At 41.6% G+C, this 288358-nt stretch overlaps 1 protein-coding gene and 1 long non-coding RNA gene across 3 annotated transcripts in view; one reads left to right on the top strand and one right to left on the bottom strand.

Moving 5' to 3' along the window:
- The window catches only part of LOC132405665 (uncharacterized), an 11909-nt gene extending 4235 nt beyond the window's left edge, over positions 1 to 7674 (top strand). Inside the window, exons 2-3 of the long non-coding RNA XR_009515939.1 lie at positions 6362 to 6518; positions 7346 to 7674. This is a non-coding gene — a long non-coding RNA (uncharacterized LOC132405665). The remainder of the gene's footprint in view (positions 1 to 6361; positions 6519 to 7345) is intronic.
- A 54998-nt stretch (positions 7675 to 62672) lies between these two features.
- prkcha (protein kinase C, eta, a) lies at positions 62673 to 283688 on the bottom strand. Of its 2 annotated transcripts, none has more exons than XM_059959974.1 (14): positions 282897 to 283688; positions 212036 to 212099; positions 168078 to 168252; positions 163589 to 163623; positions 160191 to 160273; positions 155605 to 155737; positions 152183 to 152322; positions 148707 to 148853; positions 147045 to 147218; positions 120138 to 120292; positions 84646 to 84784; positions 80586 to 80774; positions 66895 to 67041; positions 62673 to 64752 (listed from the first exon to the last, which is right to left on the bottom strand). In XM_059959974.1, exons 1-14 carry the CDS (start codon positions 283239 to 283241, stop codon positions 64606 to 64608), a joined length of 2073 nt encoding a protein of 690 aa, XP_059815957.1. In that variant the 5' UTR covers positions 283242 to 283688; the 3' UTR covers positions 62673 to 64605. The 2 variants fall into 2 exon arrangements, with proteins under 2 accessions (XP_059815957.1, XP_059815964.1); XM_059959981.1 differs by having other exon boundaries at positions 62674 to 64752; positions 155605 to 155734; positions 282897 to 283687.
- Between the last annotated feature and the right edge of the window lie 4670 nt (positions 283689 to 288358).

The raw sequence follows: 288358 nt of genomic DNA, 5'->3' as shown, positions 1-288358 counted from the left end.
AATAGCAGATGAGATACAATGTTGAGAAATGTGCAGTTGCACATTTTGGAAGAAGAAATAATTGGCAGATTATTACTTAGATGGGGAGAAAATTCAAAAATCGAAAGTGCAAAGGGACTTAGGGGGTCCTCGTGCAGGATACCATAAAGGTTAACCACAAGGTTGGATCGGCAGTAAGGAAAGCAAATGCTACGTTGGCATTCATTTCAAGAGAATAGTGTATAAGAGTAAGGAGGTGTTGATGAGGCTCTATAGGGCACTGGTGAGACCTCACTTGGAATACTGTGAGCAGTTTTGGGCCCCCTATCTTAGAAGGGATGTACTGATGTTGGAGAGGGTTCAGAGAAGATTTACGAGGATGACTTCTGGAATGCAGGGGCTAACAAATGAGGAACGTTTGTCAGCTCTTGGACTATATTCATTAGAGTATAGAAGAATGAGAGGGGATTTCATAAAAACATTTCGAATGTTGAAAGGGTTGGACATAGTAGATGTGGAAAGGCTGTTTCCCTTGGTGGGTGAGTTCAGGACAAGAGGCCACAGCCTTAGAATTAGAGGGTACTCATTTAAAACAAAGATGAGGATAATTTTTTTAGCCAGAGGGTCGTGGATTTATGGAAATTGTTGCCACATACAGCTGTGGAGGCTGGATCATTAAGGGTTTTTAAGGAGGAGATTGATACGTATCCAATTAGTCAGGGTATCAAGGGATATGGGGAAAAAAGTCGGAAATTGGAACTAGATGTGAGAATAGTTTACCTCATGGTGGAGTGGTGGAGAAGACTCGATGGGCCGAATGGCCTACTTCTGCTCTTTTGTCTTGGGATCTCTGAAAGACCCTATTGTGTCCACTTCCACCACTGCTGCCGGCACCCACCACTGTGAGAAAAAATTTTAGATGGCACAATTTGAAATTATTTATAGGAATTATTGACAAAGCAGCAACAGAGACCAGTAAACAGACCTTGTAGCAGTACAACATTGATAAATCAATGGACATGGTGCTACTTAGCTGACTAATCAGCTTTCATAAATTAACTAGCTATCTAAACACAAAAGGTAATTGTCCTTGGGCAGGCTCCCAGCTAAGAGAAGTCCTGACTGTCACCTGTTTTCTTACAAATGGGAGGCTGTGTTGCAAATATTATCAAATCCAAATGAAGTTGGGCAATATTACCAACAGTAGCGTATCACTTCCTAGTGAGTTCAGCACATTCTGTGCACATTTAGAACAGAATGCTACCACCCCCCCGACACTCTCTGAACCCACAGTCACCAGTGCAGATCCAAGGTCGGTCTTCCAGAGAGTGAACATGTAGAAAGCATCTAGCAGGCATGTTTGTAGATATCTTAACCTTGCTTTGCTTCAGGCTGTGAGTCCTTCTGCTTTAAAATCATCCAGATATCCAAGAAAAACAAGGTGACATGTCTTAATAACTATCACTCAGCGGCTCTGACGTTCACCACCGTCAAGTGGTCATGATTCATGTTCAAATTTAATTGTCATTCAATCATACACAAGTACCCATGAATACAGCCAAATGAAACTGTGTTACTCTGGGGTCAAGGTGCAAAACAGTTACACACAAGACACATATAAGATAGCAGGCACACACAAGGTATCAATACAGTCACACAAAGAGTCCAAGACCTGGAGTCCATGAATGTTGCAGAAATTCGTAGCCGTCCACAGTACAACTTGTCTTTTGCTGCAAGAACACTAGGGGGCAGCACCAACTCCAGCTTGGATGCCACACCCTCTCTCTTGGGCGGCTGTAAAGAGGCACCTCTGCAACTTCATCCTCGCTATGACGGAGGGCACACCGTGGAGTTGATGTACATCAGCTCCAACTTCTCAGACACCCTTGACTCCCTGCAATTTGCCTGCAGCTGAAACAAGTCTACGGCGGATACCTTCTCCCTGGCCCTACCCTCATCCCTTGAAGCATCTGGACAACGAAGACAATTGGTTCTGTTGGATTGTGTGGGCCAGCTAATAGAGGTTTTTACGGACATCTTTAATATCTCTTTACAACAGTCCACTGTCCCTGCAGGCTTCAAGGCAGCCACCGTCATTCTGTCGCCCAAGAGAGCAACGGTAAGTGGCAACGACCTCAACAATCATGAAGTGCTTTGAGTGGCTGGTAATGGATTGTATAAACTCCCAGCTTCCAGCTACATTGGACCCTTTCCAGTTCACCTACCTCTCAAACTCGTGCACTGATGAGGCTATAACCTAGCTCTCCAGTTTGTACCGTCCAACCTAGAAAATCATGCCTCATACACTAGGTTGTGGTTTATTAGCTTCAGCTTGGTGTTTTACACAATCATTCCTTCAAGGCTGGTAGGTTAACTAACCTCACTGGGTCTCCACACTCCTCTCTGTAACTGGATCTTGGACTTCTTGACAGAAAGACCCCAGTCAGTCCAGGTTGAGCAACACCTCATGCTCCAACACTCTGAGCACTGGTGCCCCCAGGGCAGTGTGCTCAGTCCACTGTGGTCTCGTGACAGCACTACCACATCCTGCTCAAACTGCATCAAGTTCTTTGATGGTACATCAGTGGTTGGCCTCATCAGCAACAGTGACGGGTTGGCACACAGAGAGGAAGTAGAGAGGCTTGTTAAATGGTGTGAGAGCAACATCCTGAGTCCCAATGTGGACAAGACAAAAGCGATGATCGTGGGCTTCAGGAAGGAGCAGGGTAACTGCTTTCCACTGCACATGGTTTTACCATGGAGAATGGGAAGTGCTCCAAGTCCCTTGGTGTGTACATAATAGAAGGTCTAACCTGGACCCAGTGCTGATGAAGGGTCTCAGCCCAAAACGTCAACTCTACTCTTTTCCACAGATGCTGCCTGGCCTGCTGAGTTCCTCCAGCATTTTGTACGTTGCTTGGATTTCCAGCATCTGCAGATTTTCTCGTGTTTGCGATTGGACCACAACATCTCCTCACTAGTCAAGAAGGCACAGCAGTATCTATATAAGGTGATTAGGCTGTGCAAGGCTTTCTACAGAGCATCAGAGAGTGTCCTGTCTGGCTGCATCATTGTGTGATACAGAAGCTGCAAGGCATTGGACCACAAGACCAGACAAAGGATAGCAAAAACCACTAGGAGGACCACTGGGGTCTCTCTTCCTCCTATTTCTGACATTTACTGGGAGCGTCGTATACGAAGGACCTCCAGAAGCATTGGTGAAGATCCCTACAATACATCCCCGAACTCTTTGACCCACTACCATCAGGAAGGAGCAAGGACTGGAACTGCCATCCTGAGCAATAGCTTCTTCCTCAGGCTGAGAGACTAACGAATTTCTTGCCACCACTGAGGTCTCATCACTAAACAGAGCTGTTTATTGCTTAATCTTCATCTGTGTTGCACGCCACATGCACTTGGACTTATATTTTATTAACTTATTTCTGGTAATGTTTTGTTGTATGTGCTGTGTGAAATTTACAGCATGTTATGTGGGTGCACCGTGGTCCAGAGGAAAGCTTTTTCATTTGGTTGTATACATGTAGTGTCAAATGACAATAAACTTGAAAATTGATTTCAGCTGTGCTTTCAATGCTACGATTCCAAGCAAACACATCACTGAGACCCTGACCGCAGGAATGAATGCTTCCCTCTGCAACTGGGTCCTTGACTTGCTGAGCAACAGTCTGCAATCAGCAACAACACCTCCACCATGATTATTCTAAACACCGGGGTTCCCAAAGGTTGCATCCTCAGCTCCCTTCCCTACTCCCTGTACACTGATGACTGTATGATCCCGATCTAACTCTATCTACAAGTTAGCACGTGATACCACCAGTGTGGGCCACATCTCCAATAACGTTGAACTGGAGCATAGGAAGGAGATCAAGAGCTTAGTGACATGTTGCTTTGACATCAACATTTCCATCAATGTTGACAAAACAGAAAAACTGGACATTTAGAGAGAGGTGGAACACATGTTCCTGCCTGCATCGGGGTGTTGAGGTCGAGAGTTGAGAGCTTTAAGTTCGTAAGTGTAAGCATAACCAAATGCCTGTCTTGATTCAACCTCATTGACACCACAGTCAAGAAAGCTCACCAATGCCTCCATTTTCTCAGGAGGCCAAAGAAATTTGGTATATCCCCATCGACCTTCACCAATATTTATCAATACACCATAGAAAGCATCCAGTCTGAATGCATAACAGCTTAGTACGGCAACTGCTCTGCCTGTGACCACAAGAAACTGCTGAGCTATAGACAAAGCTGAGCAGATCACGGGAACCAGCCACCCTCTATGGACTCTGTTCTCACTACCTCAGTGAAGCAGCCAGCATAATCAAAGACTCCACCCACCCTGGATAGTCTCTCTTCTCTCTCCTCCCATCAGGCAGAAGATACAAAAGCCTGAAAGCACATATCACAGGTCAAGCATGGCTACTCTGCAGTTAGAAGACTATTAAATGGTTCCCTACTTTTGACCTCACCATCTACCTCGTTATGATTTTGCTGTCTACCTGCACTTTCTCTGTAGCTGTTACACTTTATTTTTCACTGTCCTTGCGCTACCTCAATGCAATGTATAATGAATTGATCTGTATGACCTTTTCAATATCCCACTATTGACAAAGGTAAATCAATTCCAAAGCTGTGATTAATTTCCTTGTTCTTAAAATCCAACAATAAAAGTTGCTGGTATGGGACATGGGAACTAGAGGACATGATTTGAGAGTTAGGGGGCAGAAGTTTAAGGGAAACACGAGGGGGTATTTCTTTACTCAAAGAGTGATAGCTGTGTGGAATGAGCTTCCTGTAGAAGTAGTAGAGGCCAGTTCAGTTGTGTCATTTAAGGTAAAATTGGATAGGTATATGGACAGGAAAGGAGTGGAGGGTTATGGGCTGAGTGCGGGTAGGTGGGACTAGGTGAGATTAAGGGTTCGGCACGGACTAGGAGGGCTAAGATGGCCTGTTTCCGTGCTGTGATTGTTATATGGTTATATGGGACAGATTATAGGGAGCGAGAGAAAGACTGAGAAAAATGAAAAAAAAGAGATGTAGGGAAAAAATAGAGAAGGAAAAGCCAAAGAAATAAGAGACCAAAGAAAGAGAAGTGAAAAAGCTGGAGAAAGAAACGAGAAATAACAAAGCAACAAATAAAAGTACTGCAAAGAGAAGAGAAAGAAAAATTAAAAAAAAATGAAAGCACAAAATGAGAATCAAAATGAGTAAAAAGAAAAAGGCTGAATGAAAAAGCAAGCGAAAAGATGTATCAGAAGAAGTGGGTGAAAAAATTGTGGTGATATTGAAAGCCTTGATGTGGACCCCACTCAAGCTTTGACTTAATACTTCCATCAGCAGCTTGCAAAGCTGACCAAAATGAAGACTAATGACTTAACTGTCTACTACAAAATCTCCATTACTCACTTTGTCCCTACCTTTACAAGGCTTACGTAGTTGTATTCTGATTTTTTTTTAATGAGTGTAGCCAACTGCACCCTGAGAGTGAGAAGGGCCAGCCTGTGGTCCTTAAATCCACATTCTGATCAAAGCTGTAACATTGTAGTATGACATGAGATTTCCAACAGCCTCCGTCAATGTAGAGACTGTAAGAACTGAATAGGGGTTACTGTAATTTAATCATGTCTATTCTTCCAGACGTGACCAACCTCTCAAAGTACTTCATCACAGTAGAAGTGAGTGCCACTGGGTGATAGCCATTGAGGCAGCTCACCCTGCTCTTCTTGCGCACTGGCAGGACTGTCACCCTTTTGAAGCAGCTGGGAACCTCCGACTGTAGCAGTGAGAGAATGAAGATGTCCTTGAATACTTTCATTAGCATGGACAATAAATTGACTAACCAACAGAAAGCAGCAAGGTTAAAGGGACACTTTCAGATTAGCATCTGAAACCAAGGATCACTGCTGGGACAGAGGCTGTTTACAATACTTATTAATGTTTCAAAGGAAGGAAACCAATATTGTGGAGCCTATTTTGAGGTTTTGTATTCAGCTCTGACCTTGTGCTAGGCCATGGTGTAGAAACCGCTATGGATTTTTATGGAAGTGAGCTGTTGCTTTAGAGTTGCAGACCAGCAGATCACAATGTACTGTAGTTAGAGAGCTCTGTTGCAATTGTTAGTCACCTGAGTTGAAACAATTGCTGGATTGTAAAGTCATTCTGACAATCTAAAACTGAGGGAAAAAAATCAAAAGCCTGGAAACTTGAAAATGACTGTTAAAGGGGAAAACCAACAACACAGTGTTTGCTGTATCTTTCAGCAGACAGGAAGTATGTGCAATGAATACTGTGATGAATTTAATTTTGTAGGAGAGGACAAGTGAAATTCTGTAACAAAATACACAAAGTTATTTTTTATCCGCAGGGGAAGAAAGTTCCAACTGTCTACCAATATTATGGAGTCAAGACTCTTCATTGAAATTTTTCCAGAACAACCCTTCTCTTTGATGCACCATCAATAACTCACTCTGAGACGTAAAGGCGAGATATCGGCTTTTATTGACTGGAAGAAGGAACAAGCAGTGAGTGACCACCATACTACATCCTGGAGACTGAGAGGCCAGGCTCAGGCCTTGATCGCCTTTATACAGGGGTCTGTGGGAGGAGCCACAGGAGCAGTCAGCAGGGGGAGTGTCCAGACAGGTATATGTAGTTCACCACACTCTTCTTAGGCCTATTGTGGCATGGCCGCCAACAGCAACTTGGCTGAGTCCTCTGTCCTGAGGTGAAGGTTGTTCTGCCCTGTAGTTTCTGCTTTCACTGTGTACATTTATGTGTCTTCTAGATGAAGATTCTTCCTCTCCCAGGGATTAAGTCTTTGGAGCTTCTGTTGACATTCCTGTAGCTCTGGGTTTTTAAAAAATAGAATGGGGTTGCCAGCCGCGTGCTCAACCTCCTCCTTTAGAAGGTAGGCTTGGGATCATCCATGTTGGAGTTAGAACTGCCCTTCAGCTGTTATAATTATTCCAATCTTCCCTAGACCCTCCAAGTTGTTCAGGAGCTTAATCCTTTTCAAAGTGAGGATGGCCTTAAATTGCCATGGTAACACAGCTGTGCCTGGCTTCTGCTGTACCAGAAGCTTTGCACAAGTTAAATTACCTCTGGTAGGGGACAGGGAGGAAGGGGAAAAAATGAAAGAAAATTAAAATAAAAAAAAATTACCTCCCTCCTGTTAATTTCTTCATAATTAGTATTTACCAGAATACTTTGTTTTATAACAATGTAAGGATACAGCTAACATAAAGAACATACATCTGTTGAGAATTATAGCCGAGTCAGAAGCTGTTTCACAGACTGTAAACCTAATTCTTTCAGAAGTGTAAAAATAATCCATTCTTTTGTGATCTAGGGGATGGAGCCTTCACAGTAACCCAGCCAAGGATGGGTCTGCCGTTTCAATGGAACATTTATATCAGTCTCTTCAAACATCATCAACAACTTCCTAGCAGTTTACTGGACTGAACTTTGCTTTTCCAAATAGCATGCCTGTAAGTCACATGTCAATTCTATTCCAAGTTGTGGAAGGAAATGAAGAGAGTCTGTAGAATGCAGACTGTTGCCAAGTCTGAACTTAACTCAAGTCTTTTTAAGCAAATGATCACCATCAAGTGAAATTACCAGCAGCTGGTGGTGAAATGTTGATGATGCAATTAGTTAATAATATGAATATACAAACATCAGTTCTACAAAAAAAATTACTGCAAAAGATCTATGTTGTATTTTAAGAATTGCCAAAGCTGCTTGCTAAAATTTTTAAAAATTCTGACCCCCAAATCTCCCACGTTCATGAACTAAGATGCTTGTCAAGAGTCAGGCAGCTAACCAGTTCCCAGAGGTAGAATGTCAAATCATTATAATGAAGTTGTTATCTTCTAACTTAGTGAGTTTTATGATCAGTGACTGGGTTTCTCAGGCTTCAAAATATCAGCAGAGCCAAGGACATCTTTATACACAAGGTTAATGGCATTAAAGTGTTGCCTGTGCCCTAGAAAGATCAGCCATCCTTCCCCAGCTTCAGATCTCCCTGCAAACTCAACTGTTTAAAATTGCACAGCCAAGTGACAAAGTGACCAAGAGCGATGTTGTGCAGACAGCTCATGAAACTACTTTTACTTCTTCTTCCAAATATGATTTTCCTACTAAGCTGTGTGCAATTGGGTCCTGTGATTTACATTTTGATGGTGTGTTTTTGTGTCGATTGAACAATCTGGCGCATTGCTGTCTCTGAGGGAGCTCGGTGAGGTTGGGAGTGGAGTGTGCAACCTGGTGGCTTGGAAGCGAGGTGGGAGCCCATGATGACTCCATTGCTTCTGTCCGATTGAGGAGTCGAGCAAGGTTGAAGTCAAGGAAGTCGAGAGCAGAGTGGAGGCAGTCTGTCCGTGTTTGACCAGCCATCCTCCCTCTCGCTGGCTGCTGTTGGAGGAAGGTGCAGGAGTCTTGTGTCCATGTTGCAAGGATTGATTGGTGAGGCTCATGGCTGTGGACTCTTTTTGGGGAATTTGAGGTCAATGCTGCATGTTTATCTGGATTCTGGTTTTTTTTTTGCTGTTTTGGAGCTGTTTGATTGGAGCAATTGGTGCAGATTGAGGCACTTTGGCGAAGAATGTCTCTGTGGCCTGCAGTCATCTACTGGCACAAAGCTGAACTAAGCTAAACTCAGTACTCCTGTGGTCCTGGTTAGATGTTTGATATTCTATGTGTTGCGCAATTTTGCTCTTTTTCTGTGCATTCAGTGATGTTTTCTTAGAATCGGCTGCCTGAGGGAGGACAAATCTCAGAGTGCACTCTGTATACAAACTGATAATAAATGTACTTTAAATCTCAATCCACCACTCTTAAAACATTGAGCAGTACAGCGTTCCTCAGGCTTGTTAGCCCACAATGTTATACTGATCTTGATGTCAATTTAAACCATATGTCCTCCTCCTCCTGTGTATAATCCATTTCCCTCCATATTCATGTGTATATTGAGAAAACCCTTAAACTCCACCAGACTGCCTGCTTCCACTATTACACCTGGTAACCCATTCCAGGTGACTATCTCTCTATGAAAATAAACAACTTGACCCTCACTTCACCTTTAAGCTTCTCCTCTAGCATTAAAAGCATGTCCTCTGATGTTTGATGTTTCTACCCCGATGAAAAGATTCTGACCTTATCTGTGCTTCTCATAGCTTTAACATTTTCTGTAATGCCTCCTCTAACCCTTCAAGACTCTAAATGCTCTGAGAAGAACAATCTAAGTTCGTCCAACCTTTTCTTTATCACTCACACTCAGTAATCCAGGCTGCATCCTGGCAAACCTCTTCTGCACCTTCTCCACAGTCTTCCAATAATGGGGGTGACCAGAACTGCAAGCAAGTGTGGCTTGAGTAAAGTTTTAATACCAGCAGCACACCTTCCATACTTCTATACTCAAAACCTCTACCAAAGATTCGGTACGAGCCTCTTATGCCACCACATCCACTTGTAAAGCCATGTGCAGTGAATTATGAACCTGGACCCAAAGGTTCTGATCACTTGGCTGTAATCCTTTTACCTGCATGCATGCAGAGGCTAAAAAACAAAACAAGGCCTCAGAGATAAGGACAACAAAGAGCTGTTTGTGGGAGGGAGAGGAGAAGCTATGGGATTGCTTTGATATGGTGGACTGAGCACTGTTTAAGGACTCAGAGGAGCTGAACCAATACACCACAGCTGTCACACTTAATAAAAATAAACCGTTTGAGATAAGTGTTTCCCATTCAAAGCCTTCCCCAGCCAGAAGCCATGGATGAACCATGAGATCCAACATCTGTTGAGGACCAGTTTAGTGATGGTCAGATCTGGTGATCAAGTACATACCAGAGATCTAAGTACGATCTCTGGAAAACCATCTTATGTTTGTACTGAACATGAATCACTGAAGAATGCTCGTCAGCTGTGGCGGGGCTTGAATGCCATCAGTCCAAAAAAGGGAAACAAGGCAATATAGCCGACAACAAGGCTTTGCCCGATTATGAACTTAATGTCTTTTATGCTTGCTTTGACTGTCCAAACATGGAGGCACCTTCACGAATTCCCACAGACCCCAGTGACCCTGTGATTTCAGTTTGAGGCCAACATGAGAGCATCCTTCATGAGGATGAACCCGCAGAAGCATCTGGCCCAGATGAAAAGTTGGTCGAGTGCTAAAACCCTGTGCTGATCAGCTGGCTGGAGTACTCACGGATATCATTAACCCCTTGCTTTGGCAGTCTGATGTAAACACCTGCTTCAAGCAGACTTCAATTATATTGGTGTCCAAGAAGAGTGTGGTGACTTGCCTCATTGTCTGTCATCCAGTACTTTGAGAGGTTGGTAATAAAGCACATCAACTCCTGCCTGAGGAACAACTTGGATCAATTCCGATTTGTCTACTATCACAACAGATCAAGAGCAGATATTACATCTCATTGGCTCTTCATTCACCCTGGAACATCTGGAGAGTGAAGATGTATACATCAGGATCTCTTCATGGACAGCCACTAGGCACTAATTACCTTCATGCCCTCAAAAATACAGTAATCAATGATTAATAAGCTTCAAGACCTTGGCCTCAATACCTCCTTGTGCAACTGGATTTTCAATTTCCTCACTTGAAAACCCCAGTCAGTACAGAACTGGCAACATCTCCTCCAATCTTCATCAACACAGGTGCACCACAAGGGTGTGTGCATAGCCCCCAGCTCTACCCCCTTTACACGTGGCTGAGGATGCACAAAACTCCAATGTCATATTTAAATTTGCTGATGACACCACCGTTGTTGGCCAAATCAGAAGCTGTGACAAATCAGGAAGAGTGACAATCTGGCTGAACAGTGCCACAACAACTTCTCATTCCATGTCAGTAGACCAAGGAGCTGATTATTGACCTCAGGCGGAGGAAACCAGAGGCTCACGAGTTGGTTCTCATCGGGGATCAGAGGTGCAGAGGGTCAGTAACTTCAAATTCCTCTGTGTCATCACTTCAGAGGATCTGTCCTAGACCCAGCACACAACTGCCATTACAAAGAAAGCACTGCAGTGCCTCTACTTCCTTATAAGTTTGTGAAAATTTGACTTTGATAAACTTCTATAGATGCTGAGTGGCCTAATTCTGCTCCTATGTTTATGGTCTTATGCGTGGTGGAGAATATATTGACTCGTTGTATCATGGCCCAGTATGGAAACATCGATGCCCTTAAACAGAAAAGCCTACCAAAAGTAATGGATATGGTCCAGTCCATCATGGGTAAAGCCCCCCCCCCCACCACTGAGCACATCTACAGAGTGCTGTCACAGGGGATAACTTCACTCAACTTCATTTATTCTATAACTGAACTGTTCCCACAACCTATAGACTCACTTTCAAGAACTCTTCACCTCATGTTCTCAATATTTTTTTGCTTATTTTTATTATTATTATCACCATTTTTTCTTTTTGGATTTTCAGAATTTGTCATCTTTTGTGCATAGACTGTTTGTCCGCCCTGTTGGGAGCAGTATTCTATTTATTCTATTGTATTTCTATATTTACTGTGAATGCCCAACAGAAATGTACCTTAGGGCTGTATATGGTAATATGCAAGTATTTTGATAATAAATTTACCTTGAACTTTGATGATCCATCTGTTCATCAATGCCATTACTTTCTCCTATGTTCTCCTTTCATTTGATATTCCAATGTGCAACACCTCACATTTTCCCCATATTAAACTCCATCTGCCATTTCTCTGCCCATATCTGTAGATGTTCTACATCCCCTCTGTATTCTGGGTAGTTCATTGTGCAGTTCACAATTCCACCAATCTTGGTGTCAGTAGTAGACTTGATATCCATCAAAATCATTGATTTAAATCATGAACAACAGAAATCTCATCACTGATCCTTGCAGAACATCACTGATCATGTTCCTTCAGCCAGAATAACTCCCTTCCAACCTACTCTGTGGCTTCCATGGGCAAGCCAGTTCTGAATCCAAACTCGCACCCTAGATCCTATGCATCTTCTGAATTAACCTACCATGAATACTATTAAGTGGCTTACTGAAATCCATGTAGATAACATCCACAGCTACCCCCTCATCAAGTACCTTTGGTACCTCCTCAAAAAGCATCAATCAAGTTCTTAAGGCACACAAAGACTCCCAAGATCAGTTTCTGGCCCTAGATTCAGATCTACCCATTCTGGGAGTAGTAGTTTGAATCTACCTAGTCATGTGGACTACTTGCTTGAATTTAAAACATGGAGCAGTACACCACAAGAAGAGGCTCTTCAGCCCACAATGTTGTGCCAAATGAACTGGATGAAGCTCAATGAGCTAGTCAAGCACATGGTTGGAAAGCTAACCCTTCAGGCTTGAACCCGACCCCCCCCCCCCCCACTCTAACCCTGGCCAATATTTCAAAGATGCAGCATCATACCATGGTCTACATCCTTGGAGTTTTCATCAATATCCATGCTGAGAGCTCACTATCCAATTCCCTACCAACCACCAGGGAAAAGGTGCAGAAGCCTGAAGTCCCAGGCCATGAGCTTCAGGAACAGCCACCTTCTAAAAACCTCAGGTTCTTGAACCAGCATGCAAAATCCTAATCCTGCCTCAGCAATGGAACACATTTCTGTTGCACTACCATAGACTGACACCTACTTTTATTTGTTGCACTAAAGTCTTGTTTTGCACTGTCTTTTAATTATCTTCACTGGCTGGTGTAATTTGTGTGTGTTCTTATTCTGTGTTGTTTGAATCTGTGTGCCTGTGATGCAGCTGCAAGTTTTTAAATGCTTGTAAACATGATATTAAATTTGATTTGACAATTGCTGTGCTATCAGCTAAGCTCCAAAATTACAGATCGCTTTCTCCTGAAATACTGCAAGTGATAGCTTGCTTCAGTTTAGGAAGAGTCATAGAAAAATATAGCACAGACACAGGCCCTTCAGCCCATCTAGTTTCGGCTGAACTGAGTCTTAGCCCAAAATGTTGAATCTTTATTCCTTTCCATTGATGTTGCCTGACCTGCTAAGTTCCTCCAGCACATGTGTGTTGTTCTCAATTTCCAGCATCTACAGAATTTCATGTTTATGACTTGCTGCAGTTCTGTCTTGTCTCCTTTAAGTGAGTAATTGACTCTTAAATGGGTTGTGGATGCTACATGATACAGATTGATGGTGTAGCCATTATCACCAACTCTTAGCATGAAAAGTGGCAATTATGATTTAACATCTTACTAATCTGAACAGCAGCATTACATCACAACTTTTCTCCCTTAACTATCCTGCTGTAGCGCTAGCATCTTCCCTTGCTTACCAATGTTTACAACAGCACCGATAAGTTAGTTAATATCCTTGCACAAGCTCCGAGTAACAAATGACAAAACCAGGCAGGAATTCCTTATTCTGTGATGAAATTCTTTCAAGAAATTACAGTAATCAGTGTGCAACAGCTGATCCAATGGAAATCTTATCTCTCTTTACCCCTTCTGCTGTGATGACCATCCCACATTAAATCTGCCAAGAATCCAAGGCGGTACAAGGTCAGATGACTAACCAGACCCCATCACCTGACTACATTATGTTTGTAGACAGAAAGTCTTTCTTTTAAGTTTAAACTCCTCTGCCCAACCAATAAAAATCCTTCTTCTGCTTTTGATCTTAAATGGAGTCTTACGCTGCTTGAGCACAAAAGTCTAGCTCTGTTCTTCTCTGAATTACAACTGCAGGCTACCAACTAACAATTACAACTGCCATTTTCAAAATGCCATGGTCATAGTTGAATTACGTTGAAGGTGATTAGATACAAGTTTGGTTGTCGCAATGGATTACTTCTATAAGATTGCTGACACAACTCAGCTGTTGCACTTGTGTTGTTCAGTGGTGCTAACCACAAATCGACATGAAGTGCTTTGTGTGCAGACAGACTCTGCAAGTTGCTATTTCTAAAACCTCTATTAATGACATGGAGAAGCGGAGCCTGCATTTTGCAATGGTATTGCGAATGTTGTAGCTTGGCAGCAAATAAGAACAAAAACAGGTCAGCTTGGTTGAAGGAAAGATCGGGTATCCTTGTGGAGTCAGAATTAGGTGGATTGGGCAAGAATGAATGCAGAGGAACTTAAAATGTTCTACAAAAATAAAAGCAGTTTTCCATCAATATTTGAAGTTGAAATTGTATACAACTTTGGTCCAGCCACATTGAGTATTGTGTGCAGTTCTGATCATTGCATTACAGAAAGGATGTGAATGATTTCAGAGAGGACAAAACTTCACCAGGATTAGAGAGCAAGGAGAGGTTGGACAAACTGGGCATTGATTTCATGAAGTGTCAGAGGCTGGTGGCATCAAAATTATGAGAGACAGAGAGGTTAGATGGTGTCATTTTACCCAAGGGTAGAAATGTTAGATACTAGAGGGCATAGTGTTAAGGTGAGAGGAGGAATGTTTAAAGAATATTTGAAGCATGTGCTTTCTTCCTCTTCAGAGAGTGGTATGGGCCTGAAACCTGCTGCCATGGGAAGTGGTGGAAGCAGGTGAGATACCAAAATCTAAGGGGCAGTTAGATGGGCACATGAACAAATAGGGAAAGGAAGGATATGAATCATGTGCAGACAGATAGGACTAGTTAAATTGGTATCATAGTCAACACAAGTAAGGTGGGCAGAAGGGCCTGTTCCTGTGCTGTAGAGTTCTGTTCTGTCTTCTATATTCATTGCAGCTCTCTAAGTGGCTGATATAATCAGTAGTAGTGGGTGTCTTGAGTATCACAAACCACAGGGCCTTTGGTAGGATCTCTATCTATTTCCAGGATGTGACAATTGATAAGATATGCATTTATTAACCATGCCTACTGTACATAAACTAGCAAAGGTGACTGGGACCTAGCATGGACTGTAGCAGTCCCATCTCTTCAATGCCATTAGCAAACAGATTTTGGGTCTTCACTTGGAGATGATGAAAAGTTAGCAGTATGTTTCCATCTCAGGTTAGAGAACAGCTTGGGAGGGGACGGTGTAGGTGGTTATGTCCTCATGAGCCTGCCTGCTCAACTGGGGATCTGGGGGTTTGGATGATGATGGTGAAGAAGATTTGGCATGTTACAGAAGCACAACAAGTGGATAGAACACGTGTGTTTAATATTTCAGTGATGTTTAAGTAATATATTATTTGATTATTCATGTTGTTTACATATAACCTTGTGGGTTATATATAGAAGTATGTAAATGGTATACAGTACATCATTGCTCACTTAAAGTAAAAACTAAGTTAGACTCACGTTTCAGGATCCCATCTTTGTTGTTCTATTATTTTAATGTTTTGGAGAGTATAAAACATAATAGAGGTGATGAGAAGGTTTTGAATGAACCTGAAACTTAGCGAGATATTTGAGTTTTTTTTTAAAGTGCAGGGAAATGGTTAAGAAGAAAAAAAAAGTGAAACACATTCTTCATCTTTAGACAAAGCATGTTTTCCTCACTAAAGGAAAGACAATCAAGTTTAAAAAAAGGAAGAATTCACATAGGTAAGTACTGGGTGACAATTTTTTTTTAAAAAAGAGCAGAAATGGCTGGCTACAATGGAAAGATTGACATGTTTGATAGCTCAATGGAGAACTGGCTCATGTATACTGAGCAAATTGAACAGCATTTTGAAGCAAATAAAATAGCCAATGAGAAGTGGGTACCAGTTTTGCTGAGTTCTTTGGGTTTAAATGTATATAAGGTGCTTAGAAATTTGACTGCTCCCAAAAAAGAAAGAGCTGAAATTCGATTGGCTGATATTGTGAAAGTAATGAAGGAATGTTTAGAACCAAAACAATTGTTGAGTACAGAACACTTTGTCCTGTTACACCTGTGCCCCAACTCTGAGGGGCAGAAGGGTACAAAGTAGCCCCCTCCTTTTTGAGAATTGCAAGATCGCTATTAAATCAGGTCAGGAGACCCAGGAAATGAGAGAAAGACACGCAGAATCCACAAAGGGGTTTGGAATGTCCTGGCCCCTCAGCGATACAAAGCCATGGGAAACGGCCATTGTCTCTTGGAGACGGAATTGTGTATTGAGTACTGTACTTCATGGAAGCCCTCAGGGAACGATCAGAGGGGGTTGGTTGAGGGATTGCATCATCCCGACCCGATTGACATCTGAGACCCTGTGAGTAAGGATAAAAGAGCGTCTGGGGAACAACCCCTTTAGACGCACCAGGAGAGACGCTAGAAATCCTGTGACAGCATTTAATAGCGACAGCCAGTGGAAGGCCCACGTGTGTCCTTTCCCATTGCCCGGGATTGCGGCCTTACCACAGAAGATGGCTCAGCTCAAGAAGAGATCACCACCGACGACATTTCGAAGGATCGACATCCTAAAAAGGAAAACGGGCAAGTTCCAAAATCTGTCTCTCTTGACTCCAACCAAAGGCTGCAGCCTGAATGAACTAAAGTGACTTTTATATTTCTATTGGGCAACAGAATATCCCCTAGACAACGATAGAGCGATTTCTTATTGATTATTATTATACCCGTGCTTTTAGATTTAGTATTGACGACGTATATTAGCTGTATGTTTGCATTGATATTATTTTTGTGTATTTTTATCAATAAATACTGTTAAAAATAGTACCATCAGACTTCAACAGACCTCTCTATCTTTGCTGGTAAGTGATCCAGTTACGGGGTACGTAACAACTTGGGGTTCTCGTCTCGAGATTTGACAGCAAACTGGGGGGCCAGTGAATCGGGCTTGTAAGTCCAAACTTGGATCTGGTACGCGGGTAGCCAGGCGGGAAACCAGCAAAGATGGACGTGGATAACTTTATAGAAAACCTGACTCTGGAGGCCACCAAATCGGATTTGATAAATATGGCGAAGGGACTAAACCTCGCAGAGGTGAGGTTGTCAATGAAAAAGCGGGAGGTGCGAAGGGCCATAACTCAGTATTATATTGGGAAGAATGTGTTTGCAGCTGAGGTATTGGAAAATATCCCTGAAAAGGTACCAGCTAGTGGGACTGCTCAGTTAGAGTTGGAGAAACTAAGGTTGGAACATGAAATTAAATTAAAGCACCTGGAAGCAGCTGAAAAGGGAAAGGAACGAGCTGAGAGAGAGGACGAAAGGGCCGAAAAACAAAGGGAGCATGAGTTCCAGCTAAAGGAGTTAGAGGTGAAAAAAAGAGCAGGACAGAGCTGAGAAACAAAGAAAGCATGAAATTCAGTTAAAACAGCTGGAAGCAGCTGAGAAAGAGAGGGAGAGAGCCGAGAAGGAGAGAGAGTATGAGGAGGCAGAGAAACAGAGGCAACATGACTTGGAGATGGAGAAGTTAAGGCAAGAATGAAGAGCTCAAGGGCCAGACTGAGAGGAGCGGTTTAATGTTAGTCGGGAGTTGAGGTTAGTACCTCCATTTGAGGAGACGGATGTTGATAGTTATTTCTTGCATTTTGAAAAGGTGGCAGTGAATCAGAAGTGGCCCAGAGATCAGTGGGTGGCGTTGTTACAAAGTGTGTTAAAAGGGAAGGCACAACGGTCATATGCGGCGTTGTCTGTGGAGGAGGAAGAGGCGGAGAATTATGCCAAAGTAAAAGAGGCCATTCTCCAGTCTTACGAATTGGTACCTGAAGCGTATAGACAAAAGTTCAGAAATTTAAAGAAAGGGTGGAATCAGACATATACTGAGTTTGCCTATGAGAAGGGTGTGCTCTTGGATTGTTGGTGTACAGCAGAAATAGTGGAAGAGGATTTTTGGTGTCTCAGGGAGTTAATTCTGATTGAGGAATTTAAAGGTTGTGTTTCAGAGGATATCCGGATGTACTTGAATGAGAAGCCGAATAAGTCCATCTCCAAATTTGCTAGGTTTGCAGATGAATATGCCCTAACCCACAAGACAAAGTTTTCCTCGAATAAAAGCTCCCAGAGAGACAGTGGGAACAATAGAGAAAGCCCGCCGGCTGAGGCAGAGGTCCCGCCGGGAGCTAGTGGTAAGATTGAGGGGGAGAGGCAAGACGGCCAGAGATTTCCGGGCTTGACCTGTTTTAGTTGTGGAAAGGGGGGACATATTGCATCTAGGTGTTTTGCTCCGAGGAAGGAGACAGGAAAAGGGAAAGCAGCCGTCCCTATAGGATGTGCCGTGGTAATCAGTAAATCGACAAGAGAGCCCCGGGTAGACAGAGTATGAAAAGGGTCTGAGACTTATATGTCAAATGGAACCGTGTCTGTGAGAGGGAGACCCACCAGTTCCCGTGCGGATCTGGAGAGACACGGGCAGGAAGGTACTGATTAGCAGGAAGGTACTGGATTTTAGTCGCAAGACGGGAATGGTAGCTGTGAAAGAAATAGGAAAGGAGACGGAAACGGTGCCCTTGCATAGGATCATTATGAATTGTGAGCTGGTATCTGGACCAGTTGAAATGGGGGTGCGATCAGAATTCCCGAGAACTGACGTGGACATCCTTCTGTGTAATGATTTAGCCGGTGGTAGGGTTTGGTCAGCAATGACGCTGACGAGACAGCCAGTGGAGGTCCCGCCCCTAGATTCCAAGATCTATCCCGCATGCGCGATCACTCGCAGCATGTCGAGAAAGGCAGCTGAGAAAGGGAGCAGTTTAAATCCAGCCAGTATCGATTTGCCTGAGTCGTTTTTACCAATCCTGTACCATGAGGGTTTAGAGGGTAGTAAAACGAAGAGTAGTAAAGTGAAAGAGAGTAAGGGAGAGGAGGTAGACCTGCCCTTAGCGAGGAGAAAAGTTCTAGAGGCACGAAATAAAGATGAGAAACAGATAGAGCTGTTAAAAGGTCCAGAGTTGGACATGGATATTCTGTCTGGTTTGGCAGAACTGCTTGAAGAAGTTGAAAATTCTAAAGGTGTTCCCGATAATGAAATGAGGGTAGTCCTAGATGAAAAGGATGCTGAAAAGGACCTTGAAGAAGTCTGCTGTGTTGGCAGATGAGGTTGTTTCAGCCTGCGGGGTTGAGTTTACTCTGGAAGGGAGTTGCCCAGAGAGTAGCTGGGAGGATCAGGGGAATTTAGAATTTGAACAGTGTACGGGTATTGAAAGCCTGAAAGAGGCAAATGTCCCGTTTGAGTGTGTCCAAGATGTGGATGCACGTGGTACTGAACCTAGTAATGGAGCTCAGAAAAAGTCTGAGGTATTTGATTCAGTTGAAAAGGAATGCAGTCCTTGTGGGTCAGATGGACTTGGTTCAGTGAAGAAAGGGTTAACCTTGGTAATAGTGGGAAGTGAGAGTTCCCAGGTGTTTGTGCTCGAAGGTGTGTTAAAAGTTAGTGAGGAGATCAAAGGTGGTGAGGTGAATATTATTATTGAAGGAAAAGGGAAATGTGTAGTTCCCAAATTGAATGAAGAAAATTTAAAGGCTGGACTGATATCAGAAGCAACAACCAGGCTACAGAGACAATGACTTGGTACCACCAAGCCTGTGAATCAATTACAGGTTGAGTTGGAAGGTAAAGGGGCCCCACACGCTATTGTTATTCCAGAGTGTGGTGTGAAACCGCAGAATTTGAAATGCTGTTTGAGCAAAGAGGGATTGTTGGCATTGAGACCTAATAGCCTGAAGGGTCCCGAAGAGAAAAATAGCACCTTGCATAAAATTAAAGAACTGTGTGGAAATTCAGAAAATGGTCTAAGTTTGGAACACATTGTTGATAAAATAACTCCTATGAAAGGAGCGGGCAAAAGCCTATTTCGCCAGGGTGCACAAGCTCACCACGAGGGACTTAACTGGAAAAGAGGTGAGGGTTTATGGGATGCCATTTTTAAATAGCAGAAGCTGGTTTTAAGGGATTTCGACAAAGCATGTGAATAATAAAGACAACTCTTTAGTTTTTGTTTGCTAAAGAAAATAAGAAATAAAAAAATAGGTGGTTATTAAATTGGAGTCTGATGCTACAAGACTTTAGTGAGGTACAAGATGTTAAGGTATTAAAGGAAGTGACAATGTAATCATTAACTGTTTAGATGCTGAATTGAATGTATAACTGTATTACTCTGTAGAGAAAAAAAACTTTTGTATTGTGTTAGATTCTAAAATCCTGTAAGACTCTGTATTACTTCTTTTTACCGATGGTAAAAATGCGTTGAAGAAAGGGGGTGTTACGCCTGTGCCCCAACTCTGTACAAAGTAGCCCCCTCCTTTTTGAGAATCGCAAGATCGCTATTAAATCAGGTCAGGAGACCCAGGAAATGAGAGAAGGACACTCAGAATCCACAAAGGGGTTTGGAATGTCCTGGCCCCTCAGCGATACAAAGCCACGGGAAATGGCCATTGTCTCTTGGAGACGGAATTGTGTATTGAGTACTGTACTTCATGGAAGCCCTCAGGGAATGATCAGAGGGGGTTGGTTGAGGGATTGCATCATCCCGACCTGATTGACATCTGAAACCCTGTGAGTCAGGATAAAAGAGGGTCTGGGGAACAACCCCTCTAGACACACCAGGAGAGATGCTAGAAATCCCGTGACAGTGTTTAATAGCGACAGCCGGTGGAAGGCCCACGTGTGTCCTTTCCCGTTGCACGGGATTGTGGCCCTACCATGAAGGATGGCTTAGCTAAAGAAGAGATCACCACCAACGAAATTTCGAAGGATCAACATCCTAAAAAGGAAAACGGGCAAGTTCCAAAATCTGTCTCTCTTGACTCCAACCAAAAGCTGCAGCCTGAATGAACTAAAGTGACTTTTATATTTCCACCGGACAATACATTAACCCCTAGACAATGATAGAGCTATTTCTTATTGATTATTATTATACCCGCGCTTTTAGATTTAGTATTGACGATGTATATTAGCTGTATGTTTGCATTGATATTATTTTTGTGTATTTTTATCAATACTGTTAAAAATAGTACCATCAGACTTCAACGGACCTCTCTATCTTTGCTGGTAAGTGTCCCAGTTATGGGGTACGTAACAGTTTCATAAGTGGAATCAAAAAGAAGGGGAGTCCATTTCATCTTACGTGGCTGAATTGAAGAGATTGTCTCAGTACTGTCAGTTTGGTAATGGGCTTAAAGGTGCTCTGGAAGATCATTTGGTTTGTGAACTCTTACAAGAAAACATTCAAAAAATGGCTCCTAACTGAAGAACAACTGACATTTAAAAGAGCAGTTGAAATAGCTGCATCAATGGAAACAGCAGACAAAGACTCAATTGAGTTGCAGTCAGGAATGAAAGGGAGCTTGAACAAAACTGTGATGTTGAGACAAAGGCCTGCCTGGCTGAACAAATTGTATTACCTTTGTGGCAGGGGCTCACATACCCCAGTTCAATGCAGGTATAAAAGTCGAACTTGCAGAAAATTCAATAAAGTAGGACACATATAAAGAGCATGTTGGGCAGACAAAAATTAATAGACCGCAGTTTCAAAAAGAGCAGGCTGTGAATGAAAATTCTGATAATGATGAGAGTGACACAGAGCTGAGATTTTTAATATGAAAACCAACCATGGACAAGCAATATGGCTTACCACAGAAGTGAATGGCAAATTGATTAAAATGGAATTGCACTATGGCTTGGCTGTTTCAATCATTCTACAAAATTAGTTTAAACAGCATTCCAATGATTCTAAATTGAAGCCTGCAGATACTCAAGAACTTATACTGGAGAAATGATAACTCCAGTGGAAATGACATTTATAAAAGTAAAATATAATAACCAACAAAGCCTCATTAAGCTTGGTTATCACAAAAAGATAATGGCCAACATTGTTGGGCCTTGATTGGTTGAGACAACTACAACTTGATTGGAGACTCATGCACTATTTGCATAAGTCAAAGCTAATGTAAAAGCAAAAAAGAGGGAATACAATAAAGCAAAAACTAGCAAGAAGATAGAGGATTGGCAAGCTTTTAAAAATCTACAGAGTGTAACTAAGAGAATCATAAGGCGGGAAAAGATGAAATATGAAAACGGGCTTGCAAGCTAGATAGTAAAATCTATTTCAAACAAGTAAGAAAAATAAGACACGATAGTGGTTATAGGACTGTTAAAAAAATTAGGCCAGATAAATAATACTGGGGGCCAAGGAGATGGCTGATGAACTAAGTGAGTATTTTGCATCAGTCTTCACTGTGGAAGACACCAGCAGTGGGTCAGATGTTGAAGGGTGTGAGGGAAGAGAAGTGAGTGTAGTTACTATTACAAGGGAGAAGGTGCTGAAAAAGCTGAAAGAACCAAGGGTACATAAGTCACCCGGACCTGATGAACTGCACCCTAGGGTTTTGAAAGAGGTAGTGGTAAAGATTGTGGAGGCATTAGTAATTTTTCAAATATCATTGGACTCTGGCACGGTGCCAGAGGACTAGAAAATTGCAGATGCCACTCCACTCTTTTAGAAAGGAGGAAGGCAGCAGAAAGGAAATTATAGACCAGTTAGCCTGACCTCAGTAGGTTGGGAAGATGTTAGAGTCAATTGTTAATGATGAGGTTATGGAATAATTGGTGACACAGGACAAGATAGGAGAAAGCCAGCATGATTTCCTTAAGGGAAGATCTTGCCTGATGACCCTGTTGGAATTCTTTGAGGAGATTACAAGTAGGGTAGATAAAGGGATGCAGTGGATGTTTTATATTTGGACTTTCAGAAGGCCTTTGACAAAGTTCTACACGAGGCTGCTTACAAAGTTAAGAGCCCATGGTATTACAGGAAAGTTACTAACATGGTTAGATCATTGGCTAATTGGTAGGAGGCAGCAAATGGGAATAAAAGGGTCCTTTTCTGGTTGGCTACCAATGAATAGTAGTGTTCTGCAGCGGTTGGTGTGGGACTGTTTCTTTTTCTGTTGTATATCAATGACTTAATGATGGACTAGATAGCTTTGTTGCGAAGTTTGCAGATGATACAAAGATTGGTGGAGGAGCTGCGGAAGGACAGATAAGAATGGGCAAGAATGTGGTTAATGAAATACAATGTTGGAAAATGCATGGTCATGCACTTTGGTATAGAAATAAATATGCAGATTGTCTTCTAAATAAGAGAATGAAGAATCTGAGATGCAAAGCGACTTGGGAGTCCTTGTGCAGAACACCTTAAAGGTTAACTTGCAGGTCGAGTTAGTGATGAGGAAGGCAAATGCCATGTTAGCATTCATTTCAAGAGGTCGAGAATACAAGAGCAAGGATGTGATGCTGAGGCTTTATAAGGCACTGGTGAGGCCTCACCTTGAGTATAGGGAACAGTTTTGGGCACAGTTTTGGGAACAGTTTCTTATCTAAGAAAAGATGTGCTGGCATTGGAGAGGGTTCAGAGCAGGTTCATAAGGATGACTTCTGGAATGAAAGGGTTATCATATGATAAGAGTTTGATCACTCTGGTTTATACTCACTGGAATTTAGAAGGATGGGGGGTAGAGAGCTCTCATTGAAACTTTTGAATGTTGAAAGGCCTAGACAGAGTTGATGTGAAAAGGATGTTCCCCATGGTGGGGGAGTCTAGGACAAGAAGGGCATCCATTTAAAACAGAGATGCTGAGAAATTTCTTTATCCAGAGGATGGTGAATCTATGGAATTTGTTACCACAGGCAGCTGTGGAGGCCAGGTCATTGGGTGTATTTAAGGCAAAGACTGATAGGTTCTTGATAGGTCACGGCATCTAAGAAAAGCGGAGAAGGATGGTGAGTGGGGCTGAGGAGGGGAGAAAGCATCAGCCAGGTTTAAATGGCAGAACAGACTCAAAGGGCCAAATATCCTAATTCTGCTCCTATGTCTTATCTATGGAAAAAGGTCCTGTGGTCTACTGAGTACCAGCAGGCGTCAACCCCCATTTGTGCTAATCCTATATTAATCCCCACATCCCATGTCAAGACTGTGCAGCTTTGCTGCCTTATAATCATGGATTTGTTTAAAGTTTCACACTATTATTAGTTCCAAAAGAATGTGTCCTGAAAATAGGTCAGTTGCAACAGCAGACAGGCACAGACGAGAGCAGCCAAAGGCAAACCACAGCTCTGAACAGACCTTTCACTGTACAGCCGGCAGTGCGGCAGCACACTGCAAACAAGAGAACAAATCAGAGTGTTTTCTATTGTGAGCAATGGAACAAGCATGTACCAGCGCAGCTTCCAAACTAACAATCACACGTCAGCTTAGGGGAAGTTTGCTCTTTTAAAGTATTGTGTCCACTACACAGAAAAAATTGTATTATCATGTGCTCCAGCCAACTTGCATGATTCGCAGAGAAAAAAAAAGGTCTGACGAGTACTCTACAATTTGAAGGGAAACTTGGCATAATGATTGACTTCTGGCTGGTTCAGCTCCTGGAGCCAATTTCAGCCACTGTTCCAACTTCCTTACACATATCGTTGCATCTGAGTTGTATGTACTGAATGCCCTTTCCACTTCATTTATTATTGCACTTCACTCCCAAATCTACAAAATTTAATTTTGCTTTTAATTCCCTTGGAGATTTTGTTACAGGTAAAAGCACAAGAATTTTCTCACTTGCGCATGGAGAAACTTTAATTCTCATATGAGTGGAGAGATGGAGAGGTTGTGAGGCAGCAGGCTGAAATGGGGAAAGCCATCATGGATGTGTGGAACTTGTTGACTGAAACAGCAAGGCATTTAAATGTGAAAGTTATGCACACTCCTGCTCCTGCTCCTGGGCTGCCAAATGCACTGGGTGAGCAGGAATTGGGCTCAGCAGCACCTAATTCTCTGGGTGCTGGAAGAGCTTCGAAATGGCTCACCCAACATGATCAGATGCACCGTCGCTTCAAAAGTTCACAGATATGGTGCAACAGGTACATTTTGCCAACTGCCAAGGCCCATATGTCAGTAAGATGCGTCAGTCATTCCACCCTTTGTGCAGAGTTCAGACTGATGAAAGCTCTCTGTCTGAAACGTAGACCATTTGTTCCTCTCCATACATGGTGCCAGACCTGTGGAAGGAACTCCGGTTAGGCTGCATCGATGGAGGGAGCTGCAGAATGTCTTGTGTTCAGACTGCATTAGCATCAGAAGTGAAAGCAAAATTGGATATTGCATTTTAAGAGACTGGCCAAGTGTGACAGATTTAGTAAAAGTTTTCAGCTGCTTCATTTAACATCTGCTGGAAGCAGGTAGAAGAAATAGATCATGATGGTCTGCAGTATTTTGATAGTTGTGTGGCCAACTGGGTTTAATGCCCTAGCATTCCTGAGGATACCTCAAGCAGCAGGAAATGTCCTTCATAGCACTAAACCTAAGGTTTCAATACTAGAATCATGGGTTCCCAAACTTTATTATACAGACCAATACTATTAGGCAATGGATGTAGGACTTCTTGTCTCCAAGATACACACTTCACTTTCTCCTTAGGTTTGAGCAAATGAGAAGTAGCCACATGGGACGGCTCATGATGCTGGAAGGAGGAGGAGATGACTTGATTCTCAGGAGAAGGGAGTGTCTTGGCTTTTCCTCCAACCATTGTAGAAAGGTGCTGAAAAGAGTCAGCAGTATGGTAGTGTAGTGGTTTGCACAATTGATTTACAGTGGTCACTGATCAGGGTTCAGTTCCTCCACTGTTTGTACCTTCTCCCTGTGATGACGAGGGTTTCCTCTCGGTGCACCAGCTTTCTCCCACATTCCAAAGACCCATGGTCAGGTTTAGGATTAGTAAGTTGTAGGCATGTTACGTTGGCACTGGAAGCCTCATCTACTGTGACAAATAAAGCCAACTTTCAATCTATCAACAGGTACCTTATTCAAGGAAGTATACAAAGGCATCTTTACAGTTGATTTCCTTCCAACTACTGTTTTGTGGATCCTCCTGTGTTTACAACACTATAAGCAGTTAGCTACAGGAAACAATCCTTAAAAAAAAAAATGGCAGCATTAGTAGAAGCAATTATTGTCCATGACACACTATGGCAAATGACAAAGGACATGTCTCTCCTTAGACAAAAAAAAGGAGGTGAAAGATCATTAAAGTCAGCTATCTAGATTCCATGTATTTGACTTTGAGACAAGAATCTAAAGACTATCCATTTTGATATGTTCCTAATTGGCTCAGTTTTCCCAGGGCCTATAATTAAGATGTGCTGCTTTGAGTATGCAATTTTTGACAGTTCGCCCTCCAATATATACACTTCAGCTTCAGTAAATGAATCCCAACATTGAAATGGCACTTTCCCTATAGGAACTGCGTATGGTTTGTGTGAAGTAATCACATCCTTCTATCATATCTGGTGTCAGGACGATGTGGGCTTATTTCTCAACAGATCTCCAAATCTCAGTGAGGATAGGCCTGACTCCTCTATTATAACCATGTGCCTATTGCCTGCATCTTTGTAGACAGCTTCCAATGGCCCTTTCCTTAAAATACAGACGTGTTTGCTTTTCTGACATTAGGAACTTCTGACATTGGGAATGGAGTTACAGTTCATCAGTTTACAAAAGCACTGAGCACCTTTCCTTGGCGTCGTGCATTAAGGCTCTTTTAAGATAGTCAAGAGTTTGAATGTGATGGCTTAACCTTCTTCTTGGCTCTTTGCTTACCCTGATAGTGCCTTCCTTTCCAGTTTGTTTGAAAGTGTGGTGATATCATCCTTTGATAGCCTCAGATATAACAGCTGTGACTGATAGTCAATTACCTGTCATCATTTCTGGTAAATCACTCTAAGTCTGCAAAGGGCCATTGATAAATGGATGTTTTCAATGGCTAAAAGCCTACCTCACAAAGAATTTGAAAAGGAGAGTCAACTGACAACAGGCAAGTTTTAAAATCAAGATGAAATACATCAACTTGGTTAGTTTGAAGAAGGATATCTGTAACTCCTGTATGCCTGCACCTGGTCCCCGAGCTCCCTATTATCTTTGACTAGTAGATGCTGCCTGACACACTGCAAAGATGACATTCAATCACTGATGTGAGGAATGAATATATTTTTAATCACATTATTCCTTTTAACTTAGGATCAATTGCACTTCTGCCTTTGATTATTAGGTTACCATGTGTACCCAGATCATCTCTCGTGTGGAGAAATGGTCTGAGATAGACTCATCATTATGCAGTCCCTTTCCATTCCCATATGAATCATCCCTTTCGGCACAACAGCACATCATCTTCAAAATATCATCTGCAAATCCAAAATAAAAGCATCTGATCAAGACAACATCTGGGGCAAGGTGAGAAAACATTTCAGGCAAATGCATAGTCATATAATCTTATCTGTCAATTTCCTGCATCTGTAGTTGATAGGATGAAGTACAGCATGCCACTCCGATAGCCTCAAGTCTGATATCCTGGTCATTGGCATTCTTGCTACATGGACATCTTTGTTCAGGCAATGCTGAATCTTTCCATTCTAGGGAGTCTGAATTTTTGTAACACATTTGATGCACCATAGAGGAGGAGAACAGCATTTATCTCAAGTACTTCCTGATCATTTTATACTTTTACAGTTCTGCAGTGTTCACAATGCATTACCATGTCCACTGAAAATAGGCTTGAGCAATTCTCCCACATGATCCAAGAATCTTTTTCACGCATCTACTTGAAATGCTACAACGTGATCTATATTTCTTGGCTGTGCTTTATCACTTGCTCCAAAGCATCTGATCAAACTGCCCTCACAAGACAAAAGAGCAGAAGTAGGCCATTCGGCCCATCAATCTCAGCCCATATCTATGTCACATCTTGCTCAGGTAAGACAGAGCCTTGCTTAGGTAATTAAACTCAACAGCAATGATTCCCAAAAGGGTCAGTTAAATGCCTAAAGGGGGCATTAGGAGAAATAGAAGTTGTCGGGGGGGGGGGTGTTCAAGATTCTTTGGGTGGGGGTGTACGCGGCATCCTAACCTGAGGCATGAGACCTGACCAACCATCAGTAGAGCAGGCATTTCCAAAAATTAAAAAAAAAGTGGGGCAACACACACAAAATGCTAGTGGAACGCAGCAGGCCAGGCATCTATAGGGAGAAGCGCTGTCGACGTTTCAGGCCGAGACCCTTCGTCAGGACTAACTGAGTGCTGCTTGAATTACCAGCATCTGCAGATTTCCTCGTGTTTGCCAAAAAACTGAGGCAGTGGAACACAGAAAGATCCATAGCTTTACAAGCAGTGAGCACTCATCATCACAATGCATCTGACACACGGCAATCTCATCCGAGTTTACCAACCAAACAGACATTAATGGGGGGGGGGGTGCATAAATTAGCAACAGTTCTCCTTGACTTATGGCATGGAACAAGTTCATGCAACTTAACAATTGGTAAGTCAAGTACACCCTCTCAACTTTCTCTTCATTTCTACAGAAAACATGTCTTGCAACGATACAGTGATGGCCAGAAGCAAATGGTGAAATAGAGCCGATCAGTGAACTTGCCAACCCCAAGGATTCCTCTTGAGGTGTTCAAAGCAACCTTGGCTTCATGTGTGGTCAAGAACCATCCTTGGAGATTAAGAGACCTTAAGCGATTGGTCGATCGTGTGAACTGGAGTAGTAAAGAAGTGGCTTGCTTAACATTAGCTCTATCCTGACTAACATTCAGATTCCAGTCTGAATCCTTGTCAACATAATTTTTGCTGCTGTGATTGTCTTCATCTTTGCCTCACCATTCCTTTGCATGCTGTTACCGTCATTATTTCCATGTCAACTCACTGCCATTGTCAATATCCAATAGGCATTCCCAGTTTGTGTTAATTTTTAATATTTTAATTTAGCCCCATTTATGATGGATAAATATGGACTGCGCGATCTCTACGAGTCTGGAGGTGGTGAAACATCGAGCTCTAATCCTGCTAAGAAGCAGAATCGAGGCAGCCAAGGAGCAGGATTATTATTTGTAATACTGTACTGTCTTATGAAGCCATGCAACCATCAATATTGCAGGAACCCTTCCATAAAAAGACACTCTGAAAAGGCTACTTCTTGTATTACTCAGTTCCAGAAGATGAAAGAAGCATTTGATACACATTACATTCAAGACATTTGCCAAGAAAGCTAAAAATGACCTTGACAGTGGTTTCATCGGTAACATTGCCAAAATGATAGCAAAGTGTGGAAAATCTCATACAATTAGTGAAAGATTAATAATGTCTGCTGTGTCAGAAATGCTCACCACTGTTCTCAAAATGGATACCAGTATTTTAAAATCAATCCCTGTGAGCAATAACTCTGGAGCTTGTTGTATGACAAGATGCTGAAGACATTGAGTATAGACGATGCACAGAGATACAAAAAACAGAATTTGGGATACAGCTGGAAGAGTCAACTGTGCAAGACAATGAGGCAGTACTAATGGCATATCAATGATTTACCAAGAATGGACAAGTTTATGAAGAGATTCTCTTTGTAAAAAGATAAAAACAAATATCAAAGGAGAATCAATCTATGATGAGATCGGAATGTATATTGAGGATACAAGTATTCAAATTAGGTTTCTTGTGTAACAGATGAAGCACCATATATGACAGGTTGCCATGCTGGTTTGGTGACAATTATGAAAAAAGAAATTCCAAGTCTGTTTGCAATCCACTGTGTAATTCATTGTCAACATCTCCCAGCCAAAAACCTCAGCCATCAACTTTTTCCATGCATGACTCTTGTAATGTCTGCTGTCAAAAATATTAAAGCTCAAAAGTTGAATAGCAGAATTTTTCACCAGTTATGCCAAGATAATGATGAAGAGTTTGAATATTTGCTTCTTCACACTGAGGTGTGTTGGCTGTCAAACCCCTGCTGTTTAAAACATTTCTTTGAGCAAAAATTCAACGACAGTCTCAAAAAGATCAAAGTCGACAAGAGCTTAGGAAACAAGATTGAACTTCTATGTGGAGTTGTGGTTAACCTAGCCGATCCGTATGACAAAATGAACATTTTAAACATGAAACTGCAGGATGAGAGTTTCAGGCAAAAAATACAGTGTCCACTTTTATTGGAAATACATAAGCAAAACATTGGGAGAAGAATGTTCTTAGATTCCTTGCATGGAATGTATGGCACTCTCTTTCACAGACTGATTTGCAAGAGTACTGTTTATACTTGCAGTCACTGAAGAAGCATTTTCAGAATTGATTCAATGATTTGAGCAATCTGGAAATTCCAGACTGGGTAATTAACTCATTTCTTTGCAAGGTGGAAAAACAGGAAGAGAGCTTGCAAGAAGAAATTATCAAAATTCAGAATGACGAAGAAGTAAAAATGCTTTTCAAAAATGTTGGCTTTAGGTAGTTATATGGCTATACTGTCATAGAAAGTTTCCTGGTCTTTGGAGGAGAGTCAAACTGCTCTTCATTGCATCTGCAACCTCCTACCTTGTTGAAAGAGGCTTCAGTGCAGTGAACCACACATACACAATAACAGAAATAGCTTGGGCATTGTTACATGTGGGGTCTTGAGGCTCTTGCTGTTACAACTTGAAACTCTTGCTAAAAACCATCAAGCTCAAGGACCACATTGATATCGAAGTTGCTGTACAGTGCACAGGTACTGTGTAAGCTAGGCTTAAAGACAAATAAAAAGTTAAAGCAGTATAATTTTTCTCATGTTAGTATATAGTAGACATGTTTTTACACAATGGTGCCACCAAAAAGTATTTTGTACCTAAGGGGGGCATTAGCAAGTATGAAGGTGCTTTAGGGGGCATTTGGCTAAAAAGGTTTGGAAACGCTGATCTAGAAAATGATCACCCTTTTGCCCTTTTCTTCATTGCTTTGACTTTAGCTGGATCTGGGTTCAGATTTTCTATCTATTAGATATTTTTAATTGCAGCTTTCAACCACCTTTCAATGCATCTGTTCAGTATGTGCTTGCTCCCAGTCCTGGCCAAGCTCTGCCTCATCTCCTATTTACCCTTCTCCAAAGGCAAAACTGTCATTAATGTTAGTCTTCACTCCTCTCCGATCTTCAAGACAACCTTTGGCCTGCAATGAACTTCATCTAGAGCTATAGCATGTTGATTTGCACAGTATCTACCCAATGGTATTGTAAAAGAAATTGAATTAAGCTCTCCTCCTCAAACCCTACATGCTAGAACACATTCTTTACATCTAAGCATTCGATGGAAAAACTGAACTGAGTAAACCAAACATATCAATACTTCAAATCAGCAAAACTGCAGTTATCTTCTAATAATCTTAGCTCTGTTAAGAAAACATTTTGCTCCACACCCAATTACAGTTAACTAGTTCATTTTCAGCTGTGTTTGTAATTTGTACTATATCTTCCCTGCTCTTACATTCCATGCTCTGCTTGATAAAGGGAATTATCTTGTATGTCTTATCTACTTATTCAGCTCCTTTCAGGGAAGCAAATATGCACATCAAGGACCCCTGTTCCTCAGTGCTTCCTAGGATGTTGTGTACTGAATGTCCTAATCATTAGTTTTTCCAAAATTCATCACTTCATGTTTTTCAGGATTAATCTGCCCACTTTACCAATCATGAATATTATCCTGTAGTCAAAGGTTAACCTTCTCACTGCAAAAATTAAAAAACTTTCATAGCATCTGTGAACCTGTTGGTCATACTTTCTGTCCTTATATCCAGATTGTTAATGTGTAGAACAAACATCAAGGTCATTGATCAATGAAATACATTGTGGTCATAGGCTTCCAATTGCAAGAAGAATCACTGAACATCATTCTTTGCCTCGAATCACCAAGCTAATTTCCACTCCAATTTGTCAAACTGTTCTTCAATCTATAAACTCTATTTGGACTAGTCTTCCATGTGAGCTCATGTCAAGTTTCTTGCTGAACTGTATATGCATCACCTACACTGTTCATATCAACACAATCAGCTCTTTGATTCCCCTTGTATATTGACTATCCTTGATGAATTTTTAGTTGTAACAAGGATTAACCCTGTCCCTCAATTGTTTCCAATAAATTCCCTACCACAATTATGAATAGATTTGAATTACACTGCTTGCTGTCCCTCAACACCCATCCACTTTTCATCTTAATGGAACTATGAATCTGTACCTGAAAATTAAGTCTCATTATCTTTCTATAATAGATTGCAGAAAGCCGACAGGTTAAACTAGTAAAGTGTTGTATTAATTGCACGAAATTAGAGAGATGCTGAATTTTCTTTTCACTAAGAGGGTTGTTACAGGAGAAAAGCTTAAGAACATGTCCAAGCCTCAGGAGCTCAGAGGATGAGATGTGACCTTATTGAAACATTAGATTCAATAAGGTGACTTGACATGGTGAGGATCGTTCCCCAAATGGAGAAGGTTCAGTTCTGGAGAATAACATCAGGATGAGAGGCAATCCACCAAAGACCAATGAAAATCAATTTATTTTCTCAGAAAGCCGTTAATATGAGTGACTAATTATCTTCAAGGCGGTTTAACATTTTGGATGACGGTGAAGATAAGGGTTACAATGTTGGGAAGAAAGAGGCCAAAAGTCAGAAGAATCATAATCTTGTTGAGTGATGGGGTAGATTCCAGGGACTGTCTGGCCACTCCTACTCATTCATTCTCTCCTTAGGGCTCCACATCCTGGTTCAGTGAACTGTAGAATGAGTCACTCTTTGACGTGGCTAAGGGACTGGAGGGAAGTGCTTTTTTTCCCATTCTTGGTTTATGACATTAAGAAATGCCATAAAAGGAAATCATATTAAAAAGCATTTCAAGGTACAATTATGTTGTCCAAGTAATATTATAGTTTGATTCTTCTGTTGGAAAACCAAACTGAGTCAATATTTGAAGAACAAAGTTATTTTGAGCTTTGCACAGCAGTGGCTTCTCTTGGCCACTTGACAGACAAATTTAAAAAGAACCTTCTCTGTATAACATCACCATAAGCATTACCCCGACAGTGAAAACAGACGAGAAAAGGCTATCCAGCCTCCACAAAAACCACAAAGTCTTTGGGGGGTGGCAAGAGAAATAGGAGAGTCTTTATGGATTGAAGAACAGCAAAAAAAAAGACTTAATCCATTGTCAAATAAGACGGAGAAAAATTGAGACTGCTCATCAGTCAGATGTGGATTTCAAAACCCAAGATGCTCTAACCTCTCAGGAACTTGTCAGTGCTTAAACCTATAGAGCATGTGAGATGAGAACTGCTTTTGCCTTGGGCAGGTAGGGTGGGAATATTTGGGTGCAAGGCCCACACATTCCTTCTCCGCCCCTGAAATATTAAGTACACTACACTCCTCCCTGTTTAGCTATAAACTCCAACTCAACCCTGGAAAGAATTCCTTCAGCCTCCATGTGATCTAGCTCATTGGCTACTTTATCACAGATGGTACAAGGAACCAGACAGTCTTTGTAAAACTTGGATGTAGCACTTTCATTTAACACCATTTTACCCTTGAAATGTTAGAGTTTTTCAATGCCATCCTTGAACACGGTTGTGGCATCATCCATTACCTTTCTTAACTTGCTTTCAGTTGACTATTAAAAGGGAATGTGGATAGATCTCCAATCAAGTTGCAGTTGTCTCAACTAGTCACAGCCCCACATTGCTGGTCCTCCTGGTTTTACCAAAGACAAGCCCAAGGAGGCTTGTTGGTTGTTGTATTTCACTGTTATGAATGTCATTCCCACAGTTCTTTACTCCAGTACAAATTCTTAGTTGGATATCTACAGGCTTCAGTTTAGTATCTGAAATGCTGTTCAAACTCATTTTGTGGAGTTACTGAAGCCACTGAGCCAGTGTCCAATTACATTTTAATTAATATGCCATTCATTTCTGGTGTAAGCCATATTGCTTGTCTATTATTAGGTTTTGCAATGTAAATCTCAAAGCTACACGGTCCTCTGTCACTCTCATCATTATCAGATTTTTCATCCACAGATGCAGATTAGTGCTCTTTTTGAAGCTGCAACTTGACTTTTTAAATAATTTTCTCTTTCCTGTGCTGTCCATTTATTTTTGTCTGCCCAACATTCTCTTTGTAGGTGTCCCAATTTGTTGCATTTATTGCAAGTTTTGACTCTAAACCTGCATTAGTCTCATATATGTGAGCCCCTGCCAGAACAGGAACGCAGTTTTTTTTGGCCAGACAGGTTTTCTTTTTAGAATTTGCAATTTTGTCTATGTTCATTTTTATTTCTGACTACTATCCAATTGTGTTTCTGTTCATTGATACAGGAATTTCAACTGCTCTTTTAAATGTGAGTTATGGTTCAGTTAGGAGCCATTTTTGAGTGCTTCTTGTAAGTTTCCACAAACTAAATGATCTCTCAGTGCATCATTAAGCCCATTACTGAGCTGACAATAGGGTCATAGAAAAATAGAGCATAGAAACAGGCCTTTCAGCCCACCTAGTCCATTCCAACCATTTAAATTGCTTATTCCCATTGATCTGCACTGGGACCATAGCTCTCCATAACACTACCATCCATGTACCTACACAACCTGCTCTTAAACATTGAAATTGAGCTTGCATGCACCTCTTCTGCTCACAGCTCGTTCCACATTCTCATGACCCTCTGAGTGAAGAAACTTTTCCTCGTTCTCCTTAAACTTTTCATCTTTCACACTTAACCCATGACCTCTTGTAGTAGACCCATCGAACTTCAGAGGAAAACAGCATGCTTTCATTTCCCTCATAATTTTGTATACCCCTGTTAAATCTCCACTCAATCTTCTATGTTCCAAGGAATAAAGTCATAACATATTCAATCTTTCCTTTTAACTCAGGTCCTCCAACATCCTTGCAAATTTACTTAGTATTCTTTCAACCTTATTCATATCTTTGTTGCAGGTAGGTGACCAAAACAGCATATGATACGCCAAATAAGGCTTCACCAATGTCTTATACAAGTTCAACATAACGATCCATCTCCTGTACTAAATGCTTTGATTTATGAAGGCCAATGTGCCAAAAGCTTTCTTTACAACCCTATCCACCTGCCAGTTTCAATGATTAACGACTTGTATTCCTATATTCCTTTGCTCTACTGCAATCCTCACTGTGTAAGGCCTGCCATAGTTGGTTCTTCTGAAGGACAACACCTTACACTTGTCTGTATTGAAATCTGCCTGCCTTTTTTCAGCGTATTTTTCCAGCTGGTACAGATCCCTCTGCTACACGCTCCCAATCCTGGTGTCATCCACGAATTTGCTGATCCAGTTAACCACATTATCATCCAGATTATTGTTATAGATGACAAACAACTATGGACCCAGTACCAATTGCTGCGGCTCTCTGCTAGTGACGGCCCTCCAGTCACAGAGGCAACCATCCACAACCACTCTCTGGCTTCACCATCAAAGCCAATGTCTAATCCAAACTGCTACCTCATCTTGAATGCCAAATTACTCAACCTTCCTGACCAACCTCCCATGTGAGACCTTGTTGAAGGCCTTGTAGACAACAATAATAGACAATAGGTGCAGGAGTAGGCCATTCAGCTCTTCTAGCCAGCATTGCCATTCACTGTGATCATGGCTGATCATCCACAATCGGTACCCCGTTCCTGCCCTCTCCCCATATCCCTTGACCCCGCTATCTATAAGAGCTCTATCTAACTCTCTCTTGAATGCATCCAGAGACTTGGCCTCCACTGCCTTCTGGGGCAGAGCATTCCACATATCCACCACTCTCTGGGTGAAAAAGTTTTTCCATATCTCTGATCTAAATAGCCTAACCCTTATTCTTAAACTGTGGCCTCTAGTTCTGGACTCACCCATCAGCGGGAACATGCATCCTGCCTCCAGCATGTCCAATCCCTTAATAATCTTATATGTTTCAATCAGATCCCCTCTCATCTTTCTAACATCCACTGCCTTTGCCTTCATCATCTTTCCTGGTAACTTACTCAAAAAATTGTCAGATTGATTAGACCTTATCTACCACCTGCCAAGCCATGCCAACTACCCATCATCAGTCCATGTCTGTACAAATACTCACATATCCAGTTCATAAGACCACAGACCATAAGATATAGGAACAGAATTAGGCCATTTGACCCATTGAAACTTCACGGCCATTTTATCATGGCTGATCCATTCCTCTCTCAGCCTTAAACTCCTCCGTACCCCTTCATGCCCTGATTATTCAAGAATATATCAATCTCTGCCATAAATATACCCAATGACTTGGCCTCCACAGCCAACCATGGCATTGAATCCACAAATCACCACTCTCTGGCTAAAGAAATTCCTTCTCAACTCCATTCTATGCACGTCCCTCTATTCTGAGGCTATGTCTTCTGGTCTTGGACTCCCCCACCATAAGAAGCATCCTCTCCACATCCACACTATTGAGGCCTTTCAACATTCGAGAGGTTTCAATGAGATCCCCCCTCATTCTTTTGAATTCCGGTGAGTACAGGCCTGTAGCCATCAAACGCTTCTCATAGAAAAAGAATTTCAAACCTGGAACAACTTTCATGAACCTCTTTTGAGCTCCCTCCAATGTCACACATCTTTTCCTAGATAAGAGGTCAAACATTGCTAATAATACTCCTACTGAGGCTTCAGCAGTGCTTTATAAACCCTCAAAATTGCGACCTTGCTTTTATATTCTCATTCTCTTGAAATTAATAGTAGCATCACAGTTGCCTTCCTCACCACTGCTCAATGTACAAATTAACCATCGGGAATCCTGCATGAGAACTCCCAGTTAACTCTTCACCTCAGATTTCTGAATTTTCTCTCCATTTAGAACGTGATCTATGCATTGATATTTTCTACCAAAGTGCATGACCATACACTTTCTGAAACTGTATTCCATCTGCCATCTCTTTGCCCATCCAAGTCCTTCTGTAGCCTCTCTGATTCCTCAAAACTATTTACCCCTCCACCTATCTTCGTACCATCTACAAACTTAGCCACAAAACTTCAATTCCATCATACAAATCACTGACATATAATGTTTAAAAAAAAACAGTCCCAACACAGACACTGTGCAACACCACTAGTCACTGGCAGCCAGCCAGAAAAGGCTCCCTTTATTCCCAGTCTTTGCCTCCTGCCAATTAGCCACTGCTCTATCCATGCTAGAATCTCTCCTGTAATACCATGGGCTCATAGCCTGTTAAACAGCCTCATGTGTGGCGCCTCGTCAAAGGCCTTCTGAAAATCCAAGTACATATCATCCATCGATCTTCCCTTGTCTATACTGCTTAGTATTTCTTCAAAGAATTCCACAGATCTGTCAGGCAAGATTTTCTTTTAAGGAAACAATGCTATCTTATCATGTGCCTCCAAGTACTTAAGACTACGTCCTTAACAAATGACTCCAACATCTTCCCAACCACAGAGGTCAGAGTAACTATTCTATAATTTCTCTTTTCTGCCTCTCTCTTCTTGAAGAGTTGAGTGATATTTGCAATTTTCCAGTCCTCTGGAACCATGTCAGCGTCCATTGATTCTCGAAAGATCATTGTGAAAGCCTCCACAATCTCTTCAGCTGCCCCTCTTCAGAACCATGGGACATAGACCATCTGGTCCAATTAACATATCTACCTTTAGATCTTTCAGTTTCCAAAGAACCTCCTCCCTATTAATGGTAACTACATATGCTTCTGCCCCCTGACACACTCGAACTTCCAGCATGCTGCTAGTGTCTTCTACAGTGAAGACTGATTCAAAATGCTTATTCAGTTTGTCTGCCATTTCCTTGTTCACTCTTGCTACCAGCACCATTTTCCAGCAGTCTGATATCTACTCTCACCTCATTTTTACAGTGCATTTGCAGAAAATTTTGGTATCCTCTTTAGTGTTATCAGTTAGCTTACCTTTGTATTCTATCTTCACTTTCTTAGTGACTTATTTTAAGTTGCCTTCTGTTGTTTGTTAAAAGCTTCCCAATTCTCTTACTTCCCACTGAGTCTTTCTCTATAATATGCCCTCTCTTTGGATTTTAAGTTGGCTTTGACTTCCCTTGTCAGCCATGGTTATGTCATCCTGCCTTTTGAATACTTCTTCTTTGGAATTCAACTATCCTGCACCTTCAGAATTGTTCCCAGAAATTCCAGTTATTGCAGCTCTGCTGTCATGGATTTTGGCCAGCTCCTCTCTCTGTAATCCCCTTTACTCCACTGCAGATACCGACACATCTAACTTTAGCTTTGCCTTCTCAAATTGGAGAATGAATTCTATCATCTTATGATCACTAGTCCCCAAGTGTCCCTTTACTTCAAGCTCTCGAATCAATTCCAATTCATTGCACCACACCCAGTCCAGAATTGCTGGGCTCAACCACGAGTTGCTCTAAAAGTCCATCTCATCGCCATTCTTGGGATCAGCATCAAGGTGATTTTCCCAATACGCCTACATATTGAAATCCCCATGGCGATCATAACATTGTCCTTTTGACATCCATTTTCTATCTCCTGTGTAATTTGAAGACCACATCTTTACTACTGTTTGAAGTTCTGTTGACTACTCCTATCAGGGTCTTTTCACTTTTACAGTTTCTATGCTCTACCCACAGTGATTCTAAACCTTCCAATCCTATGTCACCACTATCTACTGATATGATTTCATTTTTACCTGCAGAGCCACCCCACCTCCTCAGCCTACCTGCCTGTCCTTTTGATACAACACATATCCTTGGACATTAAGCTCCCAGCTATAATCTTCTTTCACCTACAATTCACTGATATCCACAATATCATACATGAAAATCTGCAACTGTGCTACAAGTTCACCTACCTTATTCCATAAACTGTGCACATTCAAACATAACACCTCCAGTCCTGTATTCATCACCCTTTTCAATTTTGTTCCCATTTTACATTGCAACATATCCCTTACACAACAATTTTGCCCAGTCATCAGCCCCTCCTTGCTAGCATCTCACTACATACTGTTTCTGTTTGTGAACCAACTACCTCCACAGCACCATCACAAAAGAGGGACACCTCTTGCTCTGTACCCTGTTTAGGGTCCAAAAAGTTGATTCTGCTTTGCCTCATTTCACTCACCTTTGTGTCTAGCTCCTGAATAAATGCAAAAGCAAAAAATCCATTGAAGTCTCCCATGCATTGATTACCATTGTGAGCTTCCAGAGGAAGAAGTTTGTCCCTTGCAATCCTTTTGCTCCTAATATATCTGTTGAACTCCTTAGGATTCTCCTTCACCTTGTCTGCTGGGCAACCTCATGCCTTTGTTTGTTAAGTGTTCTCATGCATTTCTTATAATCCATAAACACTTTATTTGTTCCTACCTGCCTATACCTGCTACGCACCTCCTTTTCTTTTAACCAAGGCCTCAATAAAGCTTGTAAACTAAGTTACTTAAACCTGTTTATCTTGACCTTCTATTCTGAAAGGCACATACAAGCTTTATTGAGGCCTTGGTTAAAAGAAAAGGAGGTGCGTAGCAGGTATAGGCAGGTAGGAACAAATAAAGTGTTTATGGATTATAAGAAATGCATGAGAACACTTAACAAACAAAGGCATGAGGTTGCCCAGCAGACAAGGTGAAGGAGAATCCTAAGGAGTTCAACAGATATATTAGGAGCAAAAGGATTACAAGGGACAAACTTCTTCCTCTGAAAGCTCACAATGGTAAAATTTAACTTTTGAAAGCCTTCCATTTAACAAATGAAGAAAACAGCCTATCCCAATCCACACTTTCCAGGTACTTTCTGATCCCATATAAATTGGCCTTTCTCCAATTTAGAATCTCAACCCACGGAATGGACCTATCTTTTTCCATATTTTCTTTGAAACTAATGGTATTATGATCACCCTATGCAAACTTCTGTCACCGAGCCGGTCTTCTCATTCCCTAACAGAAGATTGAGTATCACACACTCTCCCCCCTTGGGACCTCTATATACTGATTAAAGAAACATTCTTGAACACATTTGACAAACTCTATCCCATCTTGTCCTTTTAAAATGTGGGAGTCCCAGTCAATATGTGAAAAGTTAAAATGACCTATTATAGCAACCTTATGTTTCTCACACAAGTCTGCAGTCTGCTTACAGATTTGTTGCTCTAAATCCAGCTGGTTTTTGGGTGGTCTATAATATATCCCATTAATGTGGTCATACCTTTCTTATTTCTCAGCTTGCCATAAAGCCTCACTAGAAGAATTCTCCAGTCTGTCCTGACATTTTCCTTGACTAGTAACACCACCTCTCCTTTAATCCCTCCTGCTTTTTCTCCTCTAAAAGAACAAAGCCCAGAATACTGAGCTGCCAATCCTGCCCCTTCTGCAAGCAAGTCTCACTAATGGTAACAATACCATAATTCCAGGTGTTGATCCATGCCCTGAGCTCATCTGCTTTTCTTACAATACTTCTTGAATTGAAATATCTGCAGCTCAGGACATTAGTCACGCCATGCTGAACCTTTTCATTCCTGACTTTGTCTGAGGTCTTAACAACATCTTTCTCCTCAACCACACCACTATCTGTAATGGGACTCTGGTTCACATCCCCCTGCAGTTCTACAAACGAGTAGTTTTAAACACCATTTCCCCCCCACCCCTGTGCAGCACTAGCAAGCCTTCCCACTAGGATATCAGTACCCCTCCAGCTGAGGTGCAAATCATTTCTTCTGTGCAGGTCCCACCTGAGAGAATCCAATCATCCAAAAAAATCTGACACCAGCCCTCCTTAGCTATGTGTTAAGCTGAATGATCTTCCCATTTCTGGCATCACTAGCACATGGCATGGGTAGCAATCCTGAAATCACAACCTTAAAGGTCCTGACCTTTAACTTAGCATCTAACTCCCTGAACTCACTTTGCAGAACCTTGTCACTCTTCTAACCTATATATGGTATTGGTACCTACAGTACAAGGACCATGTCCTCAGGCTGCTCACCCTTCCATTTCAGAATGCCAAGAACTCAATCCAAGATGTCCTGGACTGACACACAAGTACTAACATACCATCTAGGAATCTCGTTCAAGAAACAATGCTCAGACAATATCTTTAATTCAGCAAGTAAACTGCAGTGGACTTCCTTTTCTATTGAATTAGCTCAGGAGACTGAAGCATTTTGCAATCAACAATGGTTTTGGTTCTAAGTGTTCCTGTAATACATGCACAAAATCAGCAAAGCTCAGTTCAGCTGGTGTGGTTGGAGCAGTTAAACTTCAAAGCAAACTGTATGCATTTCTACCTGTTGGTTTTCTTTGGCCATTTCATTTGCTTCAAAATACTGCTTAATTCATTCAGTATACATCATCCAGTTCCGATATAGTTGGCCTTTTCTACTTAAAAAAAATCATTATCACCAGTACTTACTGTTTATGAACCCATAACCATTCTCAGTGTGTTAATTTAGTCTGTTTGTTGCCTTTTAAAAAAATAACTCAAACGCCCCTCGCTCCTGCAGAAGAAAAAATTTCTGTGCTTCAATGGGTAGGTCATCATCTCGGGTTCATTTTAAAACTTCCTTGTCACCACTTATGTTTTATAATTCCAGAAACTACTCAGAAGAAAAACACAAGAGCCTGGATACATTTTGTCTACTTAGTTTTTCTTTAATAAGACATATGGTGATGTAGCAACATATGTTATTCACATACATCTCACATACAACTCATATGGAATTAGGTAAAGAAAGAATGTTTAATCAAACAATATTACTCAAATATTACTGAAATGTGGTACAGTAGGTGATCGCCTCCCCATCCTCACAACCAGTACCTACATCTTTTTCCCTCTAGTTCCCCACAACCTTTCCTTTATTCCATGGTCTAGTGTCTTAACAGATTATTTCTTTTTCAGTCCTTTGCCTTTCCCCTTATTATCTCTCAGCTTCAGTTTCATTCTTACTTCCTGCCCTCCCTCACATTCCTGCTTCCCCGACCACCCCCCCCCCCCATTCGCACCTGGATTCTCCTAGCACCCACTGACTACTGGTCTTTCCCTCCCCTTTTATTCTGGCTTCTGTCCTCATCCTTTCCAGTCCCAATGAAGTGTATTGGCCTAAAACTAAAGACAGTTGATTACCCTCCGTAGATACAGATTGACCTACTGACATCCTTCAGCATTTCGTAACATCTGCAACAATCTGGATCAGATAGACCATTAAACACAGGAAGAGAAATAGGCCATTTGGCCAATCAGGTCTGCTCTGCCATTCTTTCATGGCTGATTTATTATCCCTCTCAACCCCATTCTACTGTCTTCAACCCATAAACTGACACCCTTACTAATCAAGAACCTATCAACTTCCACTGTCAACATACCCAATGAGTTAGCCTCCACAGCCATCTGTGGCAATAAATTTCACTGATTTATCACTCTGCAACTAAAGAAATTCCTCTACAAAGCTTTGTAATTCACCAGCAGTAATGAAAAATGTTACCCCTTGTAAACTACTGGAATCACAAGTGCTCCTTCAATGACAACATGTTGGCAACCATATGGTACTTTCAATCACTGCTTTCCTCTGACATTATTTCCTTTGATGGATTCCATTTCATTAAAATCAGTACTGGCCAGGAATCCTGTTATAAGGCTGTAATTAGGCTGCAGGAATCATATGACATTAAGTAACTAGTAGTTTTTACCTGTGGTTTATTTCATCATTTTATATCCACCAGGCTTTTAATTCATTGCAACCATTTGACCTTCAATATTTAGTTTTAATATTGTCCTCAACTTTCAATCTTTTCTACCACACTTCAACTATGTCAGTCAATCACAGCTAAAAGTAGAACAGCTGTCTGATCTACTACAATTCAGAAATAGAGTCAGAGTGGTAGAGCACAGAAACAGGCACTTCACCCCATGCCAAACTATCGTTTCGCCTAGTCCCTTTGCCTTGCACCTGGACGTTAGTCCTCCATACCTCTCCCGTCCATGTAGTTATCCAACTGTCTCTGAAATGTTGAAATTAAACCTGCATCCACCACTTCCATTGGCAGCTTATTCCACTCTCACCACCCTTTCAGTGAAGCTGCCCCTTGGGTTGCCCTTATACATTTCATCTTTCACCCTTAACCTATGATCTCTATTTCTAGTCTCTCTCAACCTCAGTGGGAACAAAGCCTGCTTGCATTTATTCTATATAGAATATATCCCTCATAATTTTTCATGTTTTATTTGTATAAAATGTTTTATTCTTATATATGGCCTCAATTTAGTTTCAATTTCAACGTATTTTTTCTTTTGCATAAAGCCATTCTAGCTTTTAGTCTGACAACATGAATTGAAAGAAATGTTATTTAAAATGTTCACAAGGTCAAACGCACTGAGGCTGTGAGAAAAACAGAGAATTCATGGTTTGATATTTCCACTTCATTCTGTGTGAACTGCCTTGGCCCCACAGGCATGATGAATATTGAAACAAAAGGGGAGATTTGCCAGTTTGCCTGATCATCCTGTGCCAGGAGATAGAGAAAAAACTGAATCAATATCAACACATACAAGATGCTGGAAGAACTTAGCGAGTCAGGCAACATCTTTGGTGGAAAATGAACAGTCAAAGCTTCAGATTGAGACTCTTGAAAGACAATAAACTTGAATTTGAACTGCATCAAGACTACTTAAGCTCTTGGCCCAAAATATAGTTGGCTTCATCTTGGATACTAGCCTACAAAGTACCCAGGACATCTTCAAGGAGCGGTGTCTCAGAAAGGCAGCGTCAATTAATTATCAAGGACTTCCAGCACCCAGGGCATGCCCTTTTCTCACTGTTACCATCAGGTAGGAGGTACAGAAGCCTGAAGACACACACTCAGTGATTCAGGAACAGCTTCTTCCCCTCTGCCATCTGATTCCTAAATGGACATTGAACATTAACACTACCTCACTTTTTTAATATATATTGTTTCTGTTTTTTGCACAATTTTTAATCTATTCAATATACATATACTGTAATTGATTTTCTTATTTTTTTATTATTTTTTTGTCTTCTCTATTTTATATTGCATTGAACAGCTGCTGCTAAGTTGACAAATTTCACGTCACATGCCGGAGATAATAATCCTGATTCTGATTCTTTGCAGAGTACCTGTGTTTCAGCCCGCAGGGGAGCATTCTGTTGCCTGTCATTTCCATTGTTGCTCACATTCTCAAAAGTTTGCCTGTGACCTCTTTTACTGTTGTAAATGATACTCAAAGCAAACTAAGAACAAAATCTCATCTTCTGTCTGGGTTGTGTTCCAGTGTTCTGGAGTCAATAGTCAAATTCTACAACTTCAGGTTGTAGAATATTCTGAACTCATTTTCTCTGCAATATTAGATGAACACAGACAACATGCTGGAGGAACTCAAGATATCTGACCACATCAATGAAGGGGAGTGAACTGTTTGCATTTCAGACCAAGAGCTTAAGCAGTCTTGATGTTGTTCAAGTTTATCATCTTTCAAGAGATACAACCTGAAGCTTCGACTGCTCATTTTCCACCATAGATGCTGCCTGACCTGCTAAGTTCTTCCAGCATTTTTATATGTGTTGATATTGATTCAGCTTTTCCTCTCTCCACTGTCACCGCATGATCTGCAGAGCATTTCTCACTGTTTCATATAGTTTTTCCTCTATACTCGCTTTGTAACTGTCCTCCTTGTCTCGCTATCTTCATTTTTTCCTTTCCCTCCACCCCCCACTGTTCACTGAATGGCCCCATTAATCCATCATCCAACTGATCTCCATAGCAACCCACGCCTCACCATTGATACTATCCATCTCTTCCCCACCTTTGAAACCCAAAACCAACATCTTTATTCTTCTAGTAATGCCCCCCCACCCACTTCACCATCCTCCATTCCCATTTCCCTCTCACCTTAGCTCCTTACCAACCTATTGCCTCCCTCCCTCTAGTGCTCCTCTTCCTTTTCGTTCTTCCATGGCCTTCTGCCTTCTCCTATCAGGTTGCCTCTTCTCCAGCCCTGTATCTCTTTCACCAATCATCTTTCTGATCTTTACTTTACCCCTCCCCCCAACCTATCACCTTGTGGTTCTATCTTGCCTCCCCCCACCTCACTTTCTTACACTGACTCCTCATCTTTTTATCGCAGTCCTGATGAAGGGTCTTGGCTCAACATATCAACTGTCCTATTTTCCATAGATGCTGTCTGGCCTGCTGAGTTCCTCCAGCATTTTGTGTGTGTTGCTTATATTTATTCATTCCTACTTCTGACAAAGGAACTTCAACCTTAAACATTTGGCTCTGTTTCTCTTTCCATAGATACTGTCTGACATGTTATGTTTCTCCAGCATTTTGTGTCTTATTTAAGATTTCTAACTCCTGTAGTTTTATGGATTTCCATGCCAGCCATATCTTCATAGTGCCAAAACTGGAATATAGTGTGAGTGCAAATATAAACTCATTGTCCTATTAGTCCACAATACCAGAACAGTATATTCAACCAAAGGAAGAGGCAGTGAGAGAGAAAAAAAGATCATAGATACAAGTTAATTGAGGAGTTTGTTAGAGCATATTCTGGACTTAAGATGCATAGCAAAACATTAACTTCAGCCACCAAACTTCAGATCTGAATGTGGACTGTAGATTAAATTTAAAATGCAGTTCTGGGATATGAGTTTCTAAGGGCTGTGAACCACAATTAATTGGAAGACCATACAATGCTGATTTAAAATTCATCTGGTGTCTATAGTGTGGATATGAAGAAGGAGATATGAAAGTTATATGTAATTCAAAGGAAAACATTGTAGATACATCGTAAATATAGAATTGCCCTTTAACCTTTAGCATATAAAATGTCATTATAATGTTCAGCCGAGCTGGCCTCTTCCTCCAAAAGGGTCTCTGTATGATGCCTGCTGTGTTTCATTTTGTCCAGTAAAGAGACTACTTCATATCAACCAGCTACTTCTCTCTGGTGACAATGTTCACACAACAGAGTTTATCTAATCAAACAAAGCCCAGGCGCTTATTGAGCCATCAACTTTGTGCCATCTCAAATAGGATGTTTGACCATTTTACAAGTGTGTATGGTTTAGATAAGAAATTCCTTTCAAATTTGGATTGCAGCCTGACTAACTTCATGGTGGCAAATTCTGGATGACCACGCTCTTTAACAGAGCTGGTTTGTCATTCTATACCTACTCCAGTCAGGGCCCTTTCCATAATCTTTGGAGCCAGACTATGTTCTGTTTTCAGTGCTTGGAATCTGGCAGACAATAATTCCCACTGGTTAAAGTGTCTCTGATGCACATTAGTCCTTCACATATAAATCAATTAACCCTGAGATCTAGCTACAGAGATAATGACAACAGCAATGTAGCACATTATGATCTAAAACAAATCCTTAACTAATGTCATAAAACACTGCACAGGAAATGAAACTTAATAATTTCATAAGGAGATTCTATGATAAGAGAGATATGTTTTAAATATGTATAACAGTATGAGGTAGAGGGTCAAGGGTCAACACCCAGTCTTGAGGGTGTTTACTGATATGGCATCATGGTAGGTTTTCTAAAATTTACATGGAGAGTGCTTTAAAATACTAGCCATTATTTTTGCTTATTGTGGACTTATCTTCCAGTACAGACATTGAATTACAAGCAGACATAATGAACTACAGAGCCAAAACCGAGCAAAGACATATTCTTGAAGTGAATTTATAACTATACAATTATCAGTGGCTTTTCCATTCTATACCAGATCAGGTTCTGACATCATCAGTTTGCAGGGGTTATGGGTCCAATAGCATCTTACCCAAATACCCATTATTCACAGTCTACAGAGTAAATAATATCAAGCTAGTCTGCATCTTTCCCTCAACCTGAATCAGTTACATGTGCTTGAACCCTTCACATCTCCATGACCACTGATCTACCACCACCACCAGACTGCATCTCATGATCGGAGAGGGACTGCCTCTTATGAGTGTGCTGTCCCAGCTCCACAACCACTTCTTAAATCTGTACAGGCAGTGAACGGAGGGATATAGACCGTGGGCAGGAAAATGGCATTAGGTTGGCATGAACATTGTGGACGAAAGAACTTGTTCCTCTGCTGTTACATGTTCTGTTTAAGGACTTTTACTTTAACGCATCTATTTCTTTCTTATTTTAATCAGTAGGTTTTTCCTCTTCTAAGATCCCTTCTGGTTTGCATAGGAATACAGGGAAAGTTAAAAAAAACCCTCCTTATTTACCCAGATGTTATTTGGAACAAATATTTCTCAGTCTATATGGCTAGTTTAGCCTTAGAGCAGGACTAAATAGTAAAAAAAATCTGAGAAAAGGCATAAATACTGACTTTTCACTGTTTTAGCCCTCTGATTTACTATGGGAAGATACCAATTTTAAGAAGAATTACATTCATAAAATTTCTTCAAAAGATACATATAGAGAATCTTTACTTTGACAAATATATCAAGTTATTTAAAATAATGATTTAAGCATTTCAGGCATCTTAATCCAAAGAGTAAAACCCTATCTTATCAGCTCTCAATAGGATTACGTCCACAAATAAAGGCAGCCACAGGATATTCAATGAACTGACCTGGTTTAAAAAATCTCTTGGACGTGTAGAGAGGTCTGTCCAAGGTGATCTAGCTCCCATCATTCACTGGTTAGCATTCCAAACTGTTTACTCCTCACAAAATACAACTACATTTAATTGCTGCAATCCAATTAACAAACTGTGACTTGTACAAATATTGTGTTGCACAAATAGAGAGGGGAAAATAACCACAAATTACACTTTAGTGCAAATTAGTAACTGCCAGGGGGTTTAAATCCCTGATCAGAACTGTATTGATTACAACTGTTCATTCTAGGGAATTAAGGATAATTAAGAGGGATAAAAGACTCTCCTAATTCTCAAGTGTGACATTGATGGAGTGTGAGGGTGTAATTAAAGTCAACTACAAAGCACCACGATTGATATTATTCATTGGTGCTCACACCTTATACTACCCCTTCAAAGCAAAGTATCAAGGCCCTCCAACTAACCAAACAACAGGAAGACACTATTTTCTCCACCCCTACAATACAATACTCTTTGAAGTGTAGACACTTTCATGTGATGGCATCCGTTAGTCTCACGAGACCATGGATTTGCACCTGGTTCCAGGGTGCAGGCCTGGGCAAGGTTGTATGGAAGACTGGCGGTTGCCCATGCAGCAAGTCTCCCCTCTCCATGCCACCGATGTTGTCCAAGGGAAGGGCAAGGGCCGATACAGCTTGGCACCAGTGATGTCACAGTTGCCAGAGCGAGGTTGAAGTCAGACTGCCTTAGGGACTCCAGTTCCAGATTTGTCCAGGGTTTACCCCCGAAGCCTTTCCCATGAGTGGGTATGGCCACAAGGCAGCCGAGGTTTGAAATCAGAGTTTTCCCTCTCTCAGATGGACTGCCTTCCCAGGCTGATGAGCTCCAGCTACCCGAAGCACTGGTTTCAAGGCACCAGGACCCACATTCGCCCCTTCTCCTGTCAGTGGAAACAGTTCCACTGGGCTTAGCGGCTAAGCCACACAAGAAGGCCAGGAGTTGGACTTGGTTGTCAGAGGCTATTTGAGGCACATGTCATGAGGAGCACTTTTAGATAGTGGGAGCTTGTCCCCACTACCACTCCTCGGCTTGACAACCCTGGAATCAGACACTACCATAAATCAATAGCTTCAGGAGACGAGGTGTGAAGAGCAAGATTGAGGAGAGAATAATGTAGGTGATACCCTGTAATTGTCCAACATGAGACCATGTTAAAATACAGTGCGTTACTGTGATAACCTTGGCTGATTTCTACTCTCTACTTTCTTCTGACAAAACTTCAAAAGGTGTGTAAAAAAACACAAGGAAATCCAAAGAAACATATGCAAAACGCTGGAGGAATTCAGCAGGGCAGGCAGTATCTATGGAAATGAATGAACGTTTGATGTTTCAGTGCAGATCCTTCTTCAGGACCGAAATGAAAGGGGAAAGTCACCAGAATAAGATATATGTCGCATCCTCGGTTTTTCTGCTTCCCTGTTAGGCACGAGACAAAAAGGACGTTAGCTTTTCTTTGTTGGCTTTTCTATACTGATGAACCAAAACAGTTGTCTGAAGCCTATTGTTGGGATGGGGATTGGGATGGCTGCTTCTTCCTCTCTGCAGGTAATGCACAAACTGTTCTGTTCATTAGTCTGTGACAATGAAAGTGGTGAGCATCTACATAGGTACTTGGTGGACGTATTTCAGTGAAGAGCTTTCTTCTGTGCTGTCTGACTCCTTAACTCTTCTCTCCCTGCTGTAATGCATTCATAATTTAATGACTTTTATTCACTACAACTGAGACAGCAGCCAATTTCATCTAACTTTGACCGATACGTTTATCAATCTTTCACTGTACCCGTGAAGGTTGCAGAGAAGAATTGTAACTTGGCAAGTCCTCACCTTTATGAGTGAAATGAAAGAGCAAATTTGAAGGAAATTTCAAAAATTGGAAGTGTTGTTTTCAAAGAGAACTAACCCATTGAATGTCCTATTCTGAAAACTGTTTGTGTCTTAATACCTGAGTGGAGTTAATATCCCTGGAGATAAGTGAGACCGTGATTAAAGTCAATGACAAAGAACTACTTGTGCAGTGGTTGTTTAATCCTTAGTGAAGTTTTCAGGAAACTGATTTGAAGAGCACCTTAAGGTGTGAATCAATATGTAAATATCCACTCTTATTTGTCATTTAAAATCAGAGAACACACCCAAGAGTTTGTTACAGGGATTATTGCATAACAGTCAGGATAGTGTTTGCTATCCCAGGCCCTTTGAGACACATAGCAATGTTCCTTATATTTGCATCTCTAAGATAGCTGGATCTGATGCTAAGAAATGAGGTGGGCCCAAGGAGTTATGAAAGGAGTGGAAGAATAGTGATCATACAGAGGAGGAGGACATTTAGTATAAATTGGCATCAAGATCAGCACAACATCGTGAAACAAATGGCTCATCCAATGCTGCAAAGTTATATGTTCCGTATCTAAGTATCTGTGGGAGATAATTTATGAAAGCACATTGGCCTTCATAAATCAAAGCATTGAGTACAGGAGATGGGATAAGATATTGAAGTTGTCTAAGATGTTGGTGAGGTCTAACTTGAAGCATTGTGTGTAGTTTAGGTCTCCTACCTACAGGAAAGCTGTAAATAAGGTTGAAAGAGTTTAGAGAAAACTTACAAGGATGTTGTCATGATTGCGGGACCTGAGTTATAAGGAAAGACTGAATAGGTTAGGATTTTATTGCTTGGACTGTAGAAGACTGAGGGGAGATTTGATAGACATATACAAAATTATGGAGGGCATAGATAGGGTAAATGCAAGCAGGCTTTGTTCACTGAGGTTGGATGGGACTACAACCAGAGGTCATGGGTTAAGGGTGAAAGTTGGAAAGATTAAGCAGAACATCAGGGTAAACTTCTTCACTCCGAGGGTCATGAGAGTTTGTAATGAGCTGCCAGCATACGTGGTGAATGTGGGCTCAATTTCAACATTTAATAGAAGTTTGGATAGGTAAATGGACTGCAGGGCTATGGAGGGCTCTGGTCCCAGTGCTGGTCGATGGGAGTAGGCAGTTTAAATGGTACATCACAGACTAGATGGGCTGAAGAGCCTGTTTTTGTGCTGTACTTCTCTATGACTCCATAACTCTAACTTTTAGGTTAGTATGAAAATTGTATCATAAACTTTGAATGACAGTGGAGAAGAACATGAGAGACATTCTAAACTAGAAGAAGGTTAACTTCAGTGGAATGGGAAGGAATTCTTCAAAACAGCACCAGGTTAAATGTAATAAGCCGAGACATGAGCTGAAGAAAATATGACCAGGAATAAGAGACTATGGGTCAATGAGAAAACAGTGGCTTGGAACACGAATGGACCCCAAAAATCTTCTACTGGCACGTGAGCAGTAAGCGTGTTGTAAAAGCACGTGAGTCCACTCAGCAGCACAAATGACAAAATGAACTCATTTTGTGCTTTATGACTCCATGACTTCCTGCTACTCTGCAGAGGGTGTTACTTTGTGGCCTTCTCCAGTATAATTGCGAAAAGAAATCAGGGAATTGGCAAGATCTGTGGGCATTTGCAAATCATTCTGAGTATAAACTGCTCTAAAACATTAATTTGTTGCTTGAGGAATGATCTAATTGAGTAATAAATTATAAATTATTACCAATTATAAACTGATAATTATTTTTATGTTTGTCAGCTGTGATCCCCTCAGAATCTAAATTTATAGAGGTTTACCTTTACTTTTTAAAATTAAAGGTTTATGAGATTTCAGTTTCTCTCTTGATCCTACATGCGACTTAGAAATTTGTATTTAGTGGTCCATAAAATATTTAAAATCAAATATACTTTCTACCCTGGTTTGATATCTATTCAAATTTCTCCACATGGTCGGCTGCTAAATGAGTTCATTGTTTTCAAGTCGGTAGAGTGCTTTTGGTGTGGGAACACTGTTCCATCTGTGAACAACACTAGGGCATACAACACATTTGCCTTTGTCTCTGAATCTAGACAAGCAATTTTTTCCACATGACTGGTGGAGCAGTGCTGCTTTCTGAAGGTGTGAGAGGGATAATTAAATAAGGTGTATTTGCCTGTCATCACCACAATTCTCAGATCGAATTTCAGGCCTGATGTCAAAATCAAGACTCCAAAGGAATGTGCTTATGATGCAATCTGTACCCCTCCCTATCTGTGTATATATTACACATAGTCCTGTGACTGTTCTCGTTGTGTTGAAATCAAGGCCAACCTCTCAGTATCTTACAATATTGATGTTTATTATCTAAGCAACAACTTGTAAAGCCAAAACAATAGAGGCTCAGGCAATCAGAAATAAAAGTAGCAACTGTATAAATTATGACAAGATATTATCCATGGAAAAGAAACAGATAAGATTTTAGATTGAAGACTTTTCATTTTCTCTCTGTGCGGATGCCGTCTGGTTTTTGGAACATTTCCATCTTATTCTGCGTTTAAGAAGAAATTTGGACAGAAGCTTTCATGAGTCAAAAAAAAAGCTACAGAAGATTTCACAGGAGCAATTTCAAGTAAACATAGACACTGAACCAAAGGGCTTAAATGTGCAATGGCTTAAATGAAAAAAAATGTTTGAGAGGAAATAAAGGGTTCAGAAATGGCTGTGATTGGAATGAATAGAAACACATTAATAAAAACAGAGTGAAGAACAAGAGAGCCAAACATATAGGTACGTACATGTCCCTGCACGTATAAAGGGACTTCTCCAAGGATTGGCACCTTGTTGTGGTGGAGAGGCTTGTGAGATTCTGAGATTTCAAGAGTGATGCTGTCTGGAGTTTAGCCAACTGGTACTTAGCGCCTGCAGGGTCGCCATGGTGATAAGGTCAAGGGGGAGGTTCCAGGCAAAGAAGGGATCCAAGCAAAACCTCAGTGGTGGAGCTGGCAGACAACGACAGTGGAGGTGGAGCAAGGCTGCAGCAGTGAAGGGTCTTCACTTGACTTGAGTTCCATGCCACTGGACCCCAAACCTCGATCTGTCAACGACTGTGCAGCGGCTGCCCGTGCGTCAGCCTCCCCACTTCAAATGAAGTCAGGCACAGGTATTCTCTGTTAAGGAAATCCACTACAACATTCTGGATTAAGTCCCATGGCGATCAGCAAGTGGCAAAGGTGGCAGGATTATGAGGTCTGCAAGATGTGGATCCTGGATCAGTCTCTACAGTAGTGGTCGCCAATCCGTCGATCGCGATCGACTGGTCGATCTTTGAGACTTTCCCAGTAGATCCTGAAAAAAATACACAAATACTGTTGAGAGATTGTTTCCGGGTTGCGGGGTTTTATTTCTATTCTTTCTGCCCAGTGCACATGCGTGTAGCTCCCCCGCACTACACAGTGTACTTCAGTGGTCCCCAACCACTGGGCCACGAGGAAACAATATGATTTAGCGATATGAAATGACATGAGTCAGCTGCACCTTTCCTCATTCCCTGTCACGCCCATTGTTCAACTTGAAAGCACGCGAGGTTATCAGCGGCCTAAAAGCAGTGACACCCTCGCGCCAGGGATCACTGGTTGGCCTCGGGTAACCGGCCAGCAGGAACTTAGTGCCGTTGCTACAGGCCTAGAACCTGTTTAGCACACTGAATGTTCGTGGAGAACCCGGTGCTAAAATAATCGCAGACGACCTAATCCAGGCTCAGGGTTTCGTAAGTAGCAGAGCAGCTACCTTGCTGCGATCTACTGAAACAAACTTTTGTTGGCCGATGGATCCTACAAGGGGGGGTAGGGGCGGGCCCGCACCCTGTTGCACTCCTCGCTGGGTCAGTCGCTCTCTCTGGATTGCGACTGCCACGGCCCTGGCACGGGGACCTCCGGCCTTTACCTTGTCCTCTCACCCCACCCACGACCAGCCGCACCTGGCCAAGGCGTGTGGCGGCCAGCGGGCAGGAGGCTGGAGTTCGGGCCTGGAGGCTGTCTAATGAGGCAATGAAGCCCTCAAAACTGCTTCAGTACCTTGAGTCCTAGCAACCTGCACTTAAAGACAAACCCACTGAGTTTTGTAAGTGGAAAAACCATGAGCAAGCTAGACAGAAGCTAAGTGCCGAGAACTAAATTGCAGAATAGATTGGACATAAGGAACCTGCTTCGAGTATCGCTGTATACCGGTTGTGTTTACCTCCCCCACCCCCCCGCCCCCGTTGGCTGGTCCGCAAAAGTATCGTCAATATTAAACCGCTCCTCGGTGCAAAAAATGGTGTGTACCCCCTGGTGCTTATACATTATTTCTACTTCAGGGTTGTGGGGTTTTACTTCCGGCCTTTTCTGCCCTGGTGCGCATGCATGTAACTAATCGATCTGGGGTCGATCTTGCCTTTCACTAAGGCCGAGGTAAGGGATCTTGGGCTTAAAAAGGTTGGTGACCACTACTCTACAGACACCTGAAAACTCTCCAACAGTCAAGGGAACATCATATGCGGCTCGAGTGATTTGTATTATTTTATTTAAAGTTGTAACGTGGACCGGGCTCTTCTGGCCCACAATACAGCTCCACACAGCAACCCACCTATTTAACCCTAGCCTAACCACAGGACTATTTACAATTACCAATTAACCTACTAAACGGTATGTTTTTGGAATGTGGGAGGAAACCAGAGCACCCGGAGGAAACCCACGCACTTGTGAGAATGACATACGAACTTCTTACAGATGGTGTTATAATTGAATTCTGAACTCCGATGCCAACAGCTGTAATAGTGATGTATTAACCACTACGTGACTGTGACACAGAGACACACCACTAGCCAATGGGATGCAGAGCAATATGAGTGGTTGAGGTACATGAAAAGGCCCAGAGCTCAAGAGGGCTACGTTGGACCGAGCACAGGTGCTTGGCGAAGTTGTTGCCTAGTGTAGCCACATTGAGAGCACGCAATGCTGCAGACAAAGTTCGGGATGTGCAAGTGAATCTCCATCTCACTTGGAAGGGCTGTTCAGGTTCCTGGATGGTGGTGAGGGAGGAGGTGTAGAGACGTGTGATACCTTCTACAGTTGTAGGAAAAATTGCCTGAAGGTGGGGGTGGTTGACAGGAAAAGAGGGATGAGGGAAGGAGGGAGTCAAGGAGAGTGTGATCCCTACAAAAAAGCAAAATTGGGGAGGGGTTGATGTGAATGGTGGTGGGATTAGGTAGTAGCTGGTGGAAATAGTGAAGAACGATGTGCTGGGTGTGGAGATGGTGGGGGAAAGATAAAGACCAAGGGGGTCAAGCTGCTTTGCCTGGGGAGCTTTGCTACGAGCAGAAGTGCTGAAAACGGAGGAGAAATGGATGAGGGAGCCACATTACTGGATCTCTATAGCCCCGGATACTTCCATTGAATTTTGTGTGGCTTTAGCGTCCAAGCCTAAAGATCTTCACTCTTAGCTGATAATAACACAGGTGGAACACAGTTCCTCCAAGTTTCCTTATCGGCTGTCCATTTCTCATAAATCCGTGGCACAGTGATGTGAAGGTCAGTGCATCTGCTCTAGTAAGTCGAGTTGATTCTGTATGGGGTTTGTCTGTTCTCCCTGTGGCAGTGTGAGTTTCCTCCTCATGCTCTCGTTTCCTCCCATAACCCAAAGGTAGGTTGTTCATGGGTTAATTGGTTACTCTAGGTGGGTGGCAGGAGAATCGGAGGAAAGAGGAGGAGTTACAGGGAAATCCATCTGGAGAGTGGGAATGATGGGATTGATCTGAGGGCTGGTATATCCTCAAGGGGCTGAATAGCCTCCCTTTTACACTGTAATAAAAAAATGAAAAATATTAAGTTTTGGGGAAGCTTGATTGGCAGTGCACCATGACACAATCCCACAGAAGGTAGAGGGCCTGTCAAGTACCTCAGAGTCTTAAACAGTGGTGAGTGGCATGGAGACTTTACAAGGTTAGGGATCTGGCTTCAGACTACATCAGGCTCTGATTCTGTAGCTCTGGGGTCTTCTCGTGGTTATTATTTTATTATTATTATTAACTATATTATTATTATTTACTATATTATTTTACAATCTGATCCAGTACATGTTTTGAAATTCCCTCATCCTCCCCTCTTCTTCTATTCTCCACTCTGGCCTCTTACCTCTTCTTACCTGACTATCACTTCCCTCTGACTCCCCTCCTCTTTCCCTTTCTCCCATGGTCCACTCTCCTCTCCTATCAGATTACTCCCTTTCCAGCCCTTTACCCTTCCTACCCACTTGGCTTCAGCTGTCACCTCTAGCTATCCTTCCCCTTCCCCAGGCTTTCCATTCCAGCATCTTCCCATTTCCTTTCCAGACCTCAAGAAGTGCCTCAGCCTGAAACGTTGACTGTTTATTACTTTCCATTGATGCCTGATCTGCTGAGTTCCCCTCCAGCATTTTGCGTGTGTTGCTTTTGATTTCCAGCATCTGCAGGAATTTTGGTGTTTAAAAATAAAGTGGTCTAACTTGAATAGTCAGTGTCACCTATATAGAGAGATGCAACTTGAATTGAGCTGATTAAAGAAACAAAGCTTCGACCTTGCATAGTGTTGTTTACAGTGTCAGGTTATCATAAAGTGGATTGTAGACAATGAATTCCATATGAAATATAATCAGTCTGTGTTTAGAGTTAAAACAACAATGAATTTATTTACACCATAGCCTTACAATCATCAATGAAGTGATGTCAGTTACACATCTACAACAGAGTTCAGTGAACGATAAGTGTTGGCCAGGGCACCAGAAATATTCATTATAGTCATCGTTAAACATCAGTAAGATCAAAGATCTGATTGTTGACTTCAGAAAGGGTAAACAAGGGAACACACACTAGTCCTCATAGGGAGAACAGAAAGGGAAAGTGTTTCAAATTTCTGTGTGTCAACATTTCTGAGGATCAATTCTGGGCCCAACTTATCAATACAAAGAAGGCAAGACAACAGCTATATTTCATTAGGAACTTGAGGAAATTTGGTATGTCACTATGTCATTGTCTGACTGTCTGGTCTGAGCAGTGGGGGTGGGGAAGAGCTACTTGAGAGGGTCAAAATAAGCTGTAGAGTAGTGGTCACCAACCTTTTTAAGCCCAAGATCCCCTACCTCAGCCTTAGTGAAAAGCAAGATCGACTAGTTACATGCATGCACACCGGGGCAGAAAAGACTGGAAGTAAAACCCCGTAACCTGGAAGCAGAAATAATGTATAAACACCAGGGGTACCCACCTTTTTTTGCTCTGTGGACCTGTTTAATATTGACAATATTCTTGCGGATCGGCCGACGGGGGTGGGGGGGGGGTGTTGGTGTTAAACACAACTGGAATACACCGATACAGGTTCCTCATGTCCAGTCTACTCCGCAATTTCACGACTCTCAGCACTTAGCTTCTGTCCCGCTTGCTCACGTATTTTCCGCTGAAAAATCTCATCGCGTTTGTCTTTAAGTGCAGGGTGCTTGGACTCAAGGTGCCAAAGCCATTTTGAGGGCTTTGTTTCCTCGGACAGCCTCCCGGCCTGAATTGCAGCCTCCGCCCGCCCACCGCCAGACGCCTTGGCCAGGTGCGGCTGGTCGTGGGTGGGGTGAGATGACAAGGTCAGGGCAGGAGGTCCCCGTGTCGGGGCCGCGGCGGTCGCAGTCCGGAGAGAGCGGCCGACTGAGTGAGGAGTGCGACAGGGTGCCCACCCATCCCCCCCGTAGGATCTATCAGCTGACAAAAGTTTGTTTCAGTAGATCGCGGCGCGGTAGCTGCTCTGATACTTACGAAACCCTGAGCCTGAATTAGGTCGTCTGCGATTATTTTAGCACTGGGTTCCCCACGAACATTCGGTGTGCGAAACAGGTTTAGGGGCAGCGCCCATCTGTCCGCGCTCCAGGCCAGTACCAACGGCACTTCCCGCTGGCCGCCCAAGGCCAACCAGTGATCCCTGGTGCGAGGGTGTCACTGCGTTTAGGTGACTGATGACCTCGTGTGGGTTCAAGTTCAACAGTGGGCGTGACAGGGAATGAGGAAAGGTGCAGCTGACTCATTATCGTTTCCTCATGGCCCGGTGGTTGGGGACCACTGAAGTACACTGTGTAGTGCGGGGGAGCTACATGCATGCGCACTGGGCAGAAAGAATGGAGCTAAAACCCCGCAACCCGGAAACAATCTCTCAACAGTATTTGTGTATTTACTTCTCTTTTTTTTTCGGGATCTACTGGGAAAGTCTCAAAGATTGACCAGTCGACCGTGATTGATGGGTTGGCGACCACTCCAGTGTAGAGAGCTGTAAACTTCAGTCAGCTCCATAGTACCCAGGACATCTTCAAGGAGCGATGCCTCAGAAAGGCAGCATCCATCATTAAGGACGCCCATCACCCATGACATGCCCTCTTCTCATCAGGAAGGAGGTACAGGAGACTGAAGGCACACACTCAATGATTCAGGAACAGCTTATTCCCCTCTGCCATCTGATTTCTGAACCCATGAGCACTACCTCACTACTTTAAAAGATCTATTTTTGCACTACTTATTTAGCTAATTCTTTCTCAATTATTCTGTATTGCATTGTACTGCTGCCACAAAGATAACAGATTTCATGACATACAAATGCCTGTGATAATAAACCTGATTCTGATTCTGAACATCAGTATTTTTTTTTGCAACGCTTTTATGCGCACATGATGAAAATTCAGTTCAACACATGAATCTGAGCCAGGCTCTGGTCATGAAGAAGAGGTGCGTGAGGGGAGAATGAGGACACGTGACTTGTCCTGCTGAAGAGGAACAAGCCTCCCACACCACATCTCTTCTCCTTTAGGAAAACGAGGTGCTCACGTGTAGCTTCTCACGGCCCATGCAGGAGAGCAATCTGTGGCTGTTACTTTGTAGAGGACATCTTTCCCTGTGTCCATTCACAGTAATTCTCTGTTCACAGATGGTGTCTCGTTGCTTTAAGAGGACAGCGATCTGTTTGTAAGCAGCTTGATATCTTTATAGAGCATCTCTCAGCTGCAAGAAGTTGTGAAGTGCTCCACGGTAGCACATTGCTCCTCTTTGAGAGCTTCAAGCTGCTCCTGCATGCAAGAAACCAAACCTCTCGCTGAATCAGCATGAGACTGACTGCGTGGAAGTTGCAAGATTTCATGTGGCTTCCACCTGCGCATCCACTATTACCTGGACCAGTAAGGTGTGAATGGATTGTCACTGAAACCTTACAGAGAAGTGGGCATTGCTTTCGAGATGAAGTCACAGTCTCCCAGTTGTCCACACCCTCTTACAAGAGCTTGGCAATGAATACTCAACACTATATGCTATCTCCTACATTCATGCACACAGGCTGACAATGTGCTGATTCCTTGCAGAGTCAGTCTGTGAAATAAGGCTGTGATGTGTCGGGTGTAATAACAAATTGTGGTTGTTAGCTCCATTATTCCTCTCTGCCCAGTGTCTTCTGCCTCTCTACTGACCTTCTTCATGTTTTGTGTTCAGAGAAACACAGTGTGTCCCCACACAAAACAGAAGGGAGATCTATTTGGACCTGTGCCGTAAGCAGTAGAACAGGTGGCAAAAGGTATGTAACACCACTTATCATAGAAAATAGATGCAGTAGTAGGCCATTCAGCCCTTCGAGACTGAAGATGGAGGAATCACAACAAAATATTATTAATATGTGTCAGAGAGTTCTTATATCCTCAGCTTATGAGGTCAGATAAACGTGGTGACCCCATGCTGACGAGCATGTCGTCCTGTGGCTTGATGAGGTGAGATTCACTTGTGAGGATATCCCTCATGTGGGTGGCTTCCCACTTAATAGTCACTTTCTTTGCCCAGCTGGAGTAGGTTACAGACATTGGGCAAATATTTCATTTTGGAGGCTTAATCTCCATATTACACAAGTTGAGGAAGTGGATTGCCATTGGTCGTTTAAGGGCGGAGGGGTGTGGGAGAGGGGGGTGAACATGAGGAAAAATTTGTTTGGTTAAGTTTGTGATTGTGACTGTATATGAGAACAATATTTCATGGGCTATGTAAATCACACACATTGTGAGATTATTCAGTCATAGAAACAGACAGCACAGATGTAGGTCTTTCTGTCCACCATGCTGACTATCAGGTATCCATCTATACTAATCCATTTCCCATTGCTTGGTCTGTAGCCTTGGTGATTCATGCACTGATCCAGATTCGAATGTAATGAGACTATCCCTCTCCATCGCCTTCTCAGAGGGTGCGTCCCATCTTCTGAGTGATAGTTTCACTTAAATTCCCTCTAATCCTCTTACTCTTTGCCTTAAACCAATGTGCTCTGGGTCTAGACACCTTTGCTTTGGGTAGCTTTTCTCTGTATCCATCCCTCTCCAAGTTGCATGGGAAGCCTCCACTCTACCCTCTCCAGTGCATTTATACCCTTATAGTGTGGCAACCTGAATGGCACACAATACTTAAGGAACACAAATAAACAAAGTACCATGGTTTCTATATTCTTTGGACATAATTTCAAGATCGAGGAATGAGATCCCCTTCTGCATTTTAAAGGGTCCATCAATTGAAAGTGACAGGTGTTATGGCTGCTTGTGGTGAGCCTTATTGAAAATGCTGGTTGCCTGACCGTTAGTAGGGTTAGAGGGGCAGGAAGGCCACACATTCTATTTCTTGCCCCACTGTTACCACAAATTTTCGCTAGAAAAATTGTTTCTAAAATATGGTCAGTGTGTGCATTATACCTCCAACACAAACATAGGTGAAAATCAGTGGAGTCGGTTTGGAAACGGTTGGATGCTGGGAAACAGGAGACAGGAAGAATATTAGATCAATTTGGATAGCTGAATCAAGGTGATCTAATGGCTAATTGTATTTACTATTACTCAATGATTTTAGAAAAACTGATTGCTTCAATGGTCCAATAATCTCTCAGAACATTATTTCAAGCATATTTTTGACCATTGGTTTCTTCCTTTCAGTACAAAACCTAAATGCAGTAAATTTCCCTACTTGGGTAGGCAAACCTACAAGTGACTGTATCACACTCATTGCTGAGTCACTCCCTCCCTGTTGAAAGTGATAATTTCTTAGAAAATTATTTTTATCTGTGTTAGTCCTCTTGATAACTGGAACAAATAATGAATTGGGCTCAATTCAGGGGTATTTTAACAAACAACTTTGATGAGATGTTTGAAAAATAAGATTTCTTCTGTAAGAAGTTGTAGCTGAAACTTTGAGATATGGTCTTTTGTTCCACCCATGTTTTCAAAATGAATCTGCTTAACGTCACACAATCTTCACAAGTGCCAATGCCACAGCATTCTTTTGAATCATGGCCAATGCTTCCCATACTGCATTGAATAGTTTATGCTTTCTCCTCTGCCTAATACAATTAATAAAGTGGTCGATAAATAGCCAAGCAAAAAATCCTGGGGTCGGACCACTGATTAATCTCCTTTGTGATATGATGTACACAATTATGAGGGGTATAGATAGGGTAAATGCAAGTTGGCTTTTTCTATTGACATTGGGTGAGACTAGAACTAGAGGTTATGTGTTGAGGGTGAAAGGTGAAATGTTTAAGGGGAATATGAGTGAGAACTTCTTTATCAGAGTGTGGAACGAGCTGCCAGAAACTTCATTTTACCAATTATTTCCTCTGTACCGACTGAATTGTACCCATGATAAAGCAACACCAACACCGATGGATAGGTCATCTCATCCGGATGCTTAACGCATGTCTCCCCAACTAGACCTTTTATCTGAAGGAAGCTCAGCAAGCTCCTGGTGGGCAAAGGAAGCACTTCAGGGATAAATCAAAATCAGCCCAAAGAAATTCAACATTACATCTAAAATCTGGGAAGACATTGCATTCAATAGTATCACCTGGAGGGGATTTGTTCAAGAATGAGCTGTGTTACATGAGAATGACCCCTGCTGTGCCATGGCAGCTGCAGAAGGACAGAATAAACAACCAAGAGACCTGACCACAAACCACAGTCACCATTTACTCTTGCCCACACTAAGCCAGAATATGTGGATCCAGGACCAGCCTCTACATCCACCTGAGGGGAACGTCATACACCATTCGAATAATTCGACTTTGTAAATTTCATAAATTTACAAATTCCCAAAAGGTGGACATGGACTTGATATACTGATTGGATGAATATTCACGTATTATTTCTCTTTACTCACCTTCTTAATAGTGGAAGTGACGTGTTTTTTTTAATAGTGTTAACATTGATGCTAAAATAGTAAACAGGTAAACACAACATTCATCTGCTTCTGTTTCCAAAAACAGAATCTTTATATCTGTATTCAGATATTCAGGGGAGGAACTGGATAGGACAGGGAATTTAAATATTGATGATATGCTTACACTTTAGACTTCTGGACAATAAAACTAACATTTGAGCAATGTAAAATGTGACACACGGCATTTTTGTGTGACTGGGAAGCACCAGGCAACTTCGGTTTGAACTCGGTCGGGTTTCCTTCACATTCTCAAGTCTACCCAATAAGCAATTGATTCCGGGAGTTACCATTGTACCGACCACGTAAGTGGTAGATAGTCTAATGATGGTCTAATGTTAACTCCATCATTATTTAGCTTCACTTAGTAATTTCAAAGTTGAAAATTCAAAAGCCACATTTAATAGTATTCTTCATACTGTTTTAATAAAATTTGAGTGCTTCCAACTCTCGGCTGATTTTGAATTGATTCTGTCTTGCTACCATGCATGCTCAAGTTTTTAGACACCCCAAGGCTTTCCATGCGCCTCTTTGTAACCACATCAGAACCCTGAAAGTAATGGAGCTGATAATCTCCAATGAGTCAGCCCTTCCTGTAAGTACAGGTTCATTTTTCAAAATTGTTTGCACTTTTAATGTACCTAAGTGGACTAAACATGGGAATATCTTGTGGGTAAGGAAAAACATTTCATCCTCAATATTTTTTCTTGGTTGACTTTATACAGTGAGATGACAACATTGTTATTGAGAATAAAATACGGCCACAAATTTAAGTTCTTCTTCCTATCCCAAGTTTGTCTCATGGTATAAATGGGATATTATGAATTGATAATCAACAAAATGTAACCAAATAATCACAAAATTTTTAGAAAAGTTCTTAGTAGGGTAAAGGCAGAACTGGCATCGAATACCCACCTGTAACCGTCCATGTGGAACTGGTCGTGGACTCCCTTGAACTGTTGCAATCATTTTAATGTATAGAGTTGGAGGATTTTGAACCAGTGAAAACTAAGAAATATCTTTGCCATGTCAGGCTTGACTTGGAGTGGAACATGTTGGTGAAGTTCCCATGTGATGCTGCCCTCTTCATTCAATATAGTAGAGATCAGGTCTTGGAATCAATAGAAATAAAAGTCCTATTGTAAGTGAGGAGAATCAACAATATGCCAAGAGGAAGCCTCCTAATTTGCTCATACTTAATATGTAATCTGCCTGTTTGTAAGCAGAAATTAGTATTTATAAAATATTGAACAATTTAATGAACATATACAATGTACAATTGATCTGGCATTAACAATGTAGGCAGTGCAGAGTAAATACAGGCAGGGATCCATCTTCACACCTCTCCCTTTCAGACGTCTACAAATCTCACTTCACAGTGATGCTTTTCCAAAAGTCAAATAGGGATAGGATACAGTGGGACACTAACAATGATGACGGACAGAGGAATCTTTGGGTTCATGTCCATATTGACACAAGGTAGACTGAGGAGAAGGCGTACAGCGTGCCCACCTTCAAAGGTCAGGGCATAGAATATAGAGTTGGGATGTCATGTTGTGATTTTATAAGACTCCAGTTGGACCACACTTGGAGTATGAGTGCTGTTCTGGTCATCACAGCTTAGGAAGGATGTGGTTGTACTGGAGAGCATGCAGAGAAAATTCCCTAGGATGTTGCCTGGACTAGTTATGAGGAGAGACTGGCTGGGCAGTGGTTGTTTTCTCTGGAGTGAAGGACGCTAAGGGGGTGACCTGATAGAGAAATATGAAATTATAAGAAGCAAAGAAAGGGTAGTCAGAAACTTCTTCCAGTCAGAAACAAGAGAGTTTAGCTTTAAGGTGAGAAATAAGGTTTTTAAAGGAAAGAGGGGAAATTTTTTTTACAGAGTGGTTGATATTTAGAAAACGCTTTTTGAGGTAATGGTGGAATTAGATTTTCAGTAGTTACTATGTCACAGGCAGGTTCTTAAATAGGAATGTCTTCGAAGGGTATCAACCTACTGGAGGTAAATAGGATAGAAAATTGGCACGGACACAGTGGACTAAATGCCCATTTAAGTGCTGTACAGCCCTATGACCCTAACCAATGAAATAGTGTTTCATGCCATGATATTTCAGAATCACAGTATCTGATTATATGCATGGCATGGAGCCGTGGCACAGCTGGTGGGACCATTGTCTCAATGTGCCAGATACCTGGGTCCAACCGTGACCTCAGGAGCTGTCTGTGTGGAGTTTGCACATTCTTCCTATGACTGTGTGGGTTTCCTCAAAGATGAGCAAGTTCATAGGTTAATTGGTCACTGTAAATTGCCCCTAGAATGAAATAAGCAGTAAAATCTATGGGGAGTTGAGAAGCTTATGAGGAAATTTTAAAAATAATTGAATTAATGTAGGATTGGTGAAAATGGTGGTTGATGTGGATTTGGTTGGCTAAAAGGTGTCTCCTGAATGGTAGAACTCCAAGAACTGGTGCAGTTTAAACCTTTTAAATACAAAATATGCATTCTTTTTAATATTTATTTGCCAACAGCTATAACTTATATACACAGAACAGTTCATACTTTTCATTCCACAACTAAAATCCTCCACAGTGCATCAAAGTGATGTCTACTTCAAGCTGAATACAATGTAAAACAGTCCGCAAGATATGCCTCCCACCCACCCTTGACCCAATGAATGAACATGGCAGTCTGAAAAGACATCCTTCTATATAACGAAAGAGGGGATTTCTACTGAAAAGAGTCAAATATAGTTTATGGAAGTGTAGAACTGTTTACTATTAGCAAATCTTGGTTTCTGTTGAAAGATACACAGCTAATTAAATACCTAAACAGCTAAGTGCAAATGAAAGATGCATAATTTAATGGTCCATTATAACAATACTTATTTGTAAATGATTGCTTCATGACGCCCTAAGTTCTGATATTCAAATGACTGGTTGGTAGAAAGATAATGGACAGTGATTCAAAGCCACTCAGTTTCACAAAGTTGCACAAACAAAAAAAATCAATATAAACAGCATGCCAGTTCTCGCTTCAGTAACTGTAACGATATTGTCTGTATAAACTTTCTGCCCAACCGTTCCATTTGCTTGAGGTGGGCTCTGCGATGCTGGTACTTGTGAGCTTTCTGGAACTGTTCCCGTGCTGATGAATTCGTACTTCATGCACACACATCTTCAGCAACAAAAGAAAATCCTTTGAATTCATCTTGATTTATCATGCGGACAAGCGCCTCATCAATTGGTGTCAATACAGGCTTCTCTGCAGTGAAGTCTCGATCAAAGTTATTTACGTCCCTGTTTGTTTTCTGACGGGAAAGAGAAATGTGTTATTTTATAAAATGATTGATCTTGACTTGACTTATGTATCATGTATAACTCTCTTTTTGAGGTGGACATTCAAATTTAAGTATCACTGTCATCTGCTTTTGAGTCCAGACTCTCCCCCTTCAGATCCAGATATGCGACTTCAAGTCAGTTCTGTGGTAAACAAATTGGCCATCCCATTAAACTGCCACAGAGGCATCAAGCAAAATGCCCTATGTCCTGTCATCATGACCTATGGTTCACGTGGCACTCAAATGACACATGAATTTGGCTGAAAAGTGATGAGCACGGCCTGAGTCAGTGGTGCAGGCAGATACACTAGTGAAATTTAAGAGACTACTAGACAGGTATATGGAGGAATTTAAGGTGAAGGGTTATATGGGAAGCAGGGTTTAAGGGTCGGTACAACATTGTGGGCCAAAGGGCCTGTACTGTGCTGTATTGTTCTATGTTCTAGCTTTTGCTCCACACACATTTGAGGAAGTGATCATCAGATAGAAAACACGGAACACTTTCCTTATGACATTACCATCTCCAAATTTGCTTTTGGGTCACCATTTACTAGAAATGTAACCAGATCAGCCACACAAGTTCTTTAACAGTAGGTTAGAAGTTAGATATCCTGGACTGAGCGAGTCATTTTACTTCCTCCCATAGTATAATTTGTGTGCGTAACAGCATAATGTGTGTGGCTGGATGAGTTTAGTTCCAACACATCTGAGGGTGGTAATACCATGCAGGACAAAGGCAGCCATAGGATTTACATTGATTTTCTATCTAAAAAGTAACCCTCGTCACCACAATGCAGAAGGTTATAGCACCTACCGCTTACAAAGTGCATGGCAGAAACTAACTTTCTTTTAAAAGTTAACTAACTTTTAAAGAACCCTTCCAATCCTGAGATTCCTGCATCCAGAAGGACAAGGCATGGGATAAGGGGAGGCTACTGCTTGAAGAAGGATACTTCCAACTCAGAAATCTTGCAAGTACACTGACACTCTCTCATTGTCGCTGGGTCAAAATCCTGAAATATCTGACTTTATGGCATTGGTGAAAACCTTTATGGTAGGGACAGCACATGTTTAAGGCTCTGGCTAACTAATACTTTATTAGTGATTATTAGGGATGGCCATTTAAAGATTCAACGTCAGCACTGCACACATCCCACTGACAGAAAATATAAGTTTTTCTGGTGCCATTTTAACATGACATTGACTCACTTAACAAATTTTCTCTAAATCAATTAAAACCTCCAGAAGATGCACATAGACATGATCAATAATGAGCTTTACCCACACAAATTTGAGTATATTTGGCAACAAATGAGCACTGAAAATGCCACAACAGAAGTTCTCCTTCAGGGCGAGTTGAATGGGATGGCCCTGAATGGCATAAAGGGGGAAAATAAACACCTCCAGGTAGAGAAGCAATATTAATAACTCTTGTTAAGGTCTGAGCCAGCCAGGCACACAAGCTCAGCCTTTCATGGCAGGTAGCCTTAGTAACCATGGTTACAAGCTGAATAGATTTTCCCAGGTCTGAAACTTTAAAATCTCTGTACACTGCAATATAAGCTAGACAGATTCCATTGCACCAACAGCCAAATTAAACAAAACTTGCCCTATCTGAAGTGGTTCAGTAAAAGAAAATAATGGCATACTGAAAGCCTGAGCTATATTGTGGAGAGGCAGACTTTGATTTATTGGAACTCATTATATTTGCATCAGTCCCTCCATCTTAGCCAGTCAATATTCTAAAAGCTGTAGCTTTACTGACTGCAAGTGCTTTGTGTTTTCAAAAATCTTGACCTATCATTGTGCAGACACAGAACAGATAAAATAGGATAGGACTATGTCATTTAAAATGCACTCTAGTATGTTTTGTAACATTGACTCAACGGAGGAAATATATGCAGTAAATATTTTGAAACCTGCTGCCAAAACATAACAAATATACCTATGATCATTTCAGTCTAAAGTGCATCCTCTCAGAAAGAGGAGCACTGAAGAAACAGGCAGAGATGTATTATGTTGTTATTGAGCTTGTTCATCCACAACCAAACTTCCAGCATTTTGAAGGTTATTATAAGGGACAAACTTTCTCACTTTAGTAAGAAAACTTACAATCCTGGGTTTAAAAGGCGGCTTGATCTTTCGCTGTTCAAGCATATCCCAATCAATTCCCTGAAAGAAGGAGTGGTCCAAAATGGCTTGCTCTCCACCTTGTGTCGCAACACATCCTAGCCGTTTGGTCGGATTTTTTATCATAAACTGGTGGAAAAAAAAGAACAAAACTGTTACATATTGACTGTATAATGTGGCTAAATTAGAGCATAGCCTAACTTTGCGATTTCCTACCAAGGTGCTCTTGGTTTCTTTTCTGAAGAAAGCAGGCAATACCTGTTGAATGTGATTTGCTCTCCAGTGTCTCAACCAGCAGCTGAACTTGGCACAGACTGACCTTTATTCAATTTGCTCCCTGATTTGAAACACAGAAAGGTCCTAGGTAGCTTGGAAAAGATCTGCATCTCATGATGTGGTGCTCACCACAGATTAGAAGCTCTCTCTATTGTGCCTCCTTTGTGCAGTGAGCAGGTGGATGTGTCTGCACTGAAAGTGGCTTCAGCAGCTTTGGACTGAGGTCTAGGGGAAATCAGACTAGGTTTTTTTTATCACTGATGTATGTTGTGAAATTTATTTGTTTTGTTGCAGCAGTATAGTGCAAGATGTTAAAAATTACTATAAATTACAGTAAAAAAATAAATAAATGGTGCAAAAGAGGAATAAAGAGGCAGTGTTCATGGGTTCCTGGTTGGTTTAGAGGGGAAGAAGCTATTCCTAAAAACATTGACTGTGGGTCTTTGGACTCCTGCGCCTCCTCCCTGATGGTAGTAATGAGAAGAACCATTTGGAGAGGTTCCTCAATGATGGATGTTGCCTTCGTGGGTGCTGCATATCGAAGATGTCCTTAATGATGGTGAGGCTTGTGGCCGAGACAGGGCTGGCTGAGCCCTGCTTATTGGAGCCAGGCAGCGATGCAACCGAGGGCTGAAAACGGGGCTGTTCTCCGTATGCAGCAGTACAGTATGGTGTAACCAAAGTCAGGCAGCAGCAGTATAGGATCTTCGAAGTCACCTCGGGGTGTGAACGAAAAGAGCTTCACTAATATTGGAAATTAATCTCCTGGCAGAAATATAAAACTCTTCCTGCCAGTTGAAATCAGCTGCATGGCTCGCACTGTAAATGGGGCAGGGTCCCAGCCACATGGCAGCTGACTATTAAAGGGGTGTTAATGGTCCATTGCGATATTCTGGCATGCCACATTATGCTTGACCTGTTTCAGATCCACAGAGTACATGATCCTAACTTTAATTTCAAGCAGTGGCCCATGAAGTGAGTTGTACAAATCTATTGAGAGGAGACACTGCCATCATTGGTAAAGTATTTGTACAAAAATGTAAATTAAGTGGCCCAGAAATTAGTTGCCACCTAAACCTAAAGTACAGCAGATATGGTGATCATAGTAGGCATCATCATGTCTTGGAGGTGATTATGGTAGATATAATCATTTCTTACAGTTCTACACACTGTTAATTTATTTGTTTACAGAAAATATATCAGCAATAGTATGTAAAGATTGTGAAATGGTAACATGATCTTGGATTAGTTGGTAAACTACCTGTTTTCCCGTTTATTGACAACCCGTAAAGAATAATGAGCATTTCCACCTGTTTAACTCATCAAACAAGTTATTTCTTTCCACAGCCAATTTTCAAACTCACTCAAGCCAGAAACCAGTTCCAATCTGTTTGTCCAATGACAGTTTAATCTCCTTCAAGTCTGCCAACAAATAATCAAGCTTACACAAAACAAAAACCAGTTCCAACCTGCTCTCCAATGACAGCTTAATATCCTTCAAATGTGCCAACAATCCTAATGACTATGTTCTTTTACAAACTGTCATTTTTATCCTGGAAAGGCATGGATCGGTCAACAACTGATAAGGGGTTCTCTTTAAAAACAAGCATGAACAATCAGGGAACAACACACAGAAAATGCTGGTGGAACACGGCAGGCCACCCTGTTCCCCTTACCTGGATTCACCTATCACCCTCAAGCTTGCATTCCTTCTCCATCTTCTTATTCTGATTCCTTCCACCTTCCTTACTAGCTCCGGAGAAGGGTTTCAGCTGGAAACATTGACAGTTTATTCCAATCCTTGGATGCTGCTGCCAGCGAGTTTGTGCTCCAGCATTTTGTATGTGTTGCTCTGGATCTCCAGCATCTGCAGAGTCTCTTGTGTTTATATGTACTGTATCAGTTCTATGGCTATATTTACGATGGGTGATGATGATGCACTGCAGATAATACTATCTCTTTAATATGTGTTTATGTCCTTAACTGACTCACAAATTAATAGTGGATGTGGTTATTTCCTTAGTCTTAAATGGTTAAGCATTCTAACAATGGTTGAAGTACTTTTGATGGACTCACTTCAATGTTGAAGTGAAAAAGTGAGTAGGGTAATCCAAAATGTTGAGGTTACAGGAATTATTCAAAAATGAAATAGGACAAATGGTGATTAAAAGGTGGAAATGCATTACCTCTATTCATAGTGCTGAACAATCAAATTAATAAAATGGGTGTGTTCATCTTTCTGATTGAATTCAATGGAACTCAGTTTCAGAGGAGAGTTCATTTCTCTTCCTCTCATTGCAAGCTGTGCTGTGGAAGTTCTGCTGGAGGAACTCAGTGAGTCATGCAGCATCTGTGGGAGACCTTTGACCTGAAACGGTGCCAATTCTTTTCTTTACACAGATACTGCTTGACCCACTGAGTTCCTCCAGACGACTGTTTGTTCCTCCAGATTTTCAGCATCTGCAGTCTCTTGTGCTCTTGCACTGTGCTGCAGAAGATGTTTTTAATCCAGGGTCTTTATCTTGGACGCCCGTGTAAAATCAGTGGTTAGGCACACATTCACACACATTTGCATTCGTGCACATGCTTGCATGTGTATGAATACATACAAGTTATGCTGACTTAATTTTCAGTTTAGTCAGCTGTGGGTATGAATATCTTTCCTACATTTATGTACAAGATGAGGCTGCCATTGGCAAGGCAAGCATATATTGCCCATTCTTACAGATCATAAAATGAAGTATATTTAATCATCACATGTCCTCATTTACCTTTTAATAATTCCTGTAACCTCAATTCTTTAGCTGCACCTTACTCACTCATTCTTTTCAGTACTTAAATGCACCCATCAAAAATACTTCAAGTAATCTTAGCCAGCTGTAAGACTAGGGTTTAATTTCTGCCGCTGCCTATGAGGAGTTTGCACATTCTTCCTGTGATCGTGTGAGTTTTCTTCAGCTGCTCAGGTTTCCACCCACAAACCAAAAAAAAGTACAAATTAGGGTTAGTAAGTTCTGAGCATGCTTTGTTGGTGCCGGAATCATGGTGACACTAAGGGGCTGCCCCAGCACATCTCAGACTCTGTGTCGTTGACTCAAACAATGCTGTGTTTCAATGGTCCGATGTGCACATGACAAATAAAGCTAAAACTGATTTCAAGTACCCGTCTCTTTCACATGGCAGGTAGGAATGAACTATCTTAGAGTCATAGAGCCGAGAAACAGACTGTTCAGCCCATCTAGTTCATGCCAAACTATTATTTTGCCTCATTGATCTGCACCTGGGCCTTAGCCCTCCATCCCCTCCCATCTATGTACTTATCTATTAAATGCAACCAAACCACTCTCTCTGGCAGCTCATTCCACACTCTCACCGACCTCTGAGTGAAGCAGTTCCCGTTAAACATTTCACCTTTCATCCTTAACCCATGACCTCTAGTTCTTGTCTCACCCAAACTCAGTGGAAAAAGCCTGCTTGCATTTACCCTATCTAAAGCCCTCATAATCTTGTATACCTCCACCAAATCTCTCTTCATTCACCTGTGCTCCAGAAATAAAGTCCTACTTTATTCTGTTTAACTCTGGGTCTTGCACAGGACAGATCAGGTAAAGGAACCAGATTTCCCTTCCAAAAGTGATGATTTTTCTTATGGTAGCTTTATTGTTGCCATTACTGCACCCTAGTCTAGGAATAAATCGCTATCCATCCAGGATTAGAATATTTTTCCATAAACAACACCACATATTTGCAATTTTAATTTATTAGATTGTTACCATGGAAGCGTAGTGGTTAGCATGACACCATTACAGCTCGGGGTGTTCTGGAGTTCGGAGTTCAATTCTGGTGCCGATTATGTGAGGAGTTTCTTCATGAAATGCCTGGGTTTTCTCCTGGTCCTCCAGTGTCCTCCCACAGTCAAAGACATTCTAGGTAGGTTAAGTGGTCATTGTGATTAGGTTAGGGTCAGTCAGGTTTGTCAGGGGTTGCTGGGGCAGAGTGGCTTGAAGGGCCGATTCGATGCTAATAGTAATGAAACGTAACCTTCCCCTTTGTGAGGATGTGATATGAAATATTCTCTCCAGATCAGTCATGCAAAGTTTGGGACTGCAGTTTAAGCATAATTTATGACCATGTTCCAAGGAACCACTGATACCTACAGGAACCTGTGTGGGTGTAGTACCACTTTGCATAAGGGGAGAAAAGCCAAATCAGTAAATTCTAGAGTAGTGGGGGAAGTGGTGGACATTCTCTTCCAGTGAACACAGTGGGTGACAGAACCACTTGACCATCATGCTACCTAAGGTAGGACAGCCTGTTGAGAATTAACTCCTTAGGCTAAACTTGAATGCAGCCATCAATAACAGAAATATATCTTAACATCTCCAAAACCCTTTAACAGTTAACAACTCTTGTTGCCTTTAAGGAGAAAGAAAAGGAAGAGATCGCAGAAAGAATAAAGTGCCCTTATTTCACGCTATGCCGTTGCATAACTATCCCTAATTTGGCAGTTTAGATTTTTTTTCAGCAGTTTACGGCACAGAGCTAATTATTGCTCTAATCCAATTTAGTTTGTGTTGTTCCTCTCATGTGCAACTGCTGGTTAGGGAATACCAGTCTGTGGCTACAAAATAACTTCGGAAGTGCACATGGGGGAGGGGGGGAAAAGGAAAAGAAACAGGATCTCAGACGGCAGACAAGCTGGTGCTGTCACGTTAATTAAAGGAAGGAGGGCTTCCTGCACCGTCCCTCAAAATGAAGAATTACACAACATTCCAGGGATTATCTCCTGTAGACAGGGCACTTCTGATCGCACTATTTTTATTTTATTCCTTCGTTTGTGACAAATTACTCTGTATCCTCAATTAGCAAACAGAACTCAGCCAAATGAACGCCTTAAACATTTTTTTTTGCATAAGGACTTAGCAAATATCAAAGCTAACCTGGCATGGAAGATCAAGCAATGACAAATTAACCCCAAGGCTATCTCGGGGTGGTTATAATATGATGAAGAAAGAGCGAGAGGGCTGGTGACACCCGCTTCCTATAAATTGAAGGGGAAATAACATGTGATAAAAGTATTGCATAGCTGTGACTCACTGCACTATAAACCAAGTTTCACACCTCAATGCAAACAGACAGGATGCAGGAAAGTCAGATTACGGTGTTCCTGTACGCACATGGATTGTGGCCAGACCGCATAAAACAGAAAAAAATCAGATCTTTGTATCAAGGCAGAAAAGGCCTTAAGCTGGGATGCTGCTGCAATATGACTGAAATTCTCTGCCTCGGCCTCTGCCTGTCAAGCCCAGTATCAGCTCACAAAAACATACTTCTTTCAGCAAGCTTCTTGTTATTTAATGTAATATCCACACCATGACCAGTCACCAATTCTTTGCTGACACAGGAGACTGCAGATATTTAGCACTATTCCAGCAGGGTGCGTCGAAATGCCTTTGCTTCAGAACCATATAAATGTAAGTTGTTATTGTTGACAAAACACTAGAGAGCTCTTTGACATGGCATGTTTGACAGACCTCTTTAAAGACCAGAACAGCTGTTCAGCAAGCAGGAAGTTGCTGAAATTTTTTAAAACTTTTTTTGAAACTGTTTAAATAAAGATGATTAAAAAATAAGGGAAACAAAATCTAATAATATACATTGATAAGTATATATATTTACACACAACCTAATTTTCTTAATGGAGAAGACCTGTGGGTCACTTTGTTTTAAACGAGAAGAGGCTGATTCACAGGCAGGCACCACACAGTTCTTGACATTTCACAGCCAGGGTCCAGCGGCGTGGAATGCAAGACGAGTGGAGACCCTTCCCTGCTGCAGACTTCCTCTGCCTTCACTGCCATTGTGATGAGCCTCCATCTTCTGCCAGCTCCACCACCGAGACCTTGGTGCTTTGTTGTCCATAATTCCACCCTATGACACCCAAAGACACCCTATTATGGGTGTCTTTGTTTTGTAGCTGCCGAATAAGGAGACAAATCTCAAGGTTGTATAAAGTATCCATACTTTGATAAGAAATGCACTTTGAACTTTGAACTATATACTTCTGACATTCTGGACATATATATTCTTTAAGCTGTAAGAGTCTGTTGATGTTTGCTCAAAATTATCCTAAATTTCCAGGTTCTACTCATGAGGCTTTTAAAGATAATTAAAACACCCATGATAATTAGTAGGCAAATGCATTAGCAGGTATAGAGATTCCTGTGCTGCAACGAGCCTCTGGAACAGAAGAATCTGTAAGCACTTCTACTTCCGACTGATTTTGGGGAAGCTCTGTGGAACAGTGAACTTTGGCTGGAACAGGCTGGGCCCAATAACAAGATCAACTGAGGATAAATTAGCTCGTCACCCCATGAAGAATGCACCCCTCCAGGAGGTATCGGAAGACCACATTCACCGTTGAATTTTTCCAGTAACAAAAGGTTACTTTCTGAATACAGAAGCAAACAAAAAAGTCTAAGGTTCAGTTTTATTTTAGTAACTGTACATGATGTAGACATTGCTGGCAAGAAGGGCATTACTTGTCTATCCTAATAACTGCTTTCGGAATCAGGAGCCAATCACATTGGTAGGTCTAAAGTCACACACAGTATAATCTGACTAAAGAATTATGGCAGTCATCACTCCCTGAAGAACAATAGTGAACCAGATAATTTTTGTTTACAAAACCAGTAGTTATGTCTTGCTTATTACATACATTATCTTTCCATTTGTGATTGATTTCACTAATTGAATTTAATTTCCTGAGTAATGTGGTGGGATTTGAACTTAGGTCTCCAGGTCAACAACCAAGACCAGTCCAATAACTTACCCACAGTGCTACTTTCGATAGCAGGTGAATCGTGTTCATTTGGCAATCAGAAACAGAAGGCAAGGGGTGAGAAATTGTTGGGCATTCAATTCCAAAACTGAGTAAACTCATAGCTACCAAAGTGGCTACTTCTTTTGTAGAACAACGCACACAAAAAGATCTACCCAAAATGTTTATTTACCTCCATTGATGCTGCCCGAATTGCTGAGTTCCTTCAGTGTTTTGTGTGTGTTGTTTCAGATTTTTCCAGCATCTACAGAATCATTTGTATAACTTCTTATGTAAAATTGGCTGACAATGCAAGAAGCACACCCGTCTATGTTGTTGCCAACTGACCCTAATTTCCACCCTTCCTTTCCTTCTCAAAATACAGCCGTTTTCCAAATCTTCCTCTGAAAATCTTTCATCAGGTTTCTGTGTGTACCATCAGACCAAAACAGCTCTGACCAACATCACAATGAGCATCTTGTGTGAACAATGAGCCCAAAAGCTGATTATTGACTACATGAGCAGGAAACCAGAAAATCACGAACCAATCTTCTTTAGGGGATCAGAAGTGGAGACGGTCAGTAACTTTAAATTCTCTGTCATTAAATATAAAAATCTTTACTTTTTATTTTAACAGGCACATACAAGCTTCGTACTCTCAGAATTTCTCTTTTGAAGGCTTCCGACTAATTAAGTACGCCTGTCCCGATCCACACTTGCCAGATCCATTCTGATACCATCAGTATTGGCTTATCTCCAATTTAGAATCTGAACCTGCGGACCAGACCTATCCTTTTGCATGTTTACTTTGAAACTAATGGCATTGTGGTCACCAGATGCAAAGTGTTCCCCGACACAAACTTCTGTCATCTGCCCTGATTCATTTTCTAATAGGAGAAGAAGTATCATCCACTCTCTCATTGGAACTTCTACACACTGAAACAGAAAACTTTCCTGAAAGCATTTGACAAACTATATCCCATCTGGACATTTACAGTATGGGAGACCCAGTTAGTATATGGGAAGTTAAAATCACTTACTATATCAATCTTACGTTTCCTGCAACGGTCTGTGACCTCTAAACAGATTTGTTCCTCTAAATCCCGTAGCCTGTTAGGTGGTCTGTGATAAGGCCCATGAATGTGGACATACCTTTCTCATTCCTCAGGTCCACCCATAAAGCCTCCAGTTCTGGATGAGTTCTCCAGTCTGTCCTGACCGTGCAGTGCCATGATATTTTCCTAGACTAGTAATGCCTCCCGCCTCCCTCTCTAATCCCTTCCGCTCTGTCAGGTCTAAAACAATGGAATCTTGGGACACTGAGCTGCCTGTCCTGCCCCTCCTGCAACCACATGTCACTAATGGCTGCAGTATCATAATTCCATGTGTTGGTCCATACCCTGAGCTCATCTGCCTTTCCTACAAAACTTCTGGCATTGAAATATACATAGCTCAGGACACTTGTCACATGATGCTCAAGGTTCCCTAAACCTGTTATCCTTACCTTTTATTCTGACAGGAACATACCAACTCCGTATTCTCAACATTTCACTTTCAAAGGCATCTCACTTATCATGTACACCTTTGCCTGTCCCAATCCACACTTGCCAGATCCTGTCTGATATAATCAAAATTGGCCTCTCTCCAATTTAGAATCTGAACCTGAGGGCCAGACCTATCCTTTTCCATGATTACCTTGAACCTAAATCCATAGCGGCAACACAAACAAATTGGATGGTAGAGGAGGTATAAAGCATAGTTGACTTACCTTCATTGGTTGGGGTTCTAGATATAACATTTGGGAAGCTACGTGCAGTTGTATAAGCCTTTGGTTAGACCACTTTTGGAGTACTGTGTGCAATTCAGGTTGCCACTAAACAGGGAGGATCTGAAGGGTTGGAATCAGTGCAGAAGAGTTTCACAAGGACGTTGCCTGGATTGGTGGGTATTAGTTGCAGGAAGACAATGGACAAACATGTTTTCTCTGGAGTATCAAAGGCTGAGGGACTACCTGATAGAAATTTATAAAAGGCAAAAATAGGGTAGGTAGTCAGAGTCTTTTCCGGGGTGGAAATAACATATACTAATGGGTGTAGCATTAATGTGAAAGTGGGAGGCACCAACCTTCTCTTGATGAGAATGTTTTCTTTGTAACCTTTGCCCAATGGCAAAAACATGTTTACAGTCCTGACATGTAAAGGCAAGTTTTGCACTGTTGTTTGTTGATATCAAGGAATTCTGAAGGGAGTATGTTGTAACATGGTTACTCACAGACATGTAAAGAGCTAACATATGAATCATGAAGGAAGACTGAATTTTGCAATGTTTTTGTAAAGACAGCATTGTCTTCTTATTGAATGTAAGGATTTGTGTGGTGATGTCACAGACACGCAGGATCTGACCACTGCATTAGTACTTTCTCATCCAATTGTCTAAACTTGTACAACAGAGTTTCATTGGAGAGGTTGCTTTGACCTTTTTTCTCTTGATTTAATATGTTATAGTTGTAACATATAATTTGCTGAACCCAACTGAACCAACAGTGATAATAAATCAGGGCTGGAATCTATATGATGTGAAACAGCAAATGTAAATCTTGGCACAATCAGCTTGATTTGTAAAGCACAAGTATTTATCACAAGGAATCATGGGAATCAGTTTGATACAGTCACAGGTTCGACGATCCCATTGACCACTGTGGTAAAGAAGGAAACTCGAAGCAGAAGGTTTGGTCCCGATAATAAAGTTAACAGTCTTTACTTTTCTCTTAGGGCTACTAACATTAGAATTTCAAACATGAGAAAATCTGCAGATGCTGGAAATTCAAGCAACACACACAAAATGCTGGTGGAACAAAGCAGGCCAGGCAGCACCTACAGGAAGAAGTACAGTCAACGTTTCAGGCTGAGACCCTTTGTCAGGACTAACTGAAAGAAGAGATAGTAAGAGATTTGAAAGTGGGACGAGGAGATCCGAAATGATAGGAGAAGACAGGAGGGGGAGGAATGACGCTTAAACCTGGAAAGTTGATTGGCAAAAGGGACACAGAGCTGGAGAAGGGAGAGGATCATGGGACAGGAGCACCAGAGGAAGATGGAGAGCAGGCAAGTTGTTCCTCCAACCTTTTTGTATTGTTTTATGTAGCACCATGGTCCTGAAAAACGTTGTCTCGTTTTTCCTGTGTACTGTACCAGCAGTTATGGTCGAAATGACAGTAAAAAATTACTTGACTTGACTTGAACCTGGGTGTGGCTTCAGCTTTGATCTTACAAATAAATAAAAGGGATTACATACCATGTAATAATATGATGCTAAAGCAGACTAACAATCAATTTCCATCAGCAGTTATGTAAAAATAAAATATAACTAAAATCTCATTGATGTGCACCAGAAACTTACGCCACAAAGACAACTTGTTGCAACCTCATATTATTATTCTGTGCCTCAGAGTGCTTTTGTTAATTTTTAATAACTGAGGGCAGGAGGAGACTTTTGGGCAGATCTGCCATTTAATAAGTTTTTTGCCAATCAGCGACCATATACTCAGTCTTCTATCCTATTCCTTAAGAAGTGCTGAACAAAAAATACATATCTCAGTTTCAAAATTAACAACTCATGGTTTGCTGAAGTGAGATCCACACTTGTACGTCTCAAAGCGAGTGAGAGACTTCTCTAATTTCACTCTTGCAAGGCCTGTCTCACATTTTTAGATTAAATGGACACCCCAATCAATGGAAAACACTTATTTTTCTGCCCTAACCAGCAGCGCTTAAAAATCATGAAAACTTCAATCTAATCACCCTCTAACCTTCTACATCTGGGCAGAACCCTAGCCCATGTAATCTAGTTTACATTCTGGTAAATGCTTCCTGAAGTGTGGTGCTGAGATCCACCGACACAACTCCAATGTCAACTGATGCCTGGATAAATTTAAAACAGAGACTGATGTTTTTTGTTAACCAGTTAGTAAAGAATATGGTAGAACAAAGAGTTTATGAAATTAGTTCACACATCCTATTGAATAGCAGTGCTGGTGAAAGAGTTGTAATGCCTCCCTCAAACCACTTTGATCTTACAAATAAATAAAAGGTATTACATACCATGTAATAATATGATGCTACAGCAGACTGACAATTGCCTCATATTCTACAGCGGATGTCAATAAAGTCTTAAGCTTTGTTTTATTTTTACTCACTTGCAGCTGATGAAGATGACGTAGGTGTGGTCTTGCTGGAGCTTTTATTTCCTCAAATTGTTCTCATTGTATCAATGCTCTTCACTTCTCTTGTAAACATTCAGAGTTCTGTACTGCTCCCCTCTGGACAGCAGCTACTGCCTTAAGAAATTTCTTGTTCCTCTTTGTTTTTGGAACCTCACCCTACAGACCATGCTGGCTATGATGTCTTATGTTAAAGGGCTGTGGTGTGTTTCAATACTGGAACACTTAACTCACTTAACACTTATAACTTGTTTTTAACTGACATGTGGCTGTTGTATTTTACTATTTATTGTTATGTTTATTATTTAGTGTTGCGTTTGTTATGTTATGATTGCACTGCTCCTGGGAAACGTCGTCTCATTCTGCCCTGCAGAGCTGATGTACGGTTAGAATGACAATAAAGTTTTTGAATCTTTTTTTCGAAATCAGTATGATTTAGTAGAACATTACAGTCCCCTGTTCCAAGGCATGACAAACAAACCTTGTGGCATGTCAAAGAGCACAGTGGTTTTTGATGGATTATTAAAATCGTGGTTTCTCTTTGGACCATTGAACATGTTTTTTACATAATAAAATCCCATAGCTACCAACTAATCAAGCTAATCAAGGGACAATTTCAAACCTGCCATGTCAGCTTGGGAATTTTAATGTAGTTGTTTAAGTAAATCTTATCAATGGTCTACAGAGCTGCTTGGTGCAATTAATTAAACTAAAGGACTTACAGCTACACAAACAGCTACCCATAATAAAAGAGCAACAGTGTAATTGCTACCAAAAGATCTACCAACAGACAGGTTAGAAAAAAGACTAATTTCCTGTTGACTTAATGGGTAATGTTCAGCGTGGCAGTTAGCCAATAAAATTATAAAGCATGGATATGCATTTCAGGACGGGTAACTAAATAAAGACTGATATTTCCATTGTATCGATCATGGTTCCAGGATGCTCTTAAACACATTATAGGAGATGAAGCACTTTAGAAGTGTAAGCACTATTGTGGTGTTGAAAATGTAATATCCAAATTCTACACAGATGGCAGTAATTGCCAGTGATGCACTCACTCAAACTTCAAACTCAGAAGTTCCTTCTGTTTTTCTTTCTATTTCTGTGTTTTTTTTTTAAAGAGTAGCATGGTAGTGTAACACTATTACAGTACCAGTGACCCGGGTTCATTTCTGCCACCGTCTGTATGTTCTCTCCATGACTACGTGGGCTTACCTGAGGTTCTCTGGTTTTCTCCCACAGTACAAAGATGTAGTGTAGGTGTTTGTAGGTTAATTGAGCACATGAGTGTAACTGGGTGGTTCAGGCTCATTGGGCTGACTGGGCCTGCTACCCCGCTGGATCTAAATTAATTTCATTTTTCCTGCTGTATCCAGAGATACCGGCCATGTGACAGACGCACCGCCACACCACATGCCAATCAACATTTGGTCCCTCCCAACTAATCAATGCACACCTAAATTATTGGTCACCTTAATTGGATTATCTCGCCCAGCCCCATGCTTTAAAAGGTGAGACTTGCCCTTAGCTAGTCCTCTCTTACAGACCACCACATTGGAGGTAAGTGCATTGATTTATGTTTGGGAAGGTCTATTGTTTGTCCTGGTAAGGGAGCTGCAGCTATCCAAGGTCAAGGGGGATGGCTGTCATAGTGCTTTTCCCTTGTTCTTTGTGTGTTTAACTGTACCCTGTCCCCGCACCACTTCCTGTGTATTGTAGTTGCTTGTGCTGACCTGATTTCCCCTTGTAAATAAATTCCTTATTATTAAAACTGTGTGTGTCCAGGCCTCTACTGTTGAGACTCTAAGAACCAGTTATTTTCCATCACAACACCTACATAAACAACTTCATTAAAAAAGTTTTTTTTTGTGCTCAAATCTTTGGACTGACAAGGTTCTGCAGTGACAATTTTATTAACTGACCCCTGGCTAATGAGTTGATAGCGGTGTAACTGATACCCTTGAATCACAAGTGGAGCAAAGCTGTGGTCTGCATCTCTCTTTGCCTCCAACATCTCCCTCTTCCTCTCTCAAGTGAGCTGGAATAATGATTATTGGCATCTAATAATCTGAGAAACTCCTTCAGCCATCTAAACCCAAGGTAAAATCAATGGCTTCAGCAGAAGAGGGCCACAATGGAAGCTATCTATTCTTCATTATAAAGGTTGATTGCCAAAGATTATGGGACTAACTGATGGAGCCATCTGAGAGGCTAATTGCTTCATTTAAGATTCTGAAGTCATTTCAAGCTCTCGTACTAAATTTTTCCATACTTTCAATCCTAAAGGAATGATTCAGCACTGCAGAAAAGAACCAAAGGCAAATGCCAAGAATTTGGATACAGATTTTAACTTACTGCTTTCAGGATAGCCATTGCGCCTTCACTCAGCCAGACTGGGTAAAGGACCTCATCGTTCAGGATAGATTCGAACAAGTCATCTTCATTTTCGGCTTCAAATGGGGGCTGACCACACAGCATCTCATACAGCAGGACGCCAAGTGCCCACCAGTCCACCGAAGAACCATACTGCAACTCCTGCAAAATCTGCCCAGAGACACAATTCCTGTCAATCCAACCTTGCAAAGTAACTGGAAACCTAAAAAACAGTTGAAGCATTGCAGTCATGTGACAAGGAGTTGTAAGTCTTCAAAACAGAAACTATTGATAAGGATTCTGGAAACTAATATTTTGATTATGAGCTCTACAATATTCCACATGGCTCACTCTGCCTGTGTGTTAGCCGACACAATTTGAGACCACAAACTGTAGTCTGACCTTCGGGGTTCCAGGTTGTAGGCTCAATCACAAATGAAACATTAAGCAACTCAACCTCTTGGTTTGATGGATTTTTGGAGCTGGATTCACAGAAGCCTGCTGAAGGAGAACTATCACTTGTCCCTTTGAACAATTTCAGAACATCTTACTTGAGTGAAACCTGTTTGCAACTCTGCCCAAAGAGCCATACAGATTGACACTGTAAATATGCTAACTGCAACAAACAAAGGAAAAGATCTTTACAAATGCATAAATCAAAAGACCATTCAGATGGAAAGTTTCTTCCCATTAACAGACCTGGCCATATTGATGAATAAATACTTGCCAATTTTATCAATGTACTATAAAAGGCAATATATCTGAACGCATAACAGCTTGGTATGACAACTGCTCTGCATGTGACTGCAAGAAACTGCAGAGGGTTGTGGGCACAGCTCTGGAAATCACACGACCCAGCCTCTAAGCATTCTGTCTATACTTCACTGTGCCTCAGTAAACAAACCAGCATAATTAGAGATCCCACCCACCCTGGAAATTCTCTTCTCCACTTTCCCATTGGGCAGAAGATATTAAAGCCTGAACTCGGGTACAACTGGGCTCAAGAACAGCTTCTATCCTGCTGTAATCAGACTCTTGAATGGACCTCTTTGCTGCAGTCTTGATCTCTCAATCTTCAATGTTCAGCTGTCTAAATGTGTAGCTGGTTTACCAACACAATAGTTTCAGTTGGTAGTTTTGTCAGCTTAGCCAAACTGCTGTGCAGACCAGAACACAGAGATAAGATGGGGAGAGGAGATAAGAAGGTTGGAGCTTCATGAGTCAATGCAACAATAACACAACAACTTTTGTTATTGTTGCAGTGGTGCAAGAAAATGTCCCAAAGGAGCACTGAAAGGAAACTTCAGTACCTCAATACACAAAAGAATACTTGCTTAGGTAAAAGAGCAAAAAAAGTCCTTCAGAGAAGTTGGTTTCAAGAAGCATCTTAAATGCAGAATAGGGTTTAAGGATAGAACCAGAGTTCAGGTCTTCAACAACTAATGGTGTCACCACAAGTGACGGAGTTATCAACACTTGAAAACCCACAAAAGGTCCCAAGTTGGAAGGGATGCTCCTGCTGATATAATGGAGAATGTCAAAATATTAAAAGAGACAGGGAATTGGGTTAGAGGCAGTTAGGATGCCATTTGAAATCAAGAGTGGAAGGTCTGAAGTTGAGGCATTGCTCAAGGGAGAGCCAACCACAGCCAGTCAGAGAATGATGCAAATTGGGATAACATCGGCAGCGTTTTGCTTGAGCTTGTTTATAGAAGGTGGGAGTCCAGTTGGGGCTCTGCCAACTGTTCAAATCTGAAGCTTTGGTTGTATATTCCAACAGTGGGTGAGGTGAGTTAAGATGGTAGGAGAGTCATGCGGTGCTACCAAGGTGGAACAGGGTTGCCGTGTTAATGGTGCAGACGGGTGTTGGAGGCTAACTTCTGGGATCAAAACTTGTGAACAGTTTGCTTTAATTTTAAACAGAACTTGAAAATGCTGGAAAGACTTAGCAGGTCAGGCAGCACATGAGGAACGAGAAACAACATTTCAGGTTCAGGAAGGTCCCAAATCCAAAATATCTTTTTGGTTTCTCATACCACAGATACCGCTTGATTGCATTGATTTTGGTTTCCAATTCCAGACAGGTGTCAGGGGAAAGGATGGATTCAGTGGCTAGGGACAGAGTGTAGTTTGGTCATTGAGGATTTCTGGAGGGACTTGTACCCTGAGAAGCCAAATTTAGTTATGGTTCTCGTCAAAATCCTGTAACACCGAGGCAGAGGAACAAGCATAAAAATAGTGCCCCTTCTTGGAAACCTGGATGCATATTCAATCCAACATTCAGGAATGAAATTCTCTTCTCAAAAACTTAAGATCTAATCCAAAAACATGCTTTCAGTCATTTTAACCTAGATCCGGAGAGAAGAATGTCTAGAAAATGGTTCTTTATAAAACATATAAAGTAGAGCATTGGTTCTAATGGCACAGTTCTTCTCATGCAAGGGTAAAGGTGTGTAAATTTTGGACGAAGTAAATAAATATGCATGAGTTGATCATAATCTGATGATAAAACCAAATAAGGTGGTGTACAAAGAATACTATTACCAGAACTGATAATTTTCACCTCATTTCATCACAATACTGAATGCCTTTATCATGCCTTAATTGATATGAAGCATTTTATGACTCTATCAATATGTAAAGCTTACAGGATCTTCCTACATCTGCACTTGCAATGAATCAGATAAGTGAATTGGCTGCCCTATTTTTACTAGTTGGAGCAGATAGGTTAGGATCAACATTGCAAGATAGTGATATCATTTAAAATGCATAATTATCTCCTGTGGTTGTTTGGAAATACTGGCCTGGAGTTCCTTCAGCGGGGCCAGTCACCTGCATATATTGCTCCCAATCGCACTGCCACAGCGATCTCACGTTCTGGATCAGTGGGGCTAATCTTAATGATTACACTTCAGCAGAAGCAGGACCTCAGGTGATGTAATCAAAGGGTGGGGGGGAGCTGATCAGATTGAACCATACCAATAAACTTCTGAGAAACCCCTGACCAATTCCAAAGCTGCCCCATTAAAGCTCTCCCCATTCAAGATTTCTGAATATTCAAAAACATCTGAGAAATCTCAAAATGAAGTTAGAACTTTAAATATGTGTTTTGTTTAAGAGATCCCCTAAAACACAGAAACATGTTTCAAATGATTTCAAACATTAAGGCAAACATAAACAAGTAAACAAAATTGTATCAGCTTGTTGTTGTTCCTGTACGTTGTAGCAGTATAGGCTAAGTACAGTTGGAAAACAACCAGCAGACCTCGGGCAGCAAGATTAGGTGGAGATCTGAACTTCCTGGCAGTGCTGTGAGTAAATGCCAAGAGTTCTGCAGACTATCAGCCATTATCCTGGTATACACCATGAAAATCGACCACAGTTGGAACGAATTGCTCAAGGCAGCAAAGATACTTTTAAAGATCCATTTATTTCTGGGCCATGATTGACTTACTGGTTTTCATATTTTCCATAGTTACCAAGAATGTGGTTGTGAAACTCATTACTCAGTAGTAGTTCTGGAAATCAGTGTGCAGCTGACTAGTCTAGATCGGGGTGGCCAACCTTTTGCATTCCATGCATCAGTTTCTTCAAGCTCGAGTTCAGATGCGCCATACAACTCTCGTGCCCCCATAATTCTTGTAAAGACATATTAATATAGAACTCGTGCATGAGAAAATTGATGGATGGAATGTAGAAGGTTGGTCACCCCTGCTTTAGATCAACACAGGCTAGGCTTCAGCTCAGACAGTGGTAGAGTTGGTGAAGCCCTTATGATTGGAAAAGGAAACCAATGGTTTATTAATAATTGGAACTTCTCAGTTAAACAGACTAAACTCTGCTAAGAACATTGCATGATGCTTTTTTCCAAAATAGATCACAATGTTGGGCTTACCATAAAACTGTAGGTGGAATGCCGCTCAATATGAGGAACAAATGTTAGGCAGTAGGATTCACCTCTGTGTGGTGGAGGCACATGAGCTTATGTGGACAGCTCATTCATACCCCTGTGAAAATTAGGATGGAGTCTGCCTTTACCCACCTCTGGAGCAATGTAATCAGGTGTGCCGCAGAAGGTCCCTGTTGTGTAATTGCTGTAGATGCCTTCTTTGCACATTCCAAAATCAGCCAACTTGCAGTGTCCCTCAGAATCTAACAGGACATTATCCAGTTTCAAATCTCTGCAACAGAAAACGTTAGACATTGTTTTTGTAATTGTTAAATCAATCATCACAGTTAAACTGAATCTGTGAACCATCAATTTTATTGCACACTGGATGGCAAGTGAAAATGGATAAAGCTGAACCGTTGTAACAATGTAAAGCATCAAAAGACTCAGTAATTAGTTGGCACTGCTCAGACCACTTCATAGAGTACCTTGGCTCCACCCGCAACAAAAGGCGGGATTTCCCAGTGGCCACTCAATTCAATTATTCGACATCTCATTCCCATTTCAACGAGTTGGTCCATGGCCTCTCCTACAGTCACAACGAGGCCACTCTCAGGTTGGAGGAGCAACACGTCATATTCGGTCAGGTCAGCCTTCAACCTCATGGCACGAACATCGATTTTTCTAACTCCCAATAATTTATCCCCATCCCCTTTCTCTCTTTTTCCATCCCCTATTCTGCAACCCCTCTTATCCTCATCTGTCAATCACTTCCCTCTGGTTCCCCTCCTCCTTCCCATTCTCCCATGGTCCACTGTGTTCTATCAGATTCCCTCTTTTCCACCCATCACCTCCTAGCTTCATACTTCATCCACCTTCCCTCTCACCTGGTTTTACCTATCACTTGTCAGTTTGTACTCCTACCCCCTCCTTCCCCACCCCCCACCTTCTTACTCTAGCCTCTTCCTCCTTCCTTTCCAGTCCCAGAGAAGGGTCTCAGCCTGTAACTTTGGCTCTTCATTTTTCTCCTAGGTGCTACCTGACCTGTTGAGTGTTCTATAATAACTTCAGTACAGTATTCATGAGTTCAAAGAGTAAAATAAAAGGATAATGAGTCAGGTTTAGTCTCCTGACTAGTGAGTTTAACACTGATAACCACATGGGTGTATTAATTAAATATTAAAACCTCCAAAGGCAAATGCCATCTAATTAATGCTGGAAACACTCAGTGGATCAGGCAGTATTTGTTGAAATAGAAATCAGATCCAAGACCCTCCAGAAGACTGATTAATCTTCACAGATACTGCCTAATTTGCTGAGAATTTTGCACACTTTCTGTTTTTTAACCTAAAATTTCCAGCCGGCACTCTTGATTTTCCACCACCCAGTAATTCATTTTCAGGTTGGCATGTGAAGAATAACAACTCCAGCAATCTACTAAAAGGCACCTGTTGCCTACAGGGGGAAATGTCAGCATGCTGAAACCAAAGCTCAGTGCTGAGTAAAATCTGCAACCATCCACACCTATGAAGAGGCATATGGGCCAAAGGATGTTGGTGATGTGATCACCTTTATAATAGGTGGCAAGTCTGACCATGGTATCTGCAACAGGGAAGGCCATGTTGGAGTTCTCCTCCATCACCTCCTCCCAGTGGCTGAGGAGCACAACAACACCATGAGGAATATGGAATAGAACCAACCACTTCTTTGAACTTATTAAAGTCTGACTCCATCAACCAGGAGGGACTATAGAACACCACCTATCAGACTGCCACTCAGAAGTCTGTCTCCATTTTACTTCTGCCTTAGGCCACAAAGAGGCACAATAGATCTGATCTCAGTGCAGACACCCTGCATCACTGTCTGCCAACTATGATCTTTCTCACCCTACCTCCCCTCAGTGAAGCTTCTCACAGGATTGGAACTAATCTACAGAGCCGATGGGGAAACATTATATCTTTAAATCCATGCCAAACACAAGGTGCCCCAAACCTTAGTGGTTCAGTTGCAGTACACAGACAGTGCTTGTGAAGTTGAGCTGCAAAGTCATCTCGTTCACGAGATATACAAGGATATTGAGTCAGGTTTTCATTTCCTGACTAGCAGGTGTAACGCTGGTAACCAGACTGGCTTATGCATTTAATTTACAAGATGACATGTCTTGAGCTCAACAAACTCAAGGTCTTTTACCTACCTGTCCTCCAACAATAAAGTTCCACAACGAGACCCCAGGTAAAGTGAAACACTTTCCATTCCCTCTTGTAGGCAACCAAGACATGGAGAAATCCTCCAATTCCAGTGTCCCTCCCCAGGGTGATATGTCCAGTTCTAATTAACACTATGTTGGCTACATTGTTCACACTGCTCACAGGCTTAGAACCACCCAAAACAGTATTCTCCGAGCTCTGTCACAGGAAGGTGATACAAGTTGGGCAAAGGAAAAGATTCAAGGATGTTTTAAGAACGTGAGGTGGGTTTGCGACATCATGCTTAGCATAATGTTATTACAGTGCCAGCTGTAAGATCAGGTTTCAATTCCCAATGCCATCTCTAAGGAGCTTGTATGTTCTCCCTGTGACTGCATGGGTACTCTAGTTTCCACCCCAAATTCCAAAGATTTTGGTTAGGGTTAGTGAGTTTTTGGGCTTGGTATATTGGTACCGAAAGCGTGGTGACATTTCGCAATAGACGTATGTCAAATAAGGCTAATCTTTAAATCCTTAAAAGATCTTTTATCTTTAAAACCCTTCAAGTCAAGTCAGGTCAAGTTGTTTTAATTGTCATTTCAACCATAACTGCTGGTACTCAGTACTCAGTAAAAAATTAAACAATGTTCCTCCAGGACCATAGTGCTCCACTAATGAGACTTGGTTGCAGGAGAGGCAGAACTGGCAGCTCAGTGTTCCAGGATGTGATAATAAAGGGGGAGGAGTGGCATTACTAGTCAGGAAAAATGTCATAGCAATACTCAGTCAGGACAGAGTGAAGAATCTTCCAGTGAGGTTTTATGGGTGGAAATGAGAAATAAGAAGTGTAAGGCCATGTTATCAGGGCTATTTTACAGACCACCTCATGGTCTGGGGTATTTAGAGGAGCAAATTTGAAGAGAGATCGCAGACTGTTGCAAGAAATGTAGGGTTGTTATAGTAAGTGCTTTTAACTTTCCACATATTGACTGGGGTCCCATAATGTGAAAGGGCTGCATGGGAAAGAGTTTTTCAAATGTGTTCAGGAAAGTTTCCTTAATCAGTACATAGAAGAGCCAACTAGACAAAGTGCAATACTAGATTTATTATTGGGGAATGAGACAGGGCAGGTGACAGAAATTTGTAAAGGGGAGCACTTTTATCTAGTGATCAAAATGCGAATGGTTTCAAGGTAATTATAGAAAAGAATGGTTCTGGACGTTTCGATTCAGAGAAAAGAGAATTTTGATTGTATCAGAAAGTATCTGGCAGGTGTAGATTTGGACAGGTTGTTTTCAGCCAAAGGTGTACTTGGTAAGTGGGAGGCCTTCAAAAGTGAAATTTTGAGAGTACTTAGTTGTACGTTCCTGTCAGACTAAAAGGCAAGGATAACAACAGGTTATGGGCCCCATCTGCCAAAAGCAGAACTTCCCAGGACAAAAACATTTTAATTCCGATTGTCATTCTTGTTCTGACATGTCAGTCCATGGCCTCCTCTTGTACTATGATGAGGCCTCCCTCAGGATGGAGGAGCAAAACCTTATCTGGGTCGCCTCCAACCTGCATGAACATCAATTTCTCCTTCCAGTTTAAAAAAAAAATGTTTCCCCCCTCCTCTTTTTCTAATCCCCAATCTGACCTCTTACCTCTTCTCACCTGTTTATCACCTCCCCTGGTGCTCCTCTTCTGTCTGATTTTCCAATGGTCCACTCTCCTCTCCAAGCTTAAACCTTTTCCACTCAACTGGCTTCACCTATTACCTTCCAGCTATCCTCGTTCCCCTCTCCCAACATTTTACTCTGGCATCTTCCCCCTCCCTTTCCAGTCCTGAAGGGCCACAACCTAAAACATGTTCATTTCTATAGATGCTGCCTGACTTGTTGAGTTCCTCCAGCATTTCATGTTTGGGAGCATTGGTTTTCGAAAGGTATTGAGGCCCTTGTTAAGAGAAGGGAGGTGTGTAGCATGTATAGGCAGGGAGGAACAAATGAGGTATTTGAGGAGTATAAGAAATGCAAGAGAACAATTAAGAAGGAAATCATGAGGGCTAAATAAAGGCAATGAGGTTGCTTCAGCAGACAAGTTGAAGAAGAATCCAAAGGACTTCCACAGATGTATTAAGAACAAAGGGATAACAGGGGACAAAATTGGTCCTCCACAAAATTAGAGTTGTAATCTATGCATGGAGTTCAAAGATGGGGAGATCTAAAATGGATGTTTTATATCTGTCTTTACTCAGAAGGCATGCAGAGTCTATGGAAGTCCAGGCAAAGCAGCAGCAAAGTCATGGACTCTGTACAGATTATAGAGGAGGAGATGTTTTGCGGTGCTGAGGCAAATTCAGGTGGGTAAACCCCAGGGTCAGACAAGATATTCCCTCGGACCCTGGGGGAGGTTATTGCAGAAGTTACAGAGCCCTAGCAGAGGTATTTAAAACATTCATAGTCAGAGGAGAGGTACCAGAGGATTGGAGGATATCTAATGTTCCAGTGTTTAAGAAAGGCTCAGGAAATTGTGGGCCAGTGATCTTGACATCAGTAGCGGGAAAGTTATTGGAAAGTATTCTAAAGGATTGGATATATAAGTATTTGGAAAGATGGGGACCTATTAGGAAAAGTCCATATGGTTTTGTGCATGGTAGGCTGAGTCTAACCATTCTTTTGGAGCTTTTTGATGAAGATACCAGGAACGCTGATGAAGGCAAGGCAGTGGATATTGTGCACTCAAGACTTTGGAAAGGCCTTTGACAAGATCCCACATGGGAGTTTGGTCTAGAAGGCTTAGTTTCCTCACATTCAAGATGAGGTAGCTGATTGGATTAGACCTTGATTTCCCAGAAGCCAGAAAGTGGCAGTAGATGGTTGCCTCTCTAACTGGACGATTGTGATCTTTAGTGGGCTGCAGTTTATCGATGCAGGGTACGTTGTTGCTCAGCATCTAGATCAATGATCTGGATGATAATATGGTAAATTGGATCAGCAGATTTGTAGATGACACCAAGATTGGGTGTGTAGTAGAAAGCAAGGAAGACTATAAAAGATTGCAGCGGGATCTGAATCAGCTGGAAAAATGGGTCTGAAAATGGCAGATGGAATTTAATGCAGACAAGTGTGAGGTGTTGCACTTTGGGAGAACCAACCAGGATAGGTGGGCAGAAGGGCATTGAGGAGTGTGATAGAATAGAGGGAAATGGGGATACAGATCTTTAATCCCTTGAAAGTTGCATCACAGTTAGATAGGGTTGTAAAGGAAAACTTTTGGCACATTGACCTTCATAAATCAATGTATTGAGTACAGGAGCTGGGATGTTATGCTGAAATTGTATAAGACTTTTGTGAGGCCTAATTTGGAGCAGTGTGTGCAGTTTTTCTACTGAGGCTGGGAGAGACTACAATGGGAGGTTATGGGGTGAGGGTGAAAGGTGAAGTATATGAGGAACATGAGGGGAACCTTCTCTTCGGGGGGTTTTGAGAGTGTGGATTGAGCCACCAGTGGAAGTGGTGGAAGCAGGTTCTATTTCAACATTTAAGAGAAATTTGGATAGGTTAATGAATGGGAGAGGTATGGAGGGCTAAGGTTGGGGTGCAGGTCAATGGGACTAGTCAGATTAATGGTTCAGCTCTGACTAGATGGGCCAAAGGACCTGTTTCTGTGCTGTAGTTTTCCATGATTCTGTGACTCAATGACTTATACATACCGTCATCATCTTGTCCATCATCATCATATGCTATGTGGTATGATGTAGCCTATCATGGTCTATGTGACTATGATTATTGGCAAATTCTCCAGCAAGTAGTTTGCCATTGCCTTCTTCTGGGCAATGTCTTTACAATATGTGTTATTATGTGTTATGTCCCCCTGCAGGGGGACATAGATAGGCTGAGTGATTGGGCAGACATTTGGCAGATGAAATATAATACTGACAAGTGTGAGGTCTTGCACTTTGGCAGGAAAAATAATAGAGCAAGTTATTATCTAAATGGAGAGAAACTGGAAAGTGCTTCTGTGCAAAGGGATCTGGGGGTCCTGGTGCAGGAAACAAAAAGTTAGTATGCAAGTGCAGCAGGTGGTCAAGAAGGCCAATGGAATGCTGGCTTTTATTGCTAGGGGGATGGAGTATAAGAACAGGGAGGTCTTACTGCAGTTGTACCGGGTATTGGTGAGACCACACCTGGAGTACTGCGTGCAGTTCTGGTGTCCATATTTAAGAAAGGACTGGCTCTCGAGGCAGTGCAGAGAAGGTTCACTAGGTTAATTCCAGGGATGGGTGGGTTGATGTATGATGAGAGGTTGAGTAGATTGGGACTCTACTCATTGGAGTTCCGAAGAATGAGAGGCAATCTTATTGAAACATATAAGATTGTGAAGGGGCTTGATCGGGTGGATGCGGGGAGAATGTTCCCAATGATGGGTGAAACTAGGACTAGGGGGCATAATCTTAAAATAAGGCAATGCCGTTCCAGGACTGAGATGAGGAGAAATTTCTTCACTCAGAGGGTAGTGGGGCTGTGGAATTTACTGCCCCAGATAGCTGTGGAAGCTACTACACTCAATAAATTCAAAATGGAGATAGACATTTTCCTGGATAAAAATGGCATTGGGGGATACGGTGAGCGAGCAGGTAAGTGGACATGAGGCTAGGTTTAGATCAGCCATGTGATCTCCTGGGCCAGTTTTCGATAGCCTGGATGGGTCGGAGAGGAATTTTCCAGATTTTTCACCTCAATTGGCAAATCGTTTTTTTTTCCCCGGGTGATCACATGGGTTTGGGCAGGATGAATAATAAAATAAAATGGGCGGCATGGTGCCCTGTTGATTGGCACTGTTGCCTTGTGGGATTCGGTGATAACTCGAGTTAAGATTGGATCAGCCATGATCTTGTTGAATGGCGGAGCAGGCTTGAGGGGCCGATTGGCCTACTCCTGCTCCTATCTCTTATGTTCTTATGTAATATGTGTGAGCCCAGCCATTATCAATACTCTTCAGAGATTGCATACCGGGCATCAGTGGGCACTCATGATATGCACCAGCTGCTCATACAACCATCCACTTCCTGCTCCCATGGTTTCACGCGTCCCTGATCAGGGGGCTAAGCAGATGCTACACTTTGCCTAAGGGTGACCTGCAGGCTAGCGGAGGGAAGGAGCGTCTTTGCTAGAGGCCTATATCTACCCAGACACCCACATTTCATATTTTAATTTATTTCTGTATTGCACTGTACTGCTGCTGCACAATAACAACAAATGTCATGACCTAATGTAGGCTAGTGATAATAAACCTGATTCTGATTCTGAGTTACCATTCAAGAGCAGGCACTTCCCACATTTGCCGTGATTAGCTACACGCTCCACATGGCTGCTGTGTTTCTTGGGTTTCTCCTACAGAGCTTGGACTTGGAATGTTTATGAATAGCTTCTTTGCATTACCAGTATGTTGGAAATTTGGCTGTGGAACACATAATTACAGTCAAAACTCGTGATTGCAAGCTCATGGAAACCAGCTAGCCTGCGTTCTTGCCAGTCTTGGTTGGAAGATTGAAATGACAGCAGCTTTCCTGTAAAGACTACAAGTCTGACTTTATTCCTGAGTGAATCCGTTTAAAAGGGCATTCATGAATTAGATGGTATTTATTTTTGAAATAAAGGAAACAAGATCCATTTATACTGTGGTTTTTTTCCTCAAGATGTCGGGAAACAAGTTGCAGCCAATCAGTGTACTTACTATTGTGACATAGACACATATGACAGTTTGCAGATTGAAAGACTGAAAGATAACTGAAAGTTGACTGAAAGATCATAGGCCAAAAAATTGTGGCAAAAAGCTCATGTGCACTACATGACACAATTTCACTAAAAATAACTTCCAAAAACTTTTACTATCTCTTCTTTCAGTTAGTCCTGACGAAGGGTCTCGGCCCAAAACGTCAACTGTACTTCTTCCTATAGATGCTGCCTGGCCTGCTGTGTTCCACCAGCATTTTGTGTGTGTTGTTTCAAGAACTTAATTTGAGTTTAAAGTTATCTCTAGTTTTCCTACCAGCTCTTCTTCATATGACGTACACGTGTTATGTGAGCAATGCGCATTATTCATGTGAGCAGCTCTTCACAATGTTTGAGGCTAGCTGTGAAGTTAGGCAATGGGAACTGACTTCAGGCAGCTCCCCTTTAAGCAAAATACATGCCTATTGCAGCATATTCCCCTCAGGGGCCCCCCAGTCCCAAGTACCGTCTTGCGTCAGTCCACAAGGAAAATTGTTTCCATAGCTGAAGGGTCAATAACTGGAATCAACAGATTTCAGGAGACTGGTAAAAGAAGTTCCACAATATGAGATAAACTGTATTCATTAAGTCTTCAGGATTTGGAATGCACTGCCTGGCAGAATCGTGGACACTTTCAACAGCAGCCTGTGAAAGGAAACTTGAGAAATGCTTTAAGAAAAATAACAATTTACCATAAAATTGTTATGGGAAAGAAGCTAGAATCTGGGACCAACAGAACTGGTTTTGAAATATATTATGGGCTGAAGAACTCGTGCGGCACAGTTAAGAAGGGCAATAAGAGCAAGGAGGGAGATGTATCGCAGCACAGCTTTCATGCATCTGAAGCAAATAGAGATATTGTGGTGATAAATGAGGTTTTACCCACAGAGGATTCTGCTGTAAAGGTGTTGTGATTGGGTACATACAGTGAGGAGGAATCACGCCACTCTTAACCAAGTGGAGTTCTGCCAATCTGGGGTGCTAAATTTCTAATCAAAGTGTTACAGGATCAGATGTTGAAATGGTCTGTGATTCCTGGTGAGGTTCCCAGTTTGTTGCCGCATCAAAGGAATCCTAAAATGTAGATTACTACACATTGTAAGCAAGCTTAAGCAAGCACGCTGAGCTCTACTTGAATCATGTTTGACAGAGTTAAACCTTAATCACTCTGTAGAGATCACTGGTTTCTGTAAAGAATTCAGCAACTTGGGATTCATCCAACTCTCTCAATTAATTTATTAAATCTCCTTTACTATAGAATGCTAGATCTTGCACTCAGGGCAGAATTATTTAAAACCTAGAGCTGTGCAAGTTTTCCATTTTCCCACTCATCTGTCAAAATTGAATAGCAGGAAAAGACAGATTTCTACATATTTGAGGAAGAATAAGTGCATTTAAAAAAACAATTTCTGTTGCTAAAGACAATTTCAGTCCTGCCAAAGGGTCTCCGCCTCAAACACTGACCGTACTTTTTTCCATAGATGCTGCCTGGCCTGCTGATCTCCTCCAAAACGTTGTGTGTCTGCTGCTAAAGCATTGCTGGAGCTGCTTGGAGAGTGAATCATTTCTCTCGCAGAACGTCAGGAGAGCTCACTCTAAAAATGAACCCATTTACTAAGCGCAAATGGGTGAAGCAAGTGGAAGCTCAGACTGAAATTTCAACTAAAATTATGCACCAATGTGACAATGTGCTACAAATTCACAGTATTTTGTCTCCTTTCATCCAGGGATCTTCCTATCTGCTCCTAATGCAGGGCCCTCTGGTTCTGTTGGCACCAATTCCCACTGACAGCATTAAACACAATGAAGTTCAGGTGACCTATCTGTCTGCGGACCTGGCCCCTTGGGAAGTGGATTGTTACTACCGAATTCCACTACAACCTGAAGTCATTGTGCAACTTGAGCAGTATTTCAGTCTCACCCATCCAAACTCTGGTGCGAGTGGGAGAAAGCCAGGAAGAAGTCCTTAAGGCCAGGGGCCAAGGAAATTCTCAAATGGAGAAATGAATTGCCAATAGAGGAAAGGTGGCTGCAGAAATAAGTACACACAGTGGTAGACATCCACCGCCTTTTCTCCCAGGGCAGCTATGGCTAATAAAACAGACATAATTTTAATGTAATTGGAGGAAAGTAATTCAGAGGGATAGGTTTTTGACACAGGGAGTGGGGAGTGCTGCCAGAGATGGTGGTAGAGGCAGATACATTAGGGACATTTAAGAGACAGCACATGGTGGAAAGAAAAATGGAGGGCTTGAGGTAAAAGAACTTTCTGCTATTATAGGGACACGGTGTAAGTGAGAGCCCACGGGGAGGTTTGGTATGTTCCATATGATGGTTATACGGCCTGCCTGCCTGCCTGCCAACCTGCACGTGTCAGTCTGCAAGCATCAGTCCACTGCCGCTCGAGGTGGCAATGGTCAATGTAATGGGTAGGAAGTTTTCACAAGTTGATACTATCCAGTTGTGACATGGCATATGCTGCAGGCGTCACGGCAGTATTGGACCATGGTGTGCCTTCAGGGTTTGACAGGGCAGTGGGATACTTTGTGTTGATCTGAGTTGAGATGGTGCCTTTTCAGGGATGTAAACTCACCTCACTTGAATAAACACCATCTTTGAAATCCCACATAAATCTGTTGGTTGCTGGCTGTGATGCTTTGTATATATTAGCTGCTGCCTGGAATAATTTAACTAATAGATCAGAATCGGAATCAAAATTAGGTTTATTATCACTGGCATATGACATGAAATTTGTTAATTTAGCAGCAGCACTTCAATGCAATGCATAATCTAGCAGAGAGAGTGAAAAAATAATAATAAATAAAATAAAACATAACAATAAATAAAGAAGTAAAACAATTATGTATATTGAATAGATCATTTAAAAATGTGCAAAAACAGAAATACTGTATATTAATTAAGTGAGGTAGTGTCCAAAGCTTCAAAGTCCATTCAGGAATCGGATGGCAGAGGGGAAGAAGCTGTTCCTGAATCGCTGAGTGTGTGCCTTCAGGCTTCTGTACCTCCTACCTGATGGTAACAGTGAGAAAAGTGCATGCCCTGGGTGCTGGAGGTCCTTAATAACGGATGCTGCCTTTCTGAGACACCACTCCTTAAAGACGTCCTGGGTACTTTGTAGGTTAGTGCCCAAGATAGAGCTGACTAGATTTACAACCTTCTGCAGCTTTGAGTCCTGTGCAGTAGCCCCTCCATACCAGACAGTGATGCAGCCTATCAGAATACTCTCCATGTTATTTTCATCCTCAAAGAGGAGATCGTGCAGGCCTGGATGCAAGTTGCAGGAGGGATCACTGGAAACACTTCACCTTGGACAACTGGAGGTGGGAAGTTAGTTTCTAGATCACTTAAGATATAGCCAGAACTTTTTTTTTTACCTCTACCTGAAATTTCCTCTAGCAAGTTCCTCTTGATCTTTTATGGAGGTGTGTAAAATCACAAAGGTTTTAGATCAGGCATGGGCAAACTACGGCCCGCGGGCCATATGCGGCCCGTTAAGCTTTTTAATCCGGCCCGCAGAACTTGATGAAATTATATTAATAAACCTTGTTAACGTTTTTTCCCCGCAATTCTGGCGTTTTCCCAATAGATGACGCACTCTATATACATTGACCTTTGTTGAGGTGCAGCATATTACTCCACATTTGCACTTTACTTTGTGACCTTGTGGCGACCCATTTCCTGGCACATCCGAACCGGCTCACAATTAGCCAGCGTTCCGGCTAAGGGAGATAGCCTGCGGGGATTTGCGAGCACAGAGCTCCGCATATTGGCGCGCTGTCACTGTTCTGTCCTTGTGCTGGTCGTTGTTGAGTTTTGGCACAGAACACAATTGAATAAGAAGGAGCAGGACAAGTAGACCTGCATCTCCTACCGTTTTTGAAATAAAGACAGTCAGGAGGAGAGTGATGATGATAATATCTTGAAGGATAACAGAATTTTCAGTGCTTTAAAATAATAACTGTTACTATTAAAAAAAGCTGTATTTTATTCATTTAATTTTCAGTGTTTTAAAAGACATTTCAATAAATAGCTAAATACCATGGGACTTCAAAGACAGATATTTTGTTGCAATGCATTTGTTCATTTTCAATTGAAATTAAAGCACATGTTTTCTACATATCCCATGATATTTTATTTTCTCTTATGAGGTGTATTACCAAAATACTTGTCCATCTGCTCCTGGTCCGGCCCCCCTGTCAAATTTTAGAACCCTTTGTGACCCTCAAGTCAAAAAGTTTGCCCACCCCTGGTTTAGATAGAGTGAAGAACTAGTGAAACAAGCATTAGAAGGCATAAGCTTAAGGTGAGAGGGGAAAGATTTAAAAGGAAATTGAGGGGCAACTATTTTACACAAACAGTGGTATATATGTGGAATGAGCTGGCTGAGGAAGTGGTCAAGATAGGCACAATAACAACTTTTAAAAGACAGTTGGACAGGTACTCAGATAGGAAAAGTTTAAAAGGGCATGAGCCAAGTGCTGGCAAATGGAACTAGCTTGGATGGGGCATCTTAGTTGGGAAGAACCAGCTAGGCCAAAGAGTCTTCTTCCCACACTCTATAACTCTATGAACTTTATGAAGTCGTCCTTGCCTTCAACTGTTCCTGTTCACATTGGTGGCTCAGTGGAAAGCAGGAACTTGAATCACGGACCCAACATGTAATTTCCATCGGCGGATTTTTCCCCGGGAAGGGAAGTAACCATGGCTCCAAAATCTGGATAAACCTGACAGCCCCTTTCAGGTGCTAACGTAATATGTGGCTCCGCTGCTTGGATCTATTTTCCTAGAATGTGTATCTGTTATTCAGCTTTATAGGGGCTACTAATTGGAGATTGACACAATCTGTACACTGTGTGATTATGTGTGCCATCAAGACCTACCCACATACACTCTGGGCAGTGAGGTGCATCATCTGCATGGGGCATCATGTGCTCTGAGCGCTTTAAGGTACAGGTCACACTTCAAAATCAACATTCTACTCAAAATCAATTCAAATAAACACTTTAAAACATGCCTTATGCGATTGAGTTACTAAGATCTCATCCTTTCAAAACACTGCATGTGATTTGGCTTGAGATTGATACTGAGTAAGCCATGATCACTGCTATGGTTGAAAATGCTTACTCCACAAAATGCCATGTTTGGATGGGCAAGAACAATACATTCTGCAAACTTTGAAATGTTCTTATTAAAAAATTCTATTTAATGCTTCACTCAAATCTTTGGGAAAATTTTGAACAGAGCTAAATGTCAACTATGGACGAATCAACGAAATGTATTGAATATAATTGTTCCAGCATTACTTCGGACATTCAAGCTTTTGTCTGAATGAATACTATGGTTAGATTGAGACAACTTAGATTCAATTTATGCTCTACTAACCTTTAGGCATACGAGCCAATTTGGATAATGCTTTTCTCAGCAGCCTAAAAGCTGGGATTTTCTGTAACCTTGATGGACTTTTCCTCTATCTAGACTTCTATTATGCCTCTTGTGAGGAATTCAGGGAAACACAACTTTGTGGTGTGAGGGAGATGAAGTACTATTGGATAGATTGGATATGGATGATGAAGCTGTGCAAGGACCTACTCATTGCAATGTCACTGGTTTAGCAACCCTCCATTTATTTTAACCCATGGACTCGTTGACAAAGCAACCCCCCCCCCCCCATTCCCAAAAGAAGGAAAAAAGCTTCCTTGATTCCACTGTAGGTAACAATTAGTGATAGATGTGTTCAAACTTTGGATAAGATGATGAAGGTGTGCAACTCCCTGAGATTTAAGAGCGTCATGCCAACCACTATAGTATCATAGTGCCCTTTCAGCTGAGTCCCTCACTCAGTTGAGGAACACTTTTCTTTGTGACAGGTATAGCTTTATCAATTAAGACCATTGACCATTGTTGGTGATTTGATTATCTTCCCCCATAACTGTCATATTGGAGCATTTATTTTAGATGACAGCAGCTGCAAGGCCTTACACATATCAGAACGACCTAATTCGACCTCCAGCTAGTCATCCAAGCTGCTTCCGATACTCCAGCCTGCTCTGGCTTGGATCAAATGGGCTTAACTATGCATTCTGTAACTTACAAATCACATTATTACCATGTCAACCTTCACACTGCAAAGAAGATTACTGCTACATAAGAGCTGTCCAACTTCACCAAGGGTAAGCCTGTGACCAGAGAATTCAAATTTCTAAAATACAAACACCAAATTTAGAGAGACTGATTTCATTTACTTCCATAAGATATACTCAGTTGTTTCAACAAAAGTGTAATAAGACCATAGGATGCAGGATCAGAATTAGGCCATTTGGCCCATCGAGTCTGCTCTGCCATTGCATCATGGCTGATCCATTTTCCCTGTCAGCCCCAGTTTCCTGCCTTCTCCCCATATCCTCTCATGCCCTGACTAATCAAGAATTTATCAACCTCTACCTTAAATATACCCAATGACTTGGCCTCCACAGCCGCCTGTGGCAATGAATTCCACAGGTTCATCACTCTCTGGCTGAAGAAATTCTTCCTCATTTCCATTCTAAAAGGACATCCCTCAATTCTGAGGCTATATCCTCTGATCTTAGACTCCCCACCATAGGAAACATCCTCTCTATATCGCTCTATCGAGGAGTCCTGATGAAGGATCTTGGCCTCAAATATCAACTGGTTACTTTTTTTCCATAGATGCTACCTGACCCGTTGAGTTCCTCTAGCATTTTGTGCTTGTTGCTTGGATTTCCAGCATCTGTAGATTTTCGCTTGTTTGCCTTTCAATATTAGAATCAAATTGAATTGACTCTATTACTTACAAGATGTAAAAATCTTTACATAACTTCTCCATCTAAATGTGCAATTTGCAATTTATAGTAATTTGTAATAAATAGTATGTACAACAGGATAGTCAATACAACATAGAAATACAATTGTATCAGCATGAATTAATCAGTCTGATGGCCCGGTGGAAGAAGCTGTCCAGGAGCCTGTGTGTCCTGGCTTTTGTGCTGCAGTACCGTTTCCTGGATGGTAGCAGCTGGAACAGTTTGTGGTTGGTATTCAATAGGTTTCAATGAGGTCACCCCTCATTCTTCTGAATTCCATTAATAAAGGGCACTTATATTTTATATTTTCTTAGATTGCAGAAAGAGGCCCTTCAGCCCTCTGAGTCTATGCCATCTCTCAGAATGTTCTCATCAATAGCATTCTTACACTTCCCAATAACATATTCTCAGATGTTCATCAACTCCTCTGTCACCCAACTATCACTGGGGTAATTTGCAGTAATTAACCAAGCTACTGACAAGCGCATCTTTGGTATGTGGAAGCAAACAAGATTTGGGATGAGGAAGCTAACAGGAGCATGTAGGGAAACCCATATGATCACTCAAACTCCATACAGTCTCACCAAGCTCTTGTGTCTCCATGTTATTGCTCCTTTGTGAAATCTCTTCAAAGTATGCCCATTTTCCTCTGCTCTTTGACAGGAGTTTTGCCAGTCCCTCGCTCTCTGTTGCTCCTCTGTGGTTTCAAGTGCCCTCCTCATCTTTGCCATTTATCATCTTCCTTACTTACCAGATTGCAGAATCTACCCCCCCCCCCCGTTATCTCCATTTATTATCTCTCAGCCTTTGTCTTTGCCTCTCCCTATCTGACGCCATCTGCCAATTATCCCATTCCTCACCTGGTCCCATCTATAATTTGTCGGCTCCTGTCCCTTTTTCCCTCTCACCTCTTTGCACTACCTCCCTCTACACTCTCAATCCTACTGCAGGGTCTCAACCCAAAACCTTGGCCACCACAACATCTCCACAGATGTTGCCTGACTTGCTGAGTTCCTCTAGCAGTTTGCTTTCTGCTCCAGGTTCCTCAATCTGCAGTTGTCTGTGCCAACATTGTATCTGATTGCTGGAACTGTGCAGTAGCACCACTAACTGCTGTCCCACTACTCTTGTACAAGTGGCTTTCTCAGGAAGACCTCTGACAGTGTCACGTAATGCACAGTAATAATGAAAGAGCTGGTCATTGACTCTAGGAAGGGCGGTGACTCATGTACTCTTGTTTACGTCAAGGGTGCTGAAGTAGAAGGGCTTCAAGTTTCTAGGAGTGAACGTTACCAATATCTTGTCTTGGTCCAACCACATGGACATCATGACCAAAGTGTAGAATGCCTCGCTTTCTTGGGAAGTTAAATACATATGGCATGTTCCCATCAAACCTTATCAAGTTAATTTCTGCACCATGGAAAGCAACCTATCTGGGTGCATGGCATGACAGCTTTGCCCCAGACTGCAAGAGTTGTGGACTCAGTTCCTCTCTATGGAACTCCGACTAAGTTAAACAACCAGTATAATCAAAGACATTATGGATATTCTCTCTCTCCCTCCTCCCACTGGGCAGAAGATACAAAGACCTGAAAGCATGTATCACCCAATTCAAGGACAACTTCTACCCTGCTGTTATAAGGCTATTGGATGGTTCCCTGTTAAGATAAAATAGACACTTGACGGCAGAGTCTATCTCATTATCATCTTGCATCTTATCGTCTACCTGCATAGCACTTTCTCTGCAGCTAGTACAACTTATTCTGCATTTTGCTATTATTTTACTTCGTACTACCTCAATGAACACAATAATGAATTGATCTCATAGAGTCAGGGTCACAGAGTAACACAGCGCAGACACAGGCTCCTTGATCCAACCAGTCCATGCCAACCACGATACCTGCCCAGCTAATCCAAGACTCCTGTATTCAGCCCATATCTCTCTAAGTCTCACCCTTCCATATACTTATCGAAGTGCTTCTTAACTGATACTCTTGTAATTGCCTCTGGCAAGTCATTCCACACACTGACCACCCTCTGCATGGAAAAGTTGCCTCAGGTCACTTGCTAAACTTTCCCTCTCACCTTATGTCTATCCCCCCCTAGTTTTCATCTCCCTTACCCTGGGGAGAAGACCTCCCACCATAACTATGTTCTCATAATTTCATGGTAGAAAGACAAGCTTTTCTTTCTTTCTCAGACCTAGACCTTGGGACAAAAACGTCGGGAGAAATTTAGAATCGGACAACCTTTCAACTGAATCATGATCCTTCCCAGGCAAGGAGAAGAAAGAATACTTCCAAATGGAATAATATTCACCGTCCATTTGTGACAGTTTCCAGGTCAAAACATCTGATCTTCAATTCTTCTTCATTCAACAGAATGTCCCAGTTATTTTGCAAGCTGTGTATCTGTATGAACAGCATTCAAGACATGCTTTTCATTGTACCTTGGTACATGTGATAATAATAACCCAATTCCAAATCAAATTCCTTGTGTATGTCTTTACTATACACAGCAAAACTTCTTTCATTGTTATAATAGGCAACGTCTGAATAAATTCACTAAATCAGTGCCAGGACAATCAAGTAAGACCATAAGATGTAAGAGCAAAATGGCCACTTGTCCCATTGAGACTGCTCCACCATTCTATCATGGCTGATTTATTATCCCTCTCAACTCCAATCTACTCCCTTCAAGAACCTCTCAACCTTCGCTTTAAATAAACTCAATGATTTGACCTCCACAGCCATCTGTGACAACGAATTCCACAGATTCATCACCCTCTGGCTAAAGAAATACCCCCTCATCTCTGTTCTAAATAGACATCCCTCTATTCTGAGGCTGTGCCCTCTGGTCTTAGACTCACCCACTCTCAGAAACATTCTAAACACTTCCACCTTGTCTAGGCCTTTTAATATTCAATAGATTTCAATGAGATCCTCTCTCATTCTTTTAAACTCCAGCAAGTACAGGCCCAGAACAATCAAACACTCCTCAGTTATTAATCCTTTCAGTCTTGGAATCATTCTCATGAACCTCCTCTGGACCCTCTCCAATGCTAACCACATCTTAATTTAGATGAGGGGCCAAAAACTGCTCACAATAGTGTGACCAATGCCTTGTAAAGCCTCAACATCACATCCTTGCTCTTATATTCTAGTGCTCTTAAAATGAATGCCAACATTCTTCGATAGTCTTTGATCTGACAGAATAAAACAGCAGCTTATTATATAAAACTGGAATTGAACCAATAATCAGACAGGCCCTGACAAAATCCAACCCAAAAGCCTCAAAGGAATATAATCTAATTTAATTCATGGCACTATTAACTGAACTCCATTCTCTATCTTAATTCACCTTCAATAAACAAGAACAAAAACAGGTTTGAACTTTCTAGTTTTCTATGCATTCCTGGTATCAGACTGAGAATTAATTGCAATGCCTTAACACGCATCATCAAAGGGCAAAGGGCATCATCAAACGGATGAGTTCATATTGGAAACTTAGGATAAAACTTGCAAATATATGATTGAGGAGCAGAAGGCCACTATTGCCACCTTGTTTTTCAATGAAATGGTAGCTGATCTGACTCTAACCTCAATTCACATTCCTGCCTGCTCTTTCTGTTTTCCATATGCTTGCATATTAAGGTTCAATCATCCTTGCCTTAAAATTGTTCAAATTCTCTGCTTCCACTAGCCTTTGAGGAAGAGAGGTCCAATAATTTATGACCCTGAGCAGAAATTAAAATCACCCAATCTTTATCTTGAATGGGTAATTCTATGAATAGTAACCACACCCCTCCCCTGCCATCACACATGAACTCTTCTGCAGGTTAAAAGCATGTTTTCTATACACAGCCTGTGGCGATTTTTCTGGATACACAGATAGATACTGGCAGGGGTCAAAGATTTCCACTGTGCATCAGGAATTGATTATTTCCTACTAACCTACCCCTCCAGCTTTCTTCACAGTCAACACAATATCCATTCATTTAAATGGACTGGAAAATCAGAGGCCAGAGGACCAATTCCGAGATGATTTCAGCCCCAATGAACTCAAGCACCAAACAGAAGTCAAGATGAGGCAGAGGGTTCAAATGGAAAATGCTGGCCTCTCAATTGAACAGGAAGAGTGAAGAAACTTGCAAAATCATTCATAGAAATGTTTAGATGATAGCTTGAGAAACTTGTTCTGGTGACGATAAAGAAATCTTGTATGCGTATGAACAAAGGTAAAAGGAGAAAGTGCCATCCATTCCTTGACAAAATAAAACACTTAAATCCTGAGGAATTCTTTCTCCACAGTAAACTTGTGCATCAAACAGCAAACATGCTTTGTGCATAGCCCACGGCTAGCATATTTAAAATCAGTAGTAATGGAAAGTAACAGCATTAATTCATAATTGCCGTACACTGAAGAGCTACTACTTAACAACTCTCATTTGAGTATTCAACATCATAACTAGTCAGATTTATCACCAGCAAGTGAATAATCTGAATATAACCATGGTGAGTAAACGTGTGAGAAATTTGACAAGAGACGGGGAGAACCGTTGGTAAGGTCACAGAGGAGTCATGTTCTCAATGAATGGTGGAAAAGTTTCAATTGCCAATTAGCTTTCTCCTGTTGTTACGACACAGATTAAAACCAATCATCTAAAGAAGCCATGGGTAAGTGAGCTGTTTCAAATTGGAATGCTCTCTCCGACAACTTTAATCTTCATTTGAAAAGGAGGCACTTGAAGGGCCACATGAGCAGGCAAGCAAGGCTAACTGGTAATTCTTTCAAACAGATAGTACAGGCACGTTTTACATAAGTCTCGTGTGGCACTTTGTCATACAGATTCGACAGAGAATCAGAATCAGAATCAAGTTTATTACCACTGCCATATGTCACAAAATTTGTTACTTTGAGGCAGCAGCACAGTGCGGGACATAACAATTACTATAAGTCACCAAAATAAATGAACAGTGCAAAAGAAAAATAATGAGGTTGTGTAATGGTCCGTTCAGAAATCTGATGGTGGGTGGGAGGTGGGTGTAGGGAAGAAACTGTTTCTAAAACAGCAAGTGTGAGCCTTCAGGCTCCCGTCTCTCCTCCCCAATGGTAGTAACAAGAAGAGGGTGTATACGCATGGATGGTGATGTTCCTTCATGATGGTTGCCAACTTCTTGAAGCACTGTCTCTTGAATAGGTCCTTGATAGTGGAGAGGGTTGTTTCCGTGATGGAGTTGGCTGACTGGACAATCCCCTATGGTTTCTTGTGATCCTGTGCAATGGAGCCTTCACACCAGGCTGTGATGCAGCTCATCAGAATGCTCTCTGCTGTATATCTGAAGACTCTTTGGTCACATACCAAATCGGTTCAAATAAGAAAGCCACTGGTGTGCCTGCTTTGAGTGCATCAATGCATTGGGCCTAAGGTAGATCCTCTGAGATGCTGATGCCCAAGAACTTGAAGCTGCTCAATCTTTCCACCACTGACCCCTCAATGAAGCCTTAAATGTTTCTCCTGACCTCCCCTTTCTGAGGTCCACAATCAGTTCCACGGTCTTGCTGACATTGAATACCAGGCTGCTGTTGTGATGTCACTCAATCAGCCGATCTGCCTCACTTCTGTACACCTCCTTGTTGCCATTAGAGATTCTGCCAGCATCAATGAATGTATAGATTCCATTTGACCTGTGCCTAGTCACATAGACATGAGTGTAGAGAAAGCAGAGCAGTGAGCTAAATATGCATTCTTAAAGTCACCGGTGAGGAGGAAACATTAATACTGATCAGGACTGTCATCCCATGATAAGGAAGTTAAGGATCCAATTGCACACGGAGTTACAAAGGTCTAGGTTTTGAGGTTTGTTCACTGGTACTGACAGTACTGTTGAGCTGTGATCAATAAACAGCAGCATGACATAGGTGCTGCTGTTACCCATATGCACCAAAGCTGAATGGAAAGCCAGTGAAATTGCATCCACCTGTTGTAACAGTAGGCAAATTGCAGTGAGCAAAGGTCCTTGCTCGGCCAGGAATTAATTCTAGCCATGACCAACCTCTCCATTAGAGTAGATGTTCATGTTACCAAGCAACAGCCACTGTGGCAGCTCAACCTGCTCTTTTTAAGCATGTATATGATTGATGAACTTTTAAAATAATTGAGAACCTCCAGCTCGAAGGCATACACTCACTCACACTGGTCCCAATGAAACCTATGACCACCATGGCATATCCACTCAGATCCATAGGTGAATCCCTGAATACCGCCCAGCTCACTGATTGAAAGCAGTCCTGCAAATGCTCCACTACCTGTCTTGATCAAATCTTCAATGCCCTCATCACCGATGCTGTGGTCGTCATCTCTGTCTATATGTCAGGTGATCAAGCTCGCCAAAGTGTGGTCATGAGACGGCACGGTAAGTGGAAGTGTAACAGTGATCAAATGTGTTGGTTACTCTGGTTCTGAACATTAGCATCTATGTCTTATGAACATCAACCAAATGTTCAACCAGACAAAGTCAGTTGCATGGTGCCGTGATAAACATTTGTGGGAGGGATGGGCTGAAGGTGAAGAGTGAAGGTGGGGTAGGGGTATGGGGGCAGTGAGTCAGTCTTTATTCCAAGAGGATTTGGGGGAAACTTTCCAATTTCACTTTTGGATTGAGACATTTTATCATCTGAAGGAAAGAAGTGGAAAATAAGTAATAATTTATGCCAACCAATCACTTTACCCCTATCGTGGTATACAGTAAAAACTCAACTAGTGCTTTAGGAACAGCTTCTTCCCCTCTGACATCTGACTCCTAAATGGACATTGAACCCTTAGACACGACCCCACTTTTTCAATATACTGTATAGTATTTCTATTTTTTTGCATGATTTTAATCTGCTCAATATATGTATACTGTAATTGATTGACTTATTTATTTATTATTATTTTATATATATATTTTTCTTCTATATTATGTATTTGTCAGGGCACTGGAGCAGGGATCCAATTGCAGACCCAGTACTGTGTACACAGTGATATTAATTGAGTAACAAATCCCAATGTGCAAATAAAGTCGGCATCACAGTTCAGGCAGAGATCAAAACATCCAGAGAAATCCAAAAACTAGAATCAGGAAACAAGCAGAGTCAATATTCAGACGGACAGAGCAGAGTACAGATTCAAATCCTGGAAAGGCTCAGTAAAATTCACTGGCACAAACTGGCAACAAGCAGGTGAAAACACAGGACTGAAATACACTAAGCAGAGAGGCAGATGACAGGTGGAGCACAATGAGACACAGGTGGCAGCAAAACAGGTAATAATGAGAAACAGGTGAGAGACGGAGTACTCAGTGATACAGGGGCCAAAGTAGAGCAGGAGCGGGGACAGGAGCACATGGGGCATGAAAACAAACAAGAGCACATGGCAACACAAAACCACAGACTGATGGCTGGGGGAAAACACACAAAAAGACAAAGTTCAACTGGAGGTACTGCCAGTATTGCATTGAACTGCTGCTGCTCAGTTAACAAATTTCACTTCACATGCCAGTGATAATAAACCTGATTCTGATTCTGAAATTCCTGACTATGATGCAGGTAGGCTACAGCTAGGATGAGCCTATATCTAGTATTTTATCGTGCCCTAAAATTGATCTCAGGTGAATCTTGACAAGATAGGAGGAAATTCTGATAGTTTTTCATTTGGATTCCTGTATCAGGAAGTTCGGGGATGTAGACAGGATTTGGGAAGATACATTGCTCTGTCAGAATAATTACCATTGTGTGAGAGTTTGCCATTACTCATTGTCTAAACTCTCACAGAACAAAATATCTCACAGGGTTTTGTCAGACTGTGTGAATTAGACATTCAACTGAATCACTAACTAAACAGAAAAGGAAAATTGCTGAACAAACAAAAATATACGGATATGGACTTAGGAGGTGGAAAGAAGGACTACTTTGCCCCTTTCCTACACTAACCTTCATCCCTTCATTTACTTATCATCTAAAAATTAATGAATCTCAACTGAGCCGCCAGAGGCTTCTTGAGAGAGAAAATTCTAAGCCTACCTCTGGATGAAGAAATATTTTCTTATTTCAGTCCTGAATGGTTAATCCCTTATTCTGAGATTGTGATCCAAAGTTTGTGACACCCCGACTGGGAGAAATATTAACTTTAGACCTACTCTACCAGCTCTTACCTTCTACGCTCAGGTTATGGACCCAATCTGCTTAATCTCTTCTCCGATTATTAACATTCCATTCCACAAATCACACAAAATGCTGGAGGAACTCAGAAGGTCAGGCAGCTTATAACTAAAGATGCTGCTTGACCTACTGAGTTCCTCTAGCATTTTGTGTGTGTTGCTCAAGATTTTCAGCATCTGCAGAATCTCTTGTGTTCCTTAATTCAATATAGTCAATTATGCAGTCCCTCTGTTTCAAATATATCTATCCTTAGGTGGGTAGCTCAGACCTGCACACAAAATTTGAGGTGTGTTCTTCTTAGATGTCTTAATTCTTTAAAAACCATAATACCATAAGATATAAGAGCAGAATTAACCAATCGAATTTGCTCTGTCATTTCATCATGAATGATCCATCTCCATATCCCTTCATGCTCTGACTAATCAAGAATCTATCAACTTCTGCCTCCAATATACCCAATGACTTGGCTTCCACAGCTGCCTGTGGCAACAAATTCCACAGATCCACCACTCTCTGGCTAAAGAAATTCCTCCTCATTTCTATTCTAAATGGATGCCAAATTCTGAGGCTGTGCCATCTGGTCCTAGACTCCCCCACCATAACAAACATCCTTTCCACATCCACTCTTTTGAGGCCTTTCAACATTTGATAGGCTTCAATGAGATCCCTCTCCCAGGTTATTCTTCTGAATTCCAGTGAGTACAGGCCCAGAGCCATCAATTGGTCCTCATATAGTAATCCTTTAATCCCTGGAATCATTCTCGTGAACCTCGTCTGAACCCTCACCAATGTCAGCACATCCTTTCTTCAATAAGGGGTCCAAAACTGGTCACAATACTCCAGCTGAGGCCTTACCAGTACCTTATAAAGCCTCAAAATTACATCCTGGCTTTCATTTTCTAGTCCTCTGGAAATGAATGCTAACATTGCATTTGCCTTTCTCATCACAGACTCAACCTGCAAATTAACCTTTAGAGAATCCTGCACAAGGACTCCCAAGTCCCTTTGTACATCAGATTTTTAAATTTTCTCTCTATTTAGAAAACAATCTACACTTTTACTTCTTCTACCAATGTGCATGACCATACAGTTCTCAAATCTGTATTCCATCTGCCACTTCTCCTACTCTGTCTTAATCCTTCTGCAGTCTCCCTACTTCCTAAAATTACCTGCCCCTCTACCTACCTTTGTATTGTCTGCAACATGGCCACAAAGCCATTGATTACATCATTCAAATTATTAACATATGACATAAAAATAATCAGTCTCAACACAGACCCCTGTGGAACACCACTAGTCACTGGCAGGCAACCAGAAAAGGCCCCTTTATTCCCACTTTTTGCCTCCTGCCAATTAGCCAATGCTCTATCCATGCTCATATCTTTCCTGTAATACTACGGGATCTTCACTTGCTAAGCAGCCTCATGTACGATACCTTGTCAAAGGCCTTCTGAAAATTGAAGTACACAACATCCACTGACTCTCCTTTGTCTATCCTCCTTGTTATTTCTTCAAAGAATTCCAACAGACTTGTCAGGAAATTGTGCTGACTAAGGCCTATTTCATTCTGTGCCTCCAAGTAACCGGAAACCAGATCCTTAATAATCAACTCCAACATCTTCCCAACCACTGAGGTCAAACTAACTGGCCTATAATTTCCTTTCTTCTGCCTCCCTCCCTTCTTGAAAAGGTCATCTTGCAAGGACAACATTTTGTTTGCTTTCCTAATTACTTCTTACACCTGCTTGTTTCAGTGATTTGTGTACAAATACTCCCATTCCTATCTGTGCAGCAACATCATTCCCTCTCTCAACATCGAAAAAATATTTTGCATTTCTAATATTTTGTACTAGAGCAGATTACCTCACATTCTTCACATTGGATTATATTTGCCATCTGCCTGACTGCTCATGTAATCTGCCTAAATGTCCCAAAAACTCTTAGCATTCTCCTCACAATCATACACAAATTTGTATATTTTATATATTATCCCTCTATCTAATATGAACAGCTGCGGTCTAAACTCTAATCACTTTGGCATCCAAAAAGCATCATCTCCAAACCTGAAAATTACCTAGTTGCTTTCTATCAATCCATCAATTCTCAAAATTTTGGTTAACAATATTGTATGGCACATTATTAAAGGCTTTTTGGTGATCCAAATACTCCTTGTTAACTAGTTGAACCTTACCTATTCTATTTGTCACAACCTGAGACAACTCTAACAGATGTACCACACATTCAATAAATCCATGCTTATTCTGCCCAATCCTGTAACTCAATCCGAAATACAAACTTGATGTCACTTCCTTGATAATATCTTTAACATTTTCTTCACTCCTGTTGTCAGAGTAACTGGCCTATAATTCTATATTTATCTCTCACTGCCACACAGACATAAGCTCTTTGGACCACAATGTTTGCCTAATTAAATGAGTAATTTAGTGCATAATTAAACCACTCCCTTCTGTCTTTACAATGAAAATGTTCCCCATACTCTGCACATTCATGTGCCTCTTTGAAACCTCCTAACAACCTATATTAGCATCCACAAACAATGGGATAATACACTGAGTGGGTGTTGTGTTCATTATTGAGGGACAGTGCAGATCGCACTGGAATGCAACATGCAGGATACTCAACTGAAATTTATTGACAATCCTGTGCACCCCTCCCATGTGGGAACGGCTAGCTGAGTGGCATAGGAACAACACTATTAACTACCACTACATCTCCCCTTCTTGGAAAAAGAAGAAAAACTAGGCATGTACTTCTTGTTTCTAGAATTGCATTGAAATTATAGACACTGACATTGAGCGAATCAATTCATTCTACCCTTAGCACATAACTTATGTTCCTTACATAGCCACAAAAAAGAATTACCAACATTATACACAAAATGCTGGTGGAACACAGCAGGCCAGGCAGCATCTACAAGAAGAAGCACTGTCGACGTTTTGGGCCAAGACCTTTCATCAGGACTGCTGCCTGGCCTGCTGCGTTCCACCAGCATTTTGTGTGTGCTGTTTGAATTTCCAGCATCTGCAGATTTCCTCGTGTTTACCAACATTATAACTGTCTTTCTCTTTGTTTTTAATGGTCTCTGTATTCTTCCCTTTTTTCCACCAATTTCTTTATTTTTAAGAACAATCTGATTTTGTGGAATATTTTCAACACTAGAACTCTTTTAAAAAAACACTAAATCTAATGTCGGTCAGTGTAGACTGCATAAACACTCATGTTAGAGGCAAAATTAGAGGCTTATTCTTCCTCTATAGTCACTTGCCCAGAAGTTTTAGACTATGAAGTATATCACTGTGGTGGGAGATGAACGACCTGAGCTGGTATAGGTTACTGGGAGTGTTGGAGTGGATAAAGACTGTTGAACAGGTGCATCCACCTCAGCTAAGTGGTCCTTGTCATGGGGATCAGGCCACTCTATTTGTTTTTCTACCTCTCATGAACTTTGAAGGTGTATAAGAGAATACCCGTTCCAACTAGTTTCATTTTGTGATGTTCTGATCACAAATGATCTTGGTGCATTCTATTCCTTTGATGAATTGGTCTGAAACCCAAATAGCTTCACTACTTCTGAGCAGCAACAAAGATTTAGCTCTGTATCCGAGATCATACATGCTCTTCGTTTTCTCATGCTGTGTTGTCTCAAAATTTCTCACTTTATCTAAGTCCAATAAGGGAACTTGGAGAAGGAAGACCGAACAGACCTGTTCTCAGTCTCCGGCCCCTTGACAGCTCTGATGGACTGTAGCCATTTACAAGAGGTGAGCGGTGATAAGCTAGCAGAGCTTTGTAGGGGTCTTTTTGCCTTCAGTAGGAAACTTAACAGTTTGCACTGCTCTTTCTACTTCTCCATTTGCCTATGGGTACCATGGAGTGCTTGTCTAGTGATTGGATGCACAGTTTCTAGCAAAGGCTTTGAATTCTGAGCAGCAGATCTGTGGAACTTTGTGGGACATAAAATTCTCTGGTATTCAGCGAATACAGCTTTCTGGTGCTCCACTGCTGAGGATGTTGAGGACATCTTCACACCTCAACGTTCTGTGAGTAGTAATCCACAGTGAGAAGATATTTGTCTCTTTTCAGCTGAAAGATGTCCGAGCCTGCAATTTGGTGTGGAAAGTTTGGGAATTTTGTGCTTCGGCATGACTATTGTGCAGTGTTCTGCATGCTTCTCATTACTTTACATAATCACCCAGCCGTGTGCTTAGTAACAGATTGTCTTGCTCTTAGGTGACTTCTTTTGATGCCTTGATATCCTTGCTGGATTTGACTGATGATTTTGGTGTGCACAGAAGCAGAATAATGTCTGGAGCCCTTTAGCAGCAAATCATCTAGAATGGCAAGTGTATCTCCTTCAAGCCAGTGAAGTCTGAGTTCATGACCTCCTTTTGGAGATCCCTGACTTTGCTGCAGATTTGGTCCTTTTTCAACTCAGCATGAATGTGGCCCAGTTTACTCTGTGATGCAGGAGAGCTTTCACATACCTGAGCTTGATAAATGTTGGCACCTTCCATGAGAACAGAGTCAGCTTCTGCCCACTTGCTTTGAAACAGCATCCTTCACGGTGTGTCTGGTGTTGTGAAAGATATGCCCGGGACATGTTCAATGTCATAACAATATTGCATGAGCTTCATTCTGAATCTTCGCAGATGTGGAGATAAGTCATCCAAGAGCTAGAGCTGAAGAGAATGACAAGTTTCAAGCAGGTGCTTAGTGGCTATCAAATAGCAGCTGAAGCGCCCACAAGTCCACATGAGAGCTAGTGTCTCCTTTTCGATTCAGATGTAATGCTGTTCGTTAGGAGACACTGCTCTTGATGCATGTACCTCTGGTTTCCATACACCACTGCAGTATTGCATGAGCACTCCCCCAAGCCAAAGGGAGAAGCATCTGCTGAGATTTTGATTGCTTTGTTCAGATCAAAGGACACCAATTCTGGCGGAGAGATAAGCTCAGCTTTAAGTGATGAGAATGACTTCTCCTGCGGTGCATCCCAGATCCAAATGCTTCACTGAGAGAGGAGGTCACATAGTAGCTTTGTTTTCTCTGCCAAATCTGGAATGAACTTTCCCAGCTGCTTTACCATTCCAAGGAAACAGCAGATCTCTGATACATTCATAGGTTGTTCCATGTTCTGAACCTCTGTCAGTTTGTCTGAATCTGTTTGCACTTCCTCTGAGTACAGTTGGTGGCCTAAGAACTTCACCTTCAACTTTGCAAATTTGCATTTCTTTTTGTTGAGGATGATTCCAGCCTGTTTCAGTTTCTTCAAGGCAGCTTCCTCTCTTTTGTCATGTTCCTCAATTGAGTCTCTGAATTTGAGCATCCCATCCATGAGGCTGACTACTCCTTCCAGTCCCTCCAAAATTTGGTTCATCCACATCTGAAGAAGTTCAGTGGCTGATGAGATGCCAAAAGGGAGTCTCTTCTGAGCTTCTGTGACTCAGGAGCTAAACAGATCTGCCAGAACTATGAATTTGCATCTCGTCTGGTGAAGAACTTTGCTCCATCCAGCATACCCAATGTGTGCTCAACAGAGGGCAGAATAAACTTCTCCTGCCTCACTGCATTATACAACTTTGTTCAAGCAACACAGATCCTCACTGTGCCATCTGGCTTGGGAATAGAAAAAATGCCGGTAAACCAGTCAGTAGGTCCATTCACTCTAGTTATGATGTCAAGCACCTCCATTCTCCCAAGTTCAGCTTTGACTTTGTTTACCAATGTGTCTGGTATATGTCTCTCTGTGGTCAAAGAGTAGAGCATCACTCCTGCCCTAAGTTGAATAAAGTACTCTTCTTTCAGTACCCTGCAGCCTTTGAACAACTTCAGGTACTTCTCCTGCCACAGAAAATTGTTTAGTGAATTCAGCTTTGCAATGAGGTTCAGCTCCTCAATGGTGTTTTGGCCTAGAGTGGTGAGAAGAGATTCTGAACACTCTTTTGACTGTTTCTCATTTTACCAATGGAAGTAAACATTCCTTTCACACTGAGCTTATGTTTCCCTGGCACCATGAGTACTTTTTTTGTTGGGTTTAGCATAATGCCTGTTTTCTTCACCAGTTTTGTGAACAGACATTCAGGAATGGCTGTGACATCTGTCTCTGCGTCCATTTTGAAAGTCACTGCCTCTTTTTGCAGCTGAACCATAGTATGCTGTCTTGTCCATTTGAATCCAGAGCCTCAAGGAAAGCTCTCTCTTCATCTGAATCATGGTCTTCTTTGACCTCCTGAAGAACTGTTTTTGAGGGACACAAGCTTTTATAAAGACCAACTCTGCTACAGTGCTGGAGTTTCACTTCTTTTGTTGGCCAGAGCTCTTTGACGTTCTTGTCTGTTGTTCACTTGTCTGTTCTGTTTGAGCTGAGCTCCACTCTGTCATCCCTTTCTGTGGTATTCGTTTCCATGCCCGAGTTCTGCCTGCTGCTGACGAACACTCTCACTCTGCCTGACCATAGGAATAGCTTTCACTAGTATGAAATTTGCCTGCAGTTGAAGTCTTTCTGACAATTTGGTGTCCCCGTCAACAATCCTGCCTCTAATGAGCTCAGTTCTCAGATTTCCTTATGCACAGTTGTCTAACAGGACAAACAATGCTGTGCTGAAATAAGTTACACTTTTATTTTGCTCCTATTTTCTAGAGTTGAACTTTGCCTTCTCACTTATTACATGCTGCTTTCCTGTGAAATATTCTTTGAATTTGACCTGCACTGTTTAGTACTCCTTTTCTGAGTATCTGTCAGTTCTAATCACTGTGGAAGACTCTAGAGGTAAGGTAGAAGTTTCAGGAGTCAGGGGACATGCAATGTGTGAAGTTATCATAACTAGAGAGAAGGTTCTGGGAAACTGAAAGGTCTGAAGGTAGATAAATCACCTGGACCAAATGATGTACACTCCAGGGTTCTGAAAGAGGTGGGTGAAGAGATCGTGGAGGCACTAGTAATGATCTTTCAAAAATCACAAAATTCTGGAATGGCTCCAGAAGACTAGAAAATTGCAAATGTCACTCCGCTCTTCAAGGAAGGAGAGAGGCTGAGAAAAGAAAACTTAGTCTGACCTCAGTGGTTGGGAAGGTGTTGGAGTTGATTAGTAACGATGAGGTCTCAGTGTACTTGGAGCACATGATAACTTAGACCGTAATCAGCACGGTTCCCTCAAGGAAAAATCTTGGCTGACAAATCTGTTGGAAATAACAATCAGGATAGACAAAGGAGAATCACTTGACATTGGATTTTCAGAAGGCTTCTGACAACGTTGCACACATGAGGCTGCTTAACAAGCTTTGAGCCCATGGTATCACAGGAAAGACTCAAGCATGAATAAACCAGTGGCTGATTGACAGGAGGCAAAGAGTGGAAACAAAGGGAGCCTTTTCTGACTGGCTGCCTGTGACTAGTGGGGTTCCACAATGTTGGGACTGATTCATATCACATTATATGTCAATGATTTCGATGATGGAACTGATGGCTTTGTTGCAACGTTTGCAGATAATATGACGAGTGCTGGAGGGGCAGGGAGTTTTGAGGAAGCACAGAGGCTACAGAAGGACTTAGATGAGGAGAATGGGGAAAGAGATGGCAGATGGAATACAGAGCCAGGAAGTGTATGGTTATACACTTTGGTAAAAGAAATGAAAGGGTTGATGATTTTCTAAATGGAGAGAAAATACAAAAACTGAGGTGTAATGAGACTTGGGAGTCCTTGTACAGGATTCACTAAAGGTTAATTTGCAGGTTGAGTCTGTGGTGAGCATTCAAAATGCAATTTTAGCTTTCATTTCAAGACGACTAGAGTATAAAAGCAAGGATGTAATGTTGAAACTTTAAAAAGCATTGTTGTGGCCCCATTTGGAATATTGTGAATGGGTTTGGGCCCTTTACCTCATAGAGAATGTGCTGAAACTATAGACAGTTCAAAGGAGATTCACAAAAATGATTCCAGGATTGAATGGCTTATCATATGAAGAGCATTTGAGGGCTCTGGGCTTGTACTCACTGGAATTCAGAAGAATGAGGGGTGGCCTCATTGAAACCTATTAAATGGTGAAAGGTCCTGATAGAGCGGATGTGGAGAGGATGTTTCCTTTGGTGGAAGAGTCTAAGACCAGAGAACATAGCCTCAGAATAGAGGGGCGTCCTTTTATAACAGAAATGAGGAGGAATTTCTTTTGGCTGTGAGTGGAATCACAGTTTGTGATTGAGGGATAGTGCAGAGCACACCGGGATGCCAGCATGCAGGATACTAAACTGAACTCTATAGATAATCCTGCTTGTACAATATGTGAGTTCCTCCCATGTGGGTGTGGCTGTCTGATTAACATAGGAATAACACTATTAACTACCAGTACAGTAGCCACTTTATTGGTACATTGTGTACCTAACAAAATGGCCACAGAGTGTTTGTTCATGATCTTCTGGTGCTGTAGCCCATCCACTTCAAGGTTCAAAATGTTGAGCATTCAGAGATGCTCTTCTGCACCCCACTGTTGCAATGTGTAGTTATTAGAATCACTGTCATCTTCCTTTCAGCTTGAGTCAGTCTGGTGTCCTCCTCTGATCTCTCTCTTTAACAAGTCATTCTCGCCCACAGAGCTGCTGCTCACAGGATGTTTTTTTTGTTTTTCTCGCCATTCTCTGCAAACTCTAGAGTTTGCTGTGCATGAAAATCTTAGGAGATCAGTAGTTCCTGAAATACTCAAACTGGGGATGAAAAGAGGAACTCCATCCCTGTTACGGTGGCAGGAAGATGGGGAGAGGGCAGATGTCCAGAAAATGGAAGAGATATGAATGAGTAAAGGCAGTTACCAAGGTAGACGGGAAACTCAATTCTTTGAAGAAGGAGGACTTCTCTGATGTTCTAGAAAGCAAAACCTCATCCTGGATACAGATGTGGCTGAGGCATAGAAACTCAGAAAAGGGAATAGCATTTTTACAGAAGATGGTGTGGGAATAGGTATAGTTAAGACAACCATGGGAATTGGTAGGGTTATTAAAGCTATTGGTAGACACTTTGTCTCTAGAGATGGAGAGAGTTAGAGAAAAGGGAGAGAAGTGTTAAAAATGGACTGTGAATTTAAGAGCAAGGTGGAAGTAGGAGGCAAGTTGATGAAATTGACAACCTCAGACATGGGTGCATGAAGCAGTATCAATGTAGTTGTCAATGTAGTGCAGACGGAAATTCTTCTTGGAGGAAACAGTTTTTCTCTGCTTGGAGATTGGAATTATTCCAAAGTAAGCACTCTCTGAAGCATTCAGAAAGTCATAAAAATTAAAGACTAAAAGTTTTATTAGCTTTTGACAGAGGACGACTGAAGTCATGGAGCCTGCGACAAAAACCATTCACTTGATAAAACTGCTACATCAACTAATGAACTAATTCTCACAACAGGAATAATTGTGTAGTTTTAAAATCATCCTTCCTTTGAATACATGGACTGAGTCTGTCAGTCCAAAAATCCAAATTCAGCAATTGTAATGATGAACATTTGAGGTGATTAAAAATTTCACCAAAAAGTGCACTTGATAAAAATTATTGCTCTCCTGGGGCAAATGGATGCTTTACATAAAAACTTTCTCAGAAACATGAATTTTTAGTCACATATTAGAACATGCTCCAGCAAGGTTTGTCCAAAATCAGAGCTGATTTGTAAAGCAGCCACATTTCCAGAAAGTAGGAGAGAGCCAAGGAATAATTCCTTTTAGGCTATTTCTGTACACTTACAGTAGTTAGAAAGATTGTTTCTTGGACGGGAAGACAACATTTTATTGCATTTCTACAGATGTAACAAGAAGTCTGTATTATTGTTTCATTTACATCATTTCCTTTCCACCCACTATTTCCTCTGGGTCTCAATGATCATCCATGTCACAATTCAACATGTGTCATCCAAAGTGAAAAAACAAGAGAATTGCAAGTTGCACAGGAGGATTGTGATAAAGTGGGTGTCTGAGTGCCAACATTTAGACAGAGAGAGAGAGAGAGAGAGGGAGAAATACAAAAGGTCAAGTTGGAACTGTAAGATGTGGAGAAAAACGATGTGAAGTTATGTTATGGCTGGGTGAAATGATCTCAGAACTGATCAGTATTCAATATTCAATTCTGGCTCAGTCTTGGACTTAATGGCTTTTTCTGTTTGGCCTTTTTCTGTTTATTTCAGAACTGATCCATTCTGACACATGAATTCTCACTTTGTCACTTCTGCTGAAGATCACTGACTTGAGGTGCTATCTCTGTTCCTCTCGCCACAGACACTGTCTAATCTGCTGGGTGGCTTTGAGTCAGATTTCCAGTTTTTGCAGCTTTTTGCCTCAGGCATTTAGTTCTGTCTACTCCTGTCTGTGTATGCTGACCTTTTAGTAACACAAAATATCAATTTTCTGGTCATAACACTTTAAATTTTGAGAGTGCTGCTTGTTTTTATTAATTTTATGTGCATAACATCTATTTTTCTCTTCTCTTGTTGGGACTGTGCCCTGACAACCCTCCCTACCCCAAACAAGTGCAGTCAAAGATGACACCGCATGATGATATCAGATAACTTTACACAGATTGGGCAGAATTTAATCAATTATGACAACTGATACTGATATCAATTAACAGAACACTATATCAAAGGCACAAGGGATTGCACAGATGCTGAAAATCTTGTGTGACACACTCAAAACACTGGCAGAACTTTGCAGATCAGGCAGCATCTATGGAGGGGAATAAAGATGTTGTTTCCATTCCCCCGCCCCCATTTTCTCCCACATGCTGGTGGCCCTCTTATCTCTGCTTTTATCCTGTCCTGTCCTCGTGACTGCCCACCACCCTTCTCCAGTTTCCCCACTCTGTTGCTACTGTCCCCTCCTATCAGATTCTTTTTCAGCTCCTCTCTCAGCTCCTCACATAACTCTCACTCCCCCCCCCCCCACCTTCCTCTTCACCTGCTCTCACCTACCACCGGCCAGTTTGTACCCCTTTCCCTCCCCTCCACCCCCATCTCCTTATTCTGGTTTCTTCCGCCTTCCTTTCCAGTCCTGATGAAGGGGCTCTGCCTGAAACGCTGACTGTTCATTCCTCTCCATTGATGCTGTCCGACTTGCTGAGCTCCTCCACCATATTCTGTGTTGCACTATGTCAATGGAAGTTCTTTGAGAAACATTGTTTTTCCTCCATAGATATTACAATGGTGTCACCAAGCAAAATCATTTGACTTTCTTGTGTTTGCGCATCATCAATTTTAGATGAAATAATTGCTCATCATTTTATTGAAGTCAGAATCAGCAGCAGAAGATAGCAAGTGCCTCAGTTGATAAAGATGCTTCTGAACCAGAACTAGTTCAAGACCTCTGCTGTCTTGAGCTAGCCAGTACCCTTTGCAACCTCCTTGCTCTCCGGTGGGTTTTGGCTTCTTTTTCTCCAGCACATTTATAGGACTGCTCAACATCCGGTGCATTTATTGATAGACTGAGGCAATATGCTCCAGGTGGTTTCAATGCCCCACAAATTTCCAGGAAGCTTCTGAGTACCATCTGTGATCGCTATGTTTAGAGAGTGCATCTCTTTGTATATTGCGCTGAAAGTCAGTTAGTTTGTTACCATTACTGAAAATAGAACACTATTTACAGATAGATCTCACTGGTGTGAAACAGAACACAGCAACGAGAGAACATTAGTAACATTAAATATTTTCACCAGAACAGGCAATTCTTCAGCTCCTGGCTACTGAGCCACATTCATAAAGGTGAACTCATAAATTCACAATATTCCAATTGTTATGTAATTTGCTTGAGCATTTTGAACATCACATGGATCTATGTGCTGAAAGCACTTATCATTTCCAATGCAAATATTTATACATCAGCAGTCACAGCAAAGTGTACTAGTGTTTCCAAGGTAGTAACCAGGTAGGTGATGGTGGTGAGTGTGGTATTTTCTCATTGTTGTTATTTTTAGGACTAGCTCTAGCTGGCTCCAAAGATGTCCCTCTTTAGGTAAATCATGGCTATGGAACTGATTTTCTAAAACACAAACATCTAGTAACTTATTTCATATTTTTAACCAGCCTCCGATATTTCCTGCCAGCTCACAGCCAGAACTGTTACATAACGAGAGAGAGCCTCTTGGCCTGTCTAGGCTGTGTTAATGCACAACTTCTCCTGTCCGGTTCACCAGAAACTAAACCTGCATATCCCTGACTGAAAGAAGATCCAAGCCAATTCCTGTTAGGCTTATCTTATAGCGAATCAGCATCTGGCTTCAGTCTACTCAGGGGCACTTTCAAAACTAGATTGGAGCAGGCAATGTCCGAGCAGGGTGGTACACAACAGCAAGAACAACTTGTTATTTAGAATCTTTAATATTAATTACCATTTGCGAAGTGGAAAAAAAATTAAAGTTCAGTGAATAAGGGAAATGAAAGTCTGTTTTTAGTAACCAATCTCTTTTATGCTTTACACAAATGTTTTTAAAACGGTGATGAAGTGTTGCCAGACTTTCTTCAAAGAGAAAGCAGTCTAGTTTGTATACTTTTAGAAGGTAGTTGATACAATAAAGACGACCTTCATTGCCAATGGAAACCTTTATGCTTCCAATAAAATCTTGCAAGTCAACTCACTCATCTTCTAAGCATAGTACCATAAATTTCAGCCTTACCTGTATATAACTTTCTTATTGTGCAGAAAAATAAGTGCTGAAGTAATTTCAGCAGCGTAGAATTGAGCACGGGGTTCGTCAAATTTCCGCACTTGTTGAATCTGGAACATTAAATCTCCTCCATTTACGTACTCCATCACAAAGAAAAGCCGGTCCTGCAAGGGATAACAAAAAAATCTCAAAATGTGTTGATCGTGGCCCAGTGTGGACAGAAGCGGCAAGCCTCATTTCTGCAAGCTTTGATACCTAAATCCAGGAGGCCACTCCACTGGCAAGGGATCTGAGTTAAACCTACAGGATATGAAAAAGCCTGCATACAGTGGGGGTGCTTCAATTAGTGGAAGATTCTGGGATCCAAGGGCACCGACTCAGAATAAAGGGATGTCCATTTAAAACTGAGATAAGGAGCAATTTCTTCAACCAGCATATCTTAAATCTGTGGAATTTGTTGCCACAGAGAGCTGTGCAGAACAAGTTGTAGGGAGCATTTAAGGCTGTGATTGAAAGATAAGGGGCGTTAAGTGTTATAGGGAGAAGGCAAGCGAATGGGATTGAAAAAAAAAATCAGCCACAATCAAATGAGAGAGCAGACTTGACAGGCCAAATAGGCTAATTCTATTTCTATACCCTATGGTCTTATGGAATTGACAAAATACTCCATAATCAAAGCCACTAGCTTCTGGACAAGATACTAGTGAACTTTTATGTGAGCGATGGGAGAGGGGAAGCTTAACTATTGTTTTCCCACTTTTATTGGATAACACATTGATGTTATCCAAATAGAGCTGCCTGACAGTTTCAATGGCCCCGGCCCAATTTTGGCCTCCCGTGTTGTTTGTGTGCACTTAGCACATTCGCTCTGTGATCGCATGGGCTTCCTTCAGGTACCTCTGGCGTCCCAAAGGTGTGCGTGTTGGTGTCTTAATTGGTCACTGAAAATTGTGCTCAGTGTGTAGGTGAGCGGCAGAATTCAGATAGGGATGATGGGAGGGTAGGAAGAGTGAAATAGGATTATTGTAGGAAATAGCATAAGTATATGCTTGATACAAATGTAACCTTTCAGAGAAACATGGACAGACAGGGGAAGGGGGGTGTACACCACGTGCAGGCTGATGGGATTACTAAAACTACCATAAAGTTCAGCACAGACATAGGCCGAAGGGCCTCCTTCCACACTCTCTATCTCTATTACTCTTATTTTGAAGATGAACAGGGGAGTTATTCTTTATGTTCTGATCAATATTTATCCATCAGCAAATGTCAATATAAGTGACTATTTACTTACTCTTTGACTAATGCTTGTGAAAGTTTATTGTAGTCTCATTAGTTGCCATGCTACATTGCAAGAGTAATTACTTTTCAAACTTTCCTTTATTAAACATGAACTACTTTGGGACTTGCTAAGGCTGCACAAGCACCATTTATAGAAACTGTACCTACAGCTAACAACTGTCCAAAGAACCTGACAAGCAAGTGTGCCAAGCAACTAAAGTTTATAAAGAGTGAGCAAAGTAAGGCCATGGAATAATCTGGCATACAATGCCCAAAAGTGTTGTGGGTGCTGCTTCAAAATTGAAAGGTAGAGGAAGTTTGCAAGGCTGTGGGTCAGGAGCACAGGAATAAGGCTGCTTCGAATGCACCACAGAGGTTCGCACAGATGAGATGGCCTTCTCCTGGGCTATAACAATTCTGTGTGCCGTAGCCATTCTGTGATCTTTTCCTCATCCAATTCTTTGATTCTTTAATTTATGTTAATTTCCTGATGGAGTTTGTCATCCTCTGGTCTGGCACTCTGTGGCGCAGCAACTCATATGGTCCATCATATTTTGAATCTGTAATAATTAACTCGTTCTATGATCTAACATTAACCAAGATCTGTACTAATTAGTACCTAATTAACCTACTAGTGCAACTTTTGCAATCTTAGTCAACAGCAGTTTCAACAGGTGGCAAATCTGACAAACAGAAACTTTGGATTTTGCACTGTTCTTGTAACCAATATGTAACTCCTGGAGAGTTGATACTTAAAAAGTAAGTACCTCTTGCTGAGAGCTCTCTCGCTCAGGGGAAGCTGATCGGGGGAAATTTCTGTGGTCCAGTATTTTTTGTGGTCTGGCACCAGTCGAGTTGTAAATGTACTAGAAATTTGAAATGCACTAACAAGCAAAACTGCATCGATGATCAGAATCAAAGGTGCACCATTCAAGAATGAATCCTCCCTTTTTGCACCCACACAGACTGAACTCACTTTTAGAGTGAGAAAACAGCAATAACTGCAAATTGTATTTTGCAAAATGTTTAACAACCCAAAGTCACCTTGGAAAAGGGATTTTCAGACATTCCTTCTAATGAATCAACACAAAGAACACTGGCAAAGCAACCTTAATATTGAAATTGAGAAAAAATAAAGGAAGAGAAAACTTTAAACTGTCACACTATGTATGATGTATTCTCTTTCATAATTAGAATGGTTCATATTGATAAAATGAGCATGCAAATTTTGACTCTAGTAGTATAATAACATCAAAACATTTTCATATGTGTTTGCATACAGGGAATCATGTTTTGTATTGTAGAGTCATTGAACACTATAACCCAGAAACAGGCTCTTTGGCCCATCTATTCTATGTCAAACCATTGAACTGCCTAGTCCCATCGACCTGCACCCAGATATTAGCTCTCCATACCCCTCCCATCCATGTACCTATCCAAATTCTTCTTAAATGTTGAAATCAAACCCCCATTTGTGCTGGAAGCTCATTCCACATTTTCACCACCTCATGTTCCCCATAAACATTTTACTTTTCAGCTTTAACCCATGACCTCTAGCTCTGGTCTCATCCAACCTCAGTGAAAAAAGCCTGTTTGCATTTACCCTGTTTATACCCCTCATAAATGTGTATACCTCTATCAAATCTCCTCTCAATCTTCTATATTCCAGGGAATAAAGTCCTAACCTATTCAACCATTCAGGTCCTTAATACCAGCAACATCCTTGTAAATTTTCTCTACACACTTTCAAGCTTATTTACATCTTTCCTGTGTTGAGCTGCCAATCCTCCCCCTTCTGCAACCAAGTCTCACTAATGTCTACAATATCGTAATTCCATGTCCTGATCCATGCCCTGAGCTCATTAGTGTTTCCTACAATACTCCGTGCATTGAAATATGTGCAGCTCAGAACATTAGTCCCACCTATTTCAACCTTTCAATCCTGATTTTTCATGTAGGCTTAACAACATCTTTCTCCACAACCACTCCGCTAATGGTTCAGGTGCTATGGTTCCAATCCCCCTTCAACTCTAGTTTAACACCTCCTCTGCCCCTCACCGAGCAGCACTTGCAAACATATGCATTGTATACAGTACTATGCAAAATTCTTAGGCACTCTAGATTTTTATGTGGTTTCAGATGGCGTGGCCTCCACAGAGCCCTGATTTCAACATCATCAAGGCTGTCTGGGATTACCTGGAGAGACAGAAGCAAGTGAGGCAGCCGAAGTCTGCAGAAGAACAGTGACAAAGATGCTTGGAACTCCCTACCAGCTGATTTTGGTGGTCATCACAAATATTGATTTGATTTTGTTTTTCACTGTTTATAGTAATTTTGTTGATATTCAGAAACTTCTCATTTCATTATTTTTGAAAGCATTTTGCTTCATATAATTATATTACACGTGCCTAAGACTTTTGCATAGTACTGTACATACAGTTGACCTGGATGAAGAAATTGAGCAGCACACACAAAATGCTGGAAGAACTCAGCAAGTTAGGCATCATCTATGGCGGAGGAACAAACCATCGACATTTTGGACTGACACCCTTCATCAGGACTGGAAAAGCAGGGAGCAGAAGCCGTAACACAAAGGTAGAGGGGGAGGGGAAGGAGTACAAGTTGGTAGGTGATAGGTGAGACCAGGTGAGGGAACAGGTGAGTGAAAGGAGGAAGGGGGATGAAGTAAAAAGCTGGGAGGTGACAGGTGGAGGAAGTAAAGGGCTGAAGAAGATGGAATCTAGTAAGTGAGGACAGAGGATCATGAAAGGAGGAGGGGAACCAGAAGTGATGGGTAAATGAAAAAAGAAATGGTGAGAGGATAACCAGAATGGGGAATAGAAAAGAGAGAAGGAGGGAGTGGGAGATCTTACTGGATGTTAGAGAAATTGATCTTTGCTCAGCCCTGGAACATCTAAACAACAAAGATGCATACATCAGGATGCTCTTTATTGACTTGGCATTCAGTACTATCATCCTCTCAAAGTTCATCAATAAGCTTCTGGCACGCTCCGATGCAGCAGCCTCTTGGGGGCCAACCAAAACTGTTCCTTTCTTTGTTACAGACAGACATACTTTATTGATCCCGAGGGAAATTGGGTTTCGTTACAGTTGCACCAACCAATAATAGAGTAGAAATATAGCAGAATAAAACCAGAAATAATTAAATGATAATAAGTAAATTATGCCAAGTGGAATTAAGTCCAGGACCAGCCTATTGGCTCAGAGTGTCTGACACTCCGAGGGAGGAGTTATAAAGTTTGATGGCCACAGGCAGGAATGACTTCCTATGACACTCAGTGTTGCATCTGGGTGGAATGAGTCTCTGGCTGAATGTACTCCTGTGTCTAACCAGTACATTGTGGAGTGGTTGGGAGACATTGTCCAAGATGGCATGCAACTTGGACAGCATCCTCTTTTCAGACACTACCGCCTGAAAAGAGGTGTTTTTTAAAGTGTTTTTTTAAGATCACAAGATGGAGCTGGACTCCAAGAGCTGTGGGCTTACCCTATCAGTGAACTGCTCATTGATCGGAAGAGCCAGCTGAGGTGTCCAAGGTGTCGGAGGAGCTAGATTGGGTTTAGATGAGCTCCAATGTCATATTGATGTTTGCTGCCAATGCCTCTGTTGTTGGCCAAATCAAAATTGAAAATCTGGCTGAGTCGTGCCTCATGAACAACCTATCACTTAACATCAGCAAAAACCAAGAGCTCATTATTGACTACAGGAAGAGGAAACTGGAGGTCCATCAGTCCTCAACAGGGGATTAGAGGTAGAGAAAGTCAGTAAATTCCTCAGCAATATCATTTCAAAGGGTCTGTCCAGCAAGTAAGTGCCTCTGAGAAGCTTCTGAAGATGCAGAATGTCGTCTAAAGCTTTGACAAAATCCTTTCAATGCACAGTGGAGAGTAAACTGACTGGTTGCATCACAGCCTGGTATGGAAACACCAATGTCCTTGAATATAAAAGGTTACAAAAGGTAATGGATGTGGCCCAGTGCACTGTGGGTAAACCCTCCCCACCATTGAGCACAACGACACGGAGCATTGTCACAAGATAGCAGCATCCATCTTCTGGGATCCCCACCATCTGGCCCATGCTCTATTTCCACTTCTGCCATCAGGAAGGAGATTCAGGAGCCTTAGGTTCCACACCACCAAGTTCAGGAACAGTTATTATCCTTCGCCCATCAGGCTCCTGAACCAGACTAGATAATTTCACTCACCCCAACACTGAGGCTCCAACTGATTTCTCAACCTTTGGATTCACATTCAAGGGCTCTGCAACTCTTGTTCTCAGTATTATTTATTATTTAGTTATTGATTACTATTATTATTTTGTTTTTCTTTCTGTATTTGCACAATTTCTTACCTTTGTACATTGGTTCATTACCCGTCTTTGTGTGCAGTTTTCCAATGTGTTTGTGTTGCGTTTCTTTGTATTTATAGTGAATGCCCACAAGCAGGGCTGTGTATAGTGACATATATGTACTTTGATAATAAATTTACTTTGAACTTTGAACCTGAATTTGGCCTCATCATGACAGTATAGGAGGCCATGGTGAGGCATGTTAGAATAGGAACAGAAATTGAGTTGCAATTGGTAAATGGGAAATCGAATAGAAGTCAGACTCTAAAACTGCTCTTACTGCGGATACCACAGTTGCAGATTTCAGCTGTTGGATAAAACTTTTGCTGGCAATAACATTCTTCACATGTTTTTAAAAGGGTGCTCATGAAAGGAAGAAATGATTTCGAAAGTTTAACTTTAATTATTCTCCAAGGTCTACCCTGGCCTGCAGCCAAGACCAAATTGAAATAATGTATTTCCATGTAACTAACGCACCATCCAAATAGCTATTCTGTAGAAATTGCACAATTTCTTCCGTATCAACCATGCAGTGTTACTCACTATCTCACATACCGCCTTTTTTTTCTCCCTCTCTCTCTCTCTCTCTCGCACACTAAACATGTCTGTTCTGTTTTCATGGTCTGTAAGAGAGTGAGAGGCAACAGAGAGGCAGAAGTGAAAACGAGAACATGTGCAGATGCTGGAAATCCAAGCAACACACACAAAATGCTGGAAGAACTCAGTGCACCAGGCAGCATCTATGGAGAAGAGTACAGTCAGTGTTTCGGGTCAAGACCCTTCAGCAGGACTAGAGAAAAAAAGGTTGAGGAGTAGATTTAAAAGGTGAGGGGAGAGGAGAGAGAAACTCAAGGTGATAGGTGAAACCAGGAGGGGGAGGGGTGAGGTAAAGATCTGGGAAGTTGATTGGTGAAAGTGATACAGAGCTGGAGAAGGGGGAATCTAATAGGAGAGGACAGAGGGTCATGGAATAAAGAAAAGGGGGAGGAGCACCAGAGGGAGGTGATGGGTGGGTAAGGAGATGAGGTGAGTGAGGAGAAAGGGGATGGGGAATGGTGAGGTGTGGGGGGCGGGCATTTCCGGAAGTTCAAGAAATCAATGTTCATGCCATCAGGTTGGAGGCTAACCCAGGTAGAAATATAAGGTGTTGTTCCTCCAACCCAAGTATGGCCTCATGGTGACAGTGGAGGGGGCCATGGATAGACATATTGGAATGAGAAGTGGAATTAAAATAGGTGGCCACTGGGAGATCCCACTTTTTCTGGTGGACGGAGTGCAGGAGGGAGGCTGCAGAGGGATTGGAATGTTGGGGTCAAGTCAGGTGACATTCAGCAATGGAAAAATGGTGGTCCAGTGACAACCGTAGAGCAAAAGAAAACAAGAAGAGAAGTAGGCCACTCAGCCCTTTAATCCTTCTCTGTCATTCAATACAGCCTCATCTCCACTCCCGTTTCAGTACCCTTAGCCCACATCTCCTTGATCTTTGAAAAAATTACTACTTTCTCTTTAATTGCCACCCTCCTCCAAAACTTACCCTCAGGGATAGAGAACTACAGAGATTCACCACTAACTTCAAGAAGGAGTTTCTACACAATTGTTCTAAATAATCAATCCCAGAAGATTATAACTATATTACCTCATTCAAGACTTGCCCACTAGTGGAAATATCTCAACATCTCTATGCCGTCACCCTCCCTCAGAATCTTTCATTTCAATGATGATCATGGGGTGAGGGATAGGATTACTTGTTAAGTGGTGAATTGTTGATTTAGAAACCACTAAATCAAGGGATGAAATCATGTAATGTTTGTAACTCTTTCTAGTCTGGCATGAGCATATAGGCCTAAGGGCTTCTTTCTTTGTTATATATTTCAACAATTCCATAATTACACAGTTTTCTCAAACATCAAAGTGCTTTCAGCTGTGATTCTTAATTCTTCAGCATTTCTCTTTACCTCCAATAAAACTAATTGCTCCGGAAGCAATGAGATAAGATTGAGTCTATACAAGTCTCCTTTTTTTTAACTAGTGAAGCTCTCAGGTTTTCAAATTGTTCATGTGTCTCCATTAATTAATGAGTCCTGGAAAGAATATTGTACACTTACTGAGATCTTACGATTGTGCAAAAGTGTAAATCATCATGAGGGAAAGGGTGAGACGTGGACGTGCAGCAAGGTACGGATTGAGTAACTCCCTCCGTTGGACATCTGTAAGAGGCAATGTCTCAGGAAGGCCATATCCATCATTAAAGACTCCCACCATCCAGACCATGACCTCTTTTTGAGGCTGTCGTCAGGCAGGAAGTACAGGAGCTGGAAGACCCACATCTCAAGACTCAACGGCAGCTTCTTCCCCACTGCTGTCCCGTTCTTCTGCTCAGAAAAGCTAACACTATCCCAGACTGTTCTTCATTTTCCCTCCCTCAACCTGCACTGATGTTGTAAGGATTACTTTATTCTCTCATTTAAATTATGTATAATTTATGATCACTTATAATTATCATATTTTTAATTTATTGTGATCCTGCTGCAAAAATGTCACAAACTCTGGATAGAGTATGTATGCCTATGACCGTAATTAACTTGAACTTCAAGTTGCTGTTCTTTTCAACTGGGCTTAAGGGATGGCTTAGGGGTGGCTCAGCAACCCCAGGGTGGTTGAGAACAGGAAGCAATGTCAACAGTGGAAAATATGTGTCAAAAAGACCACTTTAAAAAATCTTTTTTTTGTGTGACCTGTGAATCTCTTCTTATTGCTTAGCTTTAAAACCAAGTTAACTGAGCCAAGTTCCTAGCATTAGCCTGTTTGAACTCATACAGGTTAGAACTGTAAATGTACCAATCAAGGTACTCAAGCAGGGCACAAAAACCACACCCAATATTTACTGGGTGGAAGCGTTAAGAAACTGTGCTTATTCTGTGCACTCATCGACCAGAGGACAGTATAGTGGCCCAGCAGGTCGATCCACAGCCCCAGAGCATCAATAATCCAGGTTCAGTCATGGCCTTGCACGCTCTCCATGTGGAAATTGTACATCACCCCTGTGACCACCTCAGTTCCCTACCATATTCCAAAGACCTGCTGGTTATCTGTTAGTTTCCCCTGTAAATTGCCCCGAGTGTGTAGGTGAGTGGTAGAATCTGAGGGGAGCTGATGATATGGAGGGGGGAATTAAAAACAGGATTAATGTAGAATGAACATAATGGGTGTGTAGAATCATTATGGGCCAAAGGGCCTATTAACATGATGCAGGTCTTTCATGACTCTGTGGGAAAACTGCTGGCAATTTGATAGCAACATCAGGTTCCAATGAGTTCCAAAGCAGACCCTTCAGTTATTACACCCCTTCCACCTTACAGGTGGAATTGGTTAAACAGATTAAATACCCCAGGAACGCTCCCCACCCAAGGACAGAGCATCTTCCCAAATTGTACATAAATTACCATCAAAAAGTCCCATGTTGACGAGAAAATGTTCAATGCTAACATTGCCAAATCCAATCTTGATTTTTCAGATCTTCCTTAACCACTCAGGTTGCATTTTGATGAAGAAGCCACCTATATTTCATATGCTACTGGGTTTTGATCACATTAATATCATAAAATACAATTTTATTCAAAAGTTCAAAAGCCCATGCACAGATTAACACTGGCTGGAATAATTATGGCTTCTCAAAAGTTTGTGTGAATACTGTTTAGTTAAACACTCTGCATGTTGTTTGTGGGCCCAGTGAACAGTGGCACACGTACATGGCTAACCCTTCAATTCCTGCACTGATGGTGATGAACCTTTTCTTTGAACCATTGAAGTCCTCGTTCTGAGGTAATCCCATAATGGTTCTGGAAGTACAAAGAAAATGCTGGAGGAACTCAGCAAATCAGGAGGGTCTCAGCCCAAAATGTTTAATTCCCTCTATTGATGCTGTTTGACTTACTCAATTCCTCCAGCATTTTGTGTGTGTTGCTCAAGATTTCCAGCATCTGCAGAATCCCTTGTGCCTGTAGTTTCGGGAAACTGCCCAGCAATGAATATCTAAACTAAGGACTTTTACATTCAATTACAGGCTTGCATAATTCTTGGTCAGAATGGAGAAAAGTATTTTCTTGGGAAGCTGCAGTACCACGGGGACAGCTAGTTAGAGTAAAAACATTACAAAAAAGTAAACTGTGGGGACGCAGAACCAATAATAATACTTACTTCTAGATAAAGAGTTCAAGTGACTGACAGGATTTTGTCACTGATACAGAATGGCAGCCACTGCCAGGATCAGCACATAACCTTTTTAGGCTCTCAGACAGTGTTGTCCAAAACCCTTTAGTTGCTCCTCTCAGACCAACTTTTACCAGCAATGCAATATACATCAGCATGGCACTGGGACACAAGGCCAGTTGTTCAGAAACTAAAGTCAAGCATTGTTGCAAATGCTGTAACAGAAAGGGCTATGACAGAGGATTATTGCTGTTATGCCAAGGTCGTGTTTAACACAGATGATTTCACATTCTCTGCAGACTATGACCCGACCAGCCTCTCTCCACTGAGCACTAAATAATGCAAAGTACACACTCAGGCACTGTTCCTGGCAGATGGCCAGGGGAACTTGATCTCAGTAGTCGTCAAATAATGTCAGGGCCTTACTGCTGGCAAACAGCTTGGCTGTCTGGAGAGTTAAACAAAAGAGCATAGTTTTTCCTTATTTACACAGAAGGACTAACTGATAGAGAGTAAGATGTGGACTGAAAAATTATATTGAGAGGTGCAGTCAGTTCCAATAGTGTAAGCAGCCAACGGAAAAGAAAAGAGCCTGTCTAATCTGTTTACACCCTTAATTATGTATCCTTCCCCTTTTGTAAAAATTCAGTTTCCCATAACCCTGCAATGGGAATGAGAGAAATGTAACTGTCGATGGAGGGCTATTCATCATTCAGGGTAATGAGACAAGCTGAGTCAGTAACACAAAAATTTGTTTATTTAGTGCACATCATTTAGTGATTATGATATCAGTACTAATTGGATTTAAAATGAAGTGGAAATCATATGATATGATTAAAAGTGAACTTTAGTTTGAAAGGCAAACCAAGGTGCTTCAATGTGACTAATAGCTTTGACTTTAATTGGAACAGACAATGGTATCAAATCAGTTTTAGTCTGCTTCACTGCACTTGGCCTCCCGTTAATGTAATCCATGACAATGATCTATCTGTCTGCGCTAATATATTAATGAGGCAGGTAAAACAGCCGAATTGTAGTGCATGCAAAGATGCATTACGTGCATTCAAGCAGCATGAGACATGTTTCATCAGATCTTATTGACTGAATTTCTGACTGCCTCAACCTCACTTTCACCTAATAATCATGGCTCACTCATATTTCCTCTTCCTCAAGCCAGCTCGATAATAATCTTTGGATTTCAATCACAAATTGGTTCTTAGTAGCGTTATCGGCTGAAACTGGATCTACTTCTCCATTTCTGGAAAATGTTGCATGATTCTGGAAATCTGACAAGGCAGTTCTGGCTGTGAATCAGACTGTGTCCCAGACATGCAGGGCCACATGGAAGAAGAACTTTCCTCCCATTGCTCCCTCTGGAGCACAGCGTGGCAACCAGAACCACATTGTCAAGGGAATACCCTTGATCTTTGTTAACCCTAACTCCCCAGTCTTCAGCTTGTCCCTGACTGAAGGACAGACACTGCCATGATCCTTCCAGTGGATGCTCTGCCCCCACACCAACCTCACAATGCCCTGGTGATAGGCCCTGATACCCATATGATGCCCTTCAATATTCCAAGCTGCAACTACTGACACCATTCCTCGTGCTTCCTCTGTAACCAAACCTCCTCCCCACTTGGTGTCCAAACTACAGGTTTGGGCTTTGTCATCACCATCCAAGGTACAAGGTTCTAGACTCCAGGCCCCGCATAGGCTGTCAGCTGTTTTGAACTTGGCCTCCAAAAGGAGTACAGAGCAGTATTTTCTCAATGCTATCAATACGCGGCTGCTTGTCAGTTGCCACTGAAGTCTGCAGTGGAGCTGATGATCATTTGGAAAGTCAGAAGAGATTGCAAATACTGGAATACGGGGCAACAAACAATCTGCTGGATTTATTTATTTATACTTAGAGGTTCAGCGCAGAACAGGCCTTTTGGCCCAGCAGCCCACCTTTTTAATCACCTACCCTAATCACCGGACAATTTACAATGACTGATTAACCTACTCACTGTCTTTGGACTATGGGAGGAAACCAGAGCACCCAGAGGAAACCCACAAGGGGAACGCACATATGTTGCCAGAATTGAACTCTGAACTCCGGAATGCACCAAATTGTCATTGTGTTGTGTGAACCGCGATGCTACTGTGGTGCCCCATCTGGCAGCATCTGAAGGAGTAAAGGAACTGTGGACATTTTGGGTTGAGAAAATTCCTTTCTCTCCATAGAAGCTGTGTGGCCACTGTGTTCCTCCAGCAGTTTATTTTTCAATGATAAGAACTTGCCCATCCAGTTGAGATACTGGAGTACAGTAGAGGTTCTCAGCAGCGCTAATTGCACACATAGAGTTTTATTGTATTTGGAAAACTTCCTTCACAAATTTAAGAGTCTGCAAAGAGCTTATTGAAGAATTGTCACTCTTGTTACGTGGGTTAAAGACTGGCCATCAAACCCCTAAATAAAACAACGGCTGTCAGCATTGCACTAGCATTTTGCAAAGGGACTTCAACCTACATTAGACCCCTTAGTTACTTCAGCAATTTCTCTGACTGGTGTTTCACCCTGGACATCGACAGGGAAATACCTCCCACACGATGAGAGACATAGTTCTCCTGTGGAACAGTACACACCTACCACTGTGATATTCGCCTCTTAGTTACTCACTTTTGACTGGAAAGATAAGAAAAACTACATCCAATTTCCCATGTTCAGGGCTAATGAAATATTATATTTTAGCTGGATGATACTTTTCTAAATACAATGATATAAAAACATGTATGTTGTTCTGTAAAGCACATTTTGTTATGGATACCACTTCACAGTTGGCTGCAAATTCTTTAGAAGTTACATTGAGACTGCCACTCTCCTCTCCTTTCAGATTCTTCCTTCTCCAGCCCTTGACCTTTCCCACCCATCTGGCTTCACCTATCACCTTCCAGTTAGCCTCTTTCCCGTCCCCCACCTTTTTCATTCTGGCATCTTCCCCCTTCCTTCTCAGTCCTGAAGAAGGGCCTCAGCGCAAAATGTTGACTGTTTATTTTTTTCCATAGATGCTACCTGGCCTGCTGAGTTCTATGCATGTTACATTGAGACTGAATCCCTAAAACAATTATTTTCACTTTAAAATCTATTTTGAAGAATATGTCTCTGCCTAAGTTACTCTGAACAACTTGGGACTAGAAAAGAAATGGCTGAATGTTAGTATGTAATTGCAATTTCACTTTTTAATTTTCTGTAAAGGTACACCAAAAATTATTACCGTTCCCCTGTGATTAAGAGACAGTAGACAAAGGAATGACCTAGAGGTTGCAGGCTGCAATTAGAATGTAGATGCCTCACAGAACATGATCAGCTGGTTGATGGTATTTCAAAACATATTTGGATTCAGGGAGCAAACCTGCTTTGTCCTAGTTGACTCATAGAACTGAAGACAGTGCAAGGATGTGGTATATTTCAAATAGATCATCAAACAGTGTAGGTCTGTAGTCTAGTGAAGCTTTCTCTGTGTTGTTTTTACGTAGTTCAGTCTGGCTTTTGTACTGTGTCATGTAACACCATGGTCCTGATAAACGTTGCCTCATTTTTACTATGCACTGTACCAGCAGTTATGGTCTAAATGACAATAAAAGTGACTTGACTTGACTTGAGAAGGAAATGTATAACACTGAAAATACTATTTGGTAGAAAATAATACTTATTTTTTTTAAAAGGACATGATTATTACAAACCTGAATTACAGATAACATTATAAGTTTCTTTCCCCTGGAAGATTATAGTAAAATATGAATTAAATTCTAGATCATTACACTCTGACTGTTGCATGCTTTGAATAAGAGGAATTACTTTTCCCCTCATTTGAGATCAGCAGGAAGAATTTTTAAAGGTGCCTTCCATCACTCAGCTTAAATAGAAAAATTCACAGTTTCAACTGAGGTGAACTTCTTCACATTTGGTTTGATGAGGAAGTACTGGCAGCAACACTGGTTGTACGGGTTTGTTGGTGATCCTGTTTACAATAAATGTTTATGGTTCATTAGGCATTGATTGCATAAATTATCCTTAAGTGACATTGTTTAAAATCTTTCTGAAACAAAGTCACCTGCTCTTCAATTTGTAAATGACTTTTTAAAATTTAAAGATCAATGTATCAACAATAAAAATGTATACCACATATTTCACAATAGATTCCAAGCCGTCATACAGTGCTAGAGTCATTGACTGCAGTGCAGAAACTGGCCCTTCGGCCCATCTAGGCCATGCCGTAACCATTTAAGCTGCCTACTCCCATCAACCTGCACCGGGACCATGGTCCTCCATGTCCCTACAATCCAAGTAACCGTCCTAACTTCTCTTAAACTTTGAAAATGAGCTCACATGCACCACTTGTTGTGGCAGTTCATTCCACACTCTCACAACTGTTTGACCAAAGAAGACTCCCTTCATTTTCCCCTTACGCTTTTCATTTTTCACCCTTACTTATGACCTCCGGGTTGTAGTCCTACCCAATCTCAGTGGAAAAAGCCCAAAGCCCAAATACATTTACCCTTAATTATAACTTGCATATTTTGTATACCTCTATCAAATCTCCTCTCAAACTTCTACATTCTCAGGAATAAAGTCTTCCAGACCCAGCAACATCCTTGTAAATTTTCTCTGTACTCTTTCAGCCTTGTTACATCTTTCCTGTAGGTAGGTGACCAAAACGGCACACAATACTCCAAATTATGCCTCACCAATGTCTTATAGAATTTCAACATAACATCCCATCTCCTGTACTAAATGCTTTGATTTATGAAGGCCAATCTGCCAAAAGCTTTCTTTATGGCCCTAACTACCTATGATGCCACTTTCAACAAATTATGGACCTGTATGCCCTACCAGTCGTTGTGTACCTTGGTTGGTCCTACCAAAGTGCAAAACCTCACACTTGTCTATATTAAATTCCATCTGCCATTTTTCAGCCCATTTTTTATATCATTCGCAAATTTGCTGACCCAGTTAACCGTATTATCATCTAGATTGTTGACATAGATGACAAACAACAAACAATGGACCCAACACTGATCCCTATGGCACACCACTAGTCACAGGCCTCCAGTCATACAGGCAACCATCTACTACTAGTCTTTGGCTTCTCCCACAAAGCCAATACCTAATCCAATTTACTACCTCATTTTGAATGCCAAGCAGCTGAAAGCTCTTGACCAACTTCCTCTGAAAATTCTTTGTGCTGGTAATGCTTTCATTAAACATTATATTTATAGGATTTGTGATTTTTTAATTTCATATCTCTCCTAATTTTAATATATTTCATCTGAGTATATACACCTTATATTATTCCCTAGAATATATCAGTACCACTTAGGTACTTGCATCATAGGGATTCCGTTCTTTAAGTCTGAATGCTTCTTACCAGGCATCCTCAAAATAACAAGCTGCTGAATTTTATGGCTAACCCGTGTTGTTTGTTGGTTATTGCAGTTTGTTTTATTTTAGAAACATAGAAAACCTACAGCACAATACAGGCCCTTCGGCCCACAAAGTTGTGCCGAACACATCCCTACCTTAGAAATTACTAGGCTTACCTATAGCCCTCTATTTTTCTAAGCTCCACGTACCTATCCAAAAGTCTCTTACAAGACCCTATCGTATCCACCTCCACCACTGTTGCCGGCGGCCCATTCCACGCACTCACCACACTGAGTAAAAAACTTACCCCTGATGTCTCCTCTGTACCTACTCCCCAGCACCTTAAACCTGTGTCCTCTTGTGGCAACCATTTTAGCCCTAGAAAAAAGCCGACTATCCACACAATCAATGCCTCAAATTTTCCTGCAACCTTCTCTCCATGTCTGGTCTTGTAGCAGTTGCATCCCTTTTTTTTGCCACAGCCTTCTTTCAAACCCACTCAAACTGAGAATAAGTACAAAAGAATGACCACAGCTGGTTAGGGAAGAGACAAAAGTGTTTCCCTCCAAAACTGAGAAGCAAAGAGGAGGAAGTGAAGAGAATGAATAGGGCATTAGCAACACAATTGTGAGTGACAGATAGGGATAAAGATCTATTTTCTGACTCATTACATAAAACAGTTTATACACCCTGAATTGAAAATGATTTAGAGAACTACTACTATTTTTCTAATAATCACAAAATCTTATCTTTGAACAACATCATGAGCAGCTTTGACAAAGGAGAAGGGAGAGAATGCCCTGCATTTGTAGACCAATGGAAGACCTGATAGAGGACATGGGTTTGAAAAGATTCTAAAGATGGGAGTAATACTCATTGGATCACTGACAGCATTCTACAGAGCGATTAGAAACAGCTGAAGAGATAGTCTGCACAGCAATGTTGCCATGACGTGAGAACCTGAGTTAGAAAGGACCTTCTTCCCCGGAGTGTGGGGAGATCTTCAAGAGGGATACAAAATTCTGAGCGGTGTAGATGTGGTAAATACATGCAGGTTTTAGGTGAGAATTGAGGTCCTAGGTTTAGAAGCAAGGTGAAATATTTAAAGGGAACTTGAAGGGGAACTTCTTCGTTCAGCGTGTGAGTGTGGAATGAGCTGCCAGCGAAAGTAGTGGTTCTGGGTTGAACTGCATAATTGATAAGAAGTTTGGATAGGAACATGGATGAGAGGTGTATGGAGTGCTATGGTCTGGGTGTAGGCAGATGGGGCTTGGCAGGAAGACAGGCTGGCATAGACTAGCTAGGCCAAAGGGTCGATTTTTGTACTGTAGTGCTCCATAATTCTAAGAAGCCAGTATCAGTCATCGCAAACAAAATAGAATACAAAGGTCAGAATACTCCGATAGCTAAAATAAAAATTAATGCCTTGTGATTGTATGACAGTTTATATTTGCAGCTCATAATTCATTTGTAGATTTTGGTTGTTTAGGTTTATCAAATTAACACTACATTATGCTTCAGTTACTGAAACCTATTTTCTTCAAGGAGGCTTTTAAAATCTGAGACACACATTTCAAAACTCCACCATCTTCATCAGGGAGGCTGCCGAGGCATGTCTAGTCCAGTGATATATATACCCCCGTTGCCCGTCCTCCCTGGTTGGTTAGTCCTCGACCGATCAGGTTTCCGCTCTCCACCTTGTTTACAATCGAATTCCAGTTCTTACTTCGAGCGAGACCTTGGTCTTTGTTAAGATTCTTATTGTCTGGTTTCTGGGATTCTGCATGTGTTGAGGGTGTTTCACTGATCAGATACACTTACTGCGGACAGTTCAGCCAGACAGATTGTCCCCTCCCTTTAAGAGTTTCAGGGTAGTCACTAATGGTCACTCAGTTGGTGCCATGAATGCTGGGAGGACAATGAATTCATGGAATGAGTGAATAACACAACGTTGACATCCTTCTCGCATTTCAGCCAGTGGGCTTAGACTAACTGTACAGGCAATTCCTGTATTATGACATAGTTCCGATCCTGAAAGCTGTTCATATCCTGAACTGATCTTGTCGGAAATGAATAAAACCCTTATGTGAGAGCAGATCACAGAAACCGTGATGGGAGAGTGAGCAGGCACAGGGAGAGCAGCTGTCAGCCAGCCTCACAGATGCAGTGAGTGAGAGAGTCAATCTGCTCAGCACCTTGGCTTAGCCAGGCCTTGAATGTTGTGGCTTGGGGTGGGGGGTTGCGTTGGGACAAGAAGGCATGCGGGAATGTCCTCTTCCCACCCGGCTGAAGGTGCTTTCAGCCCTGCAGCACTCAGCAAATCTATCCCCATCCATCCCACATTCCCACGTTCCAATGCACAGGGTGAACATGAGCCCAGCATTCAGAACCCAAGGCAGTCCGTACGTGTCCAAGGTGTTCAAACACAGGACAGAAAACTGCATCAAAAACACTGAAAAACGGTTTCTTTACTCAAAGGAAGACTCAATGCTTTGAGTACACAATGATCATTCGGAACTGGAGTATGCATTAACTGCCAAAACACTGCATTCGTAATCTTCACATCTGCTTGCAGTAACTCTAAAACCAAGTCCTCTCCGTCTCGGATCATTCTTCATCCTCTCTCCCCAACTCTCAGTGTGTGCTGAGAAAGACAATCTGTTATTGTCTTTTCAAGCAGGTCATCTCTAATTTAAATAAACTTATTAAAATCTGTGAGCTACCTTTAATATGTTTGACCGACTTCAGCAGTTTCTCTTGCCTGGCATTCAGAAAATTGCCTTGGGAGCAAAGCAAGAATTAAAAATAGAATGCAGCAGCACATTCAGAGTCCCTGAGGTTTTATTTATGGCCATAATGCACATGTGTAAACACAAATGCACACACACACACACACACACAATATTTAGTGCTACGTGCAAGATTCACATTCTAGCATTGATCAAGTAATCAGACACAAAATCACATTTTCATGTGCAAGTACAGACAGATTTTGTCTCTCTTTACATCTGCCTGTGCAAACATGTTGAAAGGACTTTCCAGTCTGTTTCACATCCATATTTAGAATACTCTGGGATTTGGCCGTCACTTTCAATAAGAATATTCCGCTGTTGTTTGTTTGGGTTACTTTACATTTATGAATGAACAACTTCAAGCATCATTGCATAGCTCCATGCAGAAAAACAAACAATAATAAAAAAGTGAGGAACTAAGCACATTAATATCTTCTTATTTCAAATTAACTGTACATATTTTACTAATTACAGCTCCTCTTTCTCCAATGTTAATGGGAGAGGTTCCAGAGGATTGGAGGGTGTGGATGTTGTTCCTTTATTCAAGAAAGGGAGTAGAGATAGCCCAGGAAATCATAGACCAGTGAGTCTTACTTCAGTGGTTGGTAAATTGATGGAGAAGATCCTGAGAGGCAGGATTTATGAACATTTGGAGAGGCATAGTATGATTAGGAATAGTCAGCATGTCTTTGACAAACACAGGTTGGTGCCTTACGAGCCTGACTGAATTTTTTGAAGATGTGACTAAACACATAGATGAAGGTAGTGTATATGGATTTTAGCAAGGCATTTGATAACGTACCCCATGCAAGGCTTATTGAGAAAGTAAGGAGGCATGGGATCCAAGGGGACATTGCTTTATGGATCCAGAACTGGCTTGCCCACAGAAAGCAAAGAATGGTTGTAGATGGGTCATATTCTGCATGGAGGTCGGTGACCAGTGGTGTGCCTCAGGGATCTGTTCTGGGACCCTTACTCTTCGTGATGTTTATAAATTACCTGGATGAGGAAGTGGAGTGATGGTTAATAAATTTGCTGATGACACAAAGATTGGGAGTGTTGTGGATAGTGTGGAGGGCTGTCAGAGGGACGTTGATAGAATGCAAAACTGGGCTGAGAAGTGGCAGATGACATTCAACCCAGATAAGTATGAGGTGGTTCATTTTGGTAGGTCAAATATGATGGCAGAATATAGCACTAATGGTAAGACTCTTGGCAGTGTGGACAAAGTAGCTGCACAGGTTGACTCTGTGGTTAAGAAGGCGTACGGTGTATTGGCCTTCATCAATCATGGAATTGAATTTAGAAGCTAAAAGGCAATGTTGCAGCTATATAGGACCCTGGTCAGACCCCACTTGGAGTACTGTGCTCTGTTCTGGTCGCCTCACTACAGGAAGGATGTGGAAACCATAGAAAAGGTGCAGAGGAGATTTACAAGGATGTTGCCTGGATTTGGGAGCATGTCTTATGAGGATAGGTTGAGTGAACTTGGCCTTTTCTCCTTGGAGCGATGGAGGATGAGAGGTGACCTGATAGAGGTGTACAAGATAATGAGAGGCATTGATCGTGTGGATAGTCAGAGGCTTTTTCCCAGGGGTGAAATGTTTGCCACAAGAGGACACAGGCTTAAGGTGCTGGGCAGTAGGTACAGAGGAGATGTCAGGGGTAAGTTTTTTACGCAGAGACTCGTGAGTGCGTGAAATGGGCTGCTGGCAACGGTGGTGGAGGCAGATACAATAGGATCTTTTAAGAGACTTTTGGATAGATATCTGGAACTTAGAAAAATAGAGGGCTATGGGTAAGCCTAGTAATTTCTAATGTAGGGACATATTTGGCACAACTTTGTGGGCCGAAGGGCCTGTATTGTGCTGTAGGTTTTCTATGTTTCTATGATTGATCTTTCAATTAAATTAATAAAGATTAGTGCACGTGAGAAGGGAGGGTTTAGAACTACTCACCAATGAATGTTGGGTGGGTGAGAGATAGAATCATGGGTTATACAGCAAGGAAACAGGCCTTTCAGCTCAATGTCCATGGTACTTTCAAGGTTCCATTTGCCTGCATTTGGCCCACATCCCTCTAAATCTTTCCTCCCCGTGAACCTGTCCACATATCTTTGAAAAACTTTATTGCACCCACTTCTTCCACATATAGACAACCACACTTAAACCGGTCCCATTTTTCAGGGGACCTATTTAAAAAGTTAAAACTTACCCTTTTGCTCCTAACATATGCACTTCTCAAGTTCTCCTTTACATTATCTGGGATGGATATCCAAGGCTTCCTGAATTCCTTCCTATGTATACTTTAACGTCCATTACACCCTCAAGGGATTCAACTTGATCCCACCAGACATAATCCTTCATTTCAACACATACAAACAAGCTGGAGGAACTCAGCAGGTCGGGCAGCATTCCTTGAAACTAGCTGTCAACGTTTCGGGCCGAGACCCTTTGTCAGGACTAAAGAAAGAGGGGGCAGGGGCTCTATAAAGAAGGTGGGGGGGGAGGGGGGAAGGTGCCAGGTGAAAAAACAATCAGAGGAAAGATCAAGGGGCTGTGGGAGGGGAAGCAGGGGGGGATAGGCAGGAGAGGTGAAGAAGGAATGTAAGGGGAAAGCACTATGGGTAGTAGAAGAAGACAGAATCATGAGAGAGGTGATAGACAGCTGAAAGAGGAGGCAGAGTGAAAGTGAGATGGGGGGGGGGGTAGAGGGAGGGAATTACACTGTTTGGGTAGTCTCCAGTCCCTTGGTATGAACATCGGATTCTCCAACTTCCGGTAATTCCCTTTCAGATCTGATCATTTACCTATCTCATTAACACAGAGAAAGGTATTCAGAGGCCATCACACTGAGGAGATACAAAACCTTCACACCTTCACTTGACTGATAAGGACATTGTTGACATACAAACAAGCTGGAGGAACTCAGCAGGTCGGGCAGCATCTGTTGAAAGGAGCAGTCAACATTTCGGGCCGAGACCCTTCGTGGGTCCCTGGTCACTGGCCCCCTCCTTTACCCTCTGTTTACCCATGATTGTGTCACCACCCAGAGCTCCGATCTGTTAATTAAATTTGCTGACAATCACTGATTGGCCTTATCTCAAATAATAATGAGGCAGCCTACAGAGAAGAAGTCATCACCCTGACACAGTGGTGTCAAGAAAGCAACCTTTCCCCCAACGTCGCAAAAACAAATGAACTGGTTGTGGACAACAGGAGGAATGGAGACAAACTAGCCCCTATTGACATCAATGGATCTGGGGTTGAGAGGGTGAACAACTCGGCGTACACCTCACCAAAGATCTCACCTGGTCTGTACATACCGGCTGTGTGGTGAAAAAGGCACAACAGCACCTCTTTCACCTCAGACGGTTGAAGAAGTTTGGTGTGGGCCCCCAAATCCTAAGGACTTACTACAGGGGCACAGTTGAGAGCATACTGACTGGCTGCATCACTGCCTGGTATGGGAACTGTACCTCCTTTAATCACAGGGCTTTGTAGAGAGTGGTGCATCTGTATATGTCATCTTCCCACTGCTCAGGACACTTACAGAGACAGGTGCATAAAAAGGGCCCGAAGGATCATCATTTCTGGGTACGAGGTAAGTGTGGACAAGGTTTAGGCTTGCTGCAAGGGACAGACATTCTCAGTTGCTCAAAGGATTCTTTTAGTCATTTGGACTCAGTAAAAACTCATTGTTACTTATTCCACAGGAACTGAGAGATATTGCTGCGGAGAGTACGACAAAGTGAATACATGATAACCCACTCTCCACTACCGTAAGTGTAAAATGGAGAGCAATTGGCATAACTGCTACTCAAGGTGAAAAATGAGGTGCTGGTGACTGAGTCACCTGGGATCCTGGGAGCTTCATTCCAGTGGATCAGATTGACAGACAAGATGTTAATGAAGAGCAGGATATTGTTGCACTCCCCCGATAGTCCCCATTAGGGTGACATAGTGTTTAGTGTTACACTATTACACTGCCTGTTAGCAGTTTGTAAATTCTCCCAAGGACCGTGTAGGTTTCCTCTGGGTGCTCAGGTTTCCTCCCACAGTCCAAAGAGGTACAGGTTAGTAGGTGAGTTGGTCACGTGGATGTAATTAGGTGGTGTAGACTTAGTGGGCAGGAAGGGCCTGTTACTGTGCTGTATTGCTAAATAAATATAAAGAAAACCACAGAAATGTAACCAGAAATGGCAAGCCCGGTCCATTATAGTGCAACAGAATTCTAAATGTGAGAAAAGACTTAACTAATAAAAATTTTTGATATTAAATCTTTACTTTTACAGGAGTGAAGTCTGATTATAGTTGGAGATTTAAAAATGCGTAATTTTTTTTGTGCTGGGTATTTATTTCTGTCTCCCAGCTCTTTACATTGCCCAACTCAGAATGATTTACTTAACATTTCAGTGTATGTTCGAGATTTTATACTTACAGCAATGATGTTTCAAAAAATTAAATGGTCTGAGCTAGGCTCAGATTGGCTGTGTACTTGGATTGTGTTTTAATTTAAAAACACTCAAAAAAAAGACTTTTCCTCCCAACTCAATACAGTGAGCAAGCCAAGTTGTGATAGTGGCTGCCATCCGCTGTTGGATTTGTAGCATTGCATTAGTAAAAATTACACCAAGTCAGGCAAATGCGGCCAATGAAAAAAATCAGAGAAAATATCACAGGTATGGGAAGACAAAGAAGAGGAAGGCTGCTTTTTGTTTGTAGGACTTGTAACTTTACATTAGGAAGGTGGTAGACATATCCAAAAAGTTCACTCCAGAGTGGTAACATCAGTAGTAACAAGCATGCAAAAACAGGAATGCAATGGTCTGATCCACAATGTATAGAAAAGGCAAGACAAATTGAAATAGGAAACAAGGCCTTATATAAAATGATCATATGCAACAAGGTTCCTAGCTGGGGAAGGTTGTGGGGATAATCTCCATAACCTCCCATGGCCTATTAAATGCTCCCAGTGGAATGCATCTGAAATAGTCTCTGACAACTAAGTCCAGCTCCTGACCTTCAAGTGTTGCTTAGCTACTAAGCCTGGCAGAACCAGAGCAAAGGTGGGTTACTGGTGCCTTAAAAGCAGTTGCTTCAGGCAGATGGGCTTGTCAGCTCATCTAGTAGAAGGAAAACTCTGATCTCAAACCTCCACTGCTTTGCAGCCATACCCACTCATGGGGAAGGCCTCGGGAGTAAACTCAGGAAAAATCCAGTGCTGAAGTCCCTAAGGCAGTCCACAGCTGACTGGCAACCCTTGTGCAAAACTGTATTGGTCTCTGCCATTCCTTTGGATTCATCAGCTGCGTGGAATGGTGAGCAGGGAGGAGGGAGAGGCTGCTACATGGGCAAAAGCTTGCTCTCCATATTGTACTGCCTTGACCTACATATCACATAGACAGCTAAGACGCAATGTCCATGGTCAAACCCAACCAACAGAGGGCCTTCTATCCTACATAGAGATTAAACCTGCTGTCTGTCAAAAAGGCAGCCAGAATGTTATGAACTCTCAGGAGCTAGTAGTTCTCATTCCTTCCATTTCAAGGAAGAAGATGAGTCCACCTTAAATGTTTTCTCCTGCATCTTCCAAAGCTCTTTGGTTATGGCAATTATTGCTTTAGATGAGAAAATTGTGCATGACATTCAGTGAACTAAGAAAGGTAAGCACTGTAAATGTAGACAAGTTGGTCTGAAATTAGTAGTGTTGACTACTGAGGGTATGAATCCTAATGGAAGTCCTGAGGTGGATAGGCCAAATCCCATGAGTCTCCAAAGAGGTCAGAAAAATAACAGAATGGAGACAGTCTATGAATATTTTTATTGAAACATACAGAAGCTTTTTATAAGACTGTCTTCAAGACTATGAACTAAAATTTTAGCAGAATTGAAAGCAAATTGGTTTATTACTGTCACATGTACCAATGTACCACAAAAACCTTATCTTGCATACTGTCTGCATAGAACAATTCATTGCAATGGTAAATGTTGCCCTGTTAAAAATGGCTGTGACATAGAGATAATGGTCATCAAGTTGGCAGGATGTGACCTGCGGTATTCTGCAAAAATCTTTTAGGCTTTGTTGCTCGTGAGCAGCTCAGATGAAAGCCAGATATGCATGTTTGTCAATATCTCAAGCTTAAGCAACATTACAAACAGAATGCATGGAAAGATTAGATTAACAGACAAAACAAATGAACTATGGCAAACAGATCCAAAAGTATGATAAAAGACTAGAAAGTGTGGAGCATATGAATCCTTACTTTATCAGGTCCACATAAGAATGAACAAAAATGTAAAGATATACAAATACTTATAACAACTAGAATACAAGGTATCAGAAAATGCTGCAATTACACAAATCCATCTTAAACTAAATCTCAACCACTCAGTAAAGACTATTCAGAAAGGATATCCTGACCTTGGATGAAATACAGTATAGTTCGAAAGTATAAATTCTAAGGGGAGACCAGGGTAGTAAATTCTGGAATTTAACAGGTTAACGAATAGTTTCTAACAAACTGATAGAGTAGTAGAAGAAAAATAACTCCACTGGAAGTGCAATCTCATCGGGGCTACAGACTAAAATTAAAGAGCTAGGACTCTTATTAAGGTTCAAAAACACTTATAAGCTTAAAGACAGAGACTGGAATTCTTTCCCACACATGGCAACTGGTAGTAGATTAATTGACAATTTTAAATCTCACATTTACAAATATTTCAAATCAAAGTTATCAAAGGATACAGAGGTTAGGCTCACATACGGACTACAGTCAGGGATCATCTATAATATCACTGAATGGTACAATAGTCTTGCAAGACTGAATGACTCATATGTGTTTCTAAGATCCTCAATAACAATGGAGGGAATTTCCTCAAAAACACAACTAATCTTCTCCATCCTCAAAGTCAAAAGGAGCAAATGGGGGAAGTCAGTATCAATCAACAGGTTTTAGTGGCTCTGGATATAATGGGACCTCCGTTTTTGAGATATATGTCAATGATTGGATGAAAGATGGGTGGATTAGCAATTTTGTGGATGACACGAAGATTGGTGGAGTTATGGATAGTATTATGGACTATCAAAGAATTCTGCAGAATATAGATCAGTTACGGATATGGGTGGAGAAGCGGAGATGTAGTTTAATCAAGGCAAGAGTGAGGTGTTGCACAGTGGGAGGTCAAATTAAAGGAGAAAGAATAGAGTTAATGATAGACTCCCTCAATAGCATTGAATTTCAGGGGGACCTTAAGGTTCAGTTCCATTGATCACTGAAAGGGCTGTGCAAGTGGATAAGGTGATAACGAAGGCAAAGGGCATGTTTACATTCATTGCTAGGACTCGAATGTAAAAGTTAGGAAGTTATGCCGCAGCCATATAAAACTCAGGCCACACAGAGTATTGTGTGTAGTTCTAGTTGCTGCCATTATAGGAAGGATGTGAAGAGGGTGCAGAAGAGTTTTACCAGAATGATGCCTGGATGAGTGTGTGTGAGCTATGAGAGGTTGGACAAACTTAGGTTGTTCTCCCTAGGGCATTGAAGGCTAAGAAGAGATGTGATAGAAGGTTATAAAATTATGAGAGGTATAGATAGGGAGACAGTCAGAAACTTTCCTTCAAGGTAGAAATGTCAAACGCTAGAGGACATACTTCTAATGTTAGAAGGGTGGAAAGCTTAAAGATGACACGAGTGTCAAGTATTTTTTACACCAAGTGGTAGAACCTGGAATGGTTTACCAGGGGAAGAGTGGAATCAGGCAGTCTGATTGATTTTAAGGGTCTTTTAGACAGACGCATGAATGTGAAGGGAATTGGGGAGATACATGATAGACAGAAGCAGAACAATTAGTATAAATTAGCTTATTGGCGCAACATTTGTGGGCTGGATGGCCTGTCCGGTGCTGTACTGTTCGAAGTAACTCTCAAGATTCTGCAGTGGATGGGCAGATTAGATGCTGAGAGAATTTCCTTTGTGGTAATGCAGAATTAGGGGTCACTGCCCCAGAATGAGGAGACAACCTTCGGAGGTGTGGAAGAAATCCTTGAACCAGTGGAAGATGGATATTTGGAATTCTCTGAACCTGAGAAGTGTAGCAGCTCAATCACTCAGCAGGTTCAAGGAAAAATGGGTTTTTAGTGTATTGGGGCATGGGCAGAGACAGAAAAGTAAAATTGGAAGCAGGATCTATTTAGCATGAACTCATTGAATGCTGTCGCAAGCTCAGACAAATATGTACTTGGCTGCTCCTGCTCCCGTATCAATCCAGGTCCCAAATATTCTTTATTTAAATAATTATGCAAGAATGTTTTTTGTTTTTATCTGTAATTTTGATTTGTTTTTCAGATTTTTAAAAATTATGTTTTAACAGTTTCAGAAAGTTTCTGAGAAACATGTGACAACATTCCCAGTAATTAGCAAGTTTGGAACAGCAGATTCGGTGACCCCCCAGAGCTTACTTGCTTGTATCACTCTGGCTTCCCAACCTATACGGCACTTTGCCACAATAGATGCATCTTCAGGACTGCTGCACCTATGCCGACATTTCCCTCCAAACTCAAGCCAATGCAGAGCCATCAAACTCTCCGTCAGTGAATAAGGTATACGATTCCTCTCAGGTTATCTGTAAAATACTCGCCATCTCTTCCTTCCCATATGCACCTCACCATCTTGCCTGCAGAATCCTAAGTTGTAAATCCCCTACTATCTGGAGACTTTCAAGGGAGACTCGTTCCATTAGGATAGATACAAGAAGTTTCCAGTTGCATAGAATGAGATTCTAAAATGTACACTCTGGTGGTCCACGCTTTGTACTACTGTTTTGTGTCTTGAACTAATTGCAACTGATTGTGCTTACCGGAGTTTGGAAGCAACAGAAGATCTGTGTAAGGTATGGGTGGTTTTTGGCCAGTGACAAGATCCGCTTCTCAGTCATTGTGCACTCCACATCATCATCCTGAAGAATCATGTCTTTCTTCAGTATTTTCACAGCATACACATCTTCCGTCCCTTTGAACTCTGCCAACATTACCTGGTTTTGGAATAACCCAGAACAAAGATGAAAATGTATCAGTTCTCCTGAAGTTCAAAATCAGGTGAGATGTTTCCATTCTGATTTAGCACTGCCATCTTAGAACCATGGGTTGGAAAGATCAGTACTTACAATCTAAGCAAACCCTCTAATTTTGACAAATGGTCTATTTAGGTGCATAGAAAGGCAGCCTGAATCAAAAAGTTTTAAACTTTAGCCTGGTCTTGCAGTTGACCCGTTCCATATAAATGGTCTTTTTCCAAGATCAGTAATTGGAATACTCATTATCGTTTTCCCTTAAAGGGATAAAGCTAGATTAAGATTAGTTTTGTTACACGTACATTGAAACATACAGTGAAATCAAATCAGCAAGGATTGTGCTGGGCAGCCTGCAAGTGTCACCTCCACAGCATGCCCTCAGCTCACTAACCGTAACCCATACGTCTTTGGAACGTGGAAAGAAACCGCAGAATTCAGAGGAAACCCACAAGGTCACGGGGAGAAAAACACCTCACAGACAGCGGCAGGAATCAAACCCCGATCTTACGGCAGGCTGAACTGCTGCTCTGCTGTGCTGCCTCTTACAGACCAAATGCTGCAGGTCAACTGTCACCTTGGCTGAAATCACTGGGCCCTCTCATATACCCATCATTGTGAACCCCCGTGATGCTTTTGCCACTAAATTATACTCCAGGGTAATTTACCGTGGCCAGTTAACCAATTAACATGCCATTGGATGTGTGAGGAAACTGGAGCATTCAGTGAGAGTTCACAGGATCACAGGAAGACCATGCAATCTCCAGATTAGGAGCATGAAGGGTCAGTGAGGCCGCAGCAGGAACTGCCGCACTTCTGCGCCCCTTAAACGCAGCTCAGTGCTGATTAGGGAGGAAATTTATTATCAGTACAGCCCAGATCAATAAACAAATCCAAATACCAAATTTCATCATCTATGGACTTTTATACTCGAAAAGACTACATGATACCCAGCTGGGGGAGGCAAAGAGATACAAGAAAAACTATCTCGGCAGAAAGACTATAAAACTGCCCATTGTTAAATAAATCTCCGTGTTTTGCAATCCTTGGATATGTACATATTTTCTCTTCCCAGTGCCAAAAGTGACATTTTTTTTTAGAAGCTTTACACATCATTCCTGAAGGATTTGTGACAGGAGATAGTGTTTGACCTTTCTTAATCCCAGGTTTAAAATATTATTTTGTATAAGGAGAAAAAGGTCAGATTCACTGGGAATCTGCACACTCCTCTCACATTAGTGCAGGAAAGACAGTCTAATTATTTTATGCATGATAGGCCTGCCCATGAATAATGGAGAATCTACATCTAGGGTTGCAGTCTGCCTGTCATTATCTATCAAATGAAGCTGACAGGAGCTCACTGTGTTGCAGTCTGCTGCACTACACTATGGGCAGTAAAACATATCTCACCTTATGCATTTTTCCTGTTTTTCAATGTAGGGTGTAACTTACCTTCCCGAAGCTGCCTTTTCCTAGAACACTGATGAAGGTGAAATCGCCGATGCTTAGTTTGCGTTGCACTTGCTGGCTTTCCTTGTCGTTGCTGTCGGGCGTCTCATCCGGGGCATGGTCGTCCTTGTGGTTTTTATGATTTTGCCTCTTTTTCAAGTAAAAGAACATGAAGACAATTAATGCAGGATTCAGGAGTGTAACAATTAACACCAGCCAATAAATAACCAGTTTATTATAACAACTGTCCAGAAATTCTCAAGTAACACGCACAAAATGCTGGAGGAACTCAGCGGGTCAGGCTACATCTACGGAGGAAAATGAAGCATCTCGCTTTGGGCTGAGACCGTCCATTAGGGCTAGGAAGGAAGGGTGCAGAAACCAGAATAAGAAGGTGGGGAGAAGCAAGTGAGTACATGCTGGCAGATGATAGGTGAGACTGGGTGAAGGGGAAGATGGGTGAGAGAGGGATGATGATATCAGAAACTGGGAGGTGATTCATTCTGCATGTGCAGTTCTTGATTTCCAGCATCTGCAGAATCTCCTGTGCCCAGAAATTCTCTGTGGGATGTAAGATTTATAGACACAACACTAACAAATATTCTCATTTCAGAGTAACTGCAATTACAAAGAAAGCATGGCATCACCTCTACTCTTCAGAAATTTGTGAAGATTTGGCATGACTTCCAAAACTTTGACAAATGTAAATAGATGTGTGGTGGAGAGTAAATTGACCAGCTGCATAAAAGCCTGGTTTGGAAACACCAATGCCCTTGAATGGAAAATCCTACAAAAGATAATGGGTACAGTCTAGCCCGCCTCCTCACCATTGAGCACATCTACGTGAAACACTGTTGCAAGAGATCAGCATCCATCATAAGGGACACCAATCACTCAGCAGATGCTCTTTTCACACTGCTGCCATCTGAAAAAAGGTGCAGGAGCCCCAGGACTCGCAGCACCAGTTTCAGGAGCAGTTACTGCCCATCAGCCATCAGGCTCTTGAACCAACGGGGATAACTTCACTCAACTTCACTTGCCCCATCACTGAACTGCTTCCACAAGCTACGGACACCCTATCTCATGTTCTCAATATCCATTGCTTGCTTGTTTGTTTATTTATTGTTTATTTTTTTTCGTTCTCTTTGTATTTGCACAGCACAGTTTTTTGTCTTGTGCACATTGGCTGTCCACCTTGTTGGCATGGTCTTTCATTGATCTTTCATTTTGGTTCTTGGATTTATTGAGTACACCTGCAAGAAAACGAATCTCAGGATTGATACAGGGAGAAAATTGACATTTTGATGGCAACTGCTGTAATCTGAGTCAGAATCAAGTTCAATATCACTGATGTTTGTCATGAAGTCTGTTGCTTTGAGGCAGCAGAGCAGTGCAATACATAAAATACTTTAATTTACAATATATTTAATTGAATACGTAGTGAAAAAAGTGAGTAAAAAAAGTAAGGCAGTGTTCATGGAATAGTTCATTGTCCATTCTGATGGCGGATGGAAGAAACTGCTCTTGAAACATTTAAGTGTGATTCTTCAGGCTCCTGTACAGAAGTCATAAAAAGAGAGAAGGTAATGGGAGATGGAGGGCCCTTCATGAAGGATGCTGACTTTTTGCAGAGGTCCTTGGAAAGCCCGCCATCAACAGTGAAGGCCTGATTCCTACAGCAGATGGGATTGTCTAACTCAATAGGGTTTTACCCTAGCTGTCTGATTTGTGTTGTTGGGAAAATAATGTAACTCAACAAAGAAAGCATCAGGACAAACTTATGAAAATTTTCTCTAACCTGAGCCTGGTAATTATGCAATCACGAAAAAGGCAGGCCAGCAACTATAATTCTCTAGGAACGTGAGGAGATTTGGCTTGTCACCAAAGACTCTATAAGTTTTCTGTAAATGTACTGTGGTGATCATTGTGACTGGCGGCATCACTACTTGATATGGAGATTCTAATGCACAGGATCTAAAGAGGCTACAGAAAGCTATAGACTCAACCAACTCCATCAAAGGCCACTCGCCATCAAGGACATCTTCAGAAAGTGGTGCCTCGAGAAAGCAGCCTCCACCACGAAAGATCCTTACTATCTGTGATATGCCCTCTTATTAATACCCATTGGGGAAGAGGTACAGGAGCCTGAAGACCCACACTCAACGTTTTAGGAGTAGCTTCTTCCCCTCTGCCATCAGATTTCTGATGAACCTAAGAAAACTACCTCACTGTTCCTCTCTGCACTGTGTATGTATGTGTATTTCTATTTACTTATTACAGGCAATAGTAATTTGTCAGTCATATGTCAGCGATAATACATCTGATTTTGGTTCTGAACAAGGGATTGGCTAGGAAAACATGGTTCAATTTGGCCTCAATGCTGCTCGACTGATGATCTGATCAGAAGTTGTTATGGGATTTTCTTGGCGAGTGTAACATAAGCTTCCATTGGACAGACAGGCATACTTAGGAGTGAAAGGAGGAAGGATTCCATCTCCAAGTGTGTTGCGATTGTTTAGAAATCCTCCAACTCAGAGATATGTAGATGGAGTCACTGAATATATTCAAGGCAGAGCCAAACAATTAAACCACAAGGGAGGAAAGGAATTTTGAAAGAGCAGGAAAAGTTATTTAAGACTGCTTCTATCATGATCTTATGAAATGACAGACCAAGGTTGAGCACTAACTGTCCTGCTCCCATTACTAACATAAGTGATGATGTACACAGAATAACTATAGTTTTCATACTGACTCAGGAGAATTTAAATACTACAGGAGCAATATTGGCCAGGAATGGAAATCAGAATTAAAATGGTTTAAGAAATACAGATATGTATTTTCAATGCCCATTATCAACAGGCTAAAGCTTTCCAATTAAAACGTTAAGTAGAGTATTAAACTATTTGGATTTCATAGAATCAAAGAAAAAGATAGCACGGAAACAGTCCATCTAGTCCGTGCTGAACCATTCAAACTGCCGAGTCAATTCAACAGTAGAATTCACAGCTAATAGACTAATTTAATGGAGAAGGTAAATGACAAGTGGAATTTAGTCCAAAGACGTAATCATCTGCTGTAGGATAGATGGAGATGAGGGGGATAATTACTGAGGAGCTCATCGAGGAATAAACAGGAAGCACCTTTTTCCTTTAGCAGAGAGATCAAGAATCAAGAGGGCTTTGATGATAATTAGTGGAAAGATGGGTTTCAGAAGTACTGAAACCAACTGGGCTATGAAAGAAAAGTTGACAATTAGGATTTGGCAAATTAGTTCTTTTTTCATCACTATGGACACAATGAAACAATGTGTTATATATTCCCATGATTGTATGAATCTATCTTCAGTATGTCCCACACCCACTCCACTGCTGAGCAGAAACTTTCTGGCGCACAGCTGCTGCTGCCACGTGGGAACGCTCCAGTGTCGGCCATGAACGGATGCTGGTGCAAACCGCACCTGTTCCGAAACACTCCCTTACCGTCTGCCTCCTCTTCAGAGTAGCTATGCTGCCCGCACTGAGCCCCATCTCTGCCAGCTTCCTGGCGAGCTCCACAGAGTTCACCCCACAGCTCGGGGCCACATTGTTCTCGCAGCGAATGTGAATGTTCATTTTGCAAACTGTCAAAAGAAGAAAACACGATTCAGTGTCCAGCGGTGCACACATCCTAACCAGTGCTGTCAGCAACCTGAGGCCGCCAACTGAAAGTAAAAATGACCTTGCAGAATTCTCCACGCCTGGCACATCATTAAGGATAAGGGGGAAGCCTTTTAGGACCAAGATGAGGAAAAACTTCTTCACACAGAGAATGGTGAATCTGTGGAATTCTCTGCCACAGGGAACAGTTGAGGCCGGTTCATTGGCTATATTTAAGAGGAAGTTAGATATGGCCCTTGTGGCTAAAGGGATCAGGGGGTATGGAGAGAAAGCAGGTACAGGGTTCTGAGTTGGATGATCAGCCATGATCATACTGAATGGCAGTGCAGGCTCAAAGGGCTGAATGGCCTACTCCTGCACCTATTTTTTATGTTTCTAGCGCATTCACTTTGAATTCCTGTTGATCGTGTATGCAGTAAACAACACACCCTCTGACTCTCTGCAAAAAAGGTATCAGCAGACTTGACAGAGCAGCTGAGGAACCTTACCCTGAAAGAGTCTCCATTAAACCAATTAAAAAGACCACACTGTGCTCAGCATCTTTACTGAGGGTTGGAGACAGGAGACAAATGACAAGATTTCTGGTATTTATGCAATATTTTTCTTTGTTTCCATTCAATGGAGCTGTGAGATTTTGATTTTTGTAACAGTGGGATTCCGAGACTCAGCTCTTGCGGTGATTCAGTAACTATGACGATAACAGCTGGCTAACAGAAGATAAACACAAGAGATTCTGCAGATGCTAGAAGTCTGAAACAACACACACAGAAAATGCTGAAGACCAGGCAGCACCTGTGGAGGGGAATGAACAGTCGACGTTTTGGGCTGAGACTCTTCATCGGGACTGGTGTGTGTGGCAGTCACTAGCTCTCATCTCTTTGCTCATCAGAAGGGGAGAAAAGCCAGAATGAGAAGGCAGGGAAGAAGCAGCTCCCTCCTCCATCCACTCACCGTCCCCCTCACCTGGCTTCACCTATCACCTTCCAGTTTGTGTTCCTTCCCCTGCTCCACCGGATGAAGGGCCTTGGCCTGAACGATTGACTGTTTATTCCCCTCTATAGATGCTGGCTAACCAAAGGGATTGAATACCTGTTGGATTTGTGGAATGTAACTATGTGAAAAAAAGATGAGGAAAGTTAGATTCATGTAAACATTGCTGCATAAATAAATGCTCTTTGGAGCAGCATCACCTGACTAATATAGCATGAAGCCTGTCGAACCTGCTTCCCCTCTAATGCCCATCAGAATGTGGAGGCAGGCCCTTGGGTGTATGATGTGTTGAACCAATGACTGCGTAGCAAGTGTTCAGCACGGCATTGTTTATATATTCTGACAGGGGCGTGTGCTTGTAATAATAGAAAATGTTTGCTGCTGCCTTCACCTTCATTGGCCATCGAAGTCAAAGGCCTAACATTTCCTCATGTACTGACCATCAATGAACACAGCTGGCTTCTCCTCAATTAGCCTTCTGATTAAGAGAACTAAGCAAAGCATTAGTCAATTACATTTGCTCTTGTGCATTTACAAAGCATTGTCTAAAAGGTACAGTAAAGAAACATTTCAGTGCAATTTTAGTGGATATCCTTGGCCTGTTTAGATATTACTGTGGTCAAGGCATTTGTCTCACCTAATCTTAAACACAAATCACACAATATCCTGCCAGCACATCTGCTCCATCTGCCAGAAACTGAACTTCCCGGTGGCCGAACATTTCAATTCTGATTCCAATTCCCCGTCCATGGGCTCCTCTTGTGCCACAATGAGGTCACCCTCAGGGTGGAAGGGTATATTCCATCTGGGTACCCTTCAACCTGACAATATGAATATCGATTTCTCCTTCCGGTAAAAATATTTCTTCCTCCTTCTCTCTTTTTCTTCTATTCCCCACTCTAGCCCCTTACCTCTTCTCACCTTCCCATCATTTCACCTGGGTCTCCTCCTCCTTCCCTTCCTCCCATGGCCTACTCTCCTCGCCTATCAGACTTCTTCTTCTCCAGCCCTTTACCTTTCCCACCCACCTGGCTTCACCTCTCACCTTCTAGCTAATCGCCCTCCCCCCCCCAACCTTTTCAAACCTTTTCAGTCCTGAAGAAGTGTCTCAGCCCGAAACGTTGACAGTTTGTTCAGTTCTGTGGATGCTGCCTGACCTGCTGAGTTCCTCCAGCATTTTACATAGAAACATAGAAAACCTACAGCACAATACAGGCCCTTCGGCCCACAAAGTTGTGCCAAACATGTCGCTACTTTAGAAATTACTAGACTTACCCATAGCCCTCTATTTTTCTAAGCTCCATGTACCTATCCAAAAGTCTCTTAAAAGACCCTATCGTTTCTGCCTCCACCACTGTTGCCAGCAGCCCATTCCACGCACTCAACACTCTCTGAGTAAAAAATTTACTCCTGACATCTCCTCTGTACCTACTCCCCAGCACCTTAAACCTGTGTCCTCTTGTGGCAACCATTTCAGCCCTGGGAAAAAGCTTCTGACTATCCACATGATCAATGCCTCTCATCATCTTATACACCACTGTCAGGTCACCTTTCATCCTCCGTCACTCCAAGGAGAAAAGGCCAAGTTCACTCAACCTATTCTCATAAGGCATGCTCCCCAATCCAGGCAACATCCTTGTAAATCTCCTCTGCACCCTTTCTATGGCTTCCACATCCTTCCTGTAGTGAGGCAACCAGAACTGAGCACAGTACTCCAAGTGGGGTCTGACCAGGGTCCTATATAGCTGCAACATTGCCTCTCGGCTCCTAAATTCAATTCCACAATTGATGAAGGCCAATACACCGTACGCCTTCTTAACCACGGAGTCAACCTGCGCAGCTGCTTTGAGCGTCCTATGGACTCGGACCATAAGATCTCTCTGATCCTCCACACTGCCAAGAGTCTTACCATTAATACCATATTCTGTCATCATATTTGACCTACCAAAATGAACCACTTCACACTTATCTGGGTTGAAGTCCATTTTGTGTGTGTTGCTTTGGATTTCCAGCATCTGCAGAAACTCTTGTGCTTATGGTTTGTTACATTTCTCCGGTCTCATTACCCTGTTGCCCTCCGCAGCACACTCAGTATTCCATGTGGGTGACAGTCACTGGCTGTCATCATTGTACTCATCCCCAAACACAAGGAGAGATGCATCATGAGGGTCTTCTGCTCACCCCTCTGATAGCTCTCTGCACTAACTCATCTGAGTTCCCTTTCTCCCAGGCGCTGAAGGAGAGGAGCCCATTACCTTTACACTGTTTCCCTTGTCCAATTAGCCCATAGAGCAGAGAGCCACAATGGTCACAGAAAGTGGGTTTCTTGTAGTTGTGGACGTGGAACTGGTGACGCACATTGATGCTGAATCTTTGTTCACATACCTGCTGAATAGAACCATCAATTAGTTAAGAAAGACATATGCAGAGATAAACAAAGACACAATTATTTCCTTTTGGTGCTGTTTGATGTTATTATTTCTCTCAGTTTCCTTACCGTCAAAAGAGCTAACCTTCTAACCATTGGACTCACTCATCTGTGGCTAGAAGTTTCCACCACAGACAAGAAAGAGGCAACATATTGCTGGCGACCATTTCACACTATCTAACAGCAAGCCAGCAAGAAAAGCCCATAGCTTCTCTTGGTCTTCTCTAGCTTACTTACAAATTAGAGCATTGAATGAGCCTGTTCCTCCCCGATCGGCCTCTTCAATCATCTTAAAACATGGCTACTCAAATGAGAAGGAAAGTCAGACAAGAGTTTTGTTCTGCAGTGACAAGGGTCCCACAATGGCAAACACAGTCCCTGTATATACCAGGAGTCTGTAAACAATGCTCTGGGAACTCAGTAAATGGAAGGGTTTAGATATGGATGTTCCTATCTTCTGCCACCAGGGGGCACTTTTGCTTTACAGATCTGACTGTTCCAGTGGCCAGCAAACTGTGGAGTAAGCAAAGCAATGACTGAGGTTCAGAAAGCCGTCAGCCACTCAACCAAAAATAAAGCTGTGACTCCTGGAAAGAATCCAGTTTGTCAAATGTAATTCTTGATGGGGAGAAAATTAGTTTGGTGTGGATTCCTATCTGGTACAGAACATCTGGAACAGCTGTATTGTGTAGCTCGACAGGCAGCATATTTTTAGCTTTCAAATATTACAGGCCATGAATTAAACATGTTGTCAGTTACAGGGTCCATTCTTTCAATGCACATTGACATGTTAGATTGAAATCTGTGCCTGCCTTCTCCACACAGGCATTTCATTAAGTTCAAAGCTGTCAGTGCTGGTCTCCCAAGATTGTGACTAGGTAATTTAACACAGGAACACAAGTAAGTGGGAGAAGCTAACTCCTGGACTCATCAAGGGGAAAGGCCTGACTATAGAGCCCATCGCTCCACATATCTTCACATCCCGGAGAAACATCCCTTTCTGATGTGTCTGTGATGGATATTCGCATCCAGGGCCAGTGGGGCTCCTCTTGTTTTTTGTTAAGCTTAGCTTTCTAAGCACAACAGCTGCCATTTGTAAAGATAAAACAGTTGTAAGTTAAACTTTCAACTATATTCTTTATTTAGCTTTTGGTCATAAACGGGAGCCAGACTTCAATTCTTAAAATGTAAATGGAAATAGTAATGTTTGAAAACACATCTTTACAACAAGCACTCTTTATAGCAGATTTGTTGTTTCATAAAACCTGTCTAAATGCTGAAGGGGTGCAGAATACAACAATGGGTTATTCAATTTGGCTTGTTTCAAACAGACAAAGTTGGCTAAGTTGCTTGGTTGAAGAAAGTTTGCAGACCAGATGGAGACAATCACTTAGCACATCAATAACTGTTCTATTGACAAATAGGAATATTTATGTACTCAGGGAAGTTAGCTACGTAGCATTAATTATGGGTACATAAATCTGTGTCTCCAAGAAGCTTTTAGACTATTTGTTTTAGACTGGAATGATTTCGGGAATAAAAGAGTTAACATATGAGAAAGTTTAATGACTTTGGGCTTGTACTTGCTGGAGTTTAGAAGAATGAGGGTATTTCCTTGAAACCTATAGAATATTAAAATGCCTGTATAAAGCGGATGTGGAGAGGATGTTTCCTATAGTGGGTAATCCTAAGACCAGAGGGTGCAGCCTCAGAATAGAGGGACATCCATTTAGAACTGAGATGACGAGGAATTTCTTTAGCGAGAGGGTGATGAATCTGTGGAATTCACTGCCTTGGACAGCTGTGGAGTCAAAGCCACTGAGTATATTGAAAGCAGAGGTTGATAGGTTGTTGGTTTGTCAGGGCATCAAGGGTTACAGGGAGAAGGCACGAGAATGGGATTGAGAGGAAAAAATAAATCAGCCGTAATGGAACGATGGAGTAGATTCAGTGGGCTGAGTGGCCTAATTCTGATCCTATTTCTTATGGTGGACATAACTTCTTCATCATTCTTCAAAACATGGCAAAGGGATCCATTGTCCTAAAGATGGCATTGCCAATTATATCACTGGGCTTTTCAATCTTTAGAGTCTGACAGGACCTCCAAGTGCAACAGGCAAGCGTACAATCAAGTGAGCCCCAGTTATAATTAATGAAGACCATTGAGTTTATACAGTAACATGTCAGCAAATGTGACAGCTTAGTACAGTTAGGATGGCATATCAGCTCCTGCCTGATGAGTGTTCCAATTTGTCTACCATCTATCAATTTGTCTACCATTTGTCTAAGATGCATACATCAGGATGTTCTCCATTGTCTATAGCTCAGCATTCAACAACACCATCCCTTTGAAACTCATTGCTAAGCTCCAAGACCCAGAACTCGTTAAGTCCCTGTGCAACAGGATCTTCTCTTTTATCACTTGCAGACCCCAGTCAGTTTGGATTGGCAAAACCTCCATAATCACCATCAGTTCAGGTCCACCACAAGGCTGTGCCCTTAGCACTTGCTCTACTCACTTCAAACCAATGAATGCACGGCTAAATACAGTATATAAGTTTGCTGATGACACCACTGAAGTTGGCTGAATCAAAGGTGGTGACTAATTGGCACATATAGGAGGGAGACTGAAAATCTGGCTGAATGGTGTCACAACAACCACCTCTCGCTCAACGTCAGCAAAAGCAAAGAACTGCTTATTGGCTACAAGAGGCAGAAGTCAGAAGTCCACGAGCCAGTCCTCATTAGGGGATTAAAGGTCAGTTACTTTGAATTCCTTGGTGTTATCACAATCAGAGGATTTCTCCTGGGACCATCATAACGAAGGCATGACAGCACCTCTACTTTCTAGAAGCTTGCATAGATACAGCATGTCACTAAAATTTTGATAAGCTTCCATAGGTGCAGAGCAGAGAGTATCCTAACTGCTAGCATCATAGCTTGCTATGGAAACATGAATGCCCAGGAATGGAAATGTCTGTGGAAAATGATGAATATAGCCCAGTCCATCATAGGCAAAGCCACCCCCACCAATGGGCACATTTCCATGGAACACTGCCACAAGAAAGCAGCATCAAGGACGCCAATCATCTAGGCCATGCTCTCTTGTCACTGCTACCATCATCAGGATGTACAGGAGCCTTAGGTTCCACATCACCAGATTCCGGAGCAGCTATTAGCCTAAAACCATCAGGCTCCTGAATCAGTGTGGATAACTTCACTCTCCTCAACTCTGACTGATTCCACAACCTACTCACTCTCTCTCAAGGGCTCTACAACTCCTGTTCCCAGTATTTTTTTTTTGCTCTATTTCTCTTCTTTTTTATGTTGGTTTATCAGTCTTTATGTATAGTTTTTCGCAAATTCTATTGTATTTCTTTATTTTTCAGAAAATGGCTGTAAGAAAACGGATTTCAAGGTTGTACATGGTGACATATACATACTTTGATAATAAATTTACTGTGACCTTGACTTTTAGCTAATTATTTTTATTTCCCACAATGCAGAAGTAATTGCCCACTAAAGGCAAAATCCTATCATTTTGAGCAGGAACTAATTTAGATTGAAATAGAGCAATGTTTCCATTGTGGTGAATTACATGTCTTAAGTAAAAGGATTAGACATGTTCATTTGGAATGGCATAGCAAACCCTTGGCTTATCAGCCTTCTGTTTCCACGAGCAGAGAATTCCACAAATTCACTTCCCTCTGGGTGAAGAAACTTCTCCTTATCTCTTTTCTGAATGTCCTCACTTCGACCTGATTCTAGAGAGCCGAACATTCATCCTATCAAACCCCCTCAGAAAGGTGCACATTAGAATAAAGTATCTAGCAAGGCCAGTATGAATTGCCCACCCTTTGAAATGAGCAATAGTGAGCAGTCCTGATGCAGGATCTCAGCCCAAAACATCAACCATCTCTTTGCCTCCACAGATGCTGTTCCTCCATGTTCCTCCAGCACTTTATTTTTTGCTTCAACTTCCATCATCTGCCATCTCTTATGTCTCCTGTAGGATATTCTAAACCACTTCTTTTTATTTACCTTTCCTTATTTTGTGTTCTAAATTTATTTACACACATGAATTTAACTTTTCCATTGGTGTGGAAGGGTTCAATGTCTCAGTATCAATACTAATGACTTTTGTACATTGCACCACCACATTTAACTCTGCCAATGAGATCACTACATTGTGGACATGCCATGTTGGCACCGATATATGCGGTGACACTTGTGGGCCGGCCTCAGCTCATCCATAGGTTGTTGATGCAAATGACACATTTCACTGTATGTTCTGATGTACATGTGATGAGTCAACAAACCTGAAAATGAATGAATCTACAAATATAGACATACGGACTTTCACCCGCGCCTCACCAAGTTTCACCAAGCACAGAGACTGTGTTCCGCTCATACCTCTCCTTTCTTGTCTTTCTTTATTCTGGGGCATGCTGTGACAATTAGCTGGTGGCAGCGTTTGTGAACCACACATGTGCACACTGTGAAACAAACAGGAACCAGGGTTACCAAAGCAAACTCTTCACTCAAAATGCAAACAAGAGAAAATCTGCAGATGCTGGAAATCTGAGCAACACACACAAAATGCTGGAGGAACTCATCAGGCCAGGCAGCATCTATGGAAAGAGGTACAGTCACCGTAAATGTCGAGTTCCTCCAGCGTTTTGTGAGTGCCACTCAAAATGTAGTCTTCTTTGCTGCATCGATGCTGGTGATTCAAAACGACTAAGCAACTCATCTAAAAGGCTGGATCTGTTCTTGGCTACAACCCAGACTCTTTTGAGTTAGTGGTGGAGGGGAGGTCATTAAACAAACTGTTATCCATTATGGACGATCAGGCATGTCCTCTCCATGACCTACTGAATAAGCAGCGGAGCGCCCTTTCGAACCGACTCATTCAGCACCGCTGTCACAAGGATCCTTACAGAAAATCTTTCCTACCAAATGCAAAAAGCATATACAACATCTGTGTGTGACCGGAGAACACACATCATGGTACAATAGTCCCTGTTTTATTATTTTGTACATTATTATTGCAAATTACTGCATATTGGTAAATTATTATTGTGTTTATTATTAGTTAAGTTTGCACTCTGCTAAGTGTGTTTTTAAATTTTGTTGCTGTAACAAAAGAATTTCCCACTAGGGACCACTAAAGTTATTATTATTATTATTATTATTATTATTATTATTATTATTATTATTATTATTATTATTATTATTATTATTATTATTATTATTATTATTATTATTATTATATACCAAGTGTCCTGTGGGGGTGTGTCTTATTCTGATAATCAAAAGTTGTTTCTGTTGTGATTGGCTAGTTTGGAAGTTGCAGTGCTTTCCCATTGGAGAGATGCCTGATGTCCAGTTTCAAACATCCTGGGTGAATAAAATAGTACGTGGAAAGGGCTTGCTCTCTGCTCTGTGCGCACTTTTAACTATGTATGTTTGTTGCATATTCAGCCTTGTAGTGTCTGTAACTTGGGGGACCTGAATGTTTGGTGGAATTTTTATTGCTTGTAAATATTGTAAATTATTAATATACCTATTCGCAGAGAGTGCTTTCTGTATCAATTGTCAGAGCCACAAACCTGCCTGAACAATTACCATGGAAAAACATTCCCTAAAATATTCCCTCCATTTTTTTTTTATAGCTGTTTGGACCAACCAATGCTTTGACCAGAATTTTTTTTACATGCCCTGAAAACTGTGCAGCATTTTAAATTAACGATATATAAAATAAAATACCAGCTGTGCAGCAATGAAGGCTATGTGAGCGGGGATATTTCAGTTACTGCGTGGCCCCACACCCGCACAGCTTAGTGGGAATGGTAGCAGGGAGTAAAATTCACATATTTTAGCAAACTACATTAGTGCCACATGTTTTTATATTTTTATAGTCTTTATTAAACAAAGCAATGAAATAGTTGATCTCACTAAATACTCTATGAAGGTGTAATGTTTTTAAATTGTCATAGCTTAGCTGAGCAATGCAGAATGAGCATGATGTGAGTTTATGCATTTGGACTTTATGATCAATTACATGTCTATGCTTAAACACCATTGGCATTTAGGAATACAGTTTAGGAATTTAACACGTAAGCAATTTTAGATGAAAAGAGGAATTCATTTAATTAATTGACAGTTGTTCAAATGCAATGCAGATGTTCCTTAACTCTTGAGAGATTCTTCACAATAATTTGTCCCGCTCATTAAGTGGCAGATCCATTTAAAGAATGTTCTTTCGACTTGCTGCTGGAGTTCAGGAATTAGGGAAGCAGCTGGTAAAGTAGACATGAATCCAGATTCCAAATCCACGCTAATCTGGCATGGTCAAATCGGGATTAAAACAGGATTAACAGGTTCTCAGATTTGGCAATAAAGCTGAATGGAAGATCTGCAGTGAAGTAAGATTACTCCCGTGTTTTTCCCACTGCATGGCCATGTGTTCCCAGCTGTGCCTGTTCACAGTAAGGTGGGATATAATTCTATCCCATTAACTGTAACTCTTGTCAGTAGTCTCCTGCATCAGGCACATCTGTCCTGACCAGAGAATTCTCCGAGACAATTTTGTGGAATTGCACTTTGGGAGGTCAAATGTAGGACGGAAGTATACAGCAAATGGCAGGGCTGTTAAGAGCATTAAACTTAGGTTGCAAGTCCATAGCGCCCTGAATGTGACAAGATAAGTAGATAGGGTGGTAAGAAGACACATGGCATGCTTGCATTCATCGGTCAGAATGTGGTATGAAAAAATCAGGAGTCATGCTACACCTATAAGACTTCAATTCTGACACACTTGGAGCATTGCGCGCAGTCCTGGTGACCGACCACATTCGAGGAAGGATGTGGAGGGGCTGCAGAAGCGGTTCACTAAAACATTGCCTGAATTAGATTTAAGGACAGTGGGCAAACTTGGATTGTTTCCTCTCATGTGTTGGAAGCTGACGGGGCAATCTGATAGAAGTACATAAATGATGAGCATCATGGTAGTCAGAAACTTTTTATAGTATAAAATGCTAGAGGTGAGAGGTGGGAAGCTTAAGGAAGATCTATGATGTTATGTTTTATTTCCACAATGAGTGGTAGGTGCCTGGAACACACTCCCGGGGGAGTGACGGAAATAGATACAATTGCAACGTTTAGTGCGATTTAGACAGGCCAGGTGTTGGGCAATTCGGACTGAGTGCAGAGAGATATGCAGTTTAAGTTAACATCATAGTCAGCACTGATGTGGTTCCTGTGCTGTACAGTTCTGTTTTCTATCTGACTTGCTTCCATTTAGGGTCTAAGGTGGCTGAGGCCAATGTGGGAGTTTGCAAACTCCACCACAGTTCAGACAAGTGATGCTCTTTCTGCGATTTATGTTGGACTTCTCAGCGTCACCCTGAAAGTTCCCTCTCCGTTCTGAGTGGTTATAGGCCAAGGACTCTCAGTTAGTGGGAATGTTCCAATGTCTCAAGGAAGTGTCGAGGACATCCTTGTATTATTTCTTTTGTCGATCTAATACATCCTGAGAAAGGGAGTCCTGACGAACGGTGCTGGCCCGAAATGTCGGTGTCTTATTCTTCTCCGTAAACGGTGCCTGACTGCTGAGTTCCTCCAGTTACATTGGATTTCCAGCATGTGCAGAATCTCTTGTGTTTATCATTTACTATGGTTGTAGCATTGTGTACTGGGGTTGTGGGACTGTGCTTTGAGGTGAGTAGGCTGCATTTCTGAGAACTTCCATTGCCTGACCAGGGGCAGTTTAGCACGGTTGGCTCATTAGATTAAAAATGATTGATTACCTTGACACTGGTATCCTTGCTTGCCAAAGATTCCCCTGTGGATTAAACAGAAATAGAAATCACTAGCTAAGTTGGGATGATGGCCATTTGTCAGCCGATTTCCCCTCAATCCTCCACTACACGCACACAGCCAGAGTTTTATCAGCAGCCAGCTACCTCCTGCCAATCACTTTGTCATCTGTCTGCTCACACGTCGATCGTTCTGTATATAAAGGAACAACTCCCGATGTCTGCTGTCTCTTGCTTGCTACATTACCTTCATAGTATGGCAACTTGGTGATCACTGGGCAAGGCACCCCACCCCAAACTAAAGCTGCCGTTTTTAGCCCTCCGAAGGCAAAGGAGATCCATTTTATTAAATGAGCTTAATTTTGAAGTGCTCCTTTGTTTAAAACATTTGCACAGAACTGAATTCTTTTTATTAGTCAAAGCAATTCAGCCACTAAAAGGGTGGATCTGGGGGCGTTTGCTGTCACTCTGGTGGCCCAATCAGTAGAAGGAGCAACACACAGCAAGGAGGTCTCTCACAGACTTTGCGCGCTCGTTTAAAAAGAGAGCTTCACAGGCGTTCGGCGTCATCCCAGTGGTCCAATCAGTGGCAGGAGCAGTGTAGAGAGGAGTAAATAAAAGTACGAAGGGGCAAGTGGAGTGGCAATTGTTGGGAGTGAGCCAGCAGTGAGAGTGGGAGTATCAGGCTTTGGCTCTGGGTAAATTGTCCAGGTAAGTTTCTGTTAGGTTTCCCTTTTAGGGGTAGATGGACTTTGTGTCTTCTTCATGCCAGAAGGTGGAGTCCTGGGAGAGCCAGAGTCTCCCAGGGAACTACAACTGCGTGAAGTGCACGCAGCTGCAGCTCCTTGAAGACCGTGTTACGGATCTGCAGCAGCAAAGGTAGTGTGCTGCCAGACTGTCACAAAGGACAGGCGGAATGATAGGACAAAATTGCAGCCAACAAGACCAGTGCCTTAGGGATGCAGAAAAAGGCCAGCAAATACATTGCATAAAGGGTTATATCTCAATGCATGGAGTATAGAAAATAAGGTGAATAACCTTGTTGCACTTTTACAGATTGTCAGGTATGATGTTGTGGCCATCACTGAATCACGACTGAAGGCTGAATGTAGTTGGGAGCTTCATGTCCAAGGTTACATATTATATTGGAGGGATAGGATAGGAAGGTAGGCAGAGGGGGAGGCGTGGCTCTGCTGGTAAAGAATGGCATCAAATCAGTAGAAAGATGTGACATAGGATCAGAAGATGTTGAATCCTTATGGGTTGAGTTAAGAAACTGCAAGGGTAAAAGGACCCTGATGGTAGCTATATACAGGCCTTCAAACAATAGCTGGGATGTTGACTGCAGATTACAACAGAGAATAGAAAAGGTGTGTCAAAAGGGCAATGTTATGATTGTCATGGGAGATTCTAACATGTAGGTAGATTGGGAAAATCAGGCTGGTAATGGATCACAAAAGAGTGAATTTGTTGAATACCAATGAGATGACTTTTTAGAGCAGCTTGTTGTTGAGCCTACTAGGGGATCAGCTATACTGGATTGGGTGTTATGTAATGAACCTGAGGAGGTTAGGGAGCTTAAGGTAAAGGAACCTTTAGGAGGCAGTGATCACAATATGATTGAATTCCACTTGAAATTTGCTTGGGATGTAGTAGTGTTTCAGTGGAGTAAAGGAAATTACAGTGGTATGAGGGAAGAGTTGGCCAAAGAAAATTGGAATGAGATGCTAGCAGAGATGACAGCAGAGCAGCAATGGCTTGAGCTTCTGGGAAAAATGAGGAAAGTGCAGGATAGATATATTCCAAAAACATAAAATAATCAAATGGCAAAATAGTACAACCATGACTAACAAGGGAAGTTAAAGCTAATGTAAAAGCAAAAGAGAGGGCATAAAACAAAGCAAAAATTAGTGGGAAGATAGAGGATTGGGAAACGTTTAAAAACCTACAGAAACCAACTAAAAGAATCATTAGGAGGGAAAAGATGAAATATGAAAGCAAGCTAGCAAACAATATCAAGGTGGATAGAAAAGGCTTTTTCAAATATATTAAAAAAAAAACAAGAGAGATGAGAGTGAATATAGGACCGCTAGAAAACGAGGCTGGAGGAAGGATAATGGGAGACAAGGAAACGGCAGATGAACTAAATGAGTATTTTGCGTCAGTCTTCACTGCAGAAGACACTAGCAATGTGCCAGATGTTGAAGGATGTGAGGGAAAAGAAGTGAGTACAGTTGTTATTACAAGTGAGAAGGTGCTCTAAAAACTTAAAGATCTAAAGGAGCATTATCACCCGGACCTGATGAACTGCACCCTAGGATTCTGAAAGAGGATTGTGGAGGTATTAGTAATGATCTTTCAAAATTAGTAATGATCGATTAGTAATGAAAGAGGTAGCGGTAGAGATTGTGATGGAATTAGTAATGATCTTTCAAAAATCAATGGACTCTGGTATAGTTCTGAAAGACTGGAAAATTGCAAATGTCACTCTTTAAGAAGGGAGGGAGGCAGCAGAAAGGAAATTATAGACCAGTCAGCCTAACCTCAGTGGTTGGGAAGATGTTGGAGTCAATTGTTAAGGATGAGGTGATGGAGTACTTGGGTGACACAGGATAAGGAAGGGCAAAGTCAATATGGTTTCCTTTAGGGAAAATCTTGCCTGACGAATCTATTGGAATTCATTGAGGAGATTACAAGTAGGATAGATAAAGGTGATGCAGTGGATGTTGTATATTTGTACTTTCAGAAGGCCTCTGACAAGGTGCCACACATGAGGCTGCTTACCAAGTTAAAAGCCCATGGTATTACTGGAAAGTTATTAGCATGGTTAGAGCATTGGCTGATTGGTAGGGGTTGGCATGCAGAAATGAAAGGAACCTTTTCTGGTTGGCTGCCAGTGAGTAGTGGTGTTCCGCAGGGGTTGGTGTTGGGACAGCTTCTTTTGATGCTGTATATAAACAATTTAGATGATGGAACAGATGGCTTTGTTGCCAAGTTTGCAGAAGATACAAAGACTGGTGAAGGGGCAGGTAGTGTGGAGGAAACAGGAAAGCTGCAGAAGGACTTAGACAGATTAGGAGAATGGGCAAGAGAGTGGCAAATGAAAGCAATGTTGGAAAATATATGATCATGCATATTAGTAGAAGAAATAAATGAGCAGACTATTTTCTAAATGGGGAGAAGATCCAAAAATCTGAGATGCAAAAGGATTTGGGAGTCCTTGCGCAGAACACCAAAAGGAAGGTAAATGCAGTGTCAGTATTCACTTCAAGAGGTCCAGAATATAAGAGTAGGAATGTGATGACGAAGCTTTATAAGGCTCTGGTGAGGCCTCACCTTGGCATTAGAGAGGGTTCAGAGGAGGTTCACAAGGATGATTCTGCAATGAAAGGGTTATCATATGAGAAACATTTGATGACTCTGGGTCTGTATTCACAGGAATTTAGAGGGATGAGGGAGAATCTTATTGAAACCTTTTGAACGTTGAAAGGCCTAGACAGAGTAGATATGGAAAGGACGTTTCCTATGATGGAGGAGTCTAGGACAAGAGGGCACAGCCTCAGGATAGAGGGGTCCATTTAAAACCGAGATGCAGAGAAATTTCTTCAGCTAGAGGGTGGTGAATTTGTGGAATTTGTTATCACAGGCAGCTGTGGAGACCAGGTCGTTGGGTGTATATTTAAGGTGGAGATTGATAGGCTCTTGGTTGACCACGGCATCAAAGGTTACTAGGAGAGGGACGGGGAGGGAGATGAGGAGAGGAAAAATGGTTCAGCTGTGATTGAATGGCAGAGCAGACTCCTTGAGCCAAATGGCCTGATTCTGCTTCTACGTCTTATGGTCTTAATATGCTTCAATGGCAGGACTCTCCTTGCAACAAAGAGCATAAAGGAGTTGCACTAGTATAGTTGCATTTTGTCATGGATCATTATAGCACAGTACAGGCCCGACAGCCCACAGTGTTGTGCCAACATTTTAACCAACTCCAATACCAATATAACTTTTCCCTAATATAACTCTTAATATTTATTGTACCATTTAAAGCATTTTGTATGGTTCTTTTCCCCAGTTCTTTAAGCAGACATGTTTCACTTGCGGGGTAGACAGTTAATGCCACCCAGATGCTGAAAATGAATTAAAACAATCTTCTGCATATGCAGTTTCTCTCTCTCCTACTTTTAGATATAGTACTCAGGTTGGTCAAATAGGCTGCTTTTTACTGAATTAGTTTAGGAAATCTTTCAAAATCTAAATTCACTCATTTTAGTTAATAAATGAACCATGATTGAACGGCCTAACTCTGCTCCTATGTCTCATGGCCTTATAGTCTTATGAAAATATAAAAGCAGATTTCTTAAATATTCATTTTAATGTGGAAAAAAAGGTACCAGAAAAGGTCACAGTTCCTGGCAGATGTGCCATTCTTAATAGCTAAGTAAAAGACGTGACATCTTCAACACAAGCAGCTTAAACTTCCTACCAGATGAATTCCCTGCAGTGAGAGCAGTATGTGGGCTGTCGCAGGTAAGTGGCCATGAACTTATGGTTGTTGACCTGGTGAATCTTTCGCCGCATCGCACCTTGCCGTTTCCTGGAAACCATGCGTTCCTTGAATGCCCTCTCAGATGCATTGTTTTTCACTTGTTCCTCAGGGTCTAAGAAAGAGACATTATAAAATAATGATCACTAAACACCCCAAATCAAGAACAAAATTTTGGTCAGCAGTGCCCCACTTGCTTGTGTCAAAGAAACAGCCTTTAATCAGATCTGCTACTGAGGTCATCCGGCACACCTTGGAATTATTTGCCTCAAAATTGCTCAAACCTGCCACCTCGTCCACCAAAAAGGACAGCTTTTCTTTTGGGTATCTCACCATGCCTCCTTGGAATTTGATTGCACCTCCTTCATCTTTGCTGAGTCTAAATCCGGCAAACTGGTTTCACTAAAACACGGTGGGAGAAATTCTATCAAAGGTGAAGCAATTCAAGAAAATAATGTGGTGGGTGTAAGTTTGATTTCAACATTTAAGAGTAATTTGGGTAAGTACATGGATGGGAGGGTTATGGGGGGGGGGGGTGGCTATGGTCCAGGTGTGGGTTGATGGATCTAGGCAGAATAACAGTTTGGCACAGACTAGATGGGCCAAAGGGCCTGTTTCTGTATTGTACTGCTCTATCACTATGACTAAGAAGGCAGATCAACATCACTGCTCAAGGACAATTAGGGATGGGCAATAATATTGGTCTAAGATGCTACTAAGGCCCACATCCGAACCAACAAAAAAACACACACACAAAATGCTGGTGGAACACAGCAGGCCAGTACTTTTGCTATATCAAATGCTCTCTCTTTTCCTTTTATGCTGTCTTTGACTCCCCTTGTCAGCCACAGCTGCCTCATCCTCCCTTTATCTATCCTGCACTTTCCGAATTGCCTGCAGAAGCTCCTGCCATTGTTGTTCTGCTGTCAGCCCTGTTAGTGTCCTCTTCCAATTAACTTTGAACAGCTCCTCTCCCATGGCTCTGTAATTCCCTTTCCTCCACTCTAATACTGATACATCTGATTTTATCTTCTCCCTCCCAATCTGCAGGAGACAGCAATCCCATTATGATCATTGTCTCCTAAGCCATCCCTTAGGCATTCTACAAATTCTCTCTCTTGGGATCCAGCACCGGCCTGATTTTCCCAATCTACCTGCATATTGAAATCCTACATGACTCCATAACATTGCCCTTTTTATGTGCCTTTTCATCTCCCATTGTAATTTGTATCTCACATCCTGGCTACTATTTAAAGGCCTGTATAAGACCTCCATCAGGGACTTTTTATCCTTGCAGTTTCATAACTCTACCCACAAGCATGCTGCATCTTCCGATCCAAGATCACCACTTTCTAAGGATTTGATGTCATTTTTTTCATCAACAGAGCCACATCACCCCCTCTGCCTACCTGCCTGTCCTTTCAATACAACATGTATCCTTGGATGTCAAGCTCCCAACTATGATCTTCTTTCAGCTGCGACGTATCTACCTTATTCTGTATCACCCTTTTCGATTTTGCTCCCATGTTATACTTCAGCTCATTGCACTGACTGAAGCTTTGCCCTATCATCTGCCTGTCCTACCTGACAGTCTCACTACACACTGCATCTACTTGTATGCCCACAGCTTCATCCTCAGTTTACCCATCACCAACTGCCAGATTAGTTTAATCCCTCCCCAACAGCTCTAGCAAACCTGCCTACGAGAATATTGGCCCCCTTGGGTTCAGGTGTAACCCATCCTTTTTGTACAGTCATACCTTTCCCAATGACTCAGAAATCTGAAACCCTGCCCCCTGCACCAATTCCTCACCGATGCATTCATCTGCCAAGTCATCCTATTCTTACCCTTACTAGTTTGTGGTACAGACAACAATCCAGAAATTACTACCTTGGAGTTCCTGCTTTTCAGCTTTCTACCTACCTCACCGTATTCTCTTTTCAGAGCTTCCTCCCTTTTCCTACCTATTTTGCTTTTAAACTGTGGGGTGCCTGGTTAGTATTCCAACAAAGTCAGCTGTGGTAGCTTTTTGTAGAGAGTTCTTCAAGGTTGACAGTACGAGATAATTCCTGATGCACTTGAATCTGATAGTAGGTGATTCTGATGACGGTGACCTTGAGGAGTTAAGGATTGAACAACTTCTCCAAAATGCTCTGTACTTTCCCTCTTCTGATCACCTTTTCAAGCTTAGTGCCTGCATAATGTTACGGGACAATTTAAACTGGCAAAGAGTTTTTGAGCTGGGGAAGAAGTTGTTAGAATGAAGATGGTAAACATATAGCATTCATGTTTTGAAAAAATATTCGGTGACAACAACACCCTAAAATGTGTGATCTCCACACAAAGGTCATTTGAGTCATAGCAGTTCATCTATGGACCATCAATTTATTTTTACATCTTTAAAAGCAGAACATGAAATTTGTAAAACACAAAGTTGTTCAGTCAGCATCTGCTGAAAGAGAAGTTAGCATTTTTGGTCAGTTAAATTCTAAAAAAAAAATGCTCCAAAAATAATTTCTTTTTCCTTTAAAGATGCTGACAGACTTTCTGGGTAACACTGAAATCTCTCTAAATTCATTTTTGATGCTCTCCAAATGCAAAGCAATGTAAGACTGAAGGAAACCCATTTCCCCAGATAATTTCACCTTAGTTAGGGAGATCAGTGATGTAGTGATATGCTATCATGCAGCACAAATTTTGAAATTAACTCTTAGCTTTCAAGGAAGAAAAATATTTCTGCAAATGCATTTGGGACCCACTGTGGGGCACCAGCGTACTCTTCCTAAGCAGTAAGATCTGCAACAGAGAAGGCCAACTGCAAGTACAAAGGAATTCCCCAGTATAGTGGAACTTGAAAACACCTTTCAGTGGAGCGCTGAGCATGTCCATGAATTCTAACACCAAGTCATTGCACATCGATATTTATTGTATCTTTCTCTTTTGCTCTCACTCTTCTGTGTTTGCTTTCCTTGATGCTTTTACTAACAGTATGATTGCTAACCAAGTTTTCTGAGCAAACGCTGAACTCTTTATCCCTCAGTTTGACCAACTAGCATGACACTCAGTCAAGGCACAGTCTGGCGACTACTAAATGATTTAAATAAATGTCAATGAGTTAAATACAAAACATAGCAATTAAAGAGACAGGCAGCAGTTTATGGAGAGAACACCAGTGGTTTCAATACGGGAAGAAAGATTGTCACACCTAGTTTCATATTACCTTCTGATTTTGGGAAGCATTTTTGAAGGGGTGTGTGCGTGTATGAGATCACAAGTGCTGATCACACTTTTGTAATTAGATTTCAAACCATTTTCAGCTTTGAATCAGTGCTCCTATCTGTTTTCTAACTTTTAATCTTCTGTGCCTTCAGGATTTTGCTCAATATCCCTCCTCTGGCAACTTGAATCTAGTTTTTCTTGTCTTTCCTCATAGTTTGATCCTTGGACGCGGCAAGTAAATATTGTTGCTCTTACTAATTTAAAGGCACCATTCTAATCTCTGTATCAGGTGATTGGAAGCTTAAGTTTCAGCACACGGTATCAGCATGTAATTCAAGGAAATTCTTCAGGGTAGTTATGAAATTCATCAAGTTAATTTTCTTGGGGCTGAATTTAATTATTCACTCACTCATTCCCAGAGAATGTGGATATTGCTGTTCATGTCAACGGTTAATGAAAGTAAACAAAAGGCAGATGCTGGAAATCTGAGGTCAAAGCAAAGAATGCTAGAATCAAGGTTCAAGTTTCAAGTTTATTAGTCACGTGCATATTGAAACATACAGTGGAATGCACCGTTTGTGTTAACAGCCAACACACCTGAGGGTGTGCTGATGGCAGCCTGCAAGTTTTGCCACAGATTCCAGCACCAACACAGCATGCCCACAATGCTTGGCAGAACAATAGAGAACAGAACAGGTTGATAGATTCATTATTGGTCAGGGCATGAAGGGATACGAGGTGGGGGTGGGGTAGGAGATTGGGAGGGAAATGGATCGTGGCAGAACGGACTCGATGGGCCAAATGGCCTAATTCTACTCCTATATCTTCTGGTCTAACAGGCAACAAAAAACAACAGTAAAAACAGGCCCCAGTTCCTCCTTCGCACACACGCACACAAACAGGCCTTTAATCCCAGGACAGACCGCTATGCCCAGTGAATGCTGGAAACCTTCATTGGGCAAGGATGTTCCGTGGATTAAAAAAAAGCTGAATGTTTCAAGCCCAGGTGTAGTAATCTATAAACGGAGAGGTCAGAGTGGGAATAGCATGATGAATTAAAATGGCAGGTAATAGAAAGCTCAAGTCACACCATAGGCACAGGATAAATGCAATGAGTGTCATCTAAAAAATGCACCACAGGAATTCACCGTGTTTGTGGTATGACTTGGATGAAAAAAAATATAAATGGACTAATTAGTAAATCTTCAGATGACACAAAAATTGACTTTTGCGTTAATTCCAGGGGACTGACAACAGCTGCAAAATGAAGATCATGGGAATTGATTGCTTTGTTCAAAATGGATACTGTTTGGCATTTAGACGGAGCAGGAGATGCTGCTGCCTGCCAGATCAAACTGTCATGTTATACAGATCTTACTGTGAGCTGGCACAACTGGAGTTGTGAATGACGCTGATCACTGTCGGCAAACTTGTGAAAGAAGCTCAATAGAGAAGCAATTGGAAATGCCTGGGCTGAAGGCATGACTATAAGTGGCTTGGAATTCGATGACTGGTGTCCCAATAGTCACCTTGTATTTGACTTCTATTGACCTTGAGTTCTTCAGGGGTTCCTTGCACCACATTTGGTCAAACGTTCCTATGATGTCAAGCACAGCTTCCCTTCTCTCTGCTCGTGTGGTCTGGAGCTGCAAGGTTCTGCTGTCAACCAAATAATCATCTGGCGAAGTCGTATCATTTAATGGCTCCATCGATCACACAGTTAAAATTAAAGAATGCTAACTAGCCAGGTTGCAGTTACCTGTTTATCTGAGCTAGCTGTTACCTTGCTGAATAAGTGCCAGTGTCAATGCTGTACTTGGCTAGGTGACACACTGAGTTCTAGTGTACAGGATTTCAGTATATATAATAAAATTGTTGTGAAGATGCATTTCATATGAAGTGGGATAGCAGCATACTAGCTCTGCAAGTGGGGTTCTTAGCAGAAGAGCAAGCAAGAGTCATTTCAATTGAAGACGTTTAGAATCAATTGAGCCTTGTATCTTACATTTAAACACAGGATCAGCAATATTTGCGGATGAGCATTTTCAGTGAGCATTTTCCTTGGTCATTCCAGCTCACACTGCTGCTCTATCCCATTTGTAAGTAAGCTGAATTTAAAAAAACTGAGTCATCCTGTGCACTCAGTGCTGAATAATTACTGATACTAATATAGCCACAGCACATTTACACTGCAACAGATACAAGCCTTTACAAGCATAACCACAAAAATCTTACAAAGAGTAAACTGAATTTGTATAGATACTTAAGTATTACAGACTCACTGCAATAGCTACTTTACTCTCCTGATTATCAAGGAAATTACTTGCTGCTACTTTAGGTTTCAAGATGAGTCTTCTCTCAACAATTTAACAGTGAATCACGTTCCCACTAGGAGTAGTTCATTTTTCAAATAGTCTGCCCAGACTGGAGTTGCGTTCCACATGGAAATGACAGTATTTGAGGCAGTTCTGCCAAGTACATCTTAATTCAAAGGATATTAAGTGTAAATTTTGATCAGATCATTGCTCTGCAGTCCTACGGAACAGACAATGGAACAGCTAACAAAAGACAGAGGCTACAAGAACAATGGCAGGTCAGGCAAGTATGTGGTAAAGAAAAAAACTGAAGCATTCAGAACCAGGCTCAGACAGAAGTGCCAAATGCATGGCCCATCTCACACATCTTCATCCTTAGAACCGCAGCTGATATGAGCTACTCTCCAGTTGATTCATGATATCAAGAAATGAACAAGAGCACTAGATAGAGAAGAAGTTACAGGAGCAAGTATCATCCCAGCTGTCGCACTGAAGATCTGCATTCCGGAGCTAGCTGCAAATAGTTGCAAACTGTCCAGAAATGTGGAAAGTGGCCTGGGAATGTCCTTATCACACAAAACCTGGACAAATCAACTCAATTCATTTATTTATTTATAGGTTTGTATGGACAGAACATACAAATTCCTTACAGAAAGTGGCGGGAATTGAACCCGGTTTGTTGGCATTGTAAAGCCTTGTGGTAACCACTATGCCACCATGCTGCCCAAACTGTTGACTTCCAAACGAGAGCAAATTGCTAGAAGCTGTTGTCAACAATACTACCAAGCAATACAAACACAAGAATGTCTGCAGTTGCTGGAAATCCAAAGCAACGCACACAAAATTCTGGAGGAACTCAGCAGGCCAGGCAGCATCTGTGGAAAAGAGTACACTTTGGACATGAAGAAGGGTCTCGGCCTGAAACATTGACATTTACTCTTTTCCATAAATGCTGTCTGACTTGCTGAGATCCTCCTCTTGAATTACTATCAAGCAGTACTTAGTCACCAGTTACCCCCTCACCAACACTCAGTTTGGCTTCCACCAAGGCCACTTAGCCTGGACCAAACATGGAACAAAGAGATGCATTCTGAAGGTGAGATGAGAGTGTCTGTCTTTGACATCAAAGCAGTATTTGATTACATGCCACAACTTTGTGCACAGTTAGAAGTGAATACAACGGGCTTTAAAGAGAAAACTGCCCAACCAAAGAAAGATGGCTGTGGCTCACAGAAGTCAATGATTCCACCAGAGGGACACCATTGCAAGAATTCATCAGGGCAGTGTCAAGATCCAACATCATCAACTGCTTTATTAGTGATAAGATTGTAAGATAAAAGGCAGGGTCGATTGTGGGTAATTGAACAATGTTCCATTCGCAACCTCTCAGCAAATACAAGAATTTAAAGATCACATGGATGAATGACGACAATTGTTCATCCCAGTTTGGCAAAAGAATAAACCAGGGAAGGTAGTGCACTCGTGGCTGACAAGGGAAATTAGGGATAGTATCAAGTCCAAAGAAGAAACATATAAATTAGCAAAAAAAAAGCGGCACACCTGAGGACTGGGAGAAATTCAGAGACCAGCAGAGGAGGACAAAGGGCTTAATTACGAAAGAGAAAAAAGTTTATGAGAGAAAGCTGTCAGGGAACATAAAAACTGACTGTAAAAGCTTTTATAGATATGTGAAAAGAAGAAGATTGGTCAAGACAAATGTAGGTCCCTTACAGTCAGAAACAGGTGAATTGATCATAGGGAACAAAGACATGGCAGTCCAATTGAATAACTACTTTGGTTCTGTCTTCACTAAGGAGGGCATAAATAGTCTTCCGGAAATAGTCAGGGACCGAGGGTCTCGTGACATGGAGGAACTGAGGGAAATACATGTTAGTGGAGAAGTGGTGTTAGGTAAATTGAAGGGATTAAAGGCAGATAAATCCCTAGGGCCAGATGGTCTGCATCCCAGAGTGCTTAAGGAAGTAGCCCAAGAAATAGTGGATGCATTAGTGATAATTTTTCAAAACTCCTTAGATTCTGGATTAGTTCCTGAGGATTGGAGGGTGGCTAATGTAACCCCACTTTTTAAAAAAGGAGGGAGAGAAAAACCTGGGAATTATAGACCGGTGAGTCTGACATCAGTGGTGGGGAAAATGCTAGAGTCAGTTATCAAAGATGTGATAACAGCACATTTGGAAAGAGGTGAAATCATCGGACAAAGTCAGCATGGATTTGTGAAAGGAAAATCATGTCTGATGAATCTTATAGAATTTTTTGAAGATGTAACTAGTAGAGTGGATAGGGGAGAGCCAGTGGATGTGGTATATTTAGATTTTCAAAAGGCTTTTGACAAGGTCCCACACAGGAGATTAGTGTGCAAACTTAAAGCACATGCTATTGGGGGTATGGTATTGATGTGGATAGAGAATTGGTTGGCAAACAGGAAGCAGAGTGGGAGTAAACGGGACCTTTTCAGAATGGCAGACAGTGACTAGTGGGTACCGCAAGGCTCAGTGCTGGGACCCCATTTGTTTACAATATATATTAATGATTTAGACGAGGGAATTAAATGTAGCATCTCCAAGTTTGCGGATGACACGAAGCTGGGTGGCGGTATTAGCTGTGAGGAGGATGCAGGGTCACTTGGATAGGTTAGGTGAGTGGGCGAATTCATGGCAGATACAATTTAATGTGGACAAATGTGAGGTTATCCACTTTGGTTGCAAGAACAGAAAAACAGATTATTATCTGAATGGTGGCCAATTAGGAAAAGTGGAGGTGCAACGAGACCTGGGTGTCGTTGTACACCAGTCATTGAAGGTGGGCATGCAGGTACAGCAGGCGGTGAAAAAGGCAAATGGTATGTTGGCATTCATAGCATAAGGATTTGAGTACAGGAGCAGGGAGGTTCTACTGCAGTTGTACAAGGCCTTGGTGAGACTGCACCTAGAGTATTGTGTGCAGTTTTGGTCCCCTAATCTGAGGAAAGACATTCTTGCCATAGAGGGAGTACAGAGAAGGTTCAGCAGATTGTTTCCTGGGGTGGCAGAACTTTCATTTGAAGAAAGACAGGATCGACTAGGCTTATACTCACTGGAATTTAGAAGATTGAGGGGGGATCTTATTGAAACGTATAAAATTCTAAAGGGATTGGACAGGCTAGATGCAGGAAGATTGTTTCCGATGTTGGGGAAATCCAGAACGAGGGGTCACAGTTTAAGGATAAAGGGGAAGCCTTTTAGGACCGAGATGAGGAAAAACTTCTTCACACAGAGGGTGCTGAATCTGTGGAATTCTCCGCCACAGAAAACAGTTGAGGCCGGTTCATTGGCTACATTTAAGAGGAAGTTAGATATGGCCCTTGTGGCTAAAGGGATCGGGGGGTATGGAGAGAAAGCAGGTACAGGGTTCTGAGTTGGATGATCAGCCATGATCATACTGAATGGCGGTGCAGGCTCGAAGGGCTGAATGGCCTACTCCTGCACCTATTTTCTATGCTTCTATGTTTACAGCAGCCCATGCCTGCATGCAATGAGAGCTAGACAACGTTGATGCATGGATTACTAAGTGGTGAGCAACACTTGTATCACAAAAGTGCTAGGCAATTTCCATGGATCTGAGCTCAACACTATCCCAGACAAAGAAGCCCACCAACCATGAAGTACATTCATTCCCCAGCACAGAAACATTCAGCAAAAGGTTAAAAGCCAAGTTCATCTTAATATGTGCACAAAAACAAGTTCAAATTACACTTTGCCTTAAAAGAAACATAACATGTCTTAGAATGATATGTCATACATCCATACATTTATTATCATACACCATCTCAGCACAAAATTTTGACTGTACTCTTTTCCATAGATGCTGCCTGGCCTGCTGAGTTCCTCCAGCATTTTGTGTGAGTTGCTTGGATTTCCAGCATCTTCAGACGTTCTCTTGTTTGTGAATACACTTATTATCTTCATGTTAGAGAAGAAGGTTATAATGGATTGATGTTACTCTTAAAGATCTCTATCTGACTACCCACAGTACCTGCCATATTTTCCAAATTTTCCAAGTCTTCAGAATCTTTCAATCAGTGAATTTATTTTCTTTTTCTTTTCACCACTTAAAAAATCATCCTGATTTTAAACACCCATTTTCTATGTGCAATTGGCAATACCAGATCAGTAGAAGAAGAAAGTACGAGAACACTATTGGCCAGTTGTGCTGGCCCCTTCTCTATTTATTTACCTTCACTGGGCTTGGGCCTACTCCTGTGCAATGTACGATTCACAAAGCCCAAAAAACCCTAGTGTGTAATGAATTTGAGGAATGAAATCTCTGATTTAGTGAGCTTTTACACTCATTTACTAAAAAAGTTTTAGTACCATCTGCACATTTTGTTGACAGCATTCTCAACAACAGGAAAGAATTTAAAACAGTAAAACTGGAAGGAATTTTAATAATCTGCAATTAGGAATCATTTACAAACAATTTTTTTCCTCATTCTTGCTTGATCTGTAAAAGTACTGGCAAAGCTTTGATTATTAGTTCAAGGTTGGTTCTCCCAAGTGCCCTAGGGAATGGACTAAATTCTTTCAGATCCTCTGTTTTGAATCGCATGAGGACACTTCTCTTATTTTAACTGCCGCACCCACATCCCTACACAGATGAGAACAGTGGCCAGAGGTAGTAAACACTATGCAGAAGTGTCACCTACAGGACACATTCATTCTCCAAGACCTAACACATCAGGATAGATAACATATTAAAAGTTCATTAAGTATTCATATATCTAACACCTAAAATATCCAACCGTGACTGACAAACTGTGAATATAGAGAAGTTAGTTTTGGCATAGTCAGCAGTGCCAATCAGGGATGACTTTGCTTGAACTTGAGCAGCTTGAAGATTTTGCAGAGTTTCAGTCACTGTGATCAGAGAAGATCCTTGCAGGCAGATTGGTCTTCCCATGTGTCCTAGCCAAAGAATATTTATGATTTCAGAACTGTTCAAACCAAAAGTACACGACCAAGTTCCCAACTTCAGTAGTCTCCAGTTATGGGAAACTGTAGAGAAATTAACTTTACAGTTGACCAAGAGGGATCCTCAGTGTTAAATACATACACAGTACAGTGAACATAGAACAGTACAGCACAGTACAGGCCCTTCAGCCCTCAATGTTGGGCTGCTCTTTTAACCTACTCTAAGATCAATGTAACCCCTCTCTCCTACATAGCCCTCCATTTTTCTATCGTCCATTTGCCTGTCTGAGAGTTTCTTCAATATCCCTATTATATCTGCATCTACCACCAGCCCTGGCAGGTCATTCCACACACCCACCACTCTCTGTGTAAAGAACCTACTTCTGATATCCCTCTTTATATTTTTCTCTAATCACCTTAAAATTATACTCGCTTGTAATTTTCCATTTCCACCCAGGGAAAACATCTCTGGCTATGACAGCAAACTGTACAGAACAGATAAATCTAGAAACGTAAAGTACTTTAAATTCTGTTCATTGGATTACTCAAAGGCAAATTTAACATAGACATTGATTAATGAAAGTTCTTTTAGGAAAAATATGACGATGATAATCCAGTAATTATTTATAATCAGCTGAATTCTGTGTTGGGATGATAGGTTTATAATGGGCGGATGGGATCAGATTTACTGCATGCTTGAGTGCTCGGAGGAGAGCACCGATGCTTTTTTGCTGGTGGGGCAGAGGGGGAGGTCATTGCCTTGTTGCTGTTTTCATGGTTGTTTGCAAAGGAAAAGAATTTCAGGATGTATATTGTATACATTTCCCTGACATTAAATGTACCTATTGAACCTATTGAAGATGGGATAAAAGTCCCAATTAATTTTAATTTACCCAGAAATCTACCCAGTAATTTACCCTTTTGAACATCCAGTAATTCAGTCCTCATATCGATCAACTCCATCAAGTCAAAATACAAAGAAATTCTTTTCTGAGTAGGATTTAAAAAGCTGGCATGCGGCTCGTTTTGCCAACCAACTCAAAGTTGAAAATTACGAAAATCATTTCAGGCCGCTAGTTTCCCAGAATGAGAGTCAGATTTATAGTCACTGACATATGATGTGAAATGTGTTGTTTTCTGTCAGCCGTGCAATGCAAGACATAAAACAATATGACCAGTTCCAATAAAAAATAAATAAAGAGTACAAAATAGGAATAGTAAGATAGTGTTCATGGGGTCATTGACCTGTTCTGAAAATGTTGAGTGAGCATCTTCAGGCTCCTGTACCTCCTTCCTGATGGCAGTATTGAGAAGAGGGCATGCCTAGGGTGATGGATGCAGATTCAATGAATGGGGAAGGCCATTTCAGGAAGTGAAGCAGTTAAAAATGTACTTCTCTCACAGTTTCCCCATCCCATATTTCCCCACCCATGGCATCACTGATTTGCACAGAATCAGAAGGTAGTGAAATTGGTGTAAAAAACTGGTGGGACTGCGATTATGTTAGAGAAAAGCCTGTGATCCAATCATCTACATCTGGGAAGAGTGGAAGGATACAACACTGTTTCCAATGATAATCCTTCTCTTGCTCTAGCATTTAATGGAGGCCAAACCCATAAAGGGTGGTGGAGTTTTTTGAAAGCTTCTTAAAACAACTATGTTATGGTGTGATTGGCCAGGCAAGCTTTTAAGATACACGGGCACCAGCAGCAACAGGAACTCTGCCAGCTGTAAAGCAGGAGCTCCTTACTAACATTGGAACCACTAGAAATGAGTCAAAATAAAAAGCCTACGCAGCATCAGTGTGAATCTTCGCATTCTGTAAATCCTGAATTTAAAAGTTTCATCCAGATAATGTCATCATTCACAGTTCAGGCCCTGTTTTAACCGCAGTGAGAACAAGCACTCATTCAGCAAGGTGTCACTGAACTCAATTGGTGTTCTTGTACCCTTAATCTGCCAATTCCCTGCCAGCTCTTGGCAAACACTTGGACTGGTACTGAATCTTCTGTTCTAGTTAACACAAAAAGAATTTCATGTATTACATGATATCTACACACTTTGTCTTGACTTCGTAACTCATCATCTTCATTATTTGTCATGTCAAATGGAGTAGGCAATCGTGTTCTCATCACCATGATTGTTCTTGGCAAATTTTTCTACAAAAGTGGTTTGCCATTGCCTTTTTCTGGCACTTTATAACTAAGTAGAACAAGTAAGTGTTCATTGAGGCAGTTAACATTTTGTACCACTGAACAGGTCAGGGGGACCAAAATTCGAAGTAAACATCTGTCACCATATACAACCCTGAGATTTGTTTTCTTGTCGGCGTACACAGTAAATCCAAGGACCATAACAGAAACAATGAAAGACCGCACTCTACAGAATGGACAACGTGCAAAAGACAACAAACTGTGCAAATACAAAAGGGAAAAAAGGCAATAAATATCAAGAACATGAGGTGAAGAGTCGTAGAAAGTGAGTCCATAGGTTGTGGGATCATTTCAGTGACAGGGCGAGTGATGTTGAGTGAGGTTACAATCACTGGTTAAAGAACCTGATGGTTGAGGGGTAATAACTGTCCCTCAACCTGGTGATGTGGGTTCTGAGGCTCTCCTACCATCTTCATGATGGCAGCAGTGAGAAGAGAGCGTTACCTGGGTGCTGGGGTCCTTGCTGATGGATGCTGCTTCCTGCAACAGTCCTTGTAGAAGTGCTGAATGGTGGGGAGGGGTTTTTCCATGACGGACTGGGCTGTATCCACTACTTTTTGTAGGATTTTCTATTCAAGGGTATTGGTGTTCTCTATACCAGGCCATGATGCAGCCAGTCAATATACTCTCCACCACACATCTGTAGAGGTTTGTCAAAGTTGTAGATGGCATGCCGAATCTTCACAAACTTCGATGGAAGTAGAGGCACTGTGTAATTGCACTTAGGTGCTGGGCCCAGGACCACACGGGGAAAGTTAGTTCACACAAGGCCATAAATGAAGACTGCTGTTCTTAGTGATATTTTGAAGGTTTATGCCTGGAGAAGGCTGATAGGGACCCTTCGAGCTCTCCAATTACAGGTTTCTAACATTAATGGTTTCCTTTATTTGCTCAGGTCTGTGCAAGGAGATGCAAAGAGTCTTAATTACTTTTAGTGCCTAAAGAGCAGCAAAGAAACTGGAAAATTCCAACATTTAAATTATAAAAGGATATAAAAATGGCATGCTCACATTACAACATGAGGATGAATGTCAGAAGGATTAGATTTAAGACCTATTAATTAGATTGGACTCAAGCAATAATTGAAGAAACACTGTCTTGTTAAACGCTGGCTATTGGATTCAACCCCATTGCTGCATTGTAGAAATGATTGCATGTATTGTATTACCTTTGTTTGGGTATGAAGATATTAATCCAGTTGGAAAGGATTATGCGAAGGCAAAAGCACTTTTAGTAACCAGTAGAATAATGTCTCCACAGCTGAATGAAAAGCTAATATGTGTTTTCTTGTTTAATTTATTGACTCCAAATTGTTAATCAGTGTCCACAGAAATGAAAACCAGCTCCACTCCTCAAATTATACCCTTTACTAGCTTATTCTGCGAGCCTCTGGTAAATATTCGAATTAGTGGCACAGAATCGCAGAGAAAGGTTCCCTTCCTGTCTTCTGGCAGCCAGCTGGTGACAGTTTATAATGAGCTGGAGGCACATTCTTGTTGGAATCAGCATCAGTATAAAGAACAGCAATTAATTTTCCTGGGGCTCACTCGCCTGTTAAATTAGCTTTGGAGATATTCAGCAGCTCAAGTGACATCTGCCAACTTATTCCTTTTTCTTGACCAAAGCAGAAAATTGTTACTGTACACATCAGTAGGGCAAGAAGCATCCCTCATGTTGCTTTCAATCAACATGCCACGGGTTTGACATTTACACTCACTGTCAGATTCTCAGCAACTTGAAAAGGGAGCAATCCCTACAGACAGCAACCTGATTAATCTGTAACCTGAAACTGCCGGGTCTACAGTTCTTGCATTTAAGTGTACATGACTTTCCATGTCACGGAATACGGCTGCCACATGGCTGGAATCAGCGGATGGTAGAATCTCGAGTCTGGTGCTTTCATTTACTTACTTATTTATTGAGATATAGCACAGAATAGGCCCTTCCAGCCACGTCGCCCATCAATCGCCCGATTTAAATCTGAGCCAAATCATGGGACAATTTATAATGACCAATTAACCTACCAACCAATACATCTTTGGTCTGTGGGAAGAAACTCACGCAGTCACGAGGAGAATGTACAGATTCCTTATAGACAGCGGTGAGATTCTGTTGCTACTTAATTTTGTGCACCATCAGTGGTATAGAGACTGCAACTAACTTACAGAGGAACATATATATTTAATTAAACTCAATTAATCTCTCTGGAATATAAAATATATCCTGATTTGAATTTTTTTATAGTCCAATCTATGTATCTTAATTAATGAAATCAATTAGATAATTAGTGAATAAAGGTGTATATGAAGGTTTGAATGCTCAGACAGTAACAGCAACCTGAAACAGATATATTGCATCATTTTCATGCAAAACAGGCTCAGGACAGTTAAAGAAGTATATCAGAAACCTGAACTGACGTTTAGACTTGATATTAGCTGAGCTTTATTCTTGGTATGAGCTGAGCATTGAATCAAGAACAAACTGAATCTGAGAGATAATGTATAAAATGAGATAATAATTCAGTATAGTAACTCAAGTTAGCTCACCATGGTGATGCAAATTAACTTCCATTGTTACGAAAATTGAGATTTACCACAAATTTTCCTCCATCATTTATATCCAAAACAGGCTCAGGACAGTAAAAAGAATAATGGCCTGAGCACCTCTACATCATGTTAATTCTTATTATCATGTGCAACACTAATGGGCATTTGCCAGGTGCCCTTGCACAGTAACAGGAGAACTATTCATCTAGAAAAGAGCCTGAAGGAGATAGGTTTGATAAGATTGTTTGGTCATTTGCAGTCCCCTTCAGAGTCATAGACTACTACAGCACAGAAACAAGCCCCTCAGCACGTCCCGTCCATGCCAAACTATTATTGCTTAGTCGCAGCGACCCGCACCTGGACCACAGCCCACCATACCTTTCCCATCCATGTACCAATCCAAGCTTCTCTTAAATGTTGCAATTTTATCTGCATCCACCACTTCCACTAGCAGCTTGTTCCATACTCTAAGCACCCTCTGATTGAAGAAGTTCTTTCTCATGTTCCCTTTAAACATTTCACTTTTCACCCTTAACCTATGATCTCTAGTTCTGGTCTCACCCAACTTCAGTGGAAAATACCTTCTTGCATTTACCCCTCACCTCTGTCAAATCTCCCTTTATTCTCTTACACTCCAGGGGTAAAAAAAGTCCTAACCTATTCTTCTTTTCTATCACTCAGGTCCTTAAGTCCCAGTAACATCCTTGTAAATGTTCGCTGTACTTTTTCATTTTCATTGATATCTTGTGGGAACTTGAATAAATCTGACAATAATCTTGCCCTCAATGTCAGCAAAACAAAAGAGATGGTTATTGACTTCAGGAAGGGGGGAGGTGTACATGCTCTTGTTTACATCAATGGTGTTCGGGTCAAGAGGGCCAGAGCTTCAGATTCCTAGGAGTACCGGCAACGACCACGTAGATGCTCCAGGCAAGAAAGCTCACTGATGACTCTACTTCCTCAAGAGGCTAAAGAAATTCAGTATGTCCTTATTAACATTAACAATTTTTATTCATGCACCATGGAGAGCATCCTATGTGTAATAAACCAGATTTGATAAGGAAGCATAAAGAAGCCCTTAGGAGGTAATGATCATAATGCAACCGAATTCATCCTGCAGTATGAACGGAAGAAGCTAAAGTCAGATGTATCAGTATTACCGTGGAGTAAAAGGAATTTCAGAGGCATGACAGAGGAGCAGGCCAAAGTTGATTGGAAGGGGACACCAGCAGGGATGACGGCAGAACAGCAATGGCTGGAGTTTCTAGGAACAATTTGGAAGATATTGGATAGATACACCCCAAAGAAGGAGTACTCTGACTGAACAAGAGGCAACCGTAGCTGACAAGGAAAGTCAAAGACAGCATAAAAGAAAAAGAGAGGGCATATAATATAACAAAAATTAGAGTGAAGTAAAAGGAGTGGGATGCTTTTAAAAACACAGAAGGCAACTAAATAGCAATAAGAAGAAAAAGATGAAATATGAAGATAAGCCAACCAGTAATATAAAAGAGGATTCCAGAAGTTTGTTTTGTCAGATACAATATATAAAGAGTAAAAGAGAGGCAAGAGTAGACATCAGACTGCTGGAAAATGATATTAGTAACGGGGGACAAAGAAATGGTGGATAAATATGTCTTCACTGTAGAAGAGACCAACAGTATGCCAGAAATTCAGGAGTGTCAGGAGGCAGAAGTGACTAAGGAAAAGATGCAAGGGAAGCTGAAAGGTCTGAAGGTAGCTAAATCGCCTGGTTCAGATGGTCTACACCCCAGGGTTCTGAAAGAGGTAGCTGAAGAGATTATGGAGGCATTAGTAATGATCTTTCAAGAATCACTAGATTCTGGAATGGTTCTAGAGGACAGGAAAATTGCAAATGTCACTCTGCTCTTTAAGAACAGAGGGAGGCAAAGGAAAGGAAATTATAGGCCGGTTAATAATGGACTCGAACCATAATCAGATCAGTTGGCCTGATTATGGATTCTATCACTAATGATAACATTTCAGCATACTTCAAGGCACATGTTAGAATAGACCAAAGTCAACATGGTTTTCTTTCTTAAGATGAGATCTTGCTTGACCAATCTATTGAAATTGTTTGAAGACATGACAGAGAGGATAGACAAAAGAGAGTCAGTGGATGTTATTTACCTGAATTTTCAGAAGGCATTTCACAAGATGCCACAAATAAGACTGCTGATCAAGATCAGAGCCCCTGGTACAGTATTACAGTAAAGATACCAGCATGGACAGAAGATTGGCTGATCGGCTGCAGGCAAAGGGTGAGCCTTTCCTGGTTGTCTGCTGGTGACTAATGATGTTCCACAAGGGTGAGCGTTAAGACCGCTTCTTTTGGCATCAAGTGCAGGGAAGTGTAGCACTTTGGTAGGACAGAGGTGTAGAGTTAGAAATACAGGCGTATTTTCTAAACGGGAAAGAAGTTCAGAAATCTGAGGTGTAAAGGGACTTAGCAGTCCTCATGCAGACTCCCTAAAGGTTAACTTGCAGATGAGTCAGTGGTAAGGATGGAAAATTATGAACCAAGATGGCAGTGCGATGCAGCTTGCAGCGGCCACTCCGGAACTGATCATCTGTTATTTGTGAAGTGGGGTGCCGTGCGCAATCATAATCAATTGAAAACGGATGTGGGAGCACGGAGAAACATCAGGAAATTCCAAGAAGACCTTCTTCGTTGCTGCTGCTGCTGTGAAGTCCAGGACTCTGCTGGGAAGAACAGACCTCCAGTCCTCAGGGTCGCATTGCCGACGGCTGTTGGCGGGGCCGTCTTAATACGCTCGGCACAGGATGGTGCTCGGAGAAGCTGTGCCGGAGGGGATGGTCGTCGGCTCGGAAGTTCAACTGACTCGGGTCGCTTTCAGTGTGTGCTGCGTCTGCGAGGCTGGTTTCGACGGAGTTTCCATTGTGTGCTGCGTCTGCGAGGCTGGTTTCGACGGAGTTTCCATTGTGTGCTGCGTCTACGAGGCTGAGTCGGGTGGTGCCTTGGAAGTCCATAGCGGGGGTACTCCTTCCTGCCGCCGGCGTGGGATGGCGAGTCTGTCGGGACCCTGGGGACTTGTGGAAACTGTGGTGATTTCTTCTGAACTTACAGTCCTTTAACATCTTGGACTATTTTTACAGTGCCCATAGTCTGTTTTTTTTTATCAATTATGCTATTGTTTGCACTGTTGTAACTATGTGTTGTAACTATGTGGTTTTGTGCAGGTCTTGTAGCTTTAGTTTTTGGTCTTGTTTGTCTGGTGGATTTGGAGCTCCATTCTGGGGAATGCGCTAAGACGGTATCGCGATATTAATACGCAGCAGCCTCTCCATACTCTGGATTGGGGATTGCCAAACGTTACATGGATTTTCTGGTGTGGTCTGTTTTGTTATGTGCTTTTGTGATATCATTCTGGAGGAACGTTGTCTCATTTTTTAACTGCATTGCATTTGTGGTTTCTAAATGACAATAAACTGAATCTGAATCTGAAATGCAATGTTAGCATTCAGTAGTCAACGAAGAGCATCTTGATGCATGCATCTTTGCTGTCCAGATGCTCCAGGATTGAGTGAGAGCTTCAAACATTTCAGGAAGAAGGTAGGAGAATAAGGATTGAGAGGGATAATAAATCAGGCATGATGGAATGGTGGGGAAGACTCGAAGGGCCAAATGGGCTCATTTTGTTCCTATATTTTATGGTCTTATGACAGCTTAGTATAGAATCTGCTCTGCATGTGACCACAAGAAATTACAGAGCTGTGGCCACTTTCAGCACATCACAGAAACCAGCCTCTGTTTATTGTTCTCATTGTATTGGTAAGGCAGCCAGCTTAATCAAATTCCCCACCCACCCCAGACATACTCACTTGCATCAGGCAAAAGATACAAGAGCCTGAAAGCACACATTACCAGGTGCAAGGACAGTTTGTATTCTACTATTATAAAACTTTTAACCGGACACTTGACCTTGCCATCTGCCTCGTTAAGACCTTGCACCATATTGCTCATCTGCACTGCACTGTCCCTGGAGGTGTTACATTTTATCTGTATTGTTATTCTTTTACCCCATGAAATTGTCTCAATGAACTGTGTAATGATCAAATGAAAAACACAACATGCTGGCAGAACTCAGCAGGCCAGACAGCATCTATGGGAGGAGGTAATAACGACATTTCGGGTACTTCACTCCTGATGAAGGGTTTCGGCCCGAAACGTCGTTATTACCTCCTCCCATAGATGATGTCTGGCCTGCTGAGTTCTGCCAGCATGTTGTGTTTTTTATTTTATTTCCAGCATCTGCAGATTCACTCGTGTTGTGTAATGATCAAATCTGTAGGCAGGGTATACAAGACAAGCTTTTCAACATTAAACCAATTCCAAGACTGTCACAGCATCAAAACTTCTCACAATTTCAAATATTTATCTTTAATTTCCTATTAGCTTTTTCTGCCTCTGGTAAGGTTAGATCCGAGTCTTCCCTTAAGCACGTAACAGGATGATGTGCAGGAGGGTGGTGGGTTGTTTACAACTGGAAAGAGTAAAGAGCAGAAAGTTCAGACAGGTGGAAAGGCCAAGGTGAAGCACAGGCTGACTACCTCAGAAATTCTTCTGTGGCTTTGAATACATTTACGTTGAAAACTGGCAGAAGGAAACAGTATACACTATCAAAGACTCCCACCATCCAGCTCATGCTCTTTTCTCACTACTACCATCGGGCAGGAGATACAGAAACCTCGAGTCCCACACTACCAGGTTCAAGACCAGTTATTACCCTGCAACCATCGGGCTCCTGAACTAGTGTGGATAATTTCATATACCACTACAATGAACTGATTCCATCACTTACAGACCCTCTTTACAACTCAAATTCTCCATATTATTTTTATTTGGACAGTTTGTCTTGCATACTGGTTGTTCATTAGCCTTTGACTGTTCATGTACAGTGTTTCAGAAATTCTCTTGGGTTTCTTATTTTGCTTAATACCTGCAGGAAGATGTATCTTAAGGTGTCACATGGTAACATATAAGTATGTTAATGTTTAAAGTTCAAAGTTACTTTATCTTCAACCACACAATGCACAGAGGGGCTGATGTTGGTCTTGTGCATGGAATAAATATTCCAATATTCAAATATATACAAGGTCAGTGCAATAGGACAGATGTTACACACCCAAATGTCTGGAGCCTGTTGAGTTTGGATCAAATCAGCAAATTGATAATACAACAGGAGGACAGAGGAGAAGGCTAGTGGGTACGGGATATGAATGATGGAAGTAGTCAGCTTTGGGTTTGGGATCCTGTTGCCATGTGTCATGGCTGTTTTGGGAACTGGATAGGCTCAGGGTGGGGGTGGTGTGAGGAAGAAGTTATTTACTTTAAATGTTGACTTGCTAATGTATGCAAGTTGACCTTTAAAGCATGCATCAAGGATAGAGCTTTCAGCAGAAGTTCTTTCTCTGAAGTTAGACAACATTTACCTAACAGCAGAGACTGGTACAGTAAAGTATCAAAATCTGACAACAGAACACACACAATTTTTAAAGTTACAATTAGTTATGTTGCTTCCCTTTCAAAAGAAAAGCAAATCCTGCAATTCTCAATACACATTAAATTGTACCAGTAATTAGCTACTTCTATCTGTATATTTATGTTTTCCATTTGGAAACTTAAAGTTAGCAGCTTATGCATATTCAGCCTGGGCCACAAATTAACAATTGTCCAGCGACTTGCAAGTAGCTGGCACTCTCAATGATAAAAATCAAACACAAAAAAAACAAAGAACTTAAAACTGAAATATTGAAAACACTTAATAGGTCAGGCAGCACCTCTGGAATGAAAAACCGAGCGAACTTCTCAAGGTGAAGACTGTTCAGCAGAACTGGAAAAACGGGTCAGATTTTCAAAGCTGGAAGACTGAGATTGCAGGACTGGATTCCAATCTTGCCATCCAGCCAATGAGTTGGTTAATTTAGACACTAGTGGTTGAGACACCTGTTCCTGAATCACATTGAGAAACAATATGGGCCTAGGGACATTTGGCATTGTGAGCAATGGCTTGCAAAACTTCCAATATAGAATTTATAAGACATTCATGAGAGGTATATTCAATTACAAGCTACATTTTTACTCTAGTGTCTAACCCCTTCCTTTCCGGTCCTGAAGAAGAGCCTCTGGCCAAAAGTTCAACTGTTCATTTCCATGGATGCTGCCTGAGTCATTGAGTTCCTCCAGCATTTTGTGAATTTCCTGGCTACATTAGTATACATGCTAATACCATCTGGCCATGGTACTGAAGTTGACCAACCGTTCAATTTGTGCATTGTAATTTAGGCTGTGCGAAAAAGTAAGCTGAGGCCCTTTACACATCTTGACAATGTATGTATTAAAATGGTGGGGCAGATCGCATGGCTGATACACAAACCGCCAAACTATTACCACCAATGGTTAGAAACTATACAAATTTTTCTCTGTAATGTATGCAACACAATTGTTTGCAGTTCTAGTGTTGCAGCAAAGTCAAGTCCAAATGACCTCAAGAGTCAGGAAGTTTGTGGGGGGGAAGGGGGTTGTTGTAGACTAGAGAGGGGTTCTAAAAAGGAAACTGTGCAACATCATTGCACGTTGTGGAGGAACAAGCAAGATTACTCTGTTAAGAAGCAATGCTGTTACTGCACTAAGCTGTGCTCTTATCTACAGATGGAGTGATAGAATTTGAAAATACTCATCTGCAATTAACTTTTAAGAATGTCAAAGCCAAACAGTAAAAGAGCTTGGTCATCTTGGCGACATTTTATCGAAAGACAAAACTCCTACAGTTTATTTTTCAAGGTTCAAGATTATTTGTCATTCTGCAGTTCACAAGTGTAAAGCAGAACAAAATGATTGTTACTGTACTCCAGATACATAAAATACACAATAAGAATAAAGAATGCGATAAAAACTAAATATAAATACATAAGCATTTTGTGTGCATTGCTATAAATACATAAGATTAACTAATCTACATTTTCATGCTTCTCCAGCAAGAGACTTACAGTCTAGTTTAGGTATAGTATTAACCAGCTTTTTGCACAACTACATTGACTGTTCCCATGCCTTTAAGAAAGCTAATTCTAAAAAAACAATGGCATGCCAATGATTGGTTTATTGGATGTTAACAAATTAGATCTGTAGAACTAAACTGATCCATATTGTGGGCAATCATTTCCTTGGAAGCTTTGATTTAGCAATCCTCTTGAAGAACTTTTCCTGGGCCACATGTATGGTGAGCTTCCTCACAGTGGGTTAGGGTACACATAACAACCACCATACCTCACTCATATATGGATACTAAAGCATTGCAGGACTCCATCTTAACATTGAGCATCTTTTGACGACAAAGCAGGTCAGTGAGCACAGTGACCTCAACATGTCTGTTCATTGGACTTTAATTTCCAGCTACTGATTTTGATGAGTTGGAAGTCATGAGTGGTGTACATCAGAATACTGTCCACAGTGCTAATTTTTATATGCATTATGTGAAATATCACAATTTTGGGAGGGTCATACATTTTAAAAGATCATGAAAAGTTCAAGTAAGTTTATTATCAAAGTACATATATGTCCCCTGAGATTCATGTTCTTGTGGGCATGCTCAATAAATCCAAATAACCAAAATAGAATCAATGTAAGACCACACCAATGGGGTGGACAATTAGTGTGCAAAAAATAACAAACTGTGCAAATACAAAAAGAAAGAAATAATAATAATAATAATAAATAAACAAGCAATAAATATCAAGAACATAAGATGGAGAGTCCTTGAAAGTGACTCCATAGGTTGTGGGAACAGTTCAGCGATGAGGCAAATAGAGTTTTCCCCACTGATTCAAGACCCTGATGACTGAGGGGGTAAAGACTGTTCCTCAACCTGGTAGTGAGAATCATGAGGTTCTTGTACCTTCTTCTTGGTGGCAGCAGTGAGAAGAAAACGTGGCCTGGATGATGGGGGTTTCTGATGATGGATGCTGCTTTCCTGCGACAACGCTCTTTGTAGATGTGCTCAATGGTGGGGAAGGCTTTATCTGTCATGGACGGGGCCAGATCCACTACTTTCGTAGGATTTTCCATTCAAGGGCATTGCTGTTTCCATACCAGGGTGAGATGCAACCAGTCAATTATACTCTCCACCACACATCTATGGTAGTTTGTTAAAGTTTTAGATGCCATGCTGTATCTTTGCAAATTTCTTTGTAATTACACTTACATGCTGGGCCCAAGACAGATCTTGCTGAAATAATATTTAGGGCAGGGCATATAGCCTGGCCTTGTGATTTATTTGCCTCAGGTATGTCCAAAGTGACAGTATGTCAGGGTGTGGATGCCTGGCTAACATTTTGTGGACAGAGTGCCAACAATAATCCTCACCAAATTCTGTTTGCGACTGCATAATATATTCAATGGGGAATTCAGATTAAATTCTTTATTCAGAAAATAGTTAAGCTCTGGAAATGACTGCCACAGTGATATGTTGAGGGCACAGCACAGATGTGCTTAAGGGGAAATACTGGAGGAAGAAAAGTACAAAGAATTCGCTGATTACGTTGGACTGCAGGAAACAGCTCAGGTGGAGCATAATGAGATTATCATTGATTAGATGGGCCATGTGGTCTGTTTCTGTGCAGTCATTTAGTCTGTGCTGAAAGATGCTTAGGACAAACTCCAGCTCATGTAAGAATATATATTTATTACAATGAGATTTACTATATAATCAGTTCCATACCTGAAAAGTTATATAATGCTCATGGTCTGAGGTAACTCCGGCAAGATACTGAATAAAAGGAAAAAAATTAAAGTTCCGATAATTGTTTTTTAATCAGTTTTTTTGAATGGATTATTAAAACGCAGGATAACCTTGCTTTATGTTAAGGCAGGGAAACCTTTAAATTATTCCTTTATCTCATCACCCAAATTTGATCTCATTCTTGATTGATGCAGATGGCGATTACAGACCCTATCTCTATCATCTCGGACGCCAGGGAGAAATGTGTCAGCCTGAGTTCCCAGACATGGTTGACGGTCTGTGATCTTGCTTCACACTGTCATACAGCAACTCTGGATATGGGGCAGGACCTGGCTTCGAAACTAAACTTTCCACCATCCTTGGCTCGTTATTCCTGAGACGCTTGGATCCAGATAAGACTGAGGTAGGACATACAGAATAAATGGTAGGGGTCTAAGGAGTGTTGATTAACAGAGGAACTAGTTCGTAATTCCCCGAAAATGCTAACGCAGGTCAGTAGTGTGGTGGCAACTGCTTCCCTTCATAGGCTGGGACATAAAATATAGAGATTGGGATGAAATGGAGCAACTTTACAAAAATTCTGGTTAGACCCAAGTTGGAATAATGTATGCAGTTGAGGTCAATATTTTACACAAAGGCTATGGTTGTCCTGGAGAGAATGCAGGAGAAATTCACCAATATGCTGTCTGGATCCGAGGACTTCAGGCATGGGGAAAAGACTGAACAGGCTGCACAAGTTTTCTCTGGAACAAAGGAACCTAAAAGAGTGATTTGCAAGAGGTATATAACATTATAAAAGGCAGAGTTAGGGAAGATATTCATTTCCTTTTCTCAATGTGTCAAAAACAAGAGGGCATAGGTTTAAGGCGAGAGAAAGCAGTTTTGAAGGGGATTTGAGAAGCAAGCTTTTTCTTGCAAAGGGATTGGTTGATGCCTGGAACACACCAGTCATCAACCAGTCTCTGTAGTAGTTAAGGGAGTCAGATACAGTCATGGTGTTTAAGAGATTTTAAGTAGGCAAGTCAGAAAAGGATGCAGACCTAATGTGGCCAGATGAGATTGGTGTTGATAAGAAAGAGGTCTGCATGAACATAGTGGGTTGATGGCCACACTTCTGGGCTGCATGGCTCTATAACTTAAAACTAAACAGAATGGGTGAATCACAACCCAGGTTGTTTAATGTTTAATGCAGACTGAAATGACAAACAGCAATTTAATTTAAAGCTCTCCCAGTACTCGGGCAGTACTCTGCATGCAAAGAATACAGCAAGGACTAGAATCATGGTCATATGATGGTTCTGGCATTAGCAGAAGCCCACTACAAGTAAGTTTAGGGAATGAAAGAGTCGTTGTTAAGTTCCATAATATGTAAATAAAGGACCAGATTATTTACTTGTGAATAGGAAATTGAACCACAACATGGAAATTTAACTTTGAATAATTAAGTAAATCAGGACCAGGAAGTATGCAGCACTTTTATAACCAGCACAATGATATATAAATCCAACCGGCTGATTGCTATCCTTAAGTAATGCAAATCCATTGTGATTTCACTTGCACAACTATGTGATGAACTCTGACACGGCCCTGCAAACCATTCAAATCAGGATAATTTGCCATAGATGGCAAGTGCCTTCCTATCCAGCAATATTCAAATCATGTGCACAATTAAAAAAAAACTTAAGGCAGGTTATAGCCAAACAAGTGATGGAAAAAATAAATTAAATACATCATGCCGTTAAGTAAATTAATGGTGTACAGTATAAAGGTTTTTTCTGTTAACATAACCAAAGAAGTAAATTGTTTGACATAACTCCTTCCATATTAGAATGTCCCACATTTCTTTATAGCCAAGTACTTAAGTTGTGTGCACTTATTATTGGAAATAGCAGCCAAATAGTGTGCAGAAATATATTCTTATAATATGTTTTAAATATATGTTTTATAAATATATAAAACACAAATATATGTTTTCTGCTTCTCGTACATTATTTGCTTCCACTCTGCATTTTGGGTTCTGAGATGGAGGGAACAAGTAGGATCCATAGACTGCGTGACAATGGGGTGGGACCTGCTTGATCCTAGTTGGTGGGTTGCTTGTGAACTGGGATGCTTCTCCTGAAGTTAACACAGGGCTTGCATGTTCACCTGTTGCATGGACTTGAGCTTATCAACACCATCCGTCTCCATATTGAAGTATCGTATCATGGCCAGAGGCTCTCAGAAGTCATTGGAAATGTTGCAAATTTTCAAGGAAGCTTCAAAAATCCATCTATTCATATTTATTTTAGGTTTTGATGTGTATCTGACATGAGGAAAAGCCCTCAACTTTCAAAATGCGCCAAGCAAATCTTATATCCTCTCGAGAGGTTGGACTCAGCCTCAGTATTATGAGCCTCCAGTGATGGATGTGGGCTTTCTTCTCTGGAGGTCTGCATTCATTCTGGACTCACGAGCAACAGGCTACCCACTGACACAAACCACATTTTATCTGAGGTGGTAGCCCTTTCTTTCTTTGTGCTTCACATTTCACTCTAAACAACATGCAGAAGATTTTGCCCAAACTGGTGATTTTATTAAGATGACCGACATAAATGTCTTTCTGCAGTACACTCTCTGAGAACTTAAAACATCCTAATGGTATTCCTTCAATGGAATATTTTATAAGTAATGGTGGCCTGGTTAAAAGACATCATGTGTGAAATATTGACATATGTTTTAAATATAGACTAGAGTTTCTAAATGATAAACCTTTGTGATTTTTCACAACAAATATATTTTCATTAGACCATTAATTTGGAATTGGCTGCTTCAAATAGCATTTTGGAAGGATGTAGGTCAGGTGCATAAGTGTGGTAGGCTTTGCCTTACAATATTGGGGTCAGAAAGCGGGTGATGCCATTATGTGTAGATGTTTACAGCGCTCTCGTGGTTTCCAGCTGTGCTTTCCGAGGCTCGTGGCCAGCGGATGCAGTAAAAATGCTATTTATTTTCTTGAAGTGGTTTTGTGACAGGAAATTGATGCTTAAACATTTCAATAAGCTCTGCAATCAAAACATTAAAGTTGGTGCAAGTAATACATTTTAAATCATTGCACAGAGTCCATACTGTGTATCACTGCCAATGCAGAAACATTTCTCACACAGGAATGGGTCACTGGTGTTTGTGCAACCTTTAGCTGGTCACACCTTAACCAGCCTCTGGTATTTCCAATTTCAATAAAAGGAAAAGATCCGTTTTCTCACTTTGTCCTTTACTTCATGACCTCTGTGCCAGTCTGACTCTTTGATGTGGTAACAGATAGAGATGAAGAGGGTATTGCAGTTTATGTGGTGTTCATGCCTCTTGAAATGGTGCCATATAGCAGTCTGATAAGCGAAGCTCGAGCCTGTGGTTTAAGAGGGATGTTAACAGCATGGGTAAGAAGTTAGCTAACTACTGTCCACAGTAGTCTGCCCAGGCTAGAGAAGGATGAACATTGGTATTCCCCAGAGATCAGCGTTGGGGCCATTGCTTTTGTGCACCCAAGAAAATGAGCTCCCTGACCCAAAATTACATCATATTTTATATGTTAAGGAACAAAGGTAACAACGGAACAATTTCGCAAACAATTGGAAATCTGCAGATGCTGGAAATTCAAACCTCACACACAAAATACTGGTGGAATGCAGCAGGCCAGGCAGCGTCTATAGGAAGAAGTGTAGTCGACATTTTGGGCCGAGACTCTTCGTCAGGACTAACTGAAAGGAAAGATAGTAAGAGATTTGAAAGTAGGAGGGGGAGGGGGAAATGCAAAATGATAGGAGAAGACTGGAGGGGGTGGAGTGAAGCTAAGAACTGGAAAGGTGATTGGCAAAAGGGATACAGAGCTGGAGAAGGGAAAGGATCATGGGACAGGAGGCCTAGGGAGAAAGAAAGGGGGAGGGGGAAGCACCGGAGGGGGATGGAGAGCAGGCAAGGAGTGATTGTGAGAGGGACAGAGAGAGAAAAGAAGAAAAAAAGGGGAAAAAATAATAAGTAAATAAGGGATGGGATAAGAAGGGGAGGGGGCATTAATGGAAGTTAGAGAACTCAGTGTTCATGCCATCAGGTTGGAGGCTACCCAGACGAAATATAAGGTGTTGTTCCTCCAACCTGAGCGTGTCTTCATCTTGACAGTAGAGGAGGCCATGGATAGACATATCAGAATGGGAATGGGACGTGGAATTAAAATGTGTGGCCACTGGGAGATCCTGCTTTTTCTGGCGGACCGAGCGTAGGTGTTCAGCGAAACAGTCTGCCAGTCTGCGTCGGGTCCGCCAATATATAGAAGGCCACACCGGGAGCACCGGCACATCTGCTCTCACCCCATCCTCCCGCCACCCCACTCGGGATAGGGTTCTCCTTCTCCTCACCTATCACCCCACCAGCCTCCGGGTCCAACATATAATTCTCTGTAACTTCTGCCACCTCCAACGGGATCCCACTACCAAACACATCTTTCCCTCCCCCTCCTGCTTTCCACAGGGATCGCTCGCTACACGACTCCCTTGTCCTTTCGTACCCCCCATCCCTTCCCACCGATCTCCCTCCTGGCACTTATCCTTGTAAGCAGAACAAGTGCTGCACCTGCCCTTACACTTCCTCCCTCGCCACCATTCAGGGCCCCAGACAGTCCTTCCAGGTGAGGCATCACTTCACCTGTGAGTCGGCTGGTGTGGTATACTGCGTCCGGTGCTCCAGGTGAGGTCTTTTATATATTGGTGAGACCCAATGCAGACTGGGAGACCGTTTCACTGAACACCTACGCTCGGTCCGCCAGAAAAAGCAGGATTTTCCAGTGGCCACACATTTTAATTCCACGTTCCATTCCCATTCTAATATGTCTATGCATGGCCTCCTCTACCATCAAGATGAAGCCACACTCAGGTTGGAAGAATAACACCTTATATTTCTTCTGGGTAGCCTCTGACCTGATGGCATGAATATCGATTTCTCTAACTTCCATTAATGCCCCTCTTCCCTTCTTACTCCATCCCTTATTTATTATTTTTGCCCTTTTTTTCTGCTTTTCTCTCTTTCTGCCCCTCTCACAATCATGCCTTGCCTGCTCTCCATCTCCCTCTGGTGCTCCCCTCCCCCTTTCCTTCTCTCTAGGCCTCCCGTCCCATGATCCTTTCTCTTCTCCAGCCTTGTATCCCTTTTGCCAATCACCTTTCCAGCTCTTAGCTTCATCCCTCCCCCTCCTCTCTTCTCCTATCATTCTGGATCTCCCCCTCCCCCTCCCACTGTCAAATCTCTTACTATCTCTTCTTTCAGTTAGTCCTGACGAAGGGTCTCGGCCCGAAACGTCGACTGTACTTCTTGCTATAGATGCTGCCTGGCCTGCTGTGTTCCACCAGCATTTTGTGTGTGTTAACAGAACAATTTCTGTAGTTACAATGCCTTCACAATGCTTCTTTTGAGTTACATGTAATTTTTCAAAATACCTGGATCTTTCCAGCAACACATCCAAAATGAGTTTTAATTACGGTGGCCTCTGAGCCTATACAGATTCTCAGGTCAGTGGGGCATTGACTGCGTTCATGCACCTGCAACTTTCTCTAAAGTACAGCTTCAGGAAGTCCATTGTTCTGCGCTGCATCTTAAATTCAATCTGCAATCAATATTAACACCTGAAGACTGGTTGCTGCTGAAATTAATATTTGCTATATTGCACATCTCCAGAATAAGCCCTAACAGAACCCCTCCACTTATGGGTTCCTGGATGCATTCCTCTTACGTGATCCTTGTCGCTGCATCACAAAATGCCCAGTCTTCTAGTGCTTGACTTTAAACACTGGAATTTGCTTTTAAGCTCACTGCTGCCAATCCTACCCTCCTCCTTTAAGACACTCTATAAAGTCTACATTTCTGAGCAAATCTTTGATTTTTTTTTTGATGGTCATCGTTACAATAAACTACCCTCTGAGTACATGAATAGTAGGAAAATTAGGGGGCTGGGAGAGAATACGTTATAGGGAAATGTGGGGGAGTGGGATTGATAGAATTGCTCCAGGGGCTTTCATTGGCACAATGGGCCAAATGGCCTTCTTGAACACAGTAAGAAAACAGTAATAAATCATGCTCGTTGGTGTCAATACCGCTGGACATTTCTTTTACAAGAAAGGCATTGTGCAAAACCAAATCATTGTTGAAGAACTGAGTAACTGGATAAGGCATTAAATAAATGTGAGCCTATCATATATGTTTAATTAATGCCATTTGTAATTCCACTCTGCATTGCAGAAAGGAATACATGTACACTGAAGCACTGGCCCAAGTTTCCAAATCCTTACACATACCACCATAAATATAGTCGATTTTACTTACAACATCTGCATAAACTGATAAACCGAAAATAATCTTTCCTTTGAGCAAACAGAATTAAAGAAATTTTTTTGACTGTAATTCATGAGCTCATAACTAGGAATAGGTTTGTGGGCAGGTTTGTTAGCGTTGTTTGGGAGGGTTTAAACTAATTTGGCGGGGTGGGGAGGGGAGTAATAGAAACCAGAGTCAAAGTCGAAGTGAATTTTATTATCAGAGTACAAACATGGCACCACGTACTATCCTGAGATTCTTTCTCTGTGGGCTGAGATAAGCCCTGCAAACAAAGAGGAATGATAAGCCTGAGGCTGGGATAGTCGGTATACAAGCAGAGGCAGTGTGTAGCGAGACTGTGAGGAAGGACAGGCAAATGATGGGGCAAAATTGCAGTCAGTGGGGTGAGAAAGTCTAACTGAGGGCCAAAATTGAAAAGGACGATGAATACAGGACTGAAGGTGTTATATATGAATGCACGCCATATATCAAATAAAGTATATGATCTTGTAGTGCAGTTAGAGATTGGCAGGTGTGATGCTGTGGACATTGCTAAGTTGCAGCTGAAAGAAGATCATAGTTGAAAGGACAGGCAGGTAAGCAATGGGATGGGATGCTCTACTGGTAAAATATGAAATTGAATCTTCAGAAAGAGGTGGCATAGAAACGAAAGATGTAGATTCCTTGTGGGCAGAGTCACATGCAGCCGTTTGAACAGTGGCAAGGATGTGGGCTACAAATTACAATGGGACATAGAAAAGACATATCAAAAGGGCAATGTTGCGATGGTCATGGGGGATTTCAATATGCAGGTAAATTGGCAAAATCAGGTTGGTGCTGAATCCCAAAAGAGGGAACTTGAGAATTACTACGAGGTGGCTTTTTAGAGCAGCTTGCAGCTGATTCCACTAGGGGATTGGGAATTCTGGATTGGGTGTTATGTAATGACCCAGATTTGATCGGGGAGTTTAAGGTAAAAGAACCTTTGAGAGACAATAATCACAACATTATATAATTCACCATGCAGTTTGAGAAGGAGAAGCTAAAAGCAGGTGCCTCAATATTACAGTGGATTAAAGGGAATTACAGAGTGGCTGAATTTTCTGGATGCACTGGAAAGATACATTCTCAAGTCGAGGATGAGGCAATGGAGGATGAGGCAACCGTGGCTGACAAGGAAGGTCAAAGACAGCATTAGAAAGAGCATGTAATATAGCAAGAATCAGTGGGAGGGTAGAGGATTGGGAAGCTCTTAAAAAGCAACAGAAGGCAACTAAATAACCCATAGAGAGAAAAAATAAAATATGAAGATAAGATAGCCAAAAACATAGAAGAGGACATATTTTTTCAGATATGTAGAAAGTAGAGGTAGGTCAAATATGATGGCAGAATATAGTATTAATGGTAAGAATCTTGGCAGTGTGGAGCATCAGAGGGATCTTGGGGTCCGAGTCCATAGGACGCTCAAAGCAGCTGCTCAGGTTGATTCTGGTTAAGAAGGCATATGGTTTATTGGCCTTCATCAATTGTGAAATTGAATTTAGGAGTTGAGAGCAATGTTGCAGCTATATAGGACCCAGGTCAGACCCACTTGGAGTACTGTGCTCAGTTCTGGTCGCCTCACTACAGGAAGGATGTGGAAGCCATAGAAAGGGTGCAGAGGAGATTTACAAGGATGTTGTCTGGATTGGGGAGCATGCCTTATGAGAATAGGTTGAGTCAACTTGGCCTTTTCTGATTGGAGCGACGGACGATGAGAGGTGACCTGAAAGAAGTGTATAAGATGATGATAGGCATTGATTGTGTGGATAGTCAGAGGCTTTTTCCCAGGGCTGAAATGGTTGCCACAAGTGGACACAGGTTTAAGGTGTTAGTGAGTAGGTACAGAGGAGATGTCAGGGGTAAGTGTTTTACTCAGAGAGTGTTGAGTGCATGGAATGGGCTGCCAGCAATGATGGTGGAGGCTGATACGATAGGGTCTTTTAAGAGACTTTTGGATAGGTACATGGAGCTTAGAAAAATAGAGGGCTATAGGTAAGCCTAGTACTTTCTAAGGTAGGGACATGTTTTGGCACAACTTTGTGGGCTGAAGGGCCTGTATTGAGCTGTAAGTTTTCTATGTTTCTGTGAAAGATGACAGTGGATATTGGAAAATAACGCTGGAGAGGTAGTAACAGGGGACAAGGATATGACCGACTAGCTTAGTAAGTATTTTGGTCAATCTTCACTGTGGAAGACACTAGCAAAATGGCAGAAACACAAGAGTGCCAGGCCAGGGGGCAAAAGTGAGTGTGGTTGCTATTATTAATGAGGAAGTACTTGGGAAGCTGAAGGGTCTGAAGGTAGACAAGTCATCTGGACCAGATGGACTACACCCCTGCATTCTGAAAAAGTACCTAAAAAGATTGTGGAGGCGTTAGTAATGATCTTTCAAGAATCACTAGATTCTGGAATGGTTCCTGAGGACTAGAAAATTGCAAATGTCACCCCACTCTTTAAGAAGGGAGAGAGGCAGAAGAAAGGAAATTATAGGCCAGTGATCCTGACTTCAGTGGTCGGAAAGATGTTTGAGTCTATTGTTAAGGATGAGGTTTCAAGGTATTTGGAGACACATGACAAAATAGGCCAAAGTCAGCATGGCTTCCTTGAAGGGAAATCTTGCCTGAATAATCTGTTGGAATTCCTTGAGGAAATAACAGGCAGGATAGACAACGGAGAATCACTGGATGTTATTTGTTTGGATTTTTTAAAGGCTTTTGACAAGGTGCCACACATGAGGCTGCTTAACAAACTAAGAACCCATGGTATTACAAGAAAGATACTAGCATGATTAGAATACTGATTGACTAGCAGGAGGCAAGGAGTCAGAATAAAGGGGGCCTGTTCTGATTGACTGCAGGTGAAGAGTGATATATAGTGTGGTCTGTGCTGGGACATATCGTCACGTTATATGTCAATGATTTGGATGAAGGAATTGATGGCCTTGTGGCCAAGTTTGAGGATGATTCATAGATAGATGGAGTGCTAGGTACTGTTTAGGAAGCAGAGAGTCTGCAGAATGACTTAAACAGACTGGAGGAATGGGCACAGGAGTATCAGATGGAATAAATTGTAGGGAAGTACATGGTTGTGCACTTCGGAAGAAGGAATAAAAACACAGACTGTTTTCTAAGTGGGGAGAAAGTTCAAATATCAGAGGTGCAAAGGGACCCATGCAGGATTGAGTCAGTGATAACGAAGGCAAACGCAATGTTACCATTCATTTCAAAAGCATACAAATGCAAGGATGTAATGCTAAATCTTCATAAGGGCATTAGTCAGATAGTACTTAGAATATTGTGCGCAGCTTTGAGCCTGTTAGCTAAGTAAGATTTGCTAGAATTGTAGAGTGTCCAGAGGAGATTCATGAGAATGATTCCAGGAATGAAAGAGTTAACATATGAGAAGTGTTTGATGGCTCTCGGCCTGTACTCGCTGTTTAGAAGAATAGTGGGAGATCTCATTGAAACCTATTAAATATTGAAAGGCCTAGATAGAATGGATGTGGAGAGGATGTTTCCTATAGTGGAGGAGTCTAGGATTAGTGGGTACAGCCATACAGCCAATAGAGGGATATCCATTCAGGATAGAGATAAAGAAATATTTATTTAGCCAAATGCTGGTGAATCTGTGAAATTCTTTGCCACAGACAGCTGTGCAGTCCAGGTCATTGGGTATATTTAAGGCAAAGGACAATAGGTTCTTGATTAATCAGGGCATCAAATGTTACGGGGAGAAGGCAGGACAATGGGTTTCAGAGGGAAAATTTTCAGCTACAATAGAATGGCGGAGCAGACTAAATGGGCCAAATGGCTTAATTAAGCTCCTGTGTCTTATGGTCTTAAAGGGAATAAATTGGGGTTTGCCCACCTGCAGGTAAAACTCAACAAAACTAGTGTCCATGGGAATGTTTTGGATGCATTTTTAAGCATTCAGAATTATCAGGTTCCAGAAGGCCATTGTTTTTTTTCTGGCTTTACAAGTACCATTTAAGTCAGTCAAAACTGGTCAAGCATACTCCAATGCAGAAGCACATAACTTAAAGCAGCAAAGTATGGAGGGTAGTATTGCCTAGGTAAGTATTTTCAAGTGAGTTCAATTAATACAGCAAAAATAAAGCAGCAAAGCCACAAGGCAATGTAGTGGTTACACAGAACAAACATCAGTGATAATCATGTTCGTGGTGTTTTCCTTAGACCAGCTGTTGACATGATCTGTCCCAGCTCCTGCTTATTGTGCTGTTCTCTGTCCCTTGTATTGTGGCAAGAGGCTTCACACTGCACTCAGTCCAGTGCTGTTGGATCTTTACCTTGCGCAGCCACGTGATCCAGCCGCACGAAGGAAGAAGCCACCCCACAGCAGTAAATAATAGCAAATGTTGCAGTACGGTAGTGATAATTCTCAAATGTAATGTAGTAAACATTGCATCTACTGGAGCAAAGGCAGCTCTGAAATGTTATCTGTCTTCCCTTTTCAGATACGGGCATATATTTCCTGTTTAAAATACACACCTATTCTCTAGTTATGATGCTGAAGAAAAAGTGCTCTTGTCTGCCGCGGAACACCATGGAGGTTTTGGTGGCAGTCGTTAGGAGGGGGTACAGATGACCCCTGCAAATATGATTGTCTGAGGTGACAGGATTTCCAGAACGAAGTTATCAGTTATGTAAGCATGCTTTGGAGTAATCATTAATGTGTGTTGGTTGTCCTTCGTTTCCGATGGTAACATAATCTGTGCAGGAGGAGTTTTATAGCGAGAAAGCCATCGCACTGGGGCAGTTCCACTCTTCCAGCCTCAAAAATCTTGGTCCAAAGGTATGAAAAATCGTGGCGACTGTAGACTTCCTCGGCTGCAGTGAATAAGCCATGATACCTCCTGGGCTTTGTCATCGCTTCGCCCTCCACGAAGCGTTGCAACACCACCTTCTTGCCCGTTGTGTCTAGTAGTTGATCCGCTGGAACTGGCTTCGCATGCTGGGGAGGTATATCCCTACCTCACCGTGGTTGGAGGTTAACCTCACCTCGTTTAGTTTGCCTGTTGAAGCGGTGTACTGGGATGTGGCCACTGTCGCATGCAAACAGTTATTTAGAGTCACTGGAGAAGGCTGAGTGGGGTAGAGACCAAAGGTGGGCGAGCTGCCCCCTGGGCGGAGCTCGACAAACCCGCCACCAGAGATGCTGCCCCTCCCTGGACACCCCACTAATCACTAATGACAGCTGCTGTATCATACCAGAAAACAGTTTTGTTTGAGGATCTATTAACTGCTTAGCCAACAATTAGGTCCTTCGATAAGTTTAGCATAGCAGTTAGCGCATTGCTTTACAGTGCCCCAGCTGTAAGATCAAGGTTCGATTCCTGCCACATCCTGTAAGGAGCTTGTATATTCTCCCGTGTCTGCAGGTGCTTCCCCTGGCCCTTCCCACATTGCCAAGATGCACGGTCAGGAATAATCCGTTGTGGGCATACTCCGTTGTCACTGGGAGCGTAGCAACACTTGTGGGCTGCCCACTCAACCCCCACTGATTTGATCTGACACAAATACAGCATTTCAGAGCATGTTTCAATGTACTTGTGATAAAAAGCTAATCTTAGAAAAAGCTGACATAAGCTAAGATAATTACAAAGATCTTATGGTCTTTAGCGAAATCCATTTTACTTACAGGGATTCAAGCAACTTCATTTTTTCTGAAAACCTTTACAATATACATTCTGTAGACACTTTATAAGGTAGCTCCTGTACCTAGCAACTGAGTATATGTTCATGGTCTTCTCCTACTATAGCCCATCCACCTCAAGGTTCAGAGATGCTCTGCTGTACATCACTGCTGTAACACGTGGTTACTTGTCTTACTGTCACCTTCCTGTCAGCTTAATCTATCTATTTCCTTTTGACCTCTCTCATTAACAAGGCACTTCTGCTCACAGAACTACCACTCACTGGACAACTTTTGCTTTTCGCACCATTCTTTGTAAACTCTAGTGACTGTTCTGCAAGAAAATCTCAGGAGATCAGCAGTTTCTGAGATACTCAAGCCATCCCATCTGGCACCAACATCATTCTACATTCAAAGTTACTTTGATTACATTTCTTCCCTATTCTAATGTTTGGTTTGAACAACTAGGGGTGCTACAGTAGCATGGTGGTTAGCACAAGGCCATTACATCTTGGACCGTGGGAGTTCAGAGTTCAATCTGACGCTGTCTGTAAGGAGTTTATATATCCTCCCCATGAACGCATGGGTCTACTCCCACAATCCAAAGACATACAGGTTAGTAGGTTAATTGGTTATTGTAAATTGTCTTGTGATTACGCTATGGTTACATAGGTAGATTGCTGGGTGGTGTGGCTCACTGTATCTCTTATTAAAGATTAAAATAAACAACTGAACCTCTTGACCATGTCTGCATGCTTTTATGCACCGAGTTCCTGCCATGTGATGAGATATTTGCATTAATAAGCAAGTGTACAGGTGTACCTAATAAAGTGGCCACTGAAATCTACGTGATACAGATCCTGATCCACAAACGAATGACAGTATAATCCCAACACTTTTCACAGCAATGCAGAGACCTAACAACATAAATAGTAGAGATGCTTCAGTCCCTAACGAAACCAACACCTTTTATCCATGTTTACAAAGGAGAGTAAAACTAACTTACACATTTGGAAAGCCTATATCTGAGGCCAATATGCAAAGTTCGAATTTCAAAGTTTAAAGTAAATCTATTATCAATGCTCATATATGTTACTATATACTACCTTTAGATTTATTTTCTTGCAGATATTTACAGGAAAAAAGAAATACACCAGAATTTACAAAAAAACTAATTATAGACAGCAAATTATAAATGACAAATGTGCATAAGGAGACAAACTGTGCAAAGAAAAAGTAATAGAAATAACCAGTTGTAAGAGTCCTTGAAAGTTGATCATCAGTAGGTTGTAGAATCTGTTTGGAGTGGTGGAGATATCAGTTCGGTTCAGGAAGCCAGTTCAGGACCCTGATGATTGAAGGGTAATATATGTTCCTGAAGTTGCTGCTGTGGGACCCAAGACTTCTGTACGTGCTGCCAAATGGTGGCAGTGAGTAAAGGGCATGGCCTTCATGGTGGTGGTCTTTTATGGCTGCTGCTTTCTTGTGGCAGTGCTCCATGTAAATGTAGTCAATGGTAGGGAGAGCTTTGACTGTGATGGACTGGGTTGTGTCCACCACTTCTACAGTCTTTTATGTTGCTGGACATTGATATTTCCATACCTGACTATAATGCAGCCAGTTCAGAGACTCTTCACTGAGCACCTAGTTTTTTTTTGGGACATACCAAATCTATGCAACTGTCAAAGAAAGTAAAGGAGCTGCTGAGCCTTCCTCGTAATAAGGCTTATGGATTGGCCCTATCACAGAGCCTCTGAAATGGTAACACTAAAATTTAAAACTACTAACCCTCTCTACCTCCATTCCCAGAATGAGGTCTGGCTCATGGGCCTGCAGCTTCTTCCTCCTGTAGATGATAATCGGCTCTTTGGTTTTGCTGACTTTGTATGAAAAGTTGTTGTGGCATGAATCAATCATATTTTCAATCTCCCTGCTATATGTTGATTTTGATTCGGCCAACAACAGTGTTGTTGTCAGCAAACTTACATATGGCATTGGAGCTGTACTTACGTACACAATCATAAATATGAAATGAGCAGAGCAGTGGGCTAAGCATAAAGCCCTGTGTTGCCTCTGTGCTGACGGTGAATGTGGAGGAGATGTCAGTGAGGAAATCAAAGAGCACGGCCCAGGTCTTAGAGCTTGGTTTGTAAATATTGTGAGGATGACGGTGTTGAATGCCGAGGCGTCGTCAATGAAGAGCATCCTTACGAATGCTTCTTCTTTGTCTAGGTGTTCCATAGCTGAGTGAAGACAAAATAAAATTATGTCTGCTGTTGACCTGCTGTTATGGGAGGCAAATCCAGGTCACTCCTCATGCAGGTGTTGATTATGATTCACGACCAACTTCTTGAAGCACTTCATCACTGTGTCAAGAGGGTGAACCCTAGCAAAGCATAGGCACTGATAGCGTACCTGGCCAGGGACTGAAAACCTGTGCCAACCCAGTGACTGGAGTATTCAACCTCCCACTGGTGGAGTATATGGTTCCCGCCTGCATCAGTAGGGCAGCAATCTTTGAGATGCCCAAGAAGAGCGCAGTTAGGGGGTATTCTGGAGTAATGGAATATAGCAAATATTAATTTCAACTACAACCAGTCATAAAATCTGAATGTGGATTGTAGATCGAATTTAAAGTGTGGCTCAGAACAATGGTGTTCTTAGAGCTACAGACTGGGTTTAACTACAAACCAAGAAACACACCATTGGCTGGATATGTCCGCAAATGCATGAATGTAGCTCAGAGACAGCACCGATTAACATTCAATTTAGGGTGTATTGAGCATTACAGTGAAGATCTAGGTGTTTGAAGCAATGGAAGCAGTATGAATTCATCGTAACAACAGATTTATCCTGTTGTTTTCTTTGATTATTAGCATATAAAAATGTGACGTAATATTTTGTCAGGGAGTTTCTCTACAGAGTGACTCCAAATGTTGTCAGCTTGTGTGTGCTGAATAAAGACTTTAATACTGCTAGCTGTGTGCCGCTCTGGTAGTTTCTGATGACAGTCACAACAAGCAGCAGGAGCTGCCTCAATGCCAAAAACCCAACAGCAATCCCATCTACCATAATGAAGTGCTTCTGGAGATCAGATTTGGCAAGAATTAACGACTACCTGAACAAGGACCTGGTGAATCTGTGGAATTCGTTGTCATAGGCAGAGGTGGAGCCCAAGTTATTGGATATATTTAAGGCAGAGGTTGTTAGATTCTTGATTAGTCAGGGCATGAAACGATATGGGGAGAAGGCAGGAGATTGGGGCTGAGAGAGGAAATGGGTAGACCATGATGAAATCGTGGAACGGACTCAATGGGATAAGTGTCCTAATTCTGATCCTATATCTTGTGGTCTTATGGATCTGCTTCTATGCAGCACAACAGGTTTACAGAGAAATTTCATTGTGCGTGGAATGGGCTGCCAGTGGCAGAGGTGGAGACGGGAACGATAGGGTCTTTTAAGAGATAGATACATGGAGCTTAGAAAAATAGAGGGCTATGGCCAAGCCTAGGTAGTTCTGAGGGCCTGTATTGTGGTGTAGCTAGGTTTTCTATGTTTTCCACTCTGCTTTAGAGCACCTAGACAAGCACAAGACCTACAACCGACCACTGTGTATGGATTACAGCTTGGCATTCAACAGCATCATTCCCTCAGTACTATCAAAGCTTCAAAACCTGGACCTCTGTGCTCCTATCTCTGCACCTGGATCCTTGGCTTACATATGGCAGTCAACAATCAGTGTAGATTACTAATCACGTCTTCCTTGCTGACACAAGCGCAATTCAAAGAAGCCTGCTTAGCCCTCTGCTCTACTTTGCCTACATTCATGACTGTGTGGCTAAGCATAGCTCCAATGTCATCGATAACTTTGCCAATGACGTCAGTGTTGCTGGTAGAATCTCAGGTGGTGAAGGGGAGATGTGCAAGAGTGAGATAGACTGACTGGTTTAGTGGTTTTGCGACAACAACCTCATACTCACTGTAAGCAAGACCAGGGAATTGACAATGGACTTCACAGGAAGGGAGAACGCACATCAGTCTTCATTGAGAGTTCAGTGGTGGAAAAGAGGTGCAGCTTCAAGTTCCTGCGCCTCAGCAGCTCAGAGGATCTATCCTGGATCCAACACATTAATGCAATGACATAGAAGGCATGCCAACTGCTCTACTTCAGAGGTTCAAAGGTTCAATTATTACCAAAGTATACAACTTGGGAATTCTTCTTCTCCGGGTAATCATGAAATCAAGAAAGAAAAGAAAGGCAGCATGATTATCAACCACCAAATCCCACCTCCCCACACAAAAAACTGAACTAAAATGGAACAGGCTCATCAATGCCGAAGCCCCTCCTCCCACACAAAACAACGAACAAAATAAATCAGGCACATTGACACCAAATACCCTTCCCCACACAAAAAAATGAACAACATGGAACGGGCACATTGACCCCCAAATCCACCTTATTGCATAAAAAACAAGGATCGGGTGAAAAACACAAAATATAAACACTGTGAGACTAAAAAAACAATCTACAGTCCAAGTCCACATCCAAAGTGCAGAAGACCTGAGCAATACTCTCTGGGCACAGATGCAGGCTCTCCCCTCTCTGGTGGAGAGTGATTAGAAAAAAACAGGCAACTGGTACTCGCCTCGATGTTTCATTCTCACTCATCACTTTAATCGGCACAGATGGAAGCCTTAAATGGTGAAATGGAGTCGAACATCAGCTTGCCCGCTATGAGGTTTGCACACACTGCCTCTGTCTTTCAGAATCCCCTTGGAGACTGCAGAGTGCTGATGCACCCAAACAATCTCCAAACTTCTGCATTTGCCTCAAGGTTTCAATCTCCCTTGTCGCTTTAATCAGTGAACAATGGAAACTTTAATCAGCAAAATGGAGTTGAACATTGGCTCACGAGATATCCCGCAGCCTGCCCACCATGAGGTTTGCTCACGCTGCCTCTGCCTCCCAGAATCCTCTCGCAGACTGCAGAACACTGGAACAGCCAAACAACCTCCAAACAGTAAATCGCAGGTTCCAACAGTTCCAGAATTACATCCAAGATGAAAAACAAGCGTAAATGACATAAAATAGGTGAAATATATGGTTTTATAATCTAAATAAAAGATGTCGATTGAAGGAGCATTGTGTACAGGTGCATCTTGACTGGAAGGATCTACTTCATTAGAATCTGAGGAAATTTGGTATTTCAACAAAGATTTTCAAATTTCTTTAGATGTATGACAGAGTGCAATTTAACTGCTTTCACCACAGCCTGTTTAGAGCCTCCAATGCACAGGATTGCAAGAGGCTGCAGAGGACAGTAAACTCAGCGAGCTCGATCATCGGCATAACTCTGCCCATCATAGAGAACATCTTCAAGAGATGGTGCCTCATCAACCAGGATTGCCTTCTTCTCAATGCTACTTTCACGGAGGAGGTAGCAAAGCCTGAAGACCCACACTCAATGATTTAGAAACAGCTTTGTCCCTTCCGTCATCAGATTTCTGAATGAACCATGAACCGATGAATATTATCTCATTATTTCTTTGTGTTTTCTCCACTGTATTTTATTGTTTATTGATTTTTATGTTTTTGCACGGTACTGCTGTCAAAATACAACTAAAGTTCACATCATATATCAGAGATAATAAATCTGACTCTAACCGATTCTATTCATGGTATCTGCAGTTACCTTAAATTATAAAAGACAAGGTGCAATTCCCTTCATCACAGCCTCTATTGGTTGCAGGATCAAGCACCAAAAAGAACAAAGCACAATAAACTTCATTATTGGCTCAGCTGCTTAAGGGCATGCCTACTAAAAAGATTTTGGCTTAAAAGCCAGTAGTGGGGCATTACTCCACTTGCAACTCCTCAACATGTGTGAGGTTCCATCTGGTGAAATAGGAAGCAGAGAACGCAAAATGCCATCAGGAGCTTGTACACCATTTGGGACTCGTAAAGAGTTTATTAATCGAGTGCTGGGTGCTGGGTTATCATCATTATGTTAAAATTCTATTGGTCAATGCTTAAGGCAGATCAAATCAGGAAGCAAATATAATCATTGACGTGCATCTCCATGCATTCGGCACAGCTGATGAAGAACTCAGATTACACAGAAGTCTGTGAGATCATTTTTACTTTCTGCAAATCGATATGAGAATGCAATTTCAGTGCTCTATTATCGCTAAACCGATTTCTTCAAACCATTGTTTTAGATCAGTGAGATTTTAGAGCAAGTGGGAGAGGCTATTTATATTGATAGTGCCTTCATATGCTCTTTACTGAGATAAACATTATCTTGGTCTCCATTCCTATCTCTCTGTGTCCTGCTTTGCTTCAGTACTTACCCTTTTAGCAATTAAGCAATGAAAGAATATCTCAATGTTGGGAAGGCCGCTGCTAGTGATGGAAGAGGTTGTGTCCACCCCTTTGCAGACATTTTCGTCATGAGATAGGTCTCTGTGGTGAACTACATATACCTGTCTGGACACGCCCCTCCTGCTGACTGCTGACCGTGGCTCCTCCCACCGACCCCAGTATAAAGGCGATTGGGGACACCGACCCAGTCTCAGTCTCCAGGATGCAGTGTGGTGGTCAATTGCTGCTTGTTCTTTCTTCCAGCCAATAATAGCCTATATCTCGCCTCACATCTTCAAGAGTTATTGATGGTGCATCAGTCTCATAACTAAAGTTAGTCCTCCTTCACTGAGTTCTTGCCAGCTTACCCTGTGTATTGTCATCTAAACACATTTTCATTACTGAAGACCCTGAAATTGAACTTGGTAGCCAATCTAAACATCAGCCTGCACTTTACATCCATCTTTTTGTTCTTGTATTCCAGCTCCTTCCCTTTCCATTAAAGTATATGCATGCACACAACACAAATTTATATTCTTCTCTCAATTTTTTTCAATGCTGACCAAGTTCTTCCCAAAATATATGACCATTTTAAGGCATTTCTTCAACCAAAAGATCTTGGAGAGAATAAGACAAGGTTCTTAAGCCTTCTTTGATTTAGAAAAGATATATATATAAGGTTGAAAGAGTGCAGAGAAAACTTGTAATGTTATTGCCAGGACTTGAGGACCTGCAATACAGGGAAAGGTTGAATAAGTTAGGACTTTATTCTTTAGAGTAGGGGAATTATGAGGAGTATAGATTGGGTAAATGCATGCAGGCTTTTTTTTTCCACTGAGGTTCAGTGAGACTCGAACTAAAGGATTAAGAGTGAAAATCAAAATGTTTAAGGGGAACATGGGGGAGGGGGGAGGATGCTTCTTCACTCGGAGCGTGGTGAGAGTGTGGAATGAGCTGCTAGTGGATGTGGTGGATGTGAGTTTGATTTCAACATTTAAGAGACATTTGGATAGGTACATGGATGAAAGGGCCATGGTCCAGTGGTAAGTAAATGGGACTATGTGGAATAATAGCTTAGTGATGACTAGATGGGCTGAAGGGCTTGTTTCTGTGCTGTAATGTTCTAAGACTCTAATTCTGTCCTAAAATTGAACCAGAGAAGTCCAATATTTTTAAACAGGCATGAGATTGTCTAAGGATAGTGGATCTATGAACCCTCTATGGTGTTATTTCTGGGAATCACTGACATATTCAAATTATCAGCTAAATACATTATCTTTAAATGACAGTAAACTGAACAACTTTGTTGTGGCTGACCAGTAAAATACAACCTCCATGGCAATGTGTGATCTTACCCACATAGCATAATATGCCAAAATGGTTTGCTAATTAACAAGAAAAAAAAAGTAGTGCTGTGCATCCTCCATTACTGAATGACAGGGTAAGAGACTGGTTCTTACCTTCGCAAGTCACTTCCTTCATGTCTATCATGACATAAATCTTGCCCTCCGGCTCCAAATCAACCTGCCAAAAGAACATTTGAAATATGAGATTCTGCATGAAGCAAAATAATAGAAGTTATGTCAAGCACCATAAACCCCACCTCCATAATGGCTAAGCAGATGTAATGCACATAGCAAAGTGTTGAGGTTGCTGGGTATCAACAATAATAATGAAAAATCCTCAAAATACAGTGTTATCTTATTTTTTTTAATTTCAGATTCCCTGTGTCTGTAGGCATGGTAGCATCAGTGAAGAGGAAAACAGAGCAGAAGTTTCATGTCAACAGCTTTTCATCAGGTTTCTTATTGAAAATTATGGAGCACACATGGAGGCTAAGAGGGGAGAGGGAAGAGGACAAGGAGAACCTCATCCTTCCTCTGGGCATAGAAGGGGCAAGAATGCAATGACACAACCATGTTAAAGACCCCTCAGCTATGGTGGCGCAGAAACCATGGTTAAAGAAAGGAAGACTTACCTGAAGTACAGTTAGGGAAGGCAGCAGTGTCAGAATGAATGTGATGAAAATGTGCAACTGAGAGAATGGAAGAAAATCCATGCAGGAAACAGGATGAAAGGAACTGCACTCTGGCCTTGCCATGGGTTCTGGTGTATGTCATTAGCTCAATTTGTGTCACAGACGCTGTCCGATTTGTTAAGCATTTCTACCGTTTACGCATAATGAAGTTTAACTCAGGTGAAGCACTAATGCAACTACAGAAATTTACTGCAAGATGTCACTTGGACCAACACAGAATTAAAGACATCTCTTACTTATATATAATTACAAATACCATCTATACCTTCTAATCTTTTCCCCTCATTCACTAAAATGGATTTGTGTTATCACTAACATTCCCACAACCAAGAGAAATTGAAGACAGTTTCCACAGTACCCCTCAAGTTGACTGCTGAGGCACTAATTAAAACCCACCCAAAAAAGGGCCAATATCATTCAATGTCACTATTCTACAGTTTCCAGAAAAATTTGGCCAGAGTATACAGGGAAATCTTGCATTCCTATAATTTTCTTGGTCTTGTAGTCTCCTGCCTCATACCTCATCAGCTGTCCTTAGTTCCATGGCACTACAATTCTCCTGAGGAGTACCCTCTGGAAGTCTCTGTTCTCATACACCTCATATGTGTACAAAGAAATGCACCTGCTCAACCATGACATTAACTTGGGAATTCTTTTATTACACAGCATATTGTTATAGCATAACACCATGGAAACGGTAGGTTGCACACTCAAAACTGAGTATGACACACTGAAATTGACTCAGCAAACTGACATACCATGACATCTTTGAGCAATAAGAAACTGAAAACATCTCAATGAGAAGTTTATCTTCTCCAGTCTATCTGCTGGGTGATATAATAAACAGATTATATATATGTGTAAAAGTGGATGAAGTCAAATCACTATTTGGAATTCATTTGGGTAATCTGGCAATGATATTACTTTAAATCACACTAAAATGCTCTGGCTCAATTCACATAGGGAATCTTTCCACTTAAGCAAGTCACTAAGAAAGATGAGATAAGTTTTCTCTGAGCGGATGCTACAGTTAAAGCAGATGCGGGATTTACTGTGTATTGAACTTATTCTATCCAACTCTAAGGATGATGGCTTGGTTGGTGATTATTTGGGAGGAAATTCATCACACATGTGCAAGGGTGTTTATGTCTGTGTGTACCTCAATGCATGACCTCCACGAGCCTGTTTCTGAGTGAATGAGTGCCACGTGCACAATAAGAGAAAGAAGAAATTGGAAAGACCGTGAACAGGCAGTACTGAGGAACTGAAACTGAGTATACACATTCGACGTTGAGAGTATTACACACTGAAGTTATTTCAGCACATTGTTATACCATAATATCATGGAAACTGCAGGTTACACATTCAAAATTGAGAGTATGAGACACTGAAATTGACTCAGCAAATCGATATACCATGACATCTTGGTGAAATGCAGCTTTATCTGGGTTTTTACAGATCTACATGCATCCTGGACAAAATTTTCACTTGTGACATTAATGTTGCTATAACTCCCCCCCCATCCCCCCCCCATTAATGAGTGGGACACTAACTACACTAACTAGTACAGCTCTGAGCACAGACATGGGAATTACATACATGATTCACCCATGTCTGAAGCCAGAGTTAATTGCACAGTCCTTATCACAAACAGTTGGCAACACAACATCAGCTGATGAGATGCGGGCTGCTGTGTCTGGAACTGGTGCTGGAAAGCTCTCTAGAAATTATTACAACCTAGAAGCAGATAACAGGGAAGATACCACGTGATTCCAAAATTGCACTCAAAGTCCTTGTGGCAGAAGTCAACAGGAAGAGGGATGTTTTCTAACAAGAGGATCAAGAGATTCTGCAGGCTGCAGCCCCCAGTTACTTCTAAACAGACCAAATGAGTTCTGACCACGTATCAACCTGCTTCAGCTAAACAGGATAACAAGTGTTGTAAAATATTCTATTCAGATTAGCTGATCACATCAATCATTGCAGTAACAGATTCCCACCTCCAGATCACAGAAATGAATTGACCTGCTCTGTCCTCAATTTGAGCTCAAACAACCCTACTGGAAATGTAAAAGCCAAAGATACTGAACTACATTTGCTAAATGAATCATGCCACATCACTGCTGTATTATACGGAGGCACGCAAAGGTTTGGGCACCCCTGGTCAAAATTTCTGTTACTGTGAATAGTTAAGTGAGTAGAAGATGAACTGATCTCCAAAAGTCATAAAGTTAACGATGAAACATTCTTTTCAACATTTTAAGCAACATTAGTGTAATATTTTTGTTTTGTACAATTTTAGAGTGGAAAAAAAAAGGAAAGGAGCACAGTGCAAAAGTTCAGGCACCCCAAGAGATGTGAGCTCTCAGATAACTTTTACCAAGGTCTCAGACCTTAATTAGCTTGTCAGGGCTATGGCTTGTTCACAGTCATCATTAGGAAAGGCCAGGTGATGCAAATTTCAAAGCTTTATAAATACCCTGACTCCTCAAACCTTGTCCCAACAATCAGCAGCCATGGGCTCCTCTAAGCAGCTGCCTAGCACTCTGAAAATGCCCACAAAGCAGGAGAAGACTATAAGAAGATAGAAAAGCGTTTTCCAGTAGCCATTTCCTCAGTTCGTAATGTAATTAAGAAATGGCAGTTAACAGAAACGGTGGAGGTCAAGTTGAGGTCTGGAAGACCAAGAAAACTTTCTGAGAGAACCACTCGTAGGATTGCTAGAAAGGCAAATCAAAACCCCCGTTTGAATGAAGATTTAGCAGACTCTGGAGTGGTGGTGCACTGTTCTACTGTGCAGTGACACCTGCACAAATATGACCTTCATGGAAGAGTCATCAGAAGAAAACCTTTCCTGCATCCTCATCACAAAATTCAGTGTCAGAAGTCTGCAAAGGAACATCTAAACAAGGCTGACGCATTTTGGAAACAAGTCCTGTGGATTGATGAAGTTAAAATAGAAATTTTTAGCCACAATGAGCGAAGGTATGTTTGGAGAAAAAGGGTGCAGAGTTTCATGAAAAGAACACCTCTCCAACTGTTAAGCAGGGGGGCTGGATCATACTTAGTGCTTGTGTTGCAGACAGTGGCATGGGGAGCATTTCACTGATAGAGGGAAGAATTAATTCAATTAAATACCAGCAAATTCTGGAAGCAAACACCACACCGTCTGTAAAAAAGCTGAAGATGAAAAGAGGATGGCTTCTACAACAGGATAATGATCCTAAACACACCTCAAAATCCACAATGGACTACCTCACAAGGTGCAAGCTGAAGGTTTTGCCATGGCCCTCACAGTCCCATGACCTAAACATCATCGAAAATCTGTGGATAGACCTCAAAAGAACAATGCATGTAAGACGGCCCAAGAATGTCACAGAACTAGAAGCCTTTTGCAAGGAAGAATGGGCGAAAATCCCCCAAACAAGAATTGAAAGACCCTTAGCTGGCCACAGAAAGCATTTACAAGCTTTGATACTTGCCAAAGGGGGTGTTACTAACTACTGACCATGCAGGGTGCCCAAACTTTTTATTTGGGACCTTTCCCTTTTTTGTTATTTTGAAACTGTAAAAGATGGAAATAAAAAAGTAATCTTGCTTAAAATATTAAAGAAATGTGTCATCTTTAACTTTATGCCTTTTGGAAATCAGGTCATCTTTTACTTGTTTAGCCATTCACAGTAACAGAAATCTTGATCGGGGTGCCCAAACTTTTGCATGACACTGTATACAGTGCACCCACTTTCATATTGCAATTTTATGAAACTAAAGAATAGTCGAATGATTCCCTTCACTATCAGCAGGCAGCAGCAAAGAAAGAATGCATCCAGTTACTCTTTATAAACTAGCTAACAGAATGAGAATCAGGTTTGTTATCACCAGCATGTGTCGTGAAATTTGTTGACTTAGCAGGAGCAGTTCAATGAAATACATAATATAAAAGAGAAAAAAAATTAATTACAGTATACTTGTATTGAACATATTAAAAATTGTGCAAAAACAGAAATAATCTATATTAAAAAAGTGAGGTAGTGTTCAAGGGTTCAATGTTCATTTAGGAATCGGATGGCAGAGGGGAAGAAGCTGTTCCTGAATTGCTGAGTGTGTGCCTTCAGGCTTCTGTACTACTTCCTGATGGTAACAGTGAGAAAAGGGCATGCCCTGGGTGCTGGGGGTCCTTAGTAATCGAGGCTGCCTTTCTGGGACACCGTTCCCTGAAGATGTCCTGGGTACTTTGTAGGCTAGTACCTAAGATGGAGCTGACTAATTAGGCTTCATGCCATCTGTCATTGTTGACTTCCAATGATACAAATTGGGAGTTGCAGCCTGATTAATCCCCTTCTTCGATTTACTAGAACAACACAGCATATGTACACTCAGTAGCCACGTATACCTGTACACCTGTTCAAAACACAAATACCTAATCAGCCAATCCTATGGCAGCAACACAATGCATAAAAGCATGTAGACATGATCAGGAGCATGATGCTTAGACCAGACATCCGAATTAGGAAGAAACGTGATCTGAGTGACCTTGACCGTGCAATGATTGTTAGCGATAGGTGGGGTGGTTTCAGTATCTCAAAAACTGCCGATCTCACGGTATTTTCACACACAGCAGTCTCGAGAGTTCACAGAGAATTGTGCGAGATACAAAAATACATCCATTCTTTTTGTAGATGGATATTCTCAGCTGTTTTGTGGGTTTTAAATGAGAGAGGTCAGAGCTGGTTCAAGCTGACTGGAAGGCAACAGTAGCTCAAATAACCACACATTAAAACAGTTCTGTGCAGAAAAGCATCTTTGAATCCACAACACATCAAACTTGAATGTGAAGACAGCAGTAGGTTGTTGCTGTGACACCACTCAACTTGTTGGTATACCTCATGCCTTCATGTCACCCTCTGAAAGTCTGCCAGCAATAGTTGTATTTAAGGCAAATTTATAGATGGCATTTGAGCTGTGTCTAGTCATGAGTGTAGAGAGAGTAGAGCAGCGGGCTAAATACACACTCTTGGGGCGTGCCAATGTTGATTGTCAGCGAGGTGGAGATATTATTTCCAATCCACACTGATTGTTAGGAAGTCGAGGATCCAGTTGCAGGGGGAGGTATAAAGGTCCATGTTTTGGAGTTTTTCAATCAGGTGTCATTGGGAACAATTTCTATGCATTATCACGCTAGGGATCAATAAAATGGGAATTAAAAACCATTGAAAGAAAGCCCAATACATGTTATTTAATATACGTTCTCAATAAAAATCATTAACGTCCTTTAAACACTTTATTAACCTTTTCTTTTTCCATTTTAATTATGACTGTTAAATTTTATTCAGTTTTCATCTCTCATTCTGAAAATTAGAAATAATATATATTTTCACTGAGATCATCTACTTCTTGAACTCTCAGGAGAAACAAACCAGCTTCAGATTAAGCTGGAGCACATTACATGCTCATATTAAGTATTAATTTGAAAGGAGTCTTATCTAACTCTCTGTAGAGTGCCTTATCTAACTAACTGTTAATTAGTCAGTTCTCCATTCCTGATTTATGGTGTGGTGGCCTTTTATTGGCCTAAGCACACTTGTAAACTCAGATCTTATGCAATCATGCTGTAATTTTAAAGTATGTCTTAGCTGTAATTTCATTCAAACACAATGTTAATGTTCAGTACGCGGTACTGAAATATGATAGATGCGTATCATTCAAAGGAATGCTCCAGTTCACCAAGTTTAGAGGAAATATGAACAAAATATAGTATATGGAATCTCAGGGTAGTATATGGTGACATATACATATTTTGATAACAAATTTTAAAAAAGATCTGAAAACCTATTCTACATGTTCATTAAGATGATGGACTGACATGAATTGATGGGCTTCATATTCATATTTCTATCAAGTCTATGCCAGCTTTCAGAGCAAATCCATCAACTCCCCCCCCTTATTTCCCCTTAACCCACTGTCTCGCACTGATCCATCGACTTCATCCTGATTTACCCGCCAGCCACATACACTCGGGGTAAATTTACACTGACAAATTAGTCCACCAGCCCACATATATTTGTGATAAAAATGGAAAGCGAAGCCCTTAGGGGAAATCCACAATGCCACAGGGAGAACGAGCAAGCTTCACATGGGCAGCACTGAATGTCAGGGCTGAACCTGGTTACTGGAACTCTGAGGCAGCAACGCTGCCCGTGTATAACTGTAGCGGCATGAAGTTGACAGTCCTGATGTTCCACTTCACACAGGGAAACACAGTACTACCAATTCACCAGAAGCAACGCAACTCTCATTTATTTTAACACAAGTACTTAAGTTGTACTGTACTATGCAAAGGTCTTGGGCAGTCTAGATTTTTATGTGGTTTCTGATGGTGTGACCTCCACAGAGCCCTGATTTCAACATCATCGAGGCTGTCTGGGATTACCTGGAGAGACAGAAGCAAGCGAGACAGTCAACGTCTGAAGAACTGTGGCAAGTTCTTCAAGACATTTGGAAAAACCTACCAGCCGATTTTCTGATAAAACTGAATGACAGTGTACCTAAGAGAATTGATGCAGTTTTAGAGACAAAGGGTGGTCACACCAAATATTGATTTAATTTAATTTTTTTTACTGTTTACTGCTCTTTACAGTATTTTTTATATTGAGAATTTTTCATTTCATTATTTTTGAAAGCTCCTTTGCTTTACATATTCTTATTCTTCTTTTGCACAGTATTGTATATCTTCTGATTGCAAGATAATAAATTGCTGGGAAGCTGATATGTTTTATGCCTCTGGCTCTCGTATATATGTACATTGCACGGAAGGTTCATCCATTATATTTGTGATTGTAACTGCAATAATTAAAGATTTGATTTTTTTGATAACTTGTATCTGGCTTTGATTATAGATTTTCTATAATCATTGACTCTGCATTCAGTGCTGCATTTATTAAACTTCAACTCAAATCTTGATTCAATAATATAATAATAACAATAATAAAATGAAAAGTGTAGTTCAGCTGTGTTTTTATTGGCCAGTACATTTTTTAAAAAATTAAATTTGGACTCGTTAATGGACTCAATAACTGACCCAAGAGCTGAAAGGTGCACTGTGGCCATCTGGCTGTGATCAATAACATGCTCAGTCTGAATTTACTGACCTTTGACCTCAACATAGTGCACTGAATGTCTGATGTGCAAATGCATCGGGGTTCGTGTTCCTCAGCACTACCACCTTAATCAATAAATTCCATAGTCTAAAATCTGACAACATGGCGCATGGCACCAGAGATTAATCTGTGCCTACCAACGTCACCAATCCATTTAAGGAGTAAGAAAAAGAATGAACCAAATGGAGGAAAAAACTATTGGAGTCACTTCAGTATCCAACATTCCATTTCTCCATAAATTCTACACTTGCATGGAACCCAAACCAAAATAAAATATGCTTATTTTTGATAGAGAAGGATATGTCACACTTTAAACCTCATATAAATAGATGTATTCTACACCCTGTCATCATATCTATGTGAAAGTGTGGGGTGAGTGTCTGATTATCATTATAAGTATTATCACATAAAGTAGGCATTGCATCATAAATGCTAACAATTTCCAACAACAGTTAATATATTTCAGAAATACTTCTTTAGCTTTGCAACTGTCCTCATATTTTGAAAGTCGCTCTATAATTGCAACTTCTTTTTCTTATGAATATTCATTGAGAAAACATAATAGCCAGCCGCCAAATTTCATTTGCTATAAATTTGCAATATGACCAAATATTCAAACTTTTGAAACAATTCTGTCAATTTGGTCCAAAAAGTCCATCTTAATATTTGTGAGACATACCAAAAAAATTAACACATTTCATTCATGAAACACCTTTTAATGTGGGAAGATCAGAATGCTTAATCCAGTACATGGATGAATAAAAAACAGTTTTACTTTTGGGCATAGAGACTGATCTAGCCTATTTCAGCTCCTTTGCTGTACAGTATTTATGTTTTCTGCTTGACATAAAATACAGAGAAATATTTAGTTGTGCATGCCTAATATTCACGCCTAACTAGAGTGCAAACAAAATACAGCTACGTATCAAACGCAGTCTAAGATGGATGCTAGAAGCTGTACAAAAAGCAAGTGTAACAAATAGCTAACCTGAGTGCAGATGCCAAGAAACAGAAAGTGATGCAATAACATGGCTTTGGAGTACCTTTCCCAGCGATTTCAAATGATCATGCATAACGCATTTTACAGCCGTTGAGTGAAACCTCTTCTAATGCTCTCTATACAGAGGTTAATATTACTAACTCATTAACCCATTGCACAGTTTGGATGTTTAAACTTCAATGTTCCACATGAATGAGGTGGCTTTGCATTTTAGTTCCTAACATTGTCATTTGAGATTCTCCATTCAACTTCTTGGATGGCCCACAAGTTAATATTTCAATGAACGCAATTGTCCTTAAATGCAACCACATAACTCTGTGCCTTCATCACTGAGGTACTCCCCTTCTTGTCCAGTGGTTTAAACTGAACTCGTCTGTTCAGAACCTCAGCAGGGTTGCTAAACACTTACACATACTATCACAAAAACATCCACTTTCACTTCATCTGCACCTGAGTTCAGACCATCTGCTGTTGACATAATCATTTATGTCTTTTCACCCACAGACGTGGCTTTTCTAAACTCACTTAATACACACCAATGCATCCAAGCCACTCCTATTCCAGAGTAAGAACTGCCTCAACTTTACCAATATCTCATTTGCACTGGTTCCCAGGACACCAATTTCCACGACTAACGTTAGAGACAATAATCTTCATTCTGAATATTATAACAATCAAATTGTCAGCCCAATATCACCTTCCGGAGTGTCAGGCAGACTCATTTAGTACAACAACCTAGGAGGCAATGCAGTGCACCATGCGGTGTATGCTAGGAGTTCTCCAGCAGAAGGGGGTCAAGAAAGCGAAAACAAACTTCCAGTCGCACTAAGGGATCTGGCCTGCTTTGATGTAACATTGATAAAAGGAGTATGAAGCATTACGATTGAACGCACACATGGATATCAAAGTTAACATATCTCAAAATGCTAAAGTGATTCCATATGTGCAGTCTGAGGTCAATTCTTGGCATCCATTGGCAAGTCTGACTCACAAGTCTAAGTCCTTGAGAGGGCAGGGACAATGAGTGTTGAGGCCATGTCTTTACTGTGGACTGTCCTCACTCACAACTTGGACTCAGCAGCCATCTAGAACTGTACAAAACAGAACTGTTGGTTACGACAGACAATCAATCAATCATCTTATGAAAGCAAGATTCCTAATTTGAAAACATTCTTAATTTTGTCATAATTTTCTTCTCCCTCATTTGATCACCCTGAATCATACAAATGTACCATAAATAAATAGCTGCACCCATAACCTCTAAACATGTTAATGACTCCTTGCAAACAAACTATAGTAAGTTTTGGCAACATGGCCTTTAAGACCATGTAGGGAACTGTCCAGGCATTTTTGTTTAAAGATAGAATAAAGGTTAGGAATTCAATAAGAAGGATTCACACTACATCAACTTTCATCACACAATTAAATGCTTTGGTTATGATTTACTGTATGGCCAACCCCGCACTTCAGTTAATATTTTTGTGTATCATGTTCAAGCGTATTCCTGAATACCTGAAACAGTTTGACAAATACTCTCTTTTCATTCTTCAGGGAAAAAATAACTAAAACACAAAAGGTCATTTCTCACACCAGTACTACAGAGCAGCACTGAAAAATGCCCTAAATAAAGTCAACATCCTGCCTGTACTCAGCTACAAAGCAATGCTGTCATTCAGCATCTGGAGATTTATAGTGGAGGGGCTTGATGTGAAAGAGCTACCCAACCAAACCTTTAAGAACCTGACCTGTCATTCCCTCCCATCTACATGGACACTGCACTGGGGGTGAAACCATGCAATTTCAGCTTCCACTCTAGGCATTGCTTCATGGCCATGCATTTTAAAGATTGTTCCTCACTGTTCTTTATTGCTCCCATAAATGCGGCTGAGCTAAGCAGGTACTAAAAACAAATTAGAATGTGCAACCCAAACTCCTAATATCTATAAGAAGACATCACACTTATTTTGCTAGAGTGAAAAAAATGTGCAGTAAAAGGCAATGTAGTGTCCATGCTACATTGCAGGTTCAGATTCACTGCTTCAGTTATAACTCCTACTAAAACAGTACTGCTCCCTCTTGATCTGAACTTCCATGTCTCTTCCCAGTAATGTAGCTAAAACTACTTTCTTAGAAGCTTAAGATTTGTCATGTCATCAAATGCTCCAAAGTTTAAAGTAAGTTTATTTTTCAAAGTACATATACATCACCATACAGAGCCCTGAGATTCATTTTCCTGCAGGTACACTCGGTAAATCCAAGAACCATAATAATGAAAGACTGCACCAGCTGGGCATACAACCAATGCGCAAAGGGTAACCAACTGTGTAAATACAAAAAGAAAGAAATAATAACAATAAATGAGTCATAAATTTCAAGAACATAAGATGAAGAGTCCTTGAAAGTGAGTCATAGGTTGTGGGAATATTTCCATGATGAGGCAAGTGCAGTTGAGTGAAGTTATCCTCACTGGCTGAAAAGCCTGATGGCTGAGGGGTAATAACTGTTCTGGTGACATGAGCCCCGAAGCTCCTGCACCTTCTTCCTGATGGCAGCAGTGAGAACCTGGGTGGTGGGGGTCCCTAATGATGGATGCTGCCTTCCTGCGTCAATGCTCCATGCAGCTGTCCTGAATGGTGGGGAGAGCTTTACCTGTGATCGACTGGGCCATACCCACTACCTTTTTGAAGGGTTTTCCATTCAAGAGCATTGGTGTTTCCATACCAGACTGTGGTGTAGCCTGTCAATATACTCTCCACCACACGTCTGTAGAAGATTGTCAAAGTTGTGGATGTCATGCCAAATCTTCACAGACTCCTAAGGAAGTAAGGGCGCTGCCGTGCTTTCTTCATAATTGCACTTACATGCTGAACCCTGGACAGGTCCTCTGAAAAGCTAATACCGAGGAATTTAAATTTGTGGACCTTCTCCACCTCTGATCCCCAAATGAGGACTGGCTCATGGACCTCCTATTTTCTCCTCCTGAAGTCAACAATCATCTCCCTGGTTTTGCTGACATTGAGTAAGAGGTTGTTGTTGTGGCACCACTCCACCTGAGTTTCCATCTCGCTCCTATACTCTAGCAAACTTCTACTATCATCAAAAGGTCTAGAATAATGAAGCCATGCGTGAGTATTTCAGCAGCAGATCAGAAAATACAAGGAGTGGAATGGAACAATGTTGTGTATGTGAATGCAGCAGATTTTACTAATGGTGCCTGTATGTGATTGTTAAGTCCTCTTGAGGATAAATTTGACCAAGCTTGAAGGCAATCTGATACTGTCTCAGACATTTACTAGTGAGTCAATCAAAGCTTATGAAGATAATTACTGAAATCATTTCTTCTATTTTTTCCTTCATTTTGTATCCTATTTACTGCACACTACTACAGATTCCAGTGCCCTGACAGCAAATGGACTCGGATGTTGCTCTTTAGCTGGCCACTTGGAAACTTCTGGCAACTACGAGCCGATGTTAATTCAGTCACCATTTCTGCCTTTGCTTCGTTAAAGCTGCCTACTGGGGCTGAGAGGATCAGCCATGTGGGAATGGCAGAGCAGACTCGATGGGCCAAATGGACTAATTCTGCTCCTATATTTTATGGTCTTATAGTCTAAAATATGCAGCTGAGACTGGTAACTCGTAGGAAAGGGAAGTTCAGACTGTGTGCTGCATGGAAGCATTTTGGTGGCTTCTGCATGTGGATGCAGATATCTTCCAGTGCTGGACTATGCTTTCAGCTTGGGGTAACTTCCATTTATTGTAAAGCATTTCTACCATTTCCTGCTATCGCAGTTTGGTGCAGCTTACAGTAGTTTTAGATCTTCTTCTCCTGGTTAACAGAATTAACTGCCCTTTAGATTAGATATATTTTTGTTTCCTCGAACACTGATATATGTGAAATTTTGTTTTGGGGTGATTAACTCCAGACAGCCTAGATCTCTAGCAGTCCCCGATATGTATTTGTCTAAAGATGCATAAAGGTGTAAAATATATGAAAGTGAAAATTGTCTTTATCCGGTAAAGTGTTTTTGTGTGAAACAGTCCCCTAAATTCCTATAGGCTGATGAACTGACTTCATTATGTATGCATTTCTTAAATTGGGTGGGACCGTCTGAGGAAGCACAGATGTAACCTTTGTCGATATCTTTGGCCATGTTGGCTACTCACCCTTGCCCAATTAGAATAATACATTAGAAGTTTTAATCAGGAAATATCAAAAAACTGAAGTAACAACATTCTGAATCCAATTTATGTTCTCTAATTAAAAATGAATTTCCACATAAATTTTTGCCATGTTCCTCCAGCATTTTGTTTGTGTGTGTGTGTGTGTGTGTTTGTTCCACATAAATTAATTTATCTCTTTAGATAACACAATCATTTTCTAAATTGTTTTTTTTAATTCCAGTGAGCAATCCCTAAAGGCTTTAACATTTATTTGTGATTAGTTGTGTCCTAATGTGGCATTTGGAGTCAGTTCAGTAGGATTAGGATTGTGGATTTTATTTTCAGGAGCAACTTTTAATTGGAGTTTTAATCAAATATATAATTTCCGGAGAATGTAGTTCATGCAACCAATAGCACTTCGCAAATTTGCAAAAGTCCACCACTCTCTGTAGAAAGTTACATATAATAGCTTTAGCAGAGTCTAATTTGCATGTTTCAGTGTATCAATTATGTTTTGTTCAATCTTTTAATGCCCCCAACACATGTACTCCTGATGAAGGGTTTCAGCCCGAGACGTCGTCACTACCTCCTCCCATAGATGCTGTCTGGCCTGCTGAGTTCTGCCAGCATTTTGTGTTTTTACTTGCAGCTTTCATTCTATCTCTTGCAATTCTGCTATTCCTTCTTCTGCTTGAAGGCAAGATCAGCCTTTTCTAATCCTTTTATTTGATTTCATTCATTGTTTTGATGGCCTCCTCCATTGTGGCCCTTTATCTTGCCTCCTTTTTGGCCTGTCATTTTCCAGCAGACATATGCCCTGCAATACTATTCTTCCAACTCAATTTTTTCTCCTTTCTTTGGTTGTTGTTGATTGTCGAATTACCTCAGACCCATGTTAGAATATAGTTTCTTTTGACGGTCCCACCTTGATGCTGCTCTGCAGATCTGTTTTTAAATGACAAATCACAGCAAAGGGTCTCATTACCAGACCATACATTCTGCTTCCCATGTCCAGACACTATTCACTCAATTAATTAGAACAGGTGGAACCCCAAGTTTATGAAAATCCAAATTAGAAACATCCATACATATAAAGGAGTTCCCCCTTCCTTCTCAGTCCTGAATAAGGGTCTTAGACCAAAACATCAACTACCTATTCATTTCCATAGTTACTGCCCGTCCTGTTGAGTTCCTTCAGCATTTTGTATGTGTTGCTTCTCGTAAATAATATTCAATTCAATTGAAAACCGGTCTTGAAAAAAAGACATCTGTGTTTTTATGTAATCAGTAATCAGATTCCATTGTCTCTTAAGAACACAGCCCAGAAGTTTCATGGTGAGAGGCCACTTAAGAGAATTGCTTTGGAAATTGACAGGCCATCGCTTCTATTGATATTTGTGCAATGATACTCTTAATAAAAATATAACATTTGCTGATACTCACAGCCCACTGAAACAAGCAGTTGAATGTGTGATATTCTAATTATATGCCATTGTAACCAGGCAAGGCGAGACAATAAATAAACGTTCATGTTATTTCATCCTTCTCAAATAGCTTCATTTTGATATTGTGAAGGTATTGTTAGCATTTGTGTATTTTCTGACATATGGACAAAGTAGACCTAATTAATGTCTTTTAAAAAGGAATCCTTTTTTAAACTAGGAATGGCCTGGACTAAATAGAAATAACTCTCAGAAAAGAACAATCCCACATGTCCGATCACTTGTACCGTTTTGTCTGGACCATCAATCTATGCCTGAAACAAAATATCACATTTATTTTGAATATTATGTTTCCTTAAATATTTTGCAATTTCAATTAAATTCCACCATGTCAAGGTAATTAAAATTATTATTGGAAACACCCAACTAATCTCCCACGTACTGTACTATTTACTATCACCTCTGAGACTTTGTCCGGTTGTTACATTGATCACACCAACTAGTTTGAATTTGTAAAATGCGAAGGAAAGACAACAGAATAAGAAAGTAATCAGAAAAGAGGGGGTGGCTGGAAAGAAAATTAGACAGACAGAGAGACAGACAGGTAGATAGAGGGAGAGAGAGAGAGAGAGACAGAGAGGCAGAGAGACAGAGAGGGACAATGACAGACAGAGGGACAGAGACAGCATGAGGCAGAGAAGGAGAGCCTAGAAGCAGTGTGAGTTATGAAATGTGAATACCCTGCTAAGTGGATGAGGATTCAATAATTCAAAGTTTTCCTTGTGTTGGCATGTATCTGAGAAACTAACTTGCACAGCTCCCTCTTGACAAATTAAGTGATACAACAAGGGCCTTTTCCCCTTTCATTGTGCAACAGACAAGCATATTAACTCACACGTAATAAAAAAGAGAGCCTTGCGTTTGCATGGCATCTTTCACAATCTTTACAACCAGTGACTTTACAACCTGCACTGTTGTTGGCCATTTTCAAATGCCTCAGCATCCCATCCATCATAAGGTCAGGAGTGGGGTCACACAATTATTGCAAATGTTCAACTCCATGTTCTGAAGCTGAAGTCGTATATGCATGCATACAGGAAGACCCAGACAACACTCAGGCTTTCATGGTAAGTAGGAAAGAATATTCACGCCACACATGGCTATCTCCAACAAAAGAGTATCTACTCAACTACCCTACACATCAAATGATGCTACTACAACTGAGATCCGCACCAATATTACCTCGGGAGTCTCCACACACCAGAGCTTTTAACTGGAGCACCCATACAAATACTCAGCTATAACAGCAGTTCATATCTGGGCATTACATGGCAATTAATTCACTTCCTGTCTCCTCAGTTCCATCATCTACAAGGCACATCCAGACAACAAACAAGAGACAATCTGCAGATGCTGGAAATCAAAGCAACACACATAAAATGCTGGAGGAACTCAGCAGGCCAGGCAACATCTATAAAAAGAGTAAACAGTCAACGTTTTGGGCTGAGACCCTTCATCAGGACTAGACAAAAAGGCGATGAGAAGTCAGAGCAAGAAGGTGCGAGGAAGTACAAGAAGTGATAGATGGAACTAGAAGAGGGAAAGGGAGAAGTACAGAGCTGGGAAATTCATTGGAGAAAGAAACAGAGGCCTGGAGGTTGGGGAATCTGACAGGGGAGCACAGAAGGCCAAGGAAGAAAGGGAAGGGGGAGGAGCACCAGAGGGAGGTGATGGGCAGGTAAGGAGATAGGTGAGAGTGACAAATAGGAATGGGGAATGTGAACGAGAGGTGGGGGGAAGGTGCAATTACCAGAAGTTTGAGAAATTGATGTTCAAATCAGGAGTATGGTGGATTTCCCTTTGCTTGCATTTAGAACTCAACTTCAGGAATATGAATAAAATAAAACGATTTTGAACAAAGCAGTTGCTTGGCTGGCACCCGGCCACTACCCAGAATTAATCCTTTGCATCTCCAGAGCTGCAGTGTGTGTCAACCACTGTTAGCAATTGGCAGGGGCCCACCCAGATACTCAGTGAACACCTCACCAATCACAGCCCCTGTACCACAAAGGCCAAGGGCAGCAGACAAAGGTGAATGCCATCACCTGCAGATTTCCCTTCGCAAATAGATCGCCGACCTCTCATTATGGCTGGGTCTAAAGCCTAGAGCTCTGTGCCCAACCTGACACTAACTAGAGCAGCTCAAGAAAGGAGCTAGACAACACCTTCTTAGGATCACCTAAGGATTAGCAAAAAATGTTCATCGTCCTAGTGAGGCACCCATTCTGTACAAAATGACATTTTACTATGTTGTAATGCAGAATACATGGTGCTCAAAATGCAGGCAGTGAATACGCCAGCAATGATAATCAAGCAATCTGCATGTAAGAAATAGGAAAGGGAACAGACCAGTTATCTCTTCATGCCTGCTCTGTCATTTAGCAAAACCCGGCATCATATTTTATCTCAATACCATTCCTGCACTATCTGCAAAGTCCTTGATTTCCTAAACTAATTTATCACTCCATGAATATACCCAGCAACTGAACCTCCATTTGGGTGAAGGAAAGATATAGGATATGGCATAAATCATATGCTGATTCTAGAAATATATATTTAACAACTAAGCCATGTCTACATTAATGGTTCTTTTTAAAAGAAAGTAAAAGCCATGTCATTGAAATTGAAATTGAAAGTGAACGTGGAACTATGCCAGTCTTCTGCTCTCTTGGCACATCCCTGACTCATTCTTACAGTTCATTAAATGTCACACTTCATTAAACTCCCTAAAGTTTGTAAAAAAAATTAGAAAACTAATGAAGACCAAAAGAAAAATTGAAATCTGTAAACATAGTGTGTGATTATGGATATTCAGTCACTAGCATGACAAACACTGTGAATGGTTAATAGTAAACAACATAATTTTTCTCAATGAACAATGATAACATTACTTCATTTTAAAAATATGCAATCAAAACTTTACATCAAAATTGTGGTTTTAAAAAACTGTTGGTGCTTCCCTTTTCCTGATCTCACAGGCTCAAGCATACTTTTTTGATAGCGTACTCTACGTAATGCACAAAGGTCTGTTTCTAATGGTTAAACTGCAAGCTCAAAATGCAGCAGCCATTGTTAGTAAGTAATGGAACTAAACTGGTTCCAACATGATAACCAATGCATTACATACATTTGTAGTGCGATTTGCACCTTTAGGTTAACACATACAAGGCTGTTGCTGGTTAAAGTACACAGAGTAGTTGCATCAGAGCAGCCTTCAGCACCCATTTGTTATCAATACCACAAAATCAAGACTTAGATACACCTCTGAACATTGCACAGTTGAGCCAACTCCTGCATTCAAAGACAAGATTAAACATATACTAATGTCTTCAACAAGAAGGGCCAAGCAGTTAATTCCTACCTCCCCAACAATCTCTTCAGTCAGTTCAATTCATTTCACATGATATTAGGAAAGATGAGATTACTGGATGTAGCAAAGACTATAGAACATAGAGTCATAGAAGAGTACGGCACAGAAATAGGCCCTTCCTTCCATCCATGCCAAGCGATTTAACCTGCCGAGTCCCATCAAATTGCACCGGGACCATTGCCCTCTATGCCCCTACCATCCAGTACCTATCCAACATTGAAATTGAGCTCACATACACAACTTGCACTGCAGCTCATTGCATATTCTCACGACCTTCTGAGTGATGAAGCCTCCCCTCATGTTCCCCTTAAATATTTCACCTTTCAGCCTTAACTCATGACCTCTAGTTGTAGTCCCACCCAACCTTAGTGGAAAAAAACCTGCTTGTGTTTATCCTTTCTATACCCTTCATGATTTTGTATACCTCTATCAAATCTCCTCTCAATCTTATACATTCTAAGAAACATATCCAGACAATGTTGGGTGTAATATGCAGAGGCACGACCAGTTCAGGAGCATAGTTCTTCAGCCTCATGCCATAGATGGTTCCTCATACCATTGCCTTCTGGTATGGTCACTGCACTTCACAGCTTCTTAATTTCAAATGTGTGCAATTTAACAGATTAGACATTGGCATCCTTAATGAAGGGCTCACATGATGAATAGTGTGTTGGAATGAGAGAGAAGCGGAATATGGGGAGGCTGGGAGCTGGGCTGCAGTAAGGCAAATCTTCCGTTCATCATTTTGGCTTGAAATAGTTGGGAATGTTGCAGACCGATCACTTGCACCACTGTGCTGGGGCTCCCAATGTTGCAGGAAATTCTCCCTGATTAGAATTAGAATCAGAATCAGGTTTAATATCACCAACTTAAGTTGTGAAATTTGTTGTTTTCCGTCAACAGTAAAGGGCAATGCATAGTAATGAAAAATATAAATTACAATTAAGAAGTATACATTTTAAAAATCCTCAGACAACTTCTTTAGTTCATTCACATTCTGCAATCACCAATAGTTTCGGTTCTAAATGTTCCTGTATTACTTTCATGATAACAGCAAATCTAACTTCAAGTGGTCTGGTCGGAGCAATCAAACGTTTAAGCAAGCTGTATGCTCTTCCATCAATTGCACTCTGCAAAACTGATGCTCGTTTCTCATCGGCTATTCTATTTGCTTTAAAACACTACTCAATTTGCTCAGTATACATCACCCAGTTATCTTTTGTGCAATCCATTGCATCTGTCCTTCCATTGTAATCCTTCCAAGAATCGTCTGTCTTTTTATTTAGTATTATTATAACCTGGTACAAACTGTTTAACAACCAATGAATTTCAACCATTTTCTGCCTTTTATTGTAAACTGACAACTTCTTTCCCTTTTACAAGGAAAGCATGCTGCACATTTTAAAAAAAAATTTGAACACCTCACTGTGCTTCAACAATTAGGTAGTTGCCCTCTTGGATTAATTTTAAAACTTACTCATTGTCATTGTTATGTTTTGTAATTCCAAAACATCAAACTAATTGAAAGAAAAACAAGGGAGTCCAAGATGCATGTGCTTAGTTTTATCTTAATTTTAGTGAGTCATGCACTTATGACTTGGTGATGTAATGGTGTATGCCATTCACATACTTCTATATATAACCCATAATGAATCGTGTAAACAATAAAGAATGCTAAATAAAATGATATATTTACAATATTACTCAAACATTATTGACATATTAAATAACACAACACCCAGCAACTGAAATCTGCTCACCCTTTCCATTTCTGATCCCTCAATGAGGTCTGATATATGTTCCTTTGACATACACTTCCTAAAGTCCAGCTGGTGATTAGCGGTGTTCCCCAGGAGTCTGTGTTGGCACTGATTCTTTTTACATTGTAAGTCAATGATTTGGATGATGGAATTGATGGCTTTGATGCAAAGTTTGCAGATGATATGTAGATAGGTAGAGAGGCTACAGAAGGACTTAGACAGATTAGGAGAGTGGGCAAAGAAATGGCAGATGGAACAAATATGGTGTTGGGAAGTGTATGGTCATGCACTTTGGTAGAAGAAATGAAAGCATTGACTATATTCTAAATGGAGAGAAAATTCAAAAAAGTGAGGCACAAAGAGACTCGGGAGTCCTCGTGCAGGATTCCCTAATAGTTAATTTTCAGGTTGAGCCTGTGGTGAGGAAGGCAAATGTAATGTTAGCATTCACTTCAAGAGGACTAGATTATAAAAGCAAGGATGTAATGTTGAAACTTTATCAAGCACCGGTGAGGCCTCACTTAAAGTATTATGACCACTTTTGGGCCTCTTATAAAGGATGTGCTGAAACTGCAGAGGGTCAAAGGAGGTTCATGAAAATGTTTCCAGGATTAAATGGCTTGTCATATGTGGAGCGTTTAATGGCTCTGGGCCTGCACTCACTAGAATTCGGAAGAATGAGGGGAGACCTTATGGAAACCTATTGAATGGTGAAAGGCCTTGATAGAGTGGATGTGGTGAGGATGTTTTCTATGGTGGGTGGGTCTAAGACCAGAGGACACAGCCTCAGAATAGAGGGGCATCCTTTTAGAACAGTGATGAGGAGGAATTTCTTTAGCCAGAGAGTGTTGAATCTGTGGAATTCATTGCCACAAGCAGCTGTATGTATGTTTAAGGCAGAGGTTGACGGATTCTTGATTGGTCACGGCATGAAGAGATATGGGGAAAAGTCAGGAGATTGGGGCTCAGAGGAAAATTGGATCAAACATGATGAAATAGCAGAGCAGACTTGACGGCACAAATGGCCTAATTATGCTCCAAATCGCTTATGGTCTTATATGATATACATAAACTGATAATAAATATACTTTGAACTCAAACATATTCCTATGTTTTGTTTAATGCCACCAACAAAGCTAAGTTAAAGCCTATGAACAAATGGAGAGAGCTCCATTAATCTGACGCAGTCCATTTCCACCATGTTGTGAGAAGTTATATTTCTTAGATGCACTGATTATGTTCAAACTAAAAAGTTAAATGCCAGAACCTGTTTTTCAGTTTATCACATGCAGTGCATAAGGCAATTAATAATGCTATATATAATGTGAAAAATGTTCATACTACTTGATTTTCTAAAACAACTTTTCTGCTGGAATGCACAATTGTTTAATTTAATTTGGCTTATTCAATTAACTTACTTTAATTTAATTGCATATGAATAAATTTAAAACCTTTGAATTTCTTCTTAATGTAAGATCATTGGGCTGAAATATGAGCTCCTGTCTCTTTGCTGATGCTGTAATGATCTGTTGAAAATTCCATATTTTTCTTTCAGATTTTTTTTGTACTTGAATGTAGAAATAATGTTCATTTGACATTTTTCTCTCTCTGTTCAAACTAATGAAATATCCTCCAAGATGTGTGGTTGACTAAATGGCATATAAGCACTGCTCCCCGTTACCTGGGGACTGAGGTAGTCTTTTGACTTTGTACGTTTCTCCTTACCAATAGATCTTTATTTCTTTACGTCTTTCTTTTCTCCAACAGCCTCTGAGTCACATTATAATCTTTTTGAACACCTCCTACAGCCCAACTGCAACAGGATGATTCAGACCTTTAAAACTTTGAATTTTAAATTAAATTTCCATCACTCTCTGTCTTTAACCAATTTACAAATATGCCTAAAAACATCCTATGAGAACATCTGAAAATCTGCCAACTGAAAACCATTTCTGAACCACTGCTTTAGCTTCTCAATTCAAATCTGATGTCACCTTTGAAAAAGAAATTTACTGCCTGATTGTACATGCACAGAGACAGTGCAATAATGTTCCCTTGCTGTCAGTTCATACAGCCGGTATATCTCTCTGGAGATGCTGTCAGCTAAAATGAGTGAAACTTGAAGGTTTTAAGCAGCAAGGTTGCTGTACTTTGAGATATGGGAACATGTGCTGAAACTCTTCTCAACCAGGCATGCAAATCTTGGTGCAGACAGTCCACCAACCGAATTCATAGGTGACCTTCATTAAAATTTTCTGCTCAATGTTACTGGAATTGGCAGATTCAGGGTAATGAAAATGGTCACCTTCGTCAACCCTAGATTTCACTGAACATCCTCAAAACAGGTTTATATATAAAATAAAGCTCCTAGTAATTCCAAGGTGTATCATCATTTTTTAGATTTGTAGTCTTTACTACGGCCAAAGCTTTCTAGATCTTCAAAATATGAAAGTGATTATGAGCATGATCAATTTTGGACGTAGCACTACAGGGTGGATGTTACATAGAATTTTAATTTACTTTCCTGCTCCCCTCTCATTACTAGATAAAGGCCTTCATCTAATGCCTCGTAAATGTCTCACAAGAGCCCAATGCACTTACAGCCAATTAAGTTTTGTGAAGTGCACTCTTGTAACATAGCAACCAGTTTGCGTAAAGTATGCTCCCATAAAACAGCAAAAGACAATCAGCAGATAAGTGTGCTCTTTTTGTTTCAAAACCATGCTGCCTTGGTTATCGGTCAGCACACCGGAAGCAGGATGGTTTCTGACTTGTACAGATCAGTCTGATGGACGAATGAAAGCAGAGCTTTAACATCTCATGTAAAGATCCTGTGCTGCAGAGGAGAGTGAGCCTAGACCGTTTCGTTCAAGTCCCTATGGAGGGAGCTCAGGACCCTGTGACCTTCAGTCTCAGGAACAGAGAGTGCTACTGACTGCCACAGCTGACATGGAGCATCACAGCTGTAAAAGCACAGACACCCTACTCTGCTGAAATCCCATTCACAAACCTTCTTCTGTGGGAAGGGAAGACTAGAGTAAGACAATAGCAGGCATTTAACATTTACATCCTCAGAGCTGAATCATAGCCCAACCTTCACACAGACTGTTCGTCTGTAGCCTCTGCTTGAAGAGTTCAGACTGTGTGGGAAAGGATAAGACTGCCTGATCCCAATCCCAATTTTTGAGTATGGTAATGATGGTTCAGAATGTGATGTCATTGAGAAAATGAGAACCTGGGAAGTCTCAGGTTTGATGGAGAATCTGTGGCATTAGTTGTTCTCAATCTAGACAACAGTCAGCTGTCTACAGTTGCACAGACTGACTTAAAGACAAGAAAAGGGGAATGAATTTACATGTCAGAATGCAAGAATCATTATAACAAGCCCCCGTTGGGGTCCACACATCGTAACTGGCTCCATTGTTGATTTTCTGGCGAGGTTCCAGTAAAATGCATAATTGGATAGAAGAGATTATTTCGTCCAACTTGAACAGCACTTGACATCTAAAATACTGTCTACTGTTCTAGTTTGTCAAGCCTGATAGAGCCATCTTCAATTTTTAAAAAAATTATTTCACATTAGCAGCTCTTTTGCAAGCCCAGGATCATTTTCACAGCAATACAAGAGAATGCATTGCAACAATCTCACACTCCCTCTTTATCACGCATATATGCAGCAAGAACTGTCGGTAAACCTGAATGTGTGCAACAGCATTAACCAAGTTAAAGGGCTTGCCACTGGACCACCAGTAAAACGGAGAAGAGAATGCGTAAGTGTTATAAACAACTCAATCCTGCAAATACAATACTTTTAACTTAAAAGATCAACTCTCACTTCTCTTCTCATATTAGCCCTAGAGCTTTGATCTATTCTGCCGTCAAGGACAGGAAACCCGTTTCTTTCTGAAAGCCTGAACAGTATCCCCCTTTGTTGCAGAAGATTAAGATCTATTAACCAGCAGCCTAGACGTTTGCAGCAACGTGTTAAGTAGAAGGGGGTTTTTGACTGCTTACATCCCCGTACTATGTGAGAATGTGAAGCATTGTGCAAAGTTGGCGATGGAACGAAAGGTTCCAAAATGACGCCATTTGGAGGAAGCATACACAAGGGAATCACTAAATGATCTCATGATGGAACTACAGCCTCGGTCACAGGTCGCAGCTCAGCTATTGATGAAGGATGACTGGCAAGTTACATTGAGAGCAGTATCTTAAATGGAACATTACTAGGTAATTAGGATCAACTTTAAATATCATGTGTTGGTGAATTTCTATTGAGAAAAAAAGATACAACTGCCTTAACATTATGGGGTAGCACTTGTAAAATCTCCTTCAGTTGAACCACCCATGCACATTTTTGGGGAAATTAAACTTTATGATCACGGATTAGTTAATGCTACTTCTGCTCACTGAATAAAATGAATACATAAGACCAGAAGATGCATGGCAAACTCACAAGAACAGCACAGATATTGAACAGAGAGGAGATAAACCACGACACACACAGCCTGCCTTCCCCTCTGTAACAGCCTATCTTTGTTCACTTCCTTTCAATGACTTCATCCCTCTGTGCCTCCCATCCTACAAACCCTCCCACGTTACTCCTCGGTCCTGTGACCTGGCTTCAGGTGGATCCACCGCGCCATTTACTTCTTTACCTTTTGGACCCGCATTGTTAAATCCCCTTCTTAAACAGTAGCACTTCTCCACTTCCTTCTTCCTCAACGTCATCCAGAATCCCCAACCAGAGGATTCATTCCTGGCCTCTTTTTCTTGCTCCACCCCACTCGGCCCCTTGTCTCCACCACTTGAAGATTTGGCATCAGCCTCTATATGAAGAGGGTACTTGTAATCACTCGAGTATCTGAAGTTTCTTCAGATTCATAGAGTGTAAAAGAGAGGCAAGAGTGGATATCAGACCTTTGGAAAACAGTGCTGGAGAGGTAGTAATGGGGGACAATGAAATGGTGGACAAACTGAATAAGCATTTTGCGTCAATCTTCAATGTGGAAGACACTAGCAGTATAGTGGAGGTTCCAGCTGCTGGGGGCTTTAAGTGTGTGAAGTTACCATAATTAGACAGAAGGTTCTTGGGAAACTGAAAGGCCTAAAAGTAGATAAGTCACCTTGACCAGATGGTGTATAACCCAGGGTTCTGAAAGAGGTGGCTGAAGAGATTGTGGAGTTATTAGTAATGATCTTTTAAGAATCACTAGCTTCTGGAATGGTTCCAGAAGATAGGAAAATTGCAAATGTCACTCCAGTCTTCAAAAAGGAAGAGAAGCAGAAGAAAGGAAACTATGGGCCAGTTAGTCTAACTGCTGTGGTTGGGAAGATGTTGGAGTCAATTATGAAGGATGAGCTCTCCGGGTACTTGGAGGCACATGATAAAATAGGCCGTAGTCAGCATGGTTTCCTCAAGGGAAAATCTTGCCTGACAGATCTGTTGGAATTCTTTGAACAAATAACAAGCAGGATAGACAAAGGAGAATCACTTAATTTTGTGTACATGAATTTTCAGAAGGTCTTTGACAAAGCGCCGCTCATGAGGCTGTTTAACAAGCTATGAGCCCGTGGTTTTGCAGGAAAAATTCCAGCATGGATAAAGCAGTATCTGATTGGCAGGAGGCAAAGAGTGGGAATGAACAGAGCCTTTTCTGGCTGGCTGCTGGTGTCTAGTGGTGTTCCACAGGGGACTGTGTTAGGACGGATTCTTTTTACATTATATGTCAATGATTTGATGATGGAGTTGATGGCTTTGTTGCAAAGTTTGCAGGCAATAGGAAAATAGGTGGAGGGGCAGGTAGCTTTAAGGAAGTAGAGGGGCTACAATAAGACTTAGAAAGATTAGGATAATGGGCAAAGAAATGGCAGATGGAATACAGTGTTGGAAAGTGTATGGTCATGTACTTTGGTAGAAGAAATGAAAAGGTTGACAATTTTCTAAATGGAGAGAAAATACAAAAAACTGAGGTGCAAAGGGACTTGGGAGTCCTTGAGTAGGATTCCCGAAAAGTTAATTTTAAGGTTGCGTCTGTGGTGAGGAAGGCAAATGTGATGTTAGCATTTATTTCAAGAGGACTAGAATATAAAAGTAAGGCCTCACTTGGAGTATTGTGAGCAGGCTAGGGCCCTTATCTTAGAAAGGATGTGCTGAAACTGGAGAGGGTTCAAAGAAGGCTCATGAAAATGATTCCAGGGTTGAATGGTTTGTCATATGAAGAGTATTTGATGGCTCTGGGCCTGTATTCTCTAGACTTCAGAAGAATGAGGGGTGACCTCATTGAAACCTATCAAATGGTGAAAGGCCTTAAGAGAGTAGATATAGAGTGGCTGTTTGCTATGGTGAGACCAGAGGACACAGCCTCGGAGTAGATGGTCGTCCTTTTAGAATGGAGATGAGGAGGAATTTCTTTAGCCAGAAAGTGGTGTATCTATGGAATTCTTTGCCACAGATAGCTGTAGAGGCTAAGTCTTTATGTATATATAAGGCAGAGGTTGATAGATTCTTGATTGGTCAGAGCATGAAGGGATATGAGGAGAAGATATGAGAGGATATGAGGCTGAGAGGAAAATTGGATCAGTTTGGATGCAATGACAGAGAGGATGTGATGGACCAAATGGCCTAATTCTGCTCCTATAAGGTCTTATAGTCTAAGATGTCATGGTATACCATCCCAGGATGGAAAGGAGTGAAATGCTGAAAATCATGGAGTGAGGCTCCGGATAGGGAGGATAAAGGGTGAACAGGTGTGGAGGGTGCAGGAAACAATATCGGCTCTTTCACGAAGGCTGAAATTTGTGGCAGTGGGAGGTCAGTTGCTCATGGGAGTTGCACTATTTCTGTGGCATTTTGGCAGAGCTGAGTAGCAAAGAGCGGGGAACAGGATCAAGAAACTACTGGACAGGTAGGTGAGGGAGAAAAGGAGAGGGTTGCTTAATGAGTATTGTTATTTATTCTGCGGGGCTTAGTGTCATCTGCAGAGCTCTGTACACAGCAGTCTAGGAAAGGGGCTGGCAGAGGGAGATGCAGGCTATCAGGGCCCTTTTACAATAGTAAGCTTCAGCACCTCTCTCATTCAGGTTCATTGCAGTCAACCACGCACATGTATACAGCTAAATGAAACATCATTCCTCTGGGGCTACCAATATTGGCAGGTTGATATAAAGTGTGACGTGCATGTTTATGTAAGACAGTAGAACATTACTGAAGAACAAATTGATGTCCTTTTGTATATTTAAAGTGATCTCCACTGATTTATAATGGCTATCAGAATCATCAAGAATGGAGAGGCCCTTTACAACAGTGGCCCAAGGCTGGTATTCATTGTACTCAATTCAGACCAATTAGCCTGCTAGAGCAGTGAATCCAAGTAATGCCTTAAACTGGATTCAAATCATCTCCAACAGATAACCTTTTTTATGCCATGGAGCCTTACCATTAACTGAGAGGTCCTTGGACCCCAGGTTTGGAAGCACTGTTTTAAGTCAAACTTATTCTCTTTTGTTGTACATTGACACGCTGCAATAGAACCAAAGGTTGGACTGTTGAACACACTGGAAGTGTACATTCATTGGTCACGTTATTAGGTACCCCTGTTCCCCTGCTTGTTAATGCAATTATCTAGTCAGCCAATCACATGGCAGCAACTCAATTCATAAAAGCATTTAGACATGGTCAAGAGGTTCAGTTGTGTTTTTATACCAACTATCAAAATGGGGAAAAAATGTGATCGAAGTTACTTTGACCATGGAACGATTGCTGGTGCCAGACAGTGGTTTGAATATCTTAGAAACTACTGGTCCCCTGGGATTTCACGCACAACAGCCTTCAGGGTTTACATATAATGGTTTGAAAAACTGTGAAAACACCCAGTGAGCAGCAGTTCTGTGGGTGAAAATGACTTATTTAGGGAAGGTTGGCCTGTCTGGTTCAAATTGGCAGGAAGGCGACAGAAACTCAAAAAACTATGCCTTACAACAGCGGTGTGCAGAAGAGCACTTCCGAATGCACAACACATCGCACCTTGAAGTGGATGAAGCAGAAGACCACCCCGGGTCCCACTCCTGTTCCTAAAAGCCGCCACTAGGTCTACGATACTCATGTTGCTCAGGAGGACTGTGCCTGACAACTGTCTAACATAACTGGTGTACATAATTAGCAGCAGAAGCTTGAAGACTCAACATTGTTTTGAATGTCCTGCTTTACAAACAAATCAGTACCTCTGTGATGCATATTTACTCAGCCTTTTGACAATACAAGTCTCATCATCAGCTCCTGCACTGAAACAGCATCACTTTAAACCAGGGGTTCCCAGCCTGGGATCGACAGACCCTTTGTTTAATGGTAGGGGTCACAAGGCTTGGGAACGCCTGCTTTAACCCATTCCTCAATTAAAGCTCAATCACTACAGTTACCTTGCCCTGGCTCTGTAATTTGCATAGGTGCTCTGCCTCTCGGTCTCCACTAAAACCCGGCTTAAAGGGAGGCTGCAGGGCAGGGCAGGGCAGCTATGCAAATTCTCCCCATTTTCTGGCTGCCAGAAAATGTCAGTCATAAACATAAGGTGCTTTCTTAATTGTTTGCTGTGGGGAAGATTCAGAGTCAGGATTTGATTTATCATCACTGACCTACATCGTGAAACGTGTCACTCTGCGGCAGCAGTGCGGTACAAATCATAAAAGTTATAAGTTACAATAAGAAAAAAATACAAGTAGTGAAAAAAGAGAGCAAAATAGCAAAGTATTGTTCGTGGGTTGTTGGACTGTTCAGAAATTTGATGACCACGGGAAGAAGCTGTTGCTAAAATGTTGAATGCTTATTTTCGGACTCCTGTTCCTCCTTCATGATGGTAGCAATGAGAGGAGGGTTTTCTGAGAACAACTGAGAAGGCAAGCGCTGAGGAGACTGCTTCCTTTGGTGGAACAGGCAAAATTAGTAAGCAGAGTCTCATTTTAAGAAGCAGTCCATTAAGCTTTAGGGAAAAACATCACTACCCCAAGGAACTGCTCTATAACAGAGTGTGGAGGATGCTCACTCACTGAGAGTATTCATGACTGAAATCAGTAGATTTATAAACATGGAGGGGCTGAAGGGATACAGCACAAAAATACACAAGCTGCAGGATCAGGCTTCATCCTGCAGAGAGGCAGTGCGGGTTTGAGCAAACACTAGCAACAGCAGAGGCTGGAATCTGGAGCAACGAGCCATCTGCTGGAAGAATACAGCAGGCGAAGTGGCATCTAGGGTGAGGGGTGGGAGTTGAGGCCCTTCATCAAGCTTCAGGAGAGTCTGTGGCTGACCTCCGCGCATCTTTCCCGTGTTCTCTGTTTCCCTCTCCACGGGTGCTGCCCGACCCACCACCTCGTGTTTGCAGCATCTTCAGTTTAAATGTCAGACTTACAGCACCTGCAGTATTTTGCATTGTTCTGAAGGTTAGTGTTGAGTCATGCAATAAAGCACACAGTAATGTTTTCCTTAGTTTTTAAGACCTGCCCACACTTGTCTTTTTTAAAATTTACTGCGTGAGATCTGGATCCTAGGTGGAATAAGCTAACAGTGAACAGATGGCGGAGAAGTGAATGAAGTGAATGATACCGCTCCCATCCTTTAAAATGACTTTCATTAGGTGCACCGGCTAGTCTGCAGATTTTGTGTCAAACCTGCAATATTGTTGCAGAACTGTCTGGTCAGTTCAGCAAGGACAAGATTATGTTTTGAATGTTCCTTTAAAACATTGCCGGGTGCTGAACAAGATTTTAATTGACAATACATGACGGCATTTAAGGACCCCGAGGCAGAGATCCAAAAGCTTGGTTAATGGGAGGGCTTATAGGGAGACTGAGAGGCAGGCCGCCGAGCAGGAGAATCCCAGAGCTCCAGCCTAGACACACTTGAGCAAAGCAAAATGAGGAAGGGGTGCACAAGAGTTCATGGATCTGGATATCGGAGGAGAAAAGATCTCTGATTAAATGATGGACCAGGTGATGGCTGATGAGGTGTGGAGTGGGAACCAGCCCACAGTGTCTGGGCTGAGCTCAAGGCAGTGGCTGATGGCAGTAGGGAGGGGAAGAGAAGACATGGCTGAGCAAGTCAGTGACAGATGGCCTGAAGCAGGAAGGGAGACACGCAGCTCAATAAACAGAAGCTGTGTGAAATCACTTCAAGGGAGGTGCAAATGTTATTAAAAAATACATTCCCTGAACATTTTTGGAACTTGTTCACACTGACTTTCGTTGGGGCCTGTGCATAAATAGCTAATCTTTTTTTTATTATTTAGAGATCCAGCACCGTAACAGGCCCTTCTGGCCCAATGAGCCCGCACCACCCAATTACACCCATGCAACCAATTAACCTACATCAGAAGAATATGGGAGGAAACCCATGCAGTCACACTGAGAATGTACAGATTCCTTACAGACAGTGGCGGAACTGAGCGCGGGTCACTGGCCTGGTAATAGTGTTACACTAATCGCTACACTACCATGCAGCTCCACTTGAGAACTGCAAGGTTTTCCTGAAAAATATTCTGCTAGCCAGAGGGAAGCCAAAATTGCAGGCGATAATAAAAATGTATCATTCTGTAAATGAACACACACAAGATGCTGGAGGAATTCAGCGGGCCAGGCAGCATCTATGGAAATGAGTAAACGGTCGATGCTTCAGGCCAAGACCCTTCTTCATTCTGTAAATGATAACATTTGTTTCTTATACAGAGCATTCTCAGAGCCCCAGAGTGAATGGGTTTAGGGCCTGGGTTTAAAGGATCACAGGATTAGTGAACTAAATCTGGGGAGCCTCAGGTGACAATGGCCAGGGTCAAGAGATTAGGGAGTCTGGGGAAGGCAGGGAGAGGATGCTGGTCGGTGGTGGTCTGGGGGATTGGAATGGTTTGAGTCACAAGAAAGCAATATCAAGGGACCGTAGTGGTTAGGGTGGAGAAGTTGGCGAGAGGCATGCAGGGTGGGTGGGATCCTGAATGATGAAAGTGGCCAACTATGGTTGTTCCTTAGTCAGTGAGTTTTAAATTCCTGGCAATGCTCCAAAACAAGCACCACATTGATCCATTCATGAATGACGTGGAAATCAGGCCAGGGAATAAGAGTGAGTAAATCCAGGGAATAGCCAATAAACCATCAGAAGTGAAACCCCGAAATGGTTATCATATCTTACTCTGGCAGAAAGTGATTTGTTATTGGGCAATTCAGAAACAAAAACAACATAGTTTTATTGAATTTCCAGATAAATATTCAGCAAGATCTTCACACTGAGCTCTCCCCTTTCTAGTACAGATTTTCCATAAAATATTGTCATTAACGTGGCTGTTCTTCATAAGTGCTTCCTTATTAACCTGTCCACATTCCAAGTGAATGATCAGAGTGTTCAATTTGTTCTTTACGTTTTGCCAGATGCAAAAGGCTTCCTACAGAAAAGAGTCTTTGTTTTTTTGTCTTACTCAATGTGCTGCCTTGCTGGGGTGGGGTTGTCTTGTCAGAGCATGTTCAACACTGTTAAGCCTGCACTTAAGCCAGTAATGGGTGCACTCACTTTGAGAAGCAGAGTGCCCTCTCACATTCACATCAGTTGCAACTGGCTGCAACGCGCCACTGAGGAGCAGGTGAACAGAATCCGCAAGATTAAGGTGCACTCTGTTACGCGCCTACAAAACCTCAGGCGCCACTGCAGTGCCATTATTTTACTTTGTGCAAAAGCAGAGGTGGCATTTAGGACCGGGGTCAACATTACGAGATGGGGGGTCATGACAGAAGCTCATGCGGGTGAATGGCCAGACAGTGAACAAGGATTCCCATTGGGAGTGGGGAGTCAGGGGTGGGGCCAGTCAGAACCATGGGGGAGGAAGGCTCTGAAAGAGAGAGGGCAAGTAAAGGGACAGCCAAGTCGAGTCTAACACAGAGTGATGTTCCTCAGAAGCAATACAAAGTACGTGGGACATTCTGGCACTTGATGTACTCATATTACTGAAAAGGATGTGAAAGGGTGAATCTTCAGTGGGAATATCCACATGAATACAATCAGAATCAGGTTTAATATCACTGGCGTACGTCGTAAAAGTAGTTGTCCTTCCAGCAGCAGTACAATGCAATACATAATAAATAGAGAAAAATGTTAATTATAGTAAATATACCAATATTAAACAGTTAAATTAAATAAATAGTGCCAAAATAAAAATAAAAAAGTATTGAGCTGCTGTTCAAGAGTTCAATGTCAATTCAGAATTCGGATGGCAGAGCGTAAGAAGCTGTTCCTGAATCATTGATTGTACGCCTTCCGTCTCCTGTACCTCCTTCCTGATGAGAACAGGACACGTCCTGGGTGACGGGGGTCACCTGTTTCAGACATCACCCCTTGAAGATGTCCTGGATACTACAGAGGGTAATGCCCATGATGGAGCTGACTAAGTTTACAAGCTTCTGCAACTTACTTTGACCCTGTACACCCCACACCCCACCCCCATACCAGATAGCAATTTCTGTAGTATCACAATTCCATCTGGATCCTGTCACAATCACATAGCATTCCAGGGGCAAAAAAAATTACACACAGAGCAGAGCAAAGGGCAGTACGTGTCCAGCTTTTTGGGCCTATATATTTTTGTTATCCCTGGCCTCCTGAGGTTATAGCTGCACAAGAGGCAGGTTCCACTGGGAAGCAAATGGCTTTCTTTATTGACAAACTCCACTGCAAAAATAAAGAGAGTGAAAACAAACCCTCAAAACGTTATGAATAAGGGGGCAAAGCCGGATATACAGGTATGCTGTTATATTCTTGAGACCATTTTTTTGCTCCTCAGTGAATAAACATTTAATTGAAAGCTTACTAGCTCCAAAATCAACATGGCTTTAAGGTAAGACAGTGTTGTTACCTGACTAATAATAAACAAGCACAAGGAAAACTCCTCACGCCCATCCTTTTCTAATTCTGCCAATAATGGCTATATAAAGCTGAGAAAATAATAATGCACTCGACGTGTGAAGAAAATAAGTGGGTGATAATGATCCAAAGCTATTGTATTAACAAGGGAAAATGTTTACCCTGACAATCAAATTACAATTACCCAGTAGCTGAATTTCTTCCTGATTTGGTGTGTTAAACACATGCTGTATTTATCACTAATACCATCTACCCTGATAAAATTGATGAATAGGCAAAATCCATTCAGCAGCACATAAGATTCATGCATTGAGATGTTGTTCCTGATGAGAGCTGCAAGAAGAGCCTCCCGCTCCCAAGGCAACTGACTGCTGGACAGTCAAACAGCACTTAAAGGGCTCTCCCAATGGGAAGTGGGTCCAGGGTAGAAAAGTTAGGTGGTGCGAACTTAAAACTTCAAAATTGCATTTGATTATCTAATCATGTGTATTTTACAATACAAATTTACATAATGGAAGCAATTTTTGCTCTAAACTAGCAAGATTTTTAATCTGTGCTTTTATACAATGGAAGCAGCCAAAAGCAATGGGGCACTGTGCTTTTCCTAACTCACTGAGGCGAATTCAGTCCAGATGCAAGACACGCTGTTCTTTCTCAACATTCCTGAAGGGAGCAAAAGCTGCTACAGCCTTTCCACGTCCTTCTTCCTGCAGTCAGTTCCCACAACACACGCTCAGAGAGGTGGCACCTGATAGAAAAACATGGGAACTTTTGCAGAAGGAAAATCTGGGAGAATGGAGAGTTCTGCTGTTTCTGGGAAATACGGCTACAAGCTCCGTGAATTCTGGGGCCTATGCGGGTACCTACTCTTACGAATTATTACTTTCTCCCATCCAGTTTAAAATAAATTTTTGATCAATATCCACTTGTTCAGTTACAACAATGAGGATTTGGTGGATCCACTAGATCCTTCAGCTCCACTTGGTGAGAACCTTTCAGATCATTTGTGTTTGGGAGGTGGGCGGGTGACACAGTGGTGTAGTGGTCAGTGCAATGCTTTATATCACCACCAATTGGGGTTCAATTCTCACCACTACTTGTAAAGACTTTCCACACTCACCCTATGACCACAAGGGTTTCCTCCAGGCTCTCCTGTTTCCTCCCACGTTGCAAAGACATACGGTTATGGTTAATCAGTAGAGGGGGTGCTGTGTTGGCACTGAAAGTGTGGAGACACTTGCTGGCTGCCCCCAATGCTGTCCTCAGTGATCTGATTTGATACAGTGTCGCATTTCAATGTATGGTTTGATGTTTCAATGTACATGTGACAAAGAAAGCTAATCTTTCGATTTTGTTTTGAGATTTGCTGGATCATCAACCTGACAGGTCAATCAGAATTAATTGTGATCCGCCTTCCAGGCATAGCCTAAATGCACATGTTATTCAATGAGTTCTGCTAATTATATCTTCTGCCTGCTGAAAGTGAGGTTCAGTTAACTTCAGAGTAGCTGATGGTCAAGGAATTGGTGACTGGGAGGTTGGCTTTTCTGTGACTTAGGTGGAAGAGAGGCAGTCTGAGAATAGTTGCATCACTACAGACCCTACAGAATTATATGGTGGATCAAGTAGGATCTATAGAAACACTTAGCATTTCTATAGATCTACAAATAGGAAGAAGACAGCAAAGTAAAGTGTGTGACCTTGAGAAAACAAGACTGGAGAATTAATAAAAGAAAACAAAGAAATTAAGTCCACTGTTTGCTTCAATCTTCGCTGTGGGAGATACTCAAATAACAGATGGGCTAATTGTAAATAACAGGGTGGAACCTGTAAAAATTCCAACCACAAGGGATAAAGTATGAGAGAAAGTCACAGGGCTGACAGTGGACAGATCACCAGGACCTGATGGACTACACCCCAGAGTTTAAAGGAAGTGGTTACAGAGTTAGTGGATCCATATACTGAAATTTTCACATCACACTAGCTTTGGAGAGATTGGGAAGTAGTCAATGGAGATCCCTTTTTCAAAGGAGAGAAAGAGAGAACACAGATCTACAGGCGAGTTAGTTTAACATCCAATATTGGCAAGATGGTAGAATCAATACTCAAAGAGGAAATAACTAAATATTTAGGAAAACTGAAAATAATTAAAACCAAGTTAATATGGCTTTATAAAAGATAAATCATGTTGGACGAAGTTGCTTGAATTTTTTGAGGATATGGTAGGAAGAGATGATAGAGGGAGCCCCTGCAGGTGCTGTGTTATCAGATTTCCAAAAAGAATTTGACTATGTGCCACACAATAGGCTGGTGCATATATTGAGAATTGGAGGAAATGTGCCTACACGCATAGACAGCTGGCTGTCATGTAGATGAAGGCTTGGGATATGTGTGGATGGGGGTGATGATGAGTAGGAAATGGACGTGGCTGGTGGGTGGTGTGAGATTTAAGTCTAGATTAGAGTAAATCTGATAAAGGCTAAGGCTAGTGAGCAGCATTAAAGTTGTTAACATATAAAGGATACTATTAATTTTAGCATCGTTAACTTCTATACCATTGAAATTAAACATATTTCAACTGCAAGCATGAGCTTGTTTGGACAGAGAGAAGGGCCAACCCTGCCTTTCCCACACCAACCCACAGAATTGAGGCAAAATATCAGCCACCGGTTTGAAGAGGGAAGGACGCCTCGGGCTGCACATAACCACCTCATCACCACATCTTGGGGGGGGGGGTGTGTGTGTGGCACAACCACACAATCACCTGGCTCCACCAAATCCCTGACCGGCATAACTTCCTACCACTGCAAGGCGTGGGCAAATTGTAGGGGCCACATCACGTAGCTCAGGAAGGATACAAACAGTGTTAATATGACCAATGACAGGAGAATCAGTGAAATACTTGACATGATAACTTCCAATAAAATTTGAGGTTGGCCGGTGCTAGGAGGAACACATCTAGGTGACCCTTTAATTGCTAATACTTTCCCAAACCCTCATATTCCTTGAGTGAACAATGATTTCTCTTAAACACTCCGATTTCTGCCAGGTGGTTGGAAGTGTGTGCTGTGCAAACCATGATGTCACTTGGTGCTTATTGATGCATGGTAAGCGGCATTCACATTAAAATAACCACAGTCGGTCATTCCTAGGTCAATTTCCCAATAGTAGGTTTCGCTCAGAAGTGATCACCACAATAGACTTCCCCAAATATATCTTGTCAGAGACTTGCTTCATGTAAAACGTTTGGGGCTGATGTTTCATTTCTATGACAAACACTCAGCAACAACGTTTATGTTCAACTCTGCAGCTTCGACACCATATTAAGATACATGTTTTAGTGCAATATACAGTACTGCAGAACCCAGCAGACAACTCTTCCAACTCAATGCCGGGACCTGTACCAACGACTTACCATGTTGTCCCCTCAGAGTCTCAGTTTCTGTGCCAATGGCATCAACATCTGCCCTACAAAACTAGCTCAGTCTGCTCCTAGGTCACTCTAGTGGAACTCTGAACGATCCTATAGAGTTGGCTGTCACGAGATACCCATGCCTTGGCAGAAGAAACTTGCCCATGAAACTGTGGCGAGCTTAAACTCCCAATGAAGGGTCTTGACCCAAAACATCGACTCTTTATTCCTCTCCATAGATGCTGCCTGACCTGATGAGTTGTTCCAGTGAGATGTGTGTTTTACTGTGAGTTTATATTGCTGCTAACACTACTGCCCCATTTAAAAGAAGTGCAAAAAATGCCTGCTAGGAGAAAGCAAGTTAGTTTTTATCAATTATTCAAGCTTGTTTCAATATTTTGAGTTAACTTTTAGTGTGTGAATGTGTTCTTTTTAGGTTAAATGTGTAAAATAACTTTAAATATTTTAAACATTTTTAAAAACTTAACTTTAAACTTCAATCTTACTGAATAGTGGTGAATTTTAAAAGATACAAGACATTTGATCTGAAGCAATGATGGCTCTGACAGCTCTGAACCCGAGGACTGGAGCCTCACCAGCTTTCAAAGTTATTCTGCGAATCTAGCATGCTATTTGTGCCGAGACAGACTTTTTGCTGCCCCTCTCAACTCCAAAGGGCTTGGAGCCAGGCTTCCAATAGGAAAATGGAATTGGTGCTGCCTGACCTGCTGAGTTCCTCCACCCTTTTGTGTTTGTTACTCTGGATTACCAGTATTTCCAAGACACAATAATACTGGGATCACACTGAAAGAAACTTCATTGGACAGGAGTAAGCAGCCAGCGGTTTTAATGCAATTCATCCCATAGTAGCTTGCAAAACAATAGAAAATTTGATTCTATTTGACGAACCAATCATTTAGACCCAAGCCTTGTACTTTGCTCATACCCCTTGCCTTTGGAAGCAAATATGGATCCTACTTGGACTACTCTTCAACAATTTGAAAATCAAAAGAGTAAATAGTTCTGATCTTTGGTTTTCTGGTGACCTTAATCTTACACCTTCTCAGATTTGACAGTCTCAGTTAAATCTCCCTTTCCTCACTGCTGTAATAAAAAGCACACTGATTTATCTGAGCCAGTCTCATTGAAGGGTCTGGGCCACGAATGTCGACTGTTTTTTCATCTCTATAGTTGATGCCTGACCTGCTGCGTTCCTCCAGCATTTTGTATGTGTTGCGTTGGATTTCCAGCATCTGCAGAATCTCTTGTGACACTGATTTATCTGCTTCTTTCCCAGAATGAAAGTCCTTCAGTCCCAATGGCATCTCACTAAATCCTTCCATCACCTCTTTCTTGGCTCTGCCATCCAATCTAAAACAGACTCCAAAACTGAACCACGACGTCTTGAAACAGTGGTTTAAACAATATTTTTGTCAACTCTTATTTAAGCTCCCTTACACTTTTCTCTGCAGCTTCTAGCAACTTGTCCTCCTACTCATGCTGTCATCTGAAAATCTACGCCCACAAATGCAAAGAATTTAATGCATTATACATTTAAAATAAACAAATATGTAAGTGCAGAATAACACACATTAGGATTTGGATTTAATTACTTTACTTGTGGAACATGCATATTTTACAGACATACCGGATTTTTTCTATTCCTGAAGGGCACCAGTACAACTGTTGGGCAGTCACAAGGTTTCTCTGCTTTTTCGATACATTTGTAATCTGACCATCTGCAGAAAGGCAGGCAAAAGTTTGACTGCAGCTCTTGATAGAACGGGAAGCAGCAGGATGCCACGTAAAGTATGGAGCTAAAGATGCCAAACCAGTAGAGATGCCTCTAAATTAGAGCAGTTCGAGTGAAGGGCAAGAGGCCTTAAGAATTATGAGGGATTTGAGACTATTTGATTGCGGAGATATCTGGAGATCGATAACACAGTTAATTTCTTCCATTGGGTAGTAAAGATTTTTCTGTGCAATTCCAGGTGTCAGTATACCCCCGATTCCTCAAAGTTTGGAGAAAGCATTAGGATTTGTTGATTCCTGGTTGTTTGAAGGGCAACAGGGAAAGTTACAAATGTGGGCAATGTGACAATATATTTCTGGAAGTACCTGTACACTTCCTGTAGCATTTCTTTCCCACCTTTCCCAAGCTTTGACATGCCTGCTGGCGGCTTTCAAAGATTGGGCATTCTACGTCCATCCTATTAGATCCTGGCACCTGTCTTTGATGGAGTGGCCCAGAGAGCACAGTTCTTCATGTCGCTGCCACCCTTGCTGGGTCTCCAGACTGACGCTGTTCCCTGCTCGCTCTCTGTACAGGTTGCTGCTTCTTCTCATGCACAACGAGGTCTTACCGCTCTCCTGGTTCTTGAACACAGCCCCAATCTCTCAGCCCTGTCTTTCCCATTGCTCATCCTATAGCAGATTGCATATGATAGAAAAGCCCTGCAGACACATTAACAACAAAACACTAAAGGAACTGTCTTCAATTTAAAAAAAAACATTTGGTGCAAAACATCTACAAAGCATAACCAGCACCTTCACAAACCTTTAGACTGATAGCCTGATCACAATTGAAAATCTAGCACAGTTCTTTACTCAACATTGAAGGGGGTATCAGGAAAGAAATGTATTCATATGAACACAAAATTTTCAAATATTAATATTTCCATTAGGTTGTCTGTGGTGATCAGTCTCAAATTCCTCCATTCTTTGATAAACCACTTCCTTTGATATCTGTCTCAATCTTGATAGCAATGCTTTTGATCAACTCATAAGGTGCCTCAGTCAAGAACTATAGGTACAGTCCTCCCAACCACATTTCCCATTTCCTCTGCAGGTGGCACGGCTGAGAATGGTAAATCACCTCTGCAGGAAGTTGATATCTAAATGAGAGTCAACAGAGGGAGTCATGCTTTTGCCTTTTTGAGAATCCAATATTCTAACCATTTACTTAGAGCACAGAAGAAGGAGTTATGCATGCTCCCTAACCATCATCCAAATTGGCTCCACCACTGAATGCAATCATGGTCGACCTATGCTGTAAGTCCACATTCCCACCTGATCACCAAATCCCCTCAATCTATCCATGATCGTGACCTTGAACTCAATGTAATGAACTCAGAAGTCTGGTAATCCTCAAGAAATGTCAAGAAACTTCTTCTTAACCTACGACTAAATTGTTATCTATGCTCCCACACTCTTGATCTCTAATTAGAAGAAGTAGAAACTCAATATCTACTCTTGTGTTCCCTCGCAGACTAGCAATCTGTGAGTAGGATGATTTGAAGACTGAGCATTAGGTTCTGGACTTGCCCAAATGAATGGTGGCCAATTAATATTGCATGAATAATTAGCGATCCCAGTCCTGCACAATGCTGGGAAAACCAAGATGTACTGGAGTGCCCAATGCTGCTCACTGCTGGACAGCACAGTACAGACCCTTCAGCGCATAATGTTGTGCCAACCTTTAAACCTACTCCAAGATCGATCTAACCCTTCCCTCTCACATAGCCCCTAATTTTCTTTCATCCATGTGCATATCTAAGAATCTCTTAAATATTCGTAATGCATCCGCCAGCACCACCACCCATAGCAGGCTGTTCCTACCTCTGACATCCCACTACACTTACCCCCAATCACCTTAAGATTATGTTCTCTTGTATTTCCATTGCAATTCAGGAAAAAAAGATGTTGTTTGCCCATGCTACCTATTTTAAAATCTTGTACACATCTATCAAGTCACCTCTCATCTTTTATTCCAAAGAATAAAGCCCTAGCTTGCTCAAACTTTCCTCATAAGACATAGTTTCTAACGCAGGCAGCATCCTGGTAAATCTCCTCTGCACTGTCTCCGAAATTTCCACATCCTTCCTATAATGAGTCAACAAAACAAAACTGAACACAATTCTCCAAGTGTGGTCTAACCAGAGTTTTACAGAGCCGCAAAGTTATCTTGTGGTTCTTGAATTCAATTCCCACCACCTCACCGGCCAGCACACTCTTAACCATCTGATCAAGTTCGGCTCTTCTGTGCCTGAAGCATCAAATTCAAGATTCTTAACTGGTTTTGTTTCATTTCGTTCATGGGCGAGTAAAATTATTTTCAGTTGTTTAATGTGGAAGTTAGCAACTTTTTTGAGATTGACTTTTTATATGTTCCACTTCTACTTCATCAAAACTGAGCAATAAAACTAAAGTTACTCGGCAGCAGTGAACCTCTGTATTCCAGCTGGATTCCTTCTGATCCAGAATTCACTGCTAAAAATTCAGAAACTTGCCTAAGAAGGGACGGGAACTGTGTTACTCACTAACTCCTTACTATTACAGATAGCTGCAAATTTTTGTTGTAATTTAATAAATGAGGAGCCATTTCATTTAGACACTTCAAGTGTAATCTAGTAATTTGTATTTTGTAAAACTGGTGCTGATTCAGGGTATTAGTAATAGGAGACATTACGGGCATCTTATTTCCCAGAACAGCAATATGGGAAAGGTTATTTTCACTTGAGAGAACACTTAGTTTCATTCTCAAAGCATAATTTCCGACAAATCAATTACTGTAATACAATGTTGTGTCTTTCAATGTTTTTGTGTTCAGATCTCTGGAACGGACACAGAGCCTTCTGATTCAGAGATGAGTTCAAAACCTGCCCAACCATATCTGACAGAAACTCACACAATGCTGGAGGAATTCAGCAGGCTAGACAGCACCCATGGTAAAGAGTAAACAGATGACGTTTCATCCCAAGAACCTTCATCAGGGCTGGGAAGAAAAGATGAGGAGTCAGAGCAAGAGGGTGGGGGGGAGGGGAGGAAGAAGTACAAGGTGGGTGATAGGTGAAACCAGGAGAGGCGGAGGGGGGAAGGAAGCAGCTGGGAGATGGATTGGTGGAGATAAAGGGCTGGAGAAGGAGGGATCTAACAGGAGAGGATAGAAGACCATGGAAGAAAGAGGAGGAGGAGCACCAGAGGGAGCGATGGGCAGGAAAGGTCAGGTGAGAGAGGGAGATGGAAATGGGGGAATGGTGAGGGGCAATTTCTCAGGAGTTTGAGAAATCGATATTCGTGCCATCAGGTTGGAGGCTATCCAGACAGAATACAAGGTGTTGCTCCTCCAACCTGAGTGTGGCCTCATTGCGGTAGTAGAGGAGAACATGGACTGACATGTTGGAATGGGAATGGGAAGTGGAATTAAAATGGGTGGCCACCGGGAGATCCTGCTTTTTCTGGCGGATAGAGCATAGTTCCTCAGCAAAGCAGTCTCCCAAGCTACGTCGGATCTCACCGCTATATAGGAGGCCACACCAGGAGACTCGGATACAGCAGATGCCTCCACCAGACTCACAGGTGAGGTGTCGCCTCACCTAGAAGGACTATTTAGGGCCTTGAGTGGTAGTGAGGGAGGAGGTGTAGGGGCAAGTGTAGCATTTGTTCCATTCGCAAGGATAAGTACCAGGAGGGAGATCAGTGGGGAGGGACAAATAAACAAGGGAGCTGGGTAAGAACAATCCCTGCAAACAGTTTTATGTTTGTTGCTTGGATTTCCAGCAGCTTCAGATTTTCTTGTGTTTGAACCACATCTGACACCCATTTGGAATCTAATACGTTATTCCATGAAGAGGACAATGTGTGTGCAGGTTTAAGCTAAATCTAAGCATGCAAGATATTACTGTTCTTCTTTTCTCAAGAGACTAAGGAGCCACAGGAATCAGCTGTAGACTAACGTAACAGCAGATGGCTCTCTTCAGTTCTTATAGAAGAATACGGGCTGATAATTCACAGTGGCGTAGAATAGAGAGCACAGAAAACGGATTAAAAGGGAGCACACGGTACTCATAATTTTCTGAACAAGAGAAAATCTAGATGCTGGAAATCAAAGCAACACACAAAATACTGGAGGAACTCAGCAGGCCAGGCAGCATCTGTGGAAAAGAGTAAACTGTCGACGTCTGGGGCTGAGACCTTTCATCAGGACTGGAAAAAATGATGAGAAATCAAAGCAAGAAGGCGGGGGGGAGGGAGGGGGAGGAAGAACGAGGTGGTAGGTGATAGGTGAAACCGGGAGAGGGGAAAGGGCGAAGTAAAGTGCTGGGAAGTTGATTGGTGATATTTTCTGGTATGGCTTCATTTAGTCAAAGCGTTCACAGAAAATCAGTCAGATTAGTTTTCTTCTCTTTATTACCCTGTGAGAGATCGATGGTTTTGAGTTTAGCACAGGAAGCTGTGATCGTGTGGAGTGGCAAGTGACCAGAAGATGCATTCCTGCCTCTATTTTGAGGTTCCTAGTTTCACCCCTCCCAGCTCTCATGGGTCAGTTGTATCTATTCATGTAGTTCCTCCATCATGAGCGCGAGATGTTAAAACATATAAAACTATGGTAAGAAAAGACAAAGTTTCTCTTTACTTTCACATGTCTGTATTTTAGCAGCTACAGGCACAACTTAACATCTTGAGGAGTTATTTACTTTCAAAGTGGCACCAAGAATCACAACATTCAAATCTCACAGAAGTCAAACAAATAAAGTTAAGGAAACAAACAGAATTACAGCACATATTAAAGACAGAAAGGTTTTGTACAAAAGTACACGTTAAGTTTAAAAATGGAAAAAAGTCATTCGTACTTGCACCCACACAGTTCTTCCACCCACACATCTCCACGGCAGTCTGAACTGCAGAATGCTGTCAATGGTGCTCACATTTGGTCAAATCAATTTTTGTCTGCAAAACAATATAAGGAAGTTGAAGAAACACATCAAATCTTCCCAGCATGATGCTGTCACATATAGTAAATGCCAGTTGGCAATTATCCAAAATAAAACCACATTTAGATTGTTTTACATATAGCAAGTGGAAAGAGAAAATGAATCAAGTAATGGAAAAAAATCATTACAAGGTGCAAGAGTGAGCAAATGTTTCCCTAGAGGATTTGATAACCAATAAATATCAAAATTATTAGTTAGTGAAAATGTACTACAAATAGATTTTATTGTCCAAATCACACAAGTGGAAAATAGAACCTCTATATCATTGTATTATCTTATTTAATAAACTCACATGGCAGGGCTGGGGGTGGGGGATGGAAATAGTTGGCCCAGTCTTACAAACAGATCATTAATTGAGAGCACAGGCTGAATTTCCAACGAACATTGTTGCAATTTACAGATCTTTCAATATATTCAGTACAATACATCTTGTTCAATATTTATTCTTGATATTGATTTAATGTCACTCCTACTGCAGATATTAATTCTGTATTTAGTACTTTGATCTTTAATATTGATATTAAATAATATTTCCCATTATTTCCATGAATTACAGCTCTGTACAATGTCAAGTATAAAATTATAATTTGATTGTCTTTGCTCAACATAGAAAGTTGGACACATAGCTGAGAGATCTGAATGATATTCCACATAATGGAAGACAATTCAGCTTCGTTGGATCGCAAATTGGAAAATCTGTTGGTTAAGGTCATTTGTAGAAGCAGAATATGACTGTGGTCTTGAGTCTACTATGGATACAGTGAATAGAAAGGATTCAGAGGTTGTTTTGGCCTGCTCAACAGTGACCATACCGTGATCACATTTTATGAGGTCTGAGATGCTTTGGCACAAACCAATATTTGATTTTAAAAATGGAAAAGATCTGATATAATTTCACTTCCATTTCAATCATCTTCAATAAGGCTAAACAGAATGTCTCTGGCAGGACACGTTACGTCGCGAGATTCCCAAGTGTTGCTTTAACAAAAGCAACGCAGGGCAATCTAGTAAAAAGGCAGGAAATAAATAAGAAATTGTACAATATCCATTGGAAGTAAGAAAGAAACAGGAAGGACGGGAAATGTCTTCTTGCCAGTAACGGCATTAAAAATATACTATCCAATTTCATTGAATCGAAAGGTGAAATAACTCTGCCGTGGATAGACCCAAGCCTGGCTGCAGAAGGAGGGGGGGATGGGCCACCCCATCCTGTAAAAACCCAGAGCTACAGAAATACCAGCAGAAGTTTCAAAGACCTCATTCATAGCAGAGACAGGATTTGAAGGTGGACCGCACCTGGAGACAACTTGCGTGGTCCATGACTGAGGATGCTAGCGAGCTACTTTCGGCCGCCTATATCCCAGTGGTGGTGAAGGTGGAATAACTTAGAGATGATCTGAAATGTCGCCTCGTGACGCTTGTCACTGAGCTTGTAGTTCTGAGGATGTGATAAGTCATCTGGGGAACGTAATTCAAATCTCACCATGGGAATACTCATCAGGATCAGTGGGCATCAGTAGCATCTGAAATTGTGTTAGCACTTCAGGTCAATGACCCAGGACTCATGAGAGGTCATTAATCTGAAATGTTGACTTCATCTTTCTCTGCACCAATTCCTCTTAAATTACTCAGTACGTTTGCTGTTTCGTGTTGTGCCTCAAATTTCCACGGCATGCATAGCTTTTGGTTATAGCAGTTTTTACACTTTCAGTTCAATATTTCACAAACTAAGTACCGAGAAAATCTGCCAACAATAAACATGACCAAGAGATTGCCGGTTGCGAGTAAAACCTAAAGTGCTCACTCAGAGAGTAAACCCAAAGAAAGCACTTGGCCCAGAAGAGGCCCCAAACTGTGTCCACAGATCCTGTGCAGATCCATTGGCAGGGGTATTTGTAGGCATCGTTAACCTCAATTTCAATCTGAGGTTCCTACCTGCCTTAAGAAGTCCACTGTTATCCCATTACCTAAGAAAAATAAGGTAACTTGCCGTAATGATGCCCATGAAACATTTCGAATGTTGAAAGGCATGGACAGAGTGGATGTGGCAAAGTTGTTTCCCATGGTGGGGGAGTCTAGTACGAGGGGGCATGACTTAAGGATTGAAGGGCGCCCATTCAGAACTGAGATGCGAAGACATTCTTTTAGCCAGAGGGTGATGAATCCATGGAATTTGTTGTCACGGGTGACAGTGGAGGTCAAGTCATTGGGTGTATTTAAGGCAGAGATTGATAGGTATCTGAGTAGCCAGGGCATCAAAGGTTAAGGTGAGAAGGTGGGGGAGTGGGACTAATGGGAGAATGGATCAGCTCACGATAAAATGGCAGAGCAGACTCGATGGGCCGAATAGCCGACTTCAGCTCCTTGGTCTTATGGCCTTATGAGGATTCAAAATACTTTTATTATCGAACTATGTGGACAGAAACAACTCCGAGATTTGTTCTCTCGCAGGCAGCCATGAAACAAAGAAACAACATGGAACCCATTCAAAGAACACATCAAACCCTTGACGTGCAAAGAAAGAACAAATTGCGCAAATGTCAAAAAGCAGGCAAACAACACATAGAATATCAAACATCAATCCAGGAGTCCAGGAGTATTCAGTTTAGTTCAGTTCAGTGCATACAACTAACCAACTGCAGGCCACAGAGCCAGTCTTTGCCAAAGCCCCCCAGTAAGCAGTGAACCACTCAAAAACAGTACAAAAAGTAACCAGAATCCAGAAACATATGCAACATGAACTTCAAAGTCACCAAAACAAGTCCACAATCTCTCTGATCAATCCTGCACTTTTGTCCGACAGCAGCTAGCAAGAGGGAAATGAAAACCGTCAAACACCTGCCCGTCTTCGTCAACTTTAACCTTGCTCAATACTCATCACCTTGCTCATCGCCCCTGTAGAAGATGGTGGAGTTTGTCACTGAAGCATTGGTTATAATTGATACCTGTACCTGGCTGGATGCTCAAGAAGAGTTTATATTTCATATTGTAATTTATAGTTTTTTTATTATTACATATTGCAATGCACCTCTGCCACAAAACAATAAATTTCATGACATAATGCCAGTGATATTAAACTTGATTCTGATTCTAAGTATATTCCACAGCCTAGAAAGCTCCTTAAGGTAGTTATATCTGGAGTTGTAATGGGGACAAGCTCCCACTACCTATTAAATGCTCCCAATGGCATGCTCCTCAAATAGTCTCTGACAACCAAGTCAACTCCTGGCTTAGCTACTAAAACTGGCAGAACCATTTCTATTGACATGAGAAGGGGCAAAGGCAGGTCACCAGCACTTTAAAAACAGCCACTTTGGACAGATGGGGCTTGTCAGCTCATCTAGGAAAAAGACAAATCTGATCTCAAACCTCTGCTGACTCACAGCTGCACCCACTGATGGGGAAGGCTTCAGGAGCAAACCCTGACAGAAAAATCCAGAGCTGGAGTCCCTAAGGCAATCCTTCACTAAGTTCAACTCTGACTGGCGTGCCAAACTGTACCAGACTCTGCCTTTCCTTTGGGTTCATCGGATGTGTGGAGGGACTGAGCTTACCACATGGGCAACAGCTTGCTCTCCATATCATACTGCCCAGGCTTTTGTATCTAGACAGCCAGGACGCAACATCCATGGTCAACTCTGACCAACAGAGACCTCAGCTCAGCAGAAAGTTCACCAGCACCTCCACTATCTCATAATGTTGCATGGTGAAGTGGACTTCAGCTGGTGACCTCACCCTTACTTCTCCGTTAGTAAATGGGACCCTAGCAGTGTCATTTGAAAATGAACTACAAAGAGAAAAGAAACAGCTAGGTTCTTGAAACAGTGTAGAGAAGGGTCATAGAGTTATGTTGCAGCATCACCGTAACAGAGAAATGCGAAATAAACCATTACAGGCAGCAGAGGAAGAATACACATTACTACTGAATCTCTGTGTCCTCAGGATATCCCATTGCTTCTCTCATGCAACGAAATGAATCTCTTTTGAAGTGTGGACATTGCTACGTAGGTGAACTTTAATCCAATTTATGCTCAACCACAGTCAGATGGAAAGCTCATCAGATAAATGAACAGTTAATCTGCTAGTCTGCTCTTGATGGTGTTTATAGAATGTTAAAGATTGATGGTACATTGAAAAAAAAACATGCCTCTTTGCTGATTATAACTAGGAAACTTTCTGAAAGGACCTTCCTGATATCTGACAGTTCATCATAAAGACAAGTTCAAACGACTTTCCCATCTTATTCACAGATCCTAACTGGGGCCAAAGCGAGAACTCGTATGGCCAGGGTACCACTGATCCAAGCAGGGTTACGTTGAAGTTGGTCATGACCACTATTTTAAGTGAAAGGCTCCAGGAACATTTCAAAAAGTACTACTTCACACAAAGAATGATTGATATCTGATACGACCAACTAAACAGAGTAAACTTCTTCATTCAATCAAAAAAAAAACAAATTCAATTCAATGCAACACCAGGAGATTAAGGGGAGTTTTGTAAATTTCTGTGGAAGGCCCTCTGCCAAGTGGAACCTACCTTTCTGCTTTTGTCCCATCTACAAACGTTGGCTGCCTGAAGCGGTATCAGTTCATAGCTACCTCGTTTAATTATTAAGCCATAGTTCACAGCATTGTGGAATGCATTACAGTGAATGGGCCAAAGGATAAATCCCTTACAGTCCCTTTGCTGCTCAGGACAACCATCTGTCCGGCAACAAGAAAAGTGAAAACTGACATGGTTCAAGGTCCTCTGAAAGTCAATAATTGCTGGTCTGGCTTTAGGAATTTATTTTAAAAAATCATGGTAAAGAGGATAAGGAAAACATTTTGCCTCACTTATCTATGAACTGATCCTTCATACAATTTGAAGTCTCTGTCCTTGTGTTTTGTGCCAGTCCTACCTTTATGGGCAATACGATGGAAGGAGGAACATGTTCAGTGACCATTGCCACTGTCATTCCTGCTCTTTTTTATTTTGCCCCTGGCCCAGCAAGCTTTCCTTTTCAATTATATACCCAACTCCAAATTTATCATATTACTGGGATCAACCATTTTGACTCATACGCTGGAATATGTAATTGGTGTAACACAAGCCTCAGAGCTCAGCCATTGGCTACGCACCCTGCCCTATGGGAAAGAAAGTGGTGAGTGTGGCATGTGAAGGTACTTGGTCACTGGTTGCAAGACGTGCCGATTGCCATGGAAACCGAAACCAAGCAGCTTGTGAGACCGACCTGTCACCCTATATTCCATTCCACTCAATCTGTAAGTTCCGTTCAGGGTCTGTTCTGTCTTTTGGTGCAAAAGCAAAACTAAAAGGCAATGTGGATAAAGGCAAGTGATATTCGGGCATTTTTGGCAAAGTTTTTACCTAAGCTGATAGGTACTAACATTAATTCTCAGTATCCAGAACATCAGCATGAATGTAGGGAAAACAATAAACAATTTAACTGATTGGTCACTCAAATTCAGGTTCTGTGAAACAGTAATCTTTCTATATTTAGAAACTATTAATTTAAAAAAAACCCTCAGGATGTGGTTTGATGAAGGCAGCTGCAAACGCACTGAAAGATCAGCGTTACCTAGTACAAAGAAACACAATTGATTTTCAAGGCACCCACTGTCTTAAACATTCACTCCACCCTTCCTCTGAATTAGACCATAAAAGCTAATACATAGGAGCGGAACTAAGCCAATCTGCCCATCGAATCTGCTCAGCCATTTCATCATAGCTGATTTATTTTCCCTCTCAACCCACACTCCCGTCTTCTCTTCATATCCTTTGATGCCCTTACTAATCAAGAACTTCTACTTTTAAGTATACCCAACTAATGCTGTTATAAGACTGATGAATGGATCCCTAGAATGATAAGATGAATTCTTGACCTCACAATCTACAACGTTATGACCTTGTGCCTTACTTTCTACCTGCACTGCACTTTCTCAATAGATGTTACATTTTATTCTGTATTCTGTTATTCCTTTACATAAAATCTCAATGCATGTGGAATGGTTTGATCTGTATGCAAAACAAGCTTTTCTTTATACCTCAGTATGCATAGAAGTAATACCACAATTGGAATCCTCAAAAAAATCCCCTCCCAATCTATAGGGTGCCCTGCAGCAAGTTGCCAAAGTTTTTTTTTCACAATAATTGCTTCCAAACCTCTATCCACAACTGAGGAGAGCAAGAGGAGCAGGTGATTTAAGCACCTTGTTTTCAAGACCTCCTTCCAATCATATACCATCTCAGCTTGGCAATATTCTACCATTATTTCTTTTCAACTGGGTCAAGATCCTGAGGCTCTGTTAATAATAGCATTGTGGGAGCTCCTTACCACTCATGTTGAAAAAGTTCAAGGCAGTTGCTTATCACTACCTTCTCAAAAAGCGCCCACATCCCAGGGAAGGGTTTACATTAAAATAAATCAATTGCCACCCACTTAACATGCAAAGTTCAGAACTAATTCCGTATCTATTCATGCATTCTTCTGCTAATGCTTCATAAACCTTTCTTGTATCCTGTCCAAGATTCCCTTGCTCATCAGAAAAATAACATTATCTTCATTGGGAAAACATCCAATTTCTTTCTCTCACAAGTCTCTTCATTCACTCCATGTTGCTGTGAAGAGTGCAAATAGCAAGGCAACTGGAGAAAAGGGTGGGGAAATGAGAAGAACACTGGAATAAGATCACTTAAAATCACCTAGAAGACGGAGAGGCAAAGAACTTAAAGTAACACACACAAAAAGCTGGAGGAACTCAGCAGATCAGGCAGCGTCTATGAAGAAGAATAACAAGTTGAACCAAGACCCTTCATCAGGACATGTTATGCCTTTCCATAGATTCTACCTGACCTGCTGAGTTGCTCCAGCATTTTGTGTGTGTTACTCTGGATTTCCAGCACCTGCAGAATCTCTTGGGTTTGTATAGAGACTAAGAACCTGTTTCAGCAACAGAATTAAAACACAATTGAAACCTGTTTATTTTACCAATGACTACATTATGAGAAGCCCAAGTATGGCATTGTCTATGCAGTACTTTACCAGAGCTAACTGATGTTGCTTTCCCTTTGCTTCCAGCACAACGTGAGTCTGTGGCTATGCAGGATTCCTCCGACCTCGTTCTTCTGAGACTGCACCAGCACAGAACTGAAAGGCACACTTTCATTATGCACTTACACTTCAGTGTACCCTGTCGACGGATTAGCGGGCACCAGCAGCAGTGTCGACCGCAGCGATTAAAGGTCGGCTCAGCTGGTTGTGGTTGAGGAACAGAATGGTGGAGATGAGGCACAAACTTTTTGATTAACTGTCAGGATTGTCTTATAGACTCACTCACTGGGAGAATGCAGGGATCTGTGTGATGTGTGGTTGCCGCGAGCTGATTGGGTGGGTACCTGCCAATCAAGTGGTGCGGCAAGTAACCATCCAGTGTTGGTCATAGCCCTTTACTATTGGAGCTTCACGCATGGCTCTCAAACAAGATGGAGTGTTCCTTTTAATCCACTTATTTACTTGCTGAACATCTGAGCTGTTAAATCACCTCAGGCAGCAGGTCATTTATAGATGCCCATTATTGATGAGACTCAACATTCTCACAAGGTATGTGTTAAGTCCCCAGAATATCTCTTGCTTTACTGTACAATATATCGCACAGTGAAACATGAAGATATTCACCACAATTATCTGGCCACATTTGCTGGTAGGTACGGAGGCCACCTGGTTACACGAGCCTGAGCCTCGCCTGCTGATAGACCTGGCAGCCATGTGGGTCGTATTGGAGATTCCCAAGACCCATTCATTAAGTTCTTTGCTGACAAGTTTGAAGGAGGCATCTACTAGTATCTAACAGCCAGTCCTGACTTCTGTTTTCTGGTGTGAAGAGGTTTGGAACTTAGGAAAGCACAAATCACTTCAACCATTCCCAGTATAGAAACCTAAGTATATGGCCTAAGTCAGCCATGCCAACCAAGGTGTCTAACTAAGCTAGTCCTATTTAACTGCATTTGACTTGTAGCTATATAATTATCCAGATGTCTTTTAAATGCCAGTTTTACACCTGCCTCAACCACTTTCTCTGGCAACTTATTCAATGCCTTATCTTAAAATTATTTCCCTATCTAATGCCCTTCTTGCCTTAGTTCCATGCTTCCCCACCAGCAGTTAGAACAAGTTCAAAGTCAATTTATTATCAAAGCACATATATGTCACCATATACAACCCTGACATTCAATTTCTGGTGGGCACACCCAATAGAACGATAACCATTATAGAATAAATGCAAGACTGAACCAACACGGGCATTCAACCAATGTGCAAAAGACAACAAACTGTCCAAATACAAAAAGAAAGAAATAATCATAATAAATAAATAAGCAATAAATATCAAGAACATGAGATGAAGAGTCCTTGAAAGTGAGTCCATAGGTTGTGGGAACATTTCAGTGACAGGGTAAGTGAAGTTGGGTGGAATTATCACCTTTGATTCAAGAGTCTGTTGATTGAGGGGTAATAACTGTTCCTGAACTTCATGGTATGAGCCCTGAGGCTCCTGTACCTTCTTCCTGATGGAAACAGTAAGAAGTGAGCAAGACCTGGGTGGTGGGAATCCCCGATGATAGCTGCTGCTTTCCTATGACAGTGCCTCATGTAGATGTGCTCAATGGTGGGGAGAGCTTTACACATGATAGATCGGACCCTTTCCATTACTTTTTTGGAGGATTTTCTATTCAAAGCTCTTGGTGTTTCCACACCAGACTGCAATACAACCAGTCACTATACTCTCCACCATACATCTATAGAAGTTTGTCAAAGTTTTAAATGTCATGCTGAATCTCTACAAACTCCTAAGGAAGTAGAGGCACTGTTGTGGTTTCTTCGTAATTGCACTTATGTGCTGGGCCCAGGACAGGTAATCTGAACTGGTAACACTGAGGAATTTAAAGTTACTTACCCTCTCCATCTCTGATCCTCCAATGAGAACTGACTCATGGACCTCTAGTTTCCTCTCCTGAAGTCTTTGGTCTTGTTGATGTTGGCTAAGAGGTTGCTGATTTGGCACCATTTAGTCAGATTTTCAATATTCCTCCTATATGCTGATTTGTCACCACCTTTGATTTGGCCTACGACAGTGATGTCGTAAACAAACTTGCATATGGCATTGGAGCTGTGCTTAGCCTCACAGTCATAAATGTAGAGTGAATAGAGCACGGGCTAAGCTCACGGCCTCTTTGAGCACCTGTGCTGATGGAGACTGTGGAGGGGATATTGTTGCCAATCCGATCTGACTGAGGTCTGCAAGTGAGGAAATTAAGGATCCAATTACAGAAGGAGATATTAATGCCAAGGTCTTGAAGCTTATTGATTAGTTTTGAGGGGAAGATGGCATTGAATGCTGAGCTGTAGACGATAAAGATCATCCTGGTGAATGTGTCTTTGCTGACCAGATGTTGCAGAGTTGAGTGAAGAGCCAATAAGACAGCATTTGCCATGGACCAGGAGTGCCAGTAGACAAACTGGAGTGGATCCAAGTTGCTTCTTGGGCGGGAGTTGGTATGTTTCATCACCAACCTCTCAAAACACTCCATCACTGTGGATGTAAGTGCTACTGGATGTTAGTCGTTGAGGCAGTGAGGAAGTGGTACTGAAGTTAAGGAATAAAAAACCAGGATATTTCTGAATGGCTTAGTAAGTGCATGAGACTAGAGAGCTCACCTCTGCTTTTATTCTTATCTCTGAACTAAATAACCAACCATCATCATGAAGCTGAAACCTTCTAAATGCATTATTAAGCTTAAGACTCGTGCTATGTGACCTTATGACAGGTTTGGATTGTGGATCTCCCTCCTGCACCCATAACTGCCACATTCCAGTAACAGTAACTAACTTGTTCAAAATCTGATCCTTGTCACTCAATTTTATTGCACCAGTTTGAGATACTCCTGCTTATAGAAAAACAACCTACTACCACAAGGAGACTTCAAAGATTTGCCGGAGAAAATTCGGGAAGCAGCTGGAAACACTGAGTCTCTATTCATAACCAGACTGTCAGGACTGTAACCACCTCCGTAATTTGCAACTCATTCACTGGCGAGTATTCCAAGACCTGGGAAACCTATGGTGGAAGCATTAAGTTCAAATCCCTGCTGAAATCATTTTAAGAAGAAACACTTATTCTGACTGTAAAAATGAACAAGGCACTTTCACTGAGGGGCAAATTCAACATGTCATCAAAATTTTGATGCACAGCAGAGATCAGTTTGACTGGTTGCATCAGGGCCTGGTATGGAAACACCAATCCCCAAGCACAAAAAGCCTGCAAAAAGTATGGGATACAGCCCAGTCCATCACAGGAACAGCTCTCACCACCATTAAGTACATCTACAAAAAGCACTGCCTCAAGAAAGCTGCACCCATCTTCAAGGACCCCCCACCATCCTGGCCACGCTCTATTCTCACTGTTACATCGGGAAGGAGCTACAGGAATCTTTGGTTACCCACCACCAGGTTTAGTAACAGTTATTACCCTACAACCATCAGGTTCCTAAACCAACATGAATAACTTCACTCAGCACAACTCTGGACTGTTCAAAGGCTCTACAACTCATGTTCTCAGTATTAGTTATTTACTTAATAAATTACTATTATCTTTTTTTACTTGCACAAATTGTCTTCTTTTACACTTTGGCTGTTTGTCTTTGTGTGCAGTCTTTCATTCATTCTATTGTTTTTCTTTGTCCTAGATGAATGCCTGCAAAAATGGATTTCAGGATAGTACGAATATCCAAGTAAACAATATCTACTAACTTTCTTTGTCTAACCTCCCTGAATCAAATTTGGCGGGCAATCTGCTGACTTCGGCCTGTTTTATCATTTGTGTCCAAGTACCCTGAAACCTCTCCTTTATAATGGACTGCCACCTTCTTCCCAACCACTGAAGTCAAACTAACTGGCCTATGTTTTCCTTTCTTCTGCCACCCTCCCTTTCCAAAAAGCGCAGCGATGTCTGTAATTTTTCAGATCTGCAGAACCATTCCAGAGTCTAGTGACTCTTGAAAGATCAGTACTACTGACTCCACAATCTCTTCGTCAGTACTAGTGATCCTTTCAGAACCCTTGGGGTGTAGTCCATCTGGTCTAGATGACTTATCTGCCTGCAGACCCTTCATCTTCCCAAGCACTTTGTCCTTTGTAATAGAAGCTACACTCACTTCTGTCCCCGGATACTCTCGAATTTATGGCATACTGTTAGTGTCTTCCACAGTGACGATGCAAAATACCTATTAAGTTCAACTGCCATTCCTTTGTCTCCCATTACTACCCCTCCAGTGTCATTTTCCGGTGGTCTGATATCTATTCTCACCTCTCTTTATATATATAAAGAGAGGTGAGAATAGATTCTTTATATATCTGGAAAAAAAAAACATTTTGTATCCTCTTTTATAATATTGACTAACTTACCTACATATTTAATCTTTTCTCTTCTTATGGCTTTTTTTCAGTTGCCTTCTGTTGGTTTGTAAAAGCTTCCCAATCTTCTAACTTCCCAGTAATCTTTCTAATTATATGTCATCTCTTGTTTTTCTTCTGTCTTTGACAATTTTGCATCATCCTCCCTTTAGAATACTTTTTCTTTGGGATATACCTATCCTGCAACTTCCAATTTGCCCCTAGAAACTCCAGTCATTGCTGTTCTGCCATCATGTCTGCTAGATCCCCATCCTAACCAACTTTAGTCAACTCCTCTATAATTCCCCTTACTTCACTGTAATACTGATATTTCGGACTATACCTTCTCCCTCTCAAACTGCAGGGCAAATTCTATTATATTATGATCACTGTCTCCTAAGCGTTCCTTTATCTTAAGCCCCCTAATCAAATCTGTTTCATTACATTACATCCAATCCAGAACTGTCTTTTCCCTCATGGGCTCAACCACAAGCTGCTCTATAAATCTCTATCTTGTAGGCATTCCAGAAATTCCCTCTCTTGGGATCCAGCATCAACTTGATTTTCCCAATCCACCTGCATATTGAAATCCCCTTGTCTATCATAACATTGCCCTTTTAACATGCCTTTTCTGTCTCCCACTGTAACAAGTACCCCACATCCTTGCTACTGTTTGGAGTTCTGTATAAAGCTTCCATCAGAACCGTTTCAGCCTAACACTACTCACAAAGATTCTATGCCTTCCATTCCTAGGTCACCTCTTTCTAAGGATTTGATTTCATTGTTTACCAACAGGGCCACCTCACACCCTCTGCCTACCTGCCTGTCCTTTTGATACAACATGCTTTCTTGGATGGTAAGCTTTAACTATGATCTTCTTTCAGCCACGACTCAGTGATGCTCACAATGTCATACTTGCCAATCACTAAATGTGCTACAAGGCTATGAGACCATTCAGCCCATCAGGTCTGCTCCATCATTTCATCACGGCTGATTCAGGTTTCCTCTCAGTCCCAATCTCCTGCCTCCTCCTCATATCCCTTCATGCCCTGACCAATCAAGAATCTGTCAGCCTCTGCCTTAAATATACATGAAGACTCGGCCCCCACAGCTGCCTGTGGCAAAGAATTCCACAGATTCACCACTCTGGCTAAAGAAATTCCTCCTCATCTCCATTGTAAAATGACACCCCTATATTCTGAGGTTATGTCCTCTGGTCGTAGACTCTCCCACCATCGGAAACATCTTCTTCACATCCGTAAGGGTACGTACCTTATTCCGTATTCCACACGAATTGCGTGCATATGGTGACATATACTTGACTTTGATAATTAATTTATTTCAAACTTTGAAATTGAAATTCTACCATTCATCCAAATCATGAAAGGCAGTGATTAGTATTAAATATTTTATCCCACACATTTCTTGTATCACTAAGTAACCACACTGATGTTTGCCACAAGTAACCGATGACAACATTTGGATTAGAAAGATAAAGCTGGGATGATTTACTTAGTCATACTGCCACATGCAGAGGGACATAAATCAACATCAAAGAGAAGGCAAAAAAAAGCACATACCTAAAATAACACTGCTATTTTGTTCTATGTGGATGTAGCAAAACAAAGTGATAGCCTGAATTCTGAACGCCACAGTAATTCTGCAACTAAATGTAGCCAAGGTGTATATATAAATATAAAAAAGTCCAGTCATTTGCAAGGATGCAGTTTATTAAACACTGCAAGTCAAAAACTAGAGTAAACTGGCAAAATAAAGAAAAAATAATGCTTTGAAATTGAACTCCACTCTTTCCTTGGAGTGCTAATTGCTTGCTATGAACAGTACTAACATCCAGTTAGATTCCATGCAAAAATAATTGGGGAATAGGATTATAAAGATGTTGCAGTTTTAGGATGGCTTACGTCACATATTAAAACAGGACTTCTACTGTCCCTGATGAGGCACAGAGTCTAACAATTTGCTGAACGCCAAGTTGAGGAAGATTAAAATCCACAGCCCACAGCTGTCTGGAATCCAGGGGACTGACCAGGAGCTCGAATACAAGCAGCCTGACAGGAGGTAACTCCCAGTTGTGAGAATCTCCACTCAATTAATTTCACATCCTCACTTGGCATGTCTGGTGAGCTGTTCACAACTAAAATCACTTACAACAAGTCATTCCAGTGCATGGAATGGGGATTTATTCATTCATGCATGAAGATCAGTGACAGTGGTCCTGCCAAGGTACCTGTGAAGATTAAGTCTGGGCTCATACTGATGAACCATACTGGAGTCTGAAGAGAATCACAAATAACCTGTTGGAGGAACTCAGCGGGTTGAACACCACCTCTGGGGGAAAAGAATTGGCCCTGCAGCAAGTCTTAACCCAAAATGTTAACAATTCCTCCAAATTCTCCTGCCACAAACAGTTGCTCAGCTAGATGAGTTCTTCCAGCAGATCACTTGCTATTCCAGATTCCAGCATCAGCAATCGCCAGCATCTCTGTAAAGAGAGTCACTTTAGATTAGGGACAATTAGCAAACCCCAGTGAAAGCAATGTTCATGCTCTGAACAGCAACAAGCCCCTCCTTCACCCTGCTGGAAGTTGAGACTGCTGGTGTTCTCTAGGGGAAGCCCAGGCTAGCTCTCTCATCTTCCTCTCCTCTAACTCTTGCTGCTCTTCATCCTGTGTTCATGTCCCTCGGGTTCTGGGACCTCTTCAGCGGTTTTCAGCTGGCTGAGATCTAAAGGATACAGCACACAAGGAAGGGATGTGCAGCCCTGCTTGATGCATTCTACCGTCTGTGTCACTCTGGGCACCACAGGCACACTCAGGCACTGCAATCACCTTCAAAGAACGCGGACTCTCAGCAACCGTAATACAATTGTGAATGGGCGTCAAAAGCCAAGGAATAGGAAGGCACTTCTCCCCCCCCCCCCCACCCCCCGATCTGTTCCTCCAGGCGGGGCCAGCCACAGAAAGTGTGGAGCGATTCCATCTTCCTGAAGATGAACAAGTTTTTTGTGCTTCCTGGAAACATGCCAGATGCCATCACTAAATCTTCTGATGATCTACCACCACTGGGGGCAAGAGAACACTTTCTCTTGAGGAAAAGGCTCAGCTAATAAGTAGCTTGATGTCAACAGCTATCTGTGTGAGTGGGATTCTAGCAACGCTGGCACAGCCCAGGGCAACAGATGTCTCTCTCTGAAACTAAAAAAAAATTGCATCTTCCTGAGCACAGTGCTGCGTGACCTCTCTCAAACCATGGTGAGGAGCAAAGTGTGAACTACAGCAGAGATCTGCAATGGTCGCTTAATAGATCTCGGACGGCTATCATTACCATATTGGCCCTTCAAATTATGAAGAGCTGGCAGCATTGAATCACTGTGAGTATGTCTGCAGTGAAATACTGGAGAAAACACCTCTTATTCACCAAGAGCGTTTGCAACCTTCTGAAAAAAACGGTCGGTAGTCAGAAATAAATCTGACTGATCAAACTTATTTGTCTTTATATGGATACAAAGGAGAATCACACAGCCTTAAGTTTATGGTAAGTATTCAACAGAGGTCATACAATATTTATTGATGCCAGCAAGGAGCGGAACATGAGGTGCACAATTGTAAGACCATAAGATAAAAGAATAGGAGTTGGAGTTTCAGACCTCGAGCTCAGCTTAGGAATAAGATCACGGTTGATTCTACATGTGGACTGAGCTAAAGATGGTGCCGGAGGGAGACTTCTCCCAGCCCATCATGTTAAATTCTTCCTCTTCTCATGTCTCTATTTCCCTTTTCAGGGTGGCTGGGGTCCTGTCGGGTCTTTGATCCATAGCAGCACTCAAACTGAGGGACTGCACAGCGGCGTGTTCCCGTTTTTGGAGCTCGCCAATTGGCTGCGTTTGCAATATGTCCAGCCTGAAGATGGGTGCCTTCGGGGTGCGGCCTTGTGTGGCCCCGTGGACACAAAATTTTATGGGTGTCATGAACTGGAACGCTGCAGGAGGCAGAACAACGAAGACAGCAAGAGCAGCTGTCAGAGGCCTCTGTACTCGATGGTCGACCGCTCTCCCTCTGTCTCGCTGATGAACGAGAATTTATTGCCAATTCTCAACAACATGTCAAACGCTGGTTTGACGTTAGTCTCTCCTCTCGCTGTGGAAGGAGTGATCTCTCCCTCTCCCTTGTTAGTGAGCACGAGAGTGCCCAAGGGATGTTGAAATGTTGGAGTGAACAGTTTGTTTTTTCATGGACTGTAGACCGTGGTCTCTCTTTGGGAGCTTTGCTATTGCTTGTATGGTGGGTGGTGGGAATGCTGATGCTTTATGCAAGAATTAGTGGGGGGAGTATTAATGCTGCTTTCTGCTGCTTGCTCATGGGGGGAAATCCCCCCATCTTTCGTGGGGGGAAAGATGGAAAGTTCCTGACCATCTTTCATTTCTTTACTTCTGATATGATTAGGTACATTTCTGATGCCAGAATAAATGACGGACACATTAAAATGAACTGTACATACAGGTGCCCGGACCACTTTCCCAAAAGAGTTAGAGTCATACAGTGCTGAACAGGCCCTTCAATTCAAACATCCATCAATTTCATCAAGAAACGGATACAGGCATGACACAACTCCAGTTACATTTCAATTCATGCAGAAAGCAAACTCCATTTTTAGGCATAACGTTACCATAGAAATACCACTCCAATACTTATCAGGGTGGGATTTCTAATCCATGATGAGAAAAGAAGCATTTTAGTCTGGCCCTTGACACAAATAGGCTTTGACTCAGCATTGTGTTTGTGTCTGTTTAAACAGATTCATTGCGAAATGGATCACCAGGCTTGTCACCATGTTAGATAGGGAACCCCATAGCAGAGGTCACATCCAGATGCTCTGTTGCTTTGGATTTCCAGCATCTGCAGAATTTCTTGAGTTTTTCCACATCCAGATGCTGATAGGTTTGCGCTGCTATATCAAAAAAATTGACAAGATTGAGGGAGTAGGTGGTGGGAGGAGGGAGGTACTGAGTGAAGAATGGCTTACAGGGTCAGGATTTGATTGGAGGGGAGAGAACAGAGACTCTAATCGTGGTGAGGGAAAGAAGCCAGTTTGGTGACTGGGAGGAAACAGACTAAATTTCACCTCTTTGAAGGCAGAGTTGTATAACTATCTAGTTCCTGCACATGGTTGTTCTCATATTCATTTAACTCCCATGTTTCTCCAGAACAGGACACCTGGTCTGCTAGAGTTAGACTTAAAAATAGGGATTGACTATTTTTGATAAGACGTGCACTGAAATATCTAAATTGTTAGCCCAGCCTCTACGAGCAGATTAATTGTCCAAGCTTTATGCAAATTGAAAATAAGTATATTAAGTCAAGGGTGGAGATTTTTAATATTTTATATCTCATCCAAACTATACACATTGAATTTTAAGGAGTTAAATATAACTGAGCTGTATATGATTAAACTAACCCAGACAGATCTCCAGAAAGGCAAGTAATGGTTAAAAAATGAAAATAAAAAAAGCTGCAGTAACACAATTGCTTGAATCGTCTCACTAATAATAGCAAGAAATAATCTTGGACTCTTCCTGGTCTACACAGCTTGCCCATTCATACCTCAACAAAAGCAGAAACAATATGTTGTGCAAGGTTTGAACAATATCTGTTGATCACATCACGCTCCATCACAATTCATGAACATACTGGAAAGCAAGTGGATTAAGAACACTGGTAAGGTTCTTTTATCGTTCTGTACACATGGCAACCAAATGGAATACTGATTTTCGGTAAAGATAAGAAGTTTGTGTTCTGGGCTTGCATGCATGTTATTTTTGCAGCAAGTGATTAAGTGTTCTCAGCTAAGTTTTTGAAAAAAGACACTGTGACTGCATCATCCTCCCTTAACATACTCCCACCCACACGCCTCAAGCGAATTAGTGCCACAAACAATATGTGGATCCAGGGATTTGCATTCAAGACCGATCTGAACTCCTAAACTTCATGAATATTAATATACATGAAGCCTTTCTGATATTCATGATGGCAAAACTCGCCCTGTTCAAATCTGTACCCATCTTGGGAGTCAAAAGGAGGCCCACAACGTTCTTAATCCCAGTGGTTTTGTGTTAAATCATAGCGTGGTGCAATTTGTACTGCCACATCACAGTGCCTGAAATGCAGTTTTAATCTTTACCTCAGGTGCTTAATGTGTGGGATTTGTATGTAACGCTTATGACAGTGTAGGCTTCCTTGATGGGCTCCAGTTTCTTCCGTCTTAAAGCTGTGCTGATAGGATAACTGTGCACTTGGTGTGGATAGGTGCAGGAGAATTAGGTATAAAGTGAGGGACATGTGAGAGAGGAATAAGGGGGAGAATGGGACAGAAGGAGTTGATCTGCTAGGAGACAACATGGGCATGATGGCCCAAAAGGCCTCTTCTGCTGTGATTCGAGGACAAGGATAAAGCAATCAAATGTAATGTTTCAAATAAACAGTTAAGCAGAGGCTCACTCATTAGCTCTGCCATTTCTTACCCCAGTTCCTGCTTGGTCACTTTTAGCCCATTTCATGTTCCATTATACAACAGCAATTCCCCATCTCCAACCAGCCCTTGAATTTTTCTTACATCCGATCAGACCACCAAATCAACACAATTTCACTGAAGTAAACACTCCACGTGCCATAGCCACATCTCCCTTCCTGGAATGTAACGCAACCCTGGTCCAACCCAACTACGACCATCATGTCCTCCTCAACCTTGGGTCGAGCTTCAAACTCCAGATGAAGGCTATCAAAGAAACTGCTCAATTCAATCACAGACATCATTATTTAAAGCTCTTACCTCATTGTATGCTTCAAAAGCTTTCTCCTTTTTGTTACCTGCACCTTCAACTGCCTTAAGAAACTTTTTGTTTCTATCTCTCCCCAGCTTAATTTCACCTCACCTAAAACTGTGCTAAATGGAATCTAGTGCTCACCTGTCACCCCAAATCCCTATTGGATGCAACTGGCTCTCGATCTAATGCACGTAATGATCAAACCGCATAACTACATTGCTGAGTTCTATCCAGGCCACACTAGAATCTGCTTGGGGAAAATTGCATAACTGGCCTCCCTATCAACAAAGAAATACTTGCAATAGAGAGAATGGAAGGTTTAGAGAGGATCTAAAGAAAGTATCTTTTTCGCCAATGTAAACCGGAAAACTGATTGTGTGGTGGTCGAGCCAGTAACTCTCACAATATTTAAGTAGTACTTCAGTTGCAAAGGTAGAGAACACTATGGACCAAGTGCTGGTAAATGGGATTAGTATAGATACAGTGCCTTGAAAAAGCATTCAGCCCAAACAACACTTCGCACATTTTCCTAAATCTAAAATACATAGAAGAATTTTTGAACTAATCTACAAAACATTGTGCATCATGTCAAATGAAAACAAAAATTCCAAATTCTGTCAACAGTTTACTAAAAATTTAAAACCAAAATTGTGATGCTGCAAAATTACTTTGTAATTACCACACTAACTTTCCTCTGTAGCAATGTATTTTCTTACCAACTCACCCATTTTGTTGACATAGGAAGTTGGAGGATCACCTGTTTTCAATGAATTCATAAGAATAAATACCCCTCTCTAAGGTCCAACAATATAGTAGATTTTCAACAGACCAAACCAAAATGAAGATAAGGAGCATTCAAGGCAAGTCAGGGAAATGAGGATAGGGAAGCACAAATCTGGGGAAGTGTACCAGACCTTTTCAAAGGCACTAAACATACCTTGGAGCTCAGAGCAGTCCATCATGAAAAAGTGAAAAGAATATGAAACCACAGCCACACTGCTTAGGTCAGGCTGCCCCTCCAAACTTAATCACCAGAGAAGAATGGCACTTGTACGAGAGGCTACTGAGAAAACTGCAGTCACTCTGAGTGCACTGCAGATGTCAACGGCTGCAACTAAAAATGAATTTCATGGCTCGACACTCTCTAAGTCCTTGCAGAAAAAATAAATTTATGGAAGAACGACAAAGAAGCCCTGACTAAAAATAAAATCCACATCCTTGCCCATAAAGACTCAGTAAAGTGTCATTTAGAAGATACTGTAAAGATGTGGAAGAAGGACTTGAAGTCAGATGGGACTGAAGTAGAATGTTTTGGCCCCAACACTAAGCAGTACATGTGCCCGAAATTTAATACTGCACTTCAGCCGGGTAACACCATTCCCACTGTAAAGTATTGTGGAGGTAGAATCATGCTATGGGAATGCTTTTCAGCAGCAGTGAATGGAAATCTGGTCAGGATTGATGGGACGATGAATGCTGATAAATAAAGAGAGATCCTGGATAGAAAACTACTGGCCTCTACCGGAAAGTTGAAACTGGGGAGGAAGTTTGTCTTTCAGCAGGACAATGCACACTGCCAGAACAACCATGGAATGGCTTCAAATAAAGCAAAGAGGGATGAAAACTTTGGAACTGCTGGCATTTCAGATTTTGAATTTTTAGTTTCTCATGCTTTACAATTTTTCCTGTTTTTTTTAGGGGTGTCTCTGCTGTGGAAAAAAAAGAGCTTGTGATTTATAAATTTAAAATTTCAGTTAAATTGATAAACATCCCTGGTTGTAATATTCACTTAAGTGAACAAAGGGTTGTGGGGGGGGAGGAGTTGAACACTTTTACGAGGTACAGTAGATTCTTAATAATGAGCGTGGGTATGGTAAGCCAAAGAACTTAATCTATGTTGTGTCACTCTACAATCCCCGAACTATGAACTGCATTTTTAAATAACTCCTTGGATCTAGAACTGATTGTGAACCACCTTAGGATGTTTTACTATAACATGAAAGATGAATTACAGTAAAGGAATTAAATAAGCCCTGCTGTGTCCAGACGAACAGTAAGATCAGCCAAATGGCACGGAGTGAGAAACTTAACAAGTTGCTTTCTGTTTTATGAGATAAATGTTAGCAAAGAATTCATACTTTCTCAAGTGCAACCTCAAGACCCAAAATAGCAAGCACAGCTCAATTAGATGTCTCCTCCCTTAATGTTGCAGTTATGTGTCAGCTCACAGAATTTTTTTGGCAACACTAATGAAGAGGCAGTAAGGGTCTCTATGAGTCGGCGACAACTCATTGGCGCTCAACAACAGCAACGAGTAGTCAACATTATTAAGGGTGATTTGAACAGTGGCTCCTGGGATGTACAGTTTTGGTAGATGGAGGGACAATGTCTACATCCAGGATAAGGAGAAAGTGTTTTTTTTTTGCATTGTCAGAGTCTCAAAATAATGACTGATCTTTCCGGACAGGTAAGCATTTCTTCGCCCAAGGTGAAGCGAATCTTGGAATTCTCAATTATTAATGGAGTCAAGGTATGTAGGATTAGAGCAGAAGAATGGAGCTGAGGTAAAAGATCAGCCACAAACTTAAAGAACAGAACATCAGACACAAGAACCAAATGACATACGCCCGTTTTAATAAACTTACATTCCATTTATTATTTCACTTTCTCATCATGCTTTTATATTGAAGTAACTATTCTAACTAAGCTTTCTCAGTTTAGACTCTGCTTGCCACACAAGGATTGCTTCAATCCAATTTGTAGAAGAGTTATAATGTCAAGTGCCGGTCTTCATCAGCCGCAGATTGCCAGTAAAGACCACTGCTCTTTACCAGACATCCAGCGATGGACAGCATATCGCCATAGAAAATCCCATACAGGTCAGCTGCAAGGAAAATGAACAGCTTGAACCATCCAATCTCCCAAACACAAAACATGGCCCAAAGTATTTAAAGTTTTGCATTGGATGAAAACCTGACTGAGAAATCCAGGCGAAGCATTAAATAAGGCAAGGCTAGAATCTCTTGGCTAATGGTTGAGAAGGCGAGTAAAATGACATTCATAAAAACTGGAATAGCAAGTGACTCCTGCTGTGTAAATTTATTAAAGATGCATGGAGGGAATGAAATTTCCATGTTAGATTATATTGATTCATGCCATCTGCTGCAAAGCTTCATTAAGTAAATTGTTCTATGATTAGGCTAGGATTAAATTGGGGGGGATTGCTCGGCAGCATGGCTCAAAGTGCCAGAAGGGCCTATTCCACTCTGTACTTCAATAACTAGATAGATAGATAGAAAAATAACCCATTTAAAATCCAAGGTATGAAACTGCTTTAAACTTCGATTACAGATCACTAATTCTAACAACAAAAACCCAAAAAGCCAAGATTTCATAAAGGTCACAAGGGTTTACCAAAAAGTCTATTTATGTTTCCACATTGCAGACATGAACTAAAGGAAAAAGGATTTAGTGCTTTCCCAGTGTATATGACTAATAAACTCTTGTAGGGCTTCCAGCAGGTTACAGGTATCGATTATAACCGATGTTTCATTGACAAACTCTGCTATTTTCTTCAGGGATGATACCAGGGCATGAACCTAGTCTGGTGGTATTTATACCCCCCCCCCATTCAGTCCCTCCTGATTGGTTAGTCTTCATTCAATCAGGTTTCCAACCTCCCACCTTGTTTACAATCAAATTCCACTTCTTACTTAGAGCAAGACCTTTGTCTTTGTGAAAACTCTTTTCCTCTAGTTTTATTTCAATTGTTTTCTTTACCAGGCAATCCCAAAAGCCATGGGCACAGCACAGTAGTTTTGTGCCATAGAAGCCAGTCCTGTGGCCAGTGTGAATGCAGAGTTCCGCTACCACCAATTCCTCTAGGTAACTCAAACGGATGGACCTCCTGTGTTCCTTGATATGATTCCACCATGCGTCCCATCTGGTTGATATACGCTGCTTCACATTCACAGGGAATCCTGTAAAAGTCAGCTGATCTGAGTCCCAGGTCACCTCTGACCTGCATAAGCTCGACTTGAGCTTCCTTATGGGTTTGTGGATGGTATTGATCTGGTATTTCTTCAGGGTCTTGGTGATCCTTCCAGAAACTGTGGAAATATAGGGAAGACAGGTGGTGACACCCCAGTGGGTTTTGGGACCACCTGGTAAAGGAAGCCATTGAAATAAAACTGGAGGAAAATAATTCTAGCTGTTTCTATCCTTTTTAATCTAACAAAATTTGGGATATGTTGTTGGTCTCTGCCAGTGTTCTGTTTGAGGTCAGCTAATTTAGCCAAGCTCAGAGTTCAAGCCTATCCTCAGTATTTTAAATATGGCGCCATCATAAAACATCCCACTGGTCAGGGAATTAGCCTTGGCTCAGTGGTGGCTCTTTCTTTTGTGCCAGAACATTATGGGTTCAATTTCACTGCAGCAGCTTGCCAGAATCATAAACAGTTTTGTGAAGTTACAACTTTCAAAGGCTGCTTTTATTATCAAAGTATGTGTGCAGAGTGCAACTCTGAGATTCGTCTTCACCAGCTAGCCATGAAACACAGGAAAACATGGAAGTCATTGAGAGAAAAGATATCAACTCCTCCCCTGGCACAAAGAAGGAAAAGAAGCATGAGCTCGCAAACCCCAAATCCTCCAACCCCTCCCTTGCACAAAAACTAACCGATCACCCAACTGGAAAACGTCAGCTAAAACATCAAAACTCCAAACCCCCAACCCCCTTCCCTCGCAAATAACTAACATATCACTCACCTGTAAAACTGCAACATCAAATCCCCAAGCTGCCAACCCACCAATTGGCAGCAAGAAAGAAAATAACAGAGAATTGAAGGAGACCAATAGTGAAGTAATAAAGGAGTCGCACATTCTTTCAAATAAGATGCTAAATCGAGGTTAAATCTGTCCCATGAGAGATACAATGATACCTTGGCAGAATCTGAAGGAGAACAGAACAGTCCTCCTGACTCAAACTTATCGCAAAGCTGACAATCACTGCAACAGATCACCGGGTCATTCATCTCCCTGCTCTGTGTTTCATCTTCCTTAATTAACTGGCTTATGTATTTGTTTTTATGACATCAACAATACTCTTCAAAAGGAATTGCATTATCCATCAGATCCGTTGGCACATCCCCAAAGTGAAATCTAAAATTTGCCAAGTAAATCCAGTTCTTTGTTTATGTTCAGTCATTAGGCTAAAGTGGAACCCAAAGGAGCACAAGATAACAATGGGGAAAATATTCTCAAAGATGGTTCCTTCTTGGGAAAGTAAATCAGCTGCACTGGTATGACACCCAAATGCTCACCCCTTGGCTTGGGTTTCCACATAGTTCAACACCTAGCTCACTGAAAATATCCACCTGAATCATTTCTAACCATATAAATGACAAGTCAGACCGGATTCTAGTGAAATCTTTAAAGCCAATGAACTTACGTCCTAACTTACTCTGATAGAGAGTTTCCACACACCTCATGCTCAGACTTACACTACTGATCTCTAATGAAACACAAATCCAATTTTCACTTTAAAAACAATAAAACTATACCGAGTAAACAACAGCCATCTGAGTTTGATCTGAACCAATACTTTGGTACAGCTAAATTAGCATCTTAAGAAACAGAGAAATTTGCAGCACAGATAACTGAAAAACCATGGGACTGGGACCAGAGACCTCCCAGCTCTGAAACCAGAACTGTTTCGTTTGTACTGATATGGGGACTGCTTATATCTGGTGCACAGTTCTCTCTCTACCACCATTTCAGACACTGAGTAATCGGCCTCAGTTGATCTTCAGACAAAGGAAAGGGTCCTTGGCATCTCTTTAATACTTCTACTACCGCAAATTAACATATCTATCACTATTAATTATTTATCTCTTTGCTAAGGGAAATAGGCACTTCCTGTTTACCCTAACAAGGCCCCTCAAAATTTCATAGAGCACACCTCAAACAAATCTCCTTCCAAAAAGGGTCAGCCCCACAAATGTCACTTCATATAATAGAGAAAACAACAGCAGATGCTAGAAATCTGAAATAAAAATTTTAAAAGTACCAGCAACATTTAGCAATTCAGGCATCAACTGGGAAAAAAAAGAAGCAAAGTTCATGTTTCAGATTGAAGATCTGTCATCTCAGGAAAGGTTTTTGATCTTAAACAGTCTCACCTAATCAATTACAATTTCCAGCAATGGTACCATCCTTGTAAAATCTCCTTTGGAAGCTCTCCCCTTCAAGTACACCCTTCCTGTAATGAGGTGACAAGTGTGCACATTATGCAACAATTTATGGGCTAACTTACACAGATCTTACACAGTATCCCCGTTTCTGTATTCTAGGTTCAAGGATTAACCGCTGATTATTGACATCGGTTCAAAAGAAACAAGGAAAGAGAACAGCAAGGGAGACAATCCTCAGCAGTATTCACAACACTGAGTGTCATAGGAAGTCATTCCTGCCTATGGCCATCAAACTTTACAACTCCTCCGTCGGAGTGTCGGACACCCTGAACCAGTAGGCTGGTCCTGGACTTATTTCCACTCGGCATTATTTATTTATTATTATTTAATTATTTATGGTTTTATATTGCTATATTACTGCACTATTCTTGGTTGGTGCGAATGTAACGAAACCCTATTTCCCTTGGGATCAATAAAGTACGTCTGTCTGTCTGTCGGTTTATGCCACATGCATTAATTAAATTAATTAATTAAAAAGCACATCCTTGCCTGTAAGGACCTTGCAAAGCATCACTTAGAAGATACTGAAGGATGTGGACAAAAGTGGAACTTTTAGGCCTCAAAACTAAGTGGTAAGTATGACTTAAATTGAATACTGGCCATCAGCCAGGTAACACCATCCCTACTGTAAAGTATGGTGGAGGTAGCATCATGCTATGGGAATGCTCTTTAGCAGCAAGGATGAGAAATCTGGTCAAGATTGATAGGAAGGTGAATGCTGCTAAACACAGAGAGATCCTGGATTAAAACCTGAAAGCTTAAACTAGGGAGGAAGTTCATTTTTCAGCAAGACACTGCCATGGCAGCCATAGAGTGGCCTCAAATGAAGAAAGTTGACGTCTTCGAGTGGATCAGTCACAGTCCTGACCTTAACCTGATTGAACATCTCTGGCGAGATCTAAAGATTACTGTCCACCACAATTCCCAACTAACCTGGCACAGCCTGAGTAACTTTGCAAGGAGGAATAGGCAAATCTTGCTCCATTACGTTGTGTAAAGCTAATAGAGACTTATCCAAAATAAACTACTGGCTATAAAAGCTGCGAGAGGTGGTTCAATGAAGTACTGAGTAAAGAGGGCTGAATACTTTTGAACTGCTGACATTCCAGTTTTTGAACTTTTAGTTCTTCATGCTTAACAATTTTATTTGTTTTTGGGCTCTACTATGAAAAAGGAGCAGGTGATTCACAAATAACTATTCTCGGTTAAATTGATTCAGATCCCTGCCTGTAATACTCATTTATATGAACAAAGGGTTGAGGAGGAATACTTTTATAAGGCATTGTATATGTCCCTGCCTCGTTACCTCTTTCTTTCTCTAAGATGTCAGCCTGAAACTTATGCCTTTAATGAAGTTTTTGCTTATCTCCTCTGAAAGCTCTTTAGACAGTTCTGCATCAAATTTTGCTTGGTGAAGTTCCTGCAATATCATCTCGTGATATTCCACTCAGTTAGGGCTCCATCTGAACATCCTTTATATTCATTACTCTTGACAAAACTGTGAAATAGCTAGCTCACATTCCAAAACCAAATGTATCACAGAAAGGCAATAACTAATTGTGCTCCTCTAACGCGAGAACATTGGAATGAATGCAAGAGCACTGACAGGTTTCTATGGATCTCATTCAGACCTTGGCATTTGGGTCGTAAGACCATGAGTCCAAAAGACATAGGAACAGAATTAGGCCATTTGGCCCATCAAGTCTGTTTTGCCATTCCATCATGGCTGATTTATTATCCTTCTCTACCCAAATTTCCTGCGTTCTCCCTGTAACCTATGACACCCTTATTAAACAAGAACCTATCACCTTCCACTTTAAATACACCCAATAACTTGGCCTTGTATTCATAGATCCCACTATATTTTCACTCCGGTGTACTGCATCTGTCTCCAGCAGATGAGGATTACTTAAGATTATAAACTTACCAACATTTTGAGTCTAGATCAGGGATTCCCAACCTGGTCTTCACGGACTAATTGTTTAACTGTATTGGACCATGGCTCAAAAAAGGTTGCTCTAGACAGACAGAAATATCCACTTTGACTGCCATCAACTGATCATGTTGATGATCACAAGTCGGGAATGTGATTACATTTTCCATTTGCCTGGGTGAATGCCGAACATCCAGAATAAAACATCGCACTTGATAAGCTTCCTATTCACCACTACCTCCATTACGAGTGTATCATGGCTGTAGTATGTACCATCTCAAAAAATACACCACAGCAATTCACCTGATTTTCTTCAACAGCATCTCCTACAGCTGTGACGTACAAACAAGCCGGATAAACTCAGCAGGTCAGGCAGCATCCATTGAAAAAATGTTTTTTCAACAGATGCTGCCCGACCTGCTGAGTTTATCCGGCTTGTTTGGATGTCTTGATTTGACCACAGCATCTGCAGTGTACTTTGTGTCTCTTATATCTATAACCTCTATTGGTCAGAAATAAATGGAGTTTGCTACACCACCACTTGTGAAGTCCCCTCCAATTCAGACACTTTCCTGAGCTTCAATACTCCTAGGGTATCAGCCTGGATACCCTTATCTAATGACACTATAGGAGAACCTTCACCACGTGGTTTAACATCAAAACCTTCAAGACCAACTAAGGACGAGCCTTTTACATTCCCTATGACAGTGCCATGTACACTCCCAAACACAATAACAAAACCTTACGAAAAATAATTTCATGTTAATTTAGGGCTATAAACTAACCTGGGACAACTCAGATAGTGTTGGCACTGCATCCCAAAACATGGTCCATTAGTCTTATCATCAAATCAAATTATCCTTCCTGTCCTTTATCAAATAGCCCATTCCTTTCATTCAAAACTTTAATGAGTGATCAATATCTATCCATGCAGACACAGGAGAGGAAGGTGAGAATTCTGTCCAAAAATGAATCAATATATGGCAATATATGGACATTTTTAGTTCTAAATTCTTCCCCCAACCCCCGCCCCCCCCCCCAAACAAAGATGCTCAACCAGCCTGCTATAGCTATAGCAAGTTAATAGGACATGGAAACTTTCTGGTCTGTACACCTCAGCAACCATCACTGGCAAAACATTGTGGTTGGTAGGTTCTAAATTTCATGACAAGTCAACAATTAATGTTTGCTGAAAATTGGCTGTGAGGGGACTCATTATTGATTGAGCTGCTGCAATTTGTTATAATGCTGAAAACTATTATGTAATCAATTTCCATTATCACATTCTTTGCTGCAACATTTTATGAAAAGATTTAATAATGTCATACTAAAAGTTATAAGCTAGGCTCGACAACTCAAATCGTGCTGGGACGGCATTCCAAACCATTGACTGTCGGTCTTAATAATCAAATCAAATTATGCTTATTGTGTTTATCAAATAGCCCAGATTTAATTTTGAAAGAATGTGTATAGGAAGCAATTGTACACACAAGGTATGATGTTTCCCCTGTCTTTGAACTGTAATATTACACAAAGGCATGTCATTGATGGGTCATGGACAATTTTTTCTACCGTGCTTTGGTCACGAAAACTGTAATGGGTTCTAGCATTTCAAAACCCCACTATTAAGGACTGATCGCCCTTAAAATAAAACTCACTACAGAATTATCATAAATCCCATGCAGCAAACCTGCGTGCACGCCTTTCAGAACTGCAAGAACAATAGTCAAGTGAATGTCAGAAGTCAGTTTGCGAATGTCACATATATCAACAGCTTACCCAGCCCTCAAAGGTCTTCGTGCCATTTTTCAGTAATTCCTCGAACTGCAAGGTGCAATTGGCCACAAAATCGTCGTATCCGATGGGGGTGTCATGGAAAACGGTCAGCTCGATCTCGCTGCTCCTCCAGATCTGAGTACTGAAGTCTTCGTTAAATGTGGGCCGGCTGGTCTTCTGTTTTGTGACTGTCTGCCCGACCCTCCGATTATCAATCTTCACCATTACATACGGATCCAATAACTGGTAATTTTTGCTGGATATTGAATGCCTGAGAGCGCATCGGGTCGGTTTTAGATCCACAGCCTCTCCGATTTTCACCTTCAGAGGTCCACTGAAAAGCACCATCCTTGCACCCTAACTCAGAAAGGTGCACAGTACTCGAAGCGACCTGACAGGCCACTTGAAAGTGGAACAAAAAAAACTACTAAGAACAAAGCAAAAAGACCGCTTAATCTACCCGCGGACGAAAAGTTAACGTTGAATATTGTAAAATCTTGAGTCCTGATTTTATTCGCCCTTGTCCCTGCTCAACAAAGCCAGTCAGCCACGAGTAAACATTACAGGTGTATGATGTCCTCACGCGCGCTGAAGACCCTTTGATCTTACTAAGGTAGGTTTCGGTGGAGTCGATTACTCGCGCTTGTTTTGGATGAAAATCGCCTTTCGCAGTGCTGGTGTCTGTCTGACCCGGTGTCTGCCTGTTGTTGGACTCTAACGCTGAAGCGTCTGAGCGATCGGGAGCTAGTGTTATTTCATGTCATTCGGGCTCCGAGAAGCAGGAAGCAATCAAACATCAAATTTCCGTGTGTCAATTGCCGAGCTGATGGGCTTTTAAGAAAGGAACACACCTCGATAGAGCTTATTCTACCCTCAGTCAAAGGCTATCTAGAATTGAGAAATCAATCTTAAATAACAAACTTATTTAATTACTCCTTTTTTAAAAAATCACCATAATATTTATATTATTTTTAAAGGTGCATTTTCCAAAGTATTCTGGTGTTTGTAGTCCACAGTCCTTCTCGCAATAGAAGGTTTGAATACGAAGAACAACACTTCCCAGAAACCTGAGCGAGTGCTTTTATTCCGCTTTGCCAATCCATCTAGCTATCATTGTGATTGGATGTTATCGGGCAGCAGTAGACGAATGACGGCCAAACAATCAAAGGTTTCGACCAATCGATGATTGGCAACTGCTTTCCCCTACCTGTTGGGCGGGGTTTATGACCTAGGCGGTGCTTTGTTCGTTGAGTTTACGAACAATAGCGATGTGCATGTGAAATGATTCTACAAACTCAAGAATCACAGCATAGTACATTGTTTTCTTTAAATATATTTATCGTGCGAGGGTGTTACTGGAAGGATACCCGATATTCCTTAATTACCTTGGAGAGGAGAGCTGTCTGTCATAACAGCCGCGGTTCTTGCCCCAATGGTGTTGGGAAGAAATCCAAAGGTTTGGATTTCGTGATGATGATGATAGATATTTTCAAAACAGGGTGGCTTGATAAAGAACTTGGAACTTCTACTCAACTGCTGCACAAAACTTTCTTGGCAGTAGAGTGCAACTTTGGGATGTGCCGTTGAATGGACTTTGCAAATTGTGCATGCGTAGATGGTTCACTTAGCAGCCATCGAAGCAGTCCAATTTGCCAGTCACATCTACGTTAATCATTGAAAGCCTATCTAGAATAATTCCATTTGTTAGCACTTGATCCATAGCTAACTATATGTTGGCAATTTTAAAATAAGATTTTTTTCTGCTTCCACAACCACTTCAGGCAAAATGTTCCAGATTACAACCATGCTCAGGGTGAAAACTTCATCCTTAGATCGTCTCTAAACATTTGACACCTCGGCTTAAATCAACGCCGTCTGGTCTTTGATGCATTATCTACAAACAAGTGAAAATCTGCAGAGGCTGGAAATCAAAGTAACATACACAAAATACAGGAGGAACTCAGCAGGCCGGGCAGCATCTGTGGCAAAGAGTGAACAGTTGATGGTTTGGGTTGAGACCCTTCATCAGGATTGGAAGAAAGAGATTGGAAGTCAGTAAGAAGGGTGGAGGGAGAGGAAAGGAGGAAGTACAAGGTAGTGGGTGATGAGTGAAACCGGGGAAGGGAAGGGGTGAAGTAAAGTGTTGGAAAGCCGATTGGTGAAAGATATAAAGGGCTGGAGAAAGGGGATCTGATAGAGAAGGACAGAAGGCCATGGGAAAAAGGGAAGGGGAAGGAGCACCAGAGAGAGGTGAAGGACAGGTAAGGAGATAAGGTGAGAGAGGGAAATGGTGAGTGGGGGGGAGGAATTACTAGATGTCAAAGAAATGGATGTTCACACCATCAGGTTGGAGTCTACCCAGACAGAAGATAAGGTATTGCTCCTCCAGCCTGAGTGTGGCTTCATTGCGGCAGTAGAGGACTGACATGTCAGGATAGGAAGGGGTAGTAGAATTGAAATGGGCGGCTACCAAGAGATCCCACTTTTTCTGGCAGATGGAGCATAGGCGCTCAGCGAAGTGGTCTCCTAATCTACGTCAGGTCTCACTGATATACAGGAGACAACACCGGGTGCACCAGGTACAATAGATAAGCCCCAAAAACTCACAGGTGAAGTGTCTCCTTTAGGGGCCCTGAATGGTAGTGAGGGATGAGGTGTAGGGGCAGGTGTGGCACTTGTTCTACTTGCAAGGTCCGGGCAAGATCAATGGGGGGGGGGGGGTGTGGAACAAATGGATGAGGGAGCCGCATAGGGAGTGATTCCTGCGGAAAGTAGAAAGTGGAGGGGAGGGAAATGTGTTTGGCAATGGGATCCTTTAGGAGATGACGGAAATTACAGAGAATTATGTGCTGGCTCAGAGGCTGATGGAGTGGTAGGTCAGGACAAGAGGAACGTTATCCCTGATGAGGTGGCGAGTGGATGGGGTGAGGGCTGCTTTGATGATGGAGGAAGGGAAGCCACTTTCTTTGAAGGAGGAGGACACCTCATTAGTTCTGGGATGAAAAGCCTTCTGAGAGCAGATGCGGCAGAAATGGAGGAATTGAGAGAAGGGGTTTCATTTTTAAAAGTGACAGGGTGGGGGATGTAGCTGTGAGAATCAATGCATTTATAGAAGATATTAGTGGAAAAGCTGTCTCAAGGGATAGAGGCAGAGAGTTCGAGAAAGGGGAGGGAGTTGTTGGAAATGGTCCTGGTAAATTTGAGGTTAGGGAGGAAGCTGGCAAAGTTGAGCTCAACATGGGTGCCGAATGCAGTACTAATGCAGTCACTGAAGTAGCGTAGGGAAAAGTTGTGGAGTGATACCGGTGTAGGCTTGGAACACAGATTGTTCCACGTATCTGACAAAAAGGTTGGCGTAGCTGAGATCTATGCGAGTGCCCATGGCTACACGTTTTGTTTGAAGGAAATGGGAGGAGCCAAAGAAATTATTGAAAGCATGGACCAGTTGTGAAAGACAGAGGAGAGTGGTGGTGGAGGGAACTGGTTGGGGATGGTGTCTAGAAAGAAGCGGAGATCTTTGAGGCCTTCCTGATGGGTGATGGAGGGATAGTGAAAATAAGATGATCAGGGGCAGGGAACTTGAAGTCATTTTAAAGATCAAGAGCATGTGAAGTGACATGGATGTAGGTAGAAAGAAAACCGGGGTGTGGGGGATATAAAACAAAATCAAAGTATGAAGATATAAGTTTGGTGGGGCAGAAACAATGGGTCTATCTGGACGGTCAGGTTTGTGGATTTTGGGAGGAGCTAGAAATGGGAAGTGCGGGGTAAGAGAACTATGAGGTTGGTGGCAGTGGACTGGAGATGCCCAGAGTTAATATGGTTAGCGATGGTGCAGGTGACAACAGCCTGGGTTTCCTTAGAGAAGTCCTATTCAAGAGGTAAATAAGAGGAGGCGTCTGAGAATTGTCACATAGACTCAGCAAGGTAGAATTGGTCCACCAGACTACTACAGCACCCCCCCCCCACCCCACCACTTATTTGTAGGTTTGATGGTGAGGTTAGGATTAGTGTGGAGAGCAGTGCATTTGGAATCTATTCTACTCTTGCCATATAAACCTCTATCACCCCCATGGCCTCTTCTGCTCCAAAGAAATTCAGTCACTCCTCATAAATGAAACACATTCCTATGGCCCCTCCTTCTGCTTCTTTCATCTCCCTCTTGCTGTCTCCACCTTACTCCCTATTTTCTTTGCTTTCCTTTCTCTCCCTTTTTCTCAGTCCCCTCCATTTCTCTCTCCCTCTCTCACTTTTACTTTCTCCTCTCCCTCTCTCTCCTTCACTTTCCCCTTTCCCTCTCTCTCCTTCACTTCCCCTTTCATCTACTTTCCCATTATCCTTCCTTCTATTTCTTTCCATTGCTCTCTCTCCTTCTCCTGTTTTCTACTCTTCTCCATCCATTCCTCTTACAATGATCTCTTTGCCCCTCCCTTCTCCATACCACCCAGATCATTTTCCTTCCCTACCTTTTCCTCCTCTTCTCTCCTTCTTTCAGCCACTTTCCTCCACCCCATTTCCCTTCTCCACCCCTTTTACTTTCTCCTTCCCCAAACCTAGCCCTATCTCACTTCCTTCCCACCCATTACACCATTCTGTCTCACTCTTTTCCACTTCCCCTCTTCTGCCCTTTCACTTTCCCATGCCTTCTTCCTGTCTGCACCTTTCCATTTCATTCCCCTTCCAATTTTCACATTTTATCTCCTCCCTCTTTCCCTTTCTCCACCCCATTTTTCCCTTGCCTTCTTCCTCCTTTCCCATCCATCCTTTGATATTCAATCTCCTTTCCCCTTTGTCTATTCCTTAAGCATGGACAGCAAGTTGTTTTTCCCATGTGTTACCTGTAACAATGTATGCTTTTTAATCCTACCACTTAAGAGAGAGAGAGTGTGTGTGTGTGTGTGTGTGTGTGTGTGTATATATCTATCTCATAGGGACATCAAATGTAATGCAAGAGAAAGCCTTGAACAAAAATACCACAATGACGTATGATATATAAAAATACAGAATTTAATTTGACAGCATTCTTAACATAATCAAAAACTTGGATAGAATTTTCCTGTGTGTGGGTGTAGAGTTTAAGTAAGACCCCCTGCATTAATCTGTAACAAGATTATTTAGTCGCTACTCAAAAATTGGCTCATTAAGTTCCCCAAGGTGTTTTTATTTGAGTTATTTAATCAGCATAACTCTTCAAAGAGTTTATACTGTATATTCGGCTGTGGAGATGATAGAAAGGAGCTGTAGGGAGTTTGTCACCCCTAAGTTGCAGAAGGCAGGTAAATAGGTGAATGTTGGGACAGGGAAGGGAAATGGGTAGCCAGTACAGAGCAGCGCTGTGGTCATTCCCCTCAATAATAAATGTATCATTTTGGATACTGCAGTGGGGAATGACCTGCCTGGGGGACGGGGATTTGGACCTGTAGCAACTGAGTCTCTGGCACAGAGTGTGGTGCTATGTGCATCAT

This window comes from Hypanus sabinus, chromosome 2, assembly GCF_030144855.1.
Source record: "Hypanus sabinus isolate sHypSab1 chromosome 2, sHypSab1.hap1, whole genome shotgun sequence".
NCBI lineage: Eukaryota > Metazoa > Chordata > Chondrichthyes > Myliobatiformes > Dasyatidae > Hypanus > Hypanus sabinus.
Note: the sequence above shows the minus strand (reverse complement) of the source record. Positions and strands in the feature narration are given on the sequence as shown.

Bases quoted from the DNA above. Each gene is read 5' to 3' on its own strand.
- prkcha (XM_059959974.1), bottom strand. From the start codon at position 283,241: ATGGTGCTTTTCAGTGGACCTCTGAAGGTGAAAATCGGAGAGGCTGTG. The intron at 212,100-282,896 runs GTAAGCTGTTGA...TTCTTTTGGCAG, and splicing joins CGAAGACCTTTGAGGGCTGG to GTTGATTTGGAGCCGGAGGG. The intron at 163,624-168,077 runs GTAGGAAGTTTA...TTTAATCCACAG, and splicing joins CACTGCAGGGAATTCATCTG to GGGAATCTTTGGCAAGCAAG.